General features: G+C 43.8%; 6 protein-coding genes and 1 non-coding gene across 22 annotated transcripts; 3 read left to right on the plus strand and 4 right to left on the minus strand.

Annotated features, from left to right (window-relative positions):
* Positions 1–573: 573 nt before the first annotated feature.
* Positions 574–30582, minus strand: WDR93 (WD repeat domain 93). The gene is made up of 18 exons (XM_061595176.1): positions 30560–30582; positions 28938–29276; positions 27674–27869; positions 25626–25690; positions 23637–23719; positions 21664–21814; positions 20874–20915; positions 19877–19964; positions 18043–18226; positions 17275–17345; positions 16912–16998; positions 14837–14968; positions 13760–13973; positions 12941–13001; positions 11858–12014; positions 6992–7157; positions 3738–3857; positions 574–1258 (listed from the first exon to the last, which is right to left on the minus strand). Exons 2-18 carry the CDS (start codon positions 29202–29204, stop codon positions 1240–1242), a joined length of 2103 nt encoding a protein of 700 aa, XP_061451160.1. The 5' UTR covers positions 29205–29276; positions 30560–30582; the 3' UTR covers positions 574–1239.
* An 86-nt stretch (positions 30583–30668) lies between these two features.
* Positions 30669–73710, plus strand: PEX11A (peroxisomal biogenesis factor 11 alpha). Of its 8 annotated transcripts, none has more exons than XM_061595415.1 (11): positions 30669–30771; positions 37574–37689; positions 56213–56278; positions 57009–57053; positions 57171–57372; positions 58534–58616; positions 60181–60418; positions 63205–63377; positions 65515–65658; positions 69542–69787; positions 71804–73710. In XM_061595415.1, exons 3-11 carry the CDS (start codon positions 56231–56233, stop codon positions 72227–72229), a joined length of 1605 nt encoding a protein of 534 aa, XP_061451399.1. In that variant the 5' UTR covers positions 30669–30771; positions 37574–37689; positions 56213–56230; the 3' UTR covers positions 72230–73710. The 8 variants fall into 8 exon arrangements, with proteins under 8 accessions (XP_061451399.1, XP_061451404.1, XP_061451405.1 ...); XM_061595417.1 differs by lacking the exon at positions 30669–30771 and adding an exon at positions 35745–35808; XM_061595414.1 differs by lacking the exon at positions 30669–30771 and adding an exon at positions 54908–55086 and having other exon boundaries at positions 37637–37689.
* Positions 73711–81788: 8078 nt separating this feature from the next.
* On the minus strand, positions 81789–94889 carry LOC133369880 (ras-related and estrogen-regulated growth inhibitor-like protein). 2 transcript variants are annotated; one of them, XM_061595617.1, is made up of 5 exons: positions 94730–94887; positions 93609–93848; positions 91724–91777; positions 87697–87773; positions 81789–85483 (listed from the first exon to the last, which is right to left on the minus strand). In XM_061595617.1, the coding sequence occupies exons 2-5, from the start codon at positions 93745–93747 to the stop codon at positions 85058–85060; spliced, it is 696 nt and encodes a 231-aa protein (XP_061451601.1). In that variant the 5' UTR covers positions 93748–93848; positions 94730–94887; the 3' UTR covers positions 81789–85057. The 2 variants fall into 2 exon arrangements, with proteins under 2 accessions (XP_061451601.1, XP_061451602.1); XM_061595618.1 differs by lacking the exon at positions 91724–91777 and having other exon boundaries at positions 94730–94889.
* A 2364-nt stretch (positions 94890–97253) lies between these two features.
* KIF7 (kinesin family member 7) lies at positions 97254–125353 on the plus strand. Of its 7 annotated transcripts, none has more exons than XM_061595922.1 (19): positions 97254–97488; positions 100247–100634; positions 101689–101889; positions 103499–103916; positions 105963–106500; positions 108879–109022; positions 109696–109896; positions 111767–111960; positions 114229–114341; positions 114599–114751; positions 115673–115875; positions 115988–116185; positions 117312–117437; positions 118062–118238; positions 120554–120769; positions 121653–121859; positions 122508–122706; positions 122811–122957; positions 124603–125353. In XM_061595922.1, exons 2-19 carry the CDS (start codon positions 100307–100309, stop codon positions 124977–124979), a joined length of 4140 nt encoding a protein of 1379 aa, XP_061451906.1. In that variant the 5' UTR covers positions 97254–97488; positions 100247–100306; the 3' UTR covers positions 124980–125353. The 7 variants fall into 7 exon arrangements, with proteins under 7 accessions (XP_061451906.1, XP_061451901.1, XP_061451905.1 ...); XM_061595917.1 differs by having other exon boundaries at positions 97398–97488; positions 100278–100634; XM_061595920.1 differs by having other exon boundaries at positions 97408–97488; positions 100295–100634.
* Positions 125354–125629: 276 nt separating this feature from the next.
* Positions 125630–154473, minus strand: TICRR (TOPBP1 interacting checkpoint and replication regulator). Of its 2 annotated transcripts, none has more exons than XM_061595915.1 (23): positions 154327–154473; positions 152984–153812; positions 148083–148368; positions 147122–147363; positions 145473–145710; positions 144260–144389; positions 143292–143431; positions 142703–142912; positions 141922–142055; positions 140684–140784; positions 140099–140192; positions 137705–137784; positions 135861–136100; positions 135454–135550; positions 135073–135136; positions 132512–132643; positions 131561–131651; positions 131369–131430; positions 130533–130658; positions 129691–129833; positions 127292–129479; positions 126149–126268; positions 125630–126055 (listed from the first exon to the last, which is right to left on the minus strand). In XM_061595915.1, exons 2-23 carry the CDS (start codon positions 153641–153643, stop codon positions 125940–125942), a joined length of 5694 nt encoding a protein of 1897 aa, XP_061451899.1. In that variant the 5' UTR covers positions 153644–153812; positions 154327–154473; the 3' UTR covers positions 125630–125939. The 2 variants fall into 2 exon arrangements, with proteins under 2 accessions (XP_061451899.1, XP_061451900.1); XM_061595916.1 differs by lacking the exon at positions 154327–154473 and adding an exon at positions 154041–154320.
* A 19856-nt stretch (positions 154474–174329) lies between these two features.
* On the plus strand, positions 174330–216996 carry RHCG (Rh family C glycoprotein). The gene is made up of 11 exons (XM_061595621.1): positions 174330–174900; positions 188283–188469; positions 189865–190015; positions 199350–199497; positions 201055–201221; positions 203703–203840; positions 206274–206410; positions 207254–207378; positions 210236–210309; positions 212705–212798; positions 214004–216996. Exons 1-10 carry the CDS (start codon positions 174690–174692, stop codon positions 212774–212776), a joined length of 1410 nt encoding a protein of 469 aa, XP_061451605.1. The 5' UTR covers positions 174330–174689; the 3' UTR covers positions 212777–212798; positions 214004–216996.
* LOC133370086 (5S ribosomal RNA) lies at positions 180420–180538 on the minus strand. The gene has a single exon (XR_009759068.1). It is a non-coding gene; the product is annotated as a 5S ribosomal RNA (ribosomal RNA).
* Positions 216997–288358: the final 71362 nt, after the last annotated feature.

The raw sequence follows: 288358 nt of genomic DNA on the forward strand, positions 1-288358 counted from the left end.
ATGTTCTTAACTATGGATTGTCATCACAGAGTCATAGAATGGTAGAGTTGGAAGAGGACTAATAAGGCCACCGAGTCCAATCCCCTGCTTAATGCAGGAATCCAACTTAAAGCATACTCAACAGGTAGCTATCCAGCTACCTCTTGAACGCCTCCAGTGTTAGATAGCCCACCACCTCCCTAGAGAACTGGTTCCATTGTCATACTGCTCTGTTAGGTTTTTCCTGAAGTTCAGCTGAAATCTGGCTTTCTGTAACTTGAGCCCATTATTCCGTGTCCTGCACTCTGGAATGATTGAGAGGAGATCCTGGCCCTCCTCTGTGTGACAACCTTTCAAATACTTGAAGAGTGTTATCACATCTCCCCTCAGCCTTCTCTTCTCAAGGCTAAACATGCTCATATCTGAGCCACCTGGGAGACTGTGGAACCTAAGGCCACTAAAGAATGCTCCACTGTTATTTGGGAATATTACTAACTGCAGGTGGAGAACAATTGTGCTCCTGTATCTCCACCATTAAAAGTACCGGAAACAGCACATACCACATTCTCTTACTCCTCTGTAGTTTATTTGCATGTAAGGTTCCCATATTAACAAAGTGAGCGTTGGTGTCCCCTGTTAAGCAGCATTTTTAAGGGGTTGTATTCAGTTGCAGGCATTATTAAAATGAATGACATGCTTAACATAGCTCCATTAACTTCAAGGATCTACACTGAGTAAAACAGGTAGATTCAACTTACTCTGTCTAACACTAGCAAGTATCATGCAAAAAGAAAGAAACAAAGAAAGCCAGGCCCTGTCTACAGGTTCAACTTCTGAAGAGAGAATGAGCATTCAAAAAGGAGAAAACAGTCAGCACCACTATGTAGAGATTTCTGTATTCTGTAGCATCACATGTTCCAGATTCCCAGTATCTAGGCCATTTCTCATGTTCTATTCCATTTCCCCCTTGCCTTTCTCTGACATTAATTACATTTTAACAAGCTTTGCCCTTTGAATCAGGTAGCCTATTCCTGTTTTGGAACTCATTACCTAACACATTCAGACCTTGAAGGCTAGTTATGGTGGATCAGGTGCTACATAAAAGGGTCCAGAAGCTAATGGGACAGAACATCCAAGGTATGCTCACAGCTGGAACTCCTGAAGCACCTGAGCAGGTGCCAAGCATGTGGCCCAGGCTGAATGTAATTCATGTATTGACTCACTGTCGAGTCCTTCAACTCTGCTATCCCAGCCAATGCGTTACGCGTCTTCAGCACCCCTAAGCAAGATGTTAGGACAGAAAAGCAGAATCAACAGCTGATTTAATAGCAGTCATAGACAAGAGTGGGAGGAGTTGTTTTTTGGGGAGTGGGCGGGAAGGATCCCGGAAATTCCGGGATCCCAGAAATTACAGGCCAGTTAGCTTAACTTCTGTCCCTGGAAAACTGGTAGAAAGTATTATTAAAGCTAGATTAACTAAGCACATAGAAGAACAAGCCTTGCTGAAGCAGAGCCAGCATGGCTTCTGCAAGGGAAAGTCCTGTCTCAGTAACCTATTAGAATTCTTTGAGAGTGTCAACAAGCATATAGATAAAGGTGATCCAGTGGACATAGTGTACTTAGACTTTCAAAAAGCTTTTGACAAGGTACCTCACCAAAGACTTCTGAGGAAGCTTAGCAGTCATGGAATAAGAGGAGAGGTCCTCTTGTGGATAAGGAATTGGTTGAGAAGCAGAAAGCAGAGAGTAGGAATAAACGGACAGTTCTCCCAATGGAGGGCTGTAGAAAGTGGAGTCCCTCAAGGATCGGTATTGGGACCTGTACTTTTCAACTTGTTCATTAATGACCTAGAATTAGGAGTGAGCAGTGAAGTGGCCAAGTTTGCTGACGACACTAAATTGTTCAGGGTTGTTAAAACAAAAAGGGATTGCGAAGAGCTCCAAAAAGACCTCTCCAAACTGAGTGAATGGGTGGTAAAAAGGCAAATGCAATTCAATATAAACAAGTGTAAAATTATGCATATTGGAGCAAAAAATCTGAATTTCACATATACGCTCATGGGGTCTGAACTGGCGGTGACTGACCAGGAGAGAGACCTCGGGGTTGTAGTGGACAGCACGATGAAAATGTCGACCCAGTGTGCGACAGCTGTGAAAAAGGCAAATTCCATGCTAGCGATAATTAGGAAAGGTATTGAAAATAAAACAGCCGATATAATGCCGTTGTATAAATCTATGGTGGGGCCGCATTTGGAATACTGTGTACAGTTCTGGTCACCTCATCTCAAAAAGGATATTATAGAGTTGGAAAAGGTTCAGAAGAGGGCAACCAGAATGATCAAGGGGATGGAGCGACTCCCTTACGAGGAAAGGTTGCAGCATTTGGGGCTTTTTAGTTTAGAGAAAAGGCGGGTCAGAGGAGACATGATAGAAGTGTATAAAATTATGCATGGCATTGAGAAAGTGGATAGAGAAAAGTTCTTCTCCCACTCTCATAATACTAGAACTCGTGGACATTCAAAGAAGCTGAATGTTGGAAGATTCAGGACAGACAAAAGGAAGTACTTCTTTACTCAGCGCATAGTTAAACTATGGAATTTGCTCCCACAAGATGCAGTAATGGCCACCAGCTTGGATGGCTTTAAAAGAAGATTAGACAAATTCATGGAGGACAGGGCTATCAATGGCTACTAGCCGTGATGGCTGTGCTCTGCCACCCTAGTCAGAGGCAGCATGCTTCTGAAAACCAGTTGCCGGAAGCCTCAGGAGGGGAGAGTATTCTTGCACTTGGGTCCTGCTTGCGGGCTTCCCCCAGGCACCTGGTTGGCCACTGTGAGAACAGGATGCTGGACTAGATGGGCCACTGGCCTGATCCAGCAGGCTCTTCTTATGTTCTTATGATGTATGCAGGCATAACCACTACAGAATGTTAAGCTTTCCAGAGGTCTCTGGCTGGTGCAGGTGCAATACTTGCTGAGGAAGCCAGGAAGAACCCAGGTTAGGGTTGTGCAGAAAGCAGGAGGCTTGACTCTTGGGAGCTGTGGTCACAAGGGGCAGGTTTAGACCCAGCCTTCATGGTGTCCCCTTTCTAACACCAACTGGTTAAAAATGTGAGTGAGGGGATAGGGTACTCATCCTTCCTACTAGGGGGTCAGAAGGGTGAAAAGCTGCTCCTGACAGCAAAATGACCTGCTTTAGGAAATCTCCCGGTCTGAAAAAGATTAACAAACAGCTGCCATTAAACTAAGAACATAAGAAGAGCCTGCTGGATCAGCACTCTCTCCACCTGTGATTCCCAGCAACTGGTATTCAGAAACATACTGTCTCTGAAATGCTTGGAGATGCTACAGCTAAGAACACAAGAAGAGCCCTGCTGGATCAGACCAGCGGCCCATCTAGTCCAGCATCCTGTTCTTACAATGGCCAACCAGATGTCTATGGGAAGCCTGCAAGCAGGTCTTGAGCACAACTGTGCTGTCCTCACGTGGGATTCCCAGCACTGGTATTCAGAGGCACACTGCCTCTGACAGCGGAGGTAGAACATAGCCCTCACGGCTAGTAGCCACTGATAGTCTTATCCTCCATGAATGTGTCTGATCCTCTTTTAAACCATCCGTTGGCAGCCATCGCTGCCTCTTCTGGGAATGAATTCCGTAGTTTAACGACGCACTGTGTGAACAAGGGCTTTTTTTTTTGTCTGTCCTGGGATGGTCAAAGCAATGGTAACCCAGAATCAATCTCTGGGAGTGAACAACTCACCTGGGCTCCTGCTGCTTTACCACTTCTCCAGACTCTCCTCTTGTTAAGGCGGCTGCGTAGTTCTGCAGCTGGCTCCAGCACTCGGGCATCTGTTGGCTAATTGTGGAAAGTCGCGGCAAGCTGGCAATGAGACAAAGACAGAGGTTCCAGCTCTCTGGGCTCCTGCCTGAGCCCAAATTGCCATGCTTCATTCGCCCAGTACCAGATGATGGTTAAGCGATGAAGACGTTGGTCAAGACTGTGCTCTCCAGCACTGTAAATAATACTTAGCATCTATACAGCACACTGTAAAGTTCTCAAAGTGCTTCACATACAACACTTCAGCCATTTTTATAATAACCATGTTAAAAGTCAGTGACCGGAACAAATATAAGAGTGGGGTATATAAAGGTGTTTTTAATAAATAAATGGTGGTATTCAGTGCTAGTCCTATTCAGAGTAGATCCACTGAAGTTCATAGCAATGACCTAATGGGAGCCTAGCTTGAAACTAGTTGTGGAATTTAACCATGGAAAGGTATTTGCAGAAGTAGAAAAAGACCTTAGATTTTGGCATACTTTATACTATTAACCTGGACCGGTCATATTGCAACTATTAAAATGAATATCCTCCCCAAATTACTATTTTTGTTTATTAATATACCACTCCAAGTCCCAACTAATATTCTAGAGCATAATACCCCAAGAGGTTAAAAAAACAAACCCCAAGTGTTGCAGAACAAGCCTTGTATAAAAGAAATCAAGATGAAGGAATGGGAGTCCCAAATATAAAGGTTTATTATCAAGCAGTAAATGTGACAAAATAAGAATGGAATCTAGAGCAGAAAAGTTACTTTAATTAAAGCAAGACAAAGGCCTGATCAGCAAATTCCATCTGGTAATATTGGAATTAGAAAAGTCACCGATGAATGTCACAAGAAAATGGAACACAGTCTCCCATCAACATGTTTCTATGGAAGAGTGGAACTGGATATAGGGAAAAGTAGTTTCCAGACTGCTATCAGCTGAATTAAAAAAGAGGCAGTGTACTATGCATACCATGTTGGCTTCTGCTTGGAGGAAGGGCAGGATATCAATTAAATAATAAAGAAAGAACTGTATCAATAGTATTTAACTCCTCACAGATTGAGTAAATATACAACGATGTTCAAGGCAGGCATTGGAGATGTAATATATCAATGCTGGCCTAAAACATATATTTTGGAGCTGCCCAAAGATTCAGGTGTATTGGAACTCAATATGTGTTATAATTCATGAGATGTTGGACTATATAATTCCAAATAACCTAAAATATTGCTTTTGGGTTACTTAAAAGATACAGCTCTAGGAGATGACCTAGATGGTTTTGAATCTTTTGATTATAGCAAAAAAAAAAAAATTGCCAAAGTTTGGAAACAGAAGACACCTCCACGTATCTTGGATGGTATAGGAGGATCTGGGACATCGTAACACTGGCTAAATTGACATTACAAAAGGGAGAGATATGGCCACACATATGGTCAGACAAATTTCAAGATAATGTGCATCCATCTAGTTTGTGTATTGTGAGAATTCAGCATATTTATGTAATTAATCATTTATGAGTTCTCTAATTGTAATATTTTATTATTTAAAATTAAAAAATTAAAAACAGACATGACTGACTTAGGCTCATTAATTTTAAGGGCTCTACTCTGAGTAGGATTTAGCTGAATACAACCCACCATAATCAATCATTACCATCATCATCAGTCATTGGTACCACTTTAAATGCTTTACATTGGTAAGTTGTCTACTGTTGTGTTGGTCTGAACATGCTGTGAACCGTCTCGAGAAGGCAATGGGACAAACAGCATAAAAATATAAATAAAGTCCAGTTCAGCCCTCAGTATAAAAAAGGCTACTTTGTATAGCTGGTGTGGGGAATCCTTGGCCCTCCAGTAATTGTTGAACTACAGTTTCCATCATCTCCTGACCATTGGACATGCTTGCTGGGGCTGATGGGAGCTGCAGTTGTAGCAACAGCTGCAGGACCAAAGGTTTCCTACACCTGTCGTATGATGATCATCTCTATTGTTCATAGCTCATGTTACACTGCCATCTGGTGATATTCCAGGCAAATCACACCCAATGAAACATCATATTAAATGCAGCATATAAAATGTAAATGTACTGCTTTCAAGTCGATTCCAACTTATGGTGACCCTATGAATAGGGTTTTCATGAGGCTGAGAGGCAGTGACTGGCCCAAGGTCACCCAGTGAGCTTCATGGCTGTAATTGGGGATGGATAAATAGTTTGTTCAGAGCTTGGAAAAGTTACTTTTTTGAACTACAGCTCCCATCAGCCCAATCTAGTGGCCAGGCTGGCTGGGGCTGATGGGAGTTGTAGTTCAAAAAAGTAACTTTTCCAAGCTCTGGTTTGTCTGGAGATATCAACACTCTTTCCCAACCCCTCCCTGTCTGAATATGGAGCAGCACCCCCACCCAATAGCATTAAACCATCAAATAAGCTTTAAGATGCAGCTCTTCCATGGCACAGTAAAATATGGGTGCCAATCTACAGGAGTATGGCTGCTGTTTCTGGGATGACTAAATTCATCATCTTAGGACTTGAAGTACATCTAATCATTCTAGGAGCAGCGACCACGCTCCCGTGGGTTATTTATTTAATTTATGAATTGCTTCCCATGAAATATCTCAAATCTACACACAATTAAAAACATCAACAATAAAATTATATATAAAAACAAGTTCAAGTTCAGACTGGGATAAGAATCTCCACTTAAAAGGCTTGTTTATAAAGGAAGGACTTCAAATAGGCACCGAAAAGTCAGTAGGGATGCCATTTGTCTGATATGGAATGGGAGGGAGTTCCAAAGGGTAGGTGCTGCCACACTACAGGTCTGATTCCTACATTGTACAGAGTGGACTTAGCGGTGAGATGGTATCTGCACTCCTGCAGAGTGAAGCAACTGGTTGGGTATATAATGGGTGAGACAATCTTTTAGGTATCCTGGTCCCTGAGCTGTATACAGCATTGTACATTAGTACCAGCACCTTGAACATAGCCTGATTAAGACATATTTCCCATACGCCCTTGGTGCTATGCCAGAGAAGAGTTGGCTCCTACTGAATTTTGTTTGAGAGCCTAATGCTGTTAGGTGGAGTCCTGATCTCTCCGGAAAATACACCCACTCCACTCCCCAACTACAATCACATGAATGAAAACGGCTTGCTAGCTCCAAGTCTTTTTTTTCTGACTCAAGAAGCTTACCTGTCTTTTAGGAAAATGTCACAGCGCCTGTCCCACGGTAGATCTGCAGTGGGATTGGGTTGATGTTCAGCTTTCAGGGTGAAAGTCTCCATGAATGGGTAAGACTTGAAGTCAAAGAGGAAGATGGTTTCCATTTCTGTCTTAGCACCCCCAGACTGGTTAACACCTGGAGGCAGAAAGAGAACAACTTGCTCAGAGAGAGAGAGAGAGAGAGAGAGAGAAAGAGAGAGAGAGAGAAAGAGAGATTATAGTATGGATGGGGCATCTTTTTTCCTGTCAAGGGCTGCATTCCCTTGGAGGGTAATCTGTTAGGAGCCACAAGCTAGTAACCATTGTTCCATGCAGCTGTTGCCCCTATCCCATTCCATCCCATCATTTACACAAGATAATTTAGGACGGTAGTCCTCAACCTTTCCTGACCCAGGACCTACCTTTATCTTAATGTGTGTGTGTGTTCCGTTTTTATCTTGTATAACACTTAGATGGCTTTATGCTGTGAAGCAGTATATGTTTAATAAACATGCATACATATATTTGAGGACTCAATTCTTATTTTTTTTACTATATATATGTATGGCAGTAGAGCTGCTATTGCAACCCATTTTAGGACATCTTAGGCCATGGCCCAATAGTGGGTTCCAAGCCACGAGGTGGCGGCCAATGATGTAGAAGGTGTTTGATAATGGCTGCTTCATACTTGGGGGAAATATCCCTTCTCTGTGTGCCCCTTTCCAAGAGAAGTCCAGAAAGTAGCAAAGAAAAAATGGCCTTTTCAGTGTCAGCACCCCATTTAATGGAAGGCTCTCTCCCAAGGGATGCTCACCTGGCACCAACACTGTCATCTTCTTGGCATCAGATGGAGATGTTTTTATTCTCCCAAGCATTTGGGCATGAACACCGATTGTGGTTCTTGTGGCCATTTTGGTTGTAATCTGGGGGCTCATCCTAGTGCTATGCTTATTGTAAAACATTTCTATCCTGCCCTTCATCAATAAGGACGGTTTGCAACAAAACAAAACAAGTCCAATAAAATCAAGATACTAACGTTTAAATTTATTCAATTTATATCATGCCCTTTCTCCCAAAAGAGCCCATCACAACCTACAGTAAACCAGCCAGGTACCACCCATCCTCAGTCTAAACAATCCACAAATGTGGGAAAAGGATACTTGTTTCATAAGTGATTAATGCAGATTCCTGTAACATTTTGAGTATGTTATTGTTTTTAAATGATATTGTATTTTACTGTTGTAAGTAATTCAAGTCTTTTTTGTTCAAAGTGACAGATAAATCAGACTACTACTACCACCACCACCACCACCTTATCAGCTTGGTAGAGTGATTCCTGGAGCAGTTCACAGGGCTTTCATCTGGGATCAACAAAGTTCAATAAACAGGAGGATCAGCAAAGGTCTAGGGAGAAGGAAGGACATGGGGGGATTCCATACTCAACAGTGGGTGTGTTGGATTGCTGTGATAGGCTATCTGATAGTCTTAGCTTGGCTGATTAATGTGTTTCTCCCCTTGGAGATTCCCTGATAAGAGCTGGAAAGAACCATGTGCGGGCTGGTGGAGTTTTTTTGAGATGTTCACAAACGAAATCACTTTCATTTCCCATGAACCAACAGAACTCCAAAGTCAAAGAGTGCACGCTCTACATACAGAAGGTCCCAGATTTATTATTTGTTATTTATTTATTTATTAAATTTATATCCTATGCTTCCTCCCAGTTGGAGCCCAGGGCAGCAAACAAAAACACTAACACTCCAAAACTTCATAGAAACAGACTTTAAAATATATCAAAACAAAACATCATTAAAAACATGTTAAAGCAAAACAGCTTTAAAAACCTATTTTTTTAGAAAAGCTTTAAAAACGTCTTAAAAAGCAATTCCAACACAGATGCAGACTAGGATAAGGTCTCTACTTAAAAGCCTTGTTGAAAGGGAAAGGTCTTCAGTAGGCACCAAAAAGACGAGATAGCCCCTGCCTAATATTTAAGGGGAGGGAATTCCAAAGGGTAGACGCTGCCACACTAAAGGTTTGCTTCCAGCGTTGTGCGGAATGGACCTCCTGAACTGAGGGTATCTCCAGGAGGCCCTCACCTGCAGAGTGTAGTGATCGACTGGGTATATAAGGTGTAAGTTGATCTTTCAGGTATCCTGGTCCCAAGCTGTATAGGGCTTTGTACACCAAAACCAGAACCTTGAACTTAGCCTGGTAGCTAATGGGCAGCCAGAGCAATTCTTTCAGCAGTGGGGTGACATGTTGCCCCAGTGAGCAGTTGCGCCGCTGCATTTTGCACCAGCTGCAGCTTCCAGACCAACCTCAAGGACAGCCCCACATAAAGTGCATTACAGTAATCCAGCCTGGAGGTTACCGGTGCATGGACAACAGTGGTCAGGCTATCCCAGTCCAGAAATGGCCACAGCTGTCTTACCAGGTGAAGCTGGTAAAAGACACTCATAGCCACTGAGGTCACCTGGGCCTTTAGTGACAAAGATGGATCCAGAAGCACCCCCAGATATGAACCTGCTCTTTCAGAGAGAACACGACCCCATCCAAAGCAGGCAACTGACCAATTATCTGAACTCGGGAACCACCAACCCACAGCATCTTCGTCTTGCTAGGATTCAGACTCAGTTTATTGACCTTCATCCAGCCCACCACAGAGTCCAGGCAGCAGTCCAGGGCTTGCACAGCCATTGTCAATGGTATCAAAAAGCCACTGAGAGATCATGTAAGAATAACAGGGTCGCACTCCCCCGTCCTCCCAATAAAGGTCATCCATCAGGGTGACCAAGGCCAATTCAATCCCATAAGCAGGCCTGAACCCAGATTGGAATGGGTCAAGATAAACTGTTTTATACAAGAATACTTGCAATTGCTGCGCCACAACCCTCTCAATCATCTTCCCTAAAAAGGGGGTATTTGCAACCAAGCAGTAGTTGTCAAAAACCAATGGGTCCAGTGGGGCTTTTCAGGAGTGGTCGGATCACCACCTCTTTCAAGGTGGCTGGAACCACTCCCTCCTGCAATGATGCATTGAGACCCTCTGCATCCACTTGGCCAAACCCCCTCAGCAAGCTTTAATAACCCAATAAAGGCAAAGGTCAAGAGGATATGTTGCTGGCTGCATCATGACAAGAACCTTGTCCACGTCATCAGGCCGCATCAGCTGAAAATGATCCCAAGAAGTTGCAGCAGACATTGCACTAGACACCTCACCTCACAGTAGATGTGGATGGGGCATCAAGATTGCTACAGAGGAGAGCAACTTTACCCTTAAAATGCCTTGCAAAGAATTCACAGTGGGCCTCCGAAGGGTCTAAAACTCCATTTCCTGGAGTTGATGTCAACAGACCCCTGACAATACAGAAAAGCTCCACTGGACAGCTACTTGAAGATGCGATGGTGGCAGAGAAGTGGGCCTTCTTCGCCACCCTCATCGCCACACAGTAAGAACTCCAGTTTCGATGATGAATTTGCCATGCTGTCTAGGGCCACTTCCAGTCATGAGCGACAAATTCCCAAAAGAGAGAAAATCATCAACAAAAAAGACTAAAGAGGACAGATTTGCATAAAATTTGCATATGCTAATGTATGAGTAATTACTATAATTTAAGTATCCTAACAGGGAAGACTCCGACCAAGTGACTTATTAGTGAAATTTCAAAGCCTCTGCTCTCCATTCTAATTTTTTCCCATTAAACTAGACTTGATTCGGACAGCCCTTCAAATAGCTCCTTTAAACTTGAGGTCTTTCCTCTGAAAAGTAGGACACATGGTCACCCTATGTGCCCATCAGACATTTGGATCTTTCCTACATAGCCACAGTACCCCTTAAAGGATCCATGCTGCGATGAAAATAAACCATGCCGTTTTTCTTTTAAAAAGGGCATGAGAAAAAAATAAGGAATAATGAGAGAGAAAAAATGCCAAGGAGTATCATGTTCTCCAGTCTCAATCCCCACCCTGGGTGAGAGGAGGACTCAGAGGGAGAGAAGGCATCACTCGATGAGCCATCACCCCCATTCCAGAATCTTCCAGGCTAGAGTATGTGGCTTTACTCAACTCCTCAAGCTCAGCCATGTCATAGGAGCCAGTGGCTGCAGAATCAGGCTCTGGACCTATGAAAAAATATGGACCGCTTCTCAGAGAGACAAAGTTAAACAGCAGGTCCAGACCAGCCAGCCTCCACATGGCCTCAGCATGCTGCTGAAACAACAACTCTCCTTGGGCAAGTTCCAGATAGCACCTGCCACACTGATCTATCCATGGTGCTGAAAGACCATGATGTCTTGCCTGTTGTAGTCCTGCATAGCGTTTCTTGGCTTTGCCCCATCAGACATGACCCTGCTGTGCCAGTAAGTGACCTGCTTAAGCCAAGCTGAGGCTGAACAAGCAGAAACCTTGGGAGAGAGTTCCCTATGATGTTGCCAAGAGCTCGACAGGAAGACATTCACTTACCCCTTGAGGCATGTACAAAATATGGGGTCTCCACATGAGGAGAGGGGCTAGAGTGCCTTCAAGTGTTGTTCCTCAGTTCTAGAAATGTTCAAAGTGCTGCGCTGTAGAGGCACAGATCCTATATGAGTATCTGGCACAGACCACATAGAAGGTGGCACCAAGATTTGGCAATTTGGTCTGATGTGGAAGGAGAAAAAAAACAAGTGAGGGGAGACTCGAAGATAATGCAGAGACTGAGAGCTGGGAACGTGGAGGAAGACATTGAAGAGAGCTATGCTAGTGGGGCGGTATAAAAATTCAATAAATAAATAAATAAAATAAGTAAGAGTAGAAGTTTACATCAGGTGAATTCCCTTTTCAGCCCACCTGCTCTCTTTTGTGTCTAGGACACCCTACCTCGGAGGATCAAGCATTGGCCTTGTGTGTCAACAGAAAAAACTGGCTGCCAGGAAGATGCTACTTTGTAGGAGGGTGGTGTGATGAACTGGCAAATATTATCTTGTGTAGTGGTGTCCATCAGATTGACTGTACCATCCCAGAAGAAAACCAGCACCTAGAAGAATGAAACTGGACAGCTCATCACATTATAAAAAAATAAAAATCAACTCAATAGAGCTTCTATAGCTACTTTCTTGGATGGGATCAGGATTGGGGCTCAGCCTTCATTCCTGGTAGGTTAGAACTCACACTTGCAGCCAGAGTTGTGCAGAGGGTTTAATCAGGACTGAAACAGAACAGGACAAAGCACAACAGGGCAGAGGCCCACCAGTCTGGTTCAGCCTTTGCCTGATAATCCAGGAGGATAAAGGCCTAGACCAAAGTACAAATCCCACTTTAGCCAAGAGCGTATTAAGTGAGCTTGAGAAAGCCCTTTTTTTCCTTAGCCTCAGTTTCCCACCCAGAAATAAAAGTGGGTCATCACTATCGATATTGGTCTGGCTGGGTTCCTGATGGAGCTCCTTGCCTTTTAATTTTGTGTGCTTTTAGGTGCATAAGCATACTTTATGCGGATGGGCTTTTTTAAAAAGTCTGACAACTACTCTAGGCCACAGTTTAGCTGCCTACACATTTACATGGGCTAGTTGCCTATCTAGCACCCACACTCTACCCACAAGCCATGTGAAGTCTTAGCAGATGATTTCCTGCTTGGATACCTTGTCTTTGTAACATATTGTGCTTGCAATATCGATTCCAAAATTTGGACGGCCCAATCCTGTTGGCTGGCTGGTACAGGTCTATACATTGGATTGGCTTAGGGAGGGCAACTGCACCAGAATCTCTGGCTATAGGATTGTTTTCTTTTTCATTTTTGGAAGGGAACAACCCAGGTTTCATGGAGGGAAAGCAAAGATTTAGTACTAATTGAAATAGTATCTCCTCTCCCCCACCCCTGGCTATATCCACACCCAATGTCCTTTCACATTCCTGTTACTCAGAACATGTGGGAGATCTTGGAGGAGACAATCTGAAAACACTCACTGCATCAGGTAAGGAGGGACTGGTTGTCACAGCACTGATAGTCTGACTGGGAGTCTCAGGCCTATAAAAGAAACCCAAGATTGTGTTACTCTTTGTGCATTTGGGCATCTTGAAAAAGAATATCAACGACAGCACAGTGATGGAGTCACATGCATTTCAGGGAAATAGGGGATTTTTTTGGTTTTGCTTCTGAGGGTAAATGAGCAAGGGAGAGACCGACAGAGCATTCTGTAATACTCAGAAGCCACAGCTTACATTCCTTTCAGCAGACAGCCTGATGTGCATTTGGGGTAGGTTTTTTCTTTTAACCACAGAAGTTGAAATTCTCAGAATTCTGCTTTATTCCTTTCTAAAGGACTGAAACTAAATTGACCATCTTCAAGTTTGCAGGGGGAAATCCTGGGAACACATCCAGCATTTCTGCTAAATGCTTTAAAACTGTGGGGCTGTGGAATAATGACCAAGAAAAGGGATTTCTACATTTTGCCCAGTTCCTTGGCATTCAGGATGACCTTCTTAGAGGCCACATAGTTTCCTGGCATCTGCTTCTACATACTTAAGCCCTACTCCCTCAATAATACAGGAATCTCAACTCCTATCACTCTTTTGGAGTAGTACTAATCCTGGGATTTAATCCCAGCCAACTCCAAGAAAGAAGCCTAGGAGTGCCCTTTTGTTTTGACAGGGGAGAGGGGAACAAGGTATGCAGTGCTATTTTTCTTGGGAGGGGCGCTAGGCCACATAGTCCCATCGTATGGGAACCACTCCCACCCTGCAAAATTGTTTCTGGACCTGAATGTAGCCTGAGGCCTGCCTCACCTGTGCCCCAACAGCTTGGTGTTAAATTCTTTGGCCCCAGATGTAATCAGATGGAGAGATCCATCTGTACACAGCACCAGAAGCTTCACTTTGGTACTCGAAGAGACTTTACTGGAGCAAGGGGTCTTCTCGCTGGGTGGTGGCGAAGATGGCATGAACTGGATGCTTCGGATAACGTACCCATCCGGGAGAATGGTTACAGACAATGGGAACCCTAGGAAGGAGAAAACAGGAATTACAGCAGGATCCTCATGGGCAAAATACTAAGGATGATTTCTACTAGGACTGGCTGGTGGGGGGTGACATGACAGGGTGCATTCTTTCCATTTAATAGCTGGAGTTACCCAATGCCTGGATTTTGTCATCTGCTGCACTGGCCTGCCTGCCCTGGAAACTCTGTGCACCCACCACAGAACCCCAGCACGCTGCTGTGGATTTGAAAATGCGTTCTAGGACACATACACATTTCTTAAAGAACAGCACAATTTAACCATTTGTTTCCAGGCACAATTCAGAGTGCTTGTTTTTATTTATTTAAAACATTCCCCCCCCCGCTCTTCAGATCAAAAGGCTCCCAGAGGGGCTTACATTAGATCAATAAAAAGTCCCTGACTGTGGGCTAATAATCTAAAAGATATGGCACAAAAGGAAAAAGGGATGAGTAGGGAAAAGGAAAACAAGCCAACTCAGGCACCAATGCTTAAAATTACATAGAAGTACACAGCAATAATGGCTGGCTGGAATTGAAACAGTTAAGGGAGAGGAGGTGCCAAACAGAGCTGTTCCCTTGGCAGAGCTGATGGAATGGCCCTGCTTCCCATCTCACTCTGCTGAAGCCTGGCCTACAAAATCATGCCTGTCCCTGTGTGGCTCTGCCCAGTTATCTCGGGAGGCCCTGCTCAGAACACCTCCACCTATGGAGGTGTGGTTGAGAGATGAAGACCAGGACGTTCCCCATTGTGGTGCCTCATTTCAGGAAGTTCCTTCCCTTTTTCATTCGTCAAGTGCCTTAGCTGATGGCTGGTGAGGGAATGGCCCCTTGCCAATCTCACAAAGGCTGCTAAAGAGAAAGCTCACCAAGAGATTTGTCCCAAACAGTAATGGTCCCATCTTCACAGGCGAAAGCCAGATACGAAGAGCAAAGTGTAACAGTTGAGCATGCAATTGGAGAGGCACTCGGCCAAACGACGTCTGGTTTGGGATCAGAATCTAGAAGGAACGAAAGATCCTGTGAATGATGACGCCTGCAGGAAGGAGAGGGGACAGTGCCTTTTGCTCAGTGCCACTCTCGTTTCTGTACATCTTTTTTTTCTTGGACTGGAGTACTGTGGCAGCCAGCAGGCTGAAGCCAGCCTCCCCTGGGTTGCTATTTGGTCCTACCTCTTTTCCACACCAGTCCTGCTGTCAGAAGTACAATCCAGCTTGTAGGGCTTCTGACTTTGCACCACATCCGCGGGCAGAACCATGTTGCCAGACGGATTAGGCTTATACTGAAAATGGCATCACTGAATGGAATTTCCTCCCACCCTGCTCCTCTGTATTATATAGCAACACTTATGTTGTAATGTGCGGCGTCATTACGCATCCATTTCCCTGCTCCATGTCATCTTCTGCTACTGGCAAGGGGGCGTGCAATATTGTATCATGGGAATAAGACTCATTACAGGGTTGAAAACATGGGGATGTGAGTCCTGAATTGGCAGCAGGAGGAGGTGTAGACACAGCATAAGAATGCCATAGCTCAGTTGCAGAGCACGTGCTAAGCATGAAGAAAGTCCCATCCCCAACTCCTATCATCGCCAGGTGAAGCTGGGAAAGATTCTTGTCTGAAACCTTGGACAGGCACTACCAGTCACAACAGACAATACTGTGCTAGATTGACTGATGATCCCACTATAAAGCAGCTTTCTTTCTTGTAACCTGTTTAAGAGCGTAAACAGCCTGCTGGACGAGGCCAGCAGCCCATCTATTTCAGCATCCAGTTCTCACAGTGGCCAACCAGTTGCCCATGGGAAGCCTGCAAGCAGGACCTCAGTGCAAAGAGCACTCTCCCCTCCAGCGGTTTCAAGCAACTAGTATTTGGAAACATGCTGTCTCTAACTATGGAGACCAATCTCCTTTCCTATTTGTTTAAATCTGCTGTTCAAGACTGAAGCTGGTGTGTGTGCAGTTTTGGTAGAGAAAGCAGGGATTTTATATTGGAGTCCAGTTTCTCTTCATCCTACCCTTGCTAGAAACAGATTATACACTGGAACAGGTTTCTTGACTTACGTCTTTAGCATTAAGACTAAATCAGTGATAGGTTAACATCCCTTGAAAAGCATTTGTTTTTTGAGCATTCCCTGACACCAGATTATTTCCCTAGAATATTCCCTTGAATATATTGTTCTTTTATTGATTTTACTCACAGCACAGCAGTACAGCTCCTCCTCCCCTTCTGCCAGCCCTCCCTCAAATGAGCCAAACTTCAAGTGGGGAGAAAGCAAGCCAAACCTAACAGCCTATAGCAGTGGAGGAGGACACGAATCCTTTCAAAATATCAATAGTTCCTTTCAAAATATAGATATGAATACTGATACTGTTTAGAGGGGGAAAAAATCAGACCAGCAAAAGCAATGGATAGCAGACAAAGAAAGAACCAGTACTGCCTGTTAGGTCAATGGAATGCTTTCAAAGCAGCACCAGCCAATGGATCCCATCCCCAGTCACTCCGCACGTGTTTATAAATCTCTTCATCTGAGCATGATCAAGTATGTAACTGCAGCTAACTGTATCAAGACTCCATTGTACAAAATGGTATTCAACCTATGCCTTTGCTCCTGAGCCATAAGAGCTGAGTGCACTGCCATTCCCCTGGTCAGAATACCCTCTCTTATCTTGAGCACAGATAATAAATTGATGCTGAGCTGAAATCAGAATACAGCTCCTGGCCCTTGGGATTCTTATCTCCAATAACCCCTTCTCTTTTCTTTTGGGGTGTGTTCCAACACCAAGAGTGGGGTAGCCGGTGGGTCTCAAGGACTACAACCCAGTGTAAGATCACAGAGCAGATAATCTCTGAGAGTTTTTCTGGGATGGATCATGGGGAGCTTTGACAATGCACATAAAATTTCAGATGTCACTTGCAAGAGCATCTCCACCGGCATTGTTACCTGCTTTCTCCTTTGGTGGACGACTGAGAAGGTAGAAGCAGAGATTGTGGCTCCCGCTCCAGTGAACACTGAAAGCAACAGGCACTTCTGGAGAAGGGGGGGAAGAGAAGGCAATCAATGGGGTGGGGGGGTGCAGCAGGAAAGGCAGAACCCACCTGCTTCCCTCTCTCCAAGCCTGGGAGCAAAATGGAAAAGCCAAAAATGGGGGGAGGGTGTGTAAAATCCAAATTCCAAGGACAGAGTTCCAAATCCTCCCCCGCCCCAACACACACACATATTTATTTTGTTCATGGTCGAAATTATAATCCTGTAGAAGGAACTTCCATAATACAGCTATGTGCCCTCCTCGGAACAGGAGATTACCTGGCTCAGCTCTGATTTCGGTTCCGACAGGCAAGGTGCGGCCAGGCAAGTGAAAATGAAACATAGCATGGCTAAAATAAGGGAGAGATCAACATTCATTTAAAAACGTACATGATATATAAAAGGTTTGAGAAAGAGAAAGCCAACTACACTGCTCTAGGTTACAGAGCAACGGCGCTACCTATTTGACTGAGAATACTTCTACGCAATAAAAAAGAAAAACAAAACAGGTGAATTCCTATTGTATTTTAAATCAAATCACTCATAATTTATTTTTTTTAAAAAAATTAAAAGGAATCGAATAACTCATCATCAAATTGCCCCAGGAACATAGGTGACAGCCAGACCTTTCCAGCAGGGGTGAGGAACCTCAGCCCGAGAGCCAAATGCAGCCCTTCCGGCCCGGCCCTCAGGACTCTTCCCTTGCCAAGTCCCTCACCAGGCCTGCTTTGCACCCCTCGCCCATGTTTTTGCCTGGCTGGAATGTGTCCTTGCTTGCCCGGATGGCAGAGAGAGAGGGATGGGTGAATGTGTGTAGAAGCTAGCCTACTACATAAAGGTCAAATGTGCATCTATTGCTCCACCGACTTTTGCCTCTGGCCTTGCCCACCACTGGCATGTGGCCTCCAGAAGGTTACCCTAAGAGGAATGTGTCCCCCAGGCTGAGAAAGGATCCGCACCCCTGCTTTTCAGGGGCCTCGCTGCTCAGGGGCGTTGCAAGGCTGGAAGATGGAAATAAATGCTAGGTGCAATTTCCCCATGGCTCACCTGGGCTTCTCCTCTTTGATCTCCAGCTCATTCTCTGTCTCCAGATACTGCTGGAAAGTGCTCTTAAATATCTCCTCCTGCTGCTCACATTGGCTTTCCTTGATCAGGTGGTTGTGTCCCAAGCCAATCAGGACACCGTCATCACTCTTCATTAAGGCTTCAAAAGGGTTCTTAAATGGGCTTGCTGAGTGTAAACGCATACCAGAGAGTGTTAGAAAGCCCCATTCCCATTCAATCCAAATCTCTTGAAATGTACTTCTCTTTATTGCATTTATTCATATTTAACTCAAGAGGACCTTTATGCTCTGGCTTTCAGTTGGAAAAACAGGAGAAGTGAAGTAACTTAGTAAGAAATTGAGGCTGTAATCTACTGACTAGAGATGTGAAGTCCCAGGGGAAAAATGGGGGGGGGACCATCCCCTCCTTTCTTTCAAAAAAAGTCTGGTTTTTTCCTTGAAAAAAATGGGAAGAAATGGAAAAACAAGGAAAAAACGGGGGGGGGGAGGTTTTCCCCTCTAATTCTTCCTTTTTTTTCCCTGGGCTGTCACATCTCTACTACTGACATGGGAGAAAGCTCTACTGAACTCAGTGGGACACATATCTCACCTGACATGTATAGGATTATGCTGTCTGCACATATATGCAGGCAGTCTCATATGCAGGTAGAGCATGGCAGAGGGCAGGGGAGCAAGTACATACATACAGTAGGGTCCCACTCATACAGCGGGTTACGTTCCGGACCCCCGCTGTAAAGCGAAAACCGCTGTAAAGCGGAACCCATTGACTAACATTGACCAAAATGGCGCCCAACGGCAAAAAAACACCGTAAAAGCTGAACAAGCGCTGTAAAAGCGGGGCCTTTCTGCAATTGACAACCGCTGCATTAGTGGAACGCTGTAAAGCGAAGCGCTGTAAAATGAAGCCCTACTATATACTCTTTACCAGTCTTAGGACCCTGATATATCTTCCTAACAGGGCCTTCTGTGCTCAATTTGTACTGAGCGCTTCAGAATTTTGGAGCCAGTGTGTGAAAATTATTTATATCCAAGCCCCCACTTCATGCAGGTTAAGGGGGTGCAATAAACATGTCTTGCCAAATGACCCCCAGATTTGCCCTTTCACTACAACTCCCCTAATTTTTTTTTAGACCATGAGCTTGGAGGCAGGGACTTGCTTTTTTAAACAATGGTGGACAGCTCCAAGCACATATTAGTTATGCTCAGTGGAGTAAGTGGATACTAGAATCTGGAGCCATCCAATGAAGCTAAAAGGTGGGCGATTTGCAACAGACAAAAGGAAGCACTTCTTCACAGTGTGCATGGTTAAAACTTTGAAATTTGCTGCCATAGAGGGTGACAGTGACCAACAGAAACGGTTTTAAAAGGGGATTGGACAAACACATGGAGGACGTCAATGGTACTACTTATGATGACTATATTCTGCTTCCAGGATCAGAGGCAACATGTCTGTGAATACCAGATAGCATAGGAAGTTGCCTTATACTGAGTCAGACCACTGGTCCATCTAGCTCAGTATTGTCTACACTGACTGGCAGGGACTCTCCAGGGTTTCAGGCAGGAGTCTCTCCCAGCCCTACCTGGAGACGCCATTGAAGACTGAACACAAGACCTTCTGCATGCAAGACAGATGCTCTACCACTGAGATATAGCCCCTCCTCAGTTGCTGGGGAACAACCATGGGAGGGGGCTATTTTAGTTGGTCCTAGTGAATGCATTTATTACACCACTTTTACTTCTTGTATTTTTATGGTTGCACTGTTTCAAAAAACAAAGAAATTGAAAAGTTAGGGAAACAGGATAAAGGGAGTTCTTACCTGCAATTGGTTTTGGTGATCTGACCTTCAGCAACAGAACAGGGGGAATCAGCTTCGATTCAAGTCTGCTTAGAAGCTGTTGTGAATCCTGTAATGAAACAGAGAGGCAGTCCTAAACAATTTCACTTCTAGGGTATACTTCCCACCTCACACGGTATCCTGAGGTTTACAGAGCCAAGCAAGTTTTGGCCAGACTGTTGGCCCTGTAGTCAAACCCTAGCCTCTTCAGACAGAGTTGATCATTCTGTTGATAATAAGACTGAGGGACTTCCTCACTCCTACAATAAAAAAGACTAGATCTCCAAAACGGTGAACGTGTCTCACTTTCCCCTAATGTCTCTCCAGATCCAAGGCACATGACACAGCATGGTACAGAGTTTCTCACATTTAAATCTAAACGAGAGGTCTCTCAGTTTCTCAATTCTCCAATCATAAATTCAGTTCTCCACATTTCTGCAGCAATTAGTGTGGATTTCTCTTAATAAACACATTTTGTAGGCAGTTTTGATTTATCTATACATTTTTTGCACGCAATTTCTCCTAATATAATCCATTTTTGTATGGTATTTTCACTTATATTCATTTTTATGGACACTTTCTCCTGATATACATCTTTGTAAGCATTCTTCCTGCATTGCAAAATTAAGTGTGAATTTCGAAGGATGGCTGCGTGTCAGTTCTCATACTATTTCAAAAAGCACAAATTTGATAGATTTGGCTTTAAATGTGAACTGAATCGAATTTCTCCCCTGTCCCTAACACACACATACACACACAAATACACATGTACAGATTTGTCAACCAAGAAGCAAGAATATTGTGAAGGATTGGCATTTTTTAATAATAGGATTTGGGCAGTAGAGCATCCATGTGAATGGAAACATGGCTCACCAATCCCCAAATTCCTTCTCAAATTAGCCCTCTGAGAAAACCAATTGCTGAACAGAGTTCTAAGTCTTTCAGTAGCACTAGGCAGTTCAAAGTTTGGACTACGTACCATATCTTCAGCACCTAATCCTTGGATGTCTACACTCTTCTTCTAACAAATTAGAAAAGGCAACAGTTATTAAGTCCCTCTAACATACATAACCATACTAGTCCCTCTAACATACAAAGTTATGTGATATAATCTCTAAGTGGTTTACAAAAAATAAATATTACAATTATCAATAAAGGACTGTTAAAAACAATCAAAATATAATTAAAATCAACAATAAGCTTCAAAGATATATCTGGACATGTGCCTTGCCTAAACAAAAACATCTTAACCAGGCCCAGAAAACAGTGCAGAGAGGACACGTGCCTGATATCCATAGGCAGGGAGTTCCAAAGTGTAGGTGCTGCCACACTGAATTATTAAATTCAGTTTAAAAAAAGAATCAATAGCCTGGTCCCAGGCTATGGTCTGAAGGCACATCAGACCAGCAGGGTCAGTTCTGGTCAGTGCCTGGATGGGAGACCGCCTGGAAACCATATGTCAGCCACCTTGGGATTCTATCATGAAAAGAAATGCGGGGTATAAATGTAATAAATAATTAATAATAATAATAATAAATGTTAATTTTAAAAAATGAACAAATTGGGAGACGCTGGGGTGTGGGGCAACAAAAAACCCTTTTAGCATCACAGTGGGAGATCCACAGCAGTAGTAAGGAAAGGCTTTTATTTATTTATTGTAATGACCAATTTGGCAGGATGTGCATTGGGGGCCACAAAAAACTTTCAGGGCAGCCAGATATGACCCAAAGGTTAGCCGTCCCTGTCCTAGAGGAATTATGTTTCTTCACCTCTACCCCAGCCTTCTCCGGCAGGGATGGCTGGCTAGCTTTCACCTCCTTAATGTTTCCCGGAGTTGTAACTGCAACTGTTTGGATGTGCTCTGTCTCTTTCAGCCAGGAATCCTTAGGCAATCGGTAAATCTCCAGCCAAGACTCTGAGCTGCCTGCTTTGAGAAATCAGAAGAAAGCACATTAAGCAATGGGGAAAGAGAAGAAAGGTCTCTCCGTCAGTCCGTCTTCCCTGTTATGCCCCCTAAAACACAGGATTTTGCTTGCTATTATCTATGTCACATGCCACCAAAAGCAGAATTACAGATACTGCCACCGCTACATTCTTCACAAGGCTACATGTGGTAGCCAGTTGATGTGTTGCATTTGTCCTCCTATTAGCTTCTTAGTGTGTGCATTTTTCACAGTAAGTGGTTCTTAAAGCTTCTGAGCGTATGAGAAGCAAGGAGGATCAGTCGCAGGGGGGGAAATTCTAGCCAAACTGCAAAAAAGAAATAAAAGAAAAAAAGTCATACACATTCAAAAAGTGTATACATTCCCTATATTTGAAATCATCTTATTTACAAATATCAAGGCCTATTGAGAAAGTTTCCATGTCAGTGTTGCAGCTTGGATTGTGTCACAAAAACGCCGCTACCAAATCATGAAATTAGCTGACACATTTAAAGTTTCTTGCCAAAATTGATTCTTTACCCTCCAAATTGATTGCAATAGTAATATTGCTATTACTGTCATCTGCACATATGAGTTTTGTATGCTCTACATGCAACAGTGTGAACATTTCACTATGATGAGGATAGGAAACCTCTATGATTTGATAAAAAGTATCTTCTAAAGTTCTTTAGCATGCTTTTTATGAGTAAGAGTTCTAGACATATATTCTCAGTGAAAGCCAAAGAAAGTGGGATCAACCTCTTCCAGGGGACAGAAACAACTTCCCCATCTTGAGCCTGGGTGACTTAACAGTACAATCCTGTATGTGTCTACTTAGAAGTAAGCCCCATTGAGGTTAATGGAGCTTACTCCCAAGTAAGTGGATACAGGGTTGCAGTCTTAAGGAATCAGCAGGAAAGATTTGTTGTATCCATTTACCAGTGGCAGGACCTTACTGGTGGTGGGCCCATATCTCTGGAATGTCCTTCCAAGGGATTCTACCAAGGCCCTTCTCTGGCTGGTCTTCACACAGACCCAGGAGCAGCCAGGGTGGTGGGATGAAGCCACCCTCCAGACACCAGCATAACTGCAGCTTACCTGGATGGAGGTGAAGATGGGGCAGGAGTGGTGGTGCAGCAGCGAGGTCAGGATTGCATGGATGCACTTGTGGGAGCCCCAGATTGGACAAACTCTTACAATTTTTTTTCATAAAGCCCTTTCAGATTGACTATAATTCCTGGAACCCACATAAAATCAACTGTCCTACTCAAGGTAGACCCACTGAAATTAATGATCCTAAGTTAGTCATGTCCATTAACTTCAGTGGGTCTGCTCTGAGGAGGACTAGCGCTGAATACCACCCCATGTGTTTTAATTCAGGAGTAGGGAACCTGTAATCATCCAGATATTGTTGGATTCCAATGCCTATCAGCTACAGCCAGCATGGTCAATATGAAAAGTGTGGTAGTGGCCACAGGTTCTTCACCCATATTTTAACTTATTATTATTATTATTATTGAGATGCACTGGAATTTTAACGCCTTTTTCGATAAGTCATCTTCTGAGGACTCTTGTCTTTAAAAAACACAGGCTATAAATATATATTTAAAAAGTGATCCCTCTGGATAGGGTAGTCTGGATTTCTTCTTTAGAAGATTAGATTGAGCTGGTGGAAAGGAGATGCAGTGTCGCAAAACAAACTATCCAAAACACTTTATGTTAGGAAGGGAGATTCCGAAGGGAAACCTCAAGTATAGAAAATGCCATAATCCAGCTTGCAGGTCTGAACACATTTGGTTAAAGCTGACGAACACTGAGACTTGCCTTGCAGCAGGAAGCCTGCATAATCAGCCCCACGAGAGAGCTCCAGAGCCACACATGCATTTCGCTTACTAATATCTTCCTGCCAAAGAAAAAGAAGAAGATAAATATATGCTGGAATGAGAGCAGGCTGGACTTGCTGAACAGGGATGGCAAGTCAGGGAATCCGATCCAGCATGTTTGTTGCAAAGCTCTCCTCTATCACGAAGGCGTCCGAGTATACCCATCACGAGCAGTTTTGAAAGGTGAGAGCAAAGGACTTTTAATGAGGAAACCTTGGTGGTAAATGTTCCATTCAGAGAGAGAAGCATCGAAAAGGCACGTTACAAAATGCACATTAGAAAATACAAGGCTCTACCACATTCACCATTGCTTCCGAGTTCTAAAGTGGTAACTAATTTTAAATATGTGGACCTAGCTAAACAACTACAGCTGCAGAATAGGACTGCATGGTGGGGAAAATTGGGCCTATTGAATTTCAGCCTGCTGGGCAGCTGTTGAAAGCACAGGACCTCATTCAGGAAGAAAGGTGGCATCAACAATAAAATGGATCGTTGAAACACAAAGCCTACAAGTAAAAACAATCTTCTGCAGTAGGATGCAATAACCTTAAAAACATTTAAAATGACATCTGTGATAGTTCTATGAAGGCAGTACAGAGCATAAGCCATGTGGAATGGGTTTAAAAGGATAAGCATAGCAGATGTGTAGAATCTATAGAATGTGCAGAAGCTTGATGTTAGTAATAACTGCTGACATGGTCTAACCAAATTTAAGTTCCATTGATATTTTTGGGAGAACATATGCTTAAAGTTCAATCCTAAACACAGTTACTAAGAACAACGTCCTGGGACTTACTTTTGGATAAGAATGTTAGAGAATTCAATTGGAAATGGAAATGGGAGCAGAAAGTGATGCAATTCACATGTTCGTCCAAGGTCAGGAATGGAAATCACAAGTGGTATTTACGACCCTTGTTTTCTTTAGTCCACAAATGTTGCGCTAATAGTCAAGTTATTGTCTGCATTGTTTTTAACATTTCTCTTCCACTGAAATACAACTGAAATTAATTACACAGCTCATTCCATTAGTTTTGGTGGCAGCAGACAGGGAGACGAATAACGTACGTTTTGGTGGAAGCCGAAGTGTAGCAGAATGGAAACAGCACTGCTTGCAATGAACAGAGGACAGGATGGAAATCAGGGCCTCCCTACATGCCTACTTTTGAGTAAATATGGATAGGATCTTTTTTATTTAATTTATGTCCCACCCTTCCTCCCAGAAGGAGCCTGCACATCTCTTCCAGTGGCGTCTGTGAGACTTCAAAGTGTTTAAATTTGGCTAGCATTTGTAATTTACATTTAACCTCATTTACATTCAGCCTGACACAATGCATGATTATGATTATTGCTGCTGCTGCTGCCCACCCTTCAACAGGTTCCGGGGCAGGTTAGACAAAATTTAAAACATAATATTAAAAACAGAACACATTACATTCACAAGAATAGCGTGTGTCCTGAAAACATGCACTTCAAGTGCCAAAGGCCAGGGTAAAAAGGTTTACTCATAAATCCTACTGAGTTAAATAAGACTTGCTTCCAAATAAGTATGCATAGGACTTCAGATTTCAGCACTGCTGAAATCAATGGTTTTTACTTCCAAGTAAGGCACAATCAGGCTGCATCACAAATGTTTCGAGGAAATAGAGAGAGAAAAAAGAATAATTATAAGTATGGATAAATGGAAGTACCTTTTCACTAATATCATACTGGCATGAGTACCACTCAACTGATATAGGTAACTGAGTTTACATGTCTTTTTGGAATGTGAGTCTGAGGGCAGAGGACCTTCTCAGAACTCATTTTTTGGAAGTCGCTCTGACAGCCTTTTTGCAAAAGGGCAGGGTATAAATGTTGTAAACAAATTAACAAAAAGATTAAGATAACCAGCAATAACAATAGACAGATGGATACATAGGATGGACTCACCGCTTCATTGATGGCTTTTATACACAAGAGATTTTCCTTGAAAAAATAAAAAAGACGGGCAAAACCTGGGACACAAAAAGAGGAGCAATTGCATTAGACAACTTTTTCTTTCATGTTCACCAACACATCTGCTATCCTCTTTTCCATCATCCATTAAAAGACAAATCTTATAAAGGAATTATTTTCCTGCTGAGAGTTCTGAGAGACACCAATACTAACCCCCACTCAGTGGGTGACTTTGGGCCAGTCACTCTCTCTCAGCCTAACCAACCTCAAAGGGTTGATGTGAAAATGAATTGGAGGACTAATAACCATGTACATTGCCTTGTGCTCCTTGGTGGAAAGGTGGGTTGTAAATGTAGCAAATAAATGCCTAGCCAAGGAGAATCCCTGCTCCTTTGCCTCCTAGCATCTTATGTTACCCAGGCTTGCTGCTCAGTGGCTACTATCTATTATGATCTGGTGTTTTATCTCCACTATCAGAGGCTGTAGGCTTCTGAATACCAGGTGCTGGAAACCACAGGAGGGGAGAGTGCTCTTGTGCTCAGGTCCTGCTTGCGGGCTCCCTACCAGCATCTGACTGGCCGCTGTGAGAACAGGATGCTGGACTAGATGGGCTATTGGCTTGATCCATCAGGCTCTTCTTATGTTCTTGGTGGCACACTTTTGGGACAAGTGCTATTTCTCCTGAGACCACCAGGAGCCCAGCAAGGTAGCAACAGCAGGAAAAGGAGGGTTGCAGGAGGGAGATTGCATACATAAGGGCTCATTTGATTTGACTACTATTTATTAATTAATTAAATTTATATCCCACCCTTCCTCCCAATTTACTATTCTTTGTTTTGATATATTGTTCACTGAGGACTCTCCACCGATTAATATTAAGCACGCACCTTCATTTTACTGTTTTCAACACCTGTTCAAGACTTTTTGTTCAGGCAAGCCTAGACATATATACTTTTCTTATGCATATTTGTTCTTAAACTCTGCTGATTTTAAGGTATATAAGGGGTGAGATGATATTTTAGATACCTTGGTCCCAAACTGCACAGTGCTTTCCATACCAGGACCAGGACCTTGAATTTAGCCTAATGCAATTCTTTCAGCAGCAGCATAACATAGTGACATTTTGCACTAGCTGGAGCTCCTGGGCAAACCTCGGGGGCAGACCCACATAGAGCACATTGGAGTAATCCAATCGCAAGAGTACCAGTGAATGGGCAACAGCAGTCAGGCTATCCCGGTCCAAAAATGGTTGTGGTTGTCTTACCAGCTCATGCTGATAAAAGGCACCCCTAGCCACTCTGGTGACAGAGATGGATCCAGGAGCACCCCCAGATTATGGAACCGTTCTTTCAGGGGAAGTACAACCTCATCCAAAGCTGGCAATTGACCAATTATTTGGACTTGGAAACTGCTCACCCAGAGTGCCTTTATCTTGCCTGGATTCAGACAAGATTTCTTGGCCCTCATTCAACCCACCACTGAGTCCAGGCACTGGTCCGGAGCTTATATGGTCTCTTCCAATTCAGATGTTACAGAAAAACTGAGCTGGGTATCAGTAGCATACTGATGACACCTTGTTCCCTGACTTGACAGACATAGGACTCAGAGTGCATAGCTGCTAGTGTGTAGGCAGTTTCTGAGTTATGCACCAGTTCTGGCAAAAAACTGGCTGAACGTTCAAGTCCAAGTAGTGGGAGTACTTAGACACAGGGCCACATAATTGCTCCAGGTGTCAAGACCAAGCTGCAATTAAACTGAACAAGACAATAGGCACCATTGATTAAGGCAGGCTTCATCCTGCTTAGCCGTTATTAAAGCATAGAAAGGTTCTCAAAATTGTGACCTGGCAATGCCACTAGCCATGTGACCACTGTGTGAACTTGAACAACCCACTTTTTCCTCAATTCTCCCTTCTGTAAAATGGGAATAACAGAGACCCATCTCACAGGGTTGTTGTTAAGACTCACATAATGAGGCTAGAAAGCACTCTGTATATTTTAGAAAGCACAGTTAATTTGCAAATGGGTAATAGCTATACCTACCCATCTCATCCACTGTACCAAGGAGATAGGAGCCACTGCCAAAGTTTGAAACCTGTATGGTACAAATCTCGAGCTTGGCTGCCTCCCAAGTACATAACTTCTCACACATCACTATGCTGAAGACAGAAAGTCCCGTAGAGAGCCCAATGAAGATGAATTCACCAGAGGCTACCATACAATTTGCCCTTCCCACAACCTGGGAAAATTAAAAGGGAAAAGGAACACAACACAGAAGCCTGATTTCAAAATAACAACAACGGCGACAAACATTTGCATAGTGTTTACAAGTGCTTAAAGTGCTTCACATAACTTATCTAGTTGTAACTCTTGCAAAAGCCATGTAAAGTAAATCAATATTATTATCCCTCATACTACAGATGGAAAGACTGAGGCTGAGAGATAATGGCTTGCCTAAAGCCACCTACTGAGTTAATTTCAGAGGCAAGATTCAGATTGGGCACTTTCCAGTTCATAGCTCAGTCTTTTAACCACTATGCTACAAATCTTCCAACTATACCCACCAGTTAGAAATGAGTCACTATACAGAATCAATTCTTCTCATATAATCACCATCAACTGCATTCAGAAACTAGTGGGAGAACATTACTACTTCCCACAATGTTTTGAGTTTTAGGGATTCTTGAATGCAGGAACTTTAAAAGGAAGTAACAGAGTGAAACTGATGAATTACAATTTAACAAGGAATTCAATTCTGTCACCTGTGGTATGAATTGAGATACCATGTTTTTATCCCACACTACATGCGTTAATTTGATGGTGATGGTTTACTACCCACCCTTCACCCAAAGGTCCCAGGACAGGTTACAACAATTTTAAAATACAGCATTAAAAACAATTAAAAAGAACAAGATTGCCAATGTGAGAATATCTGTGTTATATTCAACACCGCTTTGTTAATAACCACTGTAGCAATTCTGCATGCATTTAGTCAACTTACACATAATCATCACAACCTGTACTTATCTGCATTTCATTTCTCTCTAACCTCACCATCCCACCTCCTTTCCATACATGTTTGTATATGCCTACCATCTTGAGCAAACACATTATGCATATGATGAAGTAGATTCTAGTCCACAAAAAGTTTATGCCCTAACAACATTTTTAGTTTTTAAAGGTGCCACAAGACTCTGTTATGTCCTACTGAATTCAGAGGGAGTGACTCCTAAGTAACGCCTACCCATCCCTTAACAAACCCTTACAAGAGTCTGAGGCTAATTTGTCCAGGAATGTCTCTGAATACCTGGAATTTAGCTGAAGGTTGGTATTGTGGGAGTTCAACATTTTGCTGCTTCATCTCCTGTAATGGATGCTTCCCCTCAATAATTTCCCAGGTCCGTTCAAGTAAAAGATTCACCATTTTATTGATCATCCGGAAAGGCTGAGGCAAAGAATCAAGGATCTCATCTGGATCTTTCAAGAAGAAATCCTCCTCTTCATCTTTTCTAATCCAGTCCTTTTCAGTGGGTGGAGGGATCTCCAGGGGCTGTTTCCGGATGAAGAGAGGCATCTTTCTGTCCCTTTTGTTGTCCTTCTACAAGCCAGGCACCACAGTGTGGAAATTTTGAACGTTGAGAAAACTCTGCAGTAAAATATAATCTGATTATTGATCAAGCTTTTTAATAGGGTTCTTTGTCATATTTAAACAGCTCTTACCTGCTTCCTGCTATGGCAACAAAGAGTGAGAGTGGGGAGAGTGCTGTTGTACTCGTGTCCCGCTTGTGGGTCTTCCATAGGCATCTCATTGGTTGTACCTCAGTGACAAAGCATCTGCCTTGCATGCAGAAGGTCCCAAGTTCAATCTCTGGCATCTCCAGATAGGGCTAGAAGAGAATCCTGTCTAAAATCCCAGAGAGCCTCTGCCAGACAGTGTAGACAACACTGAGCTAGATGGACCAGTGGTCTGACTCAGTGTTAGGCAGCTTCCTATGCTCACTATGAAAACAGGATGCTAGCCTGGATGGACCTTTGGCCTGAGCAGTTGCTTGTTTTGCTAACAGGCCTTTGCAGCCATTTATTTATTTATTTTTATAGTAAATACATTAATCAATAAATCAATCAATAAGGCTCTTCTCTTCTGTCAGAATGGAGCTGCATGTGACTGAGTCTTCCTAACTGGGAGACAAATATGCACATGTGGTCCCTACAAAGAAACATTTAGGGCAGCCTTGCTTGATGAAGTAGATGATCAGAAAGCCCACAAGGAGGACAATATCACTCTCCCACTTGTAATCCCCACAAATGGCATTCAAAGGCATGCAATACTGAACCATTGAGAGCTTTATCCTTCCAACAGAAACTCACTGGGTAAAGCCCTGGACCAGTTGCTTTCTCCCAGCCTAACCCACCTTACAGGGTTGTTGCAAGGATACTTCTGTATTTATCACACTTATATCCTAAGCAGCATAAGGAAGGGTTTCCTCCCCTGCCATTTTATCCTCACAACAACCCTGTGAGGTACATTAGACTGTGTTTGAGTGAGTGTGACTTGCCCAAAGTCACCCAACAGGCTTGATGGCTATCTGGAGATTTGAACCCAGATCTCCCTGGTCCTAATCCAGCTGGCTCTATTAAAAACGTGTGTATGTGAGGGAGAGAATTACCTACACTGTATTAAGCGAAGGGCTTCTTTGGCCCTCCTGCTGTTGCTGAACCACAACTTCCATAATCCCTGGCCATTGGCCATGCTTGCTAGGACGGATGGGACTTGTAGTCTAGCGGCATATGGCGGGCCAAAGGATCCCTACATCTGCCCTATATTACGCTCTCTATACCGATGAGATTAACAAGAAGAACCGTATGATTACTTCACAGTAACAAATCACAATCCCTCACTCCTTTCCTTTCCCTTCCTACCCCGCACACCTGTTCCCACCTGCTTCCGGAAGTTGACCCGTTGTTATAGTAACCCAGACCCGGAAGCACGCCAGCCGGCGGGGTGGGGCCGGGAAGCCCATCGGGGTGGGGCCAATGGTGGCCACGCCCCCTCACCCTACAGCCTGTCTAGCTTAGCGCGCAGGTGACTGTTTGCAGGGAACCCCCGCGCGGAGTTCGGAGCTGCTTTGCAACCGCTGCAGGTGGGGATTTGCCGTCGCCTTGGTCAGGGAATGGAAGAGTTTGTGCACTTCACTAACCAGACCCAGGGTCGGGAGCGGCTCTTTCGGTGAGGGGGTTAACGAGTGGGGGGGGTTGGCTGGCAATGTCGATGCTTCCCAAAAGAGTCTTTCAAAAGCTGTACTTTTCCTTTTTAAAAAAACTAAAAGCACTTCTTAAACTGCTATTTAGCTATGGTTGTGGGAGGAGAGGCTTGCAAAAACAATAGCGACGCACACAAATAGCAACAGGGCAATCCTGCAGATGTGTTCTGCTCGGAAGTAAGCCCCATCGAGTACAATTGGATTTACTCCCCGAGGAGCTGTGTGTGGGATTGCTCTCTTATGAAACGTTCCTTGTAACTTCACAGAAGTGATCAAGGACAGCGGCCAGCTTTAGCTTCCCAAATCGCAGGAAGTGCTGACACTTGAGGATTAGGCTGCCGCCGTCACCATCACCACCCCGCTCAAGTTTTCAAAATACCGCTGAAGTATGATGCACCTTGATATATGCATCTAGTTAATGAAAGGCTCCTGGGAACCCATATTTACCCACCCATAGGAGAGGCTGCTTAGATCTGTGTCGTTCTTGAATATTTATTTATTTATTTATATTTATTTATTTATTAAACTTATATACTGCCCCATAGCCGAAGCTCTCTGGGCGGTTCACAAGACTAACATCAAAAATACAATAAACACATAATAACAATTTAAAACACATTGAAGAGCCCTAGATAATGATACTTGCAGAAACGGTGTGCCTCTGAAATAAAGTTCAGAGAATGTGTGGCTGGGAAAGGGCTGTAATTCAGGCCCTCTCTGCACTATACATTTCAAGTAGTATCACACCGCTTTAAACAGTCATGGCTTCCCCCAAAGAATCCTGGGAACTGTTGTTTGTTAAGGTGCTGAGAGTTGTTAGGTGTCCCCCTATTCCCCTCACAAAGTGACAATTCCCAGAGTGGCTTAGCAGTCCTTCTTCCCACAGAACTCTGGGAATTGTCACTCTGTGAGGGGAATTGATTTTTCTTGACAATGTTATATTCCTTGTAAACTGCATAGAGGTTTTATTTACAATTGAGTGGGATGCAAATTTTGTAAAATAAACAAACAGCTGAGTGGTAGAGCACAGGCAGAGGGTCCCAGAACCAATCCCTACCTTCTCCAGTTCCCAGTGGGTGCTGGGAAATGCCCTGTGTCCAAAACCCTGGAAACCTGCTTCCAGCCAGAGTAGACTCTGCTGGGTTAGATGAACAAAGTCTGAGCTGGTATAAGGCAGCTTCCCATCTCTCTTGACACATCTCCTTTGGCCCAAAGCCGGCAAGGCATTGTCCCTATGTCAGAAAGGAATTTTTCGGGGTTTAATGTTTAGTTGCCACAACTAAGCAGGACAGTGAGTATTTGCAAACCTGGTTTAGATGTTTTACTTGTGCATATATTACATCCAAGTGGTAATTTTTCACATACTGCCTCTCGGCTGGGCGATGGTCTACAGATGAAAATTAATGTGCTCTTTCCCAATTAAGGTAAGGCAAAAGGGTTGAAGAAAAGGAAGGCAGGCAGTAGTGGGGAACAGGATCCAGCTGGCAAACCAGATCCTGGGCTAAGCCACCCGCTGCAGGCCACTTTGACAGGTGGGCGGGGCCAGCAACCTGTCAGTCACTGGATAGTGGCATGATATTATTTATTTATTTATTTACTGAATTTCTATACCGCCCGACTAGCATGGCTCTCTGGGCGGTGTACAACAGAAAAGTATAAGTATACACAATAAAAATCCTATAATTCAGTATAAAAAACATGTAAATAGAGATCCACAAATCTAAAATCACTTTAAACATATTTAAAGATTAAAAGACTAAAATGCCTGAGAATAGAGAAAGGTTTTAACTTGGCGCCGAAAGGATAACAACATCGGCGCCAAGCACACCTCATCGGGAAGACTATTCCACAGTTCGGGGGCCACCACTGAGAAGGCCCTAGTTCTTGTTAGCATCCTCCGAGCCTCCCTATGAGTCGGAACTCGGAGGAGGGCCTTCAATATTGAACGTAGTGTACAGGCAGGTTCATATCGGGAGAGGCGTTCCAGCAGGTATTGTGGTCCCGTGCCGTATAAGGCTTTATAGGTTAAAACCAGCACTTTGAATCTGGCCCGGAAGCATATTGGCAGCCAGTGCAAGCGGGCCAGAACAGGTGTTATATGTTCAGACCGCCTGGTCCTCGTTATCAGTCTGGCCGCCACATTCTGCACAAGCTGTAGCTTCCGAACCGTCTTCAAAGGCAGCCCTACGTAGAGCGCATTGCAGTAATCCAGTCGAGAGGTTACCAGAGCATGGACAACTGAGGTGAGGTCCTCCCTGTCCAGATAGGGACGTAGCTGGGCTACCAACCGAAGGTGGTAGAACGCATTCTGTGCCACCGAGGCTACTTGAGCCTCGAGTGACAGGGAAGGATCTAAAATAACTCCCAGACTACGAACCCGCTCCTTTAGGGGAGTGTAACCCCGTCCAGAACAGGGTGAATATCCACCGTCTGATCAGAGAAACCTCCCACCAACAGCATCTCAGTCTTGTCTGGATTGAGCCTCAGTTTGTTAGCTCTCATCCAGTCCATTATCACAGCCAGGCAACGGTTCAGCACATTGACAGTCTCACCTGAAGAAGATGAAAAGGAGAAGTAGAGCTGCGTGTCATCAGCGTACTGATGGCAGCGCACTCCAAAACTCCTGATGACCGCACCCAGCGGCTTCATGTAGATGTTAAAAAGCATGGGAGACCGAACTGACCCCTGCGGGACTCCACATTGGAGAGCCCACGGTGTCGAGAAATGTTCCCCAAGCACTACCTTCTGGAGACGACCCGCCAAGTAGGAGTGGAACCACTGCCAAGCTGTACCTCCAACTCCCAACTCCACGAGCCTCTCCAGAAGGATACCATGGTCGATGGTATCAAAAGCCGCTGAGAGATCAAGGAGAATCAACAGAGTTACACTCCCTCCGTCCCTCTCCCGACATAGGTCATCATACAGGGTGACCAAGGCTGTCTCAGTGCCGAAACCAGGCCTAAAACCCGATTTAAATGGATCTAGATATCAGGTCATCCCTTCTTCTTTGCAGCGGGGCTTGAATTCAAGCCCCGCTGCAAAAGAAGATCCCTGCTGAAAGTGGAGCTTGAAGTCACAGCTGAGTGGCGGCGGGTTCAAGCCCCACTTTTGGCAAGGATTGGCTCCACTCTCAATTGGAACCAGCCCCAATGGGGTTCCATTTGTCACCAAATGTAAATGGCTCCAAATACATCATGTCCTGTCTGGTCCTTTTTAACGGGAGGTGCCAGTGGTTGAATCCAAGGAACATACGGAGCTAGCTGCCTGATACCAAATCAGAAAGATTGGTCCCTCTAGCTCAGTACTGTCTACACTGATCTAGGCCTTGCTTGCCTAGAAACAATTCTGAGTGTACTTTAAGACTCCCAGTTGTTCTTTTGCGGCCACATCTTTACCTGCCATCATATATTCTAGGTGTGAGGCAGGCGGATGTAGCATGGGAGAAGTGGTCTCCTGAAACAGCAGGGACCTAATTAGGCCCATGGTCTGGAGGTTCCCCACTGCTGAAATAAGGGTACTATATCCCCATCGTCGCTAACATATCCCAGGCTATGGTCTGAAGGCACATGAGGCCAGCACCTTGTTGAAGCTAAGCAGGGTCAGGACTGGTCAGTGCCTGAGGGGTAGACCGCCTGGGAACCATATGTAAGCCACCTTGGGTTTCTATGATGAAAAGAAAGGCGGGGTATAAATGTAATTTTAAAAAAGAGAGAATGAGCTCTTTTCTTCCTCTGTTTCTCCCTTCAAAATTGAGAGTACAACAATAATTGTTACTCTCTTTGGGGGGGGGGAAGGCCTGAGTTGGAATATATAAATGAATAAAGCATGAGAACATAAGGAGAACCAGGCTGGATCAGGCCAAAGACGGATTTAGTCCACCAGTCTTGTTTTTCACGGTAGCCAGCTGGAAGACCACAAGCAGGCCCTGACCTCAACAGCATTCTCCCTATTTGAGGTCCCCAGGAGCTAGCATTCCAACTCATACTGCCTCCAAGAGTGGAGGTAGGACATAGCCGTTGTGGCTGTGATGTTATGGCACAGTTTATTTCTGTGCCATCTTTGGGCGAAAAAGACTCCCAAGGCAGCTCACAAAAAGTGTTCACAAATGCAAAATACAAGTAAGAAGAATATATACAAATCACAAACATTTAACACAACCGAAACTCAACATTAACCCCCCCCCCACTGAAACCAAATACATCCATCTTCCTGGCAAAGGGCCATCCCCAGAAAGTTGTCAGAAAGAGTAGAGGTGAGGGGACAAGGCAGGTGGAAAAGCTGCCCCTGAATGGTCCCGGCACAGTCTCACCCACTCAGCCACTGAAAACCTTATAGCCTTATTGATAGTGTTCTCCTGAGGTTTGGGGAAAATGCTTTAAGTACCTTACTAGGATTTCAGCAATTCAATCATCTCATTTTTTATTTTGCTCTTATTACATGGTGGAAATCGAGGCAACATAAGTGGCATTCCCCAGCCATCACCAGTCGCTTCATTTCCCCCCCATCGATGCACCAGGGGGATGGTCTGGAAGAACACTGATACAGCAACTTTGCTTAAGCTAAGCAGAGTTGGGCACTGTGCACACCCAACTCCACTTCGCATAAGCAAGTTTGCTGTATCATGTTCTTCCAGACCATCTCCTGGGGTCTAAATGTGGGGAAGTAAGACTCGAAGAACAAAGCAATCCAGCAGAAAAAGGGGATTTGTCAGAGAATTTCATTGTGGGCTCCTTTTGTGTGTGTAAGCTCAAAAATCGGTAGCTAGGTATGAAAGGAACGCACCATCAACCTGCATCGTGGTTTGTAGAGTTAACAAAAGCAGCAACAACAAAAAGCAGGTCCTTGCCCTGAGAGGCATACAATCGCTAAGTTGTTGTTAGAAGGTAAAGGAGAGGCAAAGCCAATAGAAAAATGAAGGTAAGTAAATGAGTTTGCAGTTGCATGTGATAGCCAGTCACTGTATTCCTGACTTTTGGCTGCTGATGCTTATACATTACCTGGCCGTTGCTTGTTGAATGCCGTATCTTCAAGCATTGCATGGTGCTTGTAACTTCATTGCCGTTTTCTTACCATGTTCAGGGACTCCTGAGGTGTCTCAGTGCGCAATGTCTAGGGATGGGAGAGAAATTCAGTTTGGTTCATTTATTTATTCATTATTAAATTTATATCCCACCCTTCCTCCCAGGAGGAGCCCAGGGCGGCATGGTTTGCATTTTAATAAGAAACTACCTAATTTGCACTTTTCAAACCGATATGCAAACTGAAACATAATTATCCTTTGAAATTTGTACTTCTCTGAATTTTCTGATGCAGTTCTTGAAACGGCAAACATGTACAAACATATCAGGGGACAATGTGCATAAAAATATATAATTAGTAATTTTAATTGATTTCTATATATTAAATGTATTAGTTGCTTTTCTTCATAAAACTGAACTCAAGGCAACATACAATAAAAATTAAAACCAATATGAAACTAACACAACTAAAGATTTTTTAAAGAAAACACACAGTACATGGATATAACAGGGGAACAACCCACTGCCTAAAAGAGGCTGCAACATCAAAAGCCCTGCAAAAATGAAGAGCCAACTGCCTGGGAGGAATGTTTTTGCCTGACACCTAAAGACAGATAATGATGGTGCCAGACGTACCTCTCTGGGGAGAGCATTTTGTAAGCAGAGGGCCATCACTGAGAAGGCCCATTCTCATGTCACCACCCTCCACACCTCCCTTGGAGGGGGGGCCTTAGATGCTGAATGCAGGGCCGGGTTGGATATATCCACATAAGCATGCAGTGTATCGGGGAAATTGCTTGCAAAACTATGCAAAAGTGTGTGTATTAGGAAAAATTCACAGGAAAATGCTGATGAATTTTTATGAGTTTTTTTAAAAATAAATTGCTAGGGAATTGTGGAGAACTGGAAGAATGCAAAACTGAGAGAAACCGAAACTGACAGATGCAGCCATCCCTAGTAATGCCGGGCAAGCAGAGATCCATCTGTTTAGTAGCCAGAGAGAGAAGGCTTTCTCACGAAGTCATAACTCAGTGCAACAGCTTTCCATGCATACTGTTCCAGGTTCAATCCTGGACATCTTCAGGTAGAGCTGGAAGATGCTGTTGTCTGAAATTCCAGAGGGCCACTGCCAGGCACCGTAGACCAGCCTTTGCCAACCTAGTGCCTTCCAGATGTTTAGGAAGAACCAAACCACTGTCCCTAGCCTAGAGTTACATCCAAACCTGGGGCCATGGCTTGTATCATTGCAAACAGCTCCCAAAGGCATGTTTACAGTAAACCATTAACTCTGGTTTACCATGATGTGGGAACTAGGCCAATCTTTCGGAAAGGTGTGGGAGAAATGCTTTTACAGTATGTTTCATGCCAATAAGTTCAAGAATAAGTTCCTATGGGGCATCTGCTTGTAGTATTGTAGTATATCCTTGTGTGCATAGTAGCATTGCTTGAGTTGCCTCCTAAAAATGGGCAACATAAATGTGTGTGAATGTCATTTTGTGCTTTACCCCCTGAGGAACAGGCTGCTCTTGCTTCTTTGATGCTGCTGCCCTCTTATATATGCCCTAATTTCATTTTGGGAGTCCAAATTGTGTTCCACTGTGAATGGCCTGGTTTCGCCTGCAACATGAATACAGTTCTTCACGGTTTTTCCCTCCCCATTCCAGAGCAACTCAGTATGCATGCATGCTGCTTAGCTACATGTTAGAGCATAAGACCAACCAGGAGAAGGTGGTAATGAAGATCAAACACCTGGAGGCGAGCTTGAACTCGGGGCGCAAGTGTGAGTATGTTGCTTATTTAGAAATGCAAAAAAAGAAAAAGAGGCAGGCAGTTTGTAGGTATAATTGGGGTGGTGGGGAGGGAAGAAAAGGCCAGTTGCGAATGTACAAAAGCAATATATATATTTGAAATGGATCACAAATGATTACAAACAAAATAGTGCCTATGTTGCTGCTCTTGAGCTAATTCAGAGTTTTGTTAATTGAAGTGAAAAGCAGGGCCGGCTCCAGGTATGCCGGGGCCCTTGGGCATCAGCTTGCCCTGGCCCCCGGTGTGTGTGTGTGTGCGCATGTACATGTCCCCCCACCCCCACCTACCTGTCTGCTGTCTTTTACCATTGCCCTTAACGAAGATGGTGGCCGCGGTTTCCCTAAGGGGATGATGCCTCCACCACCATCTTTGTTGATGGCACGTGTGCATGCTTTGTACACGCATCTCTGCCATCAACTAAGGTGGCAGCAGGTGCTTCAGTACCTTAGGGAAACTGCGGCCGCCATCTTTGTTAAGGGCAACGGGAAAAGACAGCAGACAGGTAAGTGGGGGGACGTGGGGAGGCACGGATCACGGAAGGGGAGCAGAGGGACGGCTGAGGGCCCCCCTGTAGCTCCAGGGGCCGTCAGGCAAGTGCCCCACCTGGCCGCCCTTTAAAACAGTGAGAAGAGCTCACACAACTGTCTTTGTCCAACCCACCAGAAATAATTGGCCTATTGCCAGGGGTACAGGACCTTTTTCAAACCGAGAACAATAATGCCTTCTGGACAACCTTCCGAGGGCCACATGCCAGTGGTGGGTGGGGCCAGAGGCAAAAATAGACAGAATAACGAATGTAAATTTTACCTTTGTTTAATAGGCTAGTTTCTACATGCGCTCACCCATCGTTCTATATCCAGACAAGCGCAAGGCATTGGATTTCAAGGACGCATTTCAGCCAGGCAAAAACTCTCAAGGAGGGTGTGAAGCAGGGCCAGTGAGGAGTGTGGCTGGAGAGGGTGTGTGGTGTAGGGGCAGTCCTGAGGGCGATGGAGTCTTGGAGGCTTGCATTCAAGGGGCCTGAGGTTCCCCACCTTGGTCTTTTGGAACAGTCAAGCCTTGACCTCTTTGCACAGTTTTTTAAAAATTGCATTAATGATACTCCCAAATGATTTCATTGATGTAGGCGTGAATGGGCATAATATGTACCTGGGAAGCTCCTTTTGTGAGGACATGCTTGCAAAGAAAATCCTACGCATCCTTCTTTGCTTTTGCGCAGTTGCTGTACATCAAACGTCTTTGTTTTTTTTTTTTAATAATTTTTATTCAAATTTTCAGAAGACAAACAAAACAAAGTCAAACAACAAAAGCATAATAATACAATAAAAAATCTTCTTGACTTCCGATTTGTTGCAGATCAGCTATAAGTATATAATATATATCAAACCTGTCCATTAATACATACAAGATCACTTTTCTCCATAGGCTATCTTAATTAATCGTCAAATCCCATTATCATCATTTCATTTTTATCTTTCAACAAAAAGTCTAAGAGAGGCTTCCATTCCTTAAGAAATATATCTGTCGATTTTTCTCTAATTAAGCATGTCAATTTATCCATCTCTACTAAGTCCATTAACTTCAATAACCATTCTTCCATTGTTGGTGTTGATTCCATTTTCCATTTTTGTGCATATAATAATCTTGCTGCCGTAATCATATATATTATTCTTCCATATTTTCTGTTTGTTTATCCATAAAACCCAATAAAAAAAATTCTGGCTTTGACTGAATATTTATCTTTAAAATTTTTTGCATCATCCTACCTATCTGTGCCCAGAATGATTTTGCCTGTTTACACAACCACCACATATGATAAAATGATCCTTCTTGTTGTTTACATTTCCAACAAACATTAGGAACATTACTATACATTTTTGACAACTTTTCTGGAGTCATGTACCAACGGTACATCATTTTATAGAAATTTTCTTTAAGATTATAGCATAATGTAAATTTCAATCCTTTTTTCCACATATTTTTCCATTGATCCATTTGTATGTTGTAACCAAAATTTTTTGCCCATTTTACCATACACTCTTTTACTTGTTCTTCTTCCATTTCCATTTTTAACAAAAGTTTATACATTTTCGCAATTATACATTCATCATTTGTACACAGACCTATTTCAAAATCAGATTTACTTATTTCAAAACCATACATTTTCTTATCCATTTTATATCTTTCTAACAATTGTAAATAGGCAAACCATTGAGAACTATATCCTTCCTTTATTAGTTGTTCTCTCTCTTTCATTATATATTCTCCATGCACATTTTCTAATAGTTCTTGATAAGTTAACCATTTCTCTTTTCCAGCCATTTCTCTTCTATAAAACGCTTCTTGACTTGAGACACATAATGGTATTTTGGAATAAAACCTTGGTTTATATCTGTTCCATATTTTCAACAAATTTAATTTTTAATGAATTGCACAATGTATACGCAAGCAGTGCACATCAGGAGAAATCCAAGTTGTTGAAACAGACACTTAATTTAAAACACATGATTGATTTCCGAGGACAACTATCACATGTCAGCGGGCCTTCTAGAAGTGTGCAGAAAAGGGTCTGTTGAAGTACGTGCTGTTTGAAAGATCTGAGCCCATTTCTCCTTGTATAATGCTATCTCCTCCATTGTGTGTGTGTTATGTGCCTTCAAAGTTATCCAATATTATATGGTAGGCTGTTGGTTCCCAGTGTGAGATATATCAGTGGATCTTGAATTAGGCTCCTACACAAGAAGCATCCACATCTCAAAAATATATGTTGCCTTGTTTGGCTGTCTGCAGCTTCCAGACCATCTTCAAAGGCCCATGAGACCCCCTCTATCCAGCTAAAATATGAAGTGTAGTTGGAATGATGAATATGAAGCAGATGTGGGCCATTTACAGGTTGCTATATTGTGAGATCACATATCAACAAATTCAAGTTGTGCATTAAAGTGGATTTTATACTCTTGTGCAACAAGCCCGCTTCCACTCTTTGTGGTAAGGAAAGGGATGGCAAAATGCACTGAAAAGCGCGGGACGACAATTGCGTTACATGATGTCTTCTAACCTCCCCCTGCAAACAAACCAGAATGGATGCTCAATATATAGCGGACATCATATAATCTCCCCGCAAACTTCATGCAAGCACATCAGGATGAATGCTCAATAAACAGGTTGCTTGGAAATGACCTCAGAGAGAGGCCAGTCTAATAGTTGATTCTCTTGGTCGATTCTCTTGCAGTGTTCAGGCTTGGCAACATGGTGCATGCCATCGTGGCAGCCAGGCAGGCCACCCAGTTGCCACATTTGGTTCCCCGCTTCTGCTTGACCGTCTCCAACCTGAGCCGTGCCCTGTACTTTGTCTGTGACACTGTCCTGTGGGTGAAGAGCGTGGGGCTCCTCTCGGATATCAAGAAGAAGAAGTGGGGCAACTGGGCTACCAAATGCTACTACTATTCCCTAATGATAAACCTGGCCGAGGATTTGTATGAGCTCTGCTGGCGCATGGAGCAGGCAGCACGGATGGGGAAGCCTAAAGAGGACTCGTCTCCTTGCGGCCCACAGTTCCAGAGCTTGGTTTCCCTAGCAACGGGTGGGCTGCAGCCCTTTCTCCTTCTCCTCTGTAAGACCCTGAGGAAACATCCTCCTTTGCTTCTTGACACGGTGAAGAACCTTTGCGATCTCTCTAGTCCGTTGGACCGGCTGGGAATCTGCAAGAGTAACCCTGGAGTCATTGGGCTCTGCGGTCTCATCTCTTCCATAGTAGGGATCCTCACAGTCGCCCGCCCACACCTGAGGCTGAAGCATTGACTCCAATGCTTCACTGATGGCTTCCATTTTGCCGAGCTGTCCTTTGCACGTGAGCTCATCAGGCTTCCTCTCTTGGCAACAAACCTATTCTCTGCATCTGGCTTCGTTTCCACTTTCCCCCCTTCGTATGATGATATTCTTCAGAGACAGCAGCCCTTTGATGGGAGAAGGTGGCGGTCAGCAATGTCTTCTGTAAGACTAAGCGAAGCCTTTGAACTGTGCAGTGGAAAATGCAACATTGTACAGAACTGTCACCAGTCAAGATTTTTGTAGAAAAAATGGTGTGTCACTCTGCACAAGAAATTAGAAAAAAATCTAAGAGTTGAGGTTGAATCGAAAGAGGAGTGATTTCTCAGACTATGTACACTTTCACATCTGACCTTGTTTTGCCAGGGTTTTTTCAGTCATTACAAAAATTTGCCAAGCTGTATTACTAGAGGCAATAGGAAGACTGGAAAAAGAGACGTCTTTTTCTATGGGAAGCCAAATGTTGTTAAAACTACCCCGTCTCTAGCTTCCTTTTATCCCAATGTTGCTTTTAGTCAAACAAAATACACAGAAGTGCAAAACCTGATTCACCATAATAAGTATAATAAGATGAACAAACCATTTGTCTGTCTGGGAGGGGAGAACTTCTCTCTCTCTCTCTCCCCCCCCCATCCTTAGCTTCCATCAAGGAATGGTGCTGACACTAAACAAATAGACTCCAAAAACGATAGGATGGATGGATTGGCCAAGGATATCTTTTCATTAGCTCTTTGAAGTGTGAGGAGTGTTTTAAAGGCTCCTGTGTTACAGGAGCTTTGTTTCAAGCAGGGGTAGGGAACCTCTGGCCCTCCAGGTGTGTTGTTGCACTCGCAAGTCCCAGCCAGCACAGCTAATGGGTGGGGATGATGGGAGCAGAGCTTGGAAAAGTTACTTTTTTGAACTACAACTCCCATCAGCCCAATCCAGTGGCCATGCTGGCTGGGGCTGATGGGAGTTGTAGTTCAAAAAAGTAACTTTTCCAAGCTCTGGATGGGAGTTGGAGTCCAACAATGACTATAAGGCCACAGATCCCTGTGATGTTCCTGCTTGTAGGGTAAATATGGTAAGTGCTGTTTATAATAGAAGACATATGGTAAGTGGCGTGAAAGAGGAGGGGGGAGTACATGAGCAGTAGAATGCTGGATGATTGGCTGAGCGTTTGAGTGGCTGGGAGTATAAATGGAAGAATGACAGTTGAATCTGGGTGGATGTTAGTAGGGTGGAGAAGAAGGTGTTTGGTGGTGTGGATGTTAGTAGGGTGGAGAAGAAGGTGTTTGGTGGATGGATGTTAGTAGGGTGGAGAAGAAGGTGTTTGGTGGTGGATGTTGGGAGTGTGGAGAAAGAGGTGTTTGAGGGTGGATGTTGGAGTGTGGAGAAATAGGTGTTTGAGGGTGAAGGTCAGGAGTGTGGAGAAAGAGGGAGTGGGAGTTCTGATGAATAATAAGTCAAGTACAAAACAGGAATAGATGAAACCATACGCTTGTGAAACATTCTAAAACTAATCTTGTTATTTCTGATATTTAATAAATACTTATTTGGTTTACCAAAGGCCTGATCCTTGGCTGGGGGATATACATACCAGAAGGGAGGGCAAGGTAATTACCAAGGCTGAACAGAAACAGTATCTAATGGTGGCAGCGGTGAAGGGAGGAATAATAACAATTCAAGTATCCAGAGCAACCCAGAGTTGTATGCGTTATCTATAAAGATACAAGGGAGTTGGGAACAGCATAAGCACGCAGTCACAAAAGTAACCAGCTAGAGAGAGACTCAAGCAAAGTCTCTGGGAGTATTGGTTATAGGACGTGACTGGTGGTGCTGCCTAGCAGGGGGATCTAGTGAGATCTGTGCTAGAGTGGAGTGAGAAACCATATAAAGGACGGTCCGGACTGGTGGTATCCCTGGTGGTGCCTAGTGAAAGGCAGTAGCCACAAGCAGGTGGGAACCTGACAGGGAGAACCAGGGAAGGACGTCACATGTGGTGGCTGTAGCGGTGGGATACGAACCATAAAGAGTCCCTAAAAATATATGTGGTGACCAGACAACAACTTGGCAAAGCAACAGAAACCATTTTAACAGAGGCCAAAGAAAACAGGGTGGAACCTGTTATCGGGCCTAAGGTCGCCATAGCAACGCCTGGCAGGCCTGCTAAAAGAGAGAAACTGTATTGAATGGTCTCTAGTGAAGAGGCAGAGCAGTTCAGGGAAGAGCTGGATAAGGATGCAAATGTGAAGCAAATGAAGGACCAAGCCCTTGCACAAAAGATTCCCTTTACTGACAATCTGAGGAATCAAATTGTGTGTGAGAATGGGATTTTATATAGACTGTGGATGCCTGCTGAGAGAGAGAATGAATGTGAACCAGTGAAACAATTGATGGTACCTAGCAGATACAGAGCCAGATTGCTAGAGGTAGCCCATGATGTCCCATGTGCAGGGCATCTTGGAATAAAGAAGACCAAGAAAAGATTGGCTGCACACTATTATTGGCCAAATATTTCTAAAGACGTAAAACAATATTGTTTATCTTGTGACATATGCCAAAAGGTGGGGAAAAGTGGAGTAAAGACAAAAGCACAATTGAAGTCCCTTCCTATAATAGGACAACCGTTTTATAGAGTGGGAATAGATTTGGTGGGCCCTTTTTCCAAACCCACAAGGCATGGCAAGAAATATCTATTGGTGGTGGTGGATTTTGCCACCAGATACCCAGACGCTGAAGCACTAAGATCCGTGGAAGCCCCTGTAGTGGCAGAGGCTTTATTAAAAATCTTTATGAGGCTGGGTTTCCCTCATGAAGTGTTGACGGATCAAGGCAGTGTATTCATGGGAGAAGTGATGCAATGTACGTGGAAGTGTTGTGGTCTAAAACATTTAAAGACAACTACTTACCATCCAGCAACTAATGGGTTAACTGAGAGATTCAATGGGGTTCTGAAGGGCATGATAAGAAGTTATGTTCAAGATCACCCACAAGACTGGGATGAACGTTTGGGGTGCTTCTTATTTGCATACAGAGAAGTCCCTCAGGAGTCAACAGGCTTCTCACCCTTTGAACTGATGTTTGCTAGAAAAGTGAAGCAAGCCTTGTGCCAAGGGCCTGTATTAATAGCACCAGATTACGAGCAACCATTCATTGTGGCTACGGATGCGTCGGACCTAGCGCTGGGAGTCGTCTTGCTACAAGAGAGAGGAGACACCAGACATCCAGTGGCGTATCTTAGTCGCAAGCTGACATCGAGGGAGAAGAATTATTCGTCGGTCCAAAAGGAGTGCCTAGCGGTCGTGTGGGGACTGAGCAAGTTGCGCCCATACGTGTGGGGACGAAGATTTACAGTGACGACGGATCATCGAGCATTGTTATGGTTACAGACTATGAAAAATCATAACACTATGCTGCAGAAGTGGTCCTGGGCTCTACAAGATTACCAGGTGGACTTCAAGTTCATAAAAGGCAAGGACAATGTATTAGCCGATGGACTTTCAAGGCAGGTGGCCGGGACTGCAGTGACGTGACCCAGACGTGGGTGCAAAAAAGACATTTTCCCCAAAGAGACTTGTTTTTTATTGTTAACGCGTCGTATGAATCCTAGAGCAGGAATAATACTTTGCTGTTATTTTAAGGGGGGGGGAAATGTGATGTTCCTGCTTGTAGGGTAAATATGGTAAGTGCTGTTTATAATAGAAGACATATGGTAAGTGGCGTGAAAGAGGAGGGGGGAGTACATGAGCAGTAGAATGCTGGATGATTGGCTGAGCGTTTGAGTGGCTGGGAGTATAAATGGAAGAATGACAGTTGAATCTGGGTGGATGTTAGTAGGGTGGAGAAGAAGGTGTTTGGTGGATGGATGTTAGTAGGGTGGAGAAGAAGGTGTTTGGTGGTGGATGTTGGGAGTGTGGAGAAAGAGGTGTTTGAGGGTGGATGTTGGAGTGTGGAGAAATAGGTGTTTGAGGGTGAAGGTCAGGAGTGTGGAGAAAGAGGGAGTGGGAGTTCTGATGAATAATAAGTCAAGTACAAAACAGGAATAGATGAAACCATACGCTTGTGAAACATTCTAAAACTAATCTTGTTATTTCTGATATTTAATAAATACTTATTTGGTTTACCAAAGGCCTGATCCTTGGCTGGGGGATATACATACCAGAAGGGAGGGCAAGGTAATTACCAAGGCTGAACAGAAACAGTATCTAATGGTGGCAGCGGTGAAGGGAGGAATAATAACAATTCAAGTATCCAGAGCAACCCAGAGTTTTATGTGTTATCTATAAAGATACAAGGGAGTTGGGAACAGCATAAGCACGCAGTCACAAAAGTAACCAGCTAGAGAGAGACTCAGGCAGAGTCTCTGGGAGTATTGGTTATAGGACGTGACTGGTGGTGCTGCCTAGCAGGGGGATCTAGTGAGATCTGTGCTAGAGTGGAGTGAGAAACCATATAAAGGACGGTCCGGACTGGTGGTATCCCTGGTGGTGCCTAGTGAAAGGCAGTAGCCACAAGCAGGTGGGAACCTGACAGGGAGAACCAGGGAAGGACGTCACATGTGGTGGCTGTAGCGGTGGGATACGAACCATAAAGAGTCCCTAAAAATATATGTGGTGACCAGACAACAACTTGGCAAAGCAACAGAAACCATTTTAACAGAGGCCAAAGAAAACAGGGTGGAACCTGTTATCGGGCCTAAGGTCGCCATAGCAACGCCTGGCAGGCCTGCTAAAAGAGAGAAACTGTATTGAATGGTCTCTAGTGAAGAGGCAGAGCAGTTCAGGGAAGAGCTGGATAAGGATGCAAATGTGAAGCAAATGAAGGACCAAGCCCTTGCACAAAAGATTCCCTTTACTGACAATCTGAGGAATCAAATTGTGTGTGAGAATGGGATTTTATATAGACTGTGGATGCCTGCTGAGAGAGAGAATGAATGTGAACCAGTGAAACAATTGATGGTACCTAGCAGATACAGAGCCAGATTGCTAGAGGTAGCCCATGATGTCCCATGTGCAGGGCATCTTGGAATAAAGAAGACCAAGAAAAGATTGGCTGCACACTATTATTGGCCAAATATTTCTAAAGACGTAAAACAATATTGTTTATCTTGTGACATATGCCAAAAGGTGGGGAAAAGTGGAGTAAAGACAAAAGCACAATTGAAGTCCCTTCCTATAATAGGACAACCGTTTTATAGAGTGGGAATAGATTTGGTGGGCCCTTTTTCCAAACCCACAAGGCATGGCAAGAAATATCTATTGGTGGTGGTGGATTTTGCCACCAGATACCCAGACGCTGAAGCACTAAGATCCGTGGAAGCCCCTGTAGTGGCAGAGGCTTTATTAAAAATCTTTATGAGGCTGGGTTTCCCTCATGAAGTGTTGACGGATCAAGGCAGTGTATTCATGGGAGAAGTGATGTAATGTACGTGGAAGTGTTGTGGTCTAAAACATTTAAAGACAACTACTTACCATCCAGCAACTAATGGGTTAACTGAGAGATTCAATGGGGTTCTGAAGGGCATGATAAGAAGTTATGTTCAAGATCACCCACAAGACTGGGATGAACGTTTGGGGTGCTTCTTATTTGCATACAGAGAAGTCCCTCAGGAGTCAACAGGCTTCTCACCCTTTGAACTGATGTTTGCTAGAAAAGTGAAGCAAGCCTTGTGCCAAGGGCCTGTATTAATAGCACCAGATTACGAGCAACCATTCATTGTGGCTACGGATGCGTCGGACCTAGCGCTGGGAGTCGTCTTGCTACAAGAGAGAGGAGACACCAGACATCCAGTGGCGTATCTTAGTCGCAAGCTGACATCGAGGGAGAAGAATTATTCGTCAGTCCAAAAGGAGTGCCTAGCGGTCGTGTGGGGACTGAGCAAGTTGCGCCCATACATGTGGGGACGAAGATTTACAGTGACGACGGATCATCGAGCATTGTTATGGTTACAGACTATGAAAAATCATAACACTATGCTGCAGAAGTGGTCCTGGGCTCTACAAGATTACCAGGTGGACTTCAAGTTCATAAAAGGCAAGGACAATGTATTAGCCGATGGACTTTCAAGGCAGGTGGCCGGGACTGCAGTGACGTGACCCAGACGTGGGTGCAAAAAAGACATTTTCCCCAAAGAGACTTGTTTTTTATTGTTAACGCGTCGTATGAATCCTAGAGCAGGAATAATACTTTGCTGTTATTTTAAGGGGGGGGGAAATGTGATGTTCCTGCTTGTAGGGTAAATATGGTAAGTGCTGTTTATAATAGAAGACATATGGTAAGTGGCGTGAAAGAGGAGGGGGGAGTACATGAGCAGTAGAATGCTGGATGATTGGCTGAGCGTTTGAGTGGCTGGGAGTATAAATGGAAGAATGACAGTTGAATCTGGGTGGATGTTAGTAGGGTGGAGAAGAAGGTGTTTGGTGGTGTGGATGTTAGTAGGGTGGAGAAGAAGGTGTTTGGTGGATGGATGTTAGTAGGGTGGAGAAGAAGGTGTTTGGTGGTGGATGTTGGGAGTGTGGAGAAAGAGGTGTTTGAGGGTGGATGTTGGAGTGTGGAGAAATAGGTGTTTGAGGGTGAAGGTCAGGAGTGTGGAGAAAGAGGGAGTGGGAGTTCTGATGAATAATAAGTCAAGTACAAAACAGGAATAGATGAAACCATACGCTTGTGAAACATTCTAAAACTAATCTTGTTATTTCTGATATTTAATAAATACTTATTTGGTTTACCAAAGGCCTGATCCTTGGCTGGGGGATATACATACCAGAAGGGAGGGCAAGGTAATTACCAAGGCTGAACAGAAACAGTATCTAATGGTGGCAGCGGTGAAGGGAGGAATAATAACAATTCAAGTATCCAGAGCAACCCAGAGTTTTATGTGTTATCTATAAAGATACAAGGGAGTTGGGAACAGCATAAGCACGCAGTCACAAAAGTAACCAGCTAGAGAGAGACTCAGGCAGAGTCTCTGGGAGTATTGGTTATAGGACGTGACTGGTGGTGCTGCCTAGCAGGGGGATCTAGTGAGATCTGTGCTAGAGTGGAGTGAGAAACCATATAAAGGACGGTCCGGACTGGTGGTATCCCTGGTGGTGCCTAGTGAAAGGCAGTAGCCACAAGCAGGTGGGAACCTGACAGGGAGAACCAGGGAAGGACGTCACAATCCCCCTCCCCTGTTCTAATGGAATGGGCAGCAGAATAAGCAGGTGCCCACATTGAACAAGAATCTCTTATATATCTGTGTGCCTTATATCCCTGCCGAGGCCGACTGTAACAGCAGAGAACACAAGGAAAGCTCCCGTTGTCTCCCATTGCTGGCCTGCTGTGCTGCTGCTGCCGCCTGTGTAGGTCCACATTGGCCCACATCTGTGAGGCGGTTCAGGTCCTCATCATGAGGCAAGCCACCTGCTGTATACTTTATTCATTTTAGTACTTTCTTAATTGCAGCAGCAATTGCCAACCCTGAACTTTTACTATTATTTACCAGCATGTGGAGGAGCATTTGGATGATTTGCATCGGGCTCGAAAACGCCCTGGGGTCTCTCTGGTCTGGCAGTATACGAAAGGGGAGGTCCCCGGGATGAAGGGGAACATAATGAGTCCTATGGATTTTAGAGGAGCAGTGTTAGACAACCTTACATCCCTTGAATTCAAGAAAGGCTTAATAGTTGGATACTTCTGTATTTTTATAGGAATGTATAAGAATGTGCCCATTGTTCTTAAGGAAAAAACTAGAGGAAAACAACAACAAAAACAGGCTGGTTGGATAAATAAATAAGAATTAGTGAGTGTCCGGTGGCATCAGTGATGGCTGGTGCCCATTGGGACTGGTGGGGCAGAAGGCAGGGAGCCCAACAATAAGTGGAGCCAGAGCCAATCACAAGCAGGGTCAGCTAATCCTCGTTTTGTCCCCACCCTCCTCCCTGCTGAGTTCTACAAGGGGCTACACTGAGACTAAGGAGGAGGAAGCTGGCAGGCAGTGCCACTCCTGGACTGGTTGTAAGAAAGAAGGCAGGCAGATGGGGGCTGCCCAAGGTCGGTGGGGCAGTGCCCCATCTGTCCTTATGGACTATCCTCTACTATGTTTTGTTCAGCATTTCCAGCAACTGAAAGCACGTAGAAAGGGCATGACAGCCTTTCCCGGCTGTTCCCTGATACAGAGGTATACTGATTTTGAAGCTGGACATTTCCTTTAGCAACTGACTCTTGGTAAGTCTCTTCCCCTATGAATAGCTGCGTGCCCAAGATGTCATTGCAAGTGTCCAAGAATCCTGCATACGTTCTTTATAGGGCTATTCCCTGGCAAATCTTTGTCCTGGCCAGTCTACAGATGCTCCCTCCCAGCCCCCTAATGTGTAGATAAGATAGACCCAGCACATGACATTGCCTTGCCTTCTCAGGCAGCACTAATTTTCTTGTTGCTATGGCAGTGCAAAGATCACTCTTTTCCCCAAAAACCCATTGGGTGCATGTTTTCCCTTTGGGACTTGTGGCTCCATTTCAGCACATTGATGTGTAAGGGGTGGGTTGCAGCTTGTGCGTGCAGATGTGCAATGACAGGAAGGTGGTGCCCATATTTTGCAGAGCTGTTTTTTTTTCTTCCCAAGCCATGAGGCAGTTGGATAAAGGCATGAGGATCAATCCAAAGCAGGGTGACTTGAGAGGGGAGAGCACTGGGCAGTTTTACCAGCAATCTCGGCCTTATCAAAGCTCTGTGGTTCCCAAATGAAAAGCTTCCTGGGATCATAATAGACATCAGTATTTTTTTTAGGGAGATGACGGGTGTGATAGGATACATTAAGAGCGAGGCTCCTTGGTGTGGTGGAAGGGCCGTAGATCAGTCGTAGAGCATCTGCCTTGCATGTAGAAGCTCCCAGGTTCAATCCCTGACATCTTCAGGTAGGGCTAGGGGAGACCCTAGTCTGAAACCCTGGAGAGCCAATGCCAGTTAGTGTAGGCCATTACTGAGCTAAATGGACCAGTGGGTCTGGCTTCGTATAAGGTGGCTTTCTATGTTCCTAAGGATGCATGTTGGGTTTGGAGTTCAGGTCCCAACTCAAGCATGCAGCTTTTGGGGTGTATGGCTTTTAGTAAGTCGCTCTCTGCCAAAACTATCTCACAGTTGTTGCGAGGATAGCATGGGACACCCCAGCATATAGCTCTGTGGGGGACAGGCAAATGAAATAAGGAAAAGTGGGCCTATGCTGCTTAGCCTTCTTGCTGCTTAGTCTTTGAACAAAATCTTGTAACAGTTTCCTTTTGCTGAGGATGCTTTTGACTGCACCTGTAAGTGTAGCCCAATAGGCCTATACTCAAGGCATGGAAATTATCATTGTGTTCAATATAAGTCTTTTTAAAGCAGTGAGACGTATGTTCATATTATGAGGTTAGGGATGGAGTGCCACATCTGGAGTGCCACAGGTTCTCTATCCCACTCCTCTGCAGCCTCATTGATAAAAGGGGGTGGCAGGTATTTACCTGACAGCATAGTTGTGAAGTACTTGTATGTTAGAACTGCTTTACAAGTGTTATCCTTGAACTGATTCTGTCCCGATATTTGGGCTTAGTTGCAAAAAGGCCCACAGCATCCAGTGAGACTTAATTGAAGGTAGTATGCATAAGAGTGAAGTCTTATGCAGTAAAATGAATTGATCAAGTGTTCTTTTATTTTATTTATTTATTTTTAAAACTTATATACCGCCCGACTAGCAATAGCTCTCTGGGCGGTGAACATAGATACAATAAAATACAATATAATACAAAACATCAGTCTAAAATCAAATTTCACAGTCTAAAAACAGCAAAGGCTAAAATCAAATTACAAACATTACAATCATTAACAAAAAATTAAAATGCCTCGGAGTAGAGAAAGGTTTTAACCTGGCGCCGAAAGGATGATAGTGTCGGCGCCAGGCGAACCTCCTCGGGGAGACTATTCCATAGTTCGGGGGCCACCACTGAGAAGGCCCTTGATCTTGTCACTGCCCTCTGGGCCTCCCTATGAGTCGGTACCCGGAGGAGGGCCTTCGTAGCAGACCGTAGTGTACGAGCCGGTTCATAGCGGGAGAGGCGTTCCGACAGATATTGAGGTCCCGCGCCGTATAAGGCTTTATAGGTTAATACCAACACTTTGATTTTGGCCTGGAAGCGTATTGGAAGCCAGTGCAAGCGGGCCAAAACAGGTGTTATATGGTCAGACCGCTTCGTTCTTGTTAGCAGTCTGGCCGCCGCATTTTGCACCAGCTGTAGCTTCCAAACCGTCTTCAGAGGTAGCCCTACGTAGAGCGCATTACAGTAATCCAAACGTGAGGTTACCAGAGCATGTACTACTGATGTAAGATCCTCCTTACTCAGGTAGGGACGTAGCTGGGCTACCAATCTTATCTTAGAGCAGGGGTTCTTAACCTGTGGTCCATGGACCCCTAGAGGGTCCATTGATGGGCTTCAGGAGGTCTGTGAACCAGACGCTCTACCCCCCCCCAAAAAATCAATTTCCAATGCAATAAAATAAATTGTGTAAACAAAATTGTGTTTATGTGCATTTTTCTGGGGATGGGGTGCATAGCTTTCGTCAGATTCTCAAAGGTGTCTATGACCCAAAACAGTAAGCCAACTGCAACACCAGGAGTTGGGGATATTGTGCAATTTCTTTCTGTGCACGTGTTTCATCGGACTGTAAACTTAAGTAGTTTGATTTAATGTCTCTTCAGTCTAGGACAAGGAGCACTCCTGATGTGACTGGGTTTTTTTTTTCTAAAATGTATTTATGCCAAGTAAAAGTTCATTGCCAAGTGCCCAGGCTGCTGCCCTTTGTACTGCTGTCTGGAGAAAGGAATGGTTCATTTCCAAACTTAACGAAAGAGTTTCTACTTGGCTATAGCTTCTTTGCTTTTTTGCCTATATTTGTGGCAATAATGAATGGGGCACGAAGCAGAGCAAAAGATAAATTGAGGAAAGATGTATAAAGCCATGCAGAGACTGGACCTCTTAGGATTTGAGGGGCCAGGTTGTGCAGGGAATAAAGTCTGGGCCCTGTTGCTAAAATGCCCAGTGACTTACACTGGCAAAAGCTAGTCAGTGGTAACCTCTTTGGTTTGAGATGTAAAACAAAGCTCAGGGTGCGCAACAATTAAACCAGGGTTTGGGAAATCCATGACCCTCCAGATGTTGTTGTACTACAACTTCCACTGTCTCTTATAATCCCTCACAATCTGAAGATCATTGATGAAAGAATGTTTTTAACTGTTTTTAGAATGTTTTTAACAGTAATTGTGTTTCAGAATACTTTTAGAATGCTTTTCTTTTTTCTTGTTAACTTCTTTGTTGATATGCTTGCTGCCTTGGGCTCCTTCAGGAGGAAAGGTGGAATATCAATTAACCTTGGATCCCCAGATGATGTTGGACTACAGCGCTCATCATCCCCAGCTACCTTCGCCAGTGGTCAGGGATGATGGGAGTTGTAGTCCAGCCACCTGTTGGACCCAAGGTTGAAGAACTCTGCCCTAGAATACACCCACTACTTCTCACCCATGGCAAATTGCAGGAGTAGCTGTGGGCCCGCTGTCTTTGGTGAAAAATTCTCTGCCATCACTGATCTCATAGAGGAATCCCTGATAAACTTCCAAGAAACCTCAGCATTCCTTGCTATAACACATTGCCCTCCAGATGTTCTGAAGCACAATTCCCATCAGTCCCAGGCAAAATGGCCAATGATCCGGGTTGATGGGAGTTGTGGTCCAAACATCTGGAGGACATCAGATTGGGGAAGGCTGCCTTGATGCATTGTAGACAGTTTTCCTCATCTATGTAACATATGCATGTCTGTCAATTAAGCAATGCTGTAGACAGCAGTATGGTAATGGGCAGCACAAACCCAGCTATTTGCACATTAAAATCCTTGAGTGGAACAGTACTAATCTGGTTCACTTCACTTCCCATTGCAAAATATGAGTATTGACCTGTAGATTGCTGCAATGCTCTGTTAAAGGAGGAGAATATAAATCCAGTCATGGTCAGGCTGGAACATGGCTTCTGGGTGATTATATTGTTACGTAGAAATGAGTTAATACAGTCACAGAATCATAGAGCTGGAAGGTGATGGACTTCAGGAGCCATCTAGTTCAATTCCCTGCCCATGTGGGAAATCTCCTGTTACAGCAACTCTCATAGATGGCCATCCAGCCTCTCAATTTTGTAAAAAAATCTCTAATGAAGAAGAATCCACCATGTTCTGAGGGGCAGTCTGTTCCATTATAAAGCAGCTTGTACCAGCAGGAAACTCTTCCTAACGTGCAGTCAAATTCCCCTTATCATTTGAACCTTCTAGAGCAACAGAAAATAAATGTATGACACACCTTCAAATATGTGAAGGCAATCATTACCACCTTTTTAATTGTCTCTTGTCCAGATGAAATGAGCCCAAGGCCTTTCCTCCTAGGACTAGTCAAGGCTGGTTGGTTGCTGTTTCCTCAGTGAGAGCTAACGTGTCGGAGATAGTTGAGATTCTGCATGTGTTTGACTGAGATGGTCATCAGAACAGAGGTAGCCGATGTGGTGTCCTGTAGATGTTGCAGGACTCCCAACTCCCATCAATCCCAGCCAGGGTGGTCAATTGTGAGGGATGATGGGAGTGGGAGTCCAACAACATCTGGAGGGTACCAGGTTAGATACTGCTGCATTGCAGGTTTGGAAAGTAGCAATACCTTAAAAGTAGTGGGAGGGGGTGTGTCTGATGATTTTGCAGTTTGGAAGAGACAGACTCAGAAAAAGAGGTGCAGAGGGAGAGTCATGAGAAGGCTGCCATCTTTTTGGACCTGATTTTGGGTTGCAGATCTGCTGCCCGTAGGAGTACTTGCTGTCTGCTTCCACTTATGCTCTGCTGGTTATTTGTAAATAAAGCAAATACTACCAGTGCCATAACTCTCCAGTGCCCTTCAGTCCAAAGGAAACCAGACCTCAGATCACAATGCCCTTGGAACTTCTCACAACTAGGGAGTGCTCAATAACAGTAATATAATTCAGCTATTACTACTCCTGTGTATAAATTCATAGGCACCCTGCCACGCTTTGACATTTTACAAGGGGCTATTGAAATGCAATTTGAGCTTTGGACGCTTATGGAATATTGCAAAAAATAGTACATTAGTACTTTAAAAAAAACTGGAAAAGGAGAACTGGCAGTGGATCCCCTAAAAGCACATGAAAAATTGAAAAGATTTTAGGTGCTTTTTGAAGATCTGGACAGACTGGACTCTGAATTGAGGGAATGTGACTTGCCCCTTTGGATATGTGATTTGCCTTTTGCAGATTTGGTTTTGGAGTCATTTGAAGATTACAGTTGGGCAATATTTGAGACATTCGTCTAATTTTTATTTTTATCCAAGGGAGCTCTTTTGCCCAATTTCCACAGAAACTTGGCAGACCCTTGACCCACTTAGCTAGAAGGTGGGGCTTGCTAATGTTACCGTCTGGGGCAAGACTTGTCTCTGTCAGACTTGAGGCTGCACTGCCACTCGCTCTCCATTCCTGGCACCCTACTAAAGACAGCTTGATTTTACAGCTGGTGAGTACCTTTCCAATATAGTTATTATAAAATAACACCTTTTTATTGTCGTGATGCAGGTGTCTGCAGCTTATGGAGACTCCTTCATTGAGCTACTTTATGCAACACAGATAAAGGGTGCAATCCTATGCATGCTTTCCAGGGAGTAAGTCCCACTGAACTCAATGGAGCTTGCTTCTGAGTAGACATGTATAAGATTTTACTGTAAGAATGTAGGCTGCACATAACCATGTTGCATTTAACCTAATAAATTTGCAGTTTCCAAAGCAATGCGCAAACCAAAACAGCCATTGTTCAAAATCCTCACTTCTCCAAGTTTTGCAGTTCTCCTTTCAAGTAATGTGTTCAAAAATACCTATACTAGAGTGCAGTGCACATAACAAATTAGCAATGCATATTCATGAAAATAACATACATAAATGTATTGTAAGGAGAAATGGCTATGCAAGCATGTGTGTATTAGGCAAAATTGCACACAAATGTGTTTATTAGGAGAAATTTGCACGAAAATGCTGATGAATTTTCCTCAGGATTTTATTATTGTTGTTGTTGTTGTTGTTGTTGTTGTTGTCTTTATTTATACCCCGCCATCCTTCCAAAACTGGAACTCGCGGCGGCTTCCAGATAAAAAACCCACATATAATTAAAACATACAGAGTCCAGATTAAAATAAAATTAAACTAATTCCAATATTAAAACCATTCATACTTATAGCTAAAAGAGAATCAAATTTAAGTTTGGAAAAATGAGAAACCAAAATTGACAGATGTCTATTCCTAGTCCTGAGGGCCACTTTTGATTCTGTTAACAGGTAATAACTGTACTTTTAAATTTCTTGTTGCAAATGTAAATTGAGAGCCTGAAGAAAATAAATTGGGTTCCCCACAATATTTGAGGAATAATTTCACTTGCATTGAACATGCATACGGAAAGATACCAAAGACGGCTGTCTTCCTTACTGAATCCTAAAGCAGTTCTTCCTGTCCCTATTTGAGGTGCCAGCATTGCACAAAAGGGGGTGCAGGAAGCAGACAAGCTTAGACTCTTCTGAAGGCTTCCTAAGAAATCACATTGGGAGAATCCCTTCCCTTTCCCACTGTGGATTAATTCATTCTTTGCACTTTAGTTTACAGGCTGATGTATAATGATGGCAGCCAAAAGCAAGCAGGTAATGCAGAATGGATCCCCTAAGGTAAGTGTGTGGGTAGAAATTAAGGAGAAACCTGTTCTCTAAAGTGACTGCTAAGAGGTTTTATTAAAGCTCAGTATGTTTTGGAACACAGGTTCCTTCTTCAGGAGCAATCTTAAAAGTTTCAAATTATGGAGAATGACTGAAGCAAATTGCACAAATGTTGCTGCCTGTCTGACACCATGATGCAACTTCAGCTGAGAGAGTGGGACAATTGTTCTTCCTAAGCAGTGGTCCGTTAGACCACGGACCGTAAGTGGGGGGTCTGTTAGGGCCAATAGGGGGCTGCCCACTAACCTCAGTCTGGATTCCTCCAAGATCACCTGCCTTCTTACTTACAACCCTACCCGAGTGGCTCTGGCTGGCTCCTTCCTCCTCCTTTGTCTCAGTTTGCCTTTGTAGAATTCAGGAGGAAGGAGGACAAGGACAAATGTACAACTAGTTGGCTCTACTTGTCATTGTCTCCAGGATTCTCCAAAACTGGAGGCCTTCAAGAGGCAGCTGGACAGCCACCTGTTGGGTATGCTTTGATTTGGATTCCTGCATTGAGCAGGGGGTTGGACTAGATGGCCTGATAGGCCCCTTCCAACTCTATGATTCTAGCTTCACCTAATGTTGGTCTCATTGCCATCTGCCCTACCAGCCCGCACTGTACCTAAGCTGCCCCTTCAGGGACTGCTCATCTCAAACTTCTAATTTTATTTATTTATTATGACCCTGCCTTTCCTCCAAGGAGCTCCAGGCAACGTGTGTGGCTGCTTCACAACAACCCTGTAAGGTAGGACTGGCTGAGAATGTGTGGCTGGCCCAAAGTCACCCAGTGAGCTTTGCGGCTGAGTGGGGAATTGAACCTGGGCTCTCCCTAGTCTTAATCCCTTCCTTCCTTCCCAAACAGAGTAATAATGCATTGCAGAGGGTCTTGCACCTCCCAGTGGTCAATTCAGCATGCAGCAACCTCCAGAAGACATATTCTGTCACCAAACAAGCTCATCCTCTGATGGCATCAGTGTGCGGGGCCTATGAGCGAGGCCTCCAGAGTGCTAGTTCCCTAGCTGCATGGAGCATGAAGCCTGTGGTACAGAAGCTAGAACCTCAATGTAAGTATTGTCTGAGGGCCATACTAGACATCATGACAGGGACAGTGGCAATTGTTCAATTGAGGTCTGGCACCAGCACTCGGCATCTTCAGGCACCTGCTGGGACCACAGTACCCCAGAAGATCCACCCCAAGATATTTCACTTCCTGAGGCAAATGACAAGATGGCACCATCCCATGACATGTCCAAAAGCCAACTGAATTGGCAGTTGACTCTTACTTCCACACTTATGACAAGCTAGTGTCCTCACCTGTAACTCAAGGCAGCAAGTGCAGCTGTGTTCTCCAGGATTTTGCCATCACTTCTTCAGCATGTTTCTGCCCCTTCCCCCAGCATCCACCGCCTGAGGCATCTACTGGGAGGAAGGGCGGGATATAAATCAAATACATACATACATCACTTTGCCTAATGGTGGGACCTTGCCCCTGAAGGTACTGCCACTTTAATTTCCCACATTTTTAAAGATTTCCAGTTTAAAATTAAGGGCTCCATTCAGTTAAGTCCTACTCAGAGTAAACCCACTGAAATTAATGAATCTAAGTTAATAATGTCTATTAACTTCAATGGTCTGGGTAAGACTAGCATGGAATGCCACCCTAAAGATCCACCCTCACCCTGCTTTGTATGTGAACTGGGCAAACACATGATTAAACAAACATGGCTTCTCTGTCACATGTAAGTTTCTGATATGGCTTCAAGGATGTGGAGGGTAAACCACTGGGAACAAGGAAGTAGTAGTAGTAGTAGTAATTATTGTTGTAAAAATGTATTACAGGTCCTTCATCAGAGGTCCCAGGGCAGGTTACAACAATTTAAAAACACATCATTAAAACAATTAAAGCAGCCTAAAATCACATGGTCCCCTGTGTCCCTTCCCAGCTTTGTCTTTTCAGCTTTAAAATGCAAGTATAGGAATGTAAGAATTATACCCAGGCACCCCAGGTCTCTAAAGAAAGGCCTCCCAGTCACAGTTCTGCAGAGATGTTGGACAACGAATTTCATTTGGCAACTGTCCATTATATCTTCAAAGATAATTTGGTGGGGGAGTTCTAGTAAAGTGTGTACATGTGGACCGGCACTTGCTGAATCAGCCAGTCTGCACCCTGTTCCTCCCTACCTCGGCCTAGCACTGTGTTAATATCTGTATCCTCTTTGATTCAGTCGCAGCAGCCAATGCCCTTGCCTGTCGAGGTTTGGATCACTTGGAGCAGAAGATTCCTGCCCTCCACCAGCCAGTGGAGAAAGTAAGTTAGCATCATAAGAAACTGCATGGTTCAATCAGACCAAGAGTCTCGGAATGAAATGTAGAAAGTTGCCTTATACCAAGGCCACATTTACACCATTCATTTATTCCACTATTATTCTGCTTTAAACAGTCATGGCTTTCCCCCAAAGAATCCTGGGAAGGGTTGTGAAGGGTGCTAAGAGTTGTTAGGAGACCCCTATTCCCCTCACAGAAATATAATTCCCAAAGTGGTTTAACAATCAGTCCTTTCCTGAGAACTCTGAAAACTGTAGCTCTGTTAGGGGTTTCCTAACAGCACCCATCACAAACTACACTTAACAGGATTATTTGGGGGAAATCATGATTGTTTAAAGTGGAATAAATGTATGGTGTGGATGTGGTCCAAGTAGTGTCACTCTACCCCGGTATGGGGTAGTATTCAACACTAGTCCTACTCAGAGTATACCCATTGAAATTAATGGATGTGAATAACGTAGGTTTATTAATATCAGTGGGTTTACTCTGAGTAGAACTTAGTTGATTACCACCCATTGTCTACTGGCAATGTGGCCCACCCTGACTTAAACCCTCAGTTGCTGCCTTGAAGCTGCTAATGCAATGGCCTCTATATCTTCTTCTAATCTTCTGAACAGTTACACTCCTACTCAGTGCTAGGCCCTCTCTGCTGACCCTGCTGGGTAGCTTCTCCACCTGGCTTGGAATCATGACAGAATAGAGCATAAAATCTAAAGACCATCTCCATTCATACTGACTCTCTTGGGTGTTATCTTGGGTGTTAAGATCAGCAGAGGAGACCTTCTTAGTAGTTCTGAATCTGCCATGCTCAGAGAATTGGTGAATGGTGATCCGGGAGAGAGCTTTCTCTGTGGCAACCCCTAAACTATGGAACTCCCTCTCCGCAGAGGTGCATCCAGAACCTTGACTATATAGTTTTTGTTGCATGAACCTCTTTACCCTGGCCATTGACAGTTAAGATACTTTGTTTTGTGGGACCCACCTCTTTTGTTTAATCTATACCAGTGGTTCCCAAACTTGTTTTCCCATGGACTGCTTGAAAATTGCCGATGGCCTTGCCAGACCACTGAGTGATTTTTCAGCCTGTTGTCGCAATTGCAATGCACTGTGTTAGATGGTGTTTTTTAAATTGTATTTTTATTGTGTCTTTTATTTTTTACTATATATTGTATTTCATTGTATTACAATTTGCATTCCATAGAATTTAAACTGTAATACAATAAAATACAATATAAGAAAGAAAAGAAGCAAAAAATACAATTAAAAATCAATATGAATATTAAATGTGGACATGCCGTGGATCACCTGACTGAAGCTCACAGACCACTGAATCCCCAATCTACTGTTCTGATTTGGTTATTATAACAGTATTGTTATTATTATTGTAATTGTTTTATTATTATAATAATAATATTATAATTGTTATTATAATTGTAATTGTTTTACCTGTTTTTATATTTGATATTGTAATCTGCCCTGGGACCTTACGATGAAGAGCAGGTAAGAAATCTTATAAATAAAATAAAGACCTTGATCTCCTCTTCTAGGTTACATCTGATCTAAAGGACTCCATTTTAACTCACTGCCAAAGTGCTGTGCGCTCTGTTAGGGACACCTTGGACAGAGTCTTGGGTCTGGTTGCCAAAAGCTATGAGCAGCCCAAGAGTAGCATGAGGAACACAGGAGAGTATGCCGGGACCAGCAGAGTGAGCCAATTGGCTGAAGCAGGAGTAGATGCAGCCATTGGCAAGCTGGAGAAGCTGGTAGACTTCTTCTTACCCAAAGGTGAGCGTGAGTAAGGTTGGCTAGTACCACTGCCTGGTTTTGTCTCTGGGTCATGGATATGCCAAAAGACAGCAAAGCAGCCCTGGTCTTGCAAAGATAGGGCTAGTGTATCTATTTCAGTTTCTTATTTGTTTCAGTCTTAAATACAGTTCTCCACATTTCCACTGCAGGTGGTGTTTTTCTTTAAAACAAGCCCTTATGAAAATTCATCAGCATTTTAGTTTGAGTTTCTCCTAATAAACACATTTTTCTATGCAATTTTGTCCAACATACACATGCTTGCAAAGCCATGTCTGTATGTTATTTTCAGTAATATAGGCATTTTTATGCACACTCTACCTTAGCATATGTGTTTTAGTCCTTGGGTGAAGAACAGCATTGCAAAATGCAGAAAAGACCTCGAAGGAGGGCTGTGTTTCAGTTTGCATATTGTTTAGGAAAGTGTGAGTTAGATAGGTTCATCTTTGAGTGTTAACTGAATCGAGTTTCTCCCCCATACCTACTGGGAGCCTTTGCATAGTTCACTGCAAGCAGTGCTGGTTTTGGGAAACGTCCCTCCCAAGTGTCCCCACATCCTCCTCCTTTTCACCACTGTTGCTTGCTTGCTAGTCTCTGCTTAGGCATCCAATCTGCTCCACCTCCCAGACAGACAGAAAGAGGAGAGGACAGTACAAGGCATGTAGAGGTCTGCAATGTAGATCAGCAAGCTGGCTTGCTTGGAGAGGGCAGGTAAACAGGGAACAACTCCAGGGAAGAAGAGCAAGGATCAGGGTCAGAAAGCTCCAGGGACGGAGCTGCTTTATACAGAGTCAGATTGACCTCTGGTGCCATCCCAGACCAAAGGAGAGTGAACATAAGAATAATCAGAATATGTACATTTGCCCATAACTGTCTGCATAAGTATACTCTCTGAGCAAAGAGAGTGTGCTTTTGAGGAGCAAGGAGATCTTGGATTGCTGTTTATCTGCAGAGCTCAGAACAGGAAGAGATTCACCCCCCATATGAGCAGCCATTTTTATAAGGCCAGCACTTTGACTAGCTGAGCATATGTCACCAGCAAAGGACAGTTATAAGTAAATCCATAGCAAAGGATGCTTAACCATATCTCAGCATTAAAAACGTATAGCAGTTTATACCAGTTAATGGCTCTCCCCCGCCCGCCCCTGCCGCCAAAGAATCCTGGGCATTGTACTTGGGTGATAGTGCTAAGAATTAGAAAACCCTTGCATCATTCACACATTCAGCACTACATTGGCCAAGGTACGCTGTGGAATGGAAATAACCGTTCAGCCAGTTTGTCTGTGATGTTGATAAGCAGTTTTTGCATCAGATGCAGTCTGTACTAGGAAGGGGCACAGCTTACATCATATTCTATGATCTGTTACTGTTTGTGCTTGTTTTTTCCCCATTCACAATGTTGAAAATGTTGCACCTCATTAAAGAGAGATATTTTTTTAAAAAATGCATTTTTTTCACAGTGCGTTGTCTTCTTGGCTATTTTTCTGTCATTGTAATCAGAACATTTCTTATATATATTTAGGGTTCAGTTTGTGGGGTGCATGTGCACCCCATTCACTTAGGTACCCTGTCAATTTCATCCGCTAATTTCTTCTAGCAGAAGTTAAAGCCAGTGGTTTACTGATTCCAGAAATGGAGCATTTCAGGGTTCTCTGAACATAGCAGCTACCTTATACTTAGTCAGACCACTGGTCCATTTGGCTGGGTACTGTCAACATACACTGCCTGGTAGGGGCTTTCCAGAGTTTCAGGCAGGGGACATCCCCAGCACTACCTGGAGATGCCAAGGATTGAACCTGGAACTATCTGCATGTAAAGCAGATGCTCAACTACTGAGCTATGGCTCTTCCTGACTGTATTGGTTGTATGGGTGTATTGCCCAAGGATCTGAAAGTCAATGTCACCACAAGGTGGCACTACATACGCTTCTGTTTCCAGTTCTTGGGGTACCTCACGGGACTCTTTGGATTCAACCACAATGAATTAAATTCTGTGTAACACAGACACATATTGTAATTGCTCACTAGAGATGGAAAGTTCTGTCCGTTTCAGTTCTTAGTTTCTCATTTTTCTAACCTTAAATTCAGTTCTCCACATTTCTGCAGCAATTTGCGGATCTTTTTTTTTAAAATCCCCATGAAAATTCTCCAGCGTTTTAGTGTGAATTTCTCCTAATAAAGACATTTTCGTAGGCAACTCTGACTAATGTACACATTTTTGCAAGCAAATTCTTGCAAAAGAAATAATGCGTTTAGAATGCGTTTTTGTAAGTTTTTGTTCATATATTAATTTTCATGCACACTTTCCCCTAACATATGCATTTTGTAAACATTGGTTGGTGAGCTGCATTGCACAATTTGAATAATGTGAATTTCTCGTTTCTCATACTGTTTCGGAAAGTGTGAGTTACATAGATTTGGCTTGAAATGTGAACTGAATCGAATTTGCCACCCATCCCTATTGCTAACACATCCCATCTGAAACTCATAATCATTTTAAAAAAATGGGTAAAAGAGCCATTCAAATAGTATGCTATTTAAAAGATAATTGAAATGGAAGGAGGATAATTTTACATATATTTATACTGATTGAGCTAAAAAGATAGCCTGGGTCTGGTTGTCACCAGCTGCCTGGTCCATGTATTGGTAGAGATGCTGTGATGTCACAGAAAGTGTGGGGACATTTAAATTGTTTGCCTAAAAGATAGGGCTGCTCTTGTCCATTGATTTCATGTTTATTCTTATCTTCCCCCTCTTTCCCCCCACTAGTTAATGAGCCTCCAGGGAGATGTGAGTCACTGGAGAGATGTCCCACCAGCACCTTTGGGAGGATAAGATCCTTAGCTGCTACTGCTTTCCAGCGTGCCTATAAACAGACCACCCAAACCATCCAGCATACAAGAGACAAAGGGCAAGAACTGGTCACGTGGGCCCCAGGTCTGGTAAGTGTGAGAGGCATGGAGGGCCACATTCGGGTCCTTGGGCCTGAGGTTCTCCACCCCTGTTCCAACCATCACACTACAATATTGGCTTACATGGACAAATAATTTGACTTGAGACATTATGCTACATCCCTAGCTAAGCCAATTCTGAACTGTGTTCCCAACTTAGCTTAGGAACGCACAATAGCTTCCTGAGTTTCCTTTTAGTTTGGGGACAGGGGTTCTGATCTCCAGTAACGACTTTGGGCACTCAGTTCACAAGTGAAGATGAAAAGGCTGGTTTATTTTTAACTGGCTCTTTATTGATTTGTGGCTTTGATCAACATGCTTTCTAAAGCCATGAACTCTCTCAGGGAGCATGGGTTTTAAACAGGAGGAAGAAGATGCTCACACACACACCCCAGCGCCTCCTTTCCAGCATTCTGCTGCATTTGTGCCTGGGAACCATCGCTAGGATCACATAGCCACTTCCTTTTCCTGTCATAGACATCTCTAGGGAGTGGTCCTGGCTCCTGCTCAGATCAGGAGGGAAGTCTTGGGTGCTTTGCTTGGCTCTGATACTTAATTTCTACTTTCCAAGTTTAGGTTTCAGGCAGGGCACCTTCTCAGCCCTAGCTGGGGATGCCGGAGCTTGTACCTGGGACCACCTGCATGTTAATCAGGTGCTCTACTGCTGAACTACAGCCCTTCCTTATTAGGTTATAAGGGTGAATTGGTTCTCTTTAGATGGCTTTTGCATGCTCAGCTTCTGGTAGAAAAAACTAACTGAGCACTTTTAAGAATGTTTTTCCTTTTGAGAGCTGGCGTTGTGTAGCAGAGTGCTTGGACTAGCACTGAGGAGAAGGGAAAGCCAGGTTCAAGTTGGTGGCACACTGTCATGATGCTCAGTGGGTGCCCTTGGGCCATTTGCTATCTCTTAGACTAACCTACCTCACAGGGTGGTGGTGGTTGTTCTTGTTAAGTACATTGTCTGCCCTTCACCAGAAGGCCCCAGGGCAGGTCACAACAATATGAAATACAATATTAAAAACAAATTAGGGATATCGGAGCATTCCAACGGAAAAGGAAGCAGAAACTGCTGCAGTTCCTATGTATCTCTGTGGTCAGGAATGGAACTCAGTCAAGCAAATATGATTAGTATTTGCTCACATTGTTGTTTTTAAATCTGCAAATCATATAATTATTTATAGGGTTTTCCTGTCCATTGACGAGAACATAAGTTATAGACGTTATGTAATTATGTTACATTAATAGTTATGTAACTTACATAGTTTATGTTAAATAGCAGACAGTGAGAGGAATAACATTGTATTTGGAGGAAACCAAACTGCAGCGGAACAGAAGCAGCGCTGATTGTGACAAAGACAGATCGGAATAGAAATTGCTGCATTCTTACATCCCTACATACAGTTAATGTGAAGTTAAACTAGGGTGACCATGTGTCCTATCTCTGTATGGAGGGATGGCTATTTGAGGGAGTCCTCTGTTTGAAGGGCTGTCCAGGCCAAGTCAGGCTAAAAGATAAAGAACCCTAAGAAGGGAGAGTAGGAGGGGCCTTGAAGTTGTTCATCAAGAGTGGGCAGCACCTGCACAGCAGACTGAGCAGGCACACAGATCACCTGGCCACAGTCTTCCCTGTTATGGTGAGGTGTATTGTATTTCTGTTGAAGTTAATTATACATTTGTATCTTTGCATAGCATATGCAAATGTCATGCAAATGTGTGTCCTCTTTTGCCCTCATTTTTGGTTATTTTTTTTCTGTTTTGGCAATCCGATCATCAACCGTCCACCCAAATATAATCAATAGTTACCTGTTTGCCCAGCTAGTTCAGTGTTATCTATTGGGCTTGCAGTGGCTCTCCAGGGCTTAAGGTATTTCCCATTGCCTGTTGTCTGATTTTTTAAACTGAAGATCAAAATAATTGAACCTGGAAACTTCCTCGTGTGAAGGAATGTGCTCAGCCACTCACCTAGTGATCCACTGAGTGGGACCACTGATCCTTTGTTATTTGTACTTTGGTCTCCAAAGTGACCAGATAGTCTTTTCTCACCCACACCCAATGTCATTTGATCAGCGTGCCTTCTTCGGGTCTGGATATAGAATGCGTGGACTCTTCACCATCTTCTTCTGTGCAGGTTGGTTTGGTTGGACAAAGCACAAGAAAGGTCCTGAGGATCCTCTTTGGTGTCCAGAGCCCAGAAACCAGCTGGCTAAACAAGAAGGGTCAGAAGGTGCCAGAGAACAAGAGAGAAACAAAGAAAGATGACAAAACAGGCAAGGTACTGATTTTGGAAAGGGTATTCTTGAACTTTTTAATATTTTAATATTTTAGCTTTTTAGCATTTTTAGTATGTTAGCATTCTAGCATTTCTGCATTTTAGTATTTAATACGCATTTAATATGTGTTTAATTATGTCTTAACTTTTGTATAATTAACTTTTTAATTGATGATATGTGGTTTTTAATTGTATGTTTTTTGTCTGTTGTAAACCGCCCAGAGAGCTTCGGCTATGGGGCGGTATATAAATTTAATAAATAAATAAATAAAACTTGGGGGAGGGAGAAATGGCAAAGCACATACTTTGCTGGCAGAAGGTCCTGCGTTCAATCCCTGCCAACTCCAGGTAGGACTATAGGAAAGACCTCTGTCTTGACGCTCTGACCAGCAGTGGCTCTCCAGAATTTCAGACAGGGGTCTCTCTCAGCCTGACCTGGAGATGCTGGGGATTTGAACCTAGGACCTTTTGCATACAAAGCAGATGGTCTGCCACTGAGCTATGGCGTTTTGACTGGATGCTGTGCAAGCTTGGCCCTCGGTTTGATCCACCATGGATGCTCTTAAGTTATGTTCTAAACTATGTTATCAGTTTCTTGAACAGTATACAGGTTGACTAGGCAGCAAGCAAGCCGGTATAGGAATACAGGAAGCTGCTTTGTACCAAGCCAGGGCAAAACTACTTTTTACGTTAATCATCTGATTTATCAAGTGCAAGAATCTTCTTTCACAAAAAGCTGAGATGGGGTGGGGAGGCGGTCCAGGTTGGGACACTGGCATGGGCATGTTAGGGGTCTTTAACTTTGCTCCCCATCTGTGGGTTATGCAGATAACAGAGATGCAGACCCCAATCTATATTGGGACCACAGTGGAGGAGTCAACAAGATAAAGCTGCTCTATCTTCCATGCCAGGGGCCTGATTTAGATTCTCCACCACCTCTGAGCTGGCTGTTTGTGAAAGAAAAGTCCTGCAGTTAAGGACAAACCGTGTGGTTAATGTAATGTGTAGTTTGGCCCTCAAACCATCAAGTATTACTCATTATTGTCTACAGTGACTGGCAGCCACTCTCCATGGTTTCAGGCAGGAACTTTCTGCATGGAAAGCATGTGCTCTACCACTGAACTATGGCTTTTCCTATAATGTTCTAGTCCACAGCAATGTTTAGTCCCCAAAAGCAACATCAGCCCTGAAGAACCCAAAGTTACAAAAAAAGAAACCAATACATCCTCCCACATACACATACACCACACACACAATTGGTCAAATTCTTTGTTCACCACTGTTGTTGTTATGTGCCTCCCAGTCGACTACAACTTATGGCGACCCTACAAATCAGTGACCTCCAAGAGCATGTCATGAACCACCCTGTTCAGATCGTGTAAGTTCAGGTCTGTGGCTTCCTTTATGGAATCAATCCATCTCTTGTTTGGCCTTCCTCTTTTTCTACTCCCTTCTGTTTTCCCCAGTCTTTTCTAGTGAATCAGGTCTTCTCATTATGTGTCCAAAGCAGGATAACCTCAGTTTCATCATTTTAGCTTCTAGTGACAGTTCTGGTTTAATTTGTTCTAACACCCAATTAACACCACTACTGTATCAAAAAAAAACCCCACCTCAGAGGCAGAAAAACAGGCTTATTTTTATGCAAGAGAACAGTAGATTTCCTGACTTTTCTCGGTCTCATCTTTGCAGAGAAAACCAAAACTGTGGACATATCAGGAGTGGGAACCTTTGGCCCTCCAGATGTTGCAGAACTGCAACTCCCATCAGCCCTAGCAAGCATGGCCAATGGCAAGTGATGATGGGAGTTGTAGTTCAGCAACATCTGGAGGGCCAAAGGTTGCCCACACCTGAGTTATATGATATCCACTGGAGTCCTATTCTGTATCGGATAGGGATGGAAAGATCTGTCAGTTTCAGTTGTCTCCGTTTCTCATTTTTCCAGTACTAAACTCAGCTCTCCACTGTTCTGCAGTGATTTTCATAAGAAGACAAATCCTCATAAAAATTCTCCAGCATTCTAGTGTGAATTTCTCCTAATTTTTGTAGGCAGTTTTGTCTTTTGTACCCATTTTTGTAATCCGTTTCGTGACTTGTGGTCAGGATGATGCATGTTGCTTTCTTACTCCAAAGGATGCCACCGGAGGAGTCAAACCAGAAGCAAAATTTCCATAGGCAGTTCATTTTCAATCTGAACAGCCAGGGGGAGGAAACAGCAGGAGCTGTTTCCCAGGGGGACAGCGCATGAAAAGGCCAATGGCAGGATCTTTGATTACATCAATGACCCTGGAAATGCTGATGTTTTTACTATTTTGACCTCAGTTAAGTGACAGGGGCTTTTTGGAAACATTTGAACTGAAAAAAAATTCCATTGCCATAAATTGATGAAGCTCTGATTGGATATGTTTACACAGAGCAATCTGTATATGTGTGGGGGAGGGGGGAGATGTTAACAAGAAACTACCTAATCTGCACTTCTCTAATCAATATGTGAACCAAAACACAATTATTCTTTGAAATTCACAGTTCTCCACATTTTGTGATAGTTTTCCAACCAACCAATATGTACAAGAATGCATATATTGCAACAAAGTATGCATAGGAATGTGTATGTTAGTGAAAACAACTAACGAAAAATGCAGCGTATTAGGGAAAATTGCTTGCAAAAATTGGGTACATTAAGAGACATTTGCACTAAAGTGCTGGTTAATTTTCATAAGGATTTTTTCTTAAATAATCACTATTTACTGCAGAAATGTGGACAATTGGATTAAAGACTGAAAAAATGTGAAACTGAGAGAAATCGTAATTGGCAGGTTTGTCCTTCCATAGTGGGAGGAGATTCCTTGGGGGAGAATCCGTCACTTCCTAAGTCCTGCTAGCTTGCACCATCCAAGGTAAAAAATGTAGTGCACTCCTATCTGATTTGGCCTTTAGAAAAAAACCTCCATCATTGATACTAATTGGGTCCCACTGATATTAGTTTTTCCCCCTTTCTGGGGCCGTCAGGGGAACAAGGGGGCTTTGAATCCAGTGGATCCAAAGCCTCCTCTTTTTGCCCATGGCACACCCCGTTTCTGGCCCTCCTGTCCCAGAACCTCCACCAGCAGTATAGCGGCAGTCTGCCATTACACTGGGGAGGCCTCTTCCTGTGGAGAGGGAGGTCTGCAGCATCCTATGGCCCCTCAGCCGCCCTCCCAGGGAACATAGAATTGCTCCCTTAGCTTTGCTTTTAAAAGCATTTACAAACCAAAAAAATGCATGCCATGTAAATGTAAACAAACAAGTTCTTGACTACAGATTTTAACTCATTAAGGTGCACTTAGTTTACTTTAGATGTTATTTTCAAACCCATTCAAAGCTTTATTTCAAATTTCTTTTTATTGCAAGACTTGTGTAGGTTTTTACAAATAACGACAAATCAATAGCATATGCGTCCCTCGCGTTATTTAGATTTTAAGAAAAAACATCAAGGTGCTGAAAACATGAGATACTCATTTTAGCCAGACTTTAGAGCGGTAGGGGAAAACGTAAGTGATTTGTGGAGGTAGTCACCGGGGGGGGGGGGGAGGAAGGATTGACTAGTATTGTATCCATTCCAATTGCCCAAATTTGACACACATTGTATTCATTCATTATGTTACCAATTAATTTTACAAAACAGTGCATTTCTACAAGCAGAAACATTAACAGCAGTAAAAGATTTTCCACCCCTCATCGCTACCTTTCTTTTTTCTTTTTCTTTTTTGTAGATGGAGGTTGCCAGGCCCAGAGTCGGGCCCGATGGGAAAAGTGACAGGGTTGCAGTGCACAGGGAAGGGGCAGTGACATAGATACTTACCTGGGGAAGTCAGTCTTGCTTACCAAGGCACCTGGCTTTATTTTCTAGACACCAAAGCAAGCCAGGACACAGAGCCTGGTGGGCAGTCTGGCTCAGAACCTGCAAACGGCCTATCTCTCCACCGCTTCGAGCGTGAAGAATGCCCCCATCGCTGCCTGGAATGCCACTGGGCAACTTCTAGAGGTCTCTCCGCATAGAGCCATGTCTGAGGCGGGGGCAAAAGTGGGCCTGTTGAAGGAAAGCATTCAGAGCATCACAGGCAGCCTGCTGGGAACAGTCTTTCACTATGCACCCGTAAGTTACAACTCCGTCTCGCAATAGAGGAGGTGGAGTGGCGGGCTTAATTAGGGTGGGCAGCACTTTGGATCTTCACGAACCATTTCCCTGTGCACTAACTAGCTTCTCATTAGGGATAGGGGGAAAATTAGATTCAATTCACAGTTCAAGGTGGTGAACCTAACTAATGTGCACTTTCCAAAACAGTACACGATTCTAAATAAAGCCATCCTTCCAAATTTGTGTAGGACCCTCTGTGGCGCAGAGTGGTAAGCGGTGGTAACGCAGCCGAAGCTCTGCTCACGGCCAGAGTTCGATTCCAACGGAAGGAGGAAGTCGAATCTCTGGTAAAAGGGGTCGAGGTCCACTCAGCCTTCCATCCATCCATGGTCGGTAAAATGAGTACCCGGCATACGCTGGGGGGAAAGGCCGGGGAAGGAACCGGCAATCACACCCCATATATACGGTCTGCCTAGTAAACGTTGCAAGACGTCACCCTAAGAGTGAAACGACTTGCACTATAAGTGCGGGGACACCTTTACCTTTACCTTTTCCAAATTTGTACTGCTCCAAATATGGCAGTGCACTTCTCCAGCCAAGTAGTGTGTACAAAAATGTATATTCTAGGGCGAAGTGTGCATATAAATGCACCTATTCATGAAAACAACATACAAAAATGAACTATGTTAGGGGAAATTGCTTTGCAAAAGTCTGTATACCGGGGGAAATTGCATACAAAAAATTGTGTATTAGGAGAAATTAGAACCAAAAGGCTGATGAATTTTTTGAGGATTTTTTTTAAAAAAACAAACAAAATCATGCAAGCTGATGTGGAAATGTGGTGAACCGAACTTAAGGATGGAAAAATGAGAAACGGAGAAACCACATTTGATACTGTCATCCATCCCTACCTGTCTCACTCACACACATACATTTATTTATTATTTGATTTATATCCCACCCTTCCTTCCAGTAGGAGCCCAGGGCAGCAAACAAAAGCACTAAAAACACTTTAAAACATAATAAAAACAGACTTTAAAATATATTAAAACAAAACCTAAAACCATTAAAAAAAGCTTTAAACACATCTTTTAAAAAAGGTTTAAAAACATTGTTTTTTGGGGGGGGAAAAGGTTTAAAACATACTAAAAAGCAATTCCAACAGAGACGCAGACTGGGATAAGGTTAGACAATTGTTAGTTGCCTTAGGTCTTCGCCCTATGCGCACAGCCTCTCATGTTTTTCTGGCGTGCTGCTGCCCCAGATGGATGGGAATGTCACAGCCACCTGGGTGGAGCTCACTGAATGGGTATTACTGTACTGGATGCAATATACACAGAGAGAGACCCCACAACAAAAAGTTGAAGAAGTTCAAGGATGTAGCCTAGGTTTGTGTGGGCTGTGGCCTTTGGAAACATGTCTAGGGCAGGGGTGGGGAACCAGTGGCCCTCCAGATGTTGTTGGTCCAGTTCCCATCAGCCCCAACCAGCATTGCCAATTGTCAAGGATGGTGGGAGTTGTAGTGCAGGAGCATCAACAGCATGCTCCAGTAGCATGAGAAGATGTTTTTTTAAAGGAGACTTTTTTTAAAGGAGACTTGATAGTTGTGGCCCCCTTTCTGTGGAATTCCTTACCAACTGACCTCCGCTAGGCCCCCTCCTTGATGTGTTTCTGCCGGGCCTTGAAGACCTGGCTCTTCAACCAGGCTGGGGAGGTGGGTTAGGTTTTTCAGGTTTTGTAGTCATTAGTTTGTGGTTTTAATTTTTGTGTATATGTTTTTATATTGAATGTACCATGTATTTTATTGTACGTCGCCCAGAGTGGCAGGACAACCTGCCAGATGGGCGTCTAACAAATCCAATAAATAAATAAATAAATAAATAGAGCCTAGCCTAACCCTTTGAGCCCATCCTGCAGAAGCCAACTTCCAAAAGTTGAGTTGGGAGAATTTTCCTGAAAAAATTCTAGCGTCTGGGTTTGCCCATCCCAAGTTTACTTCTTCTCTGTCTTTTTCTCTCCCACCCCCTGGTTTAGCTTCCAAAGATCTTGGTGAAGCAAGAGGAAACTGCAAGCATGTCCATGGCTAATTCTGAGTCAACCCAAGGTCGGGAAAGTACCCAGCCTGTTTCCACACATATTGAGGAGGAGGAGGAGGAGGAGGAGGAGAGGGGGCTCTCATATAGGCTTCTAGGAATTCGCCGGTCTAGCCGAGGTCACCATCCCCTCTCTTTCCTCAATCTTGATGAGCCCCTCCCTTTGGAACAAGCCACCCACCAACGTCGTCGGAGCTCTGCCTTTGAAGCCGAGAATACCGGATCCCGCAAATCTGCCTTCTCTCCTTACAAGGAGGGGGCCGGTGGCAGGAGATTGAGTGAAGGGCTGTACCGTCCAGGCTCAGAAGTTGCATACACCAGGTCTCACTACACAGGCCTCTATGGCACCACCTTCAAGAAAGACTAAGCCAATCACAGTCCAAAAATCTCTGCTTAGTATCTTGTTCAGTCTTGAGTCTACTGCTCTTGCTGGCTTTGCAAGCTTTGTTACCTGAGAGTAGGTCAACTAGGGCCATACTAGATGATATGTTAAATATGGGGATGCCTTTAGTGGCATAAAATGATTTAAATTAGCACTTTTAAAACACTTTGTTTTCTCCCAAAGAATCCTGGGAACTGTAGTTTACCCCTCACAGAGCTACCATTCCCAGCACCCTTAACAAACTACAGTTCCCAGGATGCTTTTGGGGGAAGGTCATGTGCTTTAAATGCATGGTGTGCATGCATCCCTAGATGGGACCATAGCATGTGAGGCTGTTAACCCATTTCCCCCCATACAGGAGGAGCTCCTGTTTCTCATCTACTGTAGGGGAGGAGTAGCTTTGACAACTTTCATCAGGGCCAGAACCTGGGTTGTCATGCCACTGTATGTCACAGTCCTAATCCTGATTCCTTCTCTCTCTCTCTCCCCCTCCTGCCCCAATCCCAATTCATTCTCTCTCCCCTCACTCCCCAACTGTAGTTTTTAAGGCCACATTCACACCATACAGTTATTCCACTTTAAACAGTCATGACTACCCCCAAAGAATCCTGGGAAGTGTAGTCTGTGAAGGATGCTGATTGTTAGAAGACCCCTGTTCTCCTCATAGAGCTACAATTCTGAGTTCTCTTGGAAGAGGGACTGACAAACTACTAGGAGAATTGTTGCTCTGTGAGGAAAATAGGAGTCTCTTAATAACTCTCAGCACCCTTCACAAACTACACTTCCTAAGATCCTTTGGGGGAAGTCGTGACTGTTTAAAGTGGAATAATAGTGGAATAAATGTATGATGTGAATGGGCCAAAAAGAAATGGTAAAAGAGATGGAGAATCTGTGGCCCTCAACTCCCATCAGCCCCAGCTAACACAGCAAATGTTCAGAGACAATTAGAGTGAGGCCACATTCACACCATAATTCCCCCCCCCCAGTCTTATTCTACTTTAAACAATCATGGCTTCCCCCAAAGGATCCTGGGAAGTGTAGTTCGTGAAGGCTGCTGAGAGTTGTTAGGAGACCCTTATTCTTCTCAGAGAGCTACAATTTCCCGAGTGGTTTAACAGTCAATCCTTCTTCCCAGAAAACTCTAGGAATAATAATAATAGTGGAATAACTATAAGGTGTGAATGTGATCTTGGGAGTCAAGCAACATCTGGAGGGCCACAAGATCCTCAAACCTGATTTTTAATTGCATTTTTACTGTTTCTTTTATTCTTATATAGTATTTTATTGTATTACCGTTTGAATTCTATGCAATGCAAATTGTAATAAAATACAATAAAAGAAATAAAAGAAACAATAAAAATAAAAATAGCACAGTACATTACCATTGCTACAAAAGGCAGAAGAACTGTTCAGTGGTGCACCCAGAGCTTGGAAAAGTTACTTTTTTTGAACTACAACTCCCATCAGCCCCAGCCAGCATGGCCACTGGATTGGGCTGATGGGAGTTGTAGTTCAAAAAGTAACTTTTCCAAGCTCTGGGTGCACTGAGACTATTAGCAATTTTAAAGTAGTCTGCGGGAGAAAAAGCTTGAGAACTGCTGCTGTAGATGGTCTTCCTCACTACATTCCCAGCTGGGGCTTTAAAGAACAAATAGAAAATTGGTGATTTCCTCCTCATAGCCGATGGACACATCTATAACCCAGTCACCAAGCCCAAATATTTCTGTGTATTTTTAGTTTCTATGAATTGTTAGTCTCAGAACAGTTATGTTTATGTTGAAAAGCTTCATGTACTAATACTTTAATACTGTTCTTGTGAACCGCCCAGAGAGCTTCGGCTATGGGGCGGTCTATAAGTTTAATGAAATAAATAAATAAATAAATAAGGAACACCATTCTTAAAAAATAAAAATGAGTTATGCTTTATTCCCTTTAAAGCATTTTGCTACACAGTCATAGCAACTAAAAGGAAATTCATTTTCCCCCCAGGATGGCTTAAGGTCACCTGCAGTAAAGATGGGTGGGTCAGGGTGGAGCGTCTCTATTTGGGATAAGGAGCAGGGAGGACCAGCCACAATTGATTTTTTTTATTTGTAACCAACGATTTTCCTATTCTAAAAAGAAACACTCATTTTTTGAAAAATTTATTCAGGGATGAGGAATGTGTGGTCCTCCAGTTGTTAGATTTCAACACCCATCATCCCTGACCACTGGCTCTGCTGGCTGTGTCTGAAAAGTTCACAGAATTTCCCCCACCCAACTTGAAAGGAACAGAATTCTACCCCTTTTTTGTGTGAGGAATGAATGCTTCTCTGAGAATGGGGGAGTGAAATTCAGCTCAACGTTACTCCCCCTGCCCTGTTAATGGCTTCCCAAAATGTTTAAGAGGGCAAATAATGTGGGGGTGAGGAAGTGACTTGCAAGTGGGTGATTTGGAATGGCAAAGCAGTTCTTTAAGCACTGCCTCCTGCTGCTGCTTCTCAGCATCACATCCCTCTTTCCTGCATTGAGCAAGGGATTGAACTCGATGGCCTTATAGGCCCCTTCCAACTCTATGATTCCATCAATGCTGAATTTCCTTTTATAATACCAATCATAAGTCCTGTTGCATGACTTACAAGTATTTGTGTGTAATGTTTAGCTTGAGTTCACCCCAGAGGCCCACATGAGGAAAAGTAAATAGAATAGAGGGTACAGAATTGACAGCCTGTGGATTAAATCTGTCCTGTGGAGAGCTGCCACCTCCAGGCTTGTCAGTATTTTGCAGGAGAGATTCAAGAGCATATCAGGAAATTTAGGTTTGTGTAATTAAAGTGGCTTAAAGCACTTGGTATCCCTGGCACAACAAATCCGCTTTAAAAAGAGAAACAGACTTTTTGTGATTAGGAAAGTGACAGGAAGATGCATTGAAATATGTGGGATGAACAAATGATTAACAGGAAGGTGTATAAACAAGCAAATCAGGATGAATGCAAAATGAATGTTCATTGTTATATAATCTCCCTGCAAACAAATCATTGATTGATTGATTGATTGATTGATTGATTAGGTTTATTTATATGCCACCTTTCCACAGTGACCTGTGCCCACAGTGGCTTACAACAAACACTCAAAATAAAAGCACTGGGGTAGGGGAGAGAAGTCAGTTTACAAAACATAGCAATACATTCAAATAAGACAAAAGTAAACAATTTAGCAAACATAAAATAAATGCAATATTACGAAAGAAATAATCTAAACTTAGATACATAAGTACAATCCATCTCTTTGGCCTTTGTCACTTCCGGAGGACTGGCAGAGTTCCATTGTTTGAGGCAGCTCTTTTACTCTTCTTTCCTGGAAGTCATACTTGAAAGGACAGAAACAGGTTGTAGATCAGCCTTTCCCAACCAGTGTGCCTCCAGATGTTACTGGACTACAACTCCCATCTTTCCTGACCATTGGCAATGTTGGCTGAGGCTGATGGGAGTTGTGGTCCAACAACACCTGGAGGCACACTGGTTGGGAAAGGCTGTTGTAGATCCATGCTCTTCTGGGCCCTCAGCAAGGATATGGGAGCAATCATACTGCCACCCTGGGCTCCTGATTTGGCTGCGTTGTGTCCTTCAGCTGTGATCCAACTCCCACGTTTCCACATGGAGAGCTCACTTTGCATACACAAGGCCCCAGATTCAACGCCAGGCAACATGAAAAAGTTTATCCTAATGTTCTTATCAGCAGGCTTTACATCCCTGGATGTCTTCATTGCTTTGGAGAGTGGTGGGGAGCCTCCAGTCCATGGACCTAATTAGGCCAGCCAGGCCATTTCAGCCAAGCCCTGTTCACTTGCCCTACCCCTGCCCCAGGACCATCGACTATGAATGGGAGCAGCGCATTGTTGTTTGTTTTGTCATTATGTCATCATTTCTTTTTCTTTTTTCCCTGTTACAATAAGAAATTAATAAAATTGGGAGCTGCTTTCTGGCATATCAGGCAGGGTTCTTTCCTATTACCTGCTACTTGGAGTTGCCACAGATCAAACCTCATAACTCTAGGACTAATGGACACTCATTGAAGCAGAATGTTGGAAGATCCAGGACAGACAAAATGAAGTCTTCCTTCACACAGCGCAGAGTTTATGAAATTCATTCATACAAGAGGCAGTGGTGGCCACCAACTTGGACAGCTTTAAAAGAGGATTAGACATAGTCATGGAGGATAAGGCTATCAGTGGCAACTAGCCATGAAGGCTGTGCTCTACGTCCATTTTCAGAGGCAGTATGCTTCTGAACACCAGTTGCTGGAAACTGCAGGAAGAGAGAGTGCTATTGCCCTCAGGTCCTGCTTGCAGGCTTCCCATAGGCATCTGGTTGGCCACTGTGAGAGCAAGATGCCGGACCAGATGGGCAGATGGCTTAGTCCAGCAGGCTCATCTTAGGTTCTTACGACTTTGTTATTAATTTATTATTATTTTATTTATTTGTTACATTTATACCCCACCTTTCTTTCACCATGGAACCCAAGGTGGCATACATGTGGTTTCCAGGCGCTCTCCCATCCAGGCACTGACCAGACCCAGACCTGCTTAGCAAGGTGGTGGCCTTGTGTGCCTTCAGACCATAGCCTGGGATTTTCCACTTGCAAAGCATGTGCTCAACCACTGAGCAATGGCCCTTCCCTTGAGCCAGAGGTCTTCAAACAGAGACAGCCGTCTGTTGGGTATGCTCTAGATTTCTTGCATCAGACCAGGGGTTTGACTGGATAGTCTACAGGGCCTCCTCCAACTCTGATTCTATGGCTGTGTACACACCATGCATTGAAAGCACATGACTTCCCCCAAAGAATCTTGGGAACTGTAGTTTGTTAAGGGTGCTTTAAAGGTAAAGTTTCCAGGATTCTTGGGGGAAGACAGGCACTTTAAAGGTATAGCGTGTATGCAGCCTATGACTGCTGCAAGTTCTCCTACTCCTGCGAGTTGCCGTTATCCCACTGCTCCCCCCAACCACACCTGAGGTAATGAGCACAAATCCAGGTGTGCCATATAACAGGCAGGAAACAGCGTGGATGAAAGGACCAAGGAAGGAAGGGATGTGTGGGAGATACTGTGGCTGTCTCCTCTGCATTTGGGAATGCCAAGGTATAGCGCATGTCTCCAGGGTGCTGTCTGGCAATTTTCTGGAGGAGAAGAAGCGGGACAAATAAAGAATGGATCTAAAAGACAGTAGGGTTGTCACTTTTTAAAAAAAACCCTCTTACAGTGTTTTATTAGCTGCTAGACAGAACTTTTAGCAGGTAGACCTTCGTTTTCTGGCTCAGAAATAAAGTGTGTGTGTGTGTGAGAGAGAAGATTTCTGCATGTCATGCTGCAATTTAGAGCCCAAAAATACCAGTTTAGATCTATGGAAGACATCTCGGCAAATAGTCTGTATTGGACTCGGGAGTTATGGTACTTCCCCAAAATTCTACAAAATAAATAAAAAGATGAAATAAAAATCTACAAATAATAATATCTCACCCTTCCTCCCATTGGAGCCCTGGATAGAAAACACGCAAACAATAAAACAAAACATCTAAAAACAATTCCAGATGCAAACTGGGAAGGACCTCTATTTAAAAGGCTTGTTGGAAGAGGACGGTCTTCAGTAGGTGCCAAAAGGACAACAGATGGCCATGTGTCCTATTTTACAGAGGACAGTCCTGTATTTGAAAATGTTCCTATTTAAAGGGTAGTTTGGTCTAAAGATAAAGAACATAGGAAGGGAGGGGTGTGTGAAGCGGCCCATCAACAGTTAGCAACATCTGTACAGCGGACTGGCACACAGGTCACCTAGTCTTCCCCGCTATGGTGAGATGTACTGTATTTCTATTTAAATATTTATAGTAATTATTTCTAAAGTTGCATCTATATATATAAATTAGCATGTGCAACTTTTATGCAAATCTGTGTTGTGTTGCATAAGTAGCCACCCTAAGTAGCACTTTCTATTTATTTATTTATTAGATTTACATCCCAGCCCTCCTCCCAGTAGGAGCCCAGTCAAACGGTGATACAGCTTTTGAGTATCTGACTTGCTGCGTTGAGCTTTCCTGTCTCCATGTCTATAAACAGGCTTGATTTGTGCTTTGTATGGTCCTGGCAGCGAAAGCCGCATCTAAGCCTCTGGAGCCAGCAGGTCGCTTGACAGCAGCAGCAAGGAAATAACACTCCAACTGGAATAAACAATACAGTCGACATCTATGCAAGGTTTCTGCATGGTCTCATTCCTGGTTTCTCCCAGACTTCATGGAATAAGACCTTTGCCACGACTGTCTTTGTTGCCAATTTCCTCCCTAGTGGGGCTCTGCTGCCTTTTGTGGTTTTGCGACAAATGGAAATTCAACAGGTAAAGCTTTCCCATCACTGCATCTAACCTACCTGTCAAGGCCCCCTCTGCCCTCCCCTTTGTAATTCAAGTGCTGAACAAGGGTGGATCTGGATGGACAGTCGAGTAAGCCAGGTAACATAGAGCTGTGACCAGGGAGCATGCTCATTCGGCTATTCACGTGCTGATAACTGTTGATGGTTACCTCCGGGGCCCTTGCTCTCCCTTCTGATGGTGCAGTATCTGGTCAGCCCTTCAAACAGAAGACTCCTTCAAATTATTTAAATTTTGTTAAATAAATTAATTAATTAAGAATTGTTTCCTGTAAAGTAGGACACATTCCCACCCTAACAGAGATGCAGTAAAGCGGGAGGTCCCAAAATGTCTTCTGCAAGCTTCGGTCTGTGATGTGCCTATAGATTTGTGGTTGCAGCCGGGAGATGGCCTGTCCATCGCATTAAATCTCCATCTTGATTTTCAATTGCATTTTTTAGTGCGTTGCAGTTTGAATTCTTTTGTGTTCAAACTGTAATACGATAAGGTACAATACGTAAGAAAGAAGCAGTAAAAATACAGTTAACAACCACGCAGCCTCTAGCACATTACAATTGCTACAACAGGCGGAAAAATCATTAAGTGAACCCTCAAAAATTTTCAAATGGTCCATGGGGGGCAAGGAGGTAGCCTAGGTCTACACTGTAGTAGAGAGATCCCTTTAAAAGGGCTATAGGGGCCCTTGGACTGAAATACTGGGCAAATCATGCTCTCGAGCTGGGGGGGGGGGCAGAGCCTTCTGTCCCACAGTAATTTGAGCCCTGGGCTATCTTTTAAAGGGCTAAAAGATTGATGCATCAAATAATTTGAATCATTTTGATGTCTCAGCACAATTTGCTTTGCTCTGGGCCAAATAATAAGATCTGCTTACAAGTGATGTTGCACCTAAAACCATTTATAATGTTTGGACATGGGCCTTCAGCATCATCCGGCGCACATTTATATTGCTGTTAAGAACAGCAAACCGTGTGCTGTATATTTTACAAAGTCCATGGCAGATCTGCTTTCCTCTGATCTAACCAGGGCTCACCTGCCATGCAATGGCTGGAAAGAACAGTTTATCCAGGGAGAATGGAAAAGCTCCAAAAACAGCCAGCTTAGCAAAGTGCCGGGTGCTGATGAAAACAAATGCACAAAACAAGGAACATTTTAAAATCACAGTGACCAACGCAGATTGCATACCTCTGGGGGCTCTGCAGGGCAGGAAGGGAGGCAGATAGAACTGAAGACTGGGGGCACTTCCAGACTCTCTGTTTATTGAGCAGTCTTCCTGATCTGTTTGCAGAGAGTTCAGATAACATCAGCCGCTTATTCACTCTGATTTGTTTGCCGGGAAGGCTAGACAACATTGTGTCAAAGCAAGTGTTAACCCACACTTTTCATTGCATCTGCCCATTGCTTTATTGCAAAAAGTCAGATCTTTGGGAGAAGCAGGTTTGTTGTGCAAGCCCTTCCATTCCACTATAATTGTGTAACCTGAATTAGCTGGTATGTGATTGAATCCCACCTGAAACCAGTGACTGTCTAGAAGCGCTGTGGTAGAGGATTAAAAGTTCCTGGATGTGCTAACCACAGAGTGCTTGGGTAGTCAGTCTTCATTTTTAGGGCAGATGGCCCGCCAGATGTTGTTAGACTCCAGTTCCCATCAGCGCCAGCCTGCATAGCCAAGGAACAGGGGTGATGAGAGTTGTAGTCCAGCAGCACCTGGAGGGCCACAGATTCCCCATCCCAGTTTTATGGCTAGGTGCAGGCAGAACCATTGGATTTCTTCGGGGATAATAGGTTAAATCTGGGGGGGGGGGATGTGACCTCCCAGGTGTTGCTGGACTACAACTCCCAGCATCCCTGAAGCTGATTCTGAGGTCTACAAGTTCCCTAGCCCTAGATTAAGCATTGTATACTCATGCCTATAGGCTTCCACCTAAACATTGGGAATGCAATTAGATCTATTTTTGTGCATATTTTGAGTCCGGAGTGTAAGGATTTCCCATAATGTTTATTTAAAGCAGGGGTAGCCAGCCTTGGCTGTGGACTACAATTCCCATAATTTCTGGCTGTTGGCCATGCTGGCTAGGGCTGATGGGAGTTGTAGCTCCAAAACATCTGGAGGGTATCACATTGGTTATCCCTAATCTAAAGAGCACATGGTGAGTTACTATAGTTCCGCTCATAGTAGTTCCGCTGAACAGCAAGGGCGAGGAACTTTTTTTAAGACTGAGAACCACCTTCCCTTCTGGGCCACCTTCCAGGAGACTGCATGCCAGTGGTGGGCAGGGCCAGAGGCAAAAGTGGGTGGAGCAACCATGGCAATTTTTTCTTTGTACAGTAGGCTAGTTTCTACACTCACACACTCTTCTATCCACATCCAAGGAAGCAAGAGGCAGTATCAAAGTTAAAGGACAAATTCCAAACAAACAAAGACACTCAAGGAGGGTCCGAAGCAGAGCTGGAGAAGGGTGTGGCTTGGAAGGATGTGTGGCCTGGGTGGAGTCCTCCTGAGGGCCATTCAGATAGACCTGGAGGGCTGCATTTGGCTCCTAGTCCTACGGCGCCCAGTCTCTGCCTTAGGGATAGAAGACTCTGTCAATGTCAATTCCATTTCCCATTTTTCTAATCTTAAATTCAGTTCTCTACACTTCTGCAGCAAATTACTATTTTTTTAAAATCCCCATGAAAATTCTCCAGCATTTTTTTTGCAACTTTCTCCCAATACACACATTTTTGTATGCAGTTTTGAGTAATGTACACATTTTTGCAAGCAATTTCTCCCAATTCGTTGCATTTTTGTATGTTATTTTCACTAATATGTGCATTTTTATGCACATTGTCCCCTAATATATGCACTGTCTTTGGCTGGAGAACTGCACTGATGAATTCGGGTTAGTGCAAATTTTTAAGGATGGCTGTGTTTCGGTTCTCATATTGTTTCGGAAAGTGCAAATATGATAGATTTGGTTTTAAATGCAATCTGAATCTATTTACTCCCCCATCCCTAGTGTGGACGGGACAGACATCAAAAAACACACACCAAGAAATTCTGTCCATTTTCTGGACCATTTGACAGCTGACCTGCCCCCTTCCCTGATTCCATGAGTATCCCCTGCCCCCCTCCTACTGAGAACAAGCAATGAGCCCAAAACCTCCTGAAGAAGAGGTGCATCTGTGTTTACTTTATTCCTTTGTACACAAAATATAGTGCCAGCACAGTAATTACCTCATTCTAAAGGAAAACAACTCCAGGGTAAGCCCTGGAACCCCTCTCCACTTAAGTGCACGTAACACTCGTCTGCTAACTGGGAACTGGTTTTCTTTGCATCCATATACCTGCTGGAGAGGATTGGTCTGAGCAGTACCTAACGAGTGCCTTTCCATCCCTGCTGAATAACCACTGCCAAGCCAAACCTGTGCATCCAGGATAACAAGGCAGGAGATCTATTTGCAACCTCCTCTCTCCACTGAGGAGGCTTCTTACTGGAGATGGCCAGATCTGTTAATTTCAATTTTTCTCGCTTTCTAATTTTTCCCACACTTAAATTCTGCTTTCCACATTTCCATGTCAGTTTCCATTGCTTAAAAAAAAAAAAAACCCTCATGAAAAATGTAGTACAGATTTCACTTGATATGGTATGCGGTTGTGCCTAAGACACACATTTCTATGCATTTTTATGCACACTTTACCCTAATACAGATGTTCCCAAGCTGTGGTGAGCGTCATTCAAATGGTCCTCATCATGTCCACGTTAAATATCTATATTGATTTTGTAATTGTATTTTTATCGTTTCTTTTCATGCTAATATTGTGTTTTATTGTATTACAATTTGAACTCAACGGGATGCAAATTGCAATACAATAACATGCAATATACTGTAAGAAAGAAGCAATAAAAATACAACTGACAAGCATACAGCACCAAGCACAGCACACTGCAATTGCTACATCAGGCAGGAAAAATCATTAGGTGGTCTGCTAAGGCCCTCAGCAATTTTCAAGTGGTCTATGGGGGTGGGGGAAGTTTGGGAATTACTGCCCTAGCATATGGATATTTTTTTTTTAACATGTTACTTGGCTGGAAAAGTGCACTGCAAACTTTGGAGGAGTGCACATTTCAAAGGATAGCCGTGTGAGTATTGTTTCGGGAAGTGTGAATTAGATAGGTTTGCCTTTAAATAGGAACTGAATCAAATTTCCCCTCCATCCCTAATGCCTACCGATTTCCTGCACTTTTCATCCCTTGTCAGGGGCCTGGGGATAATTTTCCATCAGAAGACAAGCTGTAGCTTCTGCCCAGGATCAGATTATTTAAGATCTACCACACCCACACAAGGCCCTGGAAGAAAGCCACGTCTCCATTTGCACAGGCGTGTGCTGCACATCACTTCAGCACAGCAACCGCATGCTGTCAGCAAACGGATCAGGGACGAGGGAGGGAGGGAAGGCTGCTCAGGACACTTAGTTCCAGGCACCTCCTCACATTGCTACAGCTCAGCAATCAAGCAGGGAGGTTTAAAGCAAGCAAGATAGAACCGGAGGCTGAAGGAGGATTTGGCAAAGATCCTTGCATCTCAGCAGAGAGGTGCAGCTGACGACAGGCTTCTTCCAAGCTGCTAATCCTGAGGAGGGAGGAGGAGGGAAGGCACCAACAGCCACAGGGACAGGCTAGTGTCATAGCACACAAGCTTGCCATATTCAGCTTCCACTGGGCTTAAAAGAGGGAGAACTCTAACCTAAGGAAGAGGGTCACATGCTTTGCATGAATAAAGTCCCAGATTCAGGCCTGCCTGGCACCTCCTGGGAGAAGCCAGTAAGGCCCACCAGGGTTGACATCTGCCCTGTTCCAGGCAGATGGGTGGGAGCTTTCATTTAGTTTTCTGCAATGACCCGAACAGCCTGAAATAGCAGGGGCCTTTCTTTTAAACCTGCCAGACCTACACAGGCAATTAAGGTGTCTTTTTGCATTAGTTGGCCTCTGTTTTTACTGTATTCATGATGGTTTTTACAGCATGGTTTTTTTTAAAAAAAATACTTCTTGTAAACCGCTTTGATGTTTTTAAATGAAATAGCAGTATACAAATATATTTATAAATAAATATAGGCAAATAAACCATAATGTTGCGCAGGGGGATTATGGGAAATTTAAATTGTGGTTCGCCCCTAGTGCCAATTGCAGCACTGATAAACCTGGAGGTGGGCACCCATGCAGGAGGAGACCCACCAGAAGGCTCCCTGCTAAGGTCCTCCTCAAACCTGGAGCTAGCCCCAAACCCCTGGTGTCTCTGGTTGAACAATCTCAGCTAGGGCGAGGGTGGGAAATCCTTTGTGAGAGTCACTGCCGGTGAGCCAAAACGGGGATGCAGGATGACTTGGTGTTTAGTAGCTTCGTACAGTGCTGTGAACTCCAATTCAGCTATTAGGTTTGCAGTCCCATTTGTCTAGTGAATTTCCCATCTGTGTGCGGGGTGGAGTGAGGATGAAGCACAGAGAGGTTATATCCTCACCATACCTTTACAGCACATGGCTTCCCCCAAAGAATCCTGGGAACTGTCATGTACACCTCACAGAGCTACAATTCCCAGCACCCTTAACAAACTACCATTCCCAAGGCTCCGTTAGGCAGGGGTGGTGAAGCTTTGGCCCTCTTGATGTTGTTGAACGACACCTCCAATCATTCCCAGCAGGCATGGCCAATGGTCTGGGATGATGAGTGCTGTAGTTCAGCAACATCTGGAGGGCCAAATGTTCCCTTCACCTGTTTTAAGAGAAGCTATGTGCTTTAAATGTGCATTACGTGTGCTTCAAGTGCATGGTGCAGTTGTTACTGTTGTCTGTCTCGTTCACCTGTCCAGAACAATGGTACATCCTTACGCAAAGCCAAGGTCTTATAGTGGCCATAGTGCATCAGTATGGGAGACCCAGCAAGGCACCATCTGCCCCTTGATGCGAATCTTGTTGTCTAAAGGTTGTGAAGTGGGACAGGGTGGGGCAGGGCAGGGGACCTGCCTTTTCACCTTTCCACCTGGCACCTCTTGAATTTTGGCATCCCCTGGGAGCTACTTGTATTTCTGTTGACTTGAGCCAGGCTTGAAGTTTCCTGCCTCTGGTGTAGGGTTAACAGAAGGAGGTGGCACATCCCTTGACCTAAGAGAGATATTATGCTCCACTCTGTGTGATCAGGAGGAGAAGGAGAAGGCAGCTGGATGCCATGGAGTTTCCAAAATCTTCAGGTCATCTCACCAGCAGTGGCTGGTACCCATTGAGAGTGGTAGCGCAGGAGACCCACAATAGGAGGAGCCAGAACCAATGGCAGGTGGACCCATCCCTTGACTGGTTGTAAATAAGAAGGCAGGTAGGTGGGGGCTGGTTAATGGCAGTCTGAGGTTGGTGAGGCAGCACTCCCAATAGACCAGCCTCCACTGTGTCTCACATTGAGTCTGTTCTTTTCCGGGCAAACACGGCAGACACACTCTTGACGATGCTGCGGATCCCGGTGCCTTTCTTCAAGGCCAGTTTAGCCTCACAGATGCGTTCTGCCAGGCCGTGGAAGACCATGAGGGCCCCATGGTAGGCTTCTGCTGCAGACACCTCATAGAACTCACAGTCCAAGGAGAGAGCCAGAAGCCGTCCCTCTTCACTGGAGACAGTGCGCCGATGGTGCAGGTCTCGCTTGTTGCCCACAATGACAATGGGCACTTTCTCCTGGGCTGGGCCCTCCTTGGCTGCCTTGATGACCTGGACTTTGGGCTGGACACTGTTGAAGCTGGCCCGGTCACAGATGCTATAGACCAGGACAAAGCCATCGGCCCATTGGATGCGCTTATCCTCAGAAGAGCTCTCATCTGTTCTCATCTGAAAAGGGAAAAGGTTTAGTCGATTCATTTGTTTGATTGATTGATCAATTAACTTTTTGTGGATTGACAAAAAAATTGACCTGATTAATAAGTTGGTCTGCAGATTTAAAACATTTATTTTTAAAAAATGTAAGTACTTATAAAATGATAGATGGCAGGCACAATTTGAAAGAGGCATTCCTTCCAGTGAGAAAGAGAGAAGGAGGGATGCCTCTTCTAAGATGATGTCTGCTAGATGCATGTGTGCATCATCTAAAACAGGGATAGGGAACGAGTGCTCTTCCAGATATTGTTGTCCCAGCAATCTCAGCCAGCATGGCCAATTGTCAGGGATGACGGGAGTTGTAGTCCAGCAACATCTTGAGGACCCCAGGTTCCTTACCTCTGATCTAAAACAAAGTATCTTCTTTTTTTGTTTCTTTTTCAGAACTATTTTTCATATGCACATGCATGCAGATTTCATCCTTCTTTTCCTTCAGAGCTATTGTTATTCTCAAATGCAGATTTGTGCAGACATCATGAGTCGTTCAATTTATTGACTAAAACTCATGCAATTGACTAAGATTTCTTGAATTGGGTGACAGAAATGAGTTGGGAAACCAGGGGATGTAATCACACCTGTGTACACATTCCCAGCTTACAACACAGCTAGGTTGCTCATTTTCTTAATTTGGATCAAAGCTGGTTTGGGGGGAAATGCATCAACATGCAATATTTCATGAGAAACTACAGAATAGATATGGAATGTGGTTAATGTGATGTGTGCACCACTTCCCAAACCAGTGGTGGGAGTGCACTGGATGCAGAGTAAACAGGAGTTTACACACAGCCAAAATAAAATTAGCAAGTTTGGTCTTTTGGAGAGGCACAGTGGGTGCATGGCATCCAGACTCTCGTCTTGGCTGGGATCCCATATCAGGTATCATGTACTGGGAGTTCTGCTAGTCTGGTCCTGTGCCACTAGGACTGCTCTCCAGGGGAGGGGACTACAGGCAGCTCAAGTCAGGATATAAACACCGTGGATTAGAATTCCCCTTGATTATGTAATCAGGTGTTTCTGGAGAGCCAATCCTGTGCAAGTGCCTGAAATATAGTTTCAAGGATTGCTGCACTCTTCTCAGTCTGGGTAACCTGTCGCTGAGGAACCAAGCATTTCCTCTGTGCTTCCAGACTGCTTCCTGACTGGTTGCTAGAGGTGTGCAAGAAAAAAAATCATTTCATTATTCTGTTTTGGTTTTGTTCTTGGGCATTGTGGAGGAGAAAGGGTAGTGACTGCACGATATACTGGTCCCAGCTGCCATTCCCATCCAAAACACCCAGAAATGATGCAATTGCTGATGCTTCCTGAAAAACTAAAATGTCAGTTGTCATGAGGTAACTGCCAAATCACTACCTGCCTCTGGAGAAACAGAAGACCTTACTCTGAAAGAAAAAGTGGCTATTAACTAACTTGTTTTCACAATTAGGGTGACAAAAGAGTGGATAGATCAGGGACAGGAAAACATTTTCAGAGGGCCGCATTCCCTTATGGGAGATCTTCTGAGGGCCGCATGACAGGTGTGGGTTGGGCCAGTGGCAAAAGTGGGTGGGGCAATGGATGTGGCTCTTATATTTGTACAGTAGGCTACATTCTAGCCACTCAAAAGTCAGAGGGGTCTGCACACACACACACACACACACCCCTCCATCCACCATCCAGGCCATCAAAAGTTGTTATGCCACCTCAAGGACACATTCCAGACTAGCAAAAGAACTCAGGAAGGCTGCAAAGCAAGGCCAATGAAGGTTGTAGCCTGTGGAGAGTCCCAAGGGCCAGACAGAGAGGTCTGGAGGGCCACTTTCAGCCCCTGGGCAAAGGTTCCCTACCCCTGAGATGGGGAGATAGCCAGATATTGGTGAATCTGCCCTTTAGGTATTCCATGAAGGGTTAGAAAATGAAGTCGTTCTCCCTCAAATATTTTTGTCATGAAGCTTTTTTTAACAAAAATGAAAAATATGACACTTCTGAGAATTGAGAGTGACTAGAAATATCTTTTTTAAAAAACTGTTGCTTGCTTTGAATTTGTTTAAAATAAATTACTATGTTTATCGCTCTGTTTCCTCCCCCAATGAAATCGGTGCATTTTCTGTGAACCTCCTTGGGATCATTTAGTTGTTGAATATAAATGCTGGAAGTAAAATAAAGGTGATAGTTTAGGAGAGTCCCCTCACCTGTGAGCAAGGAAAATCCCAGATGTGGAAGAGGATCTCTCTGCCTTCCACTGCCAAAGTGTGGGTGTAGATAGACTCTGGGTGGGGAAAAGCATACAGTTCTCGTTTGCCAGAAAGCCACTCCCAAGAACTCTGTCCTGTCTCTCTCCCCCTCTGCCACTCCCTCTCCAGCCTGGCATTGCTCTCCAGGTGTTAGCAACTGGCAGCCTCACAAAGCAGGAAACATTAAGTGGAATTTTTTTATAAAGAGCCACCAGCCTTACCGGCTCATGCCTTAATTCCACATTTGTGTTAGCAGTTAGGTTATACTGTCATTTTTCCCTGTGATGCTGGTGACACACATCAAGCAACATTTTTCCAAGGAAGTAGAACAAAAGGGTCCTGCAACTAGGGACGGGTGAATGTGTGCATTTCGGTTTCTCCCAGTTTCTAATGTTTCCAGTCTTTTCACTTCTCCACATTTCTACATCACTTTGCAAGTTTTTGAAAATTCATTAGCATTTTAGTGCTAATTTCTCCTAATATACACATATTTATATGCAGTTTCCCCAACACACTGTTTCGTAAAGCAATTTCCTCCTAATATGCTTTCACTAACACGCATTTTTATGCACACTTTACCATATTATATGCATTTTTGTACGTATCACTTAGCTGGATTGCAAAATTTGGAGAAGTGTGATTTAAAAAAAATGGCCGTTTTAGTTTGTGTATTGTATCAGAAAGTGCAAAGCAGATAAGTTTGTCTTTAAATGCGAACTGAGCTGAATCCTCTGCCTCCCGAAACAAAACATTGCAATTTTTACTTCCTGTGGGGTTTCTGTGGGTGTATTCTACAACATGTCATTGGTGCAATTTTAGTGCATTAGTGGTAGTTTTATACTGGGTTGTCCATAATAATCCCACTTTATTAGTTCTGTGATGCCTCCCCAATGTTTCCAATCCCCAAATAGGAACAAAGGAAACTGCCTTCTACCGAGACTAGTTAAGTATTGTCTGCCTTCACTGGCAGCAATTCTCCAGGATTTCAAACAAGGTTCTTTCCCAGCCCTACCTAGACCATGTTGGAAAATGAACCTGGGACCGTCTACCTACAAAAAGTACATGCTCTACCACTAGGCATGGGCGAATCTGTCAATTTTGGTTTTTCTCAGTTTCTTGTTTTTCCCGTGTTCAATTTCCCGCTTTTCCACATCAGTTTGTGAATTGTTTTTTAAAAGGTCCACATGAAAATTCATCAGCTGTCAGGGCAGATTTCTCCTAATATGCACATTTTTGTATGCAATCTTGCCCAATACACACATTTTTACAAGGCAATAATGCATTTCTGTACGTTGTTTTCACAAATATATGCACATTAGGCACACTTCAGCCTGGTATAAACATTTTTGTACATATCACTTAGCTGGAAAACTGGATTGCAAAATTTGGAGAAGGGAGAATTTCAAAGGATGGCTGTGTTTCCATTCTCATATTATTTTGGAAAGTGTGCATTAGGTAGGTTCACGTTTAAATGCAAACCAAATTGAATTTCTCCCCCATTGCAACAACAAAACATTGCAATGTATCTCTCTCCTAACAAAGCAGAATGCTCCTGTTAGCCTCCCGTTTGTTTTCAGGACATTCCATTCCATTCCAGTCCTCACTGGGCTGCGTTTTTGTGGGCAGGGTGGGCAGGCTGCCCCCTTCTGCTATATGTATGTGTATGGGCTTTGCTCACCAAGCCCACACACCATTGCCAAAGCCCCCTCCCTCACAGTTTGCCATAGAGCTTGGAAAAGTTACTTTTTTGAACTACAACTCCCATCAGCCCCAGCCAGCATGGCCACTGGATTGGACTGATGGGAGTTGTAGTTCAAAAAAGTAACTTTTCCAAGCTCTGCTCCTTCTCCTGCACGGGTTGCTAAACCTCTTTCCCCATTCCACCCACCAAGAGTTACTGAATCTCTCCCCTGTTCCACCCCACCCAGGGGTTGCCAACCTCTCCTCCCTTCACACCCCATCCAGGGGTGGCTAGATCTCCCCTCTTCTCCCCATGGGTCATCGAGGTCGGCCTTCCACACACTTGATGGGGCCAAGGCCTGGGCAGTGTCCAATGTGCTCCAGTCCTTCTGCATGGGCCCACTGAGCTCCAGGTCTCCTGCGTGGGGCTGCTAAGCTGCGGGCCTCCCCCCTGCTGCCTCCAATTCCATTGGAATTTTTTTTGTAAGATGCTTTGCTGCCATGCCTGCATGTCATGCTGTGGGGATGTAGTGACGACATGTCTCATAAAAATATAGTATAGATAGAGAGATATTCTTCTGCAGACCTCAAGCATGCTAATACTTCTCTCTTTTTTCTCAGTTGCCATGTTTTGACTCCCTTTTTGTGGGCACTCACCACCAGAGTTCAATAGCAGAGGGAGCAATGCTTTGCAGCCTGATCCTAAACTTGTCTACTTGGAAGTAGGGATGACAGGATCTGTCGATTTCAGCTCTTTCAGTGTCTCGTTTTTCCAGTCTTAAATCCAGTCATCCACATTTCCACAGCAATTTGCAGATTTTTTTTAATCCCCACAAAAATTCTTCCGCATTTTAGTGTGAATTTTTCCCAGTAAACACATTTTAATGCAGCTATGACTGATGCACACATTGTTGCAAGCAATTTCTCCTAAAATAGTGCATTCCTGCACATTATTTTCAATAATGTACTCATTTTTATGCACACTATTACCTAATGTATGCATTTGTGTGAATATTCTTTGGCTGGAGAACTATATCGCAAAATCTGGATAAGTGCAGTTTTCGGAGGATGGCTGCATTTCAGTGCTTGTTTCAGAATGTGCAGATTTGATAGTTTTGCCTTTAACTGTGAACTGAATCGAATTTTTTCCCATCCCCTACTTGGAAGTAAGTCTGACTGAATTCAGTGTGGCTTGCTTCCATACATATGCTTTGGATCGCAGGCTAACTTAGAGCCACTTTATGTGACATATGTTGCAACAGCACCGCTGTTTTCCCACAGTAAATGCATAACATCAACACATGTCCCTAACCCTCTGGAACATGGTGGCTGCTTTGCTTCATGGGATCCTTTTTATGTTTGGGTACTTGCAACTGATGGAAACACTGGCAAAAGAAAATTGTGACAACATGAAGCGTGAAATGGTCCTTAGAAAAATGGATAAGCCTCCAAGTGGAAAGCCAGAGAATGAGAAAAATGAAGACCTTATGTTGAGCCAGACTGTGCTTAAAACAACTGCGCAGGAATATCAAGTGTCCCTGTATATTCCCATCTAGGCCTGGCATCAGCATGTGGCAACTGCTGGGGCTCCAACACCCCAGCAAGCCTCGCCACTGCTTTGGGAAGGGCCGTAGCTCATTGGTAGAGCATCTCCTTTGCATGCCAAAAGTTCCAGGTTCAATCACTGGCATCTCCAGGTAGGGTTGGGAGAGACTCTTGCCTGAAATCCCGGAGAGCTACTGCTAGTCAGGGTAGATAATATTAAGCTAGATGGAGCAGTGGTCTGACACAGTAAAAGGCAGATTCTTTTGTTCCTATTTGGGGATTAGCTGCAGCTCAGTGGTACTGTACAGCATTTGCTTTGCTAGATGGAGCACTGGTCTCACTCAATACAAGGCAGCTCCCTTTGTTGTTCCTCTGTTCCTTTGCCTTCCCAAGCCACTGGCTGGTTTCCAATTTGAGGAAGCAGGCATCAGTGCAGAGCTAGGCTCTGCCAGGGCTCTGGAGCTCTGACAGCTGCCTGAGGATCCCACATGCTGGCACTGGACTTGTCTTTCTGGAATCCCCCTAGTGGAAGTGCCTTGAACTGAACCTGGAGAGCTTCATATGTGCAAAGTAGTATGTACTCTGATCTACCCACTACCTCCTGCTGCTCATCTCAAAGCAGAAGGAAACAACCCAGCTTTTTGCACACCATCCGTTCTTGCAAAAGGGGCTTTTTTCTTATTAAGTCAACCACGCAGCCTCCAAAAGGGTGACATGAAACTATCAAGCACAAATCTGTCCATGTGATGATGACACTCACCCATGTCTCCATATTCCCCGATGAACCTTCTAGTGAGAAAGCGCACTGTCAAAGCTGTGAAAAAGAGTGGGAGTTGTAACCGCTATATAGGGCAGATGTGTGTGTGTGGGGGGAAGTTGTTTCTATTCTCAGACTGAGAAAAGTGCAGAAAACAACTACCCCAGAAATAAGCTTAAACCTGCGAATATGAAAGTTCTCAAAATTACATTTGTAGGATTTGTCACTTTGAAAGATTTTAATTTCCAAAGAGAAAAACATAAGTTTTGCAGAGCCGAAAACTGAATTTTGCATCCTAAACCCAGGGTACCGCAGTATTTGTGGCCGTGTGCTAATGGTCAATTCAAATAAAGGATTTTTGCAAACAGGTGCAGCCTTATGCACATGTGTAGTTTTATAGCACAATCCTAGGCATGTTTAGTCCCACTGAATTGGTTTACATGTAATGCTAAGCCAAACTATTTCTTAGCACAAACATGTGAGCAATCGGAAAGAGGAGACTGCGGCCACTGTACTCCTCTTCTGGTCCTGCTGCTGCTGCATTACCTGCAGCTGAACCATGGTTTGGTTTAGCATGTCATTTGAACCTGGGCTTGTCGTTTGCCCCACTCTAGACAAACCATGAATTATAACCAAGGTTTGTTCTTGGGTCTGGAAGACAAACCATGAGCCTGGGTTCACATGATACAGCATGCCAAACCATGGTTTAGTTCATGGCAGTGCAGCACCAGAAGGACTGCCGGAAGAGCACAATGGCTGTGATCTCCTCTCTGGGAATCCTCCTGCTGGTGCATTCACAATAAGCCATAGTTTGGCATTACACAACTGTGGGGAACTGTTGGCCCATCCAGAAGTTGCTGAAGTACAACTTCCATCAGCCCCTGCAAGCACGGCCAATGGCCACGGATGATGAGAGTTATAGTTCAGCATCATCTGGAGGACCAAAGGTTCCCCCACAACTGACTTAGCATCATGTGTGGACTAGTTCCCTGAGTTCTATGAAGTTTATTCCCTAATAAGTGTTATTTAGGATTGCAGTCTTACTTGTGAGTGAATTCAGCTGAATTTTGTGGGATTTCATTCAATAAGACTTGGGGAGCGTATGACTGGGCTATTAATTTTCCTCTCTTTCTTACACTTGTATTCTCTTTTTATTCCATCATGGAACCCAAGGCAGCATACATATTGTTCCCAGGGAGTCACCCATTCCAGGTACCAACCAAACCTAAGCCTGCTTAGCTCTAGCAAGGTGGTCACCTCATATGCCTTCAGACCATGTCTCAAATAACATTCCAGCCCTCTGTTGGTATCCAAGCAAAACTATGAAGTCACCTACAAATGGATGCAATCATCATGCTTCAGGTCACAGTTTCACTGAATTAAGGCTGCAATCCTCTGCACACTTACTTGGGAGTAAGTCCCACTGAAATCAGTAGGATTTCCTTCTGAGCAAACAAGCAAACGATTCTACTGGAAGTATATAGTGCATAAGAGTTATGAAATAAAAATTATTTTTTAAAAAAAGAAAACAGAGAGCTGTGAAATACTTCAGTAGTTTCTTCCTTTGGCGTTTCATATAATTTATCAAATCTGACACCACTAGGTTTACAACTGAATCATAGTTGATCATACTTTTCTTGCTCAGGTAATACCAAATTCACAAAACATTGTTGAGTTGTGTTCCACCCTGCCTATATTTTTGGAAAAGCAAAGGAGAACGGTATCCTTCAGATAAAACACATCAGATTTAAGTTTTGCACACACATAAAGTTAAGAAGTCCATTAAATATCCTGTTTCTATAATTGAGAGAGTGTTTCACAGCTCAGTTTACCAGATTTCCAATATTCAATTCATTTTCTGTTACTTTCTCTTAATAATAAAACCCACCTGATTTTCCCACGCTGTCTGCTCCAAGGACCACCACATTGGCTTCCATTTTCTGTGGTGTAGGAGTGGGTACCTCCACCACAGGCTGGTGGTCTGGGGTGAAGCTAGCACTTCTACGCAGAGGGATTCGGAGAACCATTTATAGATCTGTTTTCACCTGGTCCGTCAAGCACTGAATATCTCTTTGCTGCTTCACTCTCTGTTCAGTCAGAACCAGAATGACTCCCTTTTCCACTGCAACTGTAGGAGTAATTTGCATGGATCATACCATTACTAATGAACAGAAGGGGTTTCATTCACAGGAGATACTAACTGAACAAATCCTCAGATATTAAAACAAACAACAACAAAAATCTAGCAGGTTAATTTTACTCAAGATAAAAATAGTTATTAGAAGGGAAACTCAGGGTGAAAATGACCCCCCCCAATGTTGGAATAGTGGGAGAATCTGGGTGTGACTCTAGTACTTTCCATATATCACACATCTAGCCCCAGATGGGTTCAAATGAACCCCATCATGTGTTCAAAGCACATGTGAAGAAGGCCATGTAGCATCATGGGCCAGCCACACCCCCAGAGATGCAGTGGCATATTCAGAAGTGCCAGGTCCCTTTGTGTTAGCGATAGCCACGGCCCTCCCCCCTTTTTTGCTGCAGGTTTGAGAATGAGATTCTTGTTAATACCTTCTTCCAAAAGAATAGACATCCCTGGGAGCCAATAAGCATGAAGAAGGAGAGTGTTGGCAAGTCTTCTCACTGGCTGACTTATCTTCTTTCACTCTGATTGGCTCCAATCAGCAGGAAGAAACAAGGAAGCAAGCTAGAAGACTCTTCTCAGTGGCTAACACACTCCCCTTTCATGCTAATTGGCTTGCAGGATGCTGGAGACAAAGGAACCCTGCTGGGACCCTGCTCCCCAAAAAGTAAGGGATCTAACACCTCCTGAGACTCTGGATTACACCCCTGCACATCCCACCAGCGGTGGACAGACTGCCTTGATGGGATCATGTGCCAATCAGGATTCTCCTTGGATGGAGGAAGTTCCCTGATCAGGATGCTCACTCTCATGGGAGAACCCTACACACCTACATTGGCATGCACCTATGGTCCCTTTTCACTCACCAAATGCAAGTCCAGCAATGTGGAAGCAACTATCTCAGGCACAAGGTTGGGGGGGGCAGCGTTAGTAGGCTCCTGGCTGTTTCTCCTGTCCTCCAGCCATTCTTACACACTGCAGGTCAGAGCTATGTATACTGCATGACCTGTTCTGGCCACCCCAGACCAACCACATGCCTCAAGTGATGTGGAAGTAAGATCTCATCTGCAACCATAGATTTAAAGCAGAGCTTGGAAAAGTTACTTTTTTGAACTACAACTCCCATCAGCCCCAGCCAACATGGCTACTGGATTGGGCTGATGGGAGTGGTAGTTCAAAAAAGTAACTTTGCCAAGCTCTGATTTAAAGCAATATTGTACCACTTTAAACAGTCATGACTTCTCCCAAAGAATCCTGGAAAGTGTATATAAAGGGTGCAGAGACTTCTTAGGAGAGCCCTATTTGCGTCACAAAGTGACAATTCTCAGAGTGGTTTAACCAGTAGCGTAACTAGCTTTTCATGTGCCCTGTGCAAGGTTTTATTTTTGGGGCCCTTAATTTTTTTTGGGGGGGGAAATAATAATAAAACAAATACGATATAACAATTGTTTGTATATAATTTTCATTTCAGCAAATCCATTTCAGGGGCCCCTTCGTCCTGTTCCCTGTGCCTGTGCACCTGTTGCACCTGCCTAGTTACGGCACTGGGTTTAACAATCAATCCCTCTTTCCAGAGATCTCTGAGAACTGTAGCTCTGTGAGAGAGGAGACTCCTAACAACAATCAGTCCCCTTCACAAACTATACTTCCCAGGATTTTTGAGGGAAGCGATCACTGTTGGTTGAATCCTGATTGCTGGTTGAATCCTGACCAACATTTCAGGATGTTTTTCAGCAGCTTTTCCTGAGGCTGTTTTTGGAATTCTAATCTACAGGTCATATTTTGGGGTGTGGTTTTTTTTACAGTTTTTCCTGAGGTCACTTTTTTTTTGATGTTTTTGGAATCTGACCCGCACGTCAAACTTTCCAGGTGCTTTTTGACTTCTTTTCCTGAGATGCACTTTTGGGGTGTTTTTCAAATCCTGACCCACAGGTCAATGTTTTGCATTTAAAGCTGGATTTATCAAATTCGCACTTTCCGAAACAATATGAGAACTGAAACACAGCCATAATTCAAAATTTGTGCTTATCCAAATGTTGTGATGCAGTTCTCCAGCCAAATAATATTTACACAAATGTATCTATTGGGGAAAGTGTACACAAAACGAATATATTGGTGAAAATAACATACAAAATTGCTTTTTATTAGGGTAAATTGCTTGTAAAATGTGTACATTAGTCAAAACTACATACAAAAATGTATTTTTAAGGAGAAATTAACACAATGAAGAATTTTCATGAGGGTTTGCTAAAAATTGCAAATTGCTGCAGAAATGTGGAGAACCGAATGTGAGATTAGAAAAATGAAATACTGAGAAAACTGAAATTGCAGATCCTTCCAGCCTTAGCCACAGGTGTCTCACTCTTGTATAGAGCCACACATTTATTTATTTAAGGCACCTATTCACAATTTTTGATAATATTTATTATTCCACAGTTGTTTACAGTGAAGATTAAATAAAAACAATAAGATGTACAGTAAGATAATGTAAACCAATAATCAAATAACGCAACTGCAATATCAACAGCAGAGTGAAAGCTTTTACTTTGTGTTTAAAGCTGCAGTCCCCCCATTTCAATAGGACCCACTGAACTCAATGAGACTCACTTTTGACTTTGAATATACACTGATAGGGCTGTGCTGTAAAATAAAATATAGTCTTTTTACAGTGCCACAAAGCACCCGTTGCTATTTTTGCTATAAAATTGTCTTTAAGGAACCACAAGGCTCTTTGTTGCTTTTGCAGCAAAATAAGACTTCCAGGTGCAACAAGAACCTTTGTTGGTAAAACAGAAAAAAATTATTATTATTATTATAGTCTTTAAGGCATTGTAAGGCTCTTTTGTTGTTGCTGTAAATTAGGAGTTATCCTATTCTGAGTGTCTAATTTTTAAAATGGTAGGAATTTCCGTAATGCATTTATTCATTTTCTTTTGCAATATTGTATTGTATTTATGGTGTTTTTTCTGTTTGTAATATTTGTGAACTGCTTAATTTATTTTTAAAACGTGAAATGTGTACATCGATGATGATAGTAGCACCAATAGTAAGCACCAAAGGTGTTCCAAGGTCACATCCACACCATACCTGCAAAGTACTTTTATAGCACTTTTACAGTCATGGCTTCCGCCCAAAAATCTTGGAAACCGGTTTGTTAAAGGTGCTGGGAATTGCACTGCAGTCCTAACAACTCGCGGCACGCTTAATAAAGGACACTTCCCCGGACTCTTCGGGTGAAGCCATGGCTGCTAAGGTGCCACGAGAGTACTTTGAATATATGGAGTGAGATGTGACTCTTTGTTCTCTTGCGTTAGACGCAGCGCCCTTCGAAAAAGGCGCAGCAGGCACCACTTCTTGAAAGCGACCGAAAGGTGCCTGCGGTGAAGTTTTCCTCGACCGAGTCCTGAGAAAAAAAGCACCCCCCCCATTTTTTCTTCTCCCAAACCACCCTCAGTCGACGGCTCCTGTCGCTGACGGAAGGAGGAGGCGGAGCGCCGCCACCAACCCCCGTGACGCCACTTCTCCGCGCCGGCCTTGTCGAGCCCGCTCAGCGCAGCAGCCTGCGGGCTTGTTTCTACGTCGGGCTAAGGCTCAGGAGGAGGAGGAGGAGACAGCGACGACGTGGGTGAGGTGGAAAAAATTGTCACAAGAACCCCAGACCTTTAGCGCCTGCCCTTCAAAGAGTGCCTCTGACCATGTGCAGGGAGCTGGCGGGCTTTCTCCTTTCAGGCTTGGAGTATCCAAGCTGCTTCCCTGCTGCTGGTCCGGTAGGGAAGGGTCTGTGCAGCCGTTGTAAGGGTGGGGGAGTGCAATTGCGCTGTATTCCCCTCAATCTTAATTTTGCAGAGGGCTCTGCCCAGCCTGCTTCCCCCTCCAGTCCCAACACACACTTTCGTACGGGATGCTCATGAGTGACTCTAGTTAGCCAAGTTCCTGTCTTTTCTCCCAAGTGGGTCTTTGAAAGCCAAGATGCCCAGCCCCTGGTGTTGTTTCCATAGGGCAAGCAGTCGAAGGTGCCACTTTTTATTTTTTTTATTTTGACCACCTCTGCTTATGCATCTTGAACAGCAGCCGCTGAGCCACTTGGATCAAGCTGGGGAAGCTTGAGGTGATGATGGTGGGAGAAAGTGATGAGAATTTGTAAAAAAAAAAAAAACCGATTTCATTTCTTTGAGTCTGGCTGCTGTTTAAGGGCACTTCCATATTTATTTATTTATTTATTTTAAATACGTTTTAATGTTTTGGTCTTTCTAATTTATTTTATTGTTGTTATATATTTGTATTTTATATTTTGTGATTGTTGATTTATTGTATTATTTCATGTTGTACACCGCCCAGGGAGCCTTTGGCTAGGGGCGGTTTATAAATTAAATTAAATAAATAACTAAATAAATTCCAGACCGTTGCTGTTTTTGGGATGGGGATCCAATCACATACTGGTGAAATTCGGGCACAGTTGTAGTTGCTTAGGGGGTCTTGCATGACAAACGTGCTTCCTCAAAAGACTAGGCTTGTTGCAGTAAGGAAAGTGAAGGGAAAATGCACTGGAAAGTGTGGGGTGATGCTTGCTGTGATGCAACATCATCTAGCCTCCCTACAAACAAATTGGAAGGAATTCTCAATAATTGAAACAGGATGTCTGGAAGCACTCTTAGATGCAGGAACTGGGAAAAGAAATGTTAAGGCACAGAGAGAGGCCAGTTTCCCAGGGTGTTTGTGCAGTTTTAGGATTTCCACCTTTTCTTTTTTCTCTCCCTTTAGTAGTCTTGCTTCTTGTGCTTCTAAGAGCAGCCTGATAAAATAGAAATTTAGTATGTGAAGGTTTTTTTGCCTGGCATAGTGGGTAGAGTGATGAGAAAAGCTTCCCCTACTTAATTTCTGAGTTCTGTTAAATGTCCTGGAACTGGCAAAGCTTAAAAAGAAAACTTACTAGCCCCATCTCTGCCTTGTTTTCCTGGGGAGAATTGCACGGACCACCCTTCATCCATCCAATGGCTACAGGCCCTGTTTATAGGGCTGTGGAGTCGGTATGCCAAACCTTCGACTCTGACTCCGACTCCTCTATTTTTCTACTGTCCGACTCCAACTCCACCCAAAATTGCTTCCAACTCCACAGCCCTGGAAAGGGCTGTAAATGTCTTTTTAAATTGGAAGCTCTCATAGGAGCATTTTTATCGCTGCCTGAATATGCGCTGATCTTGGCGTCACATCATTTGTTTTCATCTGGGTCCTGTGTCATACACTGACACACAAAATGTTTTCCATCTTGAGTTATGGTGAAATGCTCAACTACAGCTGACTTCATGGGAAGCTTCTTTGACATTTTGAATTTATATTTTTAAAAATTTGTCAATCAAAATTTATTTTGAAGTCAGAGTTGGTACATTTCTACTGACTCCACCCAAAATTGCTTCTGACTCCACGATTCTGACTCCGACTCCACAGCCCTGCATGTTTACCCCTCCTTTTCCTCTGTTGTCTCCTTTGATGCAATTTTAGATTGCAATTTCATTGGAGCAGAAACTGACATCTAATGCTTGTAACCCACTTGGACGTTTTGTTACAATCAAGTGGTGTAGAAATTTTGATAAATAAATAAAAGTAATGCTTGGTAATGTGCCTTGCCTGTTGATGGTGCTATAAAAATAACATTGTTGACAGTGACAGAGTGGTACTGTTCTGGTAGACCAGGGTTCAGATTCCCCTCTCAGCCATGAAGCTCACTGGATGACCTTGAGCCAGTCACCCATTCTCAGCTTGTACCTCACAGGGTTGTTCTGAGGTTAATGCCATGTATACCACTTTGAGCTCTTTGGAGGAAAGGTGTGATATAAATACACTACTTGTCCCCTCCCTTCCTCCCATTGAGGATGATTCTACTTGCCCCCTTTCTTCCTCCCATTGTCATGAATTGACTGTCTCTGTTCATTGCAGGGGATCATGAACTGGCTGTGTCTAATCATTGCTTTTCACATATCCAGCCAGCTCCTGCTGCTTGTTTGTTACATGCTAAATGTTTTATTAGAGCATCCTTCACTTTGTGTTTGTGATAATACAGTTCTCTGTGATCATGGCAGGGAGATGCTCAGAACCTTTTGAGTCTGCTCATGTCAATGCTGAGGCTATAAAGAGGGTCTGTCTCCTGCATCTGTAGTATAGTTCTGTTTGGTTTGGACAAGATGAGTCTTTGGCCAGATCCGGCAGGTCTCTTTTTATGTTCGTAATGTATTGCATTTGTATTGTGAACTGTTTCGAAGCTTTGGCTGAAAGGTGGCCTAGAAATAATGAAATTTGTAATGTGTGCCTTGCCAGTATGTTTTTGTTTTGCTTTGAGTCAGTATTGTCTACTCCAACTTGGCTTTTCCTCTTCGTAATATGCCAAGCAGAGAGATGGCACCCCTGGTTATCTTTCAGATGTCTTGACTCTCCAGCTGCTGCTGACCATGGGTCTGAAAGCCAAGTCCCAGCCACCAACGGTGGAGATTCCTGTCAGAGTGGCTGTCCGTGTTCGACCCTTGCTGCCCAAGGAGCGGCTGCACGGGCACCAGACTTGCCTACGAGGTGACCCAGAGACTAAGGAAGTTACCCTGGGGCGCAACCGCCATTTCCACTTTGACACTATCTTCACTGAATCCTCACACCAGGAGTCTGTGTATACTACTTGCGTGCAACCTCTGGTAGAAGCTTTCTTTGAAGGCTTCAATGTTACTGTGTTTGCCTATGGCCAGACAGGCTCAGGGAAGACCTACACCATTGGAGAAGCTAGTGTCTGTGAGTTCCATCTGCCTTTTGCATGCATAACATGCTCTGAATTCTCATTTTCTTTCTGCTCAGTGTGCATGTAGTTCTGTTAACCTTAATGGAAAATGAAGGAACATTTAGATTGTAAGGACAGGGACTGCCTTGTTTGTAAGCAGCTTTTTAAATAAATAAGCTAAATAAACCATAACATGCATCTGATTGAGTGGACCATAGTTCATAAAAGCTTACGTCGGGGTGGAGAACCTTTTTTTGCTCTGCAGGCCGGATCTTTATCAGGATTTAGCCTTGTGCACCAAATCTGACAGGTGAGTGGGGTTGCCCACTTTTGTCTGGTGTCACAATGATGTCAGGTGATTGGGTGCTTTGAAGCCCAATTTTGGGACTTCAGAGCACCACATGCAGCCAGTCTACTGTCTCTCCAACAGTGTGAAGCCATTTAAAATGTTTTGAGAAAATGTTGTAATCCAACAGGTTTCCAAAAAGCTTGGGGTAAGAATGAATCATCACTCCTAGGGAGCTAAGAGGGTAAGCTTTGGGAAAAGATTGATCCTTCCCCACCCACCCCTTTCAAGCCCTTGCTGTGCCACTAATGTCTAGCATAGCTATGTGTGTGGCAAGTGGGCTAAAAGTACACTTTAGGGGGTAGTAACTTTTGTGGATTCCTTTTGTAAGGCTGCTGTACAATCTCGGGTGAGGAGGAAAGCATTTTTCAGCTTTATGCTTTACTTGAAAGTTGGGGACTCTGAGAGAGAACCTGTGTAATATCTGGTGGGATTTGGCTGTTTCTGATTTGTTGAATAGATGAGGGAATGGTGGCAAGGTCCCCTAAAAATCCTCTTAATGTGCAAAACACACTTTTAATGCGTAGGTTGCTGAATTTATGTGGAATTGTTATGAGACGTGTCCTTGGCAGCGAAGTTGCTTTTTGACTCAGTTCAGTTAAAAACAAAAACCCTTTTGTGTTGTAGCTTTCTCCCTGGAAAAACTTCCCCTGCATCCATTGTAGATGGTGATTCCTACCCCTACTCCAAACCATCAAGTGTGCTTTCTTTCTTCGTTCCAGCTTCTGTCAATGAGGATGAACAGGGCATAATCCCACGAGCCATGGCTGAAGCCTTCAGGATCATGGATGAGAATGACCTGCTTGATTACACGGTCCGCATATCTTACTTAGAAGTGTATAAGGAGGAGTTCCGGGACCTGCTGCAAGTGGAGACAGCTAGCAAGGACATACAGATCCGGGAAGATGACAAGGGCAATATTGGTAAAAGCCAACAATCTGCTCCTCTTCTTGCTGCCTGGATATTGCAACCTGTAGGAGGTCCTTTAAAAGCCCTTCTCATTGCTGTTAAGGCTGGTGCTGCCTCTCTTCCCTACCATTGCTGAGTGCCAAATCAAGCTGACAGCAGCTTGATTTGGTTCCCCTGGTCTCCTTGTTCTTCCTACTCCCCTTCCACGTATGGTGTCGGGGCAGGCGTGCCCTGTACCTTCACAGCAACAAGGAAATGCAGCGAGCTTCTCTGTGTTGCAAATGAGCATCCTAGTAAGTAAATATTGAGTATAGAATCTCCTGATACTTTCACCTTTCATGAAATCGCGTTTAATTTGGCCTACTATATGATTTCTAGGGATAATTTTGTAATGTATAAAATCGTAAGTAAGATGAGTCACCTTTATTCAGCCTGAGTTTAGGCCTCCATTTTTAGACTTTTGCTTTAGATTAGGCCGGGGGGCGGCGGAATGTGGCCCTTTAGGCGTCTCTCTGACTCTCAGCACTGCCCTGACCTCACCCCTCACCGGCCCTACTTCATACCCCAAATCTTGATTGGCTGGAATGTGCCTTCAACTCTGATAAAGCCTCTTGCTTGGCTGGATGGGAGGATAGAGAGGGATGTGTGAGTGTGTGTAGAAATTAGCCTCCTGTTCAAAGGTGAACTGTACATTCATTGGTCTGCCCACTTTTGCTTCTGGCCCTGCCCACCACTGGTATGTGGCCCTCAAAGATTTACCTAGAAGGTTCCCCACCCCTACACTAGATAACTGTGTTTACTTTCCAACTTAAAAACTGGGAGGTGGAAAACCCAGCAAAGGAGTTGTACAGGTCTTGTGGCTCAGTGAAAACTTAGTATGGTGAACCACTGTCATTAGATGTACAGCTAGGGTTTCCCTCACTCCCATACCGTTCAACAGCAATCTTCATCTGTATGCCAGGAAAAATTCTGCCACAAATTTCGCCTGGGAGGCAACTGAAAGGCCCAAGAGCAGGGCCCTGAAAAATGTTGGAAACCTTGTGTAGAGTGAGTGGTAAAAAGGAGTGTCGCCAAAGCTGCATGCACACCACACAGTTAAAGCACACTTCCCCTGTCCGAGGAATCCTGGGAACTGTAGTTTACCCCTCACAGAGTTACAGCTGCCAGCACCCATAGCAAACTACAGTTCCCAAGATTCTTTGGGGGAAGAGGAAATGTGCTTTAACTGCACAGCTTTGGTTTGGGATTTTGGTGCCAGTGTTTGAGCTGCTATGTCTGCAGCTCACTTGGGAAACAGTGGTACAGTCTCATCATGGAAGTTGCTTTAGAGATAGGGAACCCCACCAACTTCAGCGTAGCTTTCTTTCCATGGCACCTTTCATTTCACCACTTCTTATTTTATTGCACCTTCACACCAATCTCAATGAGGTAGGACCACTATTATTCCCAGATTAGGAAGTAAAGCTATGCGATTTCCCCAACACTACACAATGAGTGTATGGCAGAGGCAAGATTTGAACCCATGGGTCCTAGATTCTAGTGCAGTTCCCTATCCCTCTTGTACAAACCATTTCAGGCTCAGGCTGTTCCTTTGCAATCTTTGCTACCCCTTTCTTATTGCAGTGCTGCACGCGGTGAAGGAGACTGAAGTCGAGGGTCTAGATGAGGTTCTGAGCCTGCTGGAAATGGGCAACATGGCCAAGCACACTGGGGCCACCCACATCAACAGAAAGTCGAGTCGCTCACACTCCATCTTCACTGTGACAATGGAGCAGCGGCGTAGTGCTGGGCGTCTTACTCGTCTCGCCCTTCAAGAGAAGTTCTTGGTTCCAGCCTCCGGCCAAGTTCTTTCCTCGAAATTTCACTTTGTTGATCTGGCTGGCTCTGAGCGGGTGATGAAGACGGGGAATACTGGGGAGAGGCTCAAGGAGAGCATCCAGATCAATAGTAGCCTGCTGGCACTGGGCAATGTAATCAGCGCATTGGGGGACCCCCGCCGGAAAGGCACTCACATTCCTTACCGGGATTCCAAAATTACCAGGTAAATAGATTGTACCTAAACTCTTCCTCTTACCCACAGCAGTGCACAAGCGCCTTGCATGAGCAGTTTGTTCATGTCTTGACAGTACTGTCTGGCCAGTTGGGGGCTCTCCTCTTTCTTCATTTCTGACTTAGACTTGTGACTTCTAATCTCTGTTTGTTTCATTCAGAGGGCTGCTTCTCAGGCAGGTGCAATAGTCAGGGAATGTTCTCAGTCAATCAAATTAGTCACAGACCTACTTAAAGCAAGATAAAACACCAAAGTCATTCAATTTCTAACATAAAATGTGTTAAAATATAAGGTGCTTATTTAAGTGTAGTTTGGTTTTGTATAAATGGGAACAGAACCATTCTACACTTGAACTCAATCTTTTTATAAATGTTTGCAGGAGAAAAGAGAAATATATCAACTATTTCTGTTACTATTTTCTTTGTATCAGCCAATTAAAAATTCAAGCAGCTCTCAAAAGTCCTTCCTGGATATTTTAACAAGACAAGCCATAGGATATTACAATTAGATAAGCCATAGGAAATTGAGATTCTAAGGCTGTAATTCCAGCCTTAGAATCCCCATTTACCTGGGAGTAAGACCCACTGAATTAAATGGGACTTATTTCTGAATAGACATAGTTAGGATTGCAACCTAAGCCAACTATATTGTCAACCAAGATTTTTACTGCTGCTTCCTTGGCAAGGCTTTCACTAGAAGACAGATAGACTTGACTGCTCCATAGGCTCTTTGGAGTTACCTAAAACGCAGAAACCTGTGTACAGGACCAGGCGGTGAGGGCCCTGTTTGTGGCTGAGTCTGCCAATCAAGTTAAGAGCTGCTATATTTGCTTAAAGGTAACAATGGAAACTAGCTTTGTATTTAACAGCTTGTCTGATAGAAGCAGGCAGGAATTCCATGCAGGTGAGCAAGGGGGCTGATGGAGGATCACTTTTGTGCTGGGTGCAGAGGAAAGTGACTTCTTGTTCTCTGTGGCCATTATGGAAATGCAGCAGGCTAGTAGATAAGGGAAGGAGCTGGAGCAATCTGTTCAATCTCTGCTCGGTGTAGCCACAGAAGAAAGAAAATTCCCTTCCTCCACAGCCAGTGCAGAAAACAGGCGGACTGACTGAAAAGAGACTGATAGCTCTATTCTGTCTCTACTAGTCCACTTGATAGAAGGCTTTTTTTCCTCTTGGTCTGCCAAGAGGCTTGTAACCGGAATTTCCATGCTGGCCACAGAGGAGGAAGGCATTAGTGTGGTGGTGTTTCTGGTTCATATTAAATGCTTCCAATTCTTTCTTGACATAATTTGAAAGGTTTCAAAACCCTGGTTATTGGCACCTCCTGGTTATCATTAACTAGGGTAAAGGGCTGCAGGAGGAATGAGCTAGAGAGAGGAAGGGAAGTGCTTGTTTAAGGGAGCTCACAATTCTAGCTTCTTCCTGTTCTCTTATCTGTGGTGAAGGGATTGGGAGTATTGCCTGTGCAGTATTACCAAGTATAGAGTCTTTCGTTGATCTAAATCTCTGATTATGAAGTGTGGGGAGTGTTCTCTTAACGATCTGCTCCTATACTTGGGGAACGGATGCAGGGAACAGCTGAATGACTAGTCTTGGAAGAAATAGATTTGGCAATTGCCAGACTTCTAGATGCTATAGATAACAACAGTGACAAAGATGAGCAGGGTAGGAATCCTTATGCAACGATGACCAACAAATATTTTGAACCTTTTGGCCCATCCAGGAGGAATTGGGCTATAAATAACGGTGTTAAAAGCAGTGTTATAACAAAAATAGAAAAGGGGGGGAGATTTGGGGATTATGAAACGCATAAAGAGTGAGATTGTGTACCACTGTTTTTAACATTTTCCTTTTAAGGTATCTTGATTCCCATCCACCTTCTGAGCTAGTTTCAAAGATAAGGTCAGAAATGTGTTATCGTTTATTGGTTTTCTCAGTAAACATATGGAGATTCCTATTTTATTGCCTTCCTTGTCTGTTCAGCCTCAGCCTTGCTAGTGAAATCATGTACTGATTTCTCTGTCATACTTTTTAGAATCCTGAAAGATTCTCTAGGTGGGAATGCCAAGACTGTGATGATTGCCTGCATCAGCCCTTCCTCCTCTGATTTTGATGAAAGCTTGACCACGCTGAATTATGCCAACCGTGCTCAGAATATCAAGAACAAGGCGGTGGTGAACTGCCGTAAGGAGACAGAACATGTAGAAGAGTTACAGCTGCAGATAAAGAGCCTGCAGAGGGCACTAGAGCAGCGGCATCGCTCGGAGACCCGCATCATCAACCGTTCGGATGCTCCCATCAAGCGGCACTCGCAGGATAGTGCCTCCCGCTTGCATGCAGAGTGCAACCGCTACAGGAATTGTACTGATGCTGCATACCAGCTCTTCATGGAATTGCAAGGGGAAGGCAATCTGACTATGGACCAGATTCTGCGGGTGAAGGACTGGTTGTGTGCTGTGGAGAGTGAGAGAAGTGAACTGAGCTCATCCTCTGGCTTAGACAGTGGTATTGAGAGCACATCAGCAGAAGATCAGAACCACAAAGCAGCAAGTTCCAAGCTGATTAAGTCTCAGGTACTATTGTTTATTAGAGTACTTACCTGCCCTTCACCACAAGGTATGAGGGCAGGTCACAACAATTTAAAAATGCAATATTAAAAATGAGATTATAATCAAGAAACCAAGGTAGGTCCTAAACATTTTTTATTTACTAGGAAACAATAGTTCCATGGTCAAGACTCCAAGGCCTTTGCTGGGAGATCCATGTGGGAGCTGAGATTCTTATACAAATGTTGTCAGCTGGTCATATTTTTGCCTTAATTTGGATCTCTTTTATGCAATCAAATAGGCAAGGATGTTGGCTGCATGACAGATTTTGGTATGATTTGTTGACACAGTCAAGGGGGAGCGTAGCTTAGAGCGCATGCTTTGCATTCAGAAGGTCTTGGGTTCAATCCTTGTCATCTCCAGCTTCCCCCACCCACCACAAGAAATATTTTTCCTAGGTAGGAGAACTAGGACAGGTCCCTGTGACGCCCTTCCCTGGCTCTCCCTGTTAGGTTCCTACCTGCTCGTGGTTACTGCCTGTCTCTAGGCACCACCAGGGACTCCACCAGTCTGGACTGTCCTTTTATATGGTTTCTCTCCCCGCTCTAGCACAGATCTCAACAGATCCCCCTGCTAGGCAGCACCACCAGTCACGTCCTATAACCAGTAGTCCCAGAGACTCTGCCTGAGTCTCTCTATCTGGTTACCTCTGTGACTGAGTGCTAAAGCTGTCCCAATCCCTTTGATTTACTCAGACTGCTTGTGGTGTTATTCTACCCTTCCCCGCTGCCACCATTTGTCACTCTTCAGCCTTGGTTATTTACCTCACCCTCCCTTCTGGTCTGTGAAACCCCAGCCAAGGATCAGGCCTTTGGTAAACCAAATAAGTATTTTATTATATAACAAAGATAACAAGATTTCTTTAAAAGGCACTTAAGCATATGGTTACATCTATTCCTGAGGTACTGGTCTTAGTATTAATCCGAACTCCACCCTCTCCTCACATCCACCAACTCTCCACACAATCTCCTCTCAAAACCCACCAACGTCCACTTCACATCCACCCAGATTTACCTGACATTCTTCCTTTTATACTGTCAGCCATTTTAAACATTCAGCCAATCATCCAGCATTCTACTGCCCATTCACTCTCCCTTCCTCTTTCACTCCACTTACCATGTTTCTTCTAAACAAACAGCACTTACCCTATTTACACTAATACAGGATCATCACAGTCCCCACCTGAGAACTTGGAAATCTGTCTTCTGTCATAGTCAGTAGTGGGCTAGACTAATGTTCTGCCTTAGTTTATGGTATTCTGATATGCTGAAGAGAAAAGGCCACAAACAGCAGTAAACCACATCCCCTGTATCTACTAGGGGTGTGCACGGACCCCAAGATTCGGCTGCATTCGTCTGTACATCTTAACACATTCTCGTCTGTTTCTGGGTTGTTCTGTGCCCACAGTGGAAGAAATGAACTCACGCTGCAGGTTTGGGAGACGAAGTGATGAGGACCGTACAGCTGCCGTTGGTTTCAGTTTTACAAAATACAGAATTGTCCATGTTGCTTGATGATACTTTGTGTCTAGTTAGAACTGGTCTGTCATTGTCTTCCTGGCATTGGAGTTTTCCTCTTAAAGAGCCCATTAGCCTGTGATAATTTCTCCCAAAAAGAGCTCAAGGTGCTTCACAGACATGAATTGTGTATTTCCCACAGTCTCAATGGCTGGGATGATCTTGGAGATCAAGAAATAAGTTCCAAGTTAGGATGATGCCTGGTGGGGGGTGGGGAGGAGAGATCAGTCCATCTTCAAAAAGCAGGAAGTAAACGTTTATATAATATATTGAATTTTATTTGAAGTGTCCTTTAAAACAAATCCACAGAGAGGCTTTCAGAGGAGAGCTCATCATAACAAAAAATCTGCCAATTTGCGCATGGTGGACCTTCCTGAAAGCGGATAATGTCTAGTGTCACATCCACACCGTACATTTAAAGCACATAGCTTTCCCAAAAGAATTCTGGGAACTGCAGTTTAAGGGTGCTAGGAATGGTAACTGTTGTCAGGGGTAAACTGCATTTCTCATGATTCTTTGGGGGAAGCCATGTGCTTTAAATGTGTGATATGGATGTGACCTGAATACGGCCCCCTTTTCCCAGCATGATTTCAGGAACAGTTGCTGGACAGATCCTGGTTGCAGCTGGCTGCTTCTAATTAAGGAGAGCCATAATTATTTCTGAAGCAAGAATGGCACTGCTCTGCTAGTAGCATCGCGAAGTACCACACCCGTGGCACTGGTCACAAGTACACCTTGCTCTTTTGTTGTTGTTCTGGGCTGGGAAAAGTCACAAAGAGCATTCTGAAGGTCACATGAGAAAGGGTAATCCTCCATTCTCTTTGGCAGGAGCAAGAAGACCACACGGAAGGAACTGAGGCAGTGAAAGAAGAAGATACGGCAAAGCTGGAGAAGCAAGTGGAGCATTTAGAGGAGGAGAATCGGGATTTTCTAGCTGCCCTCGAGGATGCCATGGAGCAATACAAACTGCAGGTATTGCCTAGGCATGTTGGCAAGCTCCCTCTCTCATGGGTACACTGTCCAGTGGTCTTCAAACGGGATTCCTCTTAATGTTGCAGCCAGGTTCTTCTTATTCTCTTTTGCTTTCATTACGGTTTCTTGTTCTCTTCTTTCCTTTGTTTTCTCAGGAGGGGAAATTGTCCATCTTTAGAAAATGAGCCCATGTTTCGGCATTCTCGCAGGTTACCTGTCTATCCCTTGTTTGAGGTTTTTGCTTGTCTTCGCTGTAGATCTGCAATCCTTGTCCAACTAAGTTGTCAGTGCAGTGGGTACCAGCAGGATTTGCTGGGCAGTTAGTAAACGAGCGATATAGTCCTCTATCATTGGTCTGGTACAGCATTACACTAAGACAGGCATATCCAGCACGATCCCCTCCAGATGTTGTTGGGACTCCCATCAGCCCCAGCCAGTCTAGCCGAATGGTCATGGTTGATGAGAGCTGTAGTCTGACAACATCTGGGGGGAACCACACCCTCAGCCACTGGAAATCTTATTCATCATCTCTTCTGGCTTCTGCAATTTCACCAGGCATTGTCCACAGCTTCTTGGGCATAAAACCAAAGGGGCTAGAAATTTGTTTTTGAATGGAAACTGAGATTGTTGGGAAGTATCCTGTGAAGCAGCCACAACTTGATTTCCCCCCCAGAGTGACAAGCTGCAGGAACAACAAGACATCATCTGCAAACTACAAATGTACCTGCAGATGAAGATGCCAAATCTGGGTGTGCCTGAACTGCTGCAGAACGTCTTCCTGGTGCAACTTAGCCAGAGGCCTCACACAGCTCCTGTGGGTGCTGCCCAGTCCCACCAACGGCTTATTAGGCTTCCCCATAATAGCCATAGCAAGGTTTGTCAGCTATCCTGTGGTATCCTGTACTGACAATATATTGGGATTTGCTTCTTTGCAAGTGTTGTCTTTTTATAGGATTGGTCTCCTGTTCCCCCACCATCACCGTAGTTTAAGTAAATTCATAAGTTTGGGGAGGAGTGCTGGCTGTTCCGGAGGTCTGAATTTAAAGTGGTGGAAGATTTAAAGACCACCTTCATACACACTCTGCACTTATTTGGGGTGGGACAGAGAAGAGAATGTAGAATGTATGCATCAACAAATGATGAGTATAGAATCTCTTGCAACATATACAGGTTTGTGTGTGCCGCCCTGAAACATCATCCAGATTCTCTGCCAGGATAAAAAGTAGTTGCTTACCTGTAATTCGTTCTTTGGGTGACCATCTGTGCAGTCATGCATATGGGTTCTGTTCCTGTACAGAGCCCCATTTGGGAAAACTTCTAAAAGTTAATTCTGCCATTTGTGTAAATGCATAGGATTTCTACTATAAGGAACTGTGCACACTGATACCCCTCAGCCACTGAAAATCTTATTCATCAACTCCTCTTGCTTCTGTGATTCCACCCAGGTATTGTCCACATCCTCTCAGACATAAAACCAAAGGGGCTAGAAACATGCCTTTAAATGAAAACTGAGATTGTTGGGAAGCTAAATTCTGTGGCTTTCTGCATTTTTGTGGAATTACAATATAGTACAGACTATGATACTGATCTTGGGGTGGGGGGATTTCTGTTTTAAGGGAAGTGATGGGAAGCTGTTTGGCTCCAAGCGGTTAAATAAGATTTCATAAGGATAAGATTATCTCTCTCATATAAAGGTTTCTTTCTTTCTTTGTGGAAGTTTTCAGAGAGTCAGTGTAGCATAGTGGTTAGAGTGTTGGACTACGACCTGGGAGACCAGGGTTCGAATCCCCACACAGCCATGAAGCTCACTGGGTGACCTTGGGCCAGTCACTGCCTCTCAGCCTCAGAGGAAGGCAATGATAAACCACCTCTGAATACCGCTTACCATGAAAACCCTTATTCGTAGGGTCGCCATAAGTCGGAATCGACTTGAAGGCAGTCCATTTCCATTTTCAGTTAGCAACAACTACGTAAAGAAAATGTAGCTTCTGTCCAAAGCTGAGCCAATAAAGTTTGTTCTTGAAGCATAGTTTCTCCCAGCCCGGCACACCACAAGACTGTCTTCACATTCTCTTACAGTGGAAGATGGTATCCATAAATGAATTGCGCCACCCATGCACTCAGGAAAGCAAAGCGATGTTAAAAAGCTTTGCCTCTTTGCTCAGAGTTGGGTGTTTTTTCTTTGCAAACAATGCAATTAGACTTCTTCTATGTGGAGTTTACAAGAAGTCATTTTCCGGTGCAATCTTTTTTGGAGGGGTTTCGTCTATTTTTTCTCTTTTCTGGACTACTTTGCACACAGAACTCGGAGAGGCTTCCTCCCATAGGAGGAGAAAGAGACAAAGGCTTTTAGCATAGCTCTGCCTTCTGGAGCAAATGGGAGGAGCCACCTGTTATATTCTCTGTCCACTCACTGAAGAGATTTAGCATCATGGTAAGTCTAATGTTTTTTGCCTAGAAATATTGGGAAGCTGTTTGGGGATCATAGGTTTCTTGGGCTTTTAATGAATTATCTGTCACAGTTATATTTCCAAGTGAGGGGAGTTAGGGACAGACAATGGGTTAGATTATCTGTCTGGTGAATATGTTACTCTAACAGACTTGGAAGATAACTGACTTCTTTAAAGAAAACCATAGCTAAGGATCAAAAGTTTCACCTGCAGAAGACAAATAATTTCATGGCTCAGATAATGCTTTAGTGGTCTTTTACACTTAGCATCCCTGTCTCCCACTCCTCCAAACAGCTCTGCAGTGTCCCAGCTCACAATGGGAAGGACTTGTTGGGATATCACCAAAGACTCGCTCAAGGCTTGGTATGCAGCTTGGAAGCTAGTGATACGATACAAACACAGGAGCTTGACAAGGCTTCAGAGCAGCCAGTGGAGCCATCTGTGGAGGAGGAAGACCATGAGCCAATGCGGTCCCTTTACCAGCGCAGGTGAGTGAAGAGGCTGAGATAAGAGTGGTAGATCACTTATTTCCATGCAGAATGTTCTCCTGTTCAATCCCCAGCATCTCCACCTGAATAGCTCTTCCTTGAGACTAAGGAGGGATGCTGCCAGTTGGAGATACCTGGTCTCCTGTAATTAAGGGCTCTTGCCCTTCTACCAGTCTCAGTAACATCTGGCAGCAGTGTCCGTCTGGAATGGAATGCCTGGAAGCAAGATAATTGGCTTGCTTTATGGCCATCTGAGGGTCTGCCTCTTGCAGAAACACAACTCGCACAAGTGGGAAAATACCTTATGAGTGAACTGCCCTTAACAATATAGGGGAATGTAGCTGGCTGAGCAGGGACATAGCTGCTGCCAGGTTGGGACAGAGCAGCACAGATGAGGAAAAGGATTCTCAGTCCTGTCACAGAGAGGACATTGCTCTGTGCAAAAACAATTCTATTTGCTTTGTGATACCTTGACTGTAATTCACTAATAGGCAAAAAAAAAAAACCCTTGCAATTTAAGAATGTACCTATAGCCAACAGATATTTTTGTCAAACTTTAAAAAGCAGAGAAATTGGGCAGCTATAGTGAATGCACCAGGGGAGCAGGAGACCTGACCTCCTCTCTGAGATATTGTACTGCCCTACAAATGTGTAAAAATGCGAACACAATTTGGGTTGGTTTTTCATAGTCCAATTCACTTCCTGTGCAGCTTGGAAGAATTTGGTAGTGTGCCTCTGAGCATATGGTGAGGGGATAGGCAGGGGAGGAGGAAGAAAGGGGAAGGAGAGAGGGGGAGGAGAAAAACACATTTGATCATTTGCATGCTTATTGAGTTCAATGGGATTTACTCCTGTGCAATCAGAATAGGTAAAACTGACCATGGAGGAGGGAGGGAAGGAGGAAGGGAGGGGATGGTGCAGGAGGGGATTGGAATGGGAGGGGGAGGGAGGGGCAAAGGAAGGGGGAGGGAAGGGGCAAAAGGGAATGGAGGGGAAGGAGGGGGAAGGGGAGCAGGTTTGATAATTTGCATGCTTATTGAGTTCACTGGGATTTACTCCTGTACAATCATGCTTAGGATAGGTGAAACTGACTTGGGGGAGGAGCGGAGAGGAGGGGGAAGGGGGAGAGGGAGGAGATTGGGTGGGTGGGTACTGGGCAGAGAGAAAGGCCCTTTGCTTTCCAAAAGGAAAACATTGTGAACAGTATCACTGTTTTTCAGAGTTTCCCCCACCTTTTTATTGTACAGCAGGCACATGTAGCCTCCCACCCAAATTTAAACCAAAGCTGTCCCTGGCCATATCGACACCAGACCTTTATTTTGCTTTAGACAGTCATGGCTTCCCCCAAAGAATCCTGGAAGGGGTAGTTTGTGAAAGTTGCTGAGAGTTGCTAGGAGACGCCCTATTCCCCTCACAGAGCTACAATCCCTAAAGGGATGCTGACTGTTCTACCACTCTGGCCACTGGAGCTCTGTCAGGGAATTGAAGTCTCCTAACAACCTTCACAAACTACACTTTCCAGGATTCTTTGGGAGAATCCATGACTGTCTACAGTGAAATAAAGGTCTGGTGTGGGTGTGGCTTATTAGCCAAGCCAAACAGCTGTGAGTCTGGCTTTTAGAACACTGACAGTTGGCTCTTACTGAGCATGCCTGACGTTATAATAGACTTCAATGTTAGTTTTCTCAAATTAATTAAAAATCAGCCAGGCATTTTTTAACTTTTAAACTGCGGAAGGTGAAGGTCAGAGTATGGGGCAAGGTCAGTAATAGGATTACAGGTACTCCATGAACATGGCTGATTTTTCATTAATTTCAGCAAATTATGATACCACTGCCAGAAAAGAGTCCAACAGGGGTCTGGATTTTTTTCTCTTGTTCTACACTTTGAAACCTTGATTCTCTCTGACTGTTGTGTGTATCATCATGAAAACCTAGGGTTGTTAAGCAAGCATTTCTGAGTTCAGGACTATAAGTTTTGTAAGGTTTTGTTTTGAAATGTGCTTATGGGAAGCATCAGAATGGCATGGGGGGTATTTTCAGTTTATCATTGCGGAATGCGAAAAATCCATGCTGGCTATAGTAAACAGCCACTCTTGTGGCTGTATAATGCAAGAGTGATGGGTTTAATACAATGAAGAGGAAACTGATTGAGATGCCATCAGCTTTATCTCTGCCTGGCCGTGTGAGGTTATGGTTCCAACAGTCATCTTTCACATCACTTGCACAAGCCTTCTAGATAAAGTGACCAATCTGGTTCACATTCTAGAAATGGGATCTACAGCTATAACAAGGAGAACGTTTTAAACAAGAGGAGCAGCAGGAAATGGCACATAAGCAAGCCAGCACTGGTCCAGGAGGAGCTTCCAGAATCATCCAAAGGTAAGGGGAGACTTCTGCTTCTTATCAGGAGAGTTAAGGAAGACAAGTTCCCATAAATATTTCAAGAGAGCTGTATGCCCTTCTCAAAAGTCTGATGACAAAAACAAAAGAAACAAAAACCTGGTAATACCAGGACACCCTGAAGATGTACCTGGACCCTGAAGGTGTACCTTATTGCTTTGCTGCTTTTTGTTCCTTCACCTGTTGAGTTTGGAGCCTTGCCTGGCGACATCTAAATTTTATTTTTTGTGTCCCAGAGGAGTGCAGGAGACCAGAACTGAGCAATTGTGGAGAAGATTTTTCAGGGAAAGATTCAGAGTGGCGGCTACTTCAAGCCCACCAGAAGATCCGTGAGCTGGCAATCAACATCCGCATGAAGGAGGACCTGATTGTGGAACTCATCAAGACAGGTGTGAAGCAATCTAATTAGAGATACGGCTTGGGTAATTGACATGAAGATGGGGAGCTTTGGGGATCATACCTGGAGAAACCCAGGGTCTTGTGTTGCTGCCCCATCTTTCCATCCCAACAGTGTTCCTTTTTTCCTGTTTCCTCCATATTTTCCCCTGCTCTGTATACTGAGAGTCTCCCCATCAAACCCAGTGGGAATTTGGAATTCTAATCCAAGGTAGCCATGGTAAAAACTGGAGCAAGACAGTCTCCTTTTACTCTTTGATATTTTACAAATGAAAAGTGGCTCATACGTTGTTGTTTTTAAAATAAAAACTGTGGATTAGTTTTATCCAGAACATTTTTGTTGTTGGCTTTGCCCATCATCATCTCTGGCTCTGCCCACCACTGGCATGTGGTCCCCCCAAAAAAGATTGCCCTCCCCTTGTGGTTACTTCTTATTTGTGTCATGTTGCAGTAACAAAGTAGAATTCTTAAGCCTGAGAGCCAGCAGTTCTATAATAATTTTCTGCTAAGCGGCTTTCTTCCTGTTGCTTCCCCCCACCCCTATTCCTGACAATTCCCATTTCTCCCAGACCCCCAACACAACTCCCGTTTGTCATCTCTTCATCTTGGTCTAATTTTCCTTCCCTCTTTTTCCTGTCCTTCCTTACCCTTGTTATTGCACCGTTACACAATACAGTGCTGCTGATGTTGCTTCTGCTTCCTGCTATAGCCTGTTTTCTTCATCATCATCTTCTTTATTGCTGGTGGAAAAAGGAATCTCTCTCTCGAAATATCTTGTTCTTGACCTGTGATTTTCTTTTTGATCCCTGTGAGGGTCTTTTAAATTAGCTTTTGCCTCCCCCCCCCAAAAAAATAGACCCAATCTGTGTGCCTGGCTGGCCTACTGTGGTGATGCAGGTGCCTGTGTGTTTCAGGCAAGCATGCCCAGACTATGAACAAGCAATATTGTCAGAAGATCTGTGATCTGGAACAGGAGGCAGAACTGGTGCGAGTGGAATTAAATGATGGCCAGAGGCAGCTGCAGGAGCTGGAAGGCAAGGAGCCCCGAAACCCTGCGGAGAAGCGGAAGCTCCAGGAGTATCGTACCAAAGTGGCCACGGCTCAGAGCAAGGCAAAGGTGAGCCCAGAGGATGACTAGAATGGTGGGCACCAGGGGCCCAGGCTGCAGCAAGATGGGATCCTTGTTTCTGGACCTGGCGTGAGCTGTCGTATCGTCTGTCTTGGAACAGATTCTGCAAGAGAAGAAGCAAGTGACGGAGAGGCTGGTATCTCTCTCTGCTCAAAACGAGAAGCGCTTGCAGGAGCTGGAGAGGAATGTGCAGTTGATGCGGCAGCAACAGGGGCAACTTCAGAAGCGCCTGCGGGAGGAGGTGGAGCAGAAGCGGCGCCTGGAGACCGAGATGCACAAAGGGCAGCATCGTGTCAAGGTAGAGGCACGGTAGAGGCTTTGGCAGCAAGGCCAAAGAGTAGTTATGGGCACAGATGGCCCAATCTGCTGGGCAGAATGAATCTCTTGTGTTCAGGCAATCTTAAAAGGGTGCTAAATGCTCAATAATTTTGTAACTACTATTACTAGGAACATTGGAAGCTGCCTTATACCGAGTCAGACCCACTGGTCCATCTAGTTCAGTGTTGTATACACTGACTGGCAGCAGCTCTCCAGGGTTTCAGGCAGGGGTCTCTCCCAATCCTTCTGCATGCAAAGCAAGTTTCTACTGCTGAGCTATGGCCCTTCCCCTAGCAGCAGCTTCTGCTTCTGCATCTTCATCATCATCTGTGGAACTCCAGGTCGCATGGATGAAACTTTGCAATCGGGTTTCAGGCCTGGTTTCCACACAGAAGTGGCCATAGCTGGCCTGATAGATGATAGAGGGAAAAAGAGCAGGGGGACCCCGTGATTCTCCTGGACTTCTCAGCAGCTGTTGAGACCATTCACCATGGCATCTTTCTAGATCAGCCATGTGATTTGGGAGTCGGGCTGGTACCAAACGGTAATTTAGATAACACCCTTAAAAATGTATGATGTATGTTTGAAGAATTATAAACTATTTTGAAAATAGTGGCAATGTACAATAAATAAAAAAACTACAACATTAAAACAGCAAAAATGCATTAAATCCTTTTTAAAGCCAACAGGAACAATATTCAGCAATAGGAATATATATAATAAATGAAACATTCTGCAGCTGAGGATCCATTATGCTCTCTCAATCAGTTTTCAAGTTGTGGAGCATTTGGAAGGTGTTTGTTGCAGTAGTTATGTAACTTAATTTTATTGCAGTTTATATTGTGAACTATCCTGGGATTTTTTTTAACGAAGTGGTTAAGGTGTTGGACTAGGACCTGGGAGACCACAGTTCGAATCCCCACACAGCCATGAAGCTCACTGGGTGACCTTGGGCCAGTCACTGCCTCTCCGCCTCGTGAAAACCCTCTTCGTAGGGTCGCCATAAGTCGGAATCGACTTGAAGGCAGTACATTAATTAGTATGCAAACACCTTTAAATAATAGCTTATTGAGCTAATAGTTTCCTCCCCCCCCTTCCCTCTTCAGGAGTTGGAGCTGAAGAACGAGCAGCATGAGAAGATCCTGCGCATCAAGACTGAGGAGATAGCAGCATTCCAAAGGAAGCGCAGGAGCGGCAGCAACGACTCCATGATCAGCCTGGAGCAGCAGCAGGTAAAGGCCAGCGGCTAACTTGCCTTTCAGCTTCAGCAGTGTGGGGCTGGGATGTGATATGACCCTGCAAAAGGGCAGAAGAGGTGGCAGTAAGATAGGATTTTTAAGGGTTTAAATTGTTTATTGGATTACAAGTTTGTTGTTTTAAAAAAAATTCAATCGTGTCTTGAAATTGGGGAAACGCAGTCAGACTAATAATCAGATCGTTGGGTCACTTAATTCCGTAATGTCTACACTGACTGGCAGCAATTGCCTAGGGTTTCAGACAGGAGTCTTTCTTTCCCAGACCTGCCTGAGGTCTTTTGTATGCCAAGCATGTGCTCTGCCACTGAAGTATGGCTCTTCCATGGGGCGGGGGCTCTTCCTAATGAAGGTTGATAAGTCATCTGCATAGCCCTGCTTCTGAAGCAAGTGGGAGAAGCAATTCATTTCTGGATACCCTTCATTCATTGGAGAGATTGAACGTTCACGGTAACTCCAACATCCCTGTCGCCTCCACCAGTTCCCGAGAGCGTGGTGGGGATGTTGTTTTTGGTGGTGGTGGTGGTGGTGGGAGGGACTCATGTTCATCTATCAGTGTGAATCCCTGTGACAGTCACCTCCTCTGCCCTGCCTTTCTATTAGAAAATTGAAGAGCAGAAGAAGTGGTTGGACCTAGAGATGGAAAAAGTCCTTGAGCAGCGCCGTGCCTTGGATGAGCTGGAAAATGAGCTGACCAAACGGGAAGCCATAGTAGCAAAGAAGGAAGCTCTCCTTCAGGAGAAGAACGGCCTTGAAAACAAGAGACTCCGCTCTAGCCAGGTAGGGCCTTAGCCTGGGAGGGCAGCCTCTTAGTTGTCTTCATCTCCTTTGCACTAAAAGTATAACACATCCCATTCTTAATCTGTTTTTCCTCCCTGGTAAGTATGTTGACAAATAAAATGTACCGTACAGTAACAAACAGAAAGTGCAAACAGAAAGAAGAAAAAAATAATTTATACCGAAATTAAAGCCCATTGAATTCAGGGAGATTTAATTCTAAGTAAACATTTATAGGACTGGGCTATATTGTAGTGGCTGAAATTCTTGGTATGAAACTTGCTGTTCCAATTAATTAGTGAAGCAAACTCTTTTCAAACTAAAACCTTTAAAAAATTCTGGCACCAACAAAGCCAAATGAGGAAATGTTGCTGTCATGATTGCATTCCATGTCCTGGACATCCAGTCAGTAACTGGGCTATGTGGACTTCTTTAATGGAAATTCTGTGCCAGTAAAAGCTTGGTTATGCAAATGTGCATAGGGTCTTTTTTGCACATTAACGGTATTTCTATGCTGCTTCATAACTAAAGTTCAGTGCAGAACCTGTGGTCCTCTCGATGTTGCTGGCACCAACTCCCATCACCCCAGCCAGCAAAGCCAATGGTCAGGGATGATGGGAGTTGTAGTCTAGCAACAACTGGAGGGGCATAACTTTCCCACCCTTGTTATTAAACAATAAAAAATGAAATACAATACAAAACACAGCATAGCTTAAGCAGTAAAACATGAACAAGTGTTATAACTTTAAAGGCCAAAACCTGAAAATTCATTAAGCCCTGAAAGACCAGGAAGGAAAAAGCCCTGTATTTGCCTGGCACAAAACAAAAACAAAGTAGGCACCAGGCCAACCCCTCTGGGGAGGACCTTCCCTAACCTGGTGTTATCACAGGAGAAGGCCCTCTCCCTCTTGTTGCCACCTGCCTGATCTCACTTGGTCATGGCCTTCAGAGAAGAGCCTCCAAAGATGACCTCAGTGACTAGATAGGAATATCTGTGAAGATGTACTTATCATGAGAGGAGAAAGGGGATGGATGGATGGTCACTGCCCTCTTATTTGGGAGGGCAAGGAGGCTTAGCTCTTGAAATGTTCTTAAGTGGATATGCTACTGTGTCTGCTTTGGGAGAGGAATCCTAATACTGGACATGCTTGCGGTGGCAGAATCTGGAACAATGCCTGTAAGACAGGGGGAGTAAGACATGCTTGTCCCTTTCCTTACACTGACTGCAGGAATGTGGGTAACACTCCTAGCCTATGTGGGTGACATCATGTAAAAGTCTCAGGGGGGTGGGGGTTAGGAAGCGGGCTAGGCAAGCCTATAGAACGGTGGTCAAAGGTTACTTTTATCAATTTTATTTTTCAAAATTGGAATGGAGGCTTTCATCCTCCACCACACAGAGGAGTCTGCAAACGTCTTGCATCTTGGGTGGAGAAAGGAAGAGCATCCGTAAGCTCTTATCTCCCTGTTTCAGGGATGTGATACCTGATGGAGGTCTTGAGAATCTTCTTGTATCCTGCTACTTATTTGTTTTTAAAAATATTTGTATACAGCTATTTCGTTAAAAACATCAAAGCAGTGTACAACACGTTAAAAACAACCACCACCATCGAATAAAAACATTTAAAAGACAAAAACAAATGTCAACTGTTGCAAAAAAAAAAGCATCTTCTTAATTGCCTGCATAAGCCTGGTGGAACAGAAAGGTTTTCAACAGGCACTAAAAAGTTAAAACAGCTGGAAGACAGTTTCTACCTCTTTCCTGCGGGGCCTTTGGCTGGTTGGCAGAGGGAGGCTGGAGGAAGTGAGGGAGTTGCTGTTCAGGAGGGCTGGGGAAGGTGCCGCTGGTGGTGTCCACCTAGCAGAATGAGGCCTGTGGCAGGGGACTCATTCCCATTACATTGTGAACTGGCTGGGTGGCAGGAGGGAGCCCCTGCTCATGTTCCCCTCTCGCAAGGGGAGAGCACAGGACTCCCTGCTGAATCCTGGCTACTCACATGAAGGCATAAGGTCGACTGAGGGGAGACGTTGTTCCCTCTTTGGATAAATAAACAGTCTCCAGACCTGGAGGAGGGGCCTATCAGTGCTAGCTGCCTTCCCTCAAGAAGAGAATTGGTTTATTCTGTGATAAAATATGGATTCCACCCCCACCCCCGCCCATAGAGCTAACCTATCCAAAGTAGGAACAACTATCTCAGTTTCCTCCTCTGAGGAATTAAAATCAAGCGATGGTTGATGAGTCACAAGGACAGAAGCTGCAATTGGCAGATTGCCCTTAGGTGCTGAATGTTCGTTAGGATCTTTCTCTCTCTCCGGCTCAGGCCTTGAATGATGACATCATGAGGGTGTCCAGCCGCCTGGAGTACCTGGAAAAGGAACTGATGCAGAAGAGTGGGCAGCTTTGCCACAGCAGCGGCCATGATCAACAGCAGATCCGGCAAGAAATTAACAACTTGCGTCAAGAAAAGGATCAATTGCTCAAACAAAGGCTGGAGATAGACAACAAGCTGCGCCAGGGCACCTTGCTGTCCCCAGAGGTTAACTGGCAGTTTTTTCTTTGTGTAGGCATAGTTGGATTTGCTAGAGGCTAGCAGAGCTATTGCAGTTTCTTTTTCTGTTGCTTCTGTAGTATGTTTGGAAAAACTCTTGCAAGAAATAGTGATCCACTTGTTACCTAAATCATGTTGCTTTCTCAGGTGTGACACCTGTGTTTTGAAGATGATCGATATAACTGAAGTACACTTTACAAAGGGCAGGCAGATCAGACTGTAAAACTGATCTTGTGCTGTACCATTCAAGACAGCTGGTGAAAGAATTACTTGATTGAATGCTGTGCTGTTTTAAAAAACCAAAAAAAACCAAAAACCCTTCCCCAACAGAGATGAACGTTCTAGGTTAGCAGTCTCCCTTGCATGTTTGTTCTGAGTGTAAAGAAACCCCACCCCAGTCTCAGTTGTTGGATGGAGGAGGCATTCCTGAGATAATCCTAATTAAGTCCTGATTATCTTTGAAATAAATATAGTTGTTTCAAATAGGAAAGGACAGTGCCACTGCTTAATAAAGTGGAAGAAATGAGGATTGAGGAAGGTGAGGGGGGAATCAAAGTGGAGTCACTGGGAGAACTAAGATGTGAATAGGGTGTCTGACTCCTGGAGCTTTGTCTGCAAGTGCCATCAGATCGAACTAAGTTCAGATTCCTGCTTGGTCAAGGACTTGATGGGTAGCTTTGGGCAAATCATGACCAGCCTTTGTACTCCAAATGGGAGTCACGCTAAACTGTGTTACAAGATCGTGAGAGCAGCTAAAAGTAAGGATTAGAACTCTCTTCACCCAACAGAACTGTAGATTATTACTTTCAAGCAAAAGTTTATCCTTTCCTTCTCAGAAGCAAATTCTCTTGCTTTCTTCAACTCCTTTCAGGAGGAACGGGTTCTTTTCCAGTTGGATGAAGCCATTGAGGCACTAGATGCTGCTATCGAGTACAAAAACGAGTCAATCACTTGCCGACAGCGTGTTCTGCGGTCCTCTGCCAGTCTCCTGTCCCAATGTGAGATGAACCTCATGGCCAAACTCAGCTACCTCTCATCCTCCGAGACCCGGGCACTGCTGTGCAAGTACTTTGATAAGGTAAGTGTCAAATTGTAGCTCTTCTCAGTGTAGCAACGCACTGTCCAGTATGAGGACGACAGAGCCCAGACTTAACCAGGGATGCAAAACCTTTTGCCAAAGTTAAAAGCCAGCTTGGAGGGGGAGAGGAGACCCAACTCCAGCTTTCAGAGTGAAGCTTCCTCAGTGGTTCTTAAAAACAACATATGATGCAGTAAATCTGCATCTGGACCGTACTGTTTTTATTTATTCATTATTAAATGTGCATCCCACTCTTCGTCCCAAAGGAAGCCATTTTGAAGCAGTAGATCATGCAGGTTGTGTCGGCTCGTAAGAAGACATCCCTGCACATAGAAGGCTAGGGTGTCAGGCTAGAACCCTTCTCCCTGGCATGCCTATTGTGTGAGATTTTTTTCCGTTTGTTTTGCATGGAGGAGCTTTCAGCCTGGTAGCCTCCACCTGCAGTGGTACAGTCCAGATCCAAATAAAATATCTGTGTGAGGTAGACTTAACCCAGCAACAAGGTAGAGTCATCTTTTTGACATCCATGTTTCCATGGGTACTGCATGCATACTGTAAGTACTTTCAGTTCTGTTAACAAGCTGATGATGCCTTGGTTGTGAGAAGACTCTTCATCAGAAAGTTAGTGGTGGGCTTGGTTTTGGCCAGGTGGTGACTCTGCGGGAGGATCAACACAGGCAGCACATTGCGGTTTCAGAACTGGAAATGCAGCTGGAGGAGCAGTTGCAGCTGGTGTTTTGGCTGGAAGTCGCTCTGGAGCGCCAGCGCTTGGAGATGGACCGCCAACTCACACTGCAGCAGAAAGAGCATGAGCAGAACATTCAGCTTCTGCTCCAGCAAAGCCGGGGTAAGAAAGGGCCTTTGTAGTTATCAGTCAATCACTTTGCGTACCTGAAAAATTCATTTGGGCAAAGCCTTCCAGCCCTTATTTAATTCCCTTCTCTCACACAGAGCACATGGAAGAGGGGCAGGCAAACAGCAGGCTTCAATACCAAGGAAGGATCCAGGCACTGGAAACAGAATTGGCCCATTACAAGAGGGTAAATCATGAGCTGACCCAAAGGCTGAGCATGAGCGATGTGGAGGGACAAGGCAGAGGTGAGGATAGTCTGTGCTATGGAGGCTTAGCCTTTTAATCATTACCATCGAGGACTGTTTCTGGTGTGACTGTTCTGCACAGCGGGCCAAGTTCATGTTTAAAAGGCAAAGCAGGGTAGTTGTGTCTCTATACTTTCAGTGAACATGATGCGTTAAGAGTACAGGTGGGGAACCTTTTTCATCTCAAGGGCCACATTCCAGTGGTGGGCGGGGTCAGAGGCAAAAATCAGCAGAGTAAGTTATGTAAATTTAACCTTAGTACAGTAGACTAGTTTCTGCACATATTCACACACCCCTTTCTATTCTCCATCTAGACAAGCAAAAGAATTCAAGGATGCATTCTAGCCAGGCAAACATTGGGTATGAAGCAGAGCCACTGAGGGCTGTGGCTTGGGGAGAGTGCAAAGGTCAAAGAAAGTGGCTTGCAGGGGTTGCATTCGGACCCCAGGCCGGAGGTTTCCCATCCCTGCCTTAGAGCTACAAAGCAACTACAGACTGATCCCTGCCCCTAAGAATCTCCCAGTCTAGAATGGGGAAAACAGGGATGTGGGTGAGAGATGAGAATAGGTAGAGATAAATGAAGGGGGGGGGTAATGTAGTTATGCCTACTTGATTACTGTTGAAAATTAGGACAAAGGGGATAAACTAAGGAGCCCTGCGGAAAATAAGGGGTTTGAGGAGGGCATTAAGGAAGAGATGGTATCTGAAGGGAAGTTGCTCAGACAGTGGCTTCACAAAAGGTAGGTCGTTTGGGACTCAATCTCAAAATGCTTTGAAATCATCTTTGCAAAGAGGCGTAGATTGATGTTGGGGGAGAACTGTAGCTCAGTGGCTAGAGCACATGTTCTGCATGAAAAAGGCTCAGCTTCAACCCCTGGTATCCCAGCTACAGGGAAAATATTAAATCAAAGCTACTTATTTAAATATTTATTTTCAGCACTGTATTATGAAAAACATTTATAGAGAAAAATGAGTTGAGTTCACTAGCATTGTTTATGAAGGTCAGTCCTAGGCCCAGGGCCTTGTTAACCTGTTTGATACCATTTTGACCAGAGACAAATTAACTCTCTGCCACCAGTAAAAAAAAATCAGGGCAGGGTCAAGTGCAGATATTCTTGACTGCTGCACACCTTTTCTACTGACCACCTGAATGGAACTTGCAGAACAGCAGTGTACAGACTTCAGGCTTCCAGAATCTACTTTGCATTTTTTATTAGCATCCTAAGATCCACACACCACTCTAAGTGCTAAAGACATGCAATAAAAATCAGACATCTTAAGCCCAAGAATCTGCTTAGTGCACCAGAATGGAATGGTGCTCATAATCATTAGAAATAAAGATCCATTCCTGGCTAGCCCAAGCTCCCTTCACTTCAATAATTTAATTTGAGTATGAATTATTTAATAGTAGTGACAAAATAAGTGATAGTCAGAAATGCTTGATCTACTTCAAATCACCTAGAAATCTCAGTCTACATTTTGCCCACTTCTGGTGTAGACAATATAGCCAGATGGACCAAGGGTTTGACTTTGTGTAAGGTAGCATCTTGTGTTTTAGGATAGCAGGCCCTCTTCACAGGAGTGTTATTTTTCCTTACAGGGGCTTAGCAATTTTTTTTTGTCTAAAATGTCTCTTCTTTTATAGGCATGGAAAGAATCACGTATGTGGCTGGGGACAGACCTGGTTCAATTAGAAAACATGGTGACTTTAGCAATAATAGCACGTTGGAACCCATGCAGATGGCAGCCTCTGAAAGAAGCCATAGAAATGGGGAGGAAGCCAGGGATTTGGTCCATGCAGCCTTACCATCTACCTGGAGACGCTCTTCACTGTCCAGCGCCAACACTTTGGTACCAGAAGAGTTTTGCCAGAAAGAAGCAGACTTTTTATCCAGAGGTGGCCAGCTTAAGGAAGTATCCCTGCCACTGAACCTAGCTCCTCTTCTGAAGTCCCACGTGGAGCTATATAGGACTGGGCTGACATTCCCGGAAATCATTGATGTCAGGAAAAACCCATTCTAGACACTAGCTTCTGCCTGCTGCTCTTGCTCAAAGCTTGGGAGTAGAAAGTATTGTGTATAGAACACCTACAATGTATTATTACAAGCTTACTAAAATGGTCATTGATGGCTATGCTGAATTTAAAGGTGCAAATGTCTTCTTAGTTCAAGTTTTATTTGGGGTAACAAAGCAAACATGGCAGGCTTTTTTTTCCTGCAGCACCCTTGGTGTTTAGCTGTAGTACGTCCCACAGGTAAGACCACTAAAAAGCCGCCTCTTTGGAGGTAGTAAAGTCAGAAGGATGCCTAGAAACATGTAAATATTTTAACTAGCCTTTTATACGGTAGCTTCTAATAAACCACAGCAACTTTTGTGTAAGAGTCTGTAATGTTTTATTTTCTTCCTGTTCACACCTTAACCCCCAAACGTACTATTTTTATTCTTTTCCTAGTACTAGCCAAGGACCATACTGGGCCCAATACAAGTTTAGAGCATACACTCATGCAACTTCCAGTTTGTTCTATGGCTGGGACTTAATAAATACTGGTTTGATATGTCATTAAAAAGATGGTAAGTTGTCAGGGGTTTTTTAGCTGGTACATGAAACAGGCATTCAGCTCCTGAATATATAGCCAGCACAGATACAGAAAGTCCTTTCAGTACCATGAAAGCAATTTATCAGATCACATTAATTTATTTTACAAAAGAACTTTTAAAAAGTGGTCATTTTCACCTGCTCTCAATTTATATCCTTTAGGGCCAAATCCTTGGGAGGAGCCCTATGAGAGCACACAGGCAGCTTTTCCTCATGCCCAGTGCCACCTTGCTCCCTCTTCTGGCCGGTTCTAGCACTGCTTAAAATGCAGGAATTTCCGAGGCAGCTGTCGTGGCTGGCAATATTATCCTGGTTTTGGTTGTAAAGTTGTCCAAAACAGCTTTGTCATCTGGCTCCCAAGCAACCTCACCATCTTTTTCCAATGTTCAACTGAGCAACCTTTTCCTTGAGTAAGTCCTCCTGACAGACTGCTGTCTGATGGCTGCACTGTGAAACGGAGATAAGTCTTCATTTACAGATCCAAATGCATCAGTGGTGTCTCCTATGCAGGAAATAAAGAGTATAAATACTTCCAGCAGGCATACTGATGACAGAGGCAGATCAGGCTTCTTTCAAACAGGCAAACTGCTCTTACCTGTGCGACATTTTCTCAGGGATGTGGTGTGGCCTTGATACAGCAGTGGAGACTGTGTCAGTGCCAGAAGGCCAGTAGAAGAGATCATGGACTTTCCTGAAGAGTTTGGTGGAGTCAAGCCTAGGGGAAGCAGGGAAAGATATTAGGCAGGAGCCTTAGCCAGAGGTTCCAACTCCACTGGTAGCTATGTAATGTCCATGTGGGCCACATGGCAAAAATAGGGCTTCAAATTTTAAGATCAACCAACTAAAACCTAACTGGGGAGGGTACATTTTAAGTTCAGGAGGCTATGTGCAAAAGGCTCACTTATTTGTGGCACTGGTTGTGTTGCATAACTAGAAAATAAAGCAAAATATTAGATGCTGTGTCTCGGATTCCCTTTGAACAGCAAGTGGAACCTTCTGCTTATTAAATTGCAAATTACTGAAGGAAATGTAAGGTTAAGGTATTTAAAAAAGGGACTGACAGACATTTTAGTAGCATACAAATAGATTGTTGTAGTCAGTCACCTGCCTTTAACATTAACAGAGCAATCTACGCATATTTACTCAGAAGTCCCACTGTGTTCAATGGACTCTACTTCCAATCAAATGTGCATAGGATTGCATCCTAAAAATATTTAATCCGTAGGGTCGCCATAAGTCGTAATCAACTTGAAGGCACATAACAAACAACGATAGCCCTTGAAACAAAATTTGTGTTAATTGTTGCTCCAGAACTGCCATGAGACAAGAAACAAGAGTGAGCTTATTAGGGTAGCGATCTTTTTTTCGTTACCCTGTAAATTGCAGTGCAGATTAATGGGGCTGCTTGAATTAGGCACAATAGTGAGAGTAGGAGTAATACATAAGTTGGAAGATGCACAGAATCGAAGCTGGAGGAGATCAAAGTTCTCATTCGATACAATTCTCAAAAGGCTACCATACCACAATCAAACAGGTATGCTGTTGCATGGTTCCTGCATTAGAGATTTATTTATTTTAAATAAACTGAGCTTTGATGTTTGTATAGGGCTGGTGAGCAGGCAGTTCTAGGGGCACTAAGGGAGATGGAAGAACACTTGGCTGGATCCTTTTATTCTTGCTGGTTCCTTTTGGTATCCTCAATTCCCCTCAACACAGCTACATTTCAGTCCAAAAGTACCTGAAAAACAAAAGACCTCTTCCTCCTCCAGGATTGTCTTGTTTAAGGACACCATCCCTTTTCCTGTGCTCAGCAGTTCTGCTGAATAAACTGCCACATCTGGATTCTCTCTCTTTGGGCAGTGCCTTTTCTTCACTTCCTGGCTGCCTTCCTCCTCAGGAGACATGTGATCAAAGGGCCTTTTTCTGAACTTTAGGCCAGACATCCCTCTGCAGATGCTCTCATCTCCACTGGGCTCTGCATCGCTGCAAGGCGACTGGTCTTGAAGCCTATAAACTCCTTCAAGTTCAAAGTCCCCCAAGAGCAATGCTTTGCTGCCGCTGAGACATTCAGAAGTTCTTGTTCCACCTGCGTCACAGGCTGGCGTTTCCCCAGCAGAGTCCATGTGCCTTTCGCTTTTGCTGCAGCCAGCAGTGGCCCTTTTTCTCCGTGGCCAGGCCTTGATCGCTTCAGGGGTCACTTTTCCTTTATTCTTTGGAGAAGGTGTCCAGCGAATGCCAGCATTGCCCTGAGGTGGGGAAGCAGTGTAGGAGATGCAGCGAGTTGGAGTGTATGATTGGCAAATATAGGTCTGCCCGCCACTCCCTAACTTCCCAGGGGTACTTTGGGCAGAGCGATTACAGGATGGCGAGATGGACACAGATTCTGGTTTCCCTGAGTGCCTACTGCAGCAGGACATGGAAAGATCCCCCGTTGCAGGATCACTTTCCACGCTTTTGGGTTTTCCAGGCTGTGGTTCCAAAGCTGGCCCAGAGCCAACCCTTTTGATTCGGAGCTTTGGCAGGCCAGAAGCTTGCATCTCAAGCTCAACCTCATAGGTTGGAGGACTAGTTGCTGAAGGCAGTGCATGAGCAGTCCAAGGTGCACTGAACGTTGCCATCTTTTCAGGTTTCCCTAGCCGTGCTGCAGCCTCCCGCTGCCTTCTGTCTGGAGTGTGACGCAACGCATAGGCACAAGAGCCAGACTTCGGGGTTGCAGGCAAGGAGACCTGATCACACCTAGAAGGGCTCTGGAAGAGCAGATGCTGCAAACCTGTTGCCTTTTCTCCTGGTAAAACTCTGTCTTGTAATGAGTCTGGTCCTTGTTCTTCCTGGGAACTACCTGTGACTGACTCACTGATTAAAGAATAAGGATCCAGGCGCTCACATACTACTATCGCATCTGGAAAAAGCACATGATCTTTAGTGGAGAACTCGGGAGGCAAGTGTCTTTCTACACTCCTCTTACTTGGAGTCATCACTCTGTGTGCCTGTCTCCGCACCAAGGATTTGTTCTCTGTAATCTCAGCTTTGCAGAATGGGTTGGTTTTAGCAAAAAGACTAGAGATGGTACTGCAGTGATGCTCCTCCTCATTTCTGTACCGGCTCCAATGCTCTTCAGGTGGGCAGGAAGGGGATTGGGGGGCTTTGGTTGGGGAGATGTTTGTGACACTCTGAGGTTTCAAAGGAGACCCATTCAGTTCTCGAGTCCCAGCAGGGGACAGCGTGCATGCGGCTATGGCATTTAAGGATGGATTACAAGGTGGTGAGCTAACAGCAGGCAGCAACGCTGAATGAACTTGCGGGGAAAAGGCTTCCGTGCATTTGGCATTCTTTGGACTCAAAGACTCTTCTGAGAGTTCACCTTGGAATATTGTGGGTCTTACTTCTGACAGCATGGAGTTCAATTCCAACGGTAAATGTGACTCTGGATCTGTTACTTGTTTTGCCTCAAGAGTCTGTTTCTGAGTAGAAGCTGGAGAGGCAATTTTCTGGGCGACTCTCAAGGAACGCCTTGGGGACTGTAGCTCTGAGAGTGCCTTTCCTGGGGATGGAGGACATGTCACAACCAGAACATCTGCTGAATTGGAGCCACTTGCGGGCGAAACAAATACATCATCAAGAACCTCATCTCTTTCCTGTTTTCTTTCAGTTTGTAACTGTGCTGGCTTGTAAGGGGAAGAAAATCTTTCCTTCAGCAGAGCTGTCTGTGCCAAACAATCCCCTTTCTTTTCAGAGGGTTCAGGCAAGGACTTGCTCTTCTGTCTACGAGGGGAGAAGAGATTTTCCAAACTCTTTGCTGCAGTGTGCTTTGGAGCTGGGGTTTTCCGAGGAGTGTGCTGGATCTTCTCCCAAGGAGATCTCGCTGGTGTATTATGGGGAGGACTAAAGAGCCTCTGGGAAGACCGAAGGGATGTTTTTCTTGGTGTCTGTAGCAGAAAAGTGAGAATGAATAACTCTTTTTGGCAGGAATAAAATAACAGACTATGTACTGAGCTTAATGCTGTTTCTAGTTATGGCATCACCAATGCATCTGACTAAAGGAAATTACGTATTAAGCTGTGCACTGGAAGAGAGCTTAACAAAGCACATAGATCAGATACATAGATATGGATAGACACATCGAGGTGACAATTTTACCTGATGAACAAGCTCGCTGGAGGCGACAGATTTCCTTCTTGTTCTGGGCGAGTCCCTCCCTGCAGAACTGAGCACATCATGAACAGCTCCAAAGAGAAGGCTCTTAGGGGACTGAATAGCTTTTTTCACAGGAGTCGCCAAGCCTATAAAACAAAAAGGTAGCAAGTGGTTCAGACAGGCACTAACTGGCATCAGCTGCTGTAGCCTCAAGCTCTTTGGGCAGGTGTGTTTGCTGGCTATCCACGTTTTCAATCCCATGTTAGAAAATACGGAGAAATTTGGGTCAGCTGAACTAGTAACAAAGGACCCAAACATTCTTAACTTGTAGGTGACTAACAAGATCTACATGTTACCACACTGATAAGAGACCCTAGTCTGTAAACCTCGGTCTCCGCTAAAGAGTGACAAAAGCAGCAGGAGAGATATGATTTCCAGACTAATTTTTTAAATGCCTAACCCCTACATAACACTGAACTTTTCAAACTCCTCAGTTAGCATCTAATTTGAAAACTCACAAGAGAACTGGCTAATTCCCCCCCCTTGTCTTGATATTAGTTTTTTGACGTGAAGAATAGCATCTGAAAGAAGGGATGCAGCATGCTGACCACACATTCCTATGTGTTGCTTAACGAGTCAAAAACAGCCTTATTTGAGAAATGAGCCAGTATCCCTGCCCCCCCCCCGCCATTTTGATGGGAAAAGATCAGGGAGCTTGAACACCCAGCAGATGTAGATTAACATTCACTTTGCCTCTGGCTGAAGCCTCATATGTCTTCAGCCAGTTTGTAATCAGTTCCTGGAACCAAAAGCAATCCCTCACTTCCATACCGATTGAATTTTACCTGGTACTTCTAGATGTACAGACTGCACTTGCTGTACATTCTTATTAGGTGGCAAGCAGTGGAAGGGACCAGAGAGCATTCTATCCTGTAACAGTTGCTTGATCCGTGGACTTCTTCTTAAGCCACCTTTGGGGGTTGGGGAGGAGAAACAAGGTTGTCTTACACTCACAGCCACATGATATCAATTCTGTGTCACTAATAAAGGAGAAATCTGGGAACTGGTTCCCCAGCTCAGCATATGGAGCAATAGTTAAAACTCAGGTAAGATTTCTGATGATATTCCCTTTCCATTCACATTCATAATTTTTTGATCCTCAAAAAGGAATAGCGCCAAATACATCATTAATAGCAACAACTTTTTTTTTGTCCTGACCAGCTAAGCTAGCTAGGCTAATTGTAGACTAGGGATGGGAAACCTGAGGCCATCCAGATATTATTGTACTCTAGCTCCTATCAGCCCCACCCTGGCTTGCCAATGGTCAGAGATTATGGAAGTTGTAGTCCAGCAACATCTGATAAGCCAAATGTTCTCCATCTGTAGTGCAAATCACACCTGTGTCCTTGTCATATGAAAGTAGAATAGGTGTGAGGAACCTTTGACCCTCCAGATGCTGCTGAACAACAACTGTCATCATCTGGAGGACCATGTGTTCCCCATACCTGATGCAAACTGTTCGGAACTCCTTGAAAGAAAGGCAGGATAAAAATGAAATAATAATCATAGAATTGTTGCCACCTTCTGCTCTGTTGTCAAGTGGATTTAAGTTATAGTCAAGTGACCAGCTGGACTCAGCCAAACATGCAAATAAATATGCTCACTCAAAACCAATACCTACAGTTTAAGGTTTTTTCAGGAGATTCTTCTACGATGTCAACTTCAGATTCGGGATTTGAACTCCTATAAAAAAACATTGCTTTAGAAACTCAAACACAACGACAAAACAGCATCTGGTGTAGGAAACTACAAGAGTTCCGCTTTCTACCAAAGTGAAAATAGTAAGTAGTCTGATCAGCGAGTCTTCACTCACCGGCCTTTGATCTGCTTGTGGAGCAGCCTCCTGGAGATCTGCTTGTGCAACGGTGTTTCTGCAACACTCTTGGTCAGTAGCTTGAGATTGTCTAAACGCAATCAAAGAATTAAGTCTTGCAAGGCCTGTGCTGCGCGAGTCAGGCCAAGGTATACTATGGCACTTTATTGTTTAGCCCAAGTTCAGAAGCAAGCACTCAGCTTGCATTGCCAACAGTTCCTGCTCCCCTCCGTTATAACAGCCACCTTCCTAAGTTTTCTTAAGACTTCAATCTTTCCCTTCACATAACTTCCAGGATATCATTTGTATTGCTCTAGGAGTAGAAATCCTCCTGGCTCCATTGCACATTTGCTGCTTCCCACTGCGGCCATCTTCCCCAGACTTCCATACTTTCCTACTTGTTCCTGTCCCCTACCCATCCTACATAAGGCGGCACAAGCAGTGCAGGTCAAACAGCCTCCCATGTTCTCATCACATGTGTAGGTCAAGGTTCCACCCAGAAATCTAGCAAGATCTTCCGCTGAATATAGTAGCTGGGAGTCACAAGTGGGGAGAGTGCTGATGGCCTGTTTGTGGGCTTTCCAGAGGCATCTGTCTGGCAGCTGTGAGAACAGGATGCTAGACTAGATGGGCCTGGAGGGCTTTTCTTATGTTCTTAATTTGCAACTGACCATACCCCCCCAATGTCTTGCTAGAAGCGAATTATCTCCAGCTAACACAGCATGCTACAGTTTGTTTTCCTGGTCCCATGTCCATGTCCATGACAACTGCAGCAAAGTTTATGCCCAGCTGCTATTAAGAGTAGGAGTTCTTTGGGAAACAAACTTGGGGGGTGCTTTGCCTTCACTTCAGCAATTTTTAAAAAGAAAAAGACAATAACTAGTTTTCAGAATTGTGGAATACAAAAGAACAGCGCTGGCCAGCAAAATACTCATTTAAGGAATCTCTCACCTCTAGTGCACTCATTAACTCGGTTCTGTGTGTTTTTCAAACCTTCCAAAACTGATACCGACTGGCTTCGAGGAATCTTTGTTAGGGATCTTTTGCCTTCATTGAAGAGGTTCCTTCGCACCTTTGTCGTTTCTAGAAGCATCAATAAAGCAAAGACAAACGGATTTTTGTGCAAGTAAGGCAGATAAAATCAACGCCCTGGAGAAAATACCTTTTCAAGCTGTTCTCAAGAACTCAAGGGTCATATTCTATTTACACTCAATACTTTTTTAAATCCTGAAGAGCCAACATGATATGAAATGTAGAAGGCCCAGAATATGCACCACATAGAGCCCAGATGCACTGCTGTAGACTTGAACCATGTATCCTATAGAACGCAATGGAAGCATCACTGTTTAAAGCAAAAATGAATGGCAACTCTCTCCACAGATTCCAGAAAACTTTATACTATCCCTATCTGGACAGGGATAACCTGGCTTCAGTTGTCCATGCTCTGGTAACCTCTAAATTAGATTACTGCAATGCAATCTACGTGGGGCTGCCTTTGAAGACGGTTCAGAAACTGCAGCTTGTGCAAAATGCAGCAGCCAGATTGGTAGCAGGGACAAGACGATTCAAACATATAAAACCGATTCTGGCCTGCTTGCACTGGCTGCCTTTATGTTTCCGAGATTGATTCAAGGTGCTGGTATTGACCTATAAAGCCTTACACGGCTTGGGACCACAATACCTGATGGAACGCCTCTCCCGATCCTAACCCACCTGTACACTACGTTCAAGATCAAAGGCCCTCTTCCGGGTGCCCACTCCGAGGGAAGCTCGGAGAATGGCAACAAGGGAGAGGGCCATCTCAGTGGTGGCCCCCAAATTATGGAATGATCTTCCTGATGAGGTGCACCTGGCGCCAACACTGTTATCTTTTTGGTGCCAGGTCAAGACTTTCCTCTTCTCCCAGGCATTTTAGCATGTGTTCTATATTGTTTTAAATTTTTAAATTGTGTTTTAAATTGTTTTTTAAAAGTTGTATTTTAAACTGTATTTGTTTTTAGTTATTGTAAATCGCCCAGAGAGCTTCGGCTATGGGGCGGTATACAAGTTTAATAAAATAAATGAATACTTCACAATTTCATACCCTCAATTCACTGATATATTAAGTGGAGCGTTTCCAGTAGACATTAGGGATATTGGAGATAAAAGCAAATTTAATGGCATTCACTGGCAGGAAAAAAGAACTGATGCTCTGGGGGAGAGGTACTAGATAGCGTCCTGTGGAGTGTTAAGTTTTTTCCTGCCTCGAACAACAGGAAGAACTCATTACCCATTTGGAGGGATCTTAGTACCCACTGGAATATGAATATTCTTTAAATAAAATAAAATGGCATGAGCGTAAAATGATCTGTTGACTGTAATAACATTTGATTTTATTTGAGCGCAAAATGCAGAAGGAAGGAAGACTTAAATCATTCTGCCCCCTCAAATACGTTGTAAGATAGCAATATTTCTAGTGCTTCTCCTACAGCTCACTAATTAAGTTGCTGGGGTGGGGAGGAAAGAGAAAAAGAAAAGCAACTTAAAAAAAGAGGATCTCAACACAGGACTGTATCCCCATAAAACTAGATAGCATCCACCACAAGATTTTTTTCTGACCCTGGTTTGGATCTTGGAAAACAGCTTTCCTTGACCTAAAATGCTTCAAAGGCTGGCCAGTTTGGCTTGGCGTCATCTCAGTGGGCTTCATTTCTCCCCACCCCCATTTCACTGTTGGAAAATAAAAAAATGGTAGTAACTTTTTTCCCTTTGGACTGAAGTGGATGAAATTTATCTGCATGCTAACCCCTCCAGAGTGGATATAGCATGGGCACCTTAAAATGGCTAACTTTATTTTTGAACATGAGATTTGCAGGTAGATCCATACCCTTCCAAGGGCACAGATCCTGCCAAATTTCTGAAAGATAGCTGAATTGATTACAGTTTTGAGGTGAGTAAAAGGGCAATGTTAATCTCTCCTAGCGTATTGTGGTCAACTGGTCTGAAAATTGCGGACACAATAAAAGTGACCTTGGGTAAGAAACCTGCCAAACTGCAGACTAATCAGTTTAGGGGCTTTCATGCTAGGCACGTTTAAAACTGGTTTTTTTTTGGGGGGGGGGGAAGAAGAACTAAAACAGATTCACTTTCTGTGTAAAATCAATCCCTCCATTTACAAGTTCAACCTGTCAGTTGCAATGGAGAGCTCCCTCCAGCCTCTCTACCCTGCGGTGTTTGCTCTCCTTTCCCTCGTCACTCCACCTCACAACATTATTCATTATATACTAAGCTTTGAGACATTACTTTTGCTTTTAGCAGACTCTGGTCTGCAGCATTTTTTTTTATGTCTGGATCACCAAGAAGCCAAAATACACTTCAGGTATCCTCAGTTCAACTTGTGCCACCTAATACAGATCTTGCTTTGCCTCTGACACACCCAACATCTCTCCAAGGCACTCCACTTCTGTTCAGGATTTGTCTGAATCCGATTCACACCTCTACCATCTAATCTCTATGAAGAAAAGAAAGCCTACCTTGAACTGTCATTTTCTGTACAGCTGGTGCTGATCTCACATCGAGGCATGCACGCGAGTTGTCCTAAATTATTAGAATATGGTATAAGAAAGATTTCAAAGATACACTTATAGGCATTAATAGGAAAACTAATTCTGGAAATGAAAATCCATTTATATGGAAAAGGACTTTCCTTAGTTCCACTGGAAATTAGAGGAACTGCTTTCTATGTAAATATGTTTAATATCACAATCTAAAAAAAGACCTTTCTTTATGTAACCAAGAGGCAAACAGACACACGGGTTTCATGGCTGCTACATGCATTTTCTGGCAAAATTGACAAGGTTAGGTTTTCCAAAGAGATCTTGCATCTCACAGGCTCTCCAGAAAAACCCTTTTACCTTCCTAGTATGGTGTTTGGGCACTTGAGGAATCTCTATTTGGCGTACATTCTGTGATGCTTCCGTTACACTTCGGTGTCTGGCCAACATATTCTTTCTAGAAGTACAAAACAAAATTTTAAGCAAGCCACACAATTACATTTCAACTATGATTTTAGAAGTAGGGCTTTGTATGTGGCCACCTTGTAATAAGGCTCATTAATTTTTACTTGAGCTGACATTCTCCCATACTCTCCTCAAGGTGCTGGGACCAACAGCAAGCCCACTTGCCCAACGCTGATCCACCTTTGAAGTTTTTCCCATATTCATGATCATATTCTGAAGGAATTTCCTTAGTTGGACAGAAAGCGCATCCTAAGCTAATTTTAATTCAATACTATTTGCTCCCTATTCTGAAATACAACCACCTTTTCTTGGCAGATCTGGTGCGTAGTTCTTCCAGTTGTTCTGCATCAGTGCTTAAGGAAGCTGTTCTGGGAACTGGAACTGAGGACGCAGAAGCAGGAAGGGATGTGGTTTGGCTCTCCTGACTGATGGAATCATCACTGAAGAAGTCTGCTGGCAAGACAGAGGCCAGCTTTGGGGGAATCTGTGTCCCCAGACTGTAGTATAAATCCCCAAGGGTCTTTGGCATAGATTCCAGATACCTACAAGACAGCATAACGTGAGTAAGCATTAGATATGCTAGTGCCAAGAAGTCTAACCTTTGTGAGATTTCATTACCAGATTCTGTACCTAACTTACTATGAAACTTTGCCTGTGTTTCAGTTGGAGATGGGGTAGGTAGTTATGGCAATTACAAAAAAACGCACCAGTCTGCCATAAGAACCAATACAGAAGGTATGTTCACTCATTACCTTTGTAAGACCAGTCCAATTACCCATCTTTCAGTAAACCCAACTGGGTTGTGCTTGCCCCATTTGGCGATTTAGCACAGTCAGAAAGGTTTCATCCAACTACATCTTCATCTGAGCAAGTGAAATACTTGCTGTGCCTTCAGTGGATTAATCATCAGCATGTTTATAAAACGTAGGACCCACTGAAATCAATGGATTTCCAGATACCTACAGCTAGGGTCAGTACTCAGTAAGCTGCAAGCTATTGCAAGTCTGAATCGGACACCCAAAGCAATACTCCAGCAGACAGCGTTATATGTTGCCAGGCTTATACAGACAATTAAAGCCTTCTCAGTGGTGGCCCCCAAATTATGGAATGATCTCCCTGACAAGGTGCACCTGACGCCAACACTGTTATCTTTTCGGTGCCAGGGCAAGACTTTCCTCTTCTCCCAGGCATTTTTAACAGCATTTGAATAGCACATTTTAAACTTGCCTATTGATTATGGGTTTTAATTTGGTATGGTTTTAAATTTGTATACTTGTTTTTGTTTTTAATTGTTGTAAATCGCCCAGAGAGCTTTGGCTATGAGGCAATATATAAATGTAATCAATCAATCAATCAATCAATCAATCAATCAATCAAGAAAGAAAGAAAGAAAGAAAGAAAGCTAATAATCTGTGTCTGTATGATGCATATGTACATGCTGCTTTGATATATTTTATGAAATAGCAGTACATATGTATATTTATAAAGAAATACAGTTACTACAGTTACAGCACCATTTTGTCTTGAACTACTTCAGGTCCCACGTTCGTGAACTAGTTCGGGTCCACTTTTGGAGTTCTTAAACCCCTACTTTTGAAGAAACATGTGGAAGAGTAGTTCTAATAACAACACTACCTACTATCCAAGGCTAGTCCTACTCAGAGCAGACCCATCGAAATTAGTGGGCTTAAGTTAGTCATGTCTATTCATTTCAATGGACCTATACAGAATAGGGTTAGATACAACCCTAAGTCAATTTATGGCAGTTGGAGAGTAAACGCTGGGGATATTTCAAATTTAAGTTATTAATTTAAATGGTTAAGAAGGTTTTGAAATATAGTAACATACCTTATTATTGAGTTCATCTAGCTTAGTATTGTCAGTTTGGGTCCAGAGTTCATGAACTAGTTCGGGTCCAGAGTTCTCGAACTAGTTCTGTTCTGAACTATTATAATAAGCCTTACAGTGGTAAATATAAAATGCTAGCAAGTCAGAAAACCCAACGCTTAGCCCACAATACTCAAGTTCCGCATGAACAGTCATGCTGCTCTTGAGCCCTCTGGATAGCAGAATCTGAAGTGCTTTCCCGGCTCCTCTCATTATTTTGTAAATAAATAAATATTTGCCAGCACACAAGGGCACTTACGTTTCTACAACTTCTTCCAAAAACCTGGCAAGGTATCCTGGATCTTTAGTCAAGCACAAAATTCGAAGCATCTCCGTCATCTGCAAGAGAGTTTAGTGGAGATAATTTGGTCAAAGTTTTGTCCAACTTGGCCCAGTTCACCCCAAAATGCCAAGCCAAACCACAAATTAGCATCATGAATGTGAACAATCAAACGTGCGGTCCTGCTGCTTCAACTATGGTCTCAACAACCTGGTCCACATATAACATGAAGCCAAACCATGACTTAAGCACAAATGAGCAAACACATAGTTTGACTTAGTGTTGCATCCCCCAGACAAACTGAGAGCCCAGGCTCAGGCATTAACACCAAGACAAATATGGCTTAAACTCTGGGCAGCACAGCAGCAGCAGGACCGGGGAAGGAGCACAATGGCACTCATCTTCACTCTGGGAACCCGCATGTTTAATCATCTGCTCCAAGCCATTGTTTGGCTTAGCATTATGTGCGAACTAGCTCATTGAGAGGATCCTCTGTGGTGCAGAGTGGTAAGTGGCGGTAACGCAGCCAAAGCTCTGCTCACGGCCAGAGTTTGATTCCAACGGAAGGAGGAAGTCGAATCTCCGGTAAAAGGGGTTGAGGCCCGCCCAGCCTTCCATCCATCCGTGGTCGGTAAAATGAGTACCCGGCATATGCTGGGGGGTAAAGAAAGGCCGGGGAAGGAACTGGCAATCCCACCCCATATATATGGTCTGCCTAGTAAACGTCGCAAGACGTCACCCTAAGAGTCGGAAACGACTCGCGCTACAAGTGCCGGGACACCTTTACCTTTAGCTCATTGAGACTGCTGCTGCTGTTGAAGAGGGATTTCTATTCCTGATTTCTATTCCGAGGAATATTATATTGTCTGGGACTATTCTCTTTTTGGTCTATTTTATTTTGACGAATCTGCTTCTTCACGACGCCACTAACTGTTTTGATGCTGGGAACTAAATTTGTTTTGCATTCTTGAACATAGAGAGATAAGGCAGGTTGCTCTGTTTATACTGTCATCAAGCCTGGAATATTAACCCAATTGTTGCTGAAATAAGAAGTGGTTCTTCTTTATTTTTGTTTTGCTTTGTTTTCGTGGTTTTAAAAATGGTAATCAAGAAAGTGGCTGAGAATCTGGAAGTAACTATGTTTCAGAAAATAATGGATGAGATTGAGATAACGAAACAAACCCTGCGACAGGGTAGTAAGGAGCTGAAAATTGAACTGAGCAAAATGACGCAGGAGCTTAAAGAAATAGGGGATCCTGTGAGAGAGGAGAATGAGATCAGAGATGAGAAAAGAAAAAATAAAGGGAAGATACAAGCCCTGGAGATTGGAACAAATGTGGAATTGGAAAAAGATCTGGAGTTTATGGATTTTAGAAATAAAATCTACTGTTTGGAATTTAACGTTATCTCTGAAGAAATTAATGAAGATATTAGAGATAAAGTTATCAATGGCTTGGATAATCTTCTGGACTGGAATGATGTGATGGAGCTTGATATAGAGAAAATCTATGGAATTAACTGCAGCCATGTGACAATGGAAAAACTCTTAAGAGATGAGCCAGTGCATTTTGTAAAAAAGAAGAACACAGATATGACTTTACAACAGTATTTCAGCAACTTATTCAGAATGGATGGCAAGAAAATATTTGGGATAGAGGAAATTCCCATCAGACTCTTATTATATGACTATGGTTACAACAGCAAGATTATTATGGAATACTGATAATGGAAGATTGGACACTGAAATTACTGGACTTAACAGGACTATTGAAGATGGAAGATGGAACTAATAGGGATAATGGAATAATGGCTATTGAAATTATTGGACCTAACAGATTCTGATGAGATGGATTAATCGAAATGTTTATTTGGACTATGGTTATGACAATAAGATTATTATAATTATTAACGAGATGGATTAATTGACATGTTTATTTGGAGAAAAATTGATAGATATATTTCTTAAAGAATTGAAACCTCTCTGACTTTTTGTGGAAAGAATAAAGTAATGTTTATGAGATTTGATGATTAATTAAGATAACTACTGGAGGAAAGTGATTTTATAATATGATTTAAGAGACAGGATTGTTATATATTGTAGACCTATAACTGATTTGATATGTGACAAATGGGAAGTCAACATTTTATTTTTTTTGTTTAATCATTTTTGTTTTGTTTTGTTTTTTGTCTTTGAATGTTTTATGATTTTGTTTTCTATGTTTTATGAAAATTTGAATAAAAATTATTGTAAAAAAAAAAAAAGAGACTGCTGCTGCTGTTAAAAAGCAACAAGATGGGAATGTTTCATGTGCCGAATTAGAATTGCCGCCTTCTACTCTGGAATCTGAAGCCAAGCAAGGCCTGTTTACTTACCTCTTCCACAAGCTGTTCCATCCTGTCTGTGTTGCTTTGTAAAGAAGGGCACTGCAAGCACATTTCAAGACGCAAATATACCTGAAGCTGGCACCTATTAAAAGAAGAGAGATCTGTGGCAGCAGGAACACCTGGGGCAGTGACTCTGCAGCACATTTTCATCCAGTGCCTTCCTTTGCTGCCACCACCTTTTAAGGAGCTAAGCAATGAGCCACATGGCGTTATTGTTACGATACAATCAAAAGTGACTGTCTGACCTGTCATGGCAAGAGTAATGCCTGCCTATCTAGCAGATGTTAATATCTTGAACCCTTAATGTTCAAAAGCAGTAAACAAATATTGTTAACTAGGGAACACAAAATAATTCTCACAAGCTTATTTTAGACATTTGGCACGTGGCATACACACCTACACAAGCTACCCACCCTGAAAATTAAAACAATGATTAATAGCTATTTTTGTAGGAAAACATTCACTAGCGAATTCCTTCACTACTGCACAATGGAATTCGGTAAGACACTACAGTAGCCTCTTCCAGAGTTATTAGAATAACCTATTTTGGAAGCATAATAGTGTGCCTCGTACTCTCTGACATTGATCTCCTTATCAGGATGGTTGCCAAGCTGCTGACGGAGGGCTTTGCTGGTTTTCAGGAGACTGCTTCGGATTGTGTCCACGCAGGCTGCCTGCAGATACAAAATTAGAAAGGATGTAATACGCACAGACACTCTGAGAACAGAGAGCAACTTCAGAAGTAGTCCATTGAAATAATAGTTGCACTGTTTAATTACAAAGACAAAAGTAAAAAAAAAATGGGAGGAGAAATTGGGATTGACCAATGCCAAGGAGATATCACAGAGCACCAAGATTTGAGGTAATTTTTGTGTTGGGATATAACATTTGAAAACTGGATCTTTATCTTGAAGTTTCCTACTAACTTCAGTTCTTTAAGTATTTACCCAAGTTCAGTGGAGTTACACCCACCATGTGAACTCAAATAGCAACAAAAGACTAGGGTCAAAAATTAAATGTTTTAAACTGATTAAAAATAAAGGATGCACAATAAATGTAATACAGGCTACATATTTAAAGGGGCTGTTGCACACACAAAAAGAGTTCTGATAGCAGAAGGCCAAAGGTTCCTCACTCCTGATCCGAAGCAATCATTATTTTTAATCAGTTTAAATCATTAATCCTTGAACTTGGTTGCTGACCATTGGCCATGCTGGCTGGGGCTGATGTGCATGTCCAGCAACATCTGGAGGGCCGCAGGTTCTCCACCCCTACTCAGGATGTATATGTTAAAGCTGAGCTGAAAGGGGGCTCTCTTTTTTTTGCAAAGCATCTTGGTCTGTGCAAGAACAGAGTCTTTGTTGTGAGGATTTGGGGGGGGCAGGAGGAATGCAAACAGGGGCAGAAATGATCAACACAATTCCTCCAAAGCACTTTGCCAAGGGAGGGCAAATGGATAATGCATTTTACAACACTCCCTGCCCAGAGAGGCCTGCTTTTTCAAGAAAAGATTTCACCACCATCCAAAAGGGCAGCTTTCACTAAGAAATAAGTACTCCACAAAGATGTGTTTGTTACACACACACACACAAATCTGTGATGGAAGGCCCCACTGGTGCTGTTTCTTGAATACCAGTGGTCAGCCTTTTCTCCTTCAGCTTCCATTCCAGCATTTTTTCAACTCCAAAAAGGTATGAAATTGTCTCAGGTTTTAAGAACCTGCTGTATCTTCCTCCTCCTGCCCCTTTAAATATATTATTTGTAAAGAAAAAGCTATGCATAGAGAAGCCGGCCTTGTCTATCTACCTTACCTCATTTGATTTCTGCAATGTATTAACAGCTGTCACCGTATCCTGGGCACATGCAAACAAATTCTGTCCATCAATCACAGCCTTCTGGTAGTTTGTACATATAAAAGAAAGCATCTCCTCCTCAGTCCTAAAGCCTGCAAAATAGCAATCCCCAAACCCAAATACAGGTAAGCAACAAAAGCAAAAATTTGGAATAAACAGTTCATGTAATCCAGGACCGAAAGAATGAAAGGGTTTTCTTGAAGTACTAAGCTCTAGTAGACAGCAGAAGCAATAAGTCAGGGACAGCCAACGTACTGCCCTCCAGCTATTGTTGGACTACAACTTCCACCACCCTTGTCCACTGGGCCATGCTGACTGGGGCTGATGGGAGCTGTAGTTCAACAACATCTGGAGGGAATCATACTGCCTACCCCTGGGGTAGGCACACATAAATACTTGTTCCAATGAGGGAACAGTAAAAAAGCAGTTCTACCATTACAGATGTCACTTAGCTGCTACTGGAAACACACATCAGCTCATGGACTGCGCTAGTTCCGTCCTCGTGCCAGCACCGACAAGGAATATACCCCACAATTCTACCACCTCATCTAGAACAGTATTTTCTGCTTTCTAAATACACAGCACCCATTCTCCCTTATATGTAGAATATCTTAAACACTCAACTGGGCCTTCCCCCTCTACTTCAGAAGCTGTTTCCAAGCCTGTTACTTCTCCTACAAAGTCTCTTCCTTTCACTTCCCAAACGTATGATGGACAGAGGACCTCGTCTGGTGCATACCTATCTTGGGTTTCCTCATTTCTCCCCTTTCTTCCACTTTATCATCCAATCTTCTCAGTAATAGCTTTTGGGAAACTCTCTCACTGAGCAACAGCTCCCCATCTGGCTGGAACTTTTGAGCCTTTACGTTCAGCCTTGCAGTGTTTAACATCTGAAGGGAACGAGGCATGGTCTTCATTTTTTGCCTAACTGGAGTACGGGGAACTCCACCTGCCCAAATCAAAAGACACAAGCATAATTGGGGTTACAACAAATCACAGAGAACTATCGTCCAATAGACCAAAAGCATACCACATGCAAAATACGGCAGAGTTTTTTTTTTTAAAAAAAATCAGTCACAACAGGGCTTATGTGAAAGTACAGGAGAGACAGCTGTCATCCGGAACAGAACAGCAGGAAGATAAGTGGTTTTATTTATTTATTATTTAATTTGTATCCCACCCTTCCTCCCAGCAGGAGCCACGGGCAGCAAACAAAGCGCTAAAAACACTTTAAAACATCATGAAAACAGATCTTAAAATACATTAAAACAAAACAGCATTAAAAACATTTTTTAAAAAAAATTGTAACGATTGTAGAACACGCATACGTCTCTTCCTGTGATCCTGCTGTTGAGATGTAGCAGAGAGGTCAGAGGCTTTCTTCTGGTATAGTTTAGACAGACAGCGTGTCAGTTCCCTTTCAGGCTTTGGGGCCTCCTTCTCAGTAGCAGACCCTGCCTGCAGCAACCTGGTCAGGGTAAAAGATTCCTATTAAAATAAGAATTTTAAATAAAAGAAAAAGGCAAAAAGGAAGTTGCTCCTTTGCACCACAGACAAATGCTTGTAGCGCCCAGCATGTCTGGCTACCAGCCGGAATTCCTCTTTCCTTCACCACAGAACTCAGAGATGGCATCTGTGCAAGTCTTCCTAGCCATTTCAGACTGCCTGGGTCCTTAGAGTCTTGTCTGTAGAGCACATGTTCATTTATGATGGAATGTGAAACTCTGAAGACAATATTTCTTATTCAATTTTAAATTTGATCTATATTATTGAACCAATATATTTTTGTCCATTGCAATTTCAGAGCCCAGCCTCTGTGGCAAGGTTGGAGCCACTTTCACAGAGTGCTTGCTGATCTAGTCTGGGTTGCTGCATTGCTCTCTAAAAATGCACGCTAGGTCTTGGCAGAAATAACAGGACACCAGTACCTAGGTATTTTCCCTAAATCCCCATTCTACTCTGCTATATGGCACTGGGGAACCCTGAAGATTTTCTGCCAGGGAGCAGGCACAATAGAGGCCACATGTTTTCTCCCCCCGATCCCTGGGGCCCCAAGATATTGCTGTCATGACCCAAGGAAAGAGCAGGACAAGACCAGTTCTCATGAGAACCCTCCCTCATCCTGAAACAGCTAACCTCACCACACTAGCCAGGAAGCAATAAAGGGGTTGCAAAGTGTTAGAAGTTTATTTAGTCCATGTCTTTTGTGTAGGCATTCAAAACCAGACACTCTGGATCCTAGATCTGCTCTTCCCTGAATTAGGATATCTTTGAAGGTAGACAAAAAAAGAATCACCTGAGTGACTCCATCAAGCGAGAACTTGCTCCACAGAGGTTTGATAAACAATACCAGTCTTCAATCACTGCAGGACTCCAGGACTGTGTGCAGGTCAGCTCCTGTTGGGCCCACTCTGGAAACAGGGTCTCTGATGGACAAGTAAAGACAGAATAAAAAAAACCAAGTAATTATCAGTGGCATTAGGCCATCCCATAGTTGAGAAAGTTACTGCAAATGTTATAAGTGTTTATTTAAATGTTAATAAACCACACTTTCCTAAAAATACAGCAAGGCGGTATTTTACATGGTTTCCTTAGAAGTTAATCCCACTAGGAACAACAAATCTTATATCCACGTCAAGTGTGCATAGGATTGTACTTTCCAACAATATGGCTGTACCTGTGGCAAAGTGACTAACTAGAGAAAAGATTCAAATCCACACATTACAGATGTTAGATACATTTTGCTGCCTGGGAAGCTGTTTTAGTTTTGAACAGACAGGACATTGTTTTAGAACACTGGTTTTTAAGCTATGTTCCAGCGAACCCTGGTGTTCGTTGGATGCTTGTCTGGGGTTTCTCAACCAGAAGCTCTGATTAAATATGGCTTTCTCCTCATTATCAATCTTCTCCTGCAGTGTGCAGCTGCAAGAGACTGTGGAGTGTTTTAGGCTACAGTCTCAGTTCAAGCAGGTCACTGCGACTGCAGAGCTGAAGAAAAAACAACCTAGTTTCTGTTGTCAGCTACAGAACCAAGGACTGCACCCCATGCCTCCATGGAAGATCATCATGGCAAGGAGGAGACCAACCTGACCCCATCCACTGACCAGAGAAGAAAGAGCTGTAGGGAGCTTGCTCCCCACCCCCCTCCAAGTCCACCCCCAGAAATAATACTCCGCTCAAAATGCCAGTTTGCTCTGGGACTGCAGAGCTGGATAGAAGGAAGCTTTGGCCCTATCCCTTAGCCAGAGGATTCAGAGCTGATGGGTTGTGTGTGTTGTGTTGTTATGATCTCTTGAAAGCAGCCTTGTAGATCATTTGATTGGGATACAAGTCTTCTAAATAGGCAAACAAAATAGGAGATGCAGCAGACCAGAACAGTACTCCACAAGAACTGTGTAGCCTAGAGTATGTCCTATAATCCTCTGCAGGATGTGAGGATTCTTCAGCAGATGCAATAGCATGGAAGGGGCTTCTTGGAAAGATTTAATCTAACAAGCACATAAACGTACCAGGACTTGCCAGATCCCAGTCACCATCAACTTGATTTACCACGCTGCTCACAACCTCTGGAAGGTTGAAATCCTCATCTTTGGAAAGATTCCCTTCCATGACAGTTGGAAGGAGTGATCTCTCGACTTCAGGAGCTCTCTCAGCACAGAGAAGAGAAAGAACTGCGGCAGTATCCGAGATGGGAGTGAAAATCCCAGTATAGGGAGAACAGGCCCCAGATGGACACACTTCAGCAACCTTTCCAACAGGGAAGAAGAAGATTATGTAGGCAGATCAACCTCTGCTCAGAAAGGAAACACTATTTGATTAGGGAGACAGGAGATTTGGAGAGACAACCCAATGCATATTCATGCAAAAGACATCCAATTGGCTAATGGGCCTTTCTTCCTGGTATCAGGGCTGTGGAGTCGGTACGCCAAACTTTCGACTCCGACTCCTCTATTTTTCTACTGTCCAACTCCAACTCCAACTCCACCCAAAATTGCTTCTTGTCAATCAGAATTTATTTGGAAGTCACGAGTCGGTACATTTCTACCGACTCCGACTCCACCCAAAATTGCTCCCGACTCCGACTCCACAGCCCTGCCTGGTATGCATGCTTAGGACTGCAGCCTATAACTGTGAAAGACTAGTAAATTCAACATAAGTTGTAAGAAAATGAGAACACTATTAAGAGACTCTTCCAGGACTCCCTCATAAAACAGCAAGGATGTCGCTTTAGGATCCAGTTTAAAAGGTTACTGGAGATGGTTCCTATTTCTGTATGGAGGGCAAGTCAAGTATTGTTGAATATTGACAAGTATTATTGAAGAATGACAGCTATACCTACTTTAGTTTTTAAAGCTCTGTTATCCACCCAACCCTCTGTTTGTTCATTCAGAAGTCCCACTGAATGCAACAGGGCTTAACTGGGAGTGTGTGTGTGACAGTGCAGCCTTTGTTTTTCAACTCTCTGGAGCAGATTTTGAGGATACATGAGGGGAGGGGCTGCAGGGAGGAGGCGAGGAGGTCCTGTTGCATGAGTGCAGGTCTCCTCTACTTGTGCAACTGCAGTGTTGGATACAACCAATGGAGAAATGAACAGAATTTTCAGCAATAGCATAGACAAGTGGGACCTGCAACAAAACGTTGCAAAGTGGAGTGTTCCATGTTCAAGATTCCAGCCATTCCATTCTCCTTGGTTTTCTGTCTCCCACCTATACACACAAAATCAGCCAGCATTTTATAGTCATGCTTAGCCCTCATTGAGCTGTTTTTGGTTCTCTCTCTCCCTGCCCTCATCACTTTTTAAAGCCCCCCCCCAAAAGTTTTGTTTTACTGCTGCCAATATTTCCCCAAGCCCGCTATTATCTCCCTCTTATGCATATATGTTGCCAATGTGGCTACATAAAGATCCACACTTGGGAGAATTGCACATGTGACAATGACCAGAGAATGGCACTAAAGTGTACAATATAGTTCTGTGTCTAACATTAAGCAAGGTGCAAGTCTGGCTAATGCGGGGGATCCCCGGAGAACTAAAGTATGTGCTATTGAACCCTTGACAAAAAGGGAGGGTCATAAATGTGGCAAATAAATAGATACCGAAAGCTTGTTAGCCACTCTCATCTAATTGTGAAGGGATACTTAGAATATATGCCGTCCTTACCATATGTAGTCCTTGTGCCAGAATGCATTTTACAAACTGCTGAAACAAAGAAGTCTCTTGGACTGACAGTCCCGATGATGGACTCTGCAGTACCCAGCTCTCTGTGTGGAAACTCCCAACATGCACTGCATTCCAGCCTGTCATAGCACACTTAAGAGAAATATTGACTGGACTTCTGAAGTGCCTCTGGCCCACAGTTAGAGGTTCCAACATCACGCCACAGCTCTGTGCCTCTTTGACTCCTGTTCAAGATAAAACACCATTGCTAAGAGTCAAGAGAAGCTTTTAAAACGGAGGAAAATAGGTCATGAAAGCAGGAAATAACCATAGATTTAACAACAGGGAACTCAGCAACCACAGAAAGGTCAAGCGCTTTGTACTTTATTTACCAGGGTGGAAAGCACAGAAGTAAAACTAATTCATATACCAGGTTAGGAAGCACAGAAGTAAACCAGTCCTTATTCCCAAGGATAGCTTCTTTCACGTTATCTAAGATGCAACATCTAACACCCCAGGCCCCTTTCAAAAATAATGCTAATACTGGCATTACATTACAGTCTTCTGATATGGAGGATGTTCTTAGCAGTGAGTTACAAATTTTAGATAAAACATGAACAATCTTGCATTTAGGTTAAGAACTCAAGTCATTATTCTTGTATTACTACTTTGAGAACTTAATTTTGTTAAACCCTGCAGTTTAGAAATAATTTCATCTGTCAGTCTGAAGGTACAGCTATTTGGCAGAATAAAGGAGAGATGTAGATGCTGCTGGACTGTAACTCCCATCATCTCTGACTACTATCCATGCTGGTTGGGGCTGATGGGAGTTGGAGTCCAATAACATCTGAAGGGACACAGATGCCCCAGCCCTGGATTAAAGCTTCCTTTTCACAGCACCTGGGCTATACAGATAGGAGAGAGGAAATCCTTGCTAACTGTAACTACATAGAATTTTCATTACCATCAGATCTGAGGAACAACACTCCTTCCAGACGAGGGAAGGATACTTGTAGTGCAGAAGGCGAGGAAAACAGACAGTTCAAAGTTGAATCAAAAGGCAAGATTGCAGCCCATGGTGTGAACGGTGGCCCGGAGGCTCCAGACTCCACAGGAAAAGCAGGGGTGCCCCTTGTTCGGTGGTGATTTAAACACTGAATTAATGTATCAGATGGCAAGATGGTGCCCCCCGAGAGGCGCATCAGGTCAACCAACATCCAGTAGCCAATGTGGTCTGAAGTTTCAAGAAGCTGGAACAAAACGACGGAAAGGCTCATGTTAGTGATATTAGTAAGACAACCAGAGAAAAGGTTAATAATACAATGTATTTTGTCTACAGCCTGAGGGAAGCTCTATTAGAAAAGAATATTATGCTCTGAGAAATTCCTATTATGCTATTTTTGTTAATAAATATAGCTCTGAAAACAATTGTCCAATTCCGCTTGCACATTTGCCTCTGGTGCTTTTCAGCAAAGAACAAAACTATATAAAAATCTGTATTAAAAACAGGCTCCTAAAAAGTCACTTGCCTAGTTGCTGTGGAAGCGAAGAATCACCTCCAGGCAACCAGGAAAGGACATTCTGCAAGAAATGGATCCTTTGTTTTTCTTTTCAGCTATCTTTGCCAAACAAACGACTAGCATATATGTAGAGACAAGCAGATTCGCAAGAATGTTATGGACTAATAACTTTTATAGATTAATAACTTTAGTAGATTTACGAGGCTATAGAAAAATAAACAGAAGATAATAATTTCATCAGTTGCCAATCTCTGATATTTGGCTTTAGGGCGCGGGGGAATATCAACATTTAGGAGCCCATCTATATAAAAGAGATAAGTGAGGACACACAAGAAAGAGAGTTGCCAATTTTTTTTAAAGGGCTGTCATGCCTGGCACATCCATCTGACTAAGTAAAGATTAATAGGCATCGTGCAATAAACCTGTACTTCCTTACATTAAAAGGCAAATCCAACCAGTAGCTCGTGTGCTTCCTGTGTGCTGCTTTAGATAAAATATAGTTTGGGGAAAATCTGCCAGTCTGAATGGAGGGATACAACTAGTTCTGGGAGCCTGGCAGCCATAGGTGACCAGAATTCCATGGAGGCAAATGAGGAAGTGGGCAAAGGAAGGATGGGTTACTCTAGTCCACTTGGTTTTAATCCTAACTGCCGAGAAAGTAAACTCTCTTCCTCTACAACCAGCACAGAACACTCTGTCCCTCTTCCACCAGTCTGCTAGGTAGTAGGCAGTTTTTTAAGCTAGCCTGCCGAGAGACCAGCAACCTTTGGAGAAGGGCCGTAGCTCAGTGTCAGAGCATCTCTTTGCATGCAGAAGGTCCCACGTTCAGTCCCAGGCAACTCTAGGTACGGCTGGGAGAGATCCGTCTTAAATCCTGGAGAGCCGCTGCCAGTCAGTGTATACCGTACTGAGCAAGGTGGGCCAATGACTTGACTCAGTATAAGGCAGCTTCCTATGCTCCTAACTACACTTCCATACTGCCTATGGGGAATGGAGTTGCCCCTTGCAAGGAAATGGAGGCTACTATTCTGTTAGCAGGCTAGTTTAAAAAAACAGACTTGTAGGCTATAAACTTTAGTGGAGTTATTTACGAAGCTGGGTTTTATATATTTGGAAATGTATATACTGCTTTTCACTTCTGGAAAGATCAAAGCAGTTCAGACAACGAAACCACAATACAATATATAATAAAATCTAATCAGTGAAATCCTATTACAGCCAAATCAAAGGCAAACAAAATAATCACATGACGAACAGCAAGCACAGGCATCAATAGCCCGGAGAACGCTTTGGTAAACAGATGTTTTGAACTTCTGGCAAAAGCCAACCAATGCCAGTGCCCATCTCATCTCAGTTGGGAGATCTTTCCACAGGGTAGGTACCATTTCTGAGAAGGCCCTGTGTGCACATCTATACATTGCAGTATGGTCAGCAGGGCTTCCCCAGCAGATCACAACAACCTAGGCAACTTGTACAGAAGGGGGTCTCTCAGATAGCCTTGTCCCAAGTCGTTCAGGTCCCTACAAGTCAGAACAAATGCCTTAAAGCTGTCTTGGTACTTAACTGGCAGCCAGTATACCTCCTTCAGTACAGGCATTATACAAGCATGATACAAAGCCCTGCTAAGAAGTGGGGCCACCACATTCTGCACTAGCTGAAGCTTCTAAATCAGCTTTAAGAACAGCCTCACAAAAGCGTGTTACAAAAACCCAGTCTGGAGGTTACCAACGCACAGATCACAATAGCTATCACTATCCAGGAACTGTCACAGCTGGTGTGCCAGACAAACCAGCCAATATGTGCTCCTTGGCACAGAGGCCAGTTGTTTTTGCCTGGCTGGAATGTGTCCTTGAATGTGTCCTCTGATAATGAGTCTTGCTTGCCGGGATGGAGGAAACAGGTGTGTGTAAGCATGTGTGGAGACTAGCCTACTTCACATTAATTGCTCTACCCACTTTTACCTCTTCTGCCGCCCATCACTGGCATGTGGCCTCCAGAGGGTTGCCCAGGATTGTGGGCCTTGGGATGAGAAGATTCCCCATCCCAGCTCTAGATAAGCAATATCCTCCGAGACTGTCTGCAGCTGGGCTGCTGTTACCCTCTAAAGCACTTTGCCCCACAAAAGGGGTATTTGTGCCTTGCAGTAATTATCATAAACCAATGGGTCCAGAAAAGGCAGCACAACCATCTCTTTAAAGCCAGCTGACATCATCTCCTCATTGGCCACTCCTTTGACCCACATGGCCAAGCCCCCTCCCCACCCAAGCTGGATAGTTCTTACAAGCCTGATGGGCTTACACACTCCCTACAGCAGTAAGTCTACAGCGTGGAGTTACTTCTGGGTCCAGATCTCCTCCAAAATGGTCAGGTTGCAGAATGGCCAAGATTGCCTTTAACCAGCTTCATTTGACATGCCAGTTGCACCCTTACCTAGAGAAGTCTTACCTGACCTTATTCCTACCACAATCACCTCCAGGCTGGATTAGCACAACACAGTCCGTGTTGGGCAACCCTTGAAGACAGTCTGGAAATTTCATTAAGTCCAAAGTGCAGTTGCTTTCTGGAGCCAAAGATCATATATGCCAATTCTTTACTAATTCCACTATCTTTCAATTTGTTTCTGGGTTCAATATCCTGTATGTTTTAAAACAAGGGAATCTGCACCCTCCAGATGTTGTTGGACCACAACTCCCATCATCCCTGACCATGCTCTCTGGGGCTGATGGGAGTTAGAGGGTCGCAGATCCCGATTCTTACTGTAAGCAGCCTAGACCATTGTTTCTCAGAAACTGCCTCCTCCCATGAGTCTGTCCCAGTACTCCACTCCATGATAAAGGCTCTTCTTCTTCCCTCAATTGTCAGCGGTGCCAGGGCTGTGCCTAAGAGATGGGTGTCACAACAGAAAAGGCCCTGAATTGTTGAATATCCTTCCAAGGGTGGTATATTTTGCCTCATCACTGCTCATTTTTAGGTAGGCAGTCAAGAGTATATTGTTCCAGCAATTTTTTAAATAACTGTGTCCTTCTGTGACTGACTTTAATCTGTTGCTGTTTTTGCTTGAATTTGTTTTTATTGTAAACCACCTTGGATGTTAGTTTTACAGAATGGCACAATATAAATTGTAATAATAATTGAACAGTAAAAACAATAGCGTGGGAAACTGTACCTAGAGAAGGTACTTGTGTGGTAGTTTTGTGTGCTGTAATGCCTCCCTGTCTGCATAGACTACATGGTGTCCTCTAGATGTTGTTGGACTACAACTCCCATCAACCCCAGCCAGCATGGCCAACAGTCAGGAATGATGGGAGTTGTAGACCATAACCTCTGGAAGGCATCATGGCGGCTACCCCCTATGTAGAGGATCAGTGCAGGCAAAATACAGATTTTGTGTGGCTTAGAACAGCAATTCTCCCCATTGCCTTCACCTGCAACTACAAGTAAGAACTCAGAGCATGCATGGTGGTCAGAAGTGTAGCTACAGTTCAGTAGCCACATTTGAGAAACCTTGACTTACAGAGATTCTGTGTGCTGAATACACCCAAGATCCCTCTTTCAAATCTTAACCCACCCTAGTGATTTCTTGCACGTAAAGGTACTTGACATGTACACTGATTTTCTGCAGGTATGGTCTTCTGCGTTCACTTCTACTGAGGGGGTAGCTCTGAGCATGTATTCTTATGTGTGCCTACAGAGCTGTCCTCTCTGCTGAAGTGAATGGGTACTTCACATGCACAGCTCTATGCACACAACATAAGTTATGGAACTCCATCCCCATAGAGGTACATCTGGCACCTTCTCTATATAGTCTTTGACAAATATGGAAGACACACCTACTTACCCTGGTCTTTGACACCCAAAATGTGTGTCTTCAGGACCCACCCTTTTCTTGTGACAGTAATTTGTTTTAACTGTTTTTAACATTGGATTTTAAATTGTTGTAACCCGCACCAGGACCTGCTGGTGAAAGGCAGGTAATATTTAACAATAGTCATGGACAGGTCTCTAGAATGCACACTTACACAGGTAGTCTCACTGTCAGCATCTGTGAAAACTGGAGGAGCATAATGGGTTGCAGCAGACAGTATTTGCCTCTGAGCAGGGAAATCTGGGTTTAAATAGTCACTGAGCCATAAAGCACACAAGATGACCATGGAACCACCACTCACTCTCAACCTAAACTACCTCACTGAGTTGTTGAGAGGATAAAGTGGTAGGCCCAACATTTGACACCATGCACTTCTTGGAGGAAGGGAGGGAAACAAATGCAATTAACAACATGCCACATCAGATGGTAGGCTAATGATCTGGAATTTAGCACCCCAAATGATTAATTATTTCATATTACCTTGAACTGTTCAGCAGTGTCCACCCAATACAATGTGATTTTCTGAGAAGCCATCATTTCCCTGATTCCCTTCGGAAGGAACTTTTCTGTCAGATCATGTGAAGCAGGCAGTTCATCAGATGAATGAGCATGCATTCCAGAAACAAACTGTAGCAGCTCCCTCTGGGAATGAGGACAGGGAGAGAAGAGGAAAATGGCATTCACAAAGCCTGCAGAAGGAGTAGAACTGCCAAGAGGCTTGTCAGGGGTCACAGTTAACTTGCTTTTCTGGCTCCTCAACACCGGTTTGGCTGGAGAGGCAATTTCAGGACGGTCCCATTGGTAGTCAAGTAATGATTCTTTCAGTATGTTCCGAGTGAGGGTGGCTCGAGGCACTGAGCCAGATGAGTTTGGACTGCCGCCTAGGTTTCCAAATCTCGCCTCCAGCTCTTCCTCGAAGTCTTCCCAACTGCGGGATCCAAGCTCACGAAAATTGCCCACTCGTGAAGTTCTGCCCTGGACACCTAAGGAGTCAAAGAATTTGAAGCCCCATCGGATCTTAGTTAGGCCAAACTTGCATCCCAAATAGTTCAAGATCCTCAAGGTGGCCAGATGAAGATGAATCTTCTGCACAGAGCTGGCAGTGTCCAACAGGAAAACCACATTGTGGGAGCAAGTCATGATGATCCAGAAAGCGTTTCTGTATTCCAGCAGCTTACACTTTGGGTGCCCAGGTTTGGATGGTACACATACACACCATGCTGCACACAGCAACTACCAGGCAGCTTGAGGAGGACCACGGCCTGGGTCTCTTAACTTAGCATCCCAAGACCACTCTTGAGTACACTTCCTAAGGAAAAATAGTCTTGCTGAGGTAATTGGAAACTTCCTTCCAAACGAACATCCTTAGGACCAGGCTTGCAACCAAAAAGGATTTTTTATGTATATAATTATTACTCTGCTGGAACGCACAGGCAGGGTGCAGCTCCCACCCTCCAACAGCAGGCCCCTTTCCAAGGGAAGGTGATACACTATTCCCCCTCCCATTCAATAACCGATTTTTAAAAACCCCTCTAACCTCTCAATACTATGCCCCTTCTCCAGTGGGGACTCCTCCGGCTCCCCCAGCAACGGCCGCCAAAACTCAAGGCTACAGGAAGCTCCTGATAATAGCTTAATAAGGGGACACTTAATAACTGCTATTATCAATTGTTAATAATAAGGGGAGCCCCTGCTAGCCACCACCTTTTCGGAACCCCTACAGCTCCACAAGGAAAACATGCCGCTCCTCTCTTAACAAGCAAAAGCAGCACTCGCCATTATCTCCTGTGCGCAGCTCTCTATCTGACTGCTGGCGCGCTTACCTCTCCTCTCTTACGATTGGCTACAGGGTGCCTCGCTGCCACTCTCGCCATTGGCTCGGGCTGCTTCCCCGGTATCACCCCGCTCTCGCGAACTCCTTACGACTCCCTTCCTGCCGCGAGCGCGCTCGGGCTCTCTGATTGGCTACGGCTTTTGACGTGAACGCCTTCTGCGTCGAAGACATGCCACCTCCCTCCCCTCTCTCCTCAGAGAATTAGGAAGATATAATGACTGAGTTTTCGGTTTGTATTTTTTAAAGAAGCTCGTCGCTTTAAGGCTATCTATGGAAAATCAGTTCTTTAGGATTAGGCCGAAAGCAGCTTAGATAAAGGAGTTGACGCTGAGGTTGCAGAGCGCGCTTACCTGGGAGTAAGCCTCAGGGAAGCCAATCTTTAGCTTTTTCTAGCTCTATAAGTTTCTATCCCTATGTGCTCTGTAATCATCCTGCTTAGCTCTTACATTTTCTAGCTCTACGATTGGCCGCTAGGTTGGCCAGAAGGTCTGGAACGCGATCTCCTGGTAGCTGGCGATCGGGAGGCGCTGATTGGACGGTGGGCGGAGTTATTTTAAATTTAAAATTTAAAGAGTGGGAATTGGAGGGGAGAGGAGCTGGCTGAGCCTATTATTGCAGGCGCTCGTGGGTGGAAGGAAAATGATAGGGAAGTGTGATAATAATTTTAATACATAGCTAATAATTTTAGGGAAGGAGTCTTGACATCATGATTATAGTTGGGCAAACCTCCAACCTCCTGATCCAAGTTTACTGGGGGAAATTGGATTATTTTTGTTTCTTGTTTTATCTGCTTACTGTGTGGTTCCCCATATTCCATGTACCTATACAGGCCTGGATATTTGTAACTTATTGCTAACCGATTGATCTGGGGAACTGAGAACTAAAACTATACAAATAACTGAAGATAGAAAAGGAATTAGTTAATTAGTTTGTTTTGTTCTTAATAATTATTACAAAATGCTCTCAGTAGTCTTTATTTCAATTGTCTTCCTAACGTTGCTAATTTTGGTTCCTTTCATCTTCATTGTTAATTGTTCTATTTTGAAAAGCACTGTTTCATGTCAACATTGCTATAGCACCATTAAGGTTATGAAAACATCAGCAATGTAACTCTTGGTTGTGATTATTTTACTTTGTTTTATCTTATCATGGTTTTTCATTACAAAATCTACTTGTGAACTTTATACCTTGAATAAACCAATGTATTTGTTTCATGTACAGTTCTGAGTTGGTGGTTTGTTGGGGTTTCCTCTTCATTTCACAGGGTTGCTGCTGAGCAAATGGAATCAGGGTGAAGAATCCAGTCAAGGTTGATGCCTAGGCCAAAATTGGCATGTTATGCATGGGCCTGATTGGATCCACTAATTTAGAATTTAGAACCTGATTTTCATGTTGAAGCAAAAACAACATAGCTTCTTATTATTTTGTGAGTGTAGTGTTTTCAGCCTAGTTCATGCAAACTATTGAATTACAGTTCCAAAGGTGCTCTTCATGATTATTAGCTTGCTAATGGCTCATTGCAAATCCAGGTGGTAAAAACAACACATTGGTCTTGTGGCTCCTTAAAAACTGATGGATCTGTAGCAGAATCTTATACATGTGTACCCGGAAGTAAACCCCTCTGAGTTCCATCGGTCTCGCTCCTAGACAAGTATGCTTAATATTGTAACCCTGGGAGTAAGCCCCCTTGGAACTCAGTGAGACTTATGTCTGAGTAGATATGCAGAGGATTTATGTTTTGGTGTAAGCTTTGATGGACTGCAACCAGTAGTCAATCTATTTGGATCTGGGACTCACTTTTAACCCAAACCTGCAACATGGCATCAATTTTAATTACATTTTTAATACAATATATTTATCTCTTCCTCCTTTCTCCTGTAATCTTCCTCTTTTTCTCCTGCACCCTTTCAGAGGGTTGGTTTCCTCTTCATTAAACAATCCTGAAGAAATAATACTTTAAAAAAAAATAGTGATGGTGCCCATAGTGAAACCCATGTCTTGGTTCTGACCAGTCTGCTGACCAATAATCCCTCATCAATTTCCTTGTAGGGAAAGCAATACCAGGGCAGTTAAGACTGGTGTGAGTGAAACCAATAGAAGTTTGTCAGGTAGATGTGCTCCCTTAAGAATCATTCTACTCCTGTTTGCACCGTATGTCTACTCTGTGATTTCACTCTTTTTTTTTTACCACTAGATGTCACTATTGGCTTAACAGATGGCTGCTTGCTCCAAAACTTACTACCACCCAAGGATGATGCTAAGGATCCTGGTGCAGGAGTAACAGTCCCATTGAACTAAGTGAGACTTAGTATCAAGCAACATGTGAAATGGGTGTTTCTTGCATGGAAATGGAACCTTTTGTTTAAACCTTTCATAGTTTTGCATTTTCTAAAAAGTAGCAGTTTTAAAAAATGATCCCAATTATACATGTAGCAGTTAGACAATTGAACTAAGGCTAGGAAGATCTGGATTAAAATTTCCACTCGGCCATGGAGCTCACTGGACGACCTTATTTATTTATTAGATTTATATCCTGCCCTTCTTCTCCTTCCCTTGGGGCAATCACTATCTCTCAGCCTGAACTACCTTACAGGATTAACATGAGGATAACATAGGGGGAGGGAATCAGATATGCTGCTTTAAGCTCCTGGGAGGAGAGAGGTTGCGACTTTAAAAAGCCATAAATAAACATATATTTGTTGACGATCTTTTAGAAAATTATAAATCCCTAAAGAGCTTCTTCCTTAAAGAAGGGCTATGACAGGGCTGGAGAATCTGTGGCCTTTCAGATATTCCTGGATTACAACTGCTATCGTTCCTGGCCATTGGCTATGCTGGCTGGGATGGATGGCAGCTGAAGTCCAGCAAAATCTGTAGAGCTAAGCGATGGAGTAGGGAACCAATGGCTCTCCAGACATTGTTGGACTCCAGCTGGCAGTGAAAACAGCCCAGGGTAAGTTACCAGCTAATTTCAGAAGGATGCTTGTGAGCTGGCCACTGCATACTCGATGAGGGAAGGGCCGTAGCTCATTGGCAGAGTATTTGCTTTGCATGCTAAAGGCCCCAGGTTCAAACCCCAGCATCTCCAGGTAGGGCTGGGAATATCCACTGTCTGGAACCGTTGAGAGCTGCTGCCAGCCAGTGTAGACAATGCTGATCTAGATGGACCAATGCCAGACTCAGTATAAGGCAGTTTCCTAAATATTCTAAAAGCAAGGGAACATAGCTCAGTGGCAGAGCATCTGCTTTTCATGCAGAAGGTCCCAGGTTCAATCCCCAATGGCCTCTTCGGTTAGGGCTGGGAGAGACGCCTCCCTGAAACCCTGGAGAGCCACTGTCAGACAGTGTAGACAATACTAAGCTAGATAGGACAGTGGCCTGACTTGGAACAAAGCAGCTTCTTATGTTCCTCCAGCTGTTTCAAGGACCTGTGCCAGACTGTTCCTGTCCAGGCGACCCGAGATGAACGTGTGGGAAGGCAGAATCGCAAACTGCCTTATCAGCGGTGGCCTGAAAACAGAAAACAACAAAAGAGCCTAGTGCAGGTTTCTAACTGACATTTGATGGAAAGATACAGTCCATAAAAATCTGTCGGTTGATACTGTCGGGTTAAGAGCTGATAAGGTCAAAGCCTTGGGCTTGGAAGCTGCTCCAACTGGGTTGTCCTGCTTGAGGCGAGTCACTGTGGCTCTTTGGTTCTTGCCTTGCTCTTTGCAACCTCTGTCCCCCACTCCTTAGTCAGCAATACAGTAATACTTCAGTTAGCAAAGTAGATGCGTTCTTAAACATTACTTTAACAGAAACTTTGGTACCAGAGGTAGGAATAACATGGAAAGAATAGGGATAGGTTCCTACACCTGCTCATAGATGGTGGGGCAGCTTCAACAGGGGCTTTACAGGGGTACCTGGGACCCTCCCCTTTCTCCTCTCCCTTCTCCTCTGAATCATATTACATCCTTCCCTTCCCAGCCCTGGGAGAAAGCAAGAGATCTCTTCAATGCAAAGCAAGCACAAGCTTGTCAGTTTCACCCTAGCAAAGCAAAGGCATAGGCTGGTCAGTTTCACCTGACAGCAAAGGCACAGGCTTGGAAGTTTATCCATAGCAAAGCAAATCTGATCAGATTTACCTAAAAGTTAAAAGGAGCTTCCTTCCTGGAGGATTGGTTAACTGAGGTATTACTGTAAAGGTTGCTGCGGCCAGAGCTGCCTTTTTTGCTTGCTATTGTCATTGATAGAATACATCTAAGCTGGCAAGTTTTGGGGGCAATGTGCAGAAAATTGGACATAGTGATGTCGCCATTCACACCACACATTCTGTGACTTGTTGCTGTTTGATGCTCCACTTAAGGAACAGAGAAAGCTGCCTTCTACTCAGTCAGACCATTGGTCCATCTAGCTCCATATTGTCTACACTGACTGGCAGGGGCACTACAGGATTTCAGGCAGCCCTGCCTGGAAATACCAATGATTGAACCTCAGACCTCCTGCATGCAAAGCAGATACTCTGCAACTGAGCTATGTCCCTCCCCCCCCCCCACATCTGGGTTTTCTTGTGGGAAAGCTTGTATTTCATTAACAGTACAATCCTATCCCTGACTACTCAGAAGGCAATCCAACTGAATTCACTTGGGACTTATTCCCAGGTAAGTATATAGGACCACAGCCTAAAGCTGCAATCCTGTGCACGCCTTCTTAAGTGGTCAGACCCATTGAACTCAATGGAGCTTTAAAAAGTCTGAGCAATGCATAAGACTAGGCTTCATGGATTATAACCATCTCATAATTAATTTGGGCAGAAATCACACATCCTCTTTTCTGGATCTTTTTGTGTTTAATTTTATAAAATGAATTTGTGTCAGTGCAGCTGCGTATATCAGTTTATTCTTTTTTCTCAGTTATCAGTTCACTAATTTGTAGTAGAAAGTCATCTGGGTGACTTCACATTCTTATCTTCCTTAGCTTTGCCCCTTATTTGGCACTGTGCATCAGATTTATTGGCATGCATATAGGCGCATGATTACAATTAGCACATTCTGTGTTTAGTAAGGGTATGAATGAAAATACAAATACTCACTGTGGGTTAGATCCAGGTCTGCCCTATACATTGTAAAGCAGTATCATACCACTTTAAACAATAATGGCTTCCCCAAAGAATCCTGGGAGCTGTAGTTTAAGGGTGATGAGAGTTGTTAGGAAACCCTTATTCCCTTCACAGAGTAACAGTTCCAAGAGAGTTTTAACAGTCAGTCCCTCTACTCTGAGGAACTGTAGCTCTGTGAGGGGAAAAGGGGGCTCCTAACAACTCTCAGCACACTTAACAAACTACTCTTCCCAGGATTCTTTGGGGAAAGCGGTGACTATTTAAAGAGGTATGATAGTGCCACACCAGCCATTTATTCCACATTAAACAGTCATGGCTTCCCTCAAAGAATCCTGGGAATTGTGGTTTGTGAAGAGTGCTGAGTGTTACTAGGAGACTCCTATTCCTCTCACAGAGTTCCATTAGCCAGAGTGGTTTAACAGTCAGCCCCTCTTCCCAGAAAATTCTGGGAACTGGAGCTCTTGGAAGAGAATAACGGTCTCCAACTCTCATCACCCTTCACAAACTACACTTCCCAGGATTCTTTGGGGGAAGCCATGGTGATTTAAAGTGGCATACTGCTTTAAATGTTTAGATGGGGCCTTTGTCATGCTTCAATTTGTTATGACTAACTAAGGATGGAGACTCTCAAGTCCAGACCTCTCTATCTGGCCTTTGGGACTCTCGAGACCACATCCCTCACTGGCTCTGCTTTGCACTCCAAGGGTTTTGCCTGGTTGAAATGCGTCCTTGAATTCTGATAATGCCTCTTGCTTGACATGCTTTACCTACTGCACAAAGGTAAAAAAATATATTTATTGCTTTGCCCACTTTTGCCTCTGGTCCTGCCCACCTCCTGGCATGTAGCCCTCAAAAGGTTGCCCAGATGGGAAAGTGGCCCTCAGGATGGGGGAAAAAAAGGTTTCTCACTGCTGAACTAAAGTTTGACTAATTTTCTCTGGATCCGACCTGTGCCTGCAAATCTAGGAGCAGGGGGAGGGAGCCTTGACTGTTGACCTCCAGATATTGTTGAACTCCAACTCCCTTCAGCACCAGCAAGCATGGCCAATGGTAAGGAATGATGGGAGTTGTAGTTTTGCAACACCTGGAGGGATGCAATCAAGCCACCAACAGATTGCTGTAAAAGTGAGGAAACAGAAACTGCCTATATCTCAAAATATACACAGGATTTTTCCAAAATAATAATTAAAAAATAGTATAAGGAACGTAAGAAGAGCCCTGCTGGATCAGGCCAAAAGACCATCTAATCCAGTACCCTGTTCTCACAGTGGCCAACCAAATACCTACGGCAGGTGTGGAGAAACTTTGGCCTTCCAGATATTGCTGTATGACTCCCTTCAGCTCCAGCAAGCATGGGTAATGGCTAGGGAAGATGGGGGTTGTAGTTCCACAACATCTGGAGGGTCAAGGGTTCCCCACAACTGGCCTACAGGAAGCCTGAAAGCAGGACCTGAGTGCAGTGTCACTCTCCCCACTTGTGATTCCCAGCGCCTGGTATACAGAGGCATGCTTTTTTCCTGAAAAAAACTCCTTGCTGAGGGCCAGGATCTTTTGTTGATTATCCCAGGGTGCAGGATGTGGAATAATGGGCTCAAATTACAGGAAGCCAGATTTCCGCTGAACATCAGGAAAAACTTACTGGACAGCCACGTGTTCCGTGTGCTTTAAGCTGGATTTCTGTACTGAGCAGGGGGTTGGCCTGGGAGGCCCTTTCCAACTCTACTATTCTATGATTATGCTGAGGATGCCAGTGATGATTATTGTCATAGTTTTGCCATGGAGAAAAATGAAAGCAAACATTTAAAGTTAGGGTTTTGCCAAAGGTGGCAATCAAAAGTGTAATGCTTAAAGCTGCGGGACTGATAATGCTCCCGGAATCTTTCTTGGCACTCCTTGAACCTGATGGAAGACTGCAACATTTGTGCTTGTGCCTGAACTGATGTGCCATTGTATTCAAACCACCGAACAACATTCCTTTCTCCTGAAGATGAAATTTATACTGTAGCGACCTCCTTCGCATGTCTTATCTGGGGACGGGGGTGGAGGAATGGTCATATCTCCCTTGAACTGTCCCTACTTTTAAAATTCCTACTTTGTTACTAATATCACTTTTGCACAATGGGAAGGATGCAGAATGCTGTTCCACATTATCATTTATAAGCATTGTTTTAAGGGGGGAGGAAATCACATGTCGCAAACACCGCCAAGGATGTTATTTTATTTGTGATGTTCCTTCCTCGCTTTTCCTCACGAATTAATTCAGATGCAGCTTTGCTAACACACATCAAAACACATAAATAATCAGTGCAACGCACCGCAATGCAAAACAACAGTCCAAAAAATTACAAAAAGCATTATCATATAATAAGGCCTCATCGCCCACCCCGATGTAGACAGTAGCAGTCTCTCCCAAGCACAGGACACTTCGAAGCAGTGAGCTTGTTGCACTGCTAGGCATATTATGCCCCTCTAATCCAGACTGCGCTAATCTAGATGTTTTGGACTACAACTCCCATCAGCCCCAGCCAGCGCATGATAGGCACTGCAGTCCAAATCATCTGGAGGGCACCAAGTTGGCGAAGACTGCTCTAAGCAACAGGCTAGGCCTGTCCGATGCATCTCCTGAGGTTGCCTTGCACTGTCCTTTAACTGACACAATTTGTTCCCTCTTTTGCTTCCGGGATGCATGCCCACAGGCGTTGCCGAGAGCTTAATCTTTTCAAAACGGATTAAAAAGGCTGTTTTAATGAGCAGAACAATGAGGGGATTGAAACAGGGTGAGCAAGAGGCAAAATAAACACCCTCCCAGAAACAATGGCACACCTGACACTTGATCAGAAAGAAGGAAGGACAGACTAGCCTGGCCATTTTTTTTTAGAGTTTATTTTTACTTCCCGGCCAGTATTTTGGTCTTTCTTAAGAGCCATTATAAGAGCCTTGCCGGATCAGAATAAAAGGCCCATCCAGCATCCTCACAGACGCCAGCCAGATGCCTCTGGGAAGCCTGCAAGCAGGACATGGGCACAACAGCATCCTCCCCGCTTCTGATTCCCAGCAACTGACATTCTGCCTCTGAGTGTGCAAGCAGCACAAATTCATTGTGACTGATAGCTGTTGATAGCCTTGTCCTCCATGAATTAGTCTAATTTCTTTTAAAGCTGTCATCGCTACATCTTGCGGTAGCAAATTCTATAGTTTAACTAAGTGCTATACGAAGTACTTAAGAACATCAAAAGAGCCTGCTGGATCAGGCCAGTGGGCCATCTAGTCCATCACCCTGTTCTCACAGGGGCCAACCAGATGCACATGGGAAACCCACAAGCAGGACCTGAGTGCAAGAGTGCTCTCCCCACCTGTCATTCTGAGCAACTGATATTCAGAGGCATCCTGCCTTGAACTGTGTAGGGATGGAAAGATCTGTCATTTTTGGTTCTCTCTGTTTCTCATTTTTCCAGTCTTAAATACAGTTTCTCCACATTTCTGCAGCCATTTACGAACTTAAAAAAAAAAAATCCACATGAAAATCCTCCAGCATTTTAGTGCGAATTTAACCCAATAAACACATTTTTAGGCAGTTTTGACTAATGCACACATTTTTGCAAGCCATTTCTCATCATATAATGCATTTGTGTATATTATTTTCATTCATATATTCATTTTTATGCATACTTTCCCCTAAATGTAAATGTACTGCAAGTCGATTCCGACTTATGGCGACCCTACGAATAGGGTTTTCATGAGGCTGAGAGGCAGTGACTGGCCCAAGGTCACCCAGTGAGCTTCATGGCTATGTGGGGATTCGAACCCTGGTCTCCCAGGTCATAGTCCAATCCCTAACATGCTTTTTTGTAAAAATTGTTTGGTGGGCGAACTGCAGAGCTACATGTGGATAAATGAGAATTTCAAAGGATGGCTGTGTTTTGGTTCTTACATTGTTTTGGAAAGTATGAATTTGATAGATTCACCCTGAAATGCGAACTGAATCAAATTTCTTGGCCATCCTTACTGTGGAGGCAGAGCATTACCATCGTGGCTAGTAGTAGCCTTTGATAGCCCTTTCTGAATTTGTCTCATCCTCTTTTAAAGCCACCCAAGTTAATGTCCATCACAGCCTCTTGTGGGAGTGAGTTCCACAGCTTAACTATGCCCTGCGTGAAGAAGTACTTCCTTTTGTCTGTCCTGAATCTCCCACCATTTAGCTTCATTGGATGACCCCGGGTTCTAGGATTATGAAACGTGTCCCCATTCTCTTCTTCCACACCATGCATAATTCTGTACACCCTTACTACCTTTTTATCAAAGCTAAAAAGCCCCACCTTTCCTCAAAAGACAGTTGCTCCAGTCCCTTGATCATTTTGGTTGCTCTGTTCTACACTTTCCCCAGCTCTATAATATATTTTTTTGAAGTGCGATGGCCAAAACTGTACATTCCCAGTCTAGTCACACACCATAGATTTGTATAAAGACGTTATGATATTGGCAGTTTTATTTTCAATACTTTTCCTAATTTCATCCTGCAGATAATAGTGCAGGAGCTCAAGCAATCTAGTCTTCTATAATAATAGGTCAGGCTCAATAATAAAGTTTGCATTACTCTAGCAAACTAAAATTGAATCCTGACAAGATGGAGGTGCTATGGATTTGCGGTTCCTGGATACAGGAGTTGATTAGGTGGCCTGTTCTAGATGGGATTACACTTCCCATGAAATATCAGGTTCCTAATCTGAGGCACTTCTAGATTCCACCTTGTTACTGAGAGCACAGATAGCTGCAGTGGCACCAAGTGCCTGTTTCCAGCTCCAGCCTGGCTACTGTGATCCATTCTCTAGAAACCTTCCAACTGAACTACTGCAATGCACTTTACATAGGACGGCTCTTGAAAATGGTCCAGAAGCTTCAGCTAGTGCAAAAACGCAGCTGAAATGAGAAACTGAGAGAACCAAACTTGACACCCTCTCATCCCTAGTTAAGAGTAATGTTGGGGAACCTGTGGCCCTTCAGATATCCCCATCAGCCCCAGTCAGCATGGCCAGTGGTCTGGGATGATGGGAGTTGTAGTCCAATGAACATCAGGAAGAGTGCAGGTTCCTCTTCCCTATGTTAAATGGTGACCTGAAAGGAGTATCTGGACTTCTTATCAGTTAACTGTGATCCTCACTGTGGTGGGGTGGGAAATAGGAGAGAGATTGTGTTTACACTATATGGGAACCACTGGACCATGGAGGCAGCCACATGACTTGGAAGCCTGCCCACAAAGTTCTGATCCTGAACACCGATAAGGTGAGAAATGGTGGAAAATAAAGCAAGGTGATTTAGTCCATTGCTTCAGTGGAAAAGACATTATCTGGTTCCCATAATGGGAGCAAACAAGGAAAGACTCTCTGCTTTCTTTCCAGTGGGAAAAAAGTGTCCGATTAACAGCCTCGGCCAACCAGGTGCCCTACAGATGTTTTGGACTACAACTATGATCCGCCCCTGCTAGATGGAGCCAGGTGCAAAATGGGGGCAGAGCCAAATATGAACCACACCACATGAGCCCAAAATGGGATGAACTTCACAAACAAGCTCAAATCTATATCTGAGTTACTCATTTACTCCCCCCTTATGCTTATTTATTGTTTTATTCATTTATGAATCACTTTCCAAGAGGCATCTAAAAGCAGTTTACAGTACAATGAAAACATACACAGAACACTTGCATACTGTATACATTTTTAAAAGCTAAAAGATCTGCAGATATGAAAACAATAATGAAAACAACTTGTCTTTTTGGCTTCTACAGAAGACCTTCCTCTTTCAACCCGCCTTTAAAGTAGAGATATTTCCCAGTCTGCATCTTTATTGGAATCTTTATTGTTTCTTTATCCATTTGTTCATTATTAAATTTATATCCCATCCTTCCTCCCAAAGGAAATGTTATTAAAATGTTATAAATTGTTTTTAGATGTAGTCATTGTTTTAATGCTTGTGTGTTTGCCGCCCTGGGTTCCTTTGGGAGGAAGGGAGGGACATAAATGAATAAGAACACATATATAAAATCAGTTCAAATCCAAATACAGAAACCAATGTGGATAAACGTCTCCACTTAGAAGGCTTGTTGAAAGAGGAACTTTTCGTCCACCAGGGAACCCAAGGCGGCTGGAGGAGGTCTCCTATCCAAGTTCTGACCAGACTTAGACCTGCTTAGCTTCAACAAAGCAGTGGCCTCACATGCCTTCAGATCATACCCTGAAAATTATTTCATGAATTCTAATAGGCTATTTTGGAGAAAACAAGCCTTTCTGTTGTTGCTGCTGTTAAACCATTGAGAGTCAGAGTCTCCTACACATTTACTAAAAACCATCTGGTGATGATCGGCTACCAGTAGATCCCAATCCTACCTTCCATAAAAGCCTGCTGGATCAGGCCACTGGCCCTTCTAATCCAACATCCTATTCTCACAGTGGTCAACCAGATGCTTGTGGGAAACCCGCAAGCAGGACCTGAGTGCAAAGAGCACTCTCCCCTCCTGCGGTTTCCAGCAACTGCTATTCAGAAGCATGCTTCCTCTGACTGTGGAGGCAGAGCATAGTCATGGCTAGTAGCCACTGATAGCCTTATCCTCCATGAATATGTCTGATCATCTTTTAAAGCCATCCAAGTTGGTGGCCATCGCTGCCTCTTGTGCAAACGAATTCCATAGCTTAACCGTGCACTGTGTGAAGAATTCCTTTCTTTTTCTCTCTCCTGAATCTTCCAACATTTAGTTTCACTGGATGTCCACAAGTTCTACTATTATGAGCCTCTCTCGATTGCCTAGCAATGCCACCCTAGGCATGTCTCCTCAGCAGTAAGCCCCACTGAGTCAAAAGGGGCTTACTCTCAGATAAGTCATCATTGGTATACCACAGGGATGGCTAACACTTGGCCCCTCCAGTGTTGCTGGACTACAACTCCCATCATCCATGACTATTGACCATGCTGGCTGGGGCTGCTGGGAACTGGAGTCCAATAGCATCTGGAGGGCCACAGCTTCTCCATCCCTGTTGTATATATTGGATAGCATAAGTTTGATGTCCTAGTATAGGAGTGGGAACCTCAGGCCAGGAAGGAGGAGGGAAATGTGGCCCTTCAAGCCTTCTTATCTGGCCCTTGGAATTCTCTCCAGGACACACCCTTCACTAGCCTTGCTTCCAGTAGTGTAGTGGCAAATTCAGAAGTGCAGGATCCCTTTGTGATAGTCACAGCTGCCACCACCCTTTTTGCTGCTGGGTTGAGAATGAGATCCTTGCTAATGCCTTCTCTCACGACAACAGACGTCCCTAGCAGCCAATAAGCATGAAAGAGGGGATAGTTAGCTACTGAAAAGAGTCTTCTCAGTGGCTGACACACCTGCTTTTACTCTGATTGGCTCCAATAAGCAGGAAAGGACAAGGAAACATGTGAGAAAACTCTCACCTACACACTTCCCTTTCGTACTGACTGGCTCATAGGATGTTGGAGACATAGACACCCTGCTGGGACCCTGCTCCCCAAAAAGTAAGGGGTCTAAGACACACACACACCGAGACCCTGGACGACTACACCCCTGCTTGCTTCACATCCCAAGGGTTTCTGCCTGGCTGGAACATGCCCTTGAACTCTAATAATGCCTCTTACTGGTCCAGATGGAGACTAGAGATGGGAGTGACTGTGTTAAAACTAGCCTACTGTACGAGTTACATTCATTGCTCTGCCCACTTTTGCCTCTGGCTTCACCCATCATCACTGGCCTGTGGCCCTTGAAAAGTTGCTCAGAAGGGACTGTGGCCCTTGGATTGAAAAAGGTTCCTCACTCCTCACCTAGTGAAACATGTGCCCCCCCCCAGCAAATCCTGGTTTGCCAAGGTTGTGCACGTCAACACCAACCCTGCAAGGTAGTACTGCCACCACCCTTCAACTGGTTAGCTACTCTGGGGCAAAGGGAACCCCAGAGCCCACTTAAACACCTGAGCCTCTCAGGACCAGAGTCTGGATACACTCCTGGCCCCTTCTGAAGTCTTAGGTAAAAACGTTTCTCTGTTACACGGTAGTTGTGGTCAAATGGCAAGGACTGAATTTAGGAACTGACCCCTTTCTCTGGAATAAACACACGTTGGTTTAAAGTAACTAAAGTTTATTAAAAAGAAAATAAAAAAAGCATTAAAAGGTTACAAAAAGCAAAAAGGTACACACAAATAATTTGTAGCAGCAAATTGAATCCTAAAACCATACACGCAAACGGGTAAGGTGTTTAGTAATAAAGGTAAAGGAAAGTTTCTTGGCACAAATCAAAATAACAAAGCTATCTGCCTTAGCTATAATTACAAGAGCATAGGATCTTCTTCCCCTCAGGGAGTTGCAAGTCAAGATGTAAATGGAGCCACAACAGAACATCACCATAGGCAAGATGGTGCTCCGAAGTGGGACACAAACCCAGAGTTCTGAGCCTCCTCTTATGGAGGAAAATTCCCTCCCAGCCAGAGACAATTAACCAATTAACATTTTCATCAAAGGGATGAAAAAACGATGTTCCCACAGCACCTGGCACCTCCTCTTGGTTTCCCATAACAAAGCAAGGAGTTTTACGGCCTTGACGGAACCAGGCCCCTTCCACTGATAAGAAGGTGAAAAATTACTGTAAGCGGGTACAGCTGTGTTATAAAAATTACCAAGTCACAGTGATGAAAGAACATCAAAGATTTAACTGCTTGCTAGCAAGCTAACAAGGAAGATGTCAAGGGGAAGAATTCCCCATAAGGCTTTGGGAGTTAGCCATTTTAACTGCAGGCCAGGGTAAGGCTGGCAAGCTGGCATGACAGTTTTGACAAAGTACACATTTTTTGCAAGCAGTTTCTCATCATATAATGCCTCTATGTTTTTTCACTCATATATACACTTTCCCCTGAAATATGCATTTTTGTAAACACTGGCTGGCCAACTGCATTGCAAAATTCGACTAAGGGCAAATGTCAAAGGGCATTTGTGTTTCGGTTCCCATATTGTTTCAGAAAGTGCAAATTTGATAGATTCGGCTTGGAATGTGAACTGAATCAAAGTTTTTACCCATCGTTAGCTGGTTCTCAGTGTACAAGCCTTTGAACTGGCAAGACAATGTGGGAAACCCGGTCAAATATCAGGGAGTAGACGGAAGGACTGAGATATGCCGGAGAAATTGTTTATACGCAGGAGAAATAATGTTGCTGTGTGCAATTCTGTATAGGAACATAGCAAACTGCCTTATACCTAGTCCAGTGGTTCTCAAACTTTTTTGGTTCGTAGCGCACTGTAAAACATATAAAAAGTTTCTGGCACACTTTGTGTACAAAATTAAAAATATATTAATATATATATATATTAATTGATCATGGATGTAATAAATCTCTATTCAAATGGTTTCTTCTCATTTTTAAAATATACTTTCATAATATTCGTGGCACACCTAGTTACCTCTTGCGGTGCACCAGTGTGCCATGGCGCACCATTTGAGAATCAGTGACCTAGTCAGACCACCGTTCTATCTACCTCGGTATTGTCCACACTGGGTGGCAGCAGCTCTACAGGGTTTTAGGCACGGAGTCTCTGCCAACCCTACCTGAAGATGCCAGGGATTGAACCTGGGACCTTCTGCATGCAAAGCAGATGCTCTGCCATTGAGCTACAGCCCAGCAGCCCGGGAAGGAGCAAAGTTGGTGTGGCCTCCTCTCCAAACGACAGCACATTTGCACACTCATCTCTGGCTTACCATGATGTGAGAGTCAGGCCACTGAGTCCACCTGCCTATTGGCCCATCTAGCTCAGTACTGACTATACTGACTGGCAGCAGCTGTCCAGGTTTTCAGACAGGACACTGCCAGCCCTAACTGGAGATGCTGGGGATTGAACTCAGAACCTTCTGCATCCAAAGCAGATGCTCTGTCATTAAGCTACATCCCAAAGGTTCTAAATGTGGCGCCTTCATGTTCATATTTCCTTCAGGCTGGGAGGCGATGTGGGTCAGGATAACCTTGACTTGATCACAGATCAGTGGAAGTCTTGCCCCCCCCCACAAAAAATCACTTCCTGCAACTTCTCCCTGGCCATGAATTAATTTGTAAAATCTGATGAATGTGCCTTGATAAACAGCAAACAAGCCATATTTCTGTACTTTGGGAAAATGTGTCCAAAATCAGTTCTCAGTTAGGGTTGCTAACTTTTTTTTTTTCTTTTGTTTCTTTAATGGCAGATCCAGCCCATTGCACAGAAACTTAACAGGAGATTTCCACCACCTCCATCACCACCCTGGCCCACATAAGGCAGGGCTGAGTCAGCATCTTATGTGGGGAAGCCAACATGCACAGATTTCCTTAGGGCAGGGATGAGGAACTTCAGGCCCAGAGGTCAAAGGCGCCCCTCCAGACCTTTATGTTTGGCCCTTGGTACTCTCCCCAGACCACACCCCTCCCCTGGCCGTGCCTCCTTTTCACCCACCTCAAGTCCTTTTGTCCAGGTTGGAATGTGTTCTGGGTCTAGGAATGGAAAGATTCTCAGTTTTCCAATTTTAAATTCAGTTCTCTACATTTCTGCAGGAATTTGTTTTTGGAAAAAATCCTCAAGAAAATTCTTCAGAATTTTAATGCGAATTTCTCCTAATAAACACATTTTTGTAGGCAGTTTTGACTAATATACACGTTTTTGCAAGCCGTTTCTCATCATCTAATGCATTTTTGTATGTTATTTTCACCTATATATTCATTGTTATGCACACCTTCCTCTAATATATGCATTTTTTAAAACATCGGTTGTGAGATTTGGAGAGAGCTTGGAAAAGTTACTTTTTTGAACTACAACTCCCATGCTGGCTGGGGCTGATGGGAGTTGTAGTTCAAAAAAGTAACTTTTCCAAGCTCTGGATTTGGATATGTGTGAATTTCAAAGGATGGCTGTGCTTCAGTACTCATATTGTTTCAGAAAGTGCGGATTTGAGAGATTAGGCTTGAAATGCAAACTGAATCTTAAATTCTCACCCATCCCTATCTGAGACTATGATAATTTATCTTGCTTGCTTTGATGGGGAGATGAAGAAAGGTGTGTTTGTGTGCAGAAACCTTTGTTTTTTGTGTGGGTGGTGTGTAGCCGACTGTTCAAAAGTTAGAGTCATATCCATTGCTCTGCCCACCTTTGCATCTGGATCTGCCCGCCACTGGCATGTGTGACCCCTGGAAGGTTGCCTATCGGGACATCTCTCCATCATTGCGTGCCAGTGTGGTGTAGCAGTTTATAAGCAGCCTTTCCTGACCAGTGTGCCTCCAGATGTTGTTGGACCACAACTCCCATCAGCCTCAGCCAGCATTGCCAATGGTCAGGAAAGATGGGAGTTGTGGTCCAACAACATCTGGAGGCACACCGGTTGGGAAAGGCTGAGTTAGAGTATCGGATTAGGGCCTGGGAGACCCAGGTTCAAATCCCCACTCAGCCATGAAACTCACTGTCACAGACACAGTCTCTCATCCTAATCTACCTCACAGGTTAAAACTGGGAGCAGGAGAACCCATCCCTGCCTCTAGACCCCACTTCTTGTGGTGCATCCTTCATAGGCTGTAGGAGCATTCACACATTACATTCAGCGAGGGTACAATCTGTGCACCTGTGTGCACAATAATTGAGCTGTACAGTAGTACAGTTATTCACATGCAGTGTTGAAGGAGTGTCGTTTGTATGCCACCTTGAGCTCCTTGGAGGAAAGGCAGGATATAAATGTAATAAAATAAAGAAGTCTGTCTTTCCAGGTAGGCAAGCAGGAAGCATTACTGCAGTTCCAGGCCCTTCAGGAGATCACAGGGCAGGGCCAATAGGGCGTGTGGGCTAGGGAAAGGGGTGTGGTCTGGGAAGGAGGCGTGACCTGGGACTAGGGTTGCCAGGTTCATGGCCTGAGACTGATCCTGTATCTTTAGGAGAAGAGAAAGTCAGCCAAGTGCAGGTGTTCTTGCAACTCTGCAATGGGAAAAACCACAAAGTGGAATTCTCCCTTCCCCCTGCACAACTTTTAAAGATACAGAAGACCTCTTGGTTGCCAGGCCCAGCCTCCAAGAGGTCTTCTGTATCTTTAAAGGTTGTGCAGAGAGAAGGGAGAATTCCACCTTGTGTTTTTTCCCATTACAGAGTTTCAAGAACACCTGCACTTGGCTGACTCTCTCTTCTCCTAAAGATACAGGATCAGTCTCAGGCCATGAACCTGGCAACCCTACCTGGGACCTTATAGGAGGCCTGGAGGACCACATACAACCCCCAGGCCTGAGGTTCCCTACCCTTGTAGAAGAAGTAGCCCTTTTTAGATTAGGCATGAATCAGGGAAGAGAGTGCATTGTATGTGGGAGCAGAATGTATGCATGCATTTATTTTTATTTAAAAGCATTTATCAGCTGCTTAGTTATTTTGGAAATTTCTAAACAGCATACAGTCTAACGTTGTCTAAATCGCACGGTGCAAGTTGCTACTTGGGGAAGAGTCTACATGTCATCCACAGAGAGGCAGCTGTCGGCAAGCCACCAGAACTACTTTCTGGGTTTCCTGGGAGGAGGGAAAAGAAAATGGAAGGAGGACAAAGGTGAAAGGAAAGAGCAGTGGGACCCTTTGTAGGTTAGAGGAAGACCAAGAGGGCAGAGAGAAGTGAGAGTTTAAAATATGGGCCTGAGCTTCCCATGGTTGCTTTTAATGCCTGGATCAAGTCCTGGAACATTACAAGTCGTGTTAAAGGACAGCTCCTCTGAACATATACCAAGTGTTTTTCCCCGTTGTACACTTACCAACTGCCACCAGCTTCTGCACATCTAGAATTAGAGAGTAATGCTAGGACTCGGAGGGATGGGTGGATCTGTCCGTTTCTGACCATACGCAAACCAAAACACAGCCATCCTTCCAAATTTGCACTTCTCCAAATTTTGCAGTGCAGTTCTCCAGCCAAGTAATGTGTACAACAATGCATATGCGAGGGTAAAGTGTGGATAAAAATGAAAAAGCATACTTTGGTGAAAATAACATGCAAAAATGCACTATGATAGGGGAAATTGCTTTGCAAAAGTGTGTATATTAGGAAAACTTCCCTACAAATGTGTCTATTAGGAGAAATTCACAGTAAAATGCTAATAAATTTTCATGAGAACATTTACGGGGAAAAAATATGCAAACTGATGTGGCAAACTGGAGAACTGAACTTAAGTCTAGAAAAAGTGAGAAACTGAGAGAAACTGAAATTGAGAGATGCCCCCATCCCTCCTTCTAGACTCTACATCTTTTGTTGCATCCTTTCTAGACTGTAAGAGCGTTCACACATTACCTTCAGGGAGTTTGCAATCTGTATACACAATAGTTAAGCTGTACACTAGTACAGTTAGTCACATGCAACGCTGAAGGAGTATACAGTCTGTGTACCTGTGTACACAATTGCCGAGCTATACAAATCAACATGTGCACACTCTGTCACACCAACACTTGTCAAAGTGTAGAGATAGCTTGTTCCTGTTTCCAGCGTAATGTGTGAACAAGCCTTGTGAGTCTTTGGGCAGGGAACAGTTCATTTTATCCATATACAGCACCTAGCATATTATTTAATTTGTATGTTTAACCTGCTAATCAATCCTGCCAGATTCCCAAAGCAGAGCACAAAGGTTTTAACAAGACAAATAAAATTAAAGCAAAGATTATGCAAAACCCAGGAGCAGAGTCAACCTTTACCCTGTTCCCTCCAGCCGCCCTCTCTCGTAGGAGTAATAAATAATGATGATCAACAGGGATTTTGAGAAAAGTTTTGGAATTGCACTCAAAGGCTCTGAGAATTTAACCTTCTCTCTCCCTCTTGCACGCAAGTATGCACGTACATGTACTTAACAAAATAAATGTAATGTCAGGCTTCGTTTTCCCTGAAAGAGTTTTTAAAGCACGAATGTTCTAAAAGAGAAAGTTTCAAAATGTGTATCGCTCCCAGCTGCCACATACAAGAAAGGAGTCTTGTGGCACCTTAAAGGTTAATAGGTTCACAGAGCAATCCTATAGACGCGTACTCTGTCCCATTGAGTTCAGTGGAGCTTGCTCCCAAGTAACTGGGCATAGAATTGCAGCCTTCTTGTTGCAGACATGTTTGTGGACTGCTCAAGACCTCTTCATCAGATTTGTATCCCCTGGCCCATGCCTATGTGTGTGTATACACAGATATACATACACACACAGGCCTAAAGCAGCTCACATCATGTCAAATGAACAAAAAAAAATTCAGAAAACACATTAGGAACAACTGCAAATAACCATCATGTCGATAATTAAGTATATCATAAAAACCAGGTCATGCCAACAGCCTTGTCTAAAAACACACATAGATAAAGCTAAACTGTTTACATAGCTTGAATAGGTGTGAGAATCAAGCCTAACACAAAAATAAAACAGCAGTATATAAAGCAAGGCCAGGTGGAAATCACTATTGCACAGAGGTCGACCCTAGTTAGCTCACATGCATTGGATGGATGTCAGCCTTCCCTCCCAGCACTCACCTGCCTCTCTTCGCTCTCTCACAGTCCTTTCCCCCAACTCTCACCTGGGGAGGTAAAGACTGACATTCCTCCCTCACTACTACACCCACATACGCTCACAGGTTTGATATTGCTCACAAATTGAAACAGTGAGTCAGAAAGAGTATGCAACGCACAAGGCACGGTCAATGACATTTCTAAGCAGAGCGCAATTGTACAGGAGATAAGCTTACAGTGGAAACACTGGTATGCACCTCCTTAGCTGTGACGACACTGTGGTTGCTGCTATCTATCAGCACAAAGTTAGCCAATGTGTACTCCACAGATAACCCTGGCTTATCAGCCTTTACCCTTTCCCTCCTTAGGAGGCTGTGATGCTGAGCACGGAACCAATTCAGCCGTGATGCTGAACACGGAACCTATTCATCTGTGATGCTGAGCGCACAGAATGTCCTCTGCTTCTTAAGGAAGGAGGTCCAGGAAATGCATCCCTGCCTCTTTGTTTGTAGCTGGTATGAAAGAGTGCACTGATCTATTCAGCTGGTTCTGAAATGGGACTGGCTGCTGCTGGAGTCCTTGAGTGTATCCTGTGGTGACTGACAGCCACAGGGTTACACCCACATCTCCCCAGATGACATAAAATGAATGAACTTCCCCCAGCAGTTGGGATTGTAAGTTTGCACTTACCAGTTCACACACAGGTCCGCTGTCCGGTCATCTTCTTCTTTGACTAAGTGGGCAAATGACCAAGTGATGATGGCGAGGACTACTCTGATGGCAAGGAACACTGACATGCGCTGGCGCCTGCCCTTGGTTTGTCTCCTCTGGGAGGTGGCCATGATTGTCCTTTTTGGAGTCTTTGTACGTTTCAACCCAGAAGCAGATGCGGCCGGCTGGGAGAAGGAGAAGCATGAAAAGAACATCACGAGTGATGTCGAGAATGACTTCTACTTCAGATACCCGTGTAAGTAATGATGACATTCAGCAGTGATATGGGCCCCCTACAGATTGTCGGTATTTTGCAGGAGGGATTTAAGTTTGCGCAATTAAAGTGGGACCCCTTCTGCACTACACACTTGAAGCACTATTGAAGCACTTGAAACGGTCATGGCTTCCCCCAAAGCATCCTGGGAACTGAGGTGTTGAAAGGAGACCCCCGTTTCCCTTCACAGAGTTACAATTTCCAGAGTGATTTAAGTCAATCCCTCTTCCCAGGGAACTGTAGGAATGTTAGCTCTGTGAGGGGAATAGGGGTCTTCTAACAATTCTCAGTTTAACAAACAACAGTTTCTAAGATGGTTTGACTTTTTAAAGTGGTATGATAGTGCTTTAAATGTATAGGGCAAATGCAGCCTGGATTAAATGTTGTGTCATTCTGGTGCAGCAAACCCACTATAAACAAAGAAACAGACTGTTGGCAGCTAAGAAAATGATGGGGAAATACATTCAAAAGTGTGGGATAAGAACATAGCTTTCTGGCACTGAGTCAAACCATTGGTCTAGTTCAGTATTGTTTACACTGACTGGCAGCAGCCCTCCAGGGTTTCAAGTAGGGAGTCACTCATAGGCCTTCTTGGCAATCCTGGGGATTGAACCTGGGGCCTTCTACATGCAAGGCACAGGCTCTATCACTGAACTACAGCCTTTCCCAATGAACAAATGGTTAATGGACCGATGTATAAACACCCCACAAACTAATCAGGATGAATGCAGGATGAATATTTATCGTCATATAAACTCCCCACAAAGAAATTAGAACAAGTGCTCAGTAGGGTGTGATTTAACCTGTGCATAAGCTTTGTGCAAGCAAATCAGGATGGGTGCACAATAAAGAGGGCATCTGGAAGAGCACTGTCCCATTTGTACTGCGCCCTCGCTCTAAGGAGCTCAAAGTGCCATATATATGAAGATCTTGGGACTACAACCACTGCACACTTGGTGTCAGGAAACACCCAGCAGGAAAGCGGTTGCTTGGCAATCAGGGTGCTAGGTTAGTTAGGGAAGGTGCCAAGGCGTGATGATTTCAGCCCCAGATCAGTTTATTATCAGTGCTGTGTGCCGGCCCTCCCATCAGGCAGAGTGAGGTGGCTGTTTCAGGCAGCTGTTAGGTGCCGATAAAGGGCAGCAATTATAAGCTATTTGATTTATTTTTATTGTATGGGGGGACTTTATTCCTCAGGTGGCAAAACACAAAACATCCTGACTTAGGGATGGAGGGGGGCACCATTTGCTGTTCTGCTTCAGGAAGAAAGATGTCCTTGGTTGGCCCTGGCTTTATCCAAGTCTAGGGCTGCATACACACCATACATGTAAAGCACATGACTCCCATCCTAAAGGATCCTGGGAACTGTAGTTGGTTAAGGGTGCTGGGAATTGTAGCTTGGTGTGTGTGTCTGTGTAAACTACAGTTCCCAGGATTCTCTGGGGGAAGCCATGTACTTCAAACATGCTTTAAATGTATGGTATGTATACACAGCCAAGTGTGCTTAGGGGAGTGGCAGAGTGCTCACGCCTTCTGGGGCAGAAAGAAGCTCTAGCTTTTTAGCAGCAAAGACTCATCTTAAATGCAGTTTTTGCACAAAGGAGTTTTGATGTCATTCCTTATGACTGCATACAGAAACATTCTGAATCAGCGATCATCCTTGTGCTGATTCAGGCCAACAGCGGTACAGTTAGGTCATTTTAAACTGTGGACTTAAATTCTTATGAGGTGATGCACTTTAGATGTTAAACCACTGCAAAGCGTGCTAAAACTGCCTTACTGCATTTCAGGCCCCTTCTGCTTATTCTGCTGAGTCGGGGCCAGGACTTTTGCCCCCAAGCCTTACCCTGACGCCATCACTAAGGATTTAATGCCATATATTAAAGCAGATTTGCCATACATTCAAGTAAATTTAACATACATTTATAGACTTCCCTCCCTCCCCCAGAATCCTGAGAACTGTAGTTTGTTAAGGGTGCTGGGAATTATACCTCTGTGAGGGTTAAACTACAGCTCCCAGGATTCTTTCGGGGAAGCCATGTGCATTAAACGTGTGCCAAATGTACTGCAAATGTTTGGTGTGGGTCTTGTAGAGGGGGATCAATGACCTTGCATAGGCCTTGGATAGTATTTCCTAGGCTCCGTGCATTGAGAGGACTTAGATGGTTCCTTCCTGTGAGGAAGGCAGAGAAGGCTTCTGGGCATAAAGCCAATTGAAGAGAACAAGGTATAGTGGGAACCGCTAGGACAAGGATGGTGAACCTCAGGCCCAGGGGACAAATGCAGCCCTCCAAGCCCACAGGAATCTCCCCCACACCCCCTCTACTCAGGCCATGCCTCTCACGGGCTTTGCTTCACACCCTCCTTGAATGTTTTTGCCTGGCTTGAATGTGTCCTCAAACTCTGATCATGCCTCTTGCTTGCCTGAATGGAGGATAAAGAGCGGTGTTTCCAGGATTGTTTGGGAGAAGCTGTGCACTTTATATGTGCTTTAAATGTATGGTGTGAATGTGACCATTGAGGACACTGAAATGGGTGCTTCAGGGATATCTATATGACACGCTCGGGGACGGCTCCGGGCATGCCGGGGCCATTGGGCATCAGCTTGCCCTGGGCCCCGGCATGTGCGTGGGCACACACACATGCGCGCACGCGTGCGCCCCCCACACCCCCACCTACCTGTCTGCTGTCTTTTACCATTGCCCTTAATGAAGATGGCGGCCGCGGTTTCCCTAAGGGGATGATGCCTCCGCTGCCATCTTTGTTGATGGCATGCATGCGTGCTACGCGTGCGCATCTCTGCCAACAACTAAGATGGCGGCAGGGGCTTCAGTACCTTAGGAAAACTGCGGCTGCCATCTTTGTTAAGGGCATGGTAAAAGACAGGAGACAGGTAAGTGGGGGGCATGGGGAGGTGCGGATCATGGAAGGGGAATGGAGGGGTGGCTAAGGGGCCCCCTGTAGCTCCAGGGGCCCTCAGGCCAGTGCCCCATCTGGCCGCCCTTTAGAACTGGCCCTGGACACACTATATCAATTTTGCATCAGCTTAGCAGTCATGGCTCATTTAAAAAAAAAACAAAAACCCGTGAATCGTAGTTTAGTGAGGATGTGAAGACTTCTCATGGATTGAACCTGTGCAGGGCCACAGCTCTCAAGCATCCATGGGGGGAGAGAATGCTCATTGCAGCTGTTTAAGACTGTAATGCAGATATGCACTAAGATAAAAAGCTGGGGTGGCTTTGCTGATGTTGCTGGACCCCGACTTCTTTCATCCCTAACCACTGACCATGCTGACTGGGGCTGCTGGGAGTTGAAGTCCAACAACATCTGGGGGGCCACCTTTTTATCATCACTATTCCATAGCCTGGATTCCTCTACATGCCACAAATATGGGGGGTGGCAGGGAGGAAATCAACTATGGTGCAATACCTGTATGAAGACCAATTAAAAAATCACAAAGAAATGAACAAGGAATGCCATTGCTTCCCCCTTTGAAAATACAAATGCTAGCAATTCTTTCATTCTTTCTCATATGCAAGTTAGAACATCTGGGTCCCTTGGGAGACATAAGTAGAGAAAAGGGACCGTTTTTATATTAGCAGATTGGGAGATAAATCTTAGGTGCTGCAATTACTGTCCACATGTACTAAATGATTCTATAATAGGGATGGATGAATCTATCCATTTCTGTTTCTCCCAGTTTTTCATTTTTCTGGTCTTAAACTCTGATCTCAACATTTCTGCAGGAATTTTGCATTTTTTTTAAAAAAAAATCCTCATGAAAATTAATCAGCATTTTTGTATGAATTTCTCCTAATAAACACATTTTTGTGGGCAGTTTTGACTAATGTAGACATTTTTAAGGCAGGTTTCCTTAATATTATGCATGTTTGTATGTTGTACTCAGTAATATATGCATTTTAATGCACATTCTCTCCAAACATATGCATTTCTGTTTGGTTAGAGAACTGCGTTGCAAAATTCAGAAAAGTGTGGATTTCAAAGGTTAGCGGGTTTCCAGCTCATGTTTTGGTTTGAGAAGTGCAAATTAGGTAGTTTCTCATTAACATGCAAACAAAATTAAATTTCTCCCTCTGTAATGTTTTAAGCCCCTCCCTCATTCTGTGCAATCCATTCTCACCATTCGTTTTTGTCTTACCTGTATTAACCTTGATTCTTGTGTCTGGTTCTTCCCTGTAAACAGTCACTCAAGGATGGAGGTTAGCAGGTACATCAGGATCTGTTGGATTTGCCTGATTTGGACAGATGCCCAATAGAGAGAAGGTGAAACGGGCTCATTTCAAGCTTGCTTAACTTTTAAGCTGTGTAGGCTAGAGGAGAAAAGCATTTACAGAATTGGGAGAGATTTGGGGCTGCGTCTCAAGTTTCATTCAGAGGGTTACTTCTGCAAGTTGCCACCCTGTCTCAAATACATGAAAACATGCATTATGTGAATTAGCACAGTTGACAGTGTTTGCAAGCCCTGACTAAACAGATGAAATTAGATCTTTTGGTTGGCCCAACTAGTGTGCTTTAAAAGGCTGCAAGATTTGAAATCAAAGGCATTCTTTGTCCTCAGCCATGGCTGTTTGGAGCAAAATCAAACGATAATAAGAGAGAGAAGCATACAAGAAGAGAAAACAATAAGGAGTCTTGCAGCAGCACCTTAAAAACACTCACATTTATTTTGGCATAAGCATTTACAGGCTAGACTCAATTTCATCAGATGCATGAGAGCAGATGCGGCAAGAGAGTTGATCTAAGAAGTCCAGCATCAGTCACCATCAGAACCAAAGTGGGTGGGTGGGGGAAGGGAATAGAATCATAGAGTTGGAAGGGATCTCAAAAATAATCTAGTCTAGGGAGATTGAGATCCCTGACTAATTTGCAGTAGATTGACAAACACAGGAATAGCTAATGTGGCACCCTCTAGCTGCTGTGGACTGCAAGTCCCATCATCCCTGATTATTTGCCATGCTGGCTGGGGGTGCACTGATGGGAGTTGTACTCCACAGCATCTGGAGGGCACTGTGTTGGCTACCTCTAGCCAAGGATTCCTGATTCCTATTGTTTAACAATAGCAACAACAAAATGACTCTTCTCAGCTAAATTAAGCTGTTGAACTGAAGAAAGCTAACCAGGAGTGGATTTTTGAGTGAAAGGGCTGTGAGCCCGGTTCAGTTCTGGCACTGCAAAGAAATTGCAAATTGCAGGAGGCACCCCGTTCTTTAATTCTATGTCATTTGCACCTGGCTCTGGTTGGTAGATCTTGTGGTTCTAGGGAAAAAAGAAAACAGATCTGAGAAGTGTGACATCTGCTGCCATCCCTGATCTACTACAATCCCCTGGCAATGCCAGGAATCCACTACTACTAGATTTGTTGTTGTTATATGCCTTCAAGTCGATTACCACTTATGGCAACCCTATGAATCTTTTGTATATATTCATAGGGTTTTCATGGTAAGAGGTATTCAGAGGTGGTTTACTATTGCCTTTCTCTAAGCCTATGGCACCCGGTATTCCCAGGCGGTCTCCCATCCAAGTACTAACCAGGCCTGACCCTGCTTAGCTTCCGAGATCCGATGAGATTGGGCGTGTTCAGGGTAGTATCGCCTTAGGCACTACTAGATTAAACCCCCATATTTCTTAACATAACTTTCTGTAGGAACATTGTCTGTTCACTGCCACCAGCTTAGACAGTTTAGGCTATCAATGATTACTAATCATGATGGCTGCATACTGCTCCAGGATCAGAGTAAGCCTGCCTTGAAATAACAGTTGTTGGGGATCACAAGTGGGAGAGGGCTATTACGTTCATGTCCTCCTTATGGGCTTCCCAGAGGAATAACAGACCATTGGTCAAGTCCTTATGCACATTGCAAGAGCTTCCATCAAGGAGGTTTAGCCCTAACAAGGACTTGATTCATTTCAACTGGGTGTGATGTCATTAGGGAGAGGGGAGAAATTTGATTCAGTTCGCATTTAAAGCCAATCTATCAAATGTGCACTTTGTGAAGCAATACGAAAACTGAAGCACAGCCGTCCTCCGAAATTTGCACTTCTCCAAATTTTGCTATGCAAAAGAACTATGCAGTTCTCCAACCAAACAATGTTTACACAAATACATATACGGGGGGGGGGGAAACATGCAGAAAAATGAACATATTGGTGAAAATAACATCAAAAATGCATTATAGTAGGAGACAATGCTTGCAAAAATGTGCACATTAGTCAAAACTGCCTACAAAAATGTGTTTATTAGGAGAAATTTGCGCTAGAATGCTGGAGAATTTTCATGAGGATTTTTTTTAAAAAAAAAGCAAATTGATGTAGAAATGCAGAAAACTGCATTTAATATTGGGAAATTGAGAGAACTGAAATTGACAGATCTTCATCCATAGATGCCCCCTTCATGAACTGCCACCTCTTTTGTAGCACAGCAAAGACTCTTTTTCTGTTACCCACCCTTACCCAAATGTTCCCATTCACCCAGGACTTTTACAAATGGCACTGATGCTTTGCTATTAACAGAGTCCAAACTCATTGCATCTGGGGGAAAATCACACATTCTTCACTTGGGTTTCGTAAACAAAACACCTTACTTCATTAAACACGAGTTTGAGATGGGAATTGGCTAGTTCCATCAGTCCCTGGAAAGCTGAGCTACCCAGTCTCATGTCAATAGAAATTCTGGATTAAGCCAGACACTGTTTAATCATTAAACATCTTCCAATGATGGCAATTGTAGTGTTACAACATATTCCTCCTCCTTCTCTAGGGAGGCTACATAAATATATTATATTAGGGATTAAAATAAGTTGGTTATTATGATTGACTCAATCTGAGCTGTCCACATTCTTTTTGGTTATGAGATACAATCCAAACTGGACAATCCTGGCTCCTATTGACTCATATTTTTTAAAATTATTTTTCATTTTTCCATTGGATTAACGTTTCTTTGTATTCTGCTAGGAAATCAGACACCACTTTATTCTTTCTGTACTATGCCTTACTCTACTAGCGTGAAATGCAACTGACACATTTTACTTGAGTCTAAATCATAGGAGTTCCCAACATAGTCCCAGGAAGGCCTTTTCTCAGAAAAGGGAGTGCCCAGCCCAGATGTTACTTTGGTGACCTCTAATGAAAGAGTGGTTGCTAATGATTTGAAATAGACTACTAATTACTGATAACTGTTTTAAGAAGTATGCCTTCCTTTCTAGCCTTCATCTCTAAATTCAAATTGTTTTATTTTCTCAAGTCTAATTTTAAGGGTTTGTTTTTGCCTAGGTAAACCTTGGCTTCTTGAAGAATACTCTTTAAGGTGTGCCTCGGGGATTCAGCACCTCTGGCCTAACCCTACAAAAGCGTTGATCTCCTTAGTTTTATGCTACTATGGCAGCAATCCTCCATGCCAGGGTGGAGAACCTCTGGACCAGGGGCTAGATTTGGCCTGCCAGGCCTCCCTATTTGGCTTGCAAAGCCGTTTTCTCCAAACCATGCCGACCAGGAAGTGAAGTAGCTGGATTGGCTGTTTGTGAAGCCGATCCCTGCAGAAAACAGGATTGAAGTCCCCACTCATCCACGGATACAAGGGGACTTCAATCCTGCTTGGTTTGGGTGTGTGAGAGAATTCCTTGAGAATTTCCACCTCCTGACTCATTGTAAGTAAGAAGGCAGGCAGACGGATATTGGCTGAGGGGAGACTGAGATTGATGGGGCAGACTGTCACACGCCCTAACAGAGCAGCCTCCACTGCGCAGTAGCAATGTGCTGAAGGACAGAGCTGTGTGTGCCATGCAACCTCCCCCAAGCCTCCTAATATTACCCTGCTGCCTTCAGGTGGCAGAAGACTGTAGTGTCCCATTGTTATAGTTAAAGTACGATTTAGTTGCCAGCCTGGTCAGCTTCCATACATGGAAGGTGAGGGACACGATCTTGTCCTTTGCCTCAGGCAGCAAAATGGGCTGGGCCAGCCCTGATGGAGAAGCATGTGCCACTCCCTGCTCCAGACCTTTTTAGCAGTGTTGGAATCTGCTGTAATTTAAGGAGAAATTGTGACATTCCCCATAGGAGCGGTGGAACATTTTTTTTTTTTTAACCAGAGGACACTTACTCTATCCCCTCATCCAAACAATTGGCTCCAGTACTTAGATAAGACAGCTAAATGAAAACACGATCTATTATAGAAGCATTTATGGTGGTGCTATCAGAGAAAACCTTGGGGGCAGAGGTGCACGGTCCCATTTAGCAAAATGAACAAGAGGATCCCCATCTACAGCAGGGCTGGCTTATCACATTTAGAAGCCACACGTAATGCCATCTGAAGAGGGCACCCCATAATATCATTACTTTCAGACTCTAAAATTACTAAAGTGCGCCACTGAGCACATGAAAGTAATTCCAGAGGCTACCTGCATAATAAAATAAGATTTCATTGTTCCACAGTTTTGGAGAAACTGTAAATTGGTCAGGCTTCTTTATCTGGTATATTTATTTCTTTAAATGCCTTGGTATATCCCACCTTTCCTCCAAAGAGAACATTTCATAGCATGCACAAGAAATGCTCAACAGTTCATTGCTTATCTAAATAAATACACTTGTAGAACCACTCTATCTAGTAGCAGAAGCAAACATTAGCAAAACAAAGCAAGATTCTATGTGATTCATTGAACAATCCTTGCTCTTTCCTGACATCCTTGAGCCTCTAAGGTCTTACATCTTACTCAGGCTTGTGTTACTTTGTGTGGACAGCAAGTGGCTAAATCTGTGTATTTTCTTTATTTAATTACAGCCTTGGGGGTGGGGGGATTTTATTGGGACTGCAGCACACAGAGAGCTATGCTAGTCGGGCGGTATAAAAATCTAACAAATAAATAAATAAATAAATAAATAAGGGGAGTGTTACTTGGTCATTTATTTTTATTCATTTATTCAATTTCTATATCACCTTTAATCAACAATGATCCCAGGGCAGCTTACAATAGAGACGTCAACACATTAAAATTCAGCTGACAACTTAAAAACCAACTTAGAATAAAACCATATGGTCAGAGCAGCAGAGAGAAGCCATCGATTTATTGTAGGTGTTTGCCACATCAAATTGAGATATGAGAGGCGCCCACTCAGCACATGGCTACTGTGGAGGCTGCTCTGTTAGGGTGTGTGACAGTCAGCCCCACCAATCGCAGTCTGCCCTCAGCCACTATAGCAGTTGAAGACATTTTTGTTCTGACAAGCTGTCCCATCTGGATGAATAGGTTTCTGCCATGCTGTCTCTGTTTTTATCTGTTATTATCTGTGTTGTTATAAGCTATTTTTATTGTATTTTGTGCATTGCCTTGAGACATTTGTGGGAAGCTAATAATAATAATAATAATAATACTGTCAAGTTCCTCCAAAGGCCTGAGCAAAGAGATAGATCTTCAGCCAGTACCTAAAACCTGATAATGATGGTGTCATTTGTACAACCAATGGAAGTGAGTTCCACAGTTGGGGTGCCACTGCAATCTAATTGCCATTCCATACATGCAGTGCCCACCCCATCCACCATTAAATGATAGATCATATCTGTCTCCATTAGGGATGGGCAAGAAATTAATGTAATTTGCACTTTCCGAAACAATAGGATAACCAAAACATAGCCATCCGTCAAAATTCGCACTTATTTGAATTTTGCAATGCAGTTCACCAACCAACCAATGTTTACAAAAATGCTTACGTTAGGGGAAAGTGTGCATTGAAATGAATATATGAGTTAAAATAACAGAATGCATTATATGATGAGAAATTGCTTGCAAAAATGTGTACATTCGTCAAAACTACCTACAAAAATGTGTACATTGTGAGAAATTCACACCAAAATGCTGAAGAATTTTCATGAGTTTTTTTTTTTTTAAAAAAAGAGTCACAAATTGCTACAGAAATGTGAACTGAATTTAAGATTGGAAAAATGAGGAATTGAGAGGACCAAAACTGACAGATCTTTCTATCCCTAGTCTCCATTGCCTGAACTGGAAAAGGCACAGAGCCATCCGATGGGGTAGATTACCTGTTCTAGGTGGGGTTGCACTCCCACAGAACAAACAACTTGGGGGTACTCCCAGATCCAGCATTGTCTCTGAAGGCCCAGATGGCTGTGGAGTCAATGGAGGCTGGTCCATTAGGGCAAGTGTGATGTGGCAGTTAGAGTATTTGACTACGACCTGGGAGATCAGGGTTCAAATCCCTGCTTGGCCATGGAGATCGCTGGGTGACCTTGGGCCAGTCACTGTCTCTCAGCCTAACCTTCCTCACAAGGTTGTTGTGAGGAACAAATCGGGAGGGGGAGAACCATGTTTGAATGCCATCTTGAGATCCTTCGAGAAGAGATGGTATATAAATGTACTAATAAATAAAATAATAAAATAAAAGAGGGGCACTACCAGTAATGTAGTGGCAAATTCAGAAGCACAGGGCCCCTTCATGTTAATTACAGCCATGCCCACTCCCCCAGTTTTTTTGCTGTGGGATTGAAAATGAGATCCTTGATAATGCCTAGCAACCAATAAGCATGAAAGAGAAGAGTGTTAGCTACCAAGAAGAGTCTTCTCAGTGCTTGACTCACCTCCTTTCACTTTGATTGGCTCCAATCTGCAGGAAAGGACAAGGAGGCATGTTAGAAGACTTTTCTCAGTGGCTAATACACTTCCCTTTCGTACTGATTGGCTCATAGGATGTTGAAGACGTAGAGACCCTGTTGGGACCCTGCTCCCAAAAAAGTAAAGGGTCTGACCCCCTGAGACCCTGCATGACTACACCCCTGAGCACTACCCTACCAAGCTCAGTCTACCATCAGCCAGTCCCCACAACCATTCTAGGGGATGGCACAGCCTGTGTCAGCTTCCTCCTTCTTAGTCTCAGTGTTGCCCTTGTAGAACTGAGCAGGGAGGAAGAGGGGGACAAAACCAGCTCTGGCTGTTATTGGCTCTCACTCTGCCTGTCATTGACTCTGGCTCTGCCTACCGTTGGGCTTCCTGCATTCCACCCTACCGGTCCCAGTTGGCACCAGCCACCACTGGCCATGGTAGCACATTTACCAGCTTCGGCTGGTTCTTCAGCTGCAACCATTCCTGAATGGGAAGAGCTTTGGCATGGTTCTCCATGCTCCTTTTCCTAGGAATTAGAAATGTAAGTAAATAGCCCACAGTGCATATCCCTTTTAAATGTATCAGGGCAGAACATGGGGTGACTCCTGTGTGTTTACCAGCATGTGTATGGTGGGAATTCCCAAGCCAAGTGATGGAGGAAATGTAACCCTCATCTCTGCCTTATTCACCTGTCTAAGGACCTCCTGGACCACTGATAATTGCCAAGTGTCATTTTACACCATTGGAGCTGATTTCTATCTCAAGGAAGTGATGGATGGCCACGGTCGCTGGAAGTGTATAAACTTGTTTTGCAGTGCAGTCACCCAAGGGGATGAGTGGGTAGGAAATTGTGTAGCACAAAGGGCCGGTATATTTTATGATACATTTTAAATCTTTTGTCAGAAAAGGAAAAAAACGTCAGTGACAACAAAGAGTAGGGCCTTCAAGACCCAGTGTTTTCTGGTCTCTTCTAGTGGTTTCTGAATGAGACAGCCAGAGGGATTAGGAATCTGTGGCTTTCACAGAACCCTTTGCTGAGTAGGGATGGAAAGATCTGCCTGTTTCAGTTCTCTCAGTTTCTCATGTTTTTGATGTTAAATTCAGTTCTCTGCATTTCTACAGTGAAAATTTTCCACCATTTTAGTGCGAAGTTCTCCAATAAGCACATATTTGTAGGCAGTTTGACAAAGGTATTCATTTTTATGCACATTTCCCCCTAATATATGCATTTTTGTAAATGTTGTTTAGTTGACAAACTGCATCCCAAAATTCTAATAAATGTGAATTTCGAAGGATGGCACTGTTTCTGTACTCATATTGATTCGGAAAGTGCGAATTTGACAAATTCTGCTTGAAATGCAAACGGAATTGAAATTCTCACCCATCCCTATTCCTTAGATGGGGCTCCGTAGTCTGTCTTTGGACAGGAGTGTGTTTTCCACTTCTTGATTGGGAGTGGAGTGCTTTGTGGGGATTCAAGCCTGTACCTCTGAATAGTTCTGTCCAGGGTCTGGGTCGGCCAGGATTAGGGTTGGGTGAGAAATTTGATTCAGTTTGCATTTCAAGCCAAATTGATCAAATCCACACTTTCTGAAACAACATGAGAACGGAAACATAGCCATCCTTCAGAATTCGCACTTAATCAAATTTTGCAGTGCATTTCACCAACCCAACAATTTTTACAAGAATGTGAGGGGAAAGTGTGCATAAAAATGAATATATGAGTAAAAATAAAGTGCAAAAATGCACTATGTTGGGAGAGATGGCTTGCAAAAATGTGTACATTAGTCAAAACTGCCTACAAAATGTGTTTGTTAGGAGAAGGTCGCACTAAAATGCTAGAGAATTTTCATGAGGAGTTTGTTTTTAAAAAACTTGCAAACTGCTGCAGAAAAGTTGAGAACTGGATTTAAGATTGGGAAAATGAGAAACTGAGAGAACCAAAATAGAAAGATCTTTCCACCCCTGACAAAGAGAGAACATAATAGAAGAGAGAAGACAGAGAAAGGTTTTTCACTGTCTATCATAATACTAGAATCTGGGTTCATCCAAAGACAGGGTGGAGAGGTTCAGAAAAGACAACAGAAAGCACATAATTAAGTTTTGGAACTCTCTGCTACAAGATGTAGCGATGGCCACTAGCTTTGATGGCTTTAAAAGTAGATTAGATATATTATAATGAGTATCAATGGCTATTCGTCCTGATGGCTTTATAGCGCCAGTTTCTGGGGAGCAACAACTGTCCTTTGACTTTGTAACAGGAGGAAGCGGTGGAACAACTGGAAAGAGCTCTTTCATGTCCTGCTTTTGAGCTTCCTAGAAGCATCTGTTTGGCCATTGCGGATAACAGGATGTTGGATTAGGTACACCCTTGAGTCTGATCCTAATCTGGAAGGGCCATAACTCAGTGGTAGAGCACCTGCTTTGCATACAGAAGGTCCCATGTTCAATCCCCACCATCTCCAGGTGGGACTGGGTAGGACTGGGAGCTGCTGCCAACCTGTGTGGACAATACTAACTCAGCTAATGGTTTGACTCCGTTGGCAGCTTCCTATGTTCCTGTGATCCAGCAGAACTCTGCTTACATTCTTAAGGCATCGCATGATGTCACACATGTGCAATATTCCTCAGCATGAAGTGGGATGGGTACTAGATATGCCCATAGGAGTGAGATGAGGATGGGGGTAAGTATGCATGTCTGAACCAGTGTCGATGACATGTCATTCTTTAATGCAGCTTTCCAAGATGTGCATGTGATGATTTTTGTGGGCTTCGGGTTCCTTATGACATTCCTTCAACGCTATGGCTTTGGGGCCGTTGGGTTCAACTTCCTTCTTGCTGCCTTTGGGATCCAGTGGGCTATCCTGATGCAAGGATGGTTCCATACGTTTGAGCAAGGGAAGATACTCATTACAGTGGAAAGGTAAGATTTCATGTGTGGAACTTGAACAAAAAAAAATCCATTTCCTGGCTGAACTATGAGACTAGCATGACAAACTGATGAAAAGAAACATAGTTTGTGGTATTTGAATGTAAAAAGGAACATGGGGAGGGCTGGTGGTGAGTGAAATGGAAGCTTTTTACCTTTTATGGAGCCCAAAAGATATGAAAGCTTTGGCATTTCACAGAACCCTTAATCAGACAAAATGAATGTTCAGAGCATTAAAAGATGGCATTTAGAATCGGAATATTCAGAAGAAACACCTGATAACAGACCCACATGGGAATGTACCACTTCAGATGCAAGTTTTTAGGGAGAGGTCACATCCACCCCATAAACTTAAAGCACGTTTATACCACTTTAACAGTCATGACTCCCCCCCCCCCTCGAGAGTCCTGGAGACTGAAGTTTACCCCGCACAGAGCTACAGTTCCCAACACCCTTAACAAACTACAGTTCCCAGGATTAGGGGAGTGTTAAAATGGTATAAAGAGTGCTTTGAATATATGGCATAGATGTAAACAGAGTTTCACGTGACTGAATTCTCCACCGCGTATAAACCTCTCCATATTAAACAGTAGCTTGCCTCGAAGATGGTTAAGGCTCACCCTTTTGTACCTGGCCAGCTATATTTCCAGTGGCCGGGTTTGTTTGTTTGTTTCACAAGGCAGAACATACATGATGTAACTCTCTCTCTCTCTCTCTCTCTCTCTCTCTCACACACACACACACACACACACACACACACACACAAACACACACATTGTGCCATGTGAGTGTTCAAAACATGTTGATCGGCCCTTGGTGGAAAAGTTCTTAACTGCAGTACCCAGGATTCTTTGGGGGAAGCCATAACTTTTAAAGTGGTATCATGGTGCTTCGCATGTATCGTGTGCATGTGGCCTTGTGTCTCTTGAGGGCCTCCTGGTACTGAAGAGAGGTCCAGTTTATACCAGTGTTCTTCAAGTGTGCATCCCCTGATGTTGCTGGACTACAACTCCCATCCATCACCCCAGCCAGCTTATTTAACACAGAGGCAGATGGTGTGGTCACATTACTCCTGTTTACCAGGAAGTAGAAGGTCAAAGCAGTGGCGAAGCTGGCATGATGTAAAATGCAACAGCAGAGCTGATCCTGCACTTCTGCCAGTATGTTTGTACCACGCTGACCTCACCACCACCTCCCTCCTCCCCTTCTATTGGTGAACAACAGTGACTCAACCAGCTAGAGATCAGGGGGTGCGCTGCCACCCCATCTCACCATCTGCTACTGGTCCAACAGCATCTGGGGACCCAAGGCTGATGAACACTGGCTTACACTACTTATTGGTGTGTTGCATTTGTAGTCCTCCCTGACTCCTTCTCCTCTTCCTCTCAGCCTGATTAATGCGGATTTCTGTGTGGGTTCCGTCTGCATTGCCTTTGGTGCCGTCCTGGGTAAAGTCAGCCCTGTGCAGCTGCTGATCATGACCTTGTTTCAAGTGACTCTCTTCTCCGTGAATGAATACATCCTACTGGATCTGCTCCATGTAAGGCTCTCTCTCTCTCTCTCTCTCTCTTTCTCTCTCTCTCTCTCTCTCTCTCTCTCTCACACACACACACACACACACACACACACACACACTCACACACATACACATTCTCTCTCTCTCTTCCCTTGCTGCTCTCTCTGCACTAGTTGCTTCAAAAGCAGCCAGACCGTTTTCTGTGGCTGCATTTTGATGCAACTCTGCCCAGACTGGACACATCTCTCTTCCCCTTGGCTGATAAGGACAGCCTACAGCAAAGCGTTGGGCCAGTCACTGCTTGCCTGAGCCTACAGCAAAGCATTTTCATTGGAAACACCTAGAGTGGCAACGGGGTTGACGGCCAATCAGTTTTGAAGTCTGTGTGAAGCTGACTTCATGGTAGACTGCGCTGGAGCTGCAACTTCCAAGGTTTTGGAGTGAAAGGGGCAGAGATTGGCTGACACTGTATGTCCCTGCGTTCAGGAAAGAGAGCTGGCACTGAAGCCAGCAAAACTGCACGTGTGTCTCTACCCTGTGACAAAGCAGCCTAGAAGGTTCTCCCTTGTCACTTTTGTGTCCTTCCTTCCTTGAAGAATCTCAGGGCAGTGTTCTCATGTGGGGTTATCCCATTCATATGATCCATTCATAACAACTTGTGAGGAGGGATGGGAGAGAAATTCAATTCAATTCACATTTCAAGGTGAATCTATCAAATCCATACTTTCCAGAACAACATGAAAGCAACCGCACACAGCCATCCTTCAAAATTTGCCCTTATCCAAATTTTGTGATGCAGTTCTCCAACCAAACAATGTTGACTAAAATTGCATATATTTGGTAAAAGTGTGCATAAAAAAAGAACCTATTAGTGGAAATAACGCACAAAAATGCATTGTTTGAACAAATGAGTACATTAGTCAAAACTGCACACAAAAATGTGCTTATTAGGACAAATTTGCATTAAAATATAATGCAAAAATAGCAGATTTCTGCAGAAATGTGGAGAACTGAATTTAAGACTGGGAAAATGAGAAACTGAGAGAACCGAAAGTGGCACATCCGTCCATCCCTACCTGTGAGATAGGTGAGGCTGGAAGATGGTGATTGGTTTAGGGCGGGGAGCCTCTGGCCTGTGGGCTGAAGCCAGCCAGTCAGGCCTCTGAATCCGGCCTGCCAGACCTCCCCTCAAGCCATGCCCCCTCATGGTAAAGCCATTACAAAACCCATAAAACAAGAACTGAACAAACAGCTGAAAACATTTCATCAACAAACAACAGAACAAGTGAACAATAATCCAGCAGATGCCTGGGGAAAAAAGACATGTTTTTACCTGGCTGGCACTAATATTATTTTTACTATTATTTACTATTTATAGTCTGCCCTGTATCGTATGGATCTTGGGGTGTAAAAATTCCATTAAAAACAAGTAGACATGATAAGGAAGAGCAAATGAGAGGAGAGGGAGCTGGCAGTAGTTAAGGCTAGGGTGGATGTGTGTCCTATTTTACCCAGGACAGTCCTCTATGTAAAGGGCTATCCAGTCCAAGTCCAGTTTAAAGATGAAGAACCCTAAGAAGAGAGAGCTGGAAAGACCTTTGTATTGCCCGTCAGCAGTTAGCACCAGGACAGCAGACAGAGTAGTCACCTGGTCACAGTCTTCCTTGCTATGTATTGCATTTCCATTTAAATTATACTAGTTGGGTGATATTCTGCTAAGTTCTGTTCAGAGTAGACCCACTGAATTCAGTGGGGCATACTCCTAGGTAAGTGGGGTTAGAATTGCAGATTTAAGTAGACTGATTTCATTGGGTCTACCTCTGAGCAGGGATGTGAGGAGGCATTCCATGCGGCACTGTTTCTGTTCCACTGCAGTTCATCTTCTGCCCGAAACAACATTATTTGTCTCATTGTCTGCTGGGTTGAAATTACATAACTTGCATAATTAAATGTGCAAATTATGTACATTACATTGTCATTACATTTTGTCATGACATGGGCCTAATAAGCAAACATTGGCAATTTCCACTCCAATATTTGTTTTTGTCATAATTCTCCAACATACCTAACTCTATGACTAACATTGCATATTGTCCTATCTGTCTGTCTGTTTATCTATTACCATGTGCAAAATTTTATGCAGACCCCTACCCTCTTTTGTCCTTTCATTTTAGTGATGCATTTCCTCTTCTGGGGTGATTGTGTAAGTGGCCACTTTAAGTAAGACACAGCAGCTATTGCTGTCATTTGTGGGGGGGAGGAGTGGGACCCAGCCAACCAAGACCCCCCTCCCCTGTGAGTGTGGGAGGAAAGAAGGACCACTTTATGGGAAGGAGGGCCCACCGGCAAGTTTCTTACCCAAAGTACATGCAAAAACCCGGAGCCGGCTCTGGCCTTTGTGGAATGCTGTTGCACATGTGAGGCATGCTTTGCTGATTGTGCGGAAAAGCCCTCCAGAGGAAGAGATTCCTTAGAACATCAGATAAGGGAATCAGATTGGGCTGTGACTCAAGAACTTCAGTAGCAAGTCAAGCTTAAAAATAATTTTTTTGCCAGCCTGTACGATGCAAGGACAGCTTTGGGGCCACCGATTTTGCAAGCTCCAGGAAATCTTGCTTATTTGCCAAACTCATGTCTGTTTCATTGTTATGCCCACCCAATAATGTTGCAATGAGTACGGAAAGGGAAAGTCAAATTAATTTGCTACATTTGCCAGCATAACATATTTTCTTCCAGCAGTTGCAAAACTTCAGTTTTGTGTGCCAAGCTCAGGAACAAAGTGGATAGAACACCATTCATACAATTAGCAATAATAATAATAATAAAATTTTATTTTTAGGCCGCCTATCTGGCCGAATGAACGGCCACTCTAGGCAGTGTACATAGATTAAAATAAGATACAACATATAAATACAATTATAACATCAGTCTTCAGTTAATCAGCCCCCCCACATCTGTACATTATAAAACTAAAATTACCTAGGAATCCTGTATGCCCGCTGAAACAGCCACGTTTTTAATCCTTGGTGAAAACTTACCAGGGAGGGGGCATGGCGAAGGTCATATGGGACAGAGTTCCAGAGGGTGGGGGCCACAATCGAGAATGCCCTCTCTCTGGTCCGTACCAGCCTAGCTGTTTTCACTGGTGGGACCGAGAGAAGGTCTTGTTTTTAATAAAAATAGTTTTTTAAAAAGATTAAGCAGGCATGAGTCTCCCCCAATCGTCCACACATATAATGCTTCATTAGTTCTGTGATGTTTCTCCAATGTTACTGCATTATTGCCCTCTTCAGGGGATTTTACCAGGAATTTACAGGATGTGCACTGACCGGAAATGAAGCAGTATGTCCACCCCTGTCAGGCCCAGGATGTGACTCAGGAACCAGACCAACGGCTGTAGTTAATTTGTGTTTTATTAGGGTAATGTCCAAACAAAGACTGCGTTTTCTCATGAAGCAATACAGGGATACAGGTCCTGCGGCATTGGGAGAAAGTTGACAGAGCAAGGGACTTCTTCCCGCCTGTTCTTTAAGAAGGGGCCAAACGGGCGTGCAATCTTTCGCTCCTCCTTAACTGCCCCTCAGGTACTGCCCGCCTTCCCCCCTTCTCTCTTGTCTTTTCAGCTGTCTGCGTGTGCGCGGTGAGGGGGGAAGCATCACCCCCTCCTCTTCTGAAGTTTCCGATTCCAGGATGGGGGATAGGGGAGGGGCTGATGGTAAACTGCCTCCCCGCTTTTCGGCTGTGAGCAGCCCTCCCTCTTTCCCCTCTTGCTCTGAGCCTGAAAGAGGGGGAGGCGTGAGAATGTCCAGGGAGGGCTGAGGCTCCCCGTTGCTAAGCGACCTTATCACTGGCAGTTCCTCTGTTTCGTCTTCGCTCCAAAGGGGGGAAGTTCCTCCCCCTTCCCTCTGCCATCCATCCGAATACTCTTCTCCCAACTCTCCGGGATCCAGCTCCCCGGGATTGGGACCCCAGCTCTGCCTTCCGACACCATCCCCCCTCCCAGGCTGTGCCCCCCTCCCCTTGTCTGGCTTGGGACGGTGGGGAAAACGTTGATGGAAAAGTTTTACCAATTCTGGAGCATGCACATCAGCTGCATCTTCCCACGATCTGTCAGCCACCCCATAGCCTTTCCAGTGAATCAGTACTGCAGCTTGTGGCGTCTGATCCTGGAACCTAAGATCTCTTCAACTTCAAACTGAAGCTGCTCATTTACCAGGAGTGGAGCTCCGGGAGGTTCCTCCGGCCGTAACTCACTGGGAGGGGCGGCTTTCGTTAAGAGGGATCGATGGAACACAGGATGTATTTTAAACGTGTCAGGCAGCTTCAGTCGGTACGCCACGGGATTGATTTGAGTTTCTATTTTGAAAGGACCCACCCTCTTGTCTTGTAATTTTCTACATTTGCCCGGCATCTGGAGGAAGCGGGTGGACAGCCATACCTGGTTTCCCGGTTGAAGGGGGGGGCCTCCTTCCTGTGCAGGTCAGCAACTCGCTTGTACTCCATTTTGGCTTCGTTTAACTGCTGTTTCAGTGTCTGTTGCGCCGCTTGCAATTCCTTAAGGAAGTTCTCAGCTGCCGGTACCAGCATTCCTTCTGAGCTGCTTGGAAAGACTTTAGGATGGAATCCATAATTAGCAAAGAACGGGGTTTGTTGAGTGCTGGAGTGCAGAGAATTGTTGTAGGCGAACTCTGCAAAATGCAAATATGATACCCAGTCAGTCTGTTGATAGGACACATAACTTCGTAAATATCTTTCCAAAACGGCGTTCAAGCATTCCGTCTGCCCATCTGTCTGGGGGTGATGGGCGGAGGAGGGTTTTAATTCCGTCTGCAACTGTTTCCACATTGCTCTCCAAAATTTGGCTGTGAACTGAGTTCCTCGGTCTGAGACTACGCTGTTTGGCAATCCATGCAGCCGGTAGACTTCTTTTATGAATAACTTGGCCGTTTCTTTAGCCTCCAAGGCCCCTGCACAAGGAAGAAAGTGTGCCATTTTGGTAAGTAGATCCACCACTACTAAGATGGCTGTCATTCCTTGGGACTTGGGTAGATCAGTTATAAAATCCATGGAGAGGTCCTTCCAGGGTTCGTGTGGGACAGGCAACGGTTGTAACAGTCCTGCTGGTGTCCCTGTTTGTGTTTTTGTCCGCAGACAGACAGAGCAGGACTTTACATAACTCTCAATATTCCGACGCGTTTTAGGCCACCAGAAGTCCTTGGCCACGTTCTGAATGGTCTTGTAAATCCCAAAGTGTCCCGCTGTGATGGAATCATGACACTGGCGTAGGATTCTGAGCCTTAATTCCCCTTCTGGCACATATCTGGCGGTTTTGAACCATAACAGTCCATTTCTCCAGTGAAAGGTTACTTCTGAGTCTTGTCCTTGTCCCGTCTCCTGCTGATATTTTAGCATGTCTGCATCTTCTTGTTGTGCCTTTTTGAGTTCCTCTTCCCATGAAGGCTGGCATACTCCCAACGTTAATTTCTCTGGTGGGATTACGTACTGAGGCTGGTCCTCAGATTCACTTTCTTTGTATTGTGGCTGTCTGGATAAGGCATCCGCTCTCTGGTTTTTGGCTTGGGCATGGTAAGTAATCTGGAAGTTAAACCTAGTGAAGAACTGGGACCATCTTATCTGTCTCTGGTTCAGCTTTCTGGCTGTTTGGAGGCTTTCAAGATTCTTGTGGTCGGAGCGCACTTCAATTTGATGAGAGGTCCCCTCTAGGTATTGTCTCCAGTTTTCAAAAGAGTCCTTGATGGCCAGCAGCTCCTTCTCCCAAACTGTGTAGTTCTTCTCTGCAGGCTTTAACTTCCGAGAGAAGTACGCACAGGGGTGCAGCTCCTTCCCTTCTTGGTCTAATTGTAGCAGGACCCCCCCGATGGCAAAATCTGAAGCATCTGCTTCCGCTACGAAAGGGCGGTTCGGATCAGCAAAGCGCAGAATGGGCTCAGTAGCAAACCTTCTCTTCAGCTCCTCAAAGGCCTCGGTGGTGTTCTCTGTCCATTGAAACTTCTTCTTCCCCCTTAAACAGTCAGTCAGAGGAGCTGTTAATTTGGAAAACCCTGGAATGAACTTTCTGTAATAATTGGCAAACCCCAAAAACCGTTGTACATCCTTTATGGTGACAGGTTGGCCCCAGTCTAATATGCAGCTTACTTTCCCTGGGTCCATCTCCACACCTTCCGCTGAGATTCGATATCCAAGGAAGTCTAGAGACTTGAGGTCAAATCCACATTTCTCTAATTTAGCATACAGGTGATTTTCTCTCAGTCTCTTCAACACCGTCTTCACATGCTGGTCGTGGTCTTCCTGGTTCTTTGAGAACACCAGGATATCATCTAAGTAACAGATTACATACGTGTCCAACAAGTCTCTAAACATGTCATTCATGAATTTTTGAAAAATTCCTGGACTTCCACAAAGCCCGAACGGCATGACCAGGTATTCATACTGTCCGTAAGCGGTCAAGAATCCTGTTTTCCATTCATCTCCCTCCTTCATTCTGATCAGATTGTACGCTCCTCTCAAATCCAACTTCGTGAAGATTTTTGCAGAGCGCAGTCGGTCCAGCAATTCTGAGATCAGGGGCAGCGGGTAGCTGTTGGGGATGGTGATCTGGTTCAATGCGCGATAGTCATTACAGGGTCTGAGTTCCCCCCCCTTCTTTTTCACAAACAATAGTGGCGCTTCAGCAGGGGATTGTGAGGGGCGTATGAATCCTCGCCTCAGGTTTTTATCCAGGAATTCCTTCAGGGCCTCCCTCTCATTCTCTGTGAGAGAGTAGATTCTCCCTGATGGGATGCTGGCTCCTGGCACTAGGTCAATCGCACAGTCGTAAGGGCGTGGGGGGGTAAATTCTCTGCCTCTTTTTCATCAAACACATCTTTGAATTCTTCATACTTCGGCAGGGTCACTTGCTCGATCTCTTGCACTGCCCCTGCTAGGATGTTCTTGATTCCTTCAGGTTGACAGTTCTCCTGGCAATACTGTGAGGTGAACCACACCACCACCTCCTTCCAACTTATTTTGGGTTCATGCTTTGCTAGCCAGGGCATTCCCAGAATCACCTCAAAGTTCGAGAGATCTGACACGTATAGCGAAATGAACTCTTCGTGCCCAGGGATTTGAAGTTTCACTTCCTCCGTGGCTTGTGTCACCCCTCCTGACTTCAGGGGTCTCCCATCGATAGTCTCCACAGCTAGGGGAGCGTCCAGTTTCCACCGGGAAATTCCATGACGCTTGACTAACTTTGCATCAATAAAATTTGTGGAGGCTCCACTGTCAATTAAGGCAGTGGAATTAAACACCACTCCTCTGGAAGTTGTAATCCGAATAGGCAAGAACCAACACCCCCTTTGAGGGAGGTTGGATCGTTGGGGGGCCTTTATACAACGCTGCCCCCAGTCCACTGGCCTGCACGTGGACTGGGTGTTCTAGTTTCCCGACGGCTCGGCTTTCCCCCCTTTCAGTCCACAGTCTCTGGCCACATGGCCCGGCTTTGAACAATAAAAGCATAAACGTTCCCGGCGTCGTCTTTCCTTTTCTTCTTCCGACAGTCTTGGCCTAGCCCCTCCCTGTCCCTCAGTTGCATTACCTGCCATCCCTGCAGTGGGAAGGGTCTTGTTGCGGGATGCCGAGGCTGAGTATCTTGGGACCTCCTGCTTCCTTTCCAGGCCCCTTCCTTCCATCCGGTGATCTATCTGTAGGCATAGCCGGATGAGCCCTGGTAGGTCAGCGGGGGGGGGAGGTCCTGGCCAACTCATCCAGGATTTCAGCATTTAATCCACTCCAGTACATAAACATCAGGGCGGCGTCATTGTAACCAGTTTCCTGGGACAGAATTTTAAAAGCGTTAGTGTACTCGGAAACAGTCCCTTTAGCTTGCTTCAGAGCTCCTAGTTGCCGCGCTACTGTTTCAGCCCTTTGCGGGTCTTGAAACATCTCGGTCATCTCCTGTATAAATCCTCTGTACCTTCCTATGACAGTATCCTTTCTCACGAGATACAGAGTCACCCATTTTGCAGCTTCTCCCTCCAGGAGGCTAATCACGAAGCTACTTTAGCCCCATCGTCTGGAAATTCCGTGTGCCTGACATCCAGATATAACTCACATTGAGCCACGAAAGTTGCCAACTGATCACTTTGTCCCACGTATTTTGGGGGCAATCCAATGGGAACCTTTACTACGGCAGCTGGAGGGGCTGTTCGCATCTGGTCTATCGTGGCCTTCAAGGTTTGATTATCCGTCTTCAGCACCTTGACTGCTGCTAGCAGGGCTTGAACATCCGTCTGCAAATCAGCTACCTTAGTCCTCAAGAATTCCGCTTCTTCCGTCTCAGAAGTGGGGTTCGTCCCCCCCGCTGCTCCCTTTGACATCTTGTCCCAGTCAAGTGAAGAGAGCGTTGAGGGTGATTTAGGTGGCTCTGTCAAGCTGTCAGGCCCAGGATGTGACTCAGGAACCAGACCAACGGCTGTAGTTAATTTGTGTTTTATTAGGGTAATGTCCAAACAAAGACTGCGTTTTCTCATGAAGCAATACAGGGATACAGGTCCTGCGGCATTGGGAGAAAGTTGACAGAGCAAGGGACTTCTTCCCGCCTGTTTTTTAAGAAGGGGCCAAACGGGCGTGCAATCTTTCGCTCCTCCTTAACTGCCCCTCAGGTACTGCCCGCCTTCCCCCCTTCTCTCTTGTCTTTTCAGCTGTCTGCGTGTGCGCGGTGAGGGGGGAAGCATCACCCCCTCCTCTTCTGAAGTTTCCGATTCCAGGATGGGGGATAGGGGAGGGGCTGATGGTAAACTGCCTCCCCGCTTTTCGGCTGTGAGCAGCCCTCCCTCTTTCCCCTCTTGCTCTGAGCCTGAAAGAGGGGGAGGCGTGAGAATGTCCAGGGAGGGCTGAGGCTCCCCGTTGCTAAGCGACCTTATCACTGGCAGTTCCTCTGTTTCGTCTTCGCTCCAAAGGGGGGAAGTTCCTCCCCCTTCCCTCTGCCATCCATCCGAATACTCTTCTCCCAACTCTCCGGGATCCAGCTCCCCGGGATTGGGACCCCAGCTCTGCCTTCCGACAACCCCAAAGCATATATATCCCATCCTCTTGGTGTAAATATAGCAGCTCACAACATACAGTATCATTTCATACAGTGCTTGTGATGGAAGGCCATTGTTGGACTGGGATGTGGATTAGATGGACCTTTGGTCTCATGTCCCAGAAAGGCAGTTCTGATGTGTGGAAAGTCCTAATTTCTTTCCATTCTAATTGTGGTCCATCTGGAGTAATCTCCCTGCCTGTGGGACAGTGGTAGGGACCCTCCCGCTCACATGTGGAGTCCAAGATTGAACCCCTTTCTTTCCCATTGCTGCAGGTTAAAGATGCTGGTGGATCCATGACCATCCACACATTTGGCGCTTACTTTGGGCTAATAGTGACCACCATTTTGTACCGACCCAACCTGGAGCAGACCAAAGATAAGCAGGGTTCTGTCTACCACTCAGACCTCTTCTCTATGATAGGTGAGCACTGTGTTTGTCTTTAGTGCTTTTTGCCCCTAAAGGGCGGCTTCATCTTCTGCAGTGGGCAGGCTTAGGGAAGATGGGCTCAATCTGCAAATTAGACGAATGTCCCTTTCATCCATCCTCAGTGCTGCTAAAGGTAGTCCGGAGACAGAAAAACGAAATGTTCTGAAGATGAAAGACACGGTGCTTCTTTGTCAGCTTGCATGAGCCAATGTGAGCTTGCAGAGGGGAGCCTCCAGCCCGTGGGCCTAATTGAGACCATGAGGCATCTGAATATGTCCCGTGAGGCCATTTTGGGCAAATGTACATAATATCCAGATGTGTGCCACAAAAGCATGGAACCTGATGACTGGCACAATATTTGGAATCCTGAGAATCTCCCCATTTCTCTCTCTCTCTCTCTCTCTCTCTCACACACACACACCCACACACACTTTCACTCACTCACTCACTCACTCACTCACACACACACACACACACACACACACACACACACACACACACACACACACACACAGAGAGAGAGAGAGAGAGAGAGAGAGAGAGAGAGAGAGAGAGAGGTTCCCAGCCCTTATGATTAAAATTAAAGGAAAACATGCAACTTCCACCAATATGGCTCCAAATTACACACCCACACCATGTGAACCCCATTAAGACTTTGGATACCATTAAAGTTTTGGATATAAATAAAAATCCTGAAGGATGCAATATTGGGAGAAATTAGCCCTTAGGGCTAATTTTTATTATTGATTTATTTGTTACATTTCTATCCTGCCCTCCCTTCCAGAAGGAGCCCAGGGTGGAAATGCTGCATTTATTTTATTCACTGAAATATTTATAATCCACACTTTCATAAAAAATATAAATTAAAACCAATAAAAGTATCCATAAATGAAAAACAGAGTTTAACGGTCAAATGCAGTATGCTTTTGACAACAAGTTGCTGTTAGTGCTCTTGTGCTCACGTCCTGCTTGTGGGCTTCCCATGGGCATCTGGTTGGCCACTGTGAGAACAGGATGCTGGACTAGATGGACCACTGGCCTGATCGAGCAGGCTCTTCTTATGTCTTATAAAGCTATATTCCACTTCTGCTCTTGAAGGCAGTTTGCTTCTGAATACCAGTTGCTGGGAACTGCAGGAGGGGAGCGCTTTCTTGCCCTCAGTTCCTGCTTGTGGGCTTCCCATTGAGGCATCTGGTTGGCCACTGTGAGAACAGGATGCTGGACTAGATGGACCACTGGCCTGATCCAGCAGGATTTTCTTCTGTTCTTTAAACATCAGTAAACCATCAGTGGATACTGGCTGGTTAAAAAGAAACTCATATTGTGAAGGCCCATCTAAATAATACCATTATTAGTGACTTCACTAAGCTGTATTTCCCTTTACCACTTCAATTTCTCTTTTCTTGGCTGCTCCATCTCCAGTGCCCTATCTCCTAGTGAACTTCTCAGGGGCACACCAGGGTGGCGTCTACAGGACTCCTGATAGCGAGCTAGATACTCCTGCTGATCCGATGCAGCAAGTCAATTCTTAGTTCTTACCTTTTGTTCCAGGCACCTTATTTCTGTGGATGTACTGGCCCAGTTTCAACTCAGCTGTTTCCGATCATGGGGATGCCCAGCACCGGGCTGCCATCAACACCTACTGTTCTCTGGCAGCTTGCGTCCTCACTTCCGTGGCCTTCTCCAGCATGTTGCAAAAGAAAGGCAAGCTGAACATGGTGAGCAAAGGCTGGTGACCACGTTGCCACCAGCTAGCATGGGCTGCATGACGTACAGATGCTGCCTTCTTTGCTATATGTGTTTCTTGGGATCATGGGAGTCCTGCATGCTTAGCTCTGGCATGTAATTTTGGGGGGAGTGGCAGAGAAATTAAGGTTTTCAGAATTCTTGGGTGTAGTGGTTGTCCGACTGTTTTCCAAGGATCACCAGAAGAGCCAAAAAATTCCTAGCATTTCCCACTGAATGCTGAAGAGGCAAGCCTTTTTAGCCGAGAAGGCTTATCTCTTCAGCCATGCAATTGGCATCAGTGGAAAATCAAGAATGGAAGAATGACTAATGGAACCGAGTAGGCAGAGCAGAGTTTTGGGGAGGAAGAGGAGGACTATCAACTTTCTCTTGATAGAGTACGGCTGACTGAACGCAGGAAGCTGCTTGATACTGAGTTCACCTAGCCTGCTATTGTCTGCTCAGGCTCCCAGCAGATTTCCAAGGATTCAGACGGAGGTGTTTCCAGCCTCATTACCTGAGATCCTTTTTTGGTGTAGATGTAGGGCAGAGGTCACCAACCTTTTGGGGGCCAGTGGGGACATTTGGAATTCTGAAGTAAGTCCATAGGCGCCAGTCACACAATGGCTGCCACATAAAAAGAGCAGACATGCCCCTCTCGCCCACCAATGGGAAAAGGCATCTATATCAGCTGCTGCTGCATTTGCTCCCAGAGAGAAGCTCTTTGCAATGCTCCTCTGTTCAAAATGGAAGGGGGTGGGTGGGTGCCCTATCCTGGCATCCAGTGTTCAATCCTGACCTCCACTGAAATGCAGGCACGTTTAAGGGGGGCTTGCTCAATGGAGGAGACACCAAGCTAGCGCAAATGGGAACTGAGTAGGTAAAGCAAACTATCTCTCGTGCCTTGCTGTTTTTTGAAGGGATGTTTAGTGAGATCTTTCATGGGCACCATAGGAGATACTGGCAAGCACACTGGCACTAGGCATGGCATTAGTGAATTAAAGCCTGCAAAGTTAGAGGACAAACATGTGCTGTACCACTGAGCTGCAGCCTCTCTCATATGCAGAAACTAAGGCAGGGCTAGCCATTGTAGTGCCCTCCAGATGTTGTTGGGACTACATTTCCCATCATCCCTGACCATTGATGCTGCTGCCTAAGGCTGATGGGAGTTGGAGTCCAACAACTTCTAGAGGACACCACATTTGCTAGCCCTGACCTACAGCTTATTCACTGTTAATGATGCTGCTAGGACTCCTCCAGATGGCCTGTTTATTGAGTAACTAATCATAAAACACATATATTAGTCAAAATAACATACAAAATTGCTTTGCAAAAATCAGGCAGTTTTGACTAATGTACACATGTAGAAATGTGGAGAACTGAATTCAAGATGGGTAAAATGAGAAACAGAGAGAACCAAAATCAGCAGATCCATCTATTCTTACCTGGAGCCCACCAAGAGATTCACTTATATAAAAAAATAGCAAGCTAATGTGGAAATGCGGAGAGCTGAACAGGCTCCAGTCCATTGCATGCTTACTTGGGAGTAAATCCTATTGAACCCAATGGAGTTTACTTCTGAGTAGACATGTATTGGATTGCAGCCTAAAAATTGGAAAAACCAGAAATGGAGAGAAACTAAAATTGACATATTCACCCATCCCTACTTGTCAAGTACGGATGGGGAACAAGCGGCCCTCCACATATTGCTAGACTCCGTCTCCCATCAGCCCCAGCCAGCTTGGCCAACATTCAGGATTCATTTATTTATTACATTTGTATACCGCCCCATAGCCGAAGCTCTCTGGATGGTTTACAACAATTAAACATAAAAACAAATATACAAATTTAAAAACACATATTTAAAAGCCAATTAAAACACATGCTAAAATGCCTGGGAGAAGAGGATGATGGGAGTTGTAGTCCCAAATGACTGGAGGGCACCACTTTGGATACCCCTGACTAGGGATGGGTGAGAAATTCAATTCAGTTTGCATTTCAAGCCAAATCTATCAAATTTGCACTTTATGAAACAATATGAGCACTGAGACACAGCTATCCTTCGAAATTTGCACTTATTCGCGTTTTGCAATGTAGTTAGTCGACCAAATGATGTTTACACAAATGTATGTTATAGGAAAGTGTGCATAAAAATGCATATATTCATGAAAATAACATAGACCAAATAACATTTGCCAAAACTGCCTACAAAAGTATGTTTATTAGGAGAAATTTGCACTAAAATGCCAGAGAATTTTCATGATTTGAAAAAAACTAGCAAATTGCTGCAGAAATGTGAAGTGAATTTAAGACTAGAAAAATGAGAAACTGAGAGAAAGCAAAATGGACAGGACTTTCCATCCCTACCTTTGAACTATGCACCAATTTACGCAGGCAGTCTCATGTGGGCAAAAGTGGTCCTTAAGACCCTTCAACAAATATCTGCACTGAAAGGATTGTGCTGTTTTGTGCAGGTCCACATCCAAAATGCCACCCTGGCAGGGGGCGTGGCTGTGGGCACTTCAGCAGAAATGATGCTGACCCCATACGGCTCCCTCATCGTCGGCTTTATCTGTGGCATTGTGTCTACCGTCGGGTTCGTCTACTTCACGGTAAGGGCATCTCTGGATGTTTTAGTGTCTACTTTGCCTCTGCAGGATGAGAAATGCTCTACAAGTGCCACAATGCTTTGGTGCTACATGCTTTTCAAAATGCTTAATTGCAGCTCTTGAATTGCTTACATCAATTGCAAATTTCCAGTGTTCTGTCCTCTGCAGATGTGTAATATCTCTCAGAATGCTCTGCAATGCACAGAGGGTTTGGTGATTATTTAGTTGTCTACAGCCTGTATGTCCTGGCTTTCTTCCAAGGAACCCAAGGCAGCTTACGCAGGTCTCCTTCTCCTCCATTTTATTCTGTTAGGCTGAAAGATAGTGTTTGACCCAAGGTCAACCACTGAGCTGGTCTGAGTGGGGATTTCAACCTAGGTTCCCCCAGTCTTCCTAGTTTGATACTTGAACCACAACCCTACACTAGGGTTGGGGGACCTGTGGCCCTTCAGATGTTGTTGGACTCCCATCATACCCAGCCAGCATGACCAATGGTGAGGGATGATGGAAATTGTTGTCCAAAACAGCTGGAAGGCCACAAGTCTGTCATCCCTGTACTATGCTGATGCTTTGAAATTCTCAGCCGTATGAGTCAACGTGGAAAGTGTTCTCTAGAGGTATGAAGTTTGAAAGCCACTGTTTTAAAGACTTAGGCTGCGTACGCATTAGGGATGGGGGAGAAATTTGATTCACTTTGCATTTTAAACCAAATCTATCAAATTCGCACTTTCCAAAACAATATTTGAAATTCTCATTTATTCAAATTTTGCAATGCAGTTCTCCAACCAAAGAATGTTTACAGAAATATTCTGGGGGGCTATGCATAAAAATGAATAAAATAACATACAAAATGCATTATGTTAGGATAAACTGCTTGCAAAACTGCCTACAAAAATGTGTTTGGTGGGAGAAATTCATATTAAAATGCCAAAGAATTTTCAGGAGGACTTTTTTTAAAAAAATAGCAAATTGCTGCAGAAATGGTAAAAACTGAATTTAAGATTAGAAAACTGGGAAACTGGAAGAATAACACCATACATTTAAAGCACATGACTTCTCCCAAAGAATCCTGAGAACTGTAGTTTCTAATAGGCCCAATAAAGGGTTGATCTCACTGTTCTTCAATCTTCAGCCTCTGGGTGTTGTTGGACTACAATTCCCATCAACCCCAGCCAGGTTAGCCAAAGGCCAAGGATGATGGGAGTTGTAGTCCAACAACATTATCTCATTTGCTCTTTGCATGTCATTTCCCCATTAGGGTTGCTATTTATACCAAAATATTGCTTGTACTACTTAATATGTATACAATAGATGCAAATCGACAAATAAATACTGTGATTTAAATGGAAATGCAATACATCTCCCTATAGTGGGGATGACTGTGACCAGAGCCACATTCACACCATACATATATTCCACTATTATTCCACTGTAAATGGTCATGGCGTTCCCCTCAAATTCCTGAGAAGGGTAGTTTGTGAAGGGTGCTGAGAGTTGTTAGAAGATGATGGCCCCTATTCTCCTCACAGAGCTACAATTACCAGAGTGGTTTAAGAATCAGACCCTCTTCCCAGAGAACTCTGGGAATTGTAGCTCTATGAGAGGAATAGGGGTCTCCTAACAAGTCTCAGCACGCTTCACAAACTATACTTCCCACGATTCTTTGGGGGAAGCCATGACTGTTTAAAGTGGAGTAAATGTATGGTGTGAATGTGATCTGTGTGCCTGCTCAGTCTGCTGTCCACGAACTGCAAACTGTTGATAGGCATCTTCAAGACCTCTCCTGATCTCCCACCTTATGACTCTCTTTAAATCAGACTTGGACTAGACCAGCCTTTCCCAACTAGTGGGCTACCAGATGTTGTTGGACCACAACTCCCATCAGCCTCAGCCAGCATTGCCAATGGTCAGGAAAGATGGGAATTGTGGTCCAACAACATCTGGTGGCCCACTAGTTGGGAAAGGCTGGACTAGACAGACCTTCAAATAGAGAGCTTCTTCAAATAGAGGATTCTCCTCTGGTAGCCCTTCAAATAGTGAACTGACCTCTGTAAAGCAGGACATACTCATAGTGTCTATGATTCCTTGTGGAGCCAAAGCAGAAACTCCACACCCAAGAGGATGGTATTAGTAGGCTTGAGGGAACCCCAAGGTTTGCTGAAATACATTTTTTAAAGAAAAAAATCCTAAACGGTGGAAGGAACCCCAAAACAGCCCATTGAGAACTGAGCATGATCAGTGACCATAGAGCGCTGGCCAACTATTGGGGGAGGGAACAGAAACCCAGCGTGTGTGTTGGGTGGTGGTGGTGGAATGGAATGGAGTACTCTAGAAGAGGGCATGGCTGGCTGGAACCTTGAACAGGAGTGCTCTGCAATGCAACATTGTGGTTTTTTTGGTTCCACTCATAAATGCTTTGCCTTTCATTTCTGCCAGCCTTTCTTAGAGTCCAAGCTGAACATCCAAGACACGTGTGGCATCCACAACCTTCATGGAATGCCAGGGTTGATTGGAGGCATTGTGGGGGCCGTCACAGCTGCTTCTGCCACTGAAGGCATCTACGGGAAGGAAGGGTGAGCATCTCTCTCTGTGTGTGTGTATGCCTGCATTAAAAAAAAAAGCTCATCTTTCTTACTTAGCAGTAGTGGGGAAAGTTTTTCACCCAAGGGCCGCATTGCCTTCTGGGCAACCCTCCAGGTGCCACATGCCAGTGGTGGGCGAGGCTAGAGGTAAAGTAGGTGGAGCAATAAATGTGAATTTTCCCTCTGTGTAATTGACTAGTCCCCACCCCATCTATACTCCATCCAGCAGGCATGATCAGAGGTTCAGGACATGTTCCAGCCAGGCAAAAACAGTCAGGGCGCAAAGGAGGGCTAGTGAGGGGTGTGGCTTGAGAAGAAGGCACATGGGCCAGACAGAAGGGCCTGGAGGGCCACATTTGGCCCTGGGCCTGAGATTCCCCACCCCTGGTCCAAATGTAACCACATCTTCATGTGTTAACGAAAAGCTCACAATTTTGAGGAACGTGTAGGCATCCTTGCCAAAACACTGATGATTAAGAAAGAAGATTGGATTGCAAAGGCACTGAGTGATGGCCGACAACTTATGGCTTTGAAAGAGGTATAGACTCATTCATGGAGGATAAAGCTATCACTGGCTACTAGCCATGATGGCTATGCTCTGCCTCCATAGATGGAGGCAACATGCTCCTCAATGCCATTTGCTGGTACTGTAGAAGGGGAGAGTGCTGTTGCACTCAAGTCCTGCTTGCAGGCTTCCCTTGGGCATCTGGTTGGCCACTGTGAGAACAGGATGCTGGGCTAGATGGGCCACTGGCCTGATCCAGCAGGGTTCTTCTTATACTTTCAGAGCGGTAAGAAAGCCTCACTTCCCTCTCTTTCCTCCCTTCCTTACAGGCTTATCCGTGCTTTTGACTTCACAGGAGAATTCAGCCACAGGACGCCCAGTGTCCAAGGCGGGTTCCAGGCAGCTGGCATGGCTGTATCGTTGGGCATGGCCTTGGCAGGAGGGGCCATTGTAGGTGCGTGGAGGACCATAGAACAGCGGTAGAGCACACATTTTGCATGCTGAAGGCCCCAGGTTTAACCCCCAGGATCTCAATTTAAAAGGTTGCAGGTAGCAGGTAACGGAAGAGACATCACTTGCGCCAACAAGAGGGGAATAGCCTGGGAGGGTGGCTCCTGCTCTGCTATCTGTGCCAGCACTGGATCACAGGGCAGATCGCAGAGTGGGAGCTACATCCACCCAGTCCCAGCAGCAGGGGCCCCTCTCAGCTGCAGGACCCCTCGGACACTGCCCAACCTGGCTGCCCACTGGCACTGTGCCCGGATAATAGTTCAGGGACACATTCTCGCCAGGTAAACACTCGAGGAAAGTGCCAAGTAAGGCTAGTGAGGGGTGTGGCCCGGGCAGGAGAAGTGTGTTTGGGAAGAAGATGTAGCCTAGGAAGAGTCCTGAGGGCCAGGTGGAAAGGCCTTGAGGCCCACATTTGCCCCTGGGTCTGAGGTTCCCCACCCTGGTTTACAGGGTTTCCACAGTGGAGCTGTTCATCAATGGACAAAGCTAGTCTGAAACCGTCACAATTAAGGGTAGTGGCGGCATTCCATTTTAACAGGAAATTCAGACTGTGTTGCTTTAGTCTTTCTCTCTCTCTGATCTGCCAAACAGGAATGCCAGTATTTTTTCTCTTTGTTTTGTGTGACTGGCCTGGGGAGTCAGTCTGGGTCAGGGCAGATCAGAGTTTGATCTTGCTCCACTTTAGCAAAAGTCCTGCTCCTCCTCTGCTGTTCTGAGTCCAGCCTGCACCCGCTGCCCTCTTTACTGTGTTCCCTGCAGCTGCCTACAATTTTAACCTCGTGGTTTTTTTGTGGTGTTTCACTACTGACATCTTGTGGCATGTTGGGGTATGATAAAAAAATAGTGCCAAACTTCCAATGTTTCCAATATTCAGTCAGGAACGGTTATCTGCTGTCACTCATCTCTATTGCTCATCAAACAGTCTTTGGCTCCAAACAAGACTCTTGAAGACTTTTTCCTCCCAATGTCTTTTATGAATTCTTTTATGAATCTGTTAATTTTGGTTATCTCAGCTTCTCATTTTTACAATCTTAAATTCAGTTTTCCACATTTTTTCAACAATTTGCAATTGCTGCTGTTTTGATTAGTGCACACATTTTAGCAAGCCATTTCCCCTAATATAATACATTTTAATGTCATTTCACTAATAGATTCATTTTTATGCACACTTTTCTCTAATATATGCATGTTTGTAAACATTGTTTGCTTGGAGAACTGCATTGCAAAACTTGGATAAGTGTGGATTTTGAAGGATAGCTGTGTTTTGGTTCTCTTATTGTTTCAGAAAGTGCAAAATTGATAGATTCAGCATTAAATGCTAAACTGAATTTCTCCCCCATTCCTAGTTCCAGCTGAGGCTGGCCTCTCACACCCAACCGCTACCACAGGGCTACCAAAGAACCATCTTGCCTTGGAGTCAGGGACGGGGTGGGGGGTGGGGAAGGAGAAAAGCCAGAAAAGCCTGGGTAAAAAGAGCAGCCTGAAAAGACATATATTGTCTGCAACAAGCATGAAGGCAGCTACCACAAATGAAGTTTTTGAACCCGAGTGATGTCTGTATTCTTAGGCTCAGTTTAGGTATTCCCCTAAACCAGAGGCTGGGGCTTTTTTTCCTTTTTGCTGTGAAAGGGTACATTCCCAAGGGGTTAATCTGTTGGGAGCTTCAGGTGGGCCACTCTGAAGTAGGCACTGCAAGAAGCCCTTTTCTCTCTTTCTGCCATCCCTTCTCTCTTTCTCTTTGCTACCCACTTCTCTTTCTGCCACCTGTTTTCTTTTCTTCTACATACTTCTCTCTCTGTCTCTGCCACCCCCTTTCTCCCCTTCTCTCTTTTTGCCATCCCTTCTCTACCCCCCCGGCTCCCCTTTTCTCTCTCTCTTTTTGCCACCCCTTTTCTCTCATTCTTACTCTCTGTCTCTTGCTACCCATTTCTGTCTTTATGGTTTCCTTCTTTTCTCTGTCTTTCTGCCATCCCCCCTCTCCCCCCCTGCCCCATCCAGCAGGCTGATAAAGGAGGGATAGATTACTCCTGCCATAGGACCAAACTATTTGCCTGTAGAGGACTCCCCTCCTCCTCTTTCCATCTCTCCATCAGTGTCTCTTCCTCTCATTTGTTGGAATTATTGTTGGAATTTCAAGGTTTTAATGTGAATTGTATGTTTTATGTTGTGCGTTGCCCAGAGTGGCTGGAGAACCAGCCAGATGGGCGACTAATAAATTTAATAAATAAATAAATAAAATCTATTTCCCCCCTCCCCCTCCTTCTCTCCCTCTGGGCTCCCCCCTCTCACCTGCATGAAATTAGGTTGAGGGCCACATTTTCCCTGCTCCTGACCATGGGTTATGATCAAGAACAAACAGCAAAAAGCCTCAAGGGCCAGTGGGATGGAGTGGTTGGAGTGTCGGACTACAGCCTTGGAGTCCAGTGTTCAAATCTGCATTTAGCCATGAAGCTTTCTGGATGACTTTGGGCTAATTACCATCTCTCAGCCTAACCAACCTCACAGGGTTGTTGTGGGATACATTGGGGAGGAAGAGAACCATGTGTGCTGCATTGAGCTCCTTGCAAAAAAAAGTAGGATATAAATATAATAATGAATAAATTTGCATGCTTCCCCTCTCTATATATGAGAGGAGAAAGCTTCCACTTTAGAATAAACTACCGTTCCGTGTTACATATGAAAGGAAACTGTGGTTTGTTCAAACCAAACTCAGTTTAAACAAAGCCGGATTGCAATGGAGGAAAGTGAAAGGACCATGGAATGGTAGAAAGAAACTCAGTGCTCTGTTATCTTTCCTTAAGGTGGCATTTTGAAACTGCCTTTCTTTGGAGACCCCACAGATGAAAACTGCTTTGAGGATAATGTTTACTGGGAGGTAAGTGATTTAGTCCTATACGTGCAGATGCTTAAGGGATTTGATCTTTGTGAAATCTGATGCAACTGATCCACAACTCCTAGACTGTGTGGATTAATCATATGGCTGCTTTTGCCTTGGTGGGTAACAGGAACACGGGCCACCTAGCACAGGGCCGAGGAACCTGCAGCCCTGCAGATGATGCTGGACCCCAACTCCCATCAGCCCCAGCCAGCATGGCCAATAGTCAGGGATGATGGGAGTAGACGTTCAACGCCATCTGGAGGGCTGCAGGTTTCCCATCCCTGATCTAACGCTAGTCAGATCTCATCAGGAGGACTGTGTTCGGTTCTGGACACTGCACTTTCAGAAAGAGATAGATACTCTTTAAGAAAAAAGTTGCGAACAAGTTTAGATGGTCAGTAGCGTGGAAAGCAAGTCAAATGGTTGATGGAAACGGGTATGTTTAAGCTGGAGGAAGGACATGAGAGCAATTTTAGGAACATAGGGAGTTGCCTTCTGCCAAGTTAGACTCTTCTGTCTGGCAGAGTCTCTCCAGGGTTTCAGACAGGGATATGCCCCAGTCACACTCAGAGATGCCAGGGGTTGAACGTGGGACCTTCTGCATGCAAAGAAAGAACGCAGGAAGCTGCCTTATCCTGATTAAGACCCGCTTGTCCCTCTAGCTCAGTATTGTCTACTCTGACTGGCAGCAGTTCTTCTGGGTTTCAGACAGGGAGTCTCTCCAGCTTTACCTGGAGATACCGAGGATTGAACCTGGGACTTTCGGCATGCAAAGCGAATGCTGTGCCACTGCGCTATAGTCCTTTCCCTGGAAGGCTGTCGCCCAGAAGTGGGCAAAGATCTAATGGGTTTTAGTGATAGGAGGGTAGATTAAGGGGTAACAGAAACATGGGCCACCTAGCACAGGGGTGAGGAACCTGCGGCCCTACGGATGATGCTGGACTCCAACTCCCATCAGCCCCAGCTGGCAGGGCCAATAGGTTTTATTTATTTATTTATTTTAAAAAACCCCACTTTTCATCATTGGGGGAAACCGAGTAGCTCAGTGGTAGCGCATCTGCCTTGCATGCAGAAGGCCTCAGGTTCGAGCCCCGGCATCTCCAGGTGGGGTTTGGAGAGACTCCTGCCTGAAACCCTGGAGAGCCACTGCCAGTCAGTGTAGACAATACTGAGCTAGAGGGACCAATTAGTCTGAGTCACTGTAAGGCAGCTTCCTATGTTCTGATGCCCTTTTGCCAATGGTGGGGAACCTCAGGCCTGGGGCAGCCAAATGTGTTCCTCTGTGTAGCCCATCTATCTTGTCCTCAAGACTCCTCCCTAGATCACACCCTCTCTCTCAGGCCACACTTCTCCCTGTCCTTGCTCCACCCCCTCCCCAAATGCTTTTGCACCGCTGGAAAGTGTCCTTGAACTGGGATCGTGCCTCTTGCTTGCCTGGATGGAGAAATGTGTGGACTGGAACCTCTGACTTTGGCATGCTTGAGACGGAGCCCCTGTGAAAGGCAAGACTCACATCTATCTGCCTCTTGCTGGCCCCAACCCACCATAGACATGCGGACCCTGGAAGGTTGCCCATATAAGAATGTGGCCCTCTGCCTGAGAAAGGTTCCCCACCCCTACAGAGTATTCAGAGAAAGGGTGATGGAAAATGCACCCTGTTCCTAAAAAAACAAAAAGCAACCCTTGCCCTTAATTCAGGTTTTGACTGCAGACCTGGGTAACGTGGAGGTGGGCTTTTTCACTGGGGGTACCAGAGTTTTGGGATGCTTTCCCCACTGAAATATGAGAGTTTCCCATCGCTATTGGCATTCCGCCGGCTCTTGGAGACACACTTGTGACGAGCATTCCTCTGATTTCCTGATGCAAACCTCCTGTTTTCATGGTTTTTCCATTGCTGTTTTAAATGTTTTGATTGCTGTGCTGTTTTCATGGGCTTGTTTTATTGTACACCGTAATCGTCATTCTTAAAACAATTCCATCCAAACCTTAACATTATTGGGTGTTTTTATTCTGGGTGCTTATACTTGTATAATACTGGTGTAGGGCAGCCTTTGCCAACCTGATGCCCTCTGGATGTTGTGGACTGAAGCTCCCATCAGCCTCAGTAAGCACGGGCTGTGCTGACTGGGGCTGATGGGAAGTGTAGTCTAAAATGTCTAGCGGGCATCGCCAGGGCAAAGGCTGACGTGGACTTTATGGTGAGAAAAGTAAAATCAGCCACTTTACCACTAGGTAGTGCTGTTCCCTGACATATGAAGGTTTCACTGCAGATCAGTTCTAATTGTGTTATCCTTCATGGGCTCTCTTGCCTCCAGGATCACAAAGCTACGCAAGATTATGATAAGTAAACAAGGGAGGTGTTGTGACCTAATAGGTGCTTTGGTCTGCACAGGTACCTGGGGATGAGGAGTGCAGCATGTACTGTTTGAATGACTCGAATGCTAAGTCTGTGACAGACCCCTGATCCACCACAGCAAACACCAAGGGTAAGATGGGCCTGTGCATAGGGACAAATGAATCAGTCAATTTTGTCTTCTCTCAATTTCTTGTTTTTCCATTCTTAGCCTACCTACACGCCAGGAATGGAAGGACCTGTCAATTTCGGTTCTTTCCGTTTCTCATTTTTTCCAATCTTAAATTCAGTTCTCCACATTTCTGCTGCAATTTGCAGTTTTTCAAAAATTCCTCATAAAAAATTCTTCCAACATTTGTAGTGGGGCTTTGTCCTAATAAACCATTCTTGTATGCAGATTGGACTATGTACACATTTTGCAAGCAGTTTCTCCTAATATAATGTATAGTGTATGTTATTTTCAACAACATACTCATTTTGGTGCACCCTTTCCCCTAACATACGCCTTTTTGGAAACATTGCTTCGTTGGAGAACAAAATCACAAAATTCAGATGTGTGCAGATTTCGAAGGATGGCTATGGTTCGGTTATCATATTGTTTCGGAAAGTGCACATTTGATAGATTCATCTTTAAATGCAAACTAAATTGAATTTCTCCCCCATGCCTACTACACACAACATTTTATTCTAGAATCAATGGAGACTGAGTACTTGCTTTTTCTACATAGTCCACACACTATCTAGGTCCATTGCATATTTTTTTTTGCCCCTGAAAAGCACTTCTTGAGAAACTGGTTTAATTCCAAAAATAAAAGCTCATTGCAGAACGATTCTACCTTACTCTGCAGTGTGTCCATTTGAAAACTGATGAAAACCAATGTAGGTGGTTCCGACTATGGGGTGGGGGGTATTCACACCCGCCCAATGACCTTGTGAGTGGATGCATAACCAGACTGCAATCACTACTTCATTCACCTGGGGCATGTGCAGGGAGGAAAAGCATGGAAAATCTAATCAAGGGGAGAGTTCTCAAAACATGTACTCACATCCACCCTTGTGGCAGCAGGGTCTAGAATCAATCTAGACTGAAAGCAACAGATTGAGGACAAGCATAAATGATTGCAGATTGAGAAAAACTACATTTGTGTGGTACAAATGGGTTAGTGTCTATGCACTCTTAAGTCTGGTTTGCCCGCACAAAAATGTGTGCATTTTCATGAATGTTTCTCCCACTAGTGCTTTGGGGCACAATTTCACTGAGTATCAGCATCGTCCCCCCAAACAGAATGCATTTTGTGTGTTATTTTCATGTGAGCCTCTCCTTTTCTTTTCTCGTAGGACAGTGCAGACAACCAGGTGTATAATTAGCCTCTTCCTTTTGGAAGTCCCTTGGCTGTTTTTTTGTGATCTCCTTCTACGCTCTCAAGTACACAAGAGGTTTGTGGTTGTCTGGAAACGATAACATTTGCTACCATCATCCGTCTGGATGCAAAGATTCTTCATAGAGCCTTCTGTGGCCTTATTTTTCTCTTCCCACATCCTTCTCCGTTGTGGGGTTAGCCTAGAGGAGAGAGACTGTTCACATCCCACTGCATACAGGACAAGAGGCGACATATGTGGTTAGAAGTGGCAGCAAAATTCTCCAGAGTTCAGGACTTGGATATGAGCTACAGAGCTTGTAAAAGATCGCCAAAAAAAAGAAGCGAGCTTTGCAAGCCCCAAATGTCTTCACTGTCTCAGGTTGAAATCTGAGCCAGAGAATTCCTGGCTTTCCCCCTGCTTGTCCCCAACGGTCCACCTGCCATCCCACCCTGCAGGTGTCTAGAGTAAAAGTGGTATGTGCAGAAGAAAAAAGAGGGGAAGGAGGTTGTCTTTTTCCTTTCCTTCCTCTTCATCTCCCAGCGCTCTGTGTTGGAGTCCAAAGCCTGAAAAATTATGAGAAATGTAGTTCTCCTGGCGTTTGCTTGCAATGTATTTTTCCAAACTCTCAGATTGGTTTGTGATGTCCCCTCTTGATTTCCCCTCCCCCCTTTTTCTGGGAAATATGGGAAATTCAGTTGCTCCAAAAAGACCTTGCAATGCAGTGCTCTCAGATTGGTCTTGGATTTTCCCCATTTTTTCTCTAGAAAAGCCCTGAACCAGAGCCAATCTGAAGAGGGTTTTTGAATGCTCTTTCATCTCTACGTGTGCTGGATCCACTTGTGGCAGCAGCGTCTAGGGTCAACCCTGGTCAGGAATAGCAAAATGCCCAAGATTCTGAATGCCAGCATGTGATTAGCAAGCTGAAAGATTTGTGACAATGCAGTTGGAGAAAGGGAGATTTGGAGCACATGCTTAGATCTCTCCCGTTTGAAATCAGTGGATATTAAAAGTGCTTAATGATAGACTGAGCTTCCAATGTTTTTCATTTCTTTTAATAATCTGCAAAGGCACAGTCTTTAGGGGAAGGGCTGCAGCGGCTCAGGGGCAGAGCATCTGCTTTACAGGAAGAAGGTCCCAGCTTCAATCCCGAGCATCCCCAGGTAGGGCTGGGAAAGACCCCTGCCTGCAATCCTGCTGAGCCTCTGCCAGTCAGTGCTGGCAAATACTGAGCTATGTGGACCAACAATCTGATGTAAACCTAGACGGAACGCAGGACCTGATGCAAGATGTAAGTGTTTCTGAACAGGATGCAAATAGCACCCACCTTGCTAACAATTTTTAACTTATATATGTATGTGAGAAATGCCCTAAAAATTCAACGCAGTCACATGTTACTTCAAAAGATAAACTTCTAAAAATAAATATGGGGGAACTGGTTAAATGGAAATTGGTTAATGAAGAGAGCCAATGAAGCTATAAAACTCAAGTGTTGCCCAAATGAGAAGAGTCTGGTTAAAAAAAGAAAGAGTAAGCTGTCAAAAAAATATATACACGTACTTGTGATTAACAAAACACAGGTTTTAATTTTATGAAAGATAAGGAAGTGAAAACAGTGCTAGAGGAGAATATACAGGAACTGAAGAGAAGGTGGCTAAATTCTGTCTTCATGGCAGAAGATGTAAGACATCAGATACACAAGCTTCAACTGATGATCCAGCAATGGAGGCTGGTCCAACAGAGGCACTGCCCCCACCGACTTCAGGCTACCTACAGTCTGAAGAACTGAGTCAAATAGAGGTGCTGAGACACAAAGTTCTAGGGCTTATCAGTGAACTAAGAATGAATAAATCGCCTGGTCCGTATATCACCCATCCAAGAGATCTTAAGGAACTCAAATATGAAGTTGCTGAACTTCTAATAGAAGCAAAGATTCTTGTGGCATCTTAAAGATTTATTGTGGCTAAACTTTTGGGGGCTGGAGTTATGCATAAAGTGTAATACTCAGCTGGCAGATGCACACACACAAATGTAAAGCAAAAAAAAAGGTTAAACGGCAACAAAATGCCAAAGGAACTTGTCTCTAAATTTAGCCTCTGACCAGAGTACTGAAGGATAGCTAATATATACACTAGCTTTATGACTTCTTTTTTTTCCAGGAGAAGCTAGGCAATTAGAGGCTATTTGCGTCAATTTTTGTTCCAGGTAAATTGGTGGAAAGCTGATGGACTGCTTACGCAAGGACTTCAAAGTGATAGCAAACATGCTTTTATCACATCTGACATCACATCTGACATAAGGGATGGGGCAAGTGGGCATGGTTTGGGGAAAATGCCCCCCTAGGTCAAATTAGGACCCCTGCCAGACCTAATTAGGTATATGGGCTAGAGGTTTCCCACCCTTGTTGTTAATAAACGTATTTTCACACAATGCAACAAATTTCTGCAGTGTTTCATCCTTTACAGAAACTGACTGCGTTAAACTCCCCTTTCTCTAGTCGTGGATGGAGAGCTGTCCATTTTAAATTAGGGATGGAGGGGAAAGTCAATGCAGTTTGCAGTGGAAGCCAAAATAATCCATAGTTTCCGAAACAAGATGTGAACCGAAATACCACTATTCTTTAAAACTCATATTGCTCTGAATTTTGCATTGCAGTTCTTCAGCCAAGTAATATGTCCAAGAATGCATATACTATAGTAAAGTAAGCATAAAGATGATATATTGGTGAAAATAACATGCAAAAATGTATTATATTAGGGGAAATTGCTTTGCTGAAAAGTGTATATTAGGCACAATTGTATAAAAACATGTATATTAGGAGAAATTTGCGCTGAAATGCTGATTCATTTTCATGAGGACTTTTTAATAATAACAATAACAATAATAAATCACAAACTGAGGTGGAAATGTGGAGAACTGAACTGGAAAAATGAGAAACTGAAAAAAACCCAAAACTGGCAGATTCACCCATCCCTAATCAGAGGACTGTCCTGTGAAAAGCAGGACACAGAGCTGCGTTATCAGGACATAAAATTTACCTGCGTTTAGGGATGAGTGAGAATTGTGATTCAGTTCACATTTCAAGACAAAGCTATCAAATTTGTACTTTCCTAAACAGTATGAGAACGGAAACACAGCAGTCCTTTGAAATTCGCACTTACTTGAATTTTGTCATGCAGTTCACCAACCAAGCAATGTTTACGAAAAGGCATATATCAGGGGAACGTATGCATAAAATAAATAATAACAAACAGAAATGCGTTATATGATGAGAAATGGATTGCAAAAATGTGTACATTAGTCTGCCTACAAAAATGTGTTCATTAGGAGAAATTCACACTGAAATGCTGGAGAATTTTCATGAGGATTTTTTTTAAATCACAAATTGCTGCAGAAATGTGAAGAACTGAATTTAAGATTGGAAAAATGAGAAATGGAGAGAAACAAAATTGACAAATCTAACTATCCCTACCTGTGACGGACATAATATGTTTTCCATCCTCTTATTTGTCATCGCAAAACATAAGAAACTAGTGTGAGATGCAGATAAGGCAAAACTGTCGCTGGCAATAGGAACAGGGTCCCAGGAAGCACAGCGGAACAGGAAACAGGTGGACATCTGACCAATGGTCCACCATCCTGTGGGAAGTTTCCTGCACAAGTCCCATAGAAATGAATGAGGACAGTACTCTGACCATGTTAATTAAAGGAAGGGGGAATTCTTCAGATTTTGCTATTCTGGCACCAAAATGTCACAGGCTGGTAAGATGGATCTATGGATGGAGAACATTTGGAGCAAGCAAAGGAGACTGAGAATGCATATAAGAGGAGGAAGAGAACAGGAGACCAGATGAAAAAGCAAAAATGATTTTTAAAAAGGTGACTGTCCTTCTTTGTGTCTGCATGTACTTCTCACACCTGAAGGGAGAGAGAAAAAGTGTTGAGCTTAAGCCATGCATATCCCCTTGGGATACAACACCCTCATTTTCCATGCTGGATAAAGACACACACACACACGCACACACCTCTTTACAACATGTTCCTGGGATTTGTCAGCTGCTGCCAGCAGCAGCATCTTAATTAACTGTCGGCAAAGATGGAAGCAAATAATAGACCCTGTTCTAATTGGACAGTTTGCTGTGTGGAAATGTGGGGGATGGGGGGATATATGACAAAGGCAACGTATTCCCACTGCATGACGTGGGGACCTGAGATGAAGACGGCCTGACGCGCGGTGATCAGACGGGAGGATCTGGCCTGAATTGACCTGACATGACGTTTATGCCCCATCTGCCCTATACGTTTAATCATACCACTTTAAACAGTCATGGTTTCCTGCAGAGAATCCTGGGAACTGTAGTTTGTTAAGGATGCTGAGAGTTGTTAGAAGGCCCCTCTTCCCTTCACAGAGCTACCATTCCCAGAGTGGTTTAATAGTCAACCCCCCTTCCAAGGGAACGCTGGGAAGTGTAGCTCTGTAAGGGGAATAAAACTCTCCTAACAGCTCTCAGCACTCATACCAAACAGCACTTCCCAAGATTCTCTGGGAATTATGGAAGTGATGGTGTGCAATGGCAGCTAAGACACCGAATGCTGAATTTGGAAGTTCTTGGACTGGATCATGCCTCTACTGGAAGCCTATTAAGTGCCCCCTCTTTCTTGGCTTCCACTGTTGGAGGCAGTATGCCTTTGAATACCAGTTGTTCGGCAACACAAGTGCGGAGAGCGCTTCTGCACCCAGGTCTTTCTTGTGGACTTCCCAGAGGCATCTGCTGGGCCACTGTGAGAATGGGATGATGGACTAGAGAGGCCATTGGCCTGATCCGGTAGGGCTCTTCTAAGCCTTAGCATCCAGAGCTCTTAGTAGGCATCCTCCTTTGTGGCTGGACCCTCTCTAAAGTTCATAGGGAAGACCAACATCCTAGTGCAGCAGAGCAGTCAGCTTTTACTTTTCTTTTTAAGGTGATGTCAGGAGACCTCCTGCTGTTCGTCATTTCATTTCCCCACAGATTAGCGATGGGAGAGAAATTCAATTCAGTCTGCATTTAAAGATGAATCTATCAAATGTGCCAAAACAACATGAGAACTGAAACACAGCCGTCCTTCAATGCACATCCAGATTTTGCGATTTGCAGTTCTCCAACCAACCAATGTTTGCAAAAATGCATATATTAGGAGAAAGTAGATTAAAATTAGTACAACAGTGAAAGTAACATACAAAATGCATTATATAAAGAGAAGTTGCTTGCAAACATTTGTACGTGAGTTAAACTGCATGCACAAATGTGTTTATTAGGAGAAAAGTTGCACTAAGATGCTGAAGAATTTTCTTTCCCTTTTAAAAAGCAAATTGCTACAGAAATATGGAGAACTGAATTTAATGCTGGAAAAAATGAGAAAAGGTGAGAACTGAAACCGACACGTCCTTCCATTCCAAGTCACAATGTTCTGGACTGACACAGAATTCAGGGCACTGTGAGAAAAACTGAATGGCTGCCTCCAGCTTAACAGTGGCCATCGGAGCCCAATCCTCTGAATGGAGGGAGAGGCAGGCAAAAGTGCTGGGAATTCAGCCAGTTGACTGGAGCCTCAGTGCAGCACTGTAGCCAGCCTTCCTTGTTAGTGGCCACATTTCTAGGTGGGGCATTTAGGAGGGAGAGGTGCGTAGCGCCAGCCAATTCCCCCCCCCCACACACACACAGGTGGAGAGGACATGAGGGCCAGGTCAGGGGAAGGAAAAGGCCATGACCTTCCCCATCACTCCTCCTCCATCCAGACAGTGTGTTAACTTGCATGAATGCAGTTTAATCTATTGAATTGTCTCGCCCTTTTTTGAGAGATCAGTCAGGGAAAGTCTTCAGTGAGTAGATTTTGGGGGGTCTTCCAGATGAGGCTTTTGTTGTGCACTCACCCTGTAGTATTCACTGAATTTTTCAGAGGATCCTGTTCTTAAATTGCCCCTGTTCTTAAAACAAACTATCATTCTTTAAACGGAGGTTGTCATTGTCTGTCATGTCACAAATTAAAAAGACAATTTCCCCAAAAAATCCGGGGGGGGAGAAAGCACAGCTCTAGGGAGAACAGTGCCCCATTTGCTCCCTCGGCTACAGGTCTGGTGAAGGGGTGTGGCCTGGAGGGGAGGGGTGTGGCCTGGAGGGGAGGGGTGTGGCCTAGAGGCAGTTCCAAGGGAGTTTTTTTGGGGGGGGGGTCACACTACTTCATTTCCAATCAGTACACATCCTCTAACTTGAAATCCCTTAACGTTTTATACCATAAATGTTCTGGATTATTTTTATCCTGCTTTTGTTGTGTTATAGCCCCCTCTGGGCACTACTTATGTTCCAAAATAGGCTGTAAAGAGCAGTATAATTTACCTTTGGGAAGGAGAGAAGCTCAGTCATAGAGTATATGTTTAAATGCAGAAAATACCAGTTTCAATTCCTGACATTTCCAGTTTAAAAATAAATCAGGTGATGGTTATTATCATTACTATTACTATTATTATTATTATTACATTTATATACCACCTTTCCTCCAAGAAGCTCAAAGTGGTGAACATGGTTTTTCCCTCTCCATTTTGTCCTCACAACAACCCTGTGAGGTGGGTCAGGTTGAAAGGCAGTGACTTGCCCAAGGTCACTCAGTGAGCTTCATGGTTGAGTGGGGATTTGAACCCTGGTCTCCCAGGTCCCAGTCCAACTCTCTAACCAATACATGATGTGAAAGATCCTGGGACTCTGGGATAGCTGCTATCAATCAGGGGTAGCCACCGATTCAGATGTTGTTGGCCTACATCTCCTATCATCCTTGATAATTGACCATGCTGGATGGGGTTATACCATCTGGAAGGCACCATATTGCAACCCCTGAAGTAGACAATCCTGTGCTAGGGCAGACTTGGTATAAGGCAGCTTCCTATATTTTCTTTAAAATGTACATCATATTCTAGACATTGTTTCATTGACAGTGATTTTAATACTGCAGGGCTAGGGAACCTGTGGCCCTCCAGATGTTGCTGGACTACAGCTTCCATCAGCCTCAACCAGCATGGCCAAAACCAGCAATTATGGGAGCTGTAGTCCAGCAACATTTGGAGGGCCACTGTTTCCCATCCTCGCAGTATTGTAATCAATGGTGGCTCGTGGCTCCACGTCAGTGGGGCAGTGGAATCTGATCCAGGTTTTAGTCCAGACTTTCACAGCTCCTTGAAAGCTGGGAGTAAAACCCAGAGCCATCGCCCCACTGACATAGAGTCACCAGCTGCCACTAACAGTAATGCTATTTTCACAATCAAATATCTCCCTACCTTTCTGCCTCGTTTCCAATGTCTGTAACTTGGGCAGCAAACCCACCTGTTAAGAATGCGCATTTGGTTCAAACCTGCCTCTCCTCTGCTTGCGATATCCACACGAGCAACATGACTCCCTGTTTAATTTTCAAGGGCTTTATCGGCGGGCTTCCTCAAAGGCCAGGGGAGGTCAGTGATCAAAAAGTCAGAAAAGCCATGCTGGTTTAACAAGGCTGCCGAGCTGTTTCTCACCAAAGGGAAGACAATGGAGCAGAGGTTTGTTGAGTTTTATGAGCCCATTGTGACCGCTGTGCATTTGGGAGGGGGGGAGAGGGAGAGAGAGAAAGAACAGACCAACTAGTATTTTCTGGCCTGATCCACAATGTGGGCAGCTGTATGTCAAGCCTGGATGAAGTGAGATTGAACTCAGCCAAGATGACAGTGAAGAAGACACTCCGGTCTAGGCTACAAGTGCAATAGAATGAGGCTGTAGAAACCATCATCATCATCACTGTTTATATGTATGCCGCCTTTCCATAACAATTTATGCACAAGGCCGCTCACAACATGAACAGAAAAAAGTTACACAATTTACTGTAAGAAATCAATTCAAATGGTCAATAAGTTAACAAAAACATCTTTAAAAACATACAATAAATTGATACATCCTTATAATTCCTAATAAAATCCAACAATAAAATACAGAAGCATAATCCCAATGACCAGAGGTAATAGAGGGGATTGTGCTACTACAGATGGCACAATCAGTTGGTGTGCAAAATTCCCTGCAAGCGAAAAGCAAAGCAAAACCATAGCCTCATCTGCACTATACATTTAAAGCAGTATTATACCACTTGAAACAGCCATGGCTTCCCCCAAAGAATTCTAGGAACTGTCGTTTGTTAAGGACTCAGAGTTATTAGGAGACCCCGATCCCCCTTACAGAGGTACAATTTCCAGAGTGGTTTAAAAAGCTACCTTCAAAAATATGAAAAGATCTAGTTTTTTATATATATAACCAGAACACCAGAACACCTTTTCCAAAAGCGATATACTTTTGCAGGTACTGTTCTGTTGTTCCTACTGTCAAACACTGGGGAGTCAGAATTCCTGGTTTGTCTGCTTCAAATCACTATGAGAGCTACCTTCTGCCCATCTCGGAAATAGACAGGGATGGGGGGAGAATTTGATTCGGCTTGTATTTACAGGCTTACCTAATTTGCACTTTTGGAAACAATATGATGAACTGAAACACAGCCATCCTTCAAAATTCTCAGTTCTCCAAATTTTGCAGTGCGGTTCTCCACCCAAGGAATGTGTACAAAAATGCACCTACGAGGGTAAAGTGTGGATAAAAAAATGTATATATTAGTGAAGATAACATTTTAAAATGTATTATATTAGGGGAAATTGCTTTGCAAAAATGTGCATACTAGGCAAAATTACATGCAGACGTGTATATTAGGAGAAATTAACTGATGAATATTCATGATCACTCTTTTTTTAAAAAAAACAACTGCATCCTGATGTAGAAACGTGGAGAACTGAATTTAAGATTGGAGAAATCGACAGAATCATCCATCCCTAGTCAGAGAATTGTCCTGTGTAAAGCACAACATGTGGCAGTCTTATCAGCCACTCCTCACCTGACTGACTAGTGTGACCTAGCAAAGGATTTGGGAGTTGCTGGGTCTAAAGAGAAGCCATTTTAATATTTCATCAAGGGTGGAAAATACCCTGGCTCTAATACTATGGGAAACATTTCGTGAATGTACCTAATTATGAAGCCAGCCTCTGCTGGATGTTTCAATGGAGGTTTTTTGGCCCTAGAGAAGGAAGGAATTTCTCCCTCGATGGTCAAGGTGTTTTTGTGCTGGCTGATTGTCAAGTTCTATTTATCAAGACTTCAGGCTTCTTTGATGCTCTCCCATCCCCCCCCTCATGTCCCCTTCCCCAGCAAATGCCAGTTAGGAGCTTAAGTGGAAAAGCAAGTGCCCTCCCCACAGAGGGTTGTACAGAGCAAAAGTCTATCCTGTTTCGGAGGGCAAAGTGCATATGGGGAGGCAGGGGCCCCAGGAGGGGCATGTGGGAAAAGGAGCCATTGAAACCTAAGTCTTTCCAGGGGATTAGGAGGGACAAATTCAATGCGAAGGGATGAAGCCATTGACCGAAGCTGTCCTGAGACAGGTTCCCATGGGGGGGTGGAGGGGTGGCTAAAGCAAGCCACGTTCAAGGAGGCTCTCAGGCCCAGCCTAGCCGCTAATCCCCTGAGAGCGGCAGGCCAAGAAGCAGGAATGAGGTTAAAAAAATTATCATGTAAAGATGGTGGCTTACCCCAGGGGACGATGTTAGTTACTACAGGGACGGAGAAAGGAGGCGGGGCACAGAACAGCAGTCCTTAATCCTATGGTTAGTAGGCAGGCGGGTGGGCTTAGATCATGATCCAATCCCTGAAAGGGCTGCTGCAGAGCTACTTAGACAGCGAAGGGCCTCATTCAGATCAGTAGCCTCCCTTTAAGAACAAGAGCTGTGCTATGTGCCGCAATGGGGGGAAGTGTCGCTGTATTAATTCCTGTGTGCATGAGAGCAACAGGCTCACAGCCAGTTCACACACACATGCCAGTGGAGCCCGGTGCACATTGGGATGGGGGGTAGAAGGCAGGGAGACCAACAGGAGGTGGAGCCAGAGCCAATGATGGGCAGAGCCAACAAATTCTACTTTTGATCCCATCCTCCTCCCTACAAGGGCAACAGTGAAACTAAGGAGGAGGAAGCTGGGAGCCAGTGGCACCCAGTCTGGGGATAGGGGAGAAATTCAGTTTGCCTTTAAAGGTGAACCTCCCTAATTCACACTTTCAGAAACAACACACGGACCAAAAAACAGCCCTCCTTCACAACTCGCACTTCTCTGAATTTTGCAATGCAGTTCTCCAGCCAAGTCATGTATACAAAAATGCATCCACTAGGGCAGGCGTGGGGAACCTTTGGCCCTCCAGATGTTACTGAACTACAACTCCCATCGGCTCCAGCCAGTATGGCCAATGCCCAGAGATAGTGAGAGCTGTAGTTTGGCAACATCTGGAGGCCCAAAGCTTCCCCACACCTGTGCTAGGAGGTGCTTGTATGAGTGAAAATAACAAACATGTATTACAATTGGAGAAATCGCTTGCAAAAATGTGTATGTCAGTCAAAACTGCAACCCAAAATTTGTACATTAGGAGAAATTTGCACTAAAACACTGATGAATTTTCATGAGGACCTTCAAAAACAAAAGCAAACTGATGTGGAAATGTGAAGAACTGAACGGAAGACTAGCAAAAGGAGAAAGTGAGAGAAACAGGAACTGTCACATCCCTAGCCTCCCCCCCCCATGGATGTAAATAAGAAGGATGGTAAATGGGGGCTGGCTGAGGGCAGACTGATGTTGGTGGGCACTGCCCCATTTGCCCTAATATGCCAGCCTCAACTAAGTGACATGCATGCTGCTTGATATCATGACTTAATGTGCGAACAGTCTCCATTGCAAAGTGATGCTGTTGAGGTATCCATGGCATTTGATCTGGGATAGCTTTCACACATACAGTAGGGCCCCACTTATATGGCTGGTTCCATTCCGGATCCCCGCCGTAAAGCAGAAAACGCCGTAAAGTGGAACCCCATCGACTTTAATGGGGTGCGTCGCGCGAAAATGCTGCAAAATGCAGCAAAAGTGGCAAAAGCGGCTTTAAAATTGAAAACGAAAGCCACTGCATTAGCAGAACGCCGGGAAGCGGAGCGCCGGGAAGCGGGGCCCTACTGTACAAGTCAAAGCTAGGTGGGACAGTCGCCAAATAACTGAACATGCCTATGTCAAGGTCAACCAGCCCTTGCTTCTTGGCTTTATTTGTGTTTATGAATTCACGTATCGCCCTTCAACGGATTGGTTCACAGGGCAGCAAATGGCAAAATAAGCAATAATAAATACAAAATCCAACTCAAAACAAACAAACAAAAGCATAGCAATGAAAATTAGTAGATTAAATTAAAACTCAGCACTCAAATGGCCTGGGAGAACAATCTAAAAGGACTTTGCCCTGTCCCTTTGACTGCAATCCTATACCCATTTACCTGGGAGTAAACCCCATTGAACTTGTTGGACTTCCTTCTAAGAACATGTATAGGATTGTCCTGTTAGCAGTAGCGGAGTGGCAAATTCAGAAATGCAGGGTCCCTTCATGTTAATCACAGTCACACCTCCTTCTAAGATTATACAACTTTCTAAGATTATAGATTAAACAATCTGGCCAGTCTTGAATACTGCTTTCTGCTTCTCTATTATTGTCACCATCAGACTGTCCTTTCTCACTCTCAGAGATATTGCCTGAATGCAATATCAGTGCAGGCTCGTTTATCTCCTGCTGCTACCAAACTGCTTGATGATGTAGATGGGATGCTATCATTGGAATTCACTGCCTCTTCATCTGCAGTTACAGAATTCTCACTCTCCACAGCTTGGCTTTTTGAAGTTGGAACTAATAGGAGCACCTTGCAGTCTTATTGATTCCAATCAGCAGGAAATGACAAGGAAGCAAGTTAGAAGCCTCTTCTCAGCAGCTAAAAATCTGACCTTTCATGCTGATTGGCTCATAGGATGCTGGAGACATAGACACCCTGCTGGGACCTGGCTCCCCAAAAAGTAAGGGGTCTAAGACACCCCTGCCGAGACCCTGGATTACAATAGTATGCTTATTTTTATTATGAAATGACCTTTATTATTTTCCTGTTTGAATCCCTCTCTGTGATTCAGTGTCTTCATGTGTTTATCAGTCTTCAAGCACCTTCATTTGTTGTTTTGTGTGAGGTTGAATATATGGCATATATGAAGTGTCTATGCAGTGAGTACATGGCTGCGTGAATTTATTAGGAACACAGGATGCTGCCTTATACCAAGTCAGACAATTGGTCCATCTAGCTCAGTATTGTCCTGACCAGCAGTGGCTCTCCAAGGGGTTCAGGTGCTTCACCACCTGACCTTTGACCTACCAAAAGTGTACATATCTCTCAATGGGCCCATGCCGCACTTCTGCTTAAAGATCCGTGTGTGCATAATGTAAGAGGTATGTCTAGTTTGGGCATGAGTTCATGAATGCACATTAGCACCAGTGCAGACATCTGTGTATTTTTAGATGTGTAGTTCACACCATCAGCCACTTGCTGTGTATATAGAGATTTTGCCATAAAACTTTGGTCTCTTTTTATCTCCATCTCTTCACAATACTGTGTGCTAGGGGTTGATTTAAGTATATGGCAAGCTCTCTCTGTATGCAAGTATCTGGGTGTGCATATATACCACCTGTTTAACTTATGTGCAGGTGTTTATATTGGGGTTACCTTGTGCTTGTGTTAATATTGCTCTTGGTGTTTGTGGGGATAGGTGTGTGCATGCATAAATGTACATGTGGGTCCAAATACTTGGATGTGTGTGTGTGTGTACCCATGTTCCTTCTTTTGTATATATTAGTCATTGTGTGGGCCTGGGCCTGTGTCTATCCAGGTGCCTTTGCCTGCTTGTCCATAGCTGTACGTGTGCTTGCTGATCTCCCTCTAGCAGTGTGCCTGCAAGACCCTCTAGGCCTTTCAGAAGGAGCTCTGTAGGGGAAAAAAATGTAATCAGATTAAGGCAGCCAATCACTTAGAGTCCATGAAAAGGACATACGGTTTCTAATCAGTACCTAGCACCAAGCTTCACAAAGGGTCTGTTTACCATCTCTATTTCAAAGATAGTGATGGAACAAGGCTGTTGACTGGTGACCTCAGATCAATGGCAAAGGGCCATGAATACGCTGCAAACGAACAGGAGAAAGTCTGTCTCCCAAGGTGACTTTGTATCTCATGAGTTAATTTGCCAAGCTGCTGCACTGAAACTGTGTCTTATGCTTGACAGAAATATAGGCCTGACTTAAACAAAGGATCAATTGCCCTGAAGGTACAGCACCAACATATGCCCTGCTGGGATTGTGTCAAGAAATACAATTGCCAGGTGTCTGGAAGGTGTGGACTGCACCTGATGAAATCTTAGACATTCTGAGCCTTTGGTAACCTGAAGAGCTTCCATAACTATCTTGTCTGTCCCCTCATCTATCTCTATTGATAGGTGGGGATAAATACACTACCTATAAGGTTTCAGTGTTTGCCTTAGCAGCTCAATGGATCAGAGAAAATTTCATTACATGGGGTCCTGTGTGCTAGGGAGCATCTATGCTAAAATGTACTTCTATACTATTTGTGTTTTTGTGATGACCAATAGTTTCTAACAAATAAATTATTGCCTCTTTTGCTTCACTGTTTCTCATTCTCTCCACTCTGTCTTTCTTTCAGTTCTTTTCAATCAGTTTTCTGGTGCACTGGTCTCAGAGCTGGCTTGAGGGGGAAGGGGGAAATGGGAAAAACCTAGCTGGGGGTGGAGTTGCAAGAGAGAATTAATCATTCATTCATTGGCAATCACTCATGGCTGAGTAAGATTGTCTTCCAAGATAAGTTCTTTAACAGTGGGTCCATAAGTGATTGTGGAGGCCAATTCTGGATCCACACAGCCTCCCACAGTGAGGACATAGATTTCTAGATGGAAGATGGTCGCGTTGAGGATTTGTTTGATGTGCCTTCCGCTTAGCTCGTTTGTCCCATTTGTCCTGCATTCGTGCTTCTTCAAAGTCCATAGCACCTTTGATAATAGCCGACCTCCATTTGGGATGCTCATGGGCCAAGACTTCCCAGTTCTTGATGCTCATGTTACATTTTTTTAGATTACCTTTGAGAACATCTTTAAACCTCTTCTGCTGTCCACCGATATTCCATTTTCCATCCTTAAGCCGGGAGTAAAGTAGCTGCTTTGGAAAGACGGTGATCAGGCATTCGAACAACATGGCCAGTCCAGCAAAGTTTATTTATTTATTTATTTATTTCTAATATTTATTAGTTGCTTTTCCCCCCCGAAATGGAACTCAAAGCGACTTACAAGGAAAAAAACCTGTACTTGAAGCGGCTTACAACAAAAGCAAACAACGATTACAAAAACAATTTCATAATAAAATAAAACAGCAGTAATAAAACAACAAATGCCACAGCAACTCAAAAGCTATTTCAATACTATAAATACTTTTAAATTTTTAAATTGTTTTAAACGTTTAAATTGTTTTTAAAAGATGTGTTTTAAATTTGTATATGTGTTTTTTGGTTGCTGTAAACCGCCCAGAGAGCTTCGGCTATGGGGCGGTATATAAATGCAATAAATAAATGCAATAAATAAATAAATAAATAAATAAATAAATAAATAAATAAATAACTCAGCAGGGGTCAGGCCCTCTAGAGCACAGGCGAGGGGGGCCCTTCCCCCCTTCTTCCTCTCCCCCTTGTAATTATGTCAAATTACTAGCCAAATTGTTTGCTTGAGTAGACAGTAGGGGCTTGTCCATTCTGCTCCCACCCACCCCACCCCTTCCCACCTTATTCATGTGCTAATGGGGTGTGAAGCACGGCCTCCTCACTTCAGGAGATGCTGCTGGCCCCTGGAATCATTGTTCAGACTAGCTGCTAGCAAACACACTTTTACACACATACAGCCAGGCACAACGAATCTTGTGAGGAGCAGAAGAGGTTTAGGGCCACAGAGGCAGCTGTGCTGTTAGGCACAGCAAGGTGATCATGTCAGGCAGTGGGCTATGGGTGTCCCTGAACATAGCACCGTGGTGATGCTACATAAATCTGGCCCTGTGGTGAACTAGGCAATTTTTCTGCACAATTCTTATAAAATGAACTTTAAAAATAACACATAAGATTATACACTGCAAGAAGTGATCTTATTTTGAAATCATCTTCCACTCTCTGGGGAGAAAAAATGGATCTGTCCATTTCAGTTCTCTCATTTTTTCCAATCTTAAATTCAGTTCTCCACATTTCTGTAGGAATTTGTGGATTTTTTTTAAAAAAATCCTCAATATTCTTCAGTGTTTTAGTATGAATTTCTCTGAATAAACACATTTTATATGGCATTTTGACTAATGCACACATTTTTGCAAGCATTTTCTTATAATAATAATAATAATAATAATTTTAAAGTGTATTTTTATAGTATTTTATTACTATGTTGTATTCAGGATGTTGTTTGGTTCTTGTATTGTTTGTGTGTTTTTGTTTTTTGAGTTATGGTATTTATTGTATTTATATATTGTCCTTGCTTTTACCTTTTATGTACACCGCCCAGAGAGCCTTTGGGCTTCGGGCGGTATATAAATTAAATAAAATAAATAAATAAATAATAGAATGCATTTTTTGTATGTTATCTTCACTGAAATATTCATTTTTATACACACTTTCCCCTAAAATGTACATTTTTGTCAACATTCTTTGGTCAGATCAATCAATCAATTCTTTGGTCAGAGAACTGCATCCCAAAATTCGAATAAGGGTGAATTTCAACGAGTGGTCATGTTTTGGATCTCATATTGTTTTGGAAAGTGCACATTTGATGGATTCAGCATTGAATGTGAACTAATTGGAATTTCAGCCCCATCCCTCCTTGTGCAAGAATATGGGAGTGGATTTTGTGCATAGATTCCTATGTAGCGGATTCCTAGCAGATGATGCATAAGTTAGCTGAGGGGGCTTTTGTGATCAAGGGTGAGAAATCTCAGGCCTGGGGTCCTACCGTGATGCTTCAAACATCTCTGTTTGACCCTCAGGAATCTTCCCAAGCCATGTCCCTCACAGGCTCTGCTTCACACTCTCCTTGAGTGTTTTTGCCTGGCTAGAATTTGTCCTTGAACTCTGATCATTCCTCTTGCTTATCTGGATGGAGGATAGAGAGGATGTGTGTGTGTGTGTGTAGAAACTAACCTACTGTACTTCACCCACTTGGGGTCTGGCCCTGTCAACCACTGGCATGTGGCCCTCGGAAGGTTGCCCAGAATCTTGAGCTCTCTGCTCCTGATTTACATTTTTCTACCTCTAACATCAAAATATCTGGGTGTAATGGTCCAGGAGTCAGACTCCACTTTATCCAAGGAGGGTTATTCAAGGAGGGGTTTTAGAGTACCAGGGAAAACTGTGCTTCTTTTTCTACAACAGATGAATAAAGTTACTGTTCTGGAAAAGAGAGGAAAAGTTGTTGTTATCTGCCTTCAAGTTGATTACGACTTATGGTGACCCTATGAATCAGTGGCCTCCAATAGCATCTGTTATAAACCACCCTGTTCAGATCCTGTAAGTTCAGGTCTGTAGCTTCCTTAATGGAATCAATCCATCTCTTGTTTGGCCTTCCTCTTTGAAAGGAAAGTAATTCCTTTCTGACTTTGGTGTGCTGTGCTCACACATGTCTCATCATATTATTTATTTGCTTGAATTTATATTCCATCCTTCAGCACTTCTGTGATCCCAAGACAGTTAACAACCATTTAAAAGGCTATAACAAAAGCTTTAAAAATATATCGGAATTTTCAATCAAACACAATGTAAAACAGCAGGCAACAGTAATGATCAAGACATTTGCCAACGAAATGACAGCAGCAATAACCAAAACCTCCCCAGCAACATCACAGCAACAGGTGCATCCAGCAGAATATCTCCCTCCAGTCCTCACTTAAAGCCTGGTAGAGGAAAAAGATTTATTCAGCATTGAAAGATGGACAGAGTTGACACCAGACAGGAGACAGTTCCAGAGCTGTCACGCTATCATAGAAAAGACCCTTTATGGGTCGCCATAAAATGTCCCTTGCTAATCAGTTGAACCATGAGATAGGCCTCTCCTCCTGATCTGACACCCAAGCATGATCATATTGGAATAGGTGCTCCTTCAGGTAACTAGGACCCAAGTAATTCAAGGGCTTTAAATGTTAAATCGGTTCTAGTAATGTATAGGCAGCCAGTGCAACACCGTCAAATTGGTGTAACGTGACTCTGCTTCATTACCCCACTGAGGGTTCTGGCAGCATTTTGCACCAACTGCAGTTTCCACACCATCATCAAAGATAGCCCCAATTAAAGTGCATTACAGCAATCTATTCTGCAGCTTTGCAAAGTGCAGACAACTGTGGCTAGATTCTTCCATTCCAGGAATGGCCATAGCTTGTGAGTCGGCCATAGCTGGAAAAAGGTGCTCCATGATGCTGAAGTTACCTGGAACTCCAGGGACAGTGTTGGGTCTAGAAGCAACATCAAATTATAAACCTGGTGCTTCAAGGGAAGTATGACATTGGCTAGAAAGGCTGTTTCTCCAGTTCCATAGCAGCTCCACCTTGTTGGGATTGAGTCTCAGTCTATAGGACTTCATCCAGTTCATCAGTGCTGCCAGTCACTTCTTCAGCACCTGCACTACTTCACTGATTGTGATGTCATTGTGAAATAGATGGCACCATGCTAGCCATGGCACCTCCCTCCAAATCCCCTATTGACCTCTCCCAGTGGCTTCATACAGATGTTAAAAAGCATGGGGGACAAGATGGAACCATGCAGGACCCCTCAGCACAAGAGCCACAGTGCTGAGCAGGAGTCCCCCAGTACTATTTTTTGGAAATGGCCCTGAAGGTGGGCGTGGAACCAGCATCTCACAATGCCTCTAACTCCCAACTCAATGCTTCAGAAGCATACCATGGTTGATGGTATCAAAAGCCATCGTGAGCTCAAGGAGGATCAACAGGATTGCTCTTCTCCTGTCCCTCTCCTAAAATAGGCAATCAACCAGGGTGACAAAGGAGCTCCAAAAAGACCTCTCCAAACTGAGTGAATGGGCAGAAAAATGGCAAATGCAATTCAATATAAACAAGGGTAAAATTATGCATATTGGAGCAAAAAATCTTAATTTCACATATACGCTCATGGGGTCTGAACTGGCGGTGACCGACCAGGAGAGAGACCTCGGGGTTGTAGTGGACAGCACGATGAAAATGTCGACCCAGTGTGTGGCAGCTGTGAAAAAGGCAAATTCCATGCTAGCGATAATTAGGAAAGGTATTGAAAATAAAACAGCCGATATCATAATGCCATTGTATAAATCTATGGTGCTGCCGCATTTGGAATACTGTGTACAGTTCTGGTCGCCTCATCTCAAAAAGGATATTCTAGAGTTGGAAAAGGTTCAGAAGAGGGCAACCAGAATGATCAAGGGGATGGAGCGACTCCCTTACGAGGAAAGGTTGCAGCATTTGGGGCTTTTTAGTTTAGAGAAAAGGCGGGTCAGAGGAGACATGATAGAAGTGTATAAAATTATGCATGGCATTGAGAAAGTGGATAGAGAAAAGTTCTTCTCCCTCTCTCATAATACTAGAACTCGTGGACATTCAAAGAAGCTGAATGTTGGAAGATTCAGGACAGACAAAAGGAAGTACTTCTTTACTCAGCGCATAGTTAAACTATGGAATTTGCTCCCACAAGATGCAGTAATGGCCACCAGCTTGGACGGCTTTAAAAGAAGATTAGACAAATTCATGGAGGACAGGGCTATCAATGGCTACTAGCCATGATGGCTGTGCTCTGCCACCCTAGTCAGAGGCAGCATGCTTCTGAAAACCAGTTGCTGGAAGCCTCAGGAGGGGAGAGTGTTCTTGCACTCGGGTCCTGCTTGCGGGCTTCCCCCAGGCACCTGGTTGGCCACTGTGAGAACAGGATGCTGGACTAGATGGGCCACTGGCCTGATCCAGCAGGCTCTTCTTATGTTCTTATGTTCTTATGATCTTAATGGCCTGAATCCAGACTGAAATGGCTCCAGATAAAATAACACATAAAGTAAGCTGCCTCTAGTATAAATAGGGACAAATGCCCAACATACAGATCATCTAGTAAGCTGGATCCCTGGAGAATCCAAGGGTGAATTCACACATTGTAAAATTTCTACATAGAAAGAAGTTGTGGTACAGGGATTGGTAGGAAACATGCACACACAGGTTGTACCATATAACTATGTAAATGCATGTCTCTTTTCCCAAGGACAATGGATGCACATATGCTGAGGAGCTGTGTCAATTACAGCTTCTCCGGAGGTGTTCACAGTGAAAAATAACATGTTATGATCTGTAGATAGGCTCCTTGCAAATTCTTACATGCAAGTGTGCTGCCTGTAGGGATGGGGAAATCACCAATTTCTCTCAGTTTCTCATTTTTCCAGTCTTAAGTTCTGTTCTCCACATTTTGACATCAATTTGTGGATTTTATTTTCAAAGTCCTCATGAAAATTCATCAACATTTTAGTGCACATTTCTCCTAATATAAACATTTTTATGTGCAACTATGCCTAACATACACATTTTTGCAAAGCAGTTTTCCCTAAATCCCTTTTTTATATTAGTTTTTACATGCACAGGCATTTCTTTGCACACTTTAACCTTGTACATGCATTTTTATACATATTTCCTGGGTGGAGAACTGCGCAGCAAAATTCAGAGAAGTGCAAATTTTGAGGGATGGTTGTGTTGCGGTTCGCATATTGTTTCAGAAAGGGCAATTTGGTAGATTCACTTGTGAGCTGTATCAAATTTCTTCACCATCCCTAGCTTTCTGTTCAGTGAAAAAACCATCACAGGATCTTGCAGCTGACTGTTAACGTTTTGGAGATATGCACATCAAGGAACATAAGCTTTTTATGTACAGTATATTGCAACAAGCCTATACTTAAAAGAGACCTTTCTCCCAGTCTGCATCTGTACTGAAATTGTTTTTAAGGTGTTTTATTTTTAAAATGTTATTAAAATGTTGTTATTGATTTATCGCTTGTTATTTGCTGCCCTGAGCTCATTTTGGGAGGAAGGGTGGCATATACATTTCTAACAACAAAAATAATAGCTCTTCAAGGCTGTGATAAAACACGACTTTTTATTTTGTTACTCAAACAGATCCCAGTGAGCTGGTAAACTGATTTCGTTGTAATCGCTTCTGTAAGGAACCTGCCATCTGAGATCACAGAGAGTCTTGGGAGTGGGCCAGGGCAACAGGAGGAGGAAGAGAATGTCCAGCAATAATATTGGCAGGCTAGAGGAACATGTAACATTCCTATTGAGTGAGACTAGAGGCTGTTTAGTCAGAAGACTTGATTCCCAGCATAATATCCCATTAATTCTCATCTACTCTCTTTTCTCTGTCTGGTCCTTCAGCTCCTGCATCGGAGAAGGGATGTGAGCATCTGCCTTTCTTTCAAGTAACTGTGGGATAGGGATGGAGGGGAAATTCAATTCAGTTCTCATTTAAAGGCAACCCTACCAAATCTGGGCTTCCCAAAACCATAAGCGAACTGAAACACAGCCATCCATCAAAATCTGCACGTGCATTTTTGTGAACATTGATTGGTTCGGCAACTGCATCACAAAATCTGGCTAACTGAGAATTTTGAAGGATGGCCCTGTTTCAGTTTGCATATCGTTTTGGAAAGTACAAATGTCATTGATTCACCTTTAAGTGTAAACTGAATCTGATTTCTCCCCGATCCCTAGCCACACCTAACTTACTCTGGTATGTTTATACCAGTGTTATCTGAGGCCATTGATAGCCTGCAAGAACAAAAGACCAAACACCCTTCCCACCGTATAGCAAGATGGGCTAGAATTTTATGTTTCAGGCTAGTACCTTTGGGGCATTTATTTGCAAGGCTGAATTAGCTTGCTTTGGATTACTTTTTGGATTGCTTTTGGATTACTTTTTCCTTCTAGCTTTTGTAGTACTGGGCCACAGTATCCCCTATTCCAATTTTTTAATTAAGGCAGGGCCAAGAACATAAGTTAATCGTTCATGATTTCTGTTGCAGGCCAGAGGCAAGATGATGGTGGTATCTCACTAGTATATTTATTCAGTGAATGACCAGCAATCTGGAAATGTAGACACTGAGGGGAATAAATAAGAATCAGAATATGGCTTCAGCAGACGTTATTGTCTTTCTGCCTTGCCTCCCTCTGCCTTCATCCCAGACATAACACACACACTTTCTCTCTCTCAGTAAAGTTGTTTGAAAATCTTCTGGCAGTTTTAGTGGCAACGAATAACACATTAGCCATGATCTGATCGGCTTCGTATCTAAGCTGTATTCTCCCCGCTGACAAGTATTTGAAAGAGGGGAGGGACCACTTTCAGCCCAAACGATGAATCTTTCACAGACAAGAATGGGCCTTTTCTCTTAGACTGTTTTGGCGGTCTGTTGCTAGGCGAGGCAGGCCGGGGCCTAGTCTGGCAGGCCTCAGTTTAACAGGATAAGGAGATTCAGACCAAACATCTTGTTTTGTAGAGTTTCTTTCTTCGTTGGCTTTTGATTGGCAGATAACATCTCGCCTTGAATTCCAAGCTAGATAATCGCAACAGCTTCCTGAGTTATGGGCTCTGGAAGCGAAAGTGGAGATGTCGGTGGTGTGGGGGTGATAGTTGTGGTGGTTGGGGGTCATTCCCCTCCCTCTCCCCAATGACTGTAAAAAGGAATCCATGAGGAGGTTTGCCATGAATAGCAATGTGTTAGAATCTAGTTATAAACTTTCTGGCTTTGATTGATAAGGCCCATTCCCCAAGGAACAGCTGTTTTGTCCAGTCCCATTCCCACAAACATAGACTTTCCCACTCCATGAATGCGCCAAATGCCTTCAGGGAGCTCAGTGTTGTGTTAACATAAAGGCAAATTTAGTCTTGGGGAAAAAAGAGGAAAGGAATTGAAAAACTATGTCCCTCCCACTTTTGTAATACTGTGTGTGAAGCAGGGATGGAAAGATCTGTCTATTTTGCTTTCTCTTGCTTTCTCATTCTTCCCATCTTCAATTCAGTTCTCCACATTTCTGCAGCAATTTGCGTTGGTTTTTTAAAAATAATCCTCATGAAAATTCTCCAGCATATTAGTGCAAATGTCTCCTAATAAACACAATTTTGTAGGCAGTTTTGACCTATGTACACATTTTGCAAGCAATTTCTCATCACATAATGCATTTTGTATGGTATTTTCACTGGTATATATTCATTTTTATGCACACTTTCCCCTATTTTTGTAAACACTGGTTGGTGAACTGTATCGCAAAATTCAAATAAGTACGAATTTCAAAGGATGGCTGTGTTTTGGTTCTCATGTCGTTTCAGAAAATGCTAATTTTGATAGATTCAGCTTGAAATGCGAACTGAATCAAATTTCTCCCCCATCCCTAGAGTGAAGTTACAATCTTTATCCTGGCTCCAAAAATTGCACTGTAAAGCTCAATGGGGTATTAACAAATGTCATCTAAGATATCAGTCCCATATATGCTTGCCTGAGAGTAATTCCCATTGAGTGCAACAGCAAATCCCTATGCATGTCTACACAAAAGTAAGTAGGCTTACCCCCAGGTGATTGGATATTGAATTGCAGCCTAAAGTGCTTAGAGCAGTGGTTCCCAAACTTCCCCCCCCCATGGATCTCTTGAAAATTGCTGAGGGTCTTGGCAGACCTCTTAAAGATTTTTCTGCTTGTTGTATCAATTGTAATGCACTGTGCTCGGTGATGTATGATTTGTAATCCTATTTTAGTGCTTCTTTTATTTATTGTCTTGTATTTTATTGTATTACAATTTGCATCCCATAGAATTCAAACGGCAATACAATAAAATGCAATATAAGAAATAACAGAAGCAATAAAAATACAAAATCAATATGAATATTTAATGCAGACATACCACGGATCACCTGAATGAAGCTCACGGATCGCTGGTGGACCATGGACCACAGTTTGGGAAACTCTGGCTTAGAGGATGGCAGTTGTTGTTTTTCTAAAGGAAGAAATGCTTTTGGAGGTTTTCCATCTAGAAAAAGATGGCTGATATGGAGGTGATGAGAAGTAAATAGAGAGAAATTATTTCAATCCAAGACCATTGAATGACATTGATTGGGAATATGTACAGGACAAAGAAAAGGAAACATTTTGTCACACAACACCAAAGTATCAACTTTTAGAATACATCACCAGATACAACAAATGCAAGGATTAGACAATTTCACAGAGCATAGCTTTGTTAATTACTATTAGTATAATATAAGAAAACCAGTGCTTGGAATGAACTAATTCAGATTAACTAATTCACTGAATTAATTAAATAAAAAATATCTGAATTACACCTAAAAGTAGTTCCTAGAATTTCAGGTGAAATGAATGTGCATTAAGCTCCTTTTGCAGTGGAACTCTGGGCAGTTTTTATTTCAATTCGATTTTAACTTTAATTCAGTAATTTGTATAGGGGTTTCCTCACACTTAACTCTGCATTTGATTAAAGCCATCACATTTATTTATTATTTGTTTATTAAATTTCTATCCTGCCCTTCCTCCCAAAGGTAGCTCAGGGTGGCAAACAAATGATAAAACACGAAAAACATCTTTAAAACATCTTAAACAAACAAATAAAAACATTTTAACTTATCTGAAAAATGATCTGTTTAAACTGAAAGATCATAATTGTTAGGATTCAGATTACACTGTGACAACAGTGTCTTCTTGAGTATATTTTATACTTTAACAGAGCAGCTTGTAAAATTCTGGAGGATGAAAAATGTAGAGGACCACGTGAATGAGTTGTAAATGGAACTGCAATGGAATCAGTTCCTTTTGGGAGGGGGTGAACTTGAACAGGAACTAATTCCTTTTTGGAGGCGGCAAACTTGAACTGGAATTAATTTTTTGAAGGGGGTGAACTGGAACTAGAATTAATCATTCTTATTTAAATGAACTTTCCAAGCACTGATGCAACCCTGAAGCTGTGAAAAACACACATAGCTTGATTAAAGGCAGCCACCGGCGAGATCATATCACTCCAGTGCTAAAAGAGCTGCACTGGTTACCAGTTGCTTACCGGGCCCAATTCAAGGTGTTGGTTTTGACCTTTAAAACCCTATACGGTTTCGGCCCAGTCTATCTAAAGGAGCGCCTCCAGCATCATCAGCTATGCCGCCCAACAAGATCAGCCTCAAAAGACCTTCTCTCCATCCCATCAGTCCAAACAGCCAAACTGGTGAGGACGAGAGAGAGGGCTTTTTCAGTTGTGGCCCCCACCCTGTGGAACTCCCTCCCAAATGATCTCCGCCATGCCCCTTCTATGATGAGTTTCCGCCAGGCCTTGAAGACCTGGCTCTTCAGGCAGGCTTTTGGGGTGGGCTAGATTTTATCTTCATTGTTTTTAGATTTTCAATGTCTAGGTATTATATGCCTATGTTGTACGTCGCCCAGAGTGGCTGGACAGCCAGCCAGATGGGCGACTAATAAATTCTATAAATAAATAAATAAATAAAATAGCTACATAGGAAGCTGCCTTATATTGAGTCAGACCATTGGTCCATCTAGCTCAGTATTGTCTACACTGACTGGGAGCAGCTCTCCAGAATTCCAGACTAGGTAAATTCCCAGCCCTACGTGAAGATGCTGGGGATTTAACGTGGAACCTTCTGCACACAAAGCAGATGCTCTACCATTGAGTTATGGCCCTTCTCCAAGCATACACACAGACCAAAACTGCTCACTGAGGACTGGGCATGCCCAGTGGGCACCAAATGTGTACCAGCTATGGGGGACAGGGGGTTAAAAAGCCCAACAGTGGGGGAATGGAATGCAGTGGATGGAAACCTGAACAGAAACATTCTACATTGCAACATTTTGTGGCAGGTCCCACTTGCTATCTCTAGAATAGCTATACATGGACCCTCCATATTTGCGGGCAATATACTGCTGATTACCAGACACTGGATAATTGGAGGAGACATGTTGTGGAGACATGTTGTGCAATTATTGTGCAACCGATTGCACAACAAAATTACCAGCAACCTGCTTATACATCCTCTTGTGCAACAAAGTTCTAACACGGAACAAGTATCACAGAATCATAGAATAGTGGAGTTAGAAGGGGTCTATAAGGCCATCAAGTCCAACCCTCTGCTCAGGACAGGAATCCAAGTTAAAGCATACCCAACAGGGGGCTGCCCAGCTGCTTCTTAAACACCTCCAGTGTTGGAGAGCCCACCACCTCCCTAGGTCATTGGTCCCATTGACGTACTGCTCTAACAGGTAGCAAGTTTTTTCTGATGTTTAGTATAATGCTAAGTGATTTTAACTTAGCGCTACATTGGATACAACTCTATCCAATGTTCCAATATGTTGTGGGCATGTGAGCTGCACAGAAGCCTTGTCCATGTGGAAATTTAAACTTGATTGACCCCCTCCTCCCCAGCCAAAACATCCAAGATTAGGTGGCGCTTTATTTTGGTAATGCCTATCAGTGATACTTGCTCAGTAATATTTGGACTCAGGAATCAGATGGGTGGGGTCTTTGACATGGTTGCTTCTGCAACATTCAGGTGGGAATGAAATGTGTTATAGGCCCCACCTGTGTTTCTGAATTGATGTGAAAGATTACTAGAATGGCATGAGAAGAAGCCATAGGTGTGTGGAACATAGGAAACTGCCTTATGCTGTGTCAGACTCACTGGTCCATCTAGCTTAGTATTGTTGATACTGACTGGCAGGGAGTCTCTTACAGCCCTATCTGGAGATGCTGGGGATTGAACCTGGGACCTTCTGCATGCAAGGTATGCTTGGTTCATGCATAGAGTCTCACTGATAACTATCATCCTCAATCTGAGGCTTGTGACAAACAGGGATGGGGGAGGAATTTGATTCACTTTGCATTTAAAGCCGAATCTATCCAATCCACACTTTCTGAAACACTATGAGAATGGAAACACAACCATCCTTCAAAATTCGCACTCATCTGAATTTTGCAATGCAGTTCACAAGCCAAACAATGTTTACAAATGTGCATATATTAGGGGTAAGTGTGCATAAAATGAATATATTAGTGAAAATAGCATGCATTGTATTAGGAGAAATTGCTTGCAAAAATGTGCACATGTGTCAAAACTGCATACAGAAATTTGTTTATTAGGAGAAACCATACTAACATGCTGAAGAAATTTTATGGGGTTTTTTAAAGAAAACATGCTAATTGCTGCAGAAATGTGGAGAAATGAATTAAGACTGGAAAAAGGAGAAACTGAGAGAACTGAAATGGACAGATCCTTACAGACAGTACCCCCCTGAAAGTGGAAGATGAGTGTTATTTCAAAAAACCTGCAGAATGTGCTTGACAAGAGGTAATAGTGGAGGAAATAAATGTATTTCTCCCACAGTGAGAGAAGTCTCTCTCAAACCACTCCCAACTCTGTTAAAAAATTGTTTTGTCCATCTCCAGTTTGAAACTTGAATCGGTGATTTCCGATGTTAGTCATACTCAGTAGACCCATTGAAATCAATGGACTTAAGTAAATTGGATATCATCCAATCTGTTGTTTGTCATATTTCAGATTAAGAAGAACTTGTTCTTTCATTGTACATTATTTTTGTAATCCCTTTCTGGCTTGCAAATATACATAATCTAGTGTCTGAATTAAAAATCTTGCCCTTGTTAATGCAATAAAATTAACAGCATAAGGCATGATTAGAAAGTTAGAATTTTAATGAAAGCAAGATTCCCAGAGCATTAATATGGAAGTCAGGGGTTGTGGTACCCTAATGTCCATAGCTCCAGACAACCTTCTTACATATCAGAGATGCCCCCTTTTCTCTCTCCTTTCATTGTGTCTCTCCCAATCTTCATCTCCCAAAGTTTCAAGACTGTAGCCTCTTCCAGAGCTACCCTTCTCTCACTCATTTGCATTCTTGCCAGCCTCTATTAATACCAGGCTTGTTTATAAAGTTACAATCTACAAATTAGGTTGCCAAAGGCATCCTGGGCTAACTAAGGTTTAAAAAAAATCTCTGTGGGAGAAAGGAGTCCATAACTAAGCCTTAAGCAGACGTCTTTATCCAGACGTAATTGACATTTAACAGACGTCTGTAACTTCGTCTGTACTTTTAAAAAATAAAAAATAAAATAAAATAAAGTCCTCCCCCACTCCTTTATGTCTCCCCCCTCCTTTTATCCAGCAGTCAAAAGTGTAAGAAACCAACACAGAGGCCTCTCTCTGCCACTGTTCTTTTGGGGGCCATGACAATAGAGGTCCTGGAACAAAGAAGCATCCCCTTATGGCTCACAGTGACTGCTTGTCTGTCTATTTACCTCCTAGAGTGTTTTATGCTAATCCATTGGCAAGTGGCTTCCACTTCTGCATACTGATTGGGCATCGCTTCAGTCTAGGCCAGGGCGTGTTGTCTGGAGCCTGAGCGATGAAGGGCCCAGTAGAAAAGGACATCTATGTTGTTTGTTAGCATTGGAATGAAAGGCAGAGTCTCAACCCGCCTGCCGCTCTATAGGAATCGCCATTCTGACTACATTAAGTGCTTTTTTTATATATAAAAAAATCCAGTCACCTTTGGTCAAGTCACAATAGAGTTGACGGGAACAGACTTGCTAGACAAAACAAGGGATCCCAGTCTGAGATCCCGCCACTGGGAACTCCCACCGAGGAGCAGAAAAGCCCCCAATGGAAGAAGAAGGTGAAAGAAAGTCATTATATACCATTTGATTCCAGAGTCCTTATATGCAGTCACTGGTGGGTTTTTATTTCCATGGAGTCTACTTTCTAGCTTCTACTTACTTTGTACAGTATGGTCACCACATACGCATCATCCCCAAAGAGGAAATGCATCATTAAGACAGAGGACAAAAGAAGATTTTCATGAAATTGTCAGTTATTCATTCATTCATTCAATATCCCACCCTTCTTTCCAAAGAAGCCCAGGGCAGCAAACATTGCAAAACAATTTAACAGGAACAAAAAGAAAAGCATTCTAAAAGGAGTTAAAAACATTCTAAAACACAGTTTCAGTTTAAAAACATTCTTCCATCCAGTGATCTTCAGGTTGCCAGGAACAGTCCCTCCAGATATTAAATGCCTGGGTAAACAGAAATGTCTAGTTTAAATGTATAGATGCAAAGTCAGAAATAAGGGGCAGTATCTGACTAACTTGCTGTGACAGCTCAAGGATTCATGCATGTGCAATGGAACTCTCCCCTCCTCTCCTTGTGCGCAGTCCCCAGATTTGCTCTGGAGGGTTGAGGGAACCCCTAGAACAGATTTAGAGGGTGCATGGAGGAGGAGAGGAAGGGGGATCTTCTGTTGGGTAAGCATAAATCTTTATTTAGTGCTAGATTGGGCACAATCCAATTATTGTAATGGAAACAGAAATGCACTAGATCTCATCATGTCACAGAGGACTGTGACCAAGTGACTTTTGTGCCTACTCAGTTCTTCTGCCTAGGTGCTAAACACTGATGGGCAACATCAAGGCCTTACCTGCTCTCCCTTAGAATCCTTCTTTATCTGTAAACTGGACATGACACAGCTTTTCAAATAGAGGACCCCTTCAACTAGAGGTCTGCCTTCTGAAATATAGGATGCTTAGCCCCCTACCAAAGAGCCAAACAGGGTCTCACTGCCACCACCACCACCAAGGGAGGATGTCTTGGATGAGTCTTGAATGAGTGGGCCTGAAGCTGTGCTTTATCTTTGAAAGACAACAAAGAGTGGAGAAAATAAATGCAGATTTATTAGATACTAAGATACTAATAAGAGGAAGAAAAATCAGTACACACAATATTGCTCATTTGGACGAGAGTCATTTGGAGCTGACCACTGCATCTGGTCACTGTCCTGTCTAGAACTTAGGGATGGGGGACAAATTCAATTCAGTTCACATTTAAAGCCAAATTTATCAAGTTCATACTTTCCAAAACAGTATGACAACCGAAACAAAGCCATCCTTTAAAATTCACACTTATCCGAATTTTGCAATGCAATTCTCTAACCAAGCAATGTTTACAAAAATGAATATATTAGGGGACAGTGTGCACACAATGAATATATTGGTGAAAATATATGCAAAGGAATTATATTATTTATTTGTTTGTTTGTTTGTTTGTTTATTTATTACATATATATACCTCCCCATAGCCGAAGCTGTCTGAGCAGTTTACAGCAATTAAAAAAAACAAATATACATATATATTAGGATACATTGCTTGCAAAAATGTGTATGTTAGTCAGAACTTCATACACAAATGCTTTTATTGGGAGAAATTCACACTAAAATGCTGAAGAATTTTCATTAGGTTTTTTTAAAATTGAAATTGCGGCAGAAATATGGAGACTGACTTTAAGATTAGAAAAATGAAAAACTGAGAGAACAGATCCTTCCATCCTGACTAGCATGAAAAGGCTGAGGGTAAATTGCTGAGGGCCTTAAAAGACCACTTAATGATTTTTTCCTGCCTGTTGAAGCAGCTGTAATGGGCTGTGCTAGATGCTGTATAATTTTTAATTGTATTTTTATTGCTTCTTTTATTTCTTATGTAAAAATGGAAATGGACTGCCTTCAAGTCAATCCCGACTTACGGCAACCCTACGAATAAGGGTTTTCATGGTAAGTGGTATTCAGAGGTGGTTTACCCTTGCCTTCCTCTGAGGCTGAGGGGTAGTGACTGGCCCAAGGTCACCCAGGGAGCTTCATACCTATGTGGGGATTTGAACTCTGGTCTCCCAGGTTGTAGTCCAACACTCTAGCCACTACGCCACGCTGGGTCTCTATTTTTTATGTATTGCATTACAATTTGAATTCCATAGAATAAAATACAATATAAGAACGAAAAGAACCATTTAAAATACAATCAAAAAAATTGATAGGAATATTTAGTGCAATGGATGCGCCATCTCCCATCTTCAACTACAAATCCATAGACATGTTGCTGACCACCTGAATGAGGCTTGCAGACCACTGGTGGTCCACAAAGGTACTACAATGGTAGTACAACATCCCCGATAAGTGGCCGTCCAGCCTCTGCTTAAAAACTTAAAAATGAAGGAGAGTCCGCCACCTTATGAGGCAGTCTGTTCCATTGTTCAGCAGCTCATACCAATCGGACGTTCTTCCTAATGTTTTGGTCTAAATCCTTTTTCTTGTAATTTGAACCTGTTGGTTTGGGGGTCTATCTTCTGGAGTGGCAGAAAACAAATGTGCCACATCATCTGTATGTCTAGGAATGGGAGAGAAGTTTGATTCAGTTTACTTTTAAACCAAACTAAGTCATACTTTCCAAACCAAGATGAGAGGTGAAACGCAGCCATCCTTCAAAATTCGCCTTCTCCAAATTCTGCAGGGCAGTTCTCCAGCCAAGTAATATGTACAAAAGTGCATATATTGGGGTAATGTGTGCAAAGTAGAAGAAGAAGAAGAAGAAGAAGAAAAGGCATATGTTAGAGAAAATAACATTAAAAAGCATTATTTTAGGGGAAATGGCTTTGCAAACAGCAGATATGGGGCAAAAGTGCATGCAAACATGTGCATATAAGGAGAAATTCACACCAAAAAGCTGATGAATTTTCTGGAGGAGTTTAAAAAACAACAGCTGCAAACTAATGTAGAAATGTAGAGAACTGAACTTAAAAAAAAGAAACGGAGAGAAACCAAAACTGACATATTTGCCCATCCCTATATGTGACAGCTCTTCAAATATTTGAAGATGGTGACCATATTACCTCCTAATTGTCTCTTTCCCAAGCAATGCATACTCAGTTCCTTCCACTTTTCCTCATATGACTCAGTCTCCAGGCCCCTCGCCATCTTTCTTGCCCTTCTCTTGTAAGAACATAAGAGCACAAGAACATAAGAAGAGCCTTGCTGGACCAGGCCAGCAGACCATCTAGTCCAACATCCTGTTCTCACAGTGGCCAACTAGTTGCCTATGGGAAGCCCATAAGCAGGACCTGAGTGCAGCAACACTCTTCTGTGGTTTCCAGCAACTAGTTTTTAGAAGCATGCTGCCTTCAAAGGCGCAGGTAGCACATCATAGCTGATAGTCATTGATAGCCTTATCCTACATGGATTTGTCTAATCCTGTTTTATAGCTATCCACGTTGGTGGCCATTATTGCTTCCTATGAGTGAATCCCATAATTTAACTATACACTGTGTAAAGAAATTCTCTTGCCTGTCCTGAATCTTCCAACATTCAGCTTCATTGAATGTCCATGGGTTATGAGAGAAGGAGCAAAAGGTTTCTCTAGCCATTTTCTCCATGCCATGCATTATTTATACACTTCTATCATGTCGCCTTGACATGTTTCCATTTGTCAATGTCCTTCCCAGACATGTGAAGGGAAATATGATAAAGGAAACTGGTTGTATCTCAAGCTGTGTCCATCAGCAAACCAAGAGGTATGTTTGAAAGGAAGGGCGTGTGGGAAAATGCAGTGGAGTCCATCAAAAGAAGCAGATGAATCATGCAATCAAATTCTCCTCAGAAATGTATCCAACAGCATTTTAAAGCTCATAAGGCTCTTTATTCCCACGGCAGTTTGAGACAGACCATCTGAGAACTCCAGACTATAATTACAAATCTTTCTTCAGCTGTGTGAATATCACCAATGAATTTATTGATGTATATGTTTCATATAGAAATATAGAAGGAATGCTTCTTTTCAGGCTTTTTCATAACACATTTGACTCTGGGGAAATTATTATGGAATGAGAGAAGGGCCTTAAGAGTTCAGAATGAACTTATGTCAGTCAGACTGGCCCTACCATTAGGCAGAGTGAGGTGGGCACCTCAGGAGACAGATGTTGTGGCAGACGGTCCCAGTGACAGTGATATTTGTTTGCTGCTGGCCTGGGCTAGGTAGTTAGCCATTGCCCAGCAAGACACAGACAGGGCCCCTCTAGACTGGTGGGACTTTTTGCAAATGTATTCTGCAACATCTCACTGATGCAATAATAATAATAGTCCATTTATATTGGACTGTCCACACATCATTCCACATTATTGGTTGTTCTGTGATGCTACTCCAGTGTTGCTGCATTATTGCTGTCTGGAGAGGCATTTTTTGCATTACAGCATGGCAAAAGTAGGACAAAACAACAACAACCCTGGAACATTTGTGGTATAAAAAATTCCAGGATTTCAGCAGGAAGGTGTGGGACATGCACTGGTTGGAAAAGAAGCAATTTGTCCACCCCAAAACTTATGTGAGCCCAAATAGTATTGGAAGCAGGATCATGTACAACTGCCCTGATACAATCATTAGCATAAATCATTATGAATGCACAAGAAAAAGGACACCTGGAGGGGCCCACAGTAGGGATGGGTGAGAATTTCAGTTCAGCTCATATTTCAAGCCGAATGCATCAATCTTTCCAAAACAGAAATGAGAACTGAAACACAGCCGTCCTTCAAAATGTGCACTTCTTTGAATTTTGCAATGCAGTTTGCTTACCGAACAATGTTTACAAAAATGCACATGATAGGGGAAAGTGTGCATAAAACTGAATATATATGAGTAAAAATAGCATACAAAAATGCATTATATGACAAGAAATTACTTGCAAAAATGTGTACATTAGTTAAAACTTCCTACAAAAATGTCCATATTATGAGAAAGCAGCACTAAAATGCTAGAGAATTTTCATGAGGATTTTTTTTAAAAGGCAAATTGCTGCAGAAACGTGGAGAACTGCACCTGAAAAATAAGAAACTGAGAGAACTGAAATGGACGTATCTTTCCATCCCTGCCGACTGAGCAAGCAAGCATAGCGGCAAGTACTCTTGGGCACACACACACCAGCAGGCATTGCATGTGAGCATGCTTTGCTTGGCTCACATGACACTCACTGTTCATGTGACCACTGGTGCCTCTGCTGCTGCATTGCAGCATTTGTTTGCGTGAGCACTGAAGAGGTGCCCAGCAAAGCAGTGAGCAGTGATGTGGTGTTGGAGGTCACATAATTGTGTGTGCATGTTGTACACCCTGCTCTGTGCCCCCTAAGCTAGCCTGCTGCCCTTGAATGGCAAGGGTGAGCAGCCTTCAGGGTTCGGGTTTTATTAGAACCTCAAGATCTACCAACCAGAGCAGGTGCAAAATAGTGGTTCAAGTGGGCAGACATATGCTAAGGAAAAGGGTGCATCGGAAATTGGATTCAGTTTTCTTTAAAGCCAAACTTACCCTATCTGCATTTCTGAAACAAGGTGTGAACCGAAATGCAGGCATCTTTCAAAATTTTCACTTCTCCAAATTTTGCAGTGCAGTTCTCCAGCCAAGTAATGTGTACAAAAATGCATATACTAGGCTAAATTGTGCACAGAAACCATATGTCAGTGAAAATAACACAAAATATGCATGAGATCAAGGGCAATTGCTTTGCAAAAATGGGTATATTAGGCACAACTGCATGCAAAAGTGTTTATATTAGTAGAAATTTGCACCAAAATGCTGATGAATTTTCATGAGGACTTAAAAAAAAGTCCACAAATGGATGTGGAAATGTGGAGAACTGAACTTAAGGTTGAAAAAATGAAAAACTGTGAGAAACCAAATTTTACAGATTTGTCCATCCTCATTCTGAACACATACGCAGCCAAGGAACAGGTGATGAGCACCAGAACCAAGCTCAAGTATCACTTCCCACAAATATCCACTCCTGGTTTTCCTCTCTCTTCTAAGCTTCCTTTTCCACCTATCTAGCTAAAGGGGAGAACGTTTTTTAGTTGTCTCTGTTGTTAAATAACTGGAAAATCAGAAAGCCCTGCTGATCTACTGCAAATCACTAGAAATCTCCTAATAGATCCCAATCTACATTCTGCCCACTCTGCGGTAGAGGACACTGTTCGTTTGCTGTGTTGAAGCAGATTCACCTGCTGGTCTGGTTGACCTCTGAACAAGGAATAGGGAGTGGGGGTGGGCTGCCATTGTGTCCTTCACCTCAGGCATCAAAATGTCTTGGGTAGGCATACCTTGCTTGCTTGCTTGCCTGCTTGCTTGCTTGCTTGCTTGTTTCCTTCCTTCCTTCCTTCCTTCCTTCCTTCCTTCCTTCCTTCCTATTTGGAAAAGAAAAATGGAAAACAGAAAACAGAAGGAGGGAGAATATAATGCCTTGCTTAAGTGTCTTACAGCTTATAGTTACATTCAGTTACAAGTAGGGATGGGGGAGGTATTAGATTCTGTTTCATTTAAAGATGAACTTACCAAATTCACACTTTCCAAAACAATATGTGAACCAAAACACAGCCAGCTTTCAAAATTCACACTCCGTTGGTTTTGGTTGGACTACACACCCCATCATTCCTGCCCTTTGGCCATGCTTGCTGGGGCTGATAGGAGTTGGAGTCCAGCAAACTCTGGCAGACCAAAGGTTCCCCACCAGTAACTATTTAGGAGGCACTTTGGAGCAGCGAAACAAGCTCATAAAAGATTATGAACTCATAAGTATACATGAAGAGCCTGCCCATCCAGTCCAACATCCTGTTCTCACAATGGCCAACCAGATGCCCATTATGGGAAACCCACAAGCAGGACCTGAATACAAGAGCTCTCTCCCCTCCTGCTGTTTCCAGCAACTGGTATTCGAAGACATACTGCATCTGAGAGTGAAGGAAGAACATTCAATAACCATCGTGGCTACCCTTAACAGGCTTATCTTCTATAAATTTGTCTAATCCTCTTCTAAAGCCATCCAAGTTGGTGGACATCACTACCTCTCTACCTCTTGAAACTCCCCCATCACAGCTTGCCTGCTCAAAATCTTCCTCCTCAAGCAGATCTTCTTTCTTTCTTTCTTTCTTTCTTTCTTTCTTTCTTTCTTTCTTTCTTTCTTTCTTTCTTTCTTTCTTTCTTTCTTTCTTTCTTTCTTTCTTTCTTTCTTTCTTTCTTTCTTTCTTTCTTTCTTTCTTTCTTTTTCTTTCTTTCTTTCTTTCTTTCTTTTTTTCTAGAGCATTGGGGATGTTACATCCATTTCTTATTGTGAGATATACTCATGCAAATTAGAACCCAAGTGAATCAGACCCTCTTTGTCATTCTTCTGAAGCATTATTGTGGGATATGGGAATTAACTTGCTGATTGATTGGTCAAAAGCATTTCTAACCCACTTAACATTTTTTAAAAAATCTTTAAGTGATATACAAAAATGCAACATAAACACAATAAAACAGTATCATAAATAAAACAGAGATGCGACGTAAAACCCTGTAAAACAATATTATTAAAAAAAAGATTAAAAACAGACATTCTTATAGGTCTGTGAGAACCTGGGCAAAAAGATATGTCTTCACAAGATATCTGAACCAACTGATGGATGATACATCAGTTGGCATTTGTGCTTTTTGTAGTGATTATCACTAGGGGGCACTCTTATACACAACCCAACAAATTCTGTTGCAAGATAAATTCCATATTAAGAGAGCTCACTGGATGCTATGGTTTCTGTGAGATTTCAAAATGCTGGAATGAGGGTTGCTATTTTCCACAGGCATCATCTTAGGCCACAATATATGAGTGAAACTTTAAGGCACTACAAAATCTTGTTGAGTGGTATTATATGAATGTTGTAAATAAATAGTCTGTTTCCAGTCTATATAACATTTGCATGTTTTGACCCATAATTCCCCTCCGTTCTCTTTATGTGTTAATATGAATCAAAATATATATGTTGATATGTGGGAACTGCATTGTAGCTTTTGGAGAAGTGTGAAATGCATTGGACAGCTAAGTTCCTATCTGCACATTCATTCATTCATAAGTTCCTATCTGCACATTCATTCATTCTTAAGTTCCTATCTACACATTCATTGAAAAGGTGCAGATTAGGTCATTTCATATAAGAATTTGCTAAGATCAGATTCCTCAAACATCCCTACTACCTGATCCAATTGGATGGGCAGGATCACGTGGAAGAAGACAGCCTGTTTTGTTACTACAACGTAATAATGCGGCTAACGTTCTAGGTTATGACAAGGGTTCCCAAACTGTGGTCCACGAACCACTAGTGTCCATGAGCTTCATTCAGGTTGTCCTTGGTGTGTTTGTAAAAACACAATTAAAAATCATATAGCTTCTAGCACAGCACATTACAATGGCAGCATGGGCAATGGTCAGGGATGATTGGAGTTGTAGTCCAGCAACATCTGGAGGGCCATGGGTTCTCCATTCCTGTCTTAAATAAAATTATACAGACAGACTTGATTTCTCATTTCTGGAGGATACCACAAACACAAAATAAAGCATAAAGCATACACATGAATAGATAAAGACATGGACAAGCCTGTTATAACAGTCACTTCAATACCTCCCCAAGGGGTGGAAATAAGAGGAATTTCAAAATGCTCACATGGAACTCTAATTGAGATATTAAATATCAAGTGAGATTAGAAGTGCAGGATCCCTTCATGTTAGTCACAGCCATGCCCCCTCACCCCTTTTTGAGGGGTTGAGAATAAGATCCTTGTTAGTGCCTTCTCCCTCAACAACAGGCATCCCTAGGAGACAATAAGCATGAAAGAGGAGAGTGTTCTCAATGGCTGACTCACCTTCTTTCACTCTGATTAGCTCCAATCAGCAGGAATGGACAAGGGAGCATGTTAGAAGACTCTTCTCAGTGGTTAACACACTTCTCTTTCATGCTGATTGGCTCATAAGATGCTGGAAACATAGGGATCCTGCTGGGACCCTGCTCCCAAATAAATAAGGGGCCTAAGACCCCCTGAGACCCTGGACAACTATACCCCTAAGTAAGATGATCAGAAAGACAAGAGATGTATTCGTAACAAAAGCAGCATGTTTGGTACTCGCAAAACATTGGAAAAAATTGATAGATTTGATAGAAAGCATCACTAATGGGATGACACCTATAGAGTTGAAGCATGGAAACTTATGGAGAACTATACTTGGTTAATGGGAATATAAATGGTCTAACCCAGAACTGGACTTGAACAATTCAACATTACACTAAACCTCCATGATTATGTATGCCTGTTTGTCTTCTGGCTATCTTATTTTGTTTATTGTTTATATTTGTCTTTTGCAAACTCAAGCAACAAGGTCTTCCTGAGCACTGATTAGAAATTTATTTATTTATTTATTTATTTATTTATTTATTTATTTGTTTTATTCGATTTATTAGTCACCCATCTGGCCAGAAACCCAGCCGCTCTGAGCGACGTACAAAACAAAGGCATATAAACATCAAACATAAAAGTATGTAATATCAAAAAACAAGCAATAAAACTAAACAACAAAGTAGAAGCTATCCCCCAACCCACACAGCCCAACCCAAAGATCAGAAAGTCCTCCTAAAGAAGCTCCCTTTTGAAGGCTGGAGGGTGGGGCAAGGCAGGTGGAAGCAGCCTCCCCTGATGGCAACAGAGTCTCTGTCAGTTTTGGTTTCCCCTGGGCCCCATCTGCATTATGCATTTGAAGAGGTATGATACCACTTTAAATAGTCAGGGATTCCCCAGACGAATCCTGGGAAATGTAGTTTTTAAGGGTCCTGAGAGCGGGGGGATTAAAATGTAAGAGCCCGCTGGATCAGGCCAATGGGCCATCTAGTCCAGCATCCTGTTCTCACAGTGGCCAACCAGATGCCCAGGGGAAGCCTGCAGGCAGGACCTAAGCACACGACCACTCTCCCCTCCTGTGGTTTCTAGCAACTGGTATTCACAAGCATTCTACCTCCGACTATGGATTCGTATTCCTGTCACAGAGCTACAATTTCCAGAGTTCCCTGGGAAGAGGAATTGATAGGTCGAATTGTAGCTCCATGTGGGGGGGGGAATATGGGTCTCTTAACCAGGCCCGGTGCCATCGGGTGGCCACGTTGGGTACTGGCCCAGGGTTCCCGTGGCTGAGGGGGTGGAGCTCCTGCTCCACAATCTGCACTAGCATCAAGTCGCACAGTGTGATTGCAAATCACACACTGTGACCCGATGGTGGCCAGATTGCGGTACGGCAGCTCCACCTGCCCAGACAACATCTCCCGCATGCAGCCAGCGCAGGCTTAAATAGGCCCAGCTGTGCAGCCTCCCACATCACCGCACCCACCATCTTGGTTAATGGCAGGCATGTGAATGCACTCAGCACACTAGTGAATTGATGCAGCAACATGGGAGGAGTCATAGACCTAAATAGGCCCAGTTGCACAACCTCCTGTGTTGCTGCATCAGTGCTGCTAGTGTGCTGAGTGCATGAGTGTTGCGCTGTGTGTAGTTGTGTTGCTTAATTTCGTTTAAAAGCAGCACCACAGCAGCAGAGAGTAACAGCAGATGTTGAAATGTGAGTGTGCCAGCGTGTGCATGCGTTTACCTAAGAAAGCAGGCGTTTACCCTGCAACAGCATCACTGAGACTGGAGACTTAGTAAAATAAGAAAAGCTACTTTATTTAGAGAAATACATAGTAGATAGAAAAGGCATACCTAGTTCTAACTAACTAGCTAAGTTGGAGGCATAACTCTCAGGTGTAGGAGTCAGCCCCATGCTTGGAGAGAGAGCAGAGACAAAGAGATGTCTCCTCTCTCATGGACAGCCAGAGAAGAAAGGAATGGAAAGGGCGGAAGGAGGAGGGGCAGGTAGCTTCCCTAAAGGCGTCACAGTCTAGCGACAGAAGGAAGTCAGTCAGAGCATCACAGGTAAAGGTAAACAAGTCTATCCATCTGGAGGACCCTAGCTCTATCTTCCTTCTGGAGCACAAACAAATGAAAAAACAGGAGTTGCTCTTGCCCCACTTCCAACAATGAGCACGCCTACTACTCCTGTTGACATCCTGTGTTGACACTAGTGCTGCCATCTTGGCTGCTGGCAGGTGTGGCAACATGGGAGGTCATGTGGCCCAGCCTATATAAGCTTGCACTTGCTGCATTGCGGGGTGTAGGGTCCGCTGCAGTCTGGTGCCAGCCCTGCTCTTAACAACTCTCAGCCCTCTTAACAAACTGCAGTTCCCAGGATTCTTTGGGGGAAGCCATGACTGTTTAATGTGATATAATAGTGCTAAATATAAAGTGCAGATGGGGCTGAGTCAGGCCATTGGTTCATCTAGCTCAGTGTTGTCTACCATGACTGACAGCGGCTCTCCAGGTTTCAGTAGAGGAGTCTTTCCCAAGTCCTAGCAGGAGATGCTGGGGATTGGACCTTCTGCCAGATGCTCTGCCGGTGAGCTACAGCCCTTCCTCCTTTAGTGGCAGAAAACAAATTTGCTCCATCAAATTGAAGGGAAGGCAATTCCTATGCGCCCACACTCCTGTTGCCACGTGATGAAACTGCTAGCCATCGCAAGACAGGGCGGCAAGCCCATGGATGGGTCACATGATTACTCGACCATTCATCAAGATCGAAAAGGTGGCAAAATTCTTTTCACATTGGATGGAGATGAATATTCAGGGGACTGGACTGGATGGCCTTACAGGCCCCTTCCAACTCTACAATCCTATGATTCTATGACCAGGCTGAACCTGCTGATGACACAGCTATTGCTGGGTACTACCCAAGACACCATTACGACTGGTGCTAACTGGGCATCTGGAGAGATCGCCATACAGAAGGACAGTTGGGAAAAGACATAATTGCTCCTCCGGTCTGTAGCCATTCTCCTCAGCTGTCTCTCTCTCTCCCCCCCCCCTTCTCAGATCTGCATTTCATCATGTGAGGAGAAATAAGTGGGATGCTGCTGGAAGGGGTTAGAATGATTAATCATTTAAAAAGCAAGATCTTAATTACAGTGTGCAATTTTTGCTATTTAAGGAGTCCATTAGTTTCTAGGAAAGGGAGGGTGGAATACCACTGGTTATTCTCCTTCTAAAGAGAACTGAAGAGAGGGAAAGGGGGGCATGAAATCTGTGGGATGGGTTTCAGGAACATGTAACCAGGCATGTTTGACTTTTCATTCAAGGCTTCCAAATTGCACCCCAACCCCCTTCGTACATAGTAGGCACATAATGAAAAGGCAGAGAATTCCAGAATCCCTTTTCGCGAGTAATATTCGAGCCCACATGGCTGTGGGGGAAAAAAAATCTTACATTTTTATAGCATGTTTGACCCTTTCAAGGAGGCGGGGATTTGACTCTGCAGCACCTCTCTGCCATTTCAGAAGAGAGGGGCAAAGAGATTTTAATTGGAGGTGCGTGAGTACACAACATTCCCGGCAAGGTTCAAAAGGTCCTTTCCTTAACACATTCAAGATTAAATGGCAAAAAAGAGCTGTGTATTGGAAGAGCATTGTGGTGGCTTCCCCTGCCCTTCATAAACACCTTGTAACAACTAGAGAAATATTATCAACAAAGGTCAGACACCTTTTTTTCTGAAGCAAAAGGATTCCTGGTGCATATACCCAGTTATTGGGGGGGGGGATATCACAAAGGGTGGAACTCTGTACTGCTGTTTACCCTCTGTTCCCAAACCCTAGTTTGCTAATATGAAGGTGAGGGGAAAGTGCTATAGCTATGGTATTTAGATGCATGATCACACAGATCATCTGGTCACAGCCTTCTCTACCCCGGTGTGATGTATTGCATTTTCATTTATTGCATAGTCACTGTTTCCAAATTTGCATCTATGCATAGACGTTAACATATGCACATGTCCTGCAGCTATCTTTCCCAGTAGGTCCTCCATTTTGGCAATGTTTAAGAGGACACCCTCCTGCTTCTTCTGTTAATCTAGGTGTTAATCAAGGAAATATATGTATGTTTGCAAGAATGATGCTTGCCTTCTTTTTGGGAAAGGGACATAGCTCAGCAGGAGAGCATCTGCTTTGCATGCAGAGGTCCCAGTCTAAATCCCTGGCATCTTCAGGTAGGACTGGGAATAATCCCTTCTTGAAAACGTGGAGTGCTGCTGCCAGTCAGTGTAGATAATACTGAGCTAGATGGACCAGCTTCCTATGTTCACAATACAGGAGGAAATCAAAGAAAGGAACACACACACACGCGTTTCCATCTTCTGCTTTTCAACTATCTAAAGACCACTTCCTTAGTCTTCTGTCCTCCAGGATAAACATATCAAGGTCTTTCAATCATTTGTCATAGGTCTGGGTTAACTCACCCTTCATCAACCTGGACACCCTCCTATGGACACCCTCCAGTTTGTCAATGCCCTTCTTGAAATCAATGGAGGCTGGTGGCTCCAATGTCAGTGAATCCACTCTGGATGTTAGTCCAAGCTTTCCAGGAGCTGTCCAAGGTCCTGACCATGACTGGACACAGAACTCTAGATGTGACCTGGCCAGTGCAGAATACATTATTTCTGAATTAAATTTGTATCCTGCCCTTCCTCCCAAAGAAGTCCAAGATTGGTGACACTACACTCTGGAAGCCTCAGCCTCCTCTCCCAGTGGTTTCACGTAGATGTTAAAAGGTTTGGGGGACAAGATGGAAAGCCATGGGACATCATAGGCCAGCAGCTAAGGTCCTGAACAGCAGTTCCCCAACATCTCCTTTTGAAGTGAGGAAGGACAAGAACCACCACAAAGAAGTGCCCCCGATTCCCATCCCAGTCAAGTGGTCCAGAAGGACATAGTTGTTGTTGGTATCAAAAGCCTCTGAAAATTCCAGTGGAACCAAAACAGAGAGTCACGCCCCAGAGCAGTTGCTAGTGTAGATCATCCACCAGACCTCCATCTGATTGTTTTTACATTCGAGCACTCCCTAAGGGTCAAACTAGACATTATGCTGAACGCATTGTTAGCAACTACTTCATTACTAGGTGTAGGGGGGGCAGTTTTAATCAGGACTGTGGTGCATAGAGAAATTTGACCCACAGGTTGAGATCCTCAGGCCCAGAGGCTGAATGCAGCCCTCCATTTCTCTCTACCCAGCTCTCAGGTGTCTCTTCCGGCCACACCCCTTTCCCCACACCCCTTACTGGCTCTACTTCTCACTCTCCTTGAGTACTTTTGCCTGGCTGGAATGCATTCTTAAACTGCGATAATGCCTCTTGCCTGCCTGGATGGAGGGGTGTGTGTGTGTGTGTGTGTGTGTGTGTGTGTGTGTGTGTGAGAGAGAGAGAGAGAGAGAGAGAGAGAGAGAGAGAGAGAGAGAAGATTGGTGAGAAGAGAGAAGGTGAAATTAATGCAGAGAGAATGGAGAAGAAAAATCCTTTGCTCATCCTTCCAAGGTAGGTTTTACATTCATGTTGGGATCAGATTTAATACACAGCGTCGACAAAGCTGCACAATCCCATATTTTGCAGAATGAAGGAACAGTTATGAGAACGGCCATTTCTTGTTAGCAGTGGCATGAGAGGCAGAAATCCACTAGGTGGATTTTCCTGGCAAAAAGTTGTAGCTAGGGATGGGTGAACCTGTCCGTTTCAATTTCTCTCCATTCCTCATTGCTCCAGTCTTAAGTTCAGTTCTCCGCATTTCCACATCAGTTTGCATTTTTTAAAAAAAATCCTCATGAAAATTCTTCGGTATTTTATTTATTTATTAATTAAATATACATCCCCCCCTTCCTCCTAAAAGTTGCCCAGGGTGGCTCCTCCAAGTTTTTCCTAACATACACATTTTGGTATACAATTTTGCCTGATATGCATTTTTTGCAAAGTAACTTCCTTAACATCATGTGTTTTGTATGTCGTTGTTACGAATGCATCTGTTTTCATGCACACTTTACCCTAGTATATGCATAGTTGTCAGAGGAAGAAAAAAGGGGGGGACCCCCAAGACACCAAAAAGTGTATTTATGAAAATAATTCCAAAGCAGTTTATTAAAAAGACAAGCCCAACACGTTTCGGCCACCTTATATTTTGGCCTTCGTCAGGGGCTGAAAAGTGAAACATACAAACATATAATCAGTATTGAAAGCATAGGAACAAACACCAATCATTGTACTCACATACCAAAGATGGAAAGTAACTTTTGCTGAAGAGATTTCAAACAGTATAGCTAAAGGTTCTTCATAAAAGGAAAGTATTCGAGTGCTTTTTTTGGCCGCGCTCAGATACTTTCCTTTTACGAAGAACCTTTAGCTATACTGTTTGAAATCTCTTCAGCAAAAGTTACTTTCCATCTTGGTATGTGAGTACAGTGATTGGTGTTTGTTCCTATGCTATGTGATAATGATTTGTATGTCCAAACTAATAAGATTTTAATACTGATTACATGTTTGTATGTTTCAATTTTCAGCCCCTGACGAAGGCCAAAATATAAGGTGGCCGAAACGTGTTGGGCTTGTCTTTTTAATAAACTGCTTTGGAATTATTTTCATAAATACACTTTTTGGTGTCTTGGGGGTCCCCCCCTTTTTTCTTCCTCTGACGAACCAGATGCCATCCACCTTATATGCATAGTTGTACCAGGGATGGGGAAGAAATTCAATTCAGTTTGCATTTAAAGCCAAATTTATCAAATTCTCACTTTCCTAAACAATATGAGAATGGAAACATAGCTATCCTTGGAAATTCGCATTTAATTGAATTTTGCGATGAAGTTCTCCAACCAAACAATGTTTGCAAAAATTAGGGGAAAGTGTGCCCAAAGTGAATATATTGGTGAAGATAACGTACAAAAATGCATTAAAGTAGGATAAGCTGCCTGCAAAATATATATGCATTAGTTAAAACTGAATAAAAAAATTATTTATTAGGAGAAATTCACACTAAAATGCTGAAGAATTTTCATGAGGATTTTTGTTTTCCCAGAAATACAGCAAATTGCTGCAGAAATGTGGAGAACCAAATTTAAGATTAGAAAAATGAGGAACTAAGAAAACCTAAACTGACAGTTCATTCCATCCCTAATTTGCACACATTGCTTGGCTGAAGAAACACACTGCAAAATCCAGAGGATTATGTATTGTTTAGGAAAGTGTGGATTTGGTGGGTTCATCTTTAAATGCAAAATGTCGTGATAGGAAAGGCTTCTTTCGCTTATTTTTTTCCTTGCCACACAGCTGTGAAAGTGTTCCCTACAGAGCATCTACCTTCCACAACATGAATTTCCTTTACATTGCCTTACCCATAGCGGGGGACAAATTTCTCAGAACTGTGATGGGGGCAGACAAGAGCAGGGGTGGTTGGTGGTGGCGGCAGAATAAGAATCCACAAAAGAGGATTGATTTTATGACCAGTCTGCTAATAAGGTGGCAGATTGCAATTGACTACAGACCGTGGATGCAAGACCCTAGGAAAATGGATCAAAGACCTTCTGCTAACTTATATTACAGACAGCCATCAGGAGGTGGCAGCTCTTGCTTAGTATTACAGTCTGAAAGTGACGCTTTAGTCTAACTCATTCCCCACCCTCTGGTTGAAAAATTGCATTCATTTCTCATTAGAAAAAGGCAGACAAAAGCCAATGGTGGGGAAGAATATGAGAGAGTAAATTGTGTTGAAAGGAAACAAAAGCATTTAAATGGTGGCTTGGACACCACCTAAGTGCTTGATGCTATGTGGATCGAGCTGACGTAGTAGGCTTATCTTGTGAGGGCGCCAGGCACAAAACTAGCTTAGTATTGTCCATACTGACTGGCAGAGGCTCTCCAGGGTTTCAGGCAGGGGTCTTTCCCGGCCCTACCTGAAGATGTTGGGGATTGAACCTGGGACCTTCTGCATGCAGATTGGATGCTTTGCCGCTGAGGTACAACCCTTTCCCTAAAAGATGCACCCCTCCCTTGCAGTTCCTAGCATTTCATTTGGATGTCCCCCATTATCCATCAGCTTCACCTTGCTTCTTATGCAGTGCTCCTGAGCATGCATGCTGCGTGTTCGCAAAGGGGAGATGGCTTCTATTTGGGTTACATTACATTTTTTTTAAAAAAATGTGCTGAATGTGGACTGCACACAGACATCTGTGTAATACTGCAGACTGAGAAGGTCTAGGCTGCATGCTGGGCTACATTAATCGCCATGAGAAAGGGGCCTACTATGATATTGTGTAGACAGGGCGTAAGTGAGACGTGAGAGAAACACAGGAAGCCACTATTGGTCTAGCTAGCTCATTATTGTCTGCACTGACTGGCAGTGGCTCTCCAGGGTTTCAGACATGGGTCTCCCCCATATTTGAACCTGGGACCTTCTGCATGCAAAACAGATGCATTCACTGAGCTGCACCCTTGTCAGGATGAACGAACAATATAGAAGTAATATCCATAGGAACCTAAATGATAGATGACTGATGATGAGTGGGACCTGCGAGAAAATATTGCTACACGGAGTGCTCTTGATCAGGGTTCCAGCCAGCCATGCCCTTTTCCAGAATACTCCATGCCATTCCCTCTCCTCTTGTGGGCATACCAAGGGCCTGGAGTGACCACAGAGGAAGTGCTTACTGAGATGTTTTTGTGGAGTTCCTCCCACTTAGGTCCCAATGATAATGACGATGATTTTCTACTTTTATAAACCTTGGGGTTCCCCCTAACTTGCTGATACCTCCTTCAAGTGCATAGACGGTGCTATCGGGGCTCCATAAGGATCCGTGCACACTCAGAGAACTGGGTTTAGGATTGTCATAACGGCCCCCCGATTTATTTTCCATTTCACCTGTTGGCAATCGCTAGTTGTATTTCCTGACAGCGTCTTGTCTCCTGGTCAGGCCCTTTGCCCTCGCAATGGAGAGGTTAGGAGGGTTAATCGCCTACTGCATCCCTTTTTGACCCCTGTGTGGGTTTTTCTCTTTGTACGGTCATTTAGCCATCACTGTACACAAAAGAGGGCGATTAAACACAGCCCGGGCCCTTCATGCTTTAGTGGCTTAATTTACTGATCCCTCTGGATTAAAGGTCTGTACAGGGTTGTCCCCAGCCCCGACAGAGTGAGCCAGCAATAGGTCAAGGGAGCAGGGCGGCCCGATGAGGATGAGAGCAATTTCTCCCCATCACTGGATTCTTGCTCATGTCTTGTTTCTGCACTGTTGAGCTGTGACAAGGTCCAGATAATCGATTCGAAAGCTGAATTAAAGAGTGTTTTTCTGAAATCGTCTTGTTGTTCACTTAGCAAAACAAACAGCCTGGTTCTCTTCGGAGAAGAAAAGGACTTGCTGAAAGATGATAGAGCAGTCTCCCTGCCACCACCTTTACTCATGTGATATAGACTTGTCTGCAGCCCCATGAATGCTCGGGGGAAATTCAGCTACAGTTGCCAGTCCTGATTTTGGACTCATCATTGTGCTGGGGGTGCAGAGATGGGACGAAGGGAGTGGGGCAAAATTTACCCCTAACTAATGTCACATTTGAACCCAAGATGACCTTGTGTTCAGAGTTAAACCTGAAATGAATATCGATAGATGTTGTAAATTTGCCAAAACATACACTTCCTCCCTTCACTTTTGAAATTCGACCTCACATTTTGAATGTGTTTTTTAAAAAATATCTTTTGTAAATCTCTCTTTTAAAAAAAATCTTTCAAGTTGTTCAGATACTAAGTATCACTGGTAAAGCACTATGTTCAAGAACCCTCACTTTAGATTTCATATTTTGCATACCTCTGAAAACAGGTGTGGGGTTGAAAGGGTGCCCAACGTCCAACAGGAAATTAAAAACACCTATCAACATTTACTCTACTATGTTGTTTGTGTATTTCGCTAAAACACTGAATGCCTCTTTCCTGTTAAAGAATTATCCAAAGAGGCTCAGAACAAACCCGATTTAGCAGAATGCTGAACAGGCAGCAATGAAGCCTACAATTACAGGTTTAAAACTTTAAAGATCTTTAAAGCAGAGCAGAGTCCAATTAATAAAAGAATAGCCCCCTCCACATTTGAATTGCATGAAATGGCATCATTCATAACAAAGGGCTGTGAGATCACGCTCTGGCCTAGCCCGTGAATCCATGTGCTAAGCACGCATGGCCCTTTCCGCACCTTTCATTTAAAGCAGTATTACAGCTCTTTAAGCAATTATGGCTTCCCCAAAGAATCCTGGGAACTGTTAAGGGAGCTGAGAGTTGTTAAAGGTAAAGGTGTCCTGGCACTTGTAGCGCGAGTCGTTTCCGACTCTTAGGGTGACGTCTTGCGACGTTTACTAGGCAGACCGTATATATGGGGTGGGATTGCCAGTTCCTTCCCCGGCCTTTCTTTACCCCCCAGCATACGCCCGGTACTCATTTTACCGACCACGGATGGATGGAAGGCTGAGTGGACCTCGGCCCCTTTTACCGGAGATTCGACTTCCTCCTTTCCGTTGGAATCGAACTCCGGCCGTGAGCAGAGCTTCGGCTGCGTTACCGCCGCTTACCACTCTGCGCCACGGAGGATCTTTGAGAGTTGTTAGGAGACCTCTATGCCCCTCACAGGACTACAGTTCCTAGGGTGGTTTAATAATCCAGTTCTCTTCCCAGAGTACTCTGAGAATTGTAACTCTGTTATAATTGGGAAGGGAAGGGAATAGGGGCCTCCTAACAACTCTCAGCACCCTTAACAAGCCGGAGTTCCCAGGATTCTTTATGGGGAGCCATTTAAAGTTTAAAGTGGTATGATACTGCTTTAAATCTATAGTGCAGATAGAGCCTATGTCTGCATGGAAAAGTCTTCGGCGGTGCTTGTAGACCTTTATGCATGTAGGTCTTCTCTGAGTTCTGGAACCCTGCATGATCCAGAATGCCTGGAAAGCCAACACATGCTCACATGTGGTGCTGCCATGCAGTCAGGAGACCTGATCCAATCATGTTCTGATTGTGCAATGCTGTTACTTGCAAACAGGAGCTCACACAACCTGGACTTTCTGTTCACCCAACCGTGCCTGCCATGTGGTTATTGGGAGCGAGGGAGACATGGTGTGGGAGGCAGAGCTAAAAGTGCTGTCTTGTTTCTAGCTCTATATGTTTATGCCCTAGATGCGAGTAATATGTGAATAGGGCATATATATTTTTGCCATTTCCTCCTCTTCATTTGTGTGTGTTTATTATCATTTGTTTAAATCAGGGTGGGCAGATGTCCGGATTTTCAGATCTACTAGAACCCCAAGATCTACCCGCTAGAGACATGTAGAAAAGATACACAGTTACAGGGTGACTCTGAGCACGTTCTGGGATGAGGAATTTAATTTTGGTACCAGAACCAAACTGAGCTGGCAGTCCTTTCACACAAAAGTCCACTCCTGGTTAGCTCCTGGTTTTTGCATTTTCAGCAGCTGAATGTAGGCAGAAAAAAACCTATTTTGTTGGTGCTGTTGTAAAACAATTGAACATCAAAAACCCTTCCTGTATTGTTTTAGGCCCCATCTACACTATACATTTAAAGCAAAATCATACCACTTTAAATAGTCATGGCTCCCTCCCAAGAATTCTGGGAACTGTAGTATGTTAAGGGCTCTGAGAATTGTTAGCACTCTCCTTTCCCTATCACAGAGCTTTCCTAGGAAGAAGGATTGACTATTAATCAATAGTCAACAATATTCCAACAAGCCTTTTAAGCTGAGACCTATCCCAGTCTGCGTCTGTGTTACAATTGCTTTTAATATGTATATCTTTAACCCTTTTTTAAAAGATGTTCTTACAGGTTTTTTTTAATGTTTTTAATGTTGTTTTGTTTTATTGTATTTTTAGGTCTTTTTATGATGTTTTAAAGTGTTTTTAGTGTTTCTGTTTGCCGCCCTGGGCTCCTGCTGGAAGGAAGAGCGGGGTATAAATAAAATAATAAATAAATAAATAAATAAATAAATAAATAAGAGGTCTTCTGTATCTTTAAAAGTTGTGCAAGGGGAAGGGAGAATTCCACCTTGTGGTTTTTCCCATTACAGAGTTGCAAGAACACCTGCACTTGGCTGACTCTCTCTTCTCCTAAAGATACAGGATCAGTCTCAGGCCATGAACCTGGCAACCCTAAAATTGAGGTGCCAGTACTGATACCTTGATAAAAGTGTTGTGGGTGCCAGCACAAAATAGTTGCCATGGGCAGAAGAAAAGTAGGTGATAGTACTCCATCCTAGTGAGCACTATCATGAAAAAAGCATTGCATTGGCATTATGTGGGAATAGGGTTGCCAGGTTCATGGCCTGAGACTGATCCTGTATCTTTAGGAGAAGAGAGAGTCAGCCAAGTGCAGGTGTTCTTGCAACTCTGTAATGGGAAGAAACACAAGGTGGAATTCTCCCTTCTCTCTGCACAACCTTTAAAGATACAGAAGACCTCTTGGAGGCTGGGCCTGGCAACCAAGAGGTCTTCTGTATCTTTAAAAGTTGTGCAGGGGGAAGGGAGAATTCCACCTTGTGGTTTTTCCCATTGCAGAGTTGCAAGAACACCTGCACTTGGCTGACTTTCTCTTCTCCTAAAGATACAGGATCAGTCTCAGGCCATGAACCTGGCAACCCTATGTGGGAACCCTGCACAGCAGCTTAGCCATGGTTTGTTTACTGCCAGCAAACCACAACCTGAAGTCATGGTTTGTTGCTGGATTATGAAGTTTGGTTTGTTTTAACTAGGGTTTGGCATTGCCCAGCATTTTTCTTTAAACATGGTTTCTTTGGCCTTTAATAAATCTGATACTTATTTAAAAATAAAAATCCCAGCAACATTATAAGCACAAGAGTACAGGACAAACTTTGCTTGGCACCCAAATGATAACAAAAAAGGCATCAGGTAAATGTGTTTAGGGACAGAGAATTCCATAGTTTGGAGTCATCACAGAAGAAAGGCCTTCTGTTATGTAGCTAGTCACCCTCCTGGCCCAACATAGCATTTAGGATGGACAAATGACCAGGAAAAGAGTCTATAAGAAAACTATAGGCCCTGCAACAAAATGTTGCAGCGTGCAGGGTCGCAGCCAGGTGTGCCCTTTTCCAGGATATGTCATGCCATTCCATTCCCCCTTCCTCTTCTCCCCTCCCCCCACATTAAAGAAGCATTTCATGGCCAATAAATATGCTCAGACCTCATTGGGCTGTTTTAAGGGTCCTCCTTCTAGGGGTGTTCTGTCTTACTGTTTTTGGTACTCTTGCAAACCTTGGTGTTCCCACTGAGCCTGCTGATACCCCTCTCTTGTCCATGGCTAGTGCCATTTTGGCTTATCAGGATCCATACTTGAGTTCGCTATTAATATACAGCATGCCTAAAAATTAGTTACAAAGGCAGCATCAGCAGCTGTCTCTGGAGCATTTCAGCCCTCTGTGTTTTAAGGATGCTCTTCCCCTCTCTAATTCTCTCCTCCCCCCCCCCCGGTCTCCCCCAAAGCATCTGCCTTTAATTACTTACACACACACACACACACACACACTCCATACATATCAGATGTGCTTTGCACCTTCTTCACATGAATGCTGATTAATTGCAGGGTTAGGCTCCAAGGCAGGCCAGACCACATTATTTCTGAAGTTTGCTCTTTTCACTGGGAGAATAAATGCCATGAATCCACAGTAATCAGCGGCTTTTAGCTTGTCACTCTTATGACACTCTTTACTTAGACCAGGAAATGGCAAATGTGCTGGAAATAAGAACTTTATTATCAGGGTTGTTCTCCCCCCCCCCAAAAGAGGGACAGTATCATAGAAACAGAGTTGGTATCTTTCAAATGCTTGGGGCAAAGGGAGAGAGAAAGGGGGCATAAGGACAGCTTAGAGAGATGTTTTACAGCTTCCGCCTGACCCCAAAGCTCTCACATCCTACAAGGCTCCCCTTAAAAGGCTTCTGGTTTCAGGGAGCGGAAGCAGGTGCGTATATGTGCTCCGCTTTTTAATTTTATTTAATCACTTCAATCTTGCTAGGTCCAGAGCAGCTAGCAGAATCATTAAAAAACAATATAATCCTAAAACAATAGTATTTAATACTTAAGTTAATAGTCAGAGGCAGCATGCTTCTGAAAACCAGTTGCCGATAGCCGCATGAGGGGAGAGTGCTCTTGCACTCAGGTCCTGCTTGTGGGCTTCCCATGGACAACTGCTTGGCCACTGTGAGCAGGGCCAGCACCAGAGGGCAGTCAGGTTGGGCCCTGGCTGAGGGGCCCTGGGTTCCAAGGGGCCCCTGAAGGGCCTCTCCTTTGGGTGGGTGGGTAGCACTCCCTTGTGTGATCTGCTGTAGCATCGGTTCCTGACCCTGCCGCGGATCATGAAAGAGAGCTCCCATGCACCACCCTACTGCCCCACAGGCCTGTGACTCCCGTCTGCATTCCCCACCTACCTCTTCCTTGATGTAAATGTTGTTTGCACTGCGGGCGCAAGCCTACAATCAACCAAGATGGTGGCTGAGGTTTCCCTAAGGAGCTGATGCCCCTGCTGCCATCTTGGTTGATGGCAGGGATGCGCACATATAGCATGCACGCGTACCATCAACCAAGATGGCAGCAGAGGCATCAGCCCCTTAGAGAAGCCTCGGCTGCCATCTTGGTTGATGGCAGGCATGCATGCACAGAGCAGGCAGCATTCACCAAGGGAAAGGTAGGTAGGTGGAGCGTGCGTGTGCCGGGGCCCGGGGGAGGCTGGTGCCCAAGGGCCCTAGCATGCCTGGCACTGGCCCTGACTGTGAGAACAGGATGCTGGACTAGATTGGCCACTAGACTGATCCAGCAGGCTTTTCTTATGCTCTTATGTTAAAATAACATAAAATAAAATAGCATTGATTAAAACAGCTCCTCAATGATCTACCAACCTAAAAAAACAACAACAATGTAAGGAAAGCAGCCATCCCATAAAAACCCAAGTTGGCTGCTGGCCCAATTCAAACATACAGAAAGGCAAGGAGAGAGGCACCCAAAAGTACCACAAACAAGGGGGGGATCCCCAAGTGCCTTGCCAGTGAAAAGCCAAAAATGAAAAAAGTGTTTTCATTACTTCCTAACCAGTTTCGTGTAGAAACCCCCCCTTGTTTGTGGTCCAATTCAAACATAGCAACAAACCATTGTTGTTGTTACTAGAGATGAGTGAATCTTATCAATTTCATTTTCTCATATTTTCACTCTTAAGTTCAGTTCACCACATTTCCACATCAGTTTGTGATTTCTCCTAATATACATACTTTTTATGCAATTTCCCTAATATAGACATTTTGCCCAATTTGCCCAAATATAATATGTTTGTATATTATTATTATTATTATTATTATTATTATTATTATTATTATTATTATTATTCCACCTTTCCTTCGAAAGGAACCCACTAATATCTACATTTTTATGCATACTTTACCATAGTATATGCATTTTTGTACACATTCCTTGGCTTATGTGGCTGGAGAACTGCACTGCAAAATTCAGAGCAGTGTGAATTTCAAAAGATGGCTGTGTTTTGCTTACTGTTTTAATAAGTGCAGATTAGGCACGTTCATCTTTGCATGCAAACTGAATAACATTTCTCCCACATCTCTAGTTGTTACAAGCCTGAGCCTTCAAGAGATTCAGGATCATATACTCACCCAATCTTCTCTTTTGCACTTGGGAAAAAGAGACTGAAAGCTTTCATTTTTGAGCAAACCACTATGGTTTATTGTAACTCTGAGTTGTTAAAACAAGCCTGCATCTAGTTGTGGTTTCATATCTTGGCTTGTTAACCGACCACAGTTACAATACACTTTCTTGTGACTGTGGTTTGTTAAGAAGCCTTTGTTAAGAAGCCAGGATGCTGAATACACTGCAGTTTCCTGAGTCCAGATGTAATGGGAAACTAGAGTAGCTATTGCTCATAACCAAAAAAAGAGGAAAAAAGGACACAGATTAGCATAAAATTTGCATCTGCTAATTTATAAATATAGATGTGTATTCAGAAAGAATTAAAATATAAATACACTACAAGGGCAGTAGCTCAGTGGTACAGCATCCTCAGTGGTACAGCATCCTCAGCATCCTGAGGTAGAGGTCCTCAGCATCTCCAGGTAGGACTGGGAATGTCCTCTGTCTGAAACCCTGGAGAGCCAGTCAGCATGGAAAATACTGAGCTACAAAGACCAATGGTTGGATGTTCTAAGGCAGCTTCCTACCTTCCTAAATTCCTGCATCATCTCACCGTAGCATGGACTACTGTCATCATTCAGTCTCTGTGCCTGCTCACTCTGTTGTCCAGTTCTTTTGATGGGCAACTTCAAGGTCTCTGCTGCCCCTTCTTATGGCTGCCCACCTCTGCTTGAAAGCCTCATCTGGTGAGGGACGCAGACAGGGCCTTTGAAGTTGTGGCACCCCTACTCTGGCTTCTTCTTTGATTTTTGTTTTCTATCTGTATTTTTAATTGGCTCTTGTAGTGTTTGTGTTTTGTATTTTATTGTCTGTTGCTTTTAATAATTGCAAGGTGTTATGGGGTCCCATCTGGGCTAAAAAGCAGGGTAATGGTAGGTAGGTAGGTAGGTCTAGGAGGCTGCATTTGGTCCCCAAGCATGAGGTTCCCCACTCCTGATCTATCTAACTATCTGTCCCTCCGGACTGTCCCCAGACCACACTCCCTCCCCAACGATATCCCATCTTCACGGGCCATACCCCTCATTGGCTCTACTTTGCACTCTCCTTGAGTGTTTGGTTTTTGTTTTTGCTTGGCTGGAATGTGTCCCTGAACCCTGAACCTCTTACTTGTGTGGATGAAGAACAAAGAGGGGTGCGAGTGTGCACAGAAACTACCCTTGTATTCAAAGGTAAAATTTACATTAGTTGCACAGAAGGTCCGCAGGATGCAAAATGTTTAATAAATAGGAAAAGTGCATTCAAAGCAGAGGCCCTGCCTACTGCTACAAATTGGTAGCATGTTGCTGTCAGTCCCAGGCCAGCCTCATCAGCTCAGGTGGGGGCCCCTTTTGTTGTACCTTTCAATGTCCTGCTATTGATCTGATTGCCACTTTTTTAGCTGAGTGAGTGCGTATCCCCAGGCCTTTCGGTCTTGACAAATCTGGTGTGCAAGCCTGAGGCTGATGATGAGGCTGGGGCCTCCCCTTTTGTAAAGCCTCACACAGGGATGAAGGTAAGCCAACACGTTGTGAAGGCCCTTCTCCCTCCCTGCACAATACACACAGGTCCTATACGTTTAAAGCAGTGTTATACTACGTTAAACAGCCAGGGCCAGGGCCAACACCAGACTGCATGGGCCCTCGAAAGTCAGTGATGGCAACAGCGGCACTACCGCCGCTGCTGCCAGGGGCTTAAAACAGCCCAGCTGCATTAGCAGATCAGCCAAGATGGTGGGAGGGTGTCAATGCCCCTACCACTATCTTGGGTGATGGCAAGCATGCGTGCACAGTGTGCTGACATGGTGCCATGGCACTGCAGAAAATTGTATGGACAGCCTGCACCAATGGCAGTGGGGGGGGTATTGTCTGGAAGGGTGGCTGCCACTCAGCTATCCATGGGTCATGGGACACACACTCCGTGACCTGATGCCAGCGCAGATTGCGGAGCAGGAGCAACCCCCTCCCAGCACCAGGGGCCCCTCACAGCACCAGGAGCCCACAGCCAGCGCCCAATCTGGCCGTCAGCTGGTGCTGGGCCTGTCCATGGCTTCCCCCAAAGAATCCTGGGAACTGTAGTTTGTTAAGAGTGCTGAGAGTTGTTAAGAGACTGTTATTCCCCTCACAGAGCTACAATTCTCAGAGTTTCCTGGGAAGAAGCTGTTAAACCACTCTGGGGATTGTCTGCAGGGCTACAGGTTCCCATCCTTTGTTTTACTGCACACATGGGGAACCTGTGGCTCTCCATGTGTTTTTGTGTTCCAGCTCCCATCAACCCTAGCCAGCCTGGCTAATGTTTAGGATAAGGAGATATGTAGTCCAACAACAACTGGAGGGCAACAGTCTCCACCCTCTTGCTTTACTGGAACCAACCCAAATGTTGCAAAACCCTGGCAGGCTTTTGAGTTCTCGAGAACTGTTCATCAGACGAGATGTCATGAGGGGGATGGGGGGAAATGCTAAAGTACAAAAATTAGGCTGATGTTGGAGCCAGAAGGTCAGCTTGCAGACTTGGTTCCAAGTTGGAGAGTGCACTCTGAATAAGTTCCGCACTGGGGCTCCAGATAAAGGTTACACACCTGAGAGTCAGGAATGAAGCGGTCATGGCTGCTCTCTGTTCCTGAGAAACTAAAGTCTGGCACGCAGCTAGGGATGGCCAAATATAACAATTTTGATTTCTCCCTCTGTTTCTCATTTTTCCAATATTAAATTCAGTTCTCCACATTTCCATGTCAGTTTGCGTGTGTGTGTTTTAAAAAATAAAGTTCCTCATGAAAATTCATCAGCACTATAAAGCAAATCTCTCCCTATATACACATTTTTGTATGCACTTTTGGCTAATATACAAATTTTTGCAAGCAACTATCCCTAATATAATAAGTACTTCTGTGTTATTTGGATTAATATATTTATATACCCTCCGTGGCGCAGAGTGGTAAGCGGCAGTAACGCAGCCGAAGCTCTGCTCACGGCCGGAGTTTGATTCCAACGGAAAGGAGGAAGTCGAATCTCCGGTAAAAGGGGTCGAGGTCCACTCAGCCTTCCATCCATCCATGGTCAGTAAAATGAGTACCCTGCATATGCTGGGGGGTAAAGAAATACCAGGGACGGAACTGGCAATCCCACCCCATATATATGGTCTGCCTAGTAAATGTTGCAAGACGTCACCCTAAGAGTCGGAAACGACTCGCACTATAAGTGTGGGGACACCTTTACCTTTATTTATATATCTGCACACTTTACATTAGTATATTCATTTTTGTATGGATTACGTGGCTGGGGAACTGCAAGGCAAACTTCTGAGAAGCGTGAATTTTGAAGGATGGCTATGTTTCAGTTCCTGTTGTTTTGCAAAGTGCAAACTAGGTAGGTTCACCTTTAAATGTGAACAGATTTGAATTTCTCCCCCATCTCTACCTGCAATCCAGATCTGTCCCAAACCTTAAATGAAGCACAGTTTCATGGTTAGGCAGAGAATGGAAGTAACGGGAAAGACAGCACTGTTTAATTTAGCAAAGTCAAAGACTTTATTTGGATGGTGTACTAGGTAATAAAGAGTCAATTGAAGCTAAGCAGTATATTATTACCTGTGCAATTATTATCAGCTGATTGGTGGCGTGTGCAAACCCCCTTGGCCCAGCTGCATCTTTACCTATCCCACACCTGGTGTCATATCAGGTGTAGGGCAAGTGCATGTTGCTTGGTCAAAGTGGCCTCAAAAGCCACATGGGGGTGCCTGGCAGGACCTAATTAGGCCCACAGGCTGGAGATTCCCCACCCCTGACTTAGTGACTGGAAGGGATATAATCCTCAAAATGCAAAGTCCATCTTCATATGGTGGGAAATCATCTTGCTCTGGTTCTAGATTCTGTCTTTTTCCAGGCATATAAAAAGAGTGGCAGCTCGTGGCTCCATGTCAGTGAGGTGGTAGAATCTACTCTGGGTTTTACTCCAAACTTCCAAGGAGCTGTCCAAGGTGCTGAAGCACGCTTTTGTCTCTGAAGCTGCAGCACTTTGGAAAGCCCCTTGAAAGTTTGGACTAAAACCTGGAGCGGATTCTACTGCCCCACTGAAATGAAGCCACCCACCATCATTGCATAACAAGCAACAGTAGCTGTGAGCAGCATGCCATGTGGATGGTTGAGGGTGTGCCACTGACAGAGAGGTAGCTCCCCTTTTTCATCTGCCTTTCATTGAGGCCAGCAAGGTTGTGTAGCAGTTAGAATGTCAGACTAGGACCTGGGAGAGAAGGGTTCAAATCCCAACTCAGCCATAGAGCTTGAGCCTGTCACTGTCTGTCAGCCTAGCCTACCTCAAAGGGCTGTTGTGAGGATAGAATGGGGAGCAAGAGAGCCATTTGGAGGAAAGGCGGGATATAAAAAAGGGGTGGCTGCTGGTGCCAACTGCGACTGGTGGGGGGGAAGGCAGGGAGCCCAACAGTAGGTGGAGCCGGAGCCAATAAAGCCAATAACAGGTGGAGCCAACTCATTCTAGCTTTCTCCCCATCGTTCTCCCTGCTGAGTTCTACAAGGGGCAACACTGAGATGGAGGAAGAGGAGGACACTGGCAGACAGTGCCGCTCTCAGTTGCAGGTGAAAAGACAGACATGTGGGGGCTGCCTGAGGGCAAACTGAGGTTGGTGGGGCAGTGTCCCAGTTGCCCTAAGGGACCAGCCTCCTCTGGCTGTAAACATAATAAATTCTATTTAATAAAATCCTTGGATGAAGAGATGCACAGAGCCTCAGGCCCATCTGTAAGGCCAGCTCCAAGTTTCAGGAGACCCTGGGCAAAATGGCCACTGGTGGGCCTTCTTCTCTGTCAGGGGACCCTGATAGGTTTACTTCAGCCTGGCTAGAAAAACTGAAAGGGTTTGCTAGCTGCCTTCCAGGCCTGGAAAGGTAGCACCTCTCAAACGGCATTCTTTCTGTCTCTCAGTCTCCCCCCCCCTCCCTTCTCTATTCTTTTTCCGTGGCAGGAGATGGTTCCCGCTTTTGTCCCTGAAGCAGATACGATGAGAATGTCATGCCCCAACAACCTTGCGGAGGCAAGGGACATGAAGCGGCGTCTTCTTGACCCACAAGGCCTCTCCGTAGGCTCTCTGCCCCATCAGGTTCTCAGCGGTTCCTTTCCGAGGGAGAATGAAAGCGGCTGGCAGGGGCCTTCTCCAGCAGACGCTTTCCTTTCCCACCGCCGGCCTCTGCATTATGTGATTCCCTTCGAGCCCCATTCTCCTCCCACCCGCCTGTCCACCCCCTCCCACTCTCTCTCCCCCAACAAGAGTGTCATGATGTCATCATCAACATCATCCCAGGGCCCTGGGAACCCACATTGTTAGCTCAGCAAATAGAGAAATCCCCACTCAAGCATTGCAAATGAGGGCAGAAGGGGAGGTGGGGGGAAATGTGCATGCCATTGGGAGTTGCGGGGTCTGTCTGGCTCTGTCTCTCTCTCTCTCTCTCTCTCCCACCCGACTTGTCAGATGAATTCAGTGGTTAACAAATAATGGGAGGGTCGCGTTGCCATTGCAGCTGGTGAGGATGAGGAGACTGGGAAATGGGAGATGTGGCTGGCAGCCAGCTACCCATCCTGTTCTTCAGACAATATGCAAGGATGGGCCTTGGTTGCCTGGGAGGAGCCATAAAAGGGAGCATTCGAGGCATCCATGGTTCCCTGAATTCTCAAAGAAACCCACTAGGCCTTTTATACAGGAGTATAGGCAGGGATCCTTCCGTGCTCTTGGTTTTTCGTTTTTTCCAGTCTTCCCAGTTCTCCTCATTTCTGCAACAATTTGTGATTTGAAAATGAAAGAGGTGACATCAGGTAGTAAAAGAACAATACAACAGAACAAAAGGAAGTTGTTTCGGGTTGTTTTTATTTTTATTTCATTTACGAATCGCTTCCCCTGAGGTATCCCAAACAGATTTTCCATATAGTAACATTGACTGATTGATTGATTGAAACTTTATTTTTACCCCGCCCTTTTTCCAAACTGGAACTCAGGGCGGCTTACAAATAGAACTACATGTAGTTAAAAACATAGAAAAACGTACAATTAAAATACAATTAAACTATGCACAACCTTAAAACCTTAAAAAGCACTTAAAAATCTAAAAATAATTTAAAATAATACAAATAATAATATAAAACAATAAAACAAGCCTTGTAAAGCCCAATCCTAAACATATATAAAATAGCTACATATATAAGGCTACATTCACACTATACACTTATTCCACTCTTATCCCACTTTAAACAGCCATGGCTTCTCGCAAAGAATCCTGGGAAGGGAAGTTTGTGAAGGTTACTGAGAGCTGTTCAAAGACTCCTATTCCCTTCACAGAGCTACAGTTGCAGAGTGGTTTAGCAGTCAGTCCCTCTTCCCAGAGAACTCTGAGAACCCACTTTTGCTTCTAGCCCTACAGAGCACAGGTCCCCAGGAGGTTGCTCAGAGGGGAATATGGCCCTCAGCCTGTAAAAGGTTCCCCACTCCTGATCTAAGTGACTTAGCAGGAGTTCTCAAGGATATCATAGCTGGAATGAAGACATGCAAGTCTATTGGAACCGAGACTCTGACAGATAAACTTCTCATTGTTGGGAGGTGGACAAGGATGTGAGAAGAGGGATGAGACCTAAGGAGAACACAACTACCTCTTGCTTACTTGCAGCAACACAAAGCTGTGAACAAGTGTGAACAAAATTCTCATGTGAATGTATTGTTTTTTTTATCTTGCCTTTTGGTCCATGACATACTATGGATGAGTGAGAATTTAGATTCAGTTTGCATTTCAAGCTGAATCTATCAAATTCCCACTTTCCAAAACAATCTGAGAACCAGAATGCAGCCATCCTCCAAAATTCGCACTTATCCGAATTTTGCCATGCAATTCACCCACCAAATAATGTTAATAAAAAATGCATGTATTTGGGGAAAGTGTGCATAAAAATGTAAGTGAAACTAACATGCAAAAATGCATTATATGGCGAGAAATGGCTTGCAAAAATGTGTATGTCAGTCAAAAGTGCCTACAAAAAATGTGTTTCTTAGAGGAAATTCACACTAAAATGTTGAAGAATCTCCATGATTCTTTATTTTTTTTAAAAAAAATAACAAATTGGTACAGAAATGTGGAAAACTGATTTTAAGATTGGAAAAATGAGAAACACAGAAGACTGACACTGACAGATCTTTCCATCCCTACTACAGACTAACACAACCACTGTTATGCACATCCTGATATAGTGTCAGGGCTGGACTGAGGTTCATAGTCTGAGGTGAGCCAGGATCTGGGAACTAGGACCCATCGGGCTAGCCAGTAGGCAGGACTAAAGAGTGTCAGAGCTCCAAAGGACAAACCAAGGGAATGGATTGAGAAGCAAGCCTGAGGTCAGGGCCGAAGGACAACCAAAGGTACAGGAACATGCCAGAACTCAGGAAGACCATGTTGCTCAAGCAAGGCTCAACTGGAACAGGACATTGCCTTACACTCCTTCCTGCCCAGGAAGATCCCGTGGCCAGGCTTGGTGGGTGGAGTCAGTCTGAGGCCTAAAGGTACTTCACCAAGAAGCTACCACCTGCAGTTCCCTGGCTCGCTAGATGGGGCAGCTGCACACAGATCCCAGCAGCTCCTAACACATGGCTGTAATGAATGTCTTACATAAGCTTCATTGGTCTTTCTCAAGGATTCTCAGTCCTGATACAGGTTGATCAGCACTTCCTGTTTCCAATAAAATGTGGCCACTTGGATGGTTCCAAAGACAGGCACGAAAGACCTGTGCCATAGAGAAGTGGGGGTAGAGTGCCTCGTGGTCCTGATATCCAAATGATGGCTTTCAAATGGGAAGACAAAACCACAAAAACAGGCTGGTGAACTCCAGCACCATATGTTGGAACAACAACAAAAAGTTAATCTACATTTCAGAACAATTCAATATATCTGTATCCAAATACTACATAAAGTTTTTGGCAACTCAGCCCAATAACCCATTTTGATTTAATATGTTTCCTTTCCCCTTTAAATCTATTTGGTCATCTTGGGCATGGCACAATTGGATGAATAATAAGAGAGTAAGGCAAATATAATGCATGTACGAGTGAATAGATCACAACCTGAAACCAGTGTTGCTGTCAGGGTAGGACTTTAGGGCGCAAGTTCACTCAGCATAATGAACAGGAGGGCCCTCAAATACAGCAGGGCTGGTCTACCACATTAAGGAGTCAGTGAAGTAATACATATTCCCATCTAAAGAGCCATACATATATCAGTAAGACTATTGAGTCCAGAGTCTAAAATGTCCTACTGCCCAAATATGTTTTATTGCTGAGATAAATAGCTACAACGATAAATAAATGGCTGTATAGGGAAGAGATAACACAACATGTAGATGGACATGGAAAGGACAGGTTATGCACAGTGTTTGGAATGAACTACTTCAGTTTAATGAACTTCATTGAATTAGTTCAAAAATCTCTGAAATACACCTTGAAGTAGTTCCCAGAATTGCCAGGTGAACTGAGAGTGGTGTTCTACCATTTTGGGGGTAGAACTTTGAATGGTTTCTAGTTCATCTTCAAGTTCATTTTCTTACATGTGTTTTTTACTCTTTAGACTTTTGAATCTTCAAAGATCATAATTGTTGGGAATAATAAATTCAACCATTCACATTGGCTTGTTATTTTTCTTTTTTATGTCTTCTTAGTCTTTTTGAGTATATTTTATACTTTGGCACAGCAGCTGGTAACATTCTGAATGTTGAAAAAAAAATGCCGGAGATCATTTGGGTGAGCTTGAATTGAACTGTGAACTGAACTAGTCCATTTTGTAAAGGGATGAATGTGGACTGAAATTAGTTCCTTTTTGGAAAAGCTGGTTTCTTTTTAAGATGAACTTTCCAGGCTCTGGTTGTACATGCCTCTGACATCATTCATTAGTGGCAGATTCCCCACACACTGCTTCCACTGGGGGGGGGGGAGATATATTTGTTCCATATCACTGATCATCAGATAGATCTTTGTGGAATGTAGAACAGCAATCTCCAGGGTTTATAGTTGCACATTCACCTAAAGAAGCAAAGAAAAAGAAATGAAGAGTCACAGATCTTATTTATTTATTTATTTATTTGGTTGGGTGATTCCTGAGTCGCTTTATTTTATTTTTATTGATTGCATTTATTACTATACCTTCGCTTTTAGGATAAACCCTTGCAAGATGGCTCACAAAAACCCAGAAAGCAACCAATACAATATATACTGAATGCACAATGAAACTGGCAATGGAACAAATAAAGTGAAAATAGCTAAAAACAGTAGCAGCCAAAACATTAAAGCAACAACACTCAGTAGAAAGCTAAGCAGATCAAAAAAGGGTTAAAGGTCTGCTTCAACGCCATGTACATACATCCCATGGGAGGGAGTTCCAACGTTATGAGGCCACCCCTGAAAAAACCCTGTGTCTGGTATGCATCCGTCTTATGTGTTTTGACAGTGGACCAGGATGAATGGCCTCTGAGGCTGATTATCTATCTATCTATCTATCTATCTATCTATCTATCTATCTGTCACTTCCCATGAGGCACCCTGAAGCAATTTATGGTATAATAACAATTAAAAACTGTTAAATGTATAAAAACAGTTAAAACAATGGCATGTATATAAAAAATTTTTTAAAAAAGCAGTTATAAATGTAGAAACAGTTTAAAGTGACAACAGCTCATAGATAAAATCGATTCAGATCCAAAACAGGTACCAACTTGGCTCAAGGTTTCAGAAGGCTTGCTGAAAGCTGATCTCAGGAGCCAGGCAGGCAGGTTTATGTGTGTGTGTAGTAGGATTGCCAGGCCCAGCCTCTTCTGTATCTTTAAAAGTTGTGCAGGGGGAAGGGAGAATTCCACCTTGCGGTTGTTCCCATTACAGGGCTGCAAGAACACCTGCAGTTGGCTGACTTTTCTTCTCCTAAAGATACAGGATCAGTCTCAGGCCATGAATCTGGCAACCCTAGTGTGCAGACAGTCCTTCAAATAACTGGATTCCAAACCATTCAGGGCTTTAAAGGTCAACATCAGTACTTTAGAGTGATCCTGGAAACAAGGAGGCTGCCAATGCAACTGGCACAGATTTGGTAGAAAAAAATGTCTAGCCCCACTGGTATTCTGATTAGGGTTGCCAGGTCTATGGCCTGAGACTGATCCTGTATCTTTAGAAGAGAAGGTCAGCCAAGTGCATGTGTTCTTGCAACTCTGTAATGGGAAAAACCACAAGGTAGAATTTTCCCTACCCCCTCCACAACTTTTAAAGACACAGAAGACCTCTTGGAGAGAAAGTTTCAAAATGTGTATCGCTCCCAGCTGCCACATTCAAGAAAGGAGTCTTGTAGCACCTTAAAGATTAATAGGTTCACAGAGCAATCCTATAGACATGTACTTGGTCCCATTGAGTTCAGTGGAGCTTGCTCCCAAGTAACTGGGCATAGAATTGCAGCCTTCTTGTTGCAGACGTGTTTGTGGACTGCTCAAGACCTCTTCATCAGATCTGTATCCCCTGGCCCATGCCTATGTGTGTGTATACACAGATATACATACACACACAGGCCTAAAGCAGCTCACATCACATCAAATGAACAAAAAAAATTCAGAAAACACATTAGGAACTATAAATAACCATCATGTCAATAATTAAGTATGTCATAAAAAACCAGGTCATGCCAACAGCCTTGTCTAAAAACACACACCGATAAAGCTAAACTGTTTACATAGCTTGAACAGGTGTGAGAATCAAGCCTAACACAAAAATAAAACAGCAGTATATAAAGCAAGGCCAGGTGGAAATCACTATTGCACAGAGGTTGACCCTAGTTAGCTCACATGCATTGGATGGATGTCAGCCTTCCCTCCCAGCACTCACCTGCCTCTCCTCGCTCTCTCACAGTCCTTTCCCCCAACTCTCACCTGGGGAGGTAAAGACTGCCATTCCTCCCTCACTACCACACCCACATACACTCACAGGTTTGATATTGCTCACAAATTGAAACAGTGAGTCAGAAAGAGTATGCAACGCACAAGGCACGGTCAATGACATTTCTAAGCAGAACGCAAATGTACAGGAGATAAGCGTACAGTGGAAACACTGGTATGCACCTCCTCAGCTGTGATGACACTGTGGTTGCTGCCACCCATCAGCACAAAGTTAGCCACTGTGTACTCCACAGATAACCCTGGCTTATCAGTCTTTACCCTTTCCCTCCTTAGGAGGCTGTGATGCTGAGCACGGAACCTATTCATCTGTGATGCTGAGTGCACAGAATGTCCTCGGCTTCTTAAGGAAGGAGGTCCAGGAAATGCATCCCCGCCTCTTTGTTTGTAGCTGGTATGAGAGAGTGCACTGATGAAGAAACACTGTTTACAATAAGTACAAACTGTACCTTCCAAACCTGGAAGGAGTAGACAGTGTGTAGGTCAGGTATGATGCAGAGCTTTAAATGATAAACCAGAAACTTCCATCATATTTGGAAGTAGTGAAATTGAGGAGACCACTTCCCCACATATTGTACAGGGGGAGGAAAATTCTCCCAGCAATGATTACAGCTCATTTGTTCAGCCATCAGCTGGGAGGCCAGCGAGATGAAGGCTGCCTGGAGGCTGGGCCTGGCAACCAAGAGGTCTTCTGTATCTTTAAAAGTTGTGCAGGGGGAAGGGAGAATTCCACCTTGTGGTTTTTCCCATTACAGCGTTGCAAGAACACCTGCACTTGGCTGCCTTTCTCTTCTCCTAAAGATACAGGATCAGTCTCAGGCCAAGAACCTGGCAACTCTAAAAATTTCTGGTGGATGTGTTTTGTGCTAGTATGAAGTTTCCAGACTCTTGTTATTGCAGCCCCATGTAGAGAGCAGTGTAGTCATGTAGTCTAGATTCATCCAGGGCATGTATAACATGCAGTTCACAAAGGCATGCTCATCACTTGATGACTGCAGCATCAAGTGATAATGTGCATGTGTGAATGAGATGCCATAGGTCTCACAGCACAGGTATAGTTTTCATTTCTCCTGATCCTGCCTCAAATGCAATGATTTGCACTGGTATCGGTTCAAGCATTCAGCTGCAAGTCATCAAGCATACGGTAATAACATGTTAGGAATCAAGTGATTCCTGCATTGCGAGAACCAGCCCGGGACTCTGGCCAGCCCTAGCGCTTAAGAACTAAAAATGAGAAGTGTTGTAGACCTGACTCTGCCTGTTGGGTAATAAAACCATTAGGCTGTTTCGCCAAGGTTTTCATAATAAATTAAATCACAGCACCTTGATCTGTGACAAATAAATCCTTTAACCACAAAGCAGTACTTCCCCATGCCAAGCATTGGTCGTGGGAGTGAATAAAAGCACTCTGCATACATCTCAGATACATTTTTGCATGATTTCATAAAATGAAGAGCTGAGACCTGGCACTGGAAAGAAGTTATTTATTTGTTTGTTTGTTTATTATTAGATTTATATCCCGCCCTTCCTCCCAGTAGGAGCCCAGTACTAAGTTCAGGTGGGCCCCCAAAATGTAATCCTGCAAGCAGGTTCCCCATACTGGCTGTGTCTTGTAGCTTCCTCTCTGTGTGTGGTTTTCAAATGTAATACTAGGGCCTCCCAGGCCACACCATACATTTTTCCCACTATTATTCCACTTGAAACAAGTAGTAGTTGGTTGCCAGAGTGGTTTAAGAATCAGTCCCTCTCCCCTGGGAACTCTGGGAATTGTAGCTCAGTGAGGGGAATTGTGGTCTCCCAACAACTCTGAGTACCCTTCACAAACTACACTTCTCAGGATTCTTTGGGGGAAGCCACGATTGTTTCAAGAGGAATAATAGTGGAATAAATGTATGGTGTGAATGCAGCCCTAGTTTTTATCAGGAATGCAGTGTGCAGTGAGGTTTAACCCTTCCCTCCCCAGCTGTAATCACGATGAAAACTGTGCACACACACTCTGCGTGAGCAGTAGGACCCATAAGGTTTTCCTCCCCTTCACTCAACCATGATTCATCTAGGGTGGCCAGTTGCACATCATACAAAAGAGAGAAAGGACAAAGGAGGGCACATATTTGCTCCAGATTGTCTTACCCCTCATATTCTCAGTCAATCACTGCACTCTACAGATATTGTCTTGTCAGGAGGTTAGATCTTCACAATATAGGAACTGGGCCTTTAGTATTGTGGCACCTACTCTTTCAAACCCTCTCCCCTTAAATAGTAGACAGACACTATCTCTGTTGTCTTTTCAGTGCCTACTGAAGACCATCCTCCTTCAACAAGACTATTAAGTAGAGACTTTTATCCCAAGGCTGCATTGGAATTTTCAAACATGTTTGTTTTTAAGATGTTTCTGAGATGTTTTTAATGTTTTAACACTTCTTGTTTGCCATTCTGGGCTCCTTTTGAGAGTCAGGGCAGGATATAAATTTAATAAATAAATAAAATACATTGATAAATAAGATTTGCACATGCTGATTTATATGTGTAGCTGCAAATTTAAAAATAATTGCTATAATTTAAATAGAAATACAATACTTTTTTTTAAAAAAGTATTTAACAAAACGTATATACTGCATGATTGTGAACAGGGCCTCTAAATAGTTTACAAAAACAAAGCCACTGAAAAGACATTAAAAAACAGGTCTTTGAAAATAAAATTTAAGATATAACTAAAGTTAGCTAAAACCATATCAAAACACATGTGAAATAAACAAATTTGGTTAGAACATGAGAAGGAAGACAGTACAATATAATCAATGTATTGAAAAACTGAGCTTTAAAAAAATTATTAGTACAACAAAGTACAAGATGATATTGCTAGGAACTTTATTGAGACAAGCCTGTGATAGGATAAGGCTAGAAGTAACAAATGATAAGCATGGCAGTTTTTCTTATTTTTTAAATTATTATTACGTGTGATATATTTTAAAATTGTATTATATAAGTTTATATATTTTCATGTTGTATATAGCAGAAAGTTTTGAATAAAAAGAAAGAAAGAAGGAAAAAAACACCAACTTCTACATGTCTGGATAGGCTTGCCAAAACAAAAATATTTTCAGCAGGAGGCAAAAAGAGTACAGCAAAGGTGTTGTCTGATGCCAATAGACAGGGAGTTCCTTATTACAGTAGGAAAGACTGTAACCAGGCGTCCTTTGTAGCTGATCAATCCAATGTCTGGGTGCTAACTGTTGATGGGCAACTTCAAGCCTGCTGCTTGGGAAGGGGGAGAAATTCAGGCCAGTCTGCATTTAAAGCCAAATCTATCAGATTCGCACTCTCCAAAACAACATGAGAACTGAAATAGCCATCCTTCAAAATTCGCTCACATTCCAATTTTGCAGTGGAGTTCTCCAACCAAACAATGCTTAGAAAAATGCATATATTAGGGGACAATATGTATAAAAATGAACATATGAGTGAAAATGGCAGACAAACATGCATTATATTAAGAAAAATGGCTTGCAGCAATCTGCATGTTAGTCAAAATTGAAGGCAAAATGTGTTAATTAGGAGAAATTTGCATTAACATGCTGAAGAATTTTCATGAGGTTTTTTTAAAAAAAAATGCAAATTGCTGTAGAAATGTGAAGAACTGAATGTAAGATTGGAAAAATGAGAAACTGACAGACTGAAACTGACTAGCCCTTCCACCCCTAGCCACTGCTCTCCTTTCTTTTTTAAAATCTTTATACTGGGCTTGGATCAGACAGCCCTTCAGACAGAGGACACCTTCAAATAGAGGACTATCCTCTATACAGTAGGCCACATGGCTACCCTTAGTTGAAACATCTGATTCATTATGCCACCTCCACCCCTTCTCTCACCAACAGATGACCTGGGACCCAAGAGGAGGTTGTGGATAGCAGCAGAGCAGGCGCGACAGCCCAGAGTGAAAAGGGGCCGTTGTCTCTGCTAACTAATTTATGCAACCAAGTGCAAAATATACAGGCAAATCCCCAAAGAGAGACACTAACACCCCTGAAGCCAAAGCCTTTCTGCTCATCTGGTGATTAACCATCAAAGAACAGATGCACCCTATGGCACAATTGGCTGGCGCAGGTTGGTTGTTTCGTGAAAGGCCCCTTCGGCAGTCTGCTTGGTTTCAAATGGGCTTATATGAGTTTAAATTGAGAGTCCACAAACAGGCTGTTTTTACAGGGAGCATCCTGATTTTTCACATGGGCTGGTTTAATGGCAGCAGCCAGCACTGTGTTCTGCTTGAAATTCAAAGCCATGTGGCCATAGGATGAAGTTGGGGTGGGGAGCAGGGGAGTCAGGGGTTGAGCTTTTAATTAGAGTTGCCATCACGTTTTGCCTAAAACAAATAAATAAAATAAAATAAAGGCTAGGAATGGAACTATCAATTTTAGTTCTTCCGGTTTCTCCTTTTTCCATTCTTAAATGCAGTTCTCCACATTTCTGCAGCAATTTGTGATTTAAAAAAAAAAATTCTCATGAAAATTCTCCAGCATTTTAGTTCAAATTTCAAAAGATGGCTGTGTTTTGGTTCCCATGTTGTTTCAGAAAGTGCAAGTTTGATAAATTCGGCTTGAAAGGTGAACTGAATTGAATTTCTTGCTCATCCCTAATCAAGGCAGTTGTACATTCTTCTTTGGGTGAAATATCTGAAGAATGTCAAGGGAAGGAAACTGGTTTTCAGTAAGACTGGGATCCAAAGAAAACATTAATACATGCATCGGTCCAGCTGCACGTTTGGCATCATTTTATCAACATGCAGTGTCCTTTTGGGACTCCAAGGCTGGTGGAGAAATCCTTCACATTATGAATAAGGGTGGGGGCAGTGTAGTGAAATATGTCAAGTGGTGGACTTGGTCTGGGTAGAAACTGGCCTAAATGAGGTGTGGGGAACCTTTGGCCCTCCAGATGTTGCTGAACCACAACTCCCATCAGCCCTGGCCATCGGCCATGCTTGCTGGAGCTGGTGGAAGTTGGAGTCCAGCAATAGCTGGAGGGCCAAAGGTTCCTCACCACACCTGCCCTAAACCATTTCACACTTTAAAATAAAGCAGAGCCAAAAAAAAAGTTTTCTTGAGAAAATGTCTGAGATTTCCCCCTCTCACACACATCCCTAGACACTTTGCAGAAGTTTGTGGGAATATTCTATTTTGTGTGTGTGTGTGGTAGCTGCTATACCCCGGCCCCATGCCCCATAACTACACTAGATCCAGAGAATTGTGAAAGATGCAAATGGTGAGCACGCTGCAAACAGAAAGGTTGATGCTGCCTCTTGCAGCAGCAGGGGAAAAAAACTTAGGAAAAAAGAAAGATGCTTGACTACTACTAGGGATGGGCGAATCTTGTCAGTTTCTGTTTCTCATTTTCCCCATCAAATTCAGTTCTCCACATTGCCACATCAGGTTGTTGTTGTTGTTGTTATTGTTGTTGTTACTGTTACTACTACTACTACTACTTAAAAAGAAAGTCTGCATGAAAATGTATCAGCATTATAGTGTGTATGTCTCCTAATATACATATTTTTGTAGGCAATTTTGCCTAATATACTTTTTTTGCAAGCAAGTGCCCCTAATATAATGCATTTTTGTATCTTTCCCCACTAATATACGCATTTCTATGCACACTTTACCAGTGGTGGCTGGTACCTAATGGGACTGGCAGGGCAGAAGGCAGACAGACCAACAATAGGTGGAGCCAGAGCCAATGACAAGCGGAGGCTCCTCTGATTGGTTGTAAGTAAAGATAACAGCCAAGTGGGAGCTGGCTGAGGGCAGACTGAAGTTGGTGGGGCAGTGCCCTATTCGCCCTAGTGAACCAGCCTCCACTTTACCCTAGTATGTGCATTTTTGTCACGTGACTTGGCTGCAGAACTACATTGCAAAATTCAGGAAAGTGCAAATTTCAAATGAGGACTGCGTTTCAGTTCACATGTTATTTCGGAAAATGCAAATTAGATAAATTCAGCTTTAAATGCAAACTGAATTGAATTTATCTTCCATCCTCACCTACTACCATTCCTAGTGGTAAGCCCCATCCCTAAAATAACACTGGTTGAATTTTTTTCTTCCCTTGTAAAAAAAGTAGTGAAATCATCCTCTCCAATTTCTCTGTCCAGAAATAGGGAGGAGAATTTCAAGAGGACATTTGCCAACAGCTCTGTTTTAAATATACAAATCAACATCTTGAATTATGCCCAGAATGGGAAAATATAAGTTAGAAATGTAGTAAGCAATTAAAACAATACAATAACATTACAGTATCTAGAAAAATCCCTGTGTCCCACAGATGGACTCCCTTATGGGACAACAACCATGCACAATTATTTGTTATTCCATTTTTATACCACCCTACCTCCAATTTTCTCAGAGTGGTGTACACGATCCTCCTTTACACTCATTTTATGTTCACAGCAACCCTGTGAGGTAGGCTAGGGTGAGAGAAAGAGATTAGCCCAAGGTCACTCAGGCTAAGCAGGGATTTGAACTGGGGTCTACCCAGTCCTGGTCTGACACTCTAACTACTACACCACACTGTCTCTATGCCTATTTCCCCCATGAAGCAAACCCATGGCATTGCATCCAAAGATAGATTAATGGAACTCCATTCATGCAATGGGCCTTTCTCAGCTCCTCCTTCCACCATAGTCCCCTGCACCTCCTGAAAAGTTACCCTGAGGGTTAAGAGACCCTCTGGAATGGTGTGTGATCAAGCACCAGTAGGATGCAGGAGACATCTCTTGATTTAAGCCCCTGTGCTCTTTGTATGTGATAGGGTATACACAGGCTCCAAGGAATTTCACACACAGAGAAACAATAAGCAATGCAGGAAATTGGGATGGGAGAGAAATTCAATTCAGTTTACACTTAAAGGTGAACCAATTTCACTTGCACTTCCTGAAACAATACACAAATCAAAACACAGCCATGCTTTGAAATCCACACTTCTCTGCATTTTGCAATGCAGTTCTTCAGCCAAGCAACATGTTCAAAAATGCATTCACTAAAGCATGTGTAGAAATGTGTATATTTGTGAAAGCAATATACAAAAATACCAGGGGAAATTGCTTTGCAAAAATTTGTACATTTGGCAAAAATGCATTAAAAATGTGTATATTGGGAGAAAAATCACACTAAAATGCTGGTGAATTTTCAGGACTTTTTCCCCCCAAAAGCAAACTGATGTGAAAATGTGAAGAACTGAACCTGAGACTGGAAAACTGAGAAACAGAGAGGAACCAAAGTGGACAGATTCGCCTGTCCCGAGCAGGGATTTGTATCTGTAAGAAGGGGGCCCAGTCATTGCATAGAAAACGTGTTCAGCTTTCTGCAAAGCTCTGCAATGTGCATTTAAACAGGCATTTTGTGTGCCTGTGTGTGCCTCTGTGTGTGTACGTATATGCACTTTAAAAATAATCTTTCCCTTTGCTGGCCAGTTCTCTTGCTCCTCACAATATGGAACATGACAGGATATTTTTCAGTGCTATTTTTGTACGTTCTATCACAGCCTATATTTAAAACAGTATTTAAATCTGCCAAATGGAGCAGTGTTTTAAAATGGTTGTCAGATCAGCTCTCTTTCCTCCCACGTACAGTATATTTCTGACATGGTTTGGAGGAGCAAAATGGAGGAGACGGGTAAAATGTCCATGTTTATCCAGCTTGAGGAGGCAGCAAGGATATTTACGATGACATTAGGGAGGATCAGGGCAAGGATGGAACCAAGGGATCATTTGTTTACTGAATCACTGGCACTGAGATTTCAGTCGGTTGCTTGGTTCTTAAGATTTACTTACAGAATCCATGAACAAATCAGGTCTCAGTGATTTCAAAGTGAGGAAAGGAGCCCCTGGATAATTATGGGCTCTTTCTTTGCCTCTCTCATCATCACTAGAGGATGAATGCTAGCCAAGCAATAACATTACATTCATTAGTCAAGGCTGGATGGCCTTCAAAATTCGCAGCAAATCGTACATGAGAAAGTTAATGTAGGAATGTGGCCTTGTACTGTCAGAACCTCCATCCTGAGCAGCAGTTTGGATCCAGACTCTGACCCAGACAAGGAAGGGCCAAACAGTACCCCCCAAAACTGTCTCTCCTCCAGGAATCAGCCCCCCCAACCCAGGGACCTCATGAACCCGTATGCCTGCCCATGAGTGAGGAAACTAACAGAAAGGAAATGGAGTCTAAGGCTATGTACACAACATACATTTAATACTGTAACATTTTCAAACACTAAGAACATATATTGTACTAGGGGCTCTGCTCCTGTGCACTTCGCATGCCAACCTCAGTACCTAACCCAGGAATGGAAACCCTAGGCACCACCACCTCCCTTGCCAACCCCCAGGAGATCTTTATCCCCACCCCTTTCCTCAGGTCACTGAGCCACCTTTCTCCTTCCCTTCTCTCAGGGCACCAGGCCATCTTTCTCCACCACTTCCCTCCTCCTCCTTTGTTGGTGAGGTAGGTGGTGGCAATGGCAGCAGATTTGCTGACAGCTGCCCTGGCCTGTCGGGACTATTCCTCCACCACTGCCCACCGGCCTCTCTGGCTGGCCTCCCTCACCCACCTCGCCCACTCTCTGGTCTCATTCCCCCTGCCGCCTGCCTGCCTCTCTGGCCAGCCTTCGTCACCCACCTCACCTACTCGCCAGCTCCAGGCAGCTCCTGTCAACCCTCCCTTGCTTGTGTCCAACTCAGAGCCGAAGGACCCAGACTGAGGTGGGGTGATGTCTTTCTTGGCTTTTATTAAGGTTATAGTTACATCCAAAGCGGTGCGCTTCATTCACCTATCTGCTCTGACTCACTACTATCCTAACTATTCTAACTAAGCAGTTTCTGTGGTGTTTGAGGAGAGTTGACTCAGCACTTGTGCCTTCGAAGACCCCGGCTTAAATAGGAAAGGTTCTCACGCACAAGTGACGGCTCCTCCTGAGTTTCACCCTCTGAAAGTCTCTCTTCTCGTGCCTCCTCGCACAGGGTAAGAGGGGGTGAGTCTCAGATGGCACATCAGATAACGGGGTTTCACTAGGTGACAGCGCGGCCTCTGGAAGCTGATCGCTGACTGGTTGAGAGGTGTTTGAAGTGCCTGATGGGGATTCTGGCATGGGAGTGGATGGCGTGAACAGGGAGTTGCTTCCCAACTGCTCCAGTGCTGTGCTTGCAGGAGGGGCAGGAGCTGCCTCCGAGGAAGTACTGGGTATGGGAGTTTGAGGTCTGCCTAACCTCTCCTCGCTTGTCCCCCTCCTCCAGCTTCCCAAGGAGTCTTGTCCTCATCTGACTCCCCTCCCTGATCTAACTCCCCCTCAGGCTGGGGCACAATAGCTTGCTTGCTGGCATGCACAACTGGCTGGCTGGCTGGCTGGCTGGCTCACCCAGCTGGTTGACTGTGTGCCTTCCTTGCCTGCTTGCTCTCCCAGCATGCCTGGCCTGACTGACAGCAAGGAATGGTCCAGGTCACCAGGCTGAGCAGCACCACGGACTGCGGCAAAGTGAACTGCACCATGATGCTTACATTTTCATGTATATAGGAAAAAAGAAATAGTGTTTCAGGGTTGTCACTTCTCCTAGAAAGGAGGGAAAAATATATTGGTATTCTCATTTTTTAATTCAGGTGTATCAAATCATTGGAATATATGTGCATTTAAAATTGTCAGTGTGTATTACTGAACTTTACTGAACAAAGCCCCCCCTTCTGTCTGTCTATGTAGAGCTGGGCCAAGATACTTTCCTGCCACAGACAAAGATGCCCCATACACACATGAGCACACAGAAGCTGACCAGACTGCCAGTTGAATCTTCCTTCATCCTAGGGATGGAAAAACGTATCAATTTTGGTTCTCTCGGCTTCTCCTTTTTCCAGTCTTAAATTCAGCTCTCCACATTTCTGCAGCAATCTGTGATTTTTTAATTTAAAAATCCTCATTAAAATTCTTCAGGATTTTAATGTGAATGTCTCCTAATAAAAACATTTTTGTATGCCATCTTGACCAACACACCCACTTTTGCAAACAATGTCTCCTAATACAATGCATTTTTGTATGTTATTTTCACTAATATATTCATTTTTATGCACATTTCCCCTTAATATTTTTATAAACATTGCTTGGTTGGAGAACTGCATCACAAAATATGTGTGAATTTTGAAGGGTGGCTGTGTTTCAGTTCTCATAGTGTTTCAGAATGTGAAAATTTGATAGATTTGGCTTTAAATGTGAACTGAATCTAATTTCTCTCCCATCTCTGCTTCAGCCACATCTCCCTGTCTCCCATGCATCAGCTGCTTAAGGTGGTCACCTCGAGGGCCACATTTCCTTCTGGACAATATACTGAGGGCCACATGCCAGTGGTGGGCAGAGCCAGAGGCAAAATGGGATGGAGCGACAAATGTTAATTCTACTGTAGAGTAGATTAGTTGCTACACACACCCTTCTGTATCTTCCATTTAGACAAACAAGAGGTATTATCAGAGTTCAATACAACAACAACAACAACAACAACAACAACAACAACAACTTATTTCTGGGTCACCTATCTGGCCGGGTCAGCGGCCACTCTAGGCAACGTACAATTTAAAATTAAATACAGCAATAAAATACAACATAAAAACCAAAACTTCGATCTAAAATTAATCTAAAAACATCCACAGCTGTAGCAAGATAGAATTAATCTACTCCCGGGATCTTGTAGGCCTGCCTGAAAAGCCAAGTCTTCAGGCTCGACGAAAACTTGGCAGGGAGGGGGCATGGCGGAGATCATAGGGCAAAGAATTCCAGAGGGTGGGGGCCACAATCGAGAAAGCCCTCTCTGTGGTCCGCACCAGCCTAGCTGTTTTTACTGGTGGGACCGAGAGAAGATCTTGAGTGGCCGATCTCGTTAGGCGGCATATTTGGTGATGTTGGAGGCGCTCCTTTAGATAAACTGGGCCGAAACTGTATAGGGCTTTAAAGGTTAGTACCAACACCTTGAATTGGGCCCAGTAGACAACTGGTAACCAGTGTAGATCTTCTAACACTGGAGTGATATGATCAT

Source organism: Rhineura floridana, chromosome 14, assembly GCF_030035675.1.
Source record: "Rhineura floridana isolate rRhiFlo1 chromosome 14, rRhiFlo1.hap2, whole genome shotgun sequence".
In the NCBI taxonomy this organism is placed as follows: domain Eukaryota; kingdom Metazoa; phylum Chordata; class Lepidosauria; order Squamata; family Rhineuridae; genus Rhineura; species Rhineura floridana.

What these genes read in the sequence shown, in the direction of transcription:
- WDR93 (XM_061595176.1), bottom strand. Translation starts at nt 29,204, where the DNA reads ATGCCTCTCTTCATCCGGAAACAGCCCCTGGAGATCCCTCCACCCACT. An exon ending in ATCACCAAAACCAATTGCAG is followed by an intron (nt 18,227 to 19,876) that starts GTAAGAACTCCC and finishes GTTTACACTCAG; the next exon opens with CAAGCCCATTTAAGAACCCT. An exon ending in TCCACCAAAGGAGAAAGCAG is followed by an intron (nt 14,969 to 16,911) that starts GTAACAATGCCG and finishes CGTTCCTTCTAG; the next exon opens with ATTCTGATCCCAAACCAGAC.
- PEX11A (XM_061595415.1), top strand. Translation starts at nt 56,231, where the DNA reads ATGATGGCAGCCAAAAGCAAGCAGGTAATGCAGAATGGATCCCCTAAG. An exon ending in CTTCACAACAACCCTGTAAG is followed by an intron (nt 57,054 to 57,170) that starts GTAGGACTGGCT and finishes CTTCCCAAACAG; the next exon opens with AGTAATAATGCATTGCAGAG. An exon ending in CAGTCTTTCACTATGCACCC is followed by an intron (nt 69,788 to 71,803) that starts GTAAGTTACAAC and finishes CCCCTGGTTTAG; the next exon opens with CTTCCAAAGATCTTGGTGAA.
- KIF7 (XM_061595922.1), top strand. Translation starts at nt 100,307, where the DNA reads ATGGGTCTGAAAGCCAAGTCCCAGCCACCAACGGTGGAGATTCCTGTC. An exon ending in AAGGGCAGCATCGTGTCAAG is followed by an intron (nt 116,186 to 117,311) that starts GTAGAGGCACGG and finishes TTCCCTCTTCAG; the next exon opens with GAGTTGGAGCTGAAGAACGA. An exon ending in TCTGCTCCAGCAAAGCCGGG is followed by an intron (nt 122,707 to 122,810) that starts GTAAGAAAGGGC and finishes TCTCTCACACAG; the next exon opens with AGCACATGGAAGAGGGGCAG.
- RHCG (XM_061595621.1), top strand. Translation starts at nt 174,690, where the DNA reads ATGATGGCGAGGACTACTCTGATGGCAAGGAACACTGACATGCGCTGG. An exon ending in GGCATCTACGGGAAGGAAGG is followed by an intron (nt 206,411 to 207,253) that starts GTGAGCATCTCT and finishes CCTTCCTTACAG; the next exon opens with GCTTATCCGTGCTTTTGACT. An exon ending in AGGATAATGTTTACTGGGAG is followed by an intron (nt 210,310 to 212,704) that starts GTAAGTGATTTA and finishes TGGTCTGCACAG; the next exon opens with GTACCTGGGGATGAGGAGTG.
- LOC133369880 (XM_061595617.1), bottom strand. Translation starts at nt 93,747, where the DNA reads ATGGTTCTCCGAATCCCTCTGCGTAGAAGTGCTAGCTTCACCCCAGAC. An exon ending in AGACAGCGTGGGAAAATCAG is followed by an intron (nt 91,778 to 93,608) that starts GTGGGTTTTATT and finishes TCTTTTTCACAG; the next exon opens with CTTTGACAGTGCGCTTTCTC. An exon ending in CGGGGAATATGGAGACATGG is followed by an intron (nt 87,774 to 91,723) that starts GTGAGTGTCATC and finishes TTCCCCACCCAG; the next exon opens with AGTCTATCTACACCCACACT.
- TICRR (XM_061595915.1), bottom strand. Translation starts at nt 153,643, where the DNA reads ATGACTTGCTCCCACAATGTGGTTTTCCTGTTGGACACTGCCAGCTCT. An exon ending in CCAAACACCATACTAGGAAG is followed by an intron (nt 135,137 to 135,453) that starts GTAAAAGGGTTT and finishes CTAATAATTTAG; the next exon opens with GACAACTCGCGTGCATGCCT. An exon ending in CACAAGCAGATCAAAGGCCG is followed by an intron (nt 131,431 to 131,560) that starts GTGAGTGAAGAC and finishes GTTTTTTTATAG; the next exon opens with GAGTTCAAATCCCGAATCTG.